General features: G+C 56.6%; 3 protein-coding genes across 4 annotated transcripts in view; 1 reads left to right on the plus strand and 2 right to left on the minus strand.

Annotated features, from left to right (window-relative positions):
* KCNK3 (potassium two pore domain channel subfamily K member 3) overlaps positions 1-8,840 on the minus strand; it is an 18,589-nt gene extending 9,749 nt beyond the window's left edge. The window contains exon 1 of one of the 2 annotated variants that reach the window (XM_054194329.1): positions 8,525-8,840. In XM_054194329.1, coding sequence (XP_054050304.1) covers positions 8,525-8,807 — 283 coding nt within the window. In that variant the 5' untranslated portion in view covers positions 8,808-8,840. The remainder of the gene's footprint in view (positions 1-8,524) is intronic. The other variant, XM_054194330.1, reaches the window with a different exon arrangement.
* Positions 8,841-78,268: 69,428 nt separating this feature from the next.
* Positions 78,269-83,602, minus strand: FAM166C (family with sequence similarity 166 member C). The gene is made up of 3 exons (XM_054196501.1): positions 83,468-83,602; positions 82,578-82,690; positions 78,269-78,413 (listed from the first exon to the last, which is right to left on the minus strand). Exons 1-3 carry the CDS (start codon positions 83,600-83,602, stop codon positions 78,269-78,271), a joined length of 393 nt encoding a protein of 130 aa, XP_054052476.1.
* Positions 83,603-95,445: 11,843 nt separating this feature from the next.
* On the plus strand, positions 95,446-217,130 carry OTOF (otoferlin). The gene is made up of 46 exons (XM_054194326.1): positions 95,446-95,558; positions 102,291-102,349; positions 117,151-117,239; positions 136,449-136,548; positions 143,203-143,414; positions 170,024-170,097; positions 172,887-173,013; positions 173,455-173,509; positions 175,051-175,182; positions 175,643-175,705; positions 176,583-176,667; positions 177,847-178,006; positions 179,264-179,450; positions 180,521-180,707; positions 181,597-181,820; positions 182,965-183,073; positions 183,554-183,737; positions 186,214-186,334; positions 186,803-186,903; positions 187,363-187,453; positions 188,961-189,077; positions 191,251-191,403; positions 191,885-192,074; positions 192,461-192,585; positions 193,157-193,291; positions 193,957-194,118; positions 196,061-196,180; positions 197,156-197,317; positions 197,607-197,769; positions 198,711-198,841; positions 200,541-200,570; positions 201,543-201,680; positions 202,084-202,150; positions 204,120-204,244; positions 205,022-205,156; positions 206,052-206,189; positions 207,461-207,588; positions 208,147-208,317; positions 208,874-209,034; positions 209,736-209,878; positions 210,359-210,447; positions 212,494-212,592; positions 214,263-214,504; positions 215,943-216,121; positions 216,286-216,386; positions 216,950-217,130. The coding sequence occupies exons 1-46, from the start codon at positions 95,480-95,482 to the stop codon at positions 217,128-217,130; spliced, it is 6,024 nt and encodes a 2,007-aa protein (XP_054050301.1). The 5' UTR covers positions 95,446-95,479.
* Positions 217,131-225,648: the final 8,518 nt, after the last annotated feature.

Consider the following 225,648-nt stretch of genomic DNA (forward strand, 5'->3'; position numbering starts at 1 on the left):
GGGGGTGTCACACCGGGGAAGGGGTGCTGGGCCTGGCTGTGGACTCGTGTCTCCATGGGGTGGGAAGGGACCCTGGTGTTGGAGACCCCCCAGGACACCACCTCCCCAGTGGGGTTGGGGGGAGGGAAGTGGGGGCCCCAAACCCCCCCAGCCCCCTTCCCCTCCTCTGCAGCAGCATCTGCGCCCCTGCCACCCCCCTGGTCCCCGTGTCACCCCTTCCCCCCAGATTTGTCCTATACACTTGGGGGGGTGTCACCTCCCCAGAGGGGCTCAGAGCCACCCCCACCCCAGGTCCCACAGCAGCGGGGGGGCGGGGGGCAGCCCCACACCCTGGGGAGGGGGCAGAGCAGGAGGGTTTGGGGGTGCAGCCGGTGCCTCTGTGTTTGTGTCCCCCCCGGGCACCACTGCCTGCAGGCGGGGGCCAGACCTCGCCGTAGCGGGGGGGTCAGGATGGTGTCATGGAAAATCCCGGCGCCGGCCAAGCGCCCTGTTTGCGCCAAAACTGGCAATTTTTCCCTCACTCCTGGGGCTCCGCCAGCCCCTTCCTGGCCCCCTCCACCCCCCACCCCCCCTCCTCCATCCCTCCCCTCCTCCTGCAAAAGGGGGGTGCAGCCGGGCCCCCCCCCACCCTCCGGGGCCCTGCGGCATGAGGGGGGATGCTCTCCGCGCTGGTGGGCAAGGCGGGATGCCCCGGTGATGGGCACGGCTGGATGCTGGTGGGGCTGGTCCTGCTGGTTTTTGGGTTTTTTTTGGGGGGGCCACCCCATAACCCCATGGCACAGCACAGACCTGCGGCTGGGGACACCCCCCGCAGCCCTGGGGATGGCTGAAATCGAGAGCGGAGCCGCTTTCTGCACCGGCGCAGGGAAAAGGGGCCTCGGGGGGGGAATAAAAAGTCATTTAAGGCCTTTAGGACCGATTCTGCCAGGATTGGGGGGGGGGGCTGCCCTGCCTGCATCTGCCCCCACCCCTGGGCAGAGGGACTGGGGCACAGGCAGTGACCCCCCCACCCCACGCAGCACCCAGGGGCCACATCCCTCACCCTGAGCCCCTCCAAGGGGTGACAAAGCCCCCAGCCTCCTGCAAGACTCAGGCCCCAAAGGACCGACCGCTCCGTGCTGCCCTGGGTCCCTCTGAGCTCAAGCAGAACGTGGATGTGGCACAAGCTCAGGCATCGTGTCCCCGGGGAGTGAGGGCTTGATTCGGTCACCCTGTCACCCTGCCGCCTCCCCCCTGCTGAGCTAAAGCTCCCTGATGGCTCTCGCTGCAAAGCTCCTCATGCCAGGGATCCTTCCTTCCTTCCATCCATCCATCCATCCATCCATCTTTCCTTCCTTCCTTCCTCCCTTCCTCCCTTCCTTCCTTCCTTCCTTCCTTCCTTCCTTCCTTCCATCCATCTTTTCTTCCTTCCATCCGTTCATCCATCCATCCATCCATCTTTCCTTCCTTCCTTCCATCCATCCATCTTTCCCTCCTTCCTTCCTTCCTTCCTTCCTTCCTTCCTTCCTTCCTTCCTTCCTTCCTTCCTTCCTTCCTTCCATCCATCCTTCCTTCCTTCCTTCTTTCCTTCCTTCCTTCCTTCCTTCCATCCTTCCTTCCTTCCTTCCTTCCTTCCATCCATCCATCCATCTTTCCTTCCTTCCTTCCTTCCTTCCTTCCTTCCTTCCTTCCTTCCTTCCTTCCTTCCTTCCATCCATCTTTCCTTCCTTCCTTCCTTCCTTCCATCCATCCATCTTTCCTTCCTTCCTTCCTTCCTTCCTTCCTTCCTTCCTTCCTTCCTTCCTTCCTTCCTTCCTTCCTTCCATCCATCCATCTTTCCCCATGGCTCCGCCCCAGCTCTCTCTGTTTCCCATCTCCCAGGGAAGGGCAGGATGCAGCTCCCTCCTCCCAGTGCCCAGTTTGCGTAGTGGCAAGGTGTGGAGGGGTGTGCAACGGCACCCAGCGCCGTGCAATGCCACCCAGCGCCGTGCAACGGCAGCCAGCACCGGGCACCAGCGCCAAGCGTGGTGCACCAACACCCAGCGCTGTGCACCAGCATCCAACACCACGTGCGGCGCCGTGCACCAGCGCCAGGCACCAACACCCGGCACCATCCACCAGCACCCAGCACCGTGCACCAGCGCCCAGTCCCACGTCCAGCGCCTTGCACTGTGCACCAGCGACATGTGCCGGCACCCACCACCGTGCCCCAGTGCTCAACACCACGTGCAGCGCCGTGCACCAGTGCCAGGCACCAACGCCCAGCACCATGCACCGGTGCCCAGCAAGATGTCCAGTGCTGTGCACCGCGCACCAGTGCCGTGTGCCAACACCCACCACCGTGCGCCAGTGCCCAGTCCCACGTCCAGTGGTGTGCACCGTGCACCAGTGCCGTACACCAGTACCCAGCACCACTCACCAGTGCCCAGTCCCACGTCCAGTGGTGTGCACCGTGCACTGGTGCCCTGCGCCAGCACCCAGCACCATGCACCCAGCAACACGCACCAGTGCCCAGCACCGTGCACCAGTGCCACGCACCAGCACCCAGCACCATGTCCAGTGCCTTGCACCGTGCACCAGTGCCATGCACCAGAGTCCAGTACCGTGCACCAGTGCCATGCATCGTGCACCAGTGCCATGCACCAGAGTCCAGTCCAGTACCGTGCACTAGGGCCATGCACCAGCACTCAGCACCGTGCACCAGTGCCATGCACCAGAGTCCAGTACCGTGCACCAGTGCCATGCACCAGCACTCAGCACCGTACAACAGCACCCAACACCGTGCCCAGTGCTGTGCACCGCGCACCAGTGCCCTGCACCAGCGCCCAGCACCGTGCACCAGTGCCCTGCACCACTTACAGCCCCAATTTGGGCCCTCCTGCCCCACGGCCGCCCTCCTTCGCCCCTCTCCGCAGCCCCCTGCCGCCGCGGCACGCTCCGCTCCTGCCCCTTCCATCTCCCCTCCCGGCCGTGATTTATGGCAGGCGGCGGTGCCCGCTATAAATCCTGCGCCGCAGTCGCTTCAGCCCGAGAGCTGCCTGATAAATATTTAAGCCGATTCATAAATCACACGCCACCAGAGCGGGGCTCTCCCCATGGCTCCGGCACCCATCCGGCCTCCCGACACTAAACCGGGCAGCGCCGAGCCCAAGCAACAAGCCCTAGGGTTTGGTAACTGCGGTGGGGGGGGGAACCCCAAAATTCAAAGAAATTGGGTTCTTTTTGCCTGGGTGACCAACCCCCCTCTCCTCGGAGCATCTTCGCCCGGCACGTGGTGTTTATGCCTTGCTCTGAGTCAGGCTTTGCTGGCGAGTTTAATGAGGCATCAGCTGGGAGAGGCCAGGCGGGGGGGCAGGGAGGGAGCGGGTATTAATTGCTGTTATCGCTCCGGGATGGAGCGGAGCGGGAGATTTATAGCCTGGGTGAAGGGGAGGCGGGGGGAGGGGGAAGGTGGGAGGGATGCCACCAAGCCCCCCGGTTTGGAGGCTCCCTGGGATGAATCCCACGGGAGGGGACACGTGTGATACCTCCCCACCACGCCACAGGTCTGCTGGAGCCTCCTCGGGAAGAAGCTTTGTGTCCCTGGCGAATGTCCCGAGGTGCTGCTGGGGCAGCGGGCGACGATGGCCACCCTTAAATCACACGTCTCTGCCGGGAAGGGCTCGGGGACGGCTCCGGTCTCGGTGCCTACATGCCAGCTCCCCACTCACCCTCTTCACGCTCATTCCCTGCTCCGGAGATCAGCGGCAGAGGGGGATATGCCCTCATTAGGTTTCAGAGTGAACGCCGCAACCAGCAATCCCAGCACACCACAGGCAAAGGTGGGTGGCCTGATGCCTGACTGGAGAGGGAAGGAAAACGGTCCTGACCTCCCACGGCTCGGGAGCACGGCTGGGGCATGCAAACCAACCCCTGCAGCAACTGAGGAGGCGCCGGGCTGGCCGGGGCCACCCTTCTGGAGAAGACCCCGCGCATCCCCAGGGGGTGAAAGGGGTGAGACGCTGCCTGTCTCTCCCCCTGCTGCTTTGGCATCACCTCCCGGGGGGGGTGTCTGGGCTGAGGCGGGAGGAATCCCAGCCCTGGAACAGAGTGGTACAGTTTTTCCCTCCGGCATGTTAACTCTGAAACCTATCAAAGGCATGTTCCTGGGTGCCAACACTGATTTCCACTGCCATCATTTTTAGTGGGCACAGGTAGCGCAGGATGGGAACAGACATGTCCAGAGGGGCTGGAGGGGGTGGGTGCCCCATCCCTGGCCTTCCCCCCACCAAGACCAGCCCCACTGCAGCCCCAAATGCCCTCCTTGTCCCAGCACGGCTGGTCCTGAGCCTTCTTCGAGACGTTTCCCTGTGCTGCCCCCTCCAAGGCCAGAGAACCGGGGGTCCTTCCCCTCCCACCGGTGCTGCTGCCGGTACCGGGAGGGTTGTGCCGGTACTGCCTTGTGCCTGCTCCCTCGGTAAACAAGCGGGGAGGGAGGAGGGCTGTGACAGATGGTGACACCGCGGTGGCATTCGCCACCTGCCCCGGCCCACATGGCTGCTCGCTTCTCCGCACACAGCATGGCCGGGGGGTGGGGGTGGGGGTGGGGGGAACTGTTTTTTGGGAGCGATCCAGCGAGAGCCATGGCAGCCAGCCCTGGAGGTCCCCGGTGCGGGGACAAGGGACGGAGGTGACAGGGGACATGTCCGGCGTGACATCCCGTGAGGGGGCCCGGGGGGGCCGGCTCTGCCCGGCTGCAAGGACAGGCGCGCTCCCCCCCTGCCCGCCCGTCGGCTCCCCTCGCCCCCAGCCCTGCAGGGAGGGGGACAGCGGGTGGCAGCCGTCCTAAATATCCCAGTCGCCCACACCCCGCCGCCGTGCTTTGGGGGTCCCCGGGCGCTGGGGTGGCTTCTCGGGGCGGGGGGGGGGCTGCAGGAGAGGGTAGGGGGTGTGTGTGGGAGACCTTCGGAGCAGCTGGCTGGCCTCTTGGCTCTTTTCCCAGATTAAAAAAAAAAAAAAAAAAAAAAAAAAAAAAGAAATATAAGGAAAACTTTCCCAGTGGGACCCGTCACCCTCCCGGTTTTTCCTCCTGCCCCCCTTTAAAACCGGCCACGGCACCGGGATTGGAACCCCGGCGTTCCCATTGTCCCCTTCGCAGTCCCCAACCCCACCAGCAGCTTTACAGAGGGTAAATCGCCTGTTGGTTGGCGCTTCCCTGGAACAATGCCTTTTTTTTCACCACCCCCCCACCCACCCCCCCACCGGAAAATCCCATTTCATGGGAATAACGGAATTTTCTTTCCCCTCTCGAGGCTTTTGAGGATTTTGCTCTCTTTGCTGGTACGCGCTGGGCCCCTTCGGCAGCAGCCAGGCTCCGTCGCGACAGGCCGGTTAAAACGCCTTCGAAAATCATGAGATTTTGGTAAAAAGAATATCGCTTTATGTATTTCTGTCCCCCTGCGCACCCCGGGCCACCGCGGAGGGGCTGGAGCTGCCGGGAGAGGAGGGCTCGACCCCCGCCGAGCCGTAAAGCCCCGTCTGGGGACGTTCCCTCTGCGTTTCCCTCCCGCTCCGCTGCGGCCGGACGCGGGTATTTTGGGAACGGGTGTCATCACCCCAACCCCAGAGGGTCCCCTGAGCTGCCGACTCGAGCCCCAGATGAGGTTTTTGAGGTTTTGGAGGGTTTTGAGTTTTTAAACCCCAGCTAACGGGGTGCTTTGTGGGGTGTAACGCCTGCGTCGGGGCTCAACCGTCCCCTCTCCATCCCCGCCGGGTGTCCTGGGGGAGGCAGGAGGGGGACCCCCAACTCCCCGCAGCCTGGCGCTGAGCCGTGGCCTCTGGGGACCCTGCAGACACGGGGCTGGCTTTGTCTCCCTCCCGCCTCACTGCAGCATCCTTTGTGTGGGCTGGAGACGCCGCTCGCCGCCCGCTCGCCGCCCGCTCGCCGCCTCCCCCCAGCCCCCCGCGCACCCCCCTTGCCCGCCGCTCCTCCTCCTCCCTCGCACGTCAAACATAAGCTGCTTGTCTTCACTTTCAAAGCCTTTCCCAGCTGCTCCCGCCAGCCAGGAGAGGCCAGACCCCGCCACCGCTCAGCCCCCGGCCGCTCCAGCACCCCAATATCAGCCCCAGGAACCGAGAGCCAACCCAACAGCCACATCTCAGCCCCCGAAATCATCAACCACCCCAACAGCCACGTCTCAGCCCCCAAAACCAACCCCAACAGCCGCATCGCGGCCCCAAAAACCAACACCCACCCCAACACTCGGGTCTCATCCCCAAAAGCCAAGAGGCACCCCAACACCCACATCTCGTCCCCCAAAACCAATCCCAACACCCGCATCTCAGCCCCAAAACCCAACAGCCACCCCAAAACCTGTGTCTCAGCCCCAAAAATCAAGAGGCACCTCAACACCCGCATCTCAGCCCCCCAAACGAACAGCCACCCCAAAACCCGTGTCTCATCCCCAAAAGCCAAGAGGCACCCCAACACCCGCATCTCAGCCCCCCAAACCAACCCCAACACCTGCAGCTCATCCCCAGAAATGAACAGCCACATCAACAGTCACATCTCAGCCCCAAAAACCGACAGCCACCCCAAAACCCGTGTCCCAGCCCCCAAAATCAAGAGGCACCCCAACACCCACATCTCAGCCCCAAAAACCAAGAGGCACCCCAACACCCACGTCTCAGCCCCAGGAACCAACAGCCACCCCAAAACCTGTATCTCACCCCCAAAAACCAACAGCCACCCCAAAAGCCTGTGTCTCAGCCCCCAAAATCAGTGGGCATCCCACCACCCACATCTCAGCCCTGGGAACCAACAGCCACCCCACCACCCATGTCTCGTCCCCGGGAGCCAAGAGGCACCCCAACACCCACATCTCAGCCCCAAAAACCAACAGCCACCTCAACACTCACATCTCACCCCCCAAAACAAAGAGCCACCTGCCAGGGCCAGGCCGGCCACGCGCCATCCCGGTCCAGCCACCGTCTGTCCCCCGGCCCTCCAGCCCCTCGTGGTGTGCTCCGGATGGGGCAGTTTGGGGAGCAGGGGGTGGTGGGACACCCCAGTTCCCCCCCTCCCCCCCACCTCCGTCAAGGGGACCCAAAGGACAGGCGGGTTGACGATGCGACTGGGCGAATGCACAGAGCAGCGGTCTGGAACCCGGGGGGACCCTGCAGCACCCCCCCCCCCACCCCCCCAGCTCCTGCAGCCCCTCTCCCAAGGTGGGGGAGCGCCCTGGACACCCTGAGCGGGGTCGGGTGAGGGCAGGGAGACCCCCCTGAGCACCGGGGTGCAGCGCTGACACCCCCTTTGTAGGGCCAAAGCGTCCATGTAGGCAAGGACACATCCCTGCCCGCCCCCCCCCGGGCTGAGGGTCCCACCATCCTGGGAAGGGCAGGAGACTGTGAGGGATGGCACCCCTGGCCCCAGGGGACCTTCCTCCTCCTCCTCTTCCTGCAGGGAAGGGGTCAGCCGAGGGAATCGCTGTCCTACAGCCCCACCGTGCCGCCCCCCCCAGCACCCCCCCAGCCCCGCCGGACTCTGCGGGAGCCTCCCTACGGGGCTGGAAAGGGGGTCCCAGCTCAGCCACCCCCGCCCCGTGCGGGGGTCCCTAAGGCCGGGGGATATACTGGTGGGGAGCCCAGAGGCTGCGGGGTTGGGAGCAGGGGGGCAGGGAGACCAGAGACCACGGGGATGGGCAGGTCGCCATTCTCCGGGGAAAGGGAGCCGGGGCAGGAGGGATCCCCGATGCCTCGGGGATGGGCGCGATGGAGGGCGGGGGGGGGGGGCCGGCGAGGTCTCCGGGGCTGGCGAGTAGCCCCGATACCTCGGGGATGGGCTGGGGTTTCCTAGGGCAGCGGGGCCACGGGCAGGTCGGGTGTAGCTCTGACGCTACGGGGACGGGCCCCTTCGGGAGGAACCGGGCTGGGGCTTCCCGGTGGTGGAGGAGCCCTTCGGGAGAGTCGCCCCGATAGCGGGGACACGGGCGGGGGGATTTCCCGGTGGCAGAGGCGGGTAAACCTGCCGCCGCGGTGATGGGCGTTTCGGGGAGGGGGTTGGCGGGGCTTTCTCAGGGACTGCGGGGGCTTGGGGGGTCAGGTCGCCCCGACACCTCGGGGATGGGCGGGGATCCGGAGGGTGGTTTTCAGGTGGTGGGGGAGCCGGGCAGGCGGGTCGCCCCGGTACTACGGGGACGGGCGGGGCGGGGGGGTGGTGTTGGGGGGAGTCCGAGTGGCTGTTTCCTGGTGGCGGGGGAGCCGGGAGAGAGGGTCGCCCCGATACCGCGGGGATGGCGGCGGGGAGGGGGCGGTTCGGGGGTTTTCCAGTGACAGAGAAGCCTGGCGGGCAGGTCGCCCCGATACCACGGGGATGGGCTTGGGCGGGGGGGGAGGGCGAGTTTCCCAGTGGCAGAGAAGCCGGGCGGGCAGGTCGCCCCGATACCGCGGGGATGGACGGTCTTCACGGAGCGTGACCGGGGGCCGTTATCCCACGGCCGGGAAGCGGGAAAGGGTCTACCGGGGACACCGGGAAGCGCCGGGGCGGGGGTGGGTTAACCGGTACCTATGGTAGTGATGACGGTGATGGCGAAATAGAAGGAGCCGGCGAATTTCCACTGGACGCCGGCCTTGTGGGGCTTGAGCTTGAGGACGACCCACTCGAGTTCGCGGTAGCTCTCGGCGCTGAGGTTGTACTTGCTCTTCAGCTCCTGGCTCTTCGCCTCCAGCCGCCGCCGCTCCGCCGTCTCCTCCTCCGACTCCAGCGCGTCGAAGACGGCGGCGCCCACCAGCAGGTAAGTGAAGGTGCACATGATGAGCGCCAGCGTCCGCACGTTCTGCCGCTTCATGGTGCGGCGGCGGCGGGCGGCGGCGGCGGCGGGGCCGTCTGGGGCATGGCGGCGGCGGCGGCGGCACGGCGGAGCGCCCGGCGGGGCTCGGCGCGGCGGCGGCGGCGGCGGCGGCGGCGGCGGCGGAGCGGAGCGGGGCGGGCGGCGGGGGGCGGGGGCGGGGGCGGGCGGGGGCGGAGCTGTCCTTCAGCACCACCGCCCCGCCACGCGCACACGCGCGCACCCGCGCCCGCACCGGTATCGGCACCCGCACCCACACCGACACCCAGCAGTACGGACACCCGCACAAGTATCGGCACCCGCACCCGCACCGACACCCAGCAGTACGGACACCCGCACCGGTATTGGCACCCGCACTCACACCGACACCCAGCAGTACGGACACCCGCACCGGTATCGGCACCCGCACCGACACCCGCACCCAGCAGTACGGACACCCGCACAAGTATCGGCACCCGCACCCACACCGACACCCAGCAGTACAGACACCCGCACGAGTATCGGCACCCACACCCACACCGACACCCAGCAGTACGGACACCCGCACCGGTATCGGCACCCGCACCCACACCGACACCCAGCAGTACGGACACCCGCACGAGTATCGGCACCCGCACCCACACCGACACCCAGCAGTACGGACACCCGCACCGGTATCGGCACCCGCACCCACACCGACACCCAGCAGTACAGACACCCGCACGAGTATCGGCACCCGCACCCACACCGACACCCAGCAGTACGGACACCCGCACCGGTATCGGCACCCGCACCCACACCGACACCCAGCAGTACAGACACCCGCACGAGTATCGGCACCCGCACCCACACCGACACCCAGCAGTACAGACACCCGCACCGGTATCGGCACCCGCACCCACACCGACACCCAGCAGTACAGACACCCGCACGAGTATCGGCACCCGCACCCACACCGACACCCGCACCCAGCAGTACGACACCCGCAGCACTACTGGCACCTGCACCAGCACCCACACCCACTGGAACCGGCACCCACACCGGCACCCGCACCCACTGGTGCCGGCACCTGTACTGCCACCCACATCGGCACCCACACTGACACCAGTACTGGCACCCGCACCCATTGGTACCGGCACCGGTGCCGATATCGGCACTTGCACGCACACTGGCACTCACACCCACTGGTACCGACTCCCGCACTAACACCGGTACCACCACTCGCACCAGCACCCGCACCCACTGGTACCAGCACCGGTGCCAATATCGGCACCTGCACGCACACTGGCACCCACACCCACCAGTACTGACACCCCCACTGGTACCGGCACCCGCACCTGTACTGGCACCTGCACTGGCACCCACACCCACTGGTACCGACACCCACACCAGCACCCGCACCAACACTGGTACCAGCACCTGCGCCCACTGGTACCAGCACCCGCACCAACACCCTCACGGGCACCCGCACCCACCAGTACCGACACCCACACTGCTACTGGCACCGCACCCACTGGTACCGACACCTGCACCGGCACCCACACTGACACCTGCACCGGTACTGGCACCAGTGCCAATATCAGCACCTGCACCCACATTGGCCCTTGCACTGACACCTGCACTGGCACCCATACCGGTACCGGCACCCGCACCCACTGGTACCGGCACCTGCACCAGCACTCACACCAGCACTGGTACAGGTGCCCGCACCCACTGGTATGGCACCTACACCGTCACCCTCACCCGCTGGTGCCGACACACACACCAACACCGATACCGGCACACACACCCACTGGTACCACCACCAGCACCAGTACTGCCACCCACACCAGTACCAATACCGCCACCCACGCTGGCACCCGCACCCACCGGTACCAGCATCCACACCTGCCGCCAACCGCACCCACACCCTCACCCACTGCTACAGGCACCCGCACCAGTACCGATATCGGCACCAGCACCCACTGGCACCAACGCTGGCCCCTGCACACACCAGTACCACCTCCTGCACTACTACCTGCACCCACACCGGTATCGGCCCCTACACCCACTGCCACCCACACCGGTATCAACACCAGCACCTGCACCCACTGGCACTGGCACCAACCAGTACCGGCACCTGCACCCACTGCCACCCGCACCAACACCCGCACCCGCACCCACCGGTACTGGCATCTGCACCAGCACCCGCACCCACCAGCACCAGCACCGGCACCCACGCCGGTACCGGGACACACACTGCTCACGCTCAAGCACACACGTACGCACCCGTGTGCACCCCTCGGCCACGCTTGTGCACACACGCACTCATACGCACACGCAGGTGCACACGCACACACGCGCACACCCCCCCCCCGCCACGTGCACGCCTGGGCCACGCTCGCGCGCACACACACGCGCACACCCCCTCGTATGGCTACGGCCACGTGTACGCACACATACACACGCTCATGGTCGTGCGCACTCACGCACCCCCTTGTGCACCCCCTCGCCCACACTTGCACACGCAAACACGCACACTCACACACGTATGCACACATGGGTGCACGCGCACACAGGGGCACGCACCCATGTGCACCCCTCTCCAGGCTTGCGCACACACTCATACGTGCACACCTACACACACGCACACCCATGTGCACGCCTACACACCCACGCATAAGCACACGTATATGCACACACGCACACTCACGTGCGCACATACACACCCGCGTGCACCCCCTCACCCACACTCACACACAAACGCACGCACACTCGGGTGCACATGCAGAAACAGGTGCACGCAAACACACGTCCACACGCGTGCACACCCATGGGCACCCCTCACCACGCTTGCGCACACACTCATACACGTATGCACACATATATGCACACATACACACGCTCGTACGTGTACACACAGGTATGTGCACACCTACACACCCGTGTACACCCCCTCACCCACACGCACCCACAGAGACACACTCATAGGCATATGCACACACACGTGCACACACATGCACACTCGCACTCGTGCGCACATGTACACACCCGTGCCTGTGCACACGTATGTGCTCACGCTTGTGTGCGCACGTACACAGCCATACACATGTACATGTACACACCCCCCCATGCACACACATACACATCCCCTCGCCCATCCTTGCACACACACACACTCTCATATGCACATGTACACCCCCCCAGGTACATACACACCCCTTTGCCCACACTTGCACACAATCACTTATATGCACATGCACACGTACACACACACATGCACACGTATGCACACTCACGTAGCATCACACACATGCACGTGTTAACACACATGCACACCCCTGTGCACACTCACACATGGCACAGCAGCCCCCCCATCACACCTCCATCTGCACGGATGCTCGTGTGTGTGTGCGCACCCCCCCACCCACCGCGCCGTGCACCGCACACGCACGGCTGCACACTCACACCCCTCACCCAGTCCACAGCCAGCAGCCCGAATACGCAGCCCCCACGTGGGGTGGTCACGGGGTGGGGAGGATGCCTGGCCGCAGGAGCCCTCGGGCTGGCCCAGCTCTGGGGACGCTGCCGTGTGGGGCACCATTCCCCGCTCCGTCCCTGCTGGGCGAGGGGTGGCAGATCTTGGGGAGAAAGGCCCCAAATACCCAGTTCCTGGGTGAAGGCAGGGATGGATCATAGAATCACAGACTGGTTTGGGTGGGAAGGGACCTTAAAGGCCACCCAGTGCCACCCCCTGCCCTGGGCAGGGACACCTCCCACCAGCTCAGGTTGCTCCAAGCCCCGGCCAACCTGGCCTTGAACCCCTCCAGGGATGGGGCAGCCACAGCTTCTCTGGGCAACCTGGGCCAGGGGCTCACCCCCCTCACACCAAAGAGTTTCTTCCCAATAGCTCATCTCAATCTCCCCTCTTCCAGTGTAAAACCCTTCCCCCTCGTCCCACGGCTCCCCTCCCTGCTCCAGAGTCCCTCCCCAGCTTTCCTGGAGCCCCTTGAGGGACTGGCAGGGGCTGGAAGGTCTCCCCGGAGCCGTCTCCTCCCGGCTGACCATCCTGCCCACCTGGCGAAGGGAACGATCTGCGCTCGCCCCTGTGGCCCCGGCAGGGTTTCGTCAGCCGCTGACACCCGAAACGAGGAGCAATTGCGCTTTGCACATGTGCTGGCACCTCACGCGAGCTGCCGGCACGCAGCGACACGTGTCACCGTGGCAGGACGCCCGCGTCCCCTCCGGCCCCCGGGGGGGGGTCGGTCCTACCACAGCATCACTGCGGGCCCCCGGCTCTGCCCTGACGGCGCGGCCGCGGCGGCATCTGCTGCCTCCCGGCTCCTCATCGTGTCCAGATTTGGGCTGGGGTGGGGGGGGGGTAGGGAACACACACGCAAAACTCCTGCCCCGAGGGGGCTGGAAGGCGGGCAGTCGGGGACGGGAATGATGGAGCGCCCCAGCCCGCGCTGCTCGGAGGCGGGGCACGGGGAGGGAGGATGCTCCGCGGTCACACTGAATTAACTCTCGCTGTCACCTTCCCAGGGGACCTTCCCCCCTGCCAGGAGGTGGCAGTTGCCCCCCCCGCCCCGTGCCCCAGCCGTGCTCTTCTCCCTGCCCCCCCCGGAATATTTCTGTTTGGTTTCCCAGCTGTGCAGGTGGGAAGGGGCGGGAGAGGAGGGAGGGGGCAGCCAGGACTCGCTTGCCCCCGGGGCAGAGGGACGCTGAGCCCACCCGGGAGGCGGCTTCCACCTGGTTTACACCCAGGGAAAGCAAAAGGAGGAAAACCCAAAGATTTTTCCAGGAGGTGAAGCGTGTAAAAAGCTGAAATAGGAATCGGGCAGGAGGCAGAGCTGGGATTCCTGTGCCCCCAGCAGCACGCTGGCTCCTTCCAGCATGACCCCCCCGCCCTCAACCCACGGGTTGTGCCAAAGGCAGGGTGGTCCCTCGACCAGCAAAAGCCACATGACTTTGGGGACGCGTTGCTGCCAGGTTGGGGAGGATTTCTGCGGGAAGGAGGAGACCCCAGTGCACGCAGCAGCTCGGCGTGGTGGGGACAGGTGGTGGGGACCTGCCCCCGGGGACGGGGGAAGCGTCCGCCAGGCTCCGGCCATTCCGGAGGGAGGGCGATGGTTGTATCCAAGGATCCGGAGGGGATGACGGCACCCTCTGATTTCCCCTTGCAGCTGGAGGTTGGAGCTGGAGCAATAACGTACAGGAGCAGTGCTGCCGTCGGGGGGGCTGAGGTTCACAGGGTGCTGCAGCTCCGGGGGTGCTGTGGCTCATGGGGTGCTGTGGCTCAAGGTTGCTATGGCTCACAGGATGCTGTGGCTCAGGGGGTGCTGCAGCTCATGGGATGCTGTATGTCACAGGGGACCTGGGGGTCCTGGTAGACAGCAAATTATCCATGAGCCAGCAGTGTGCCCTTGTCGCCAAGAAGGCCAATGGCATCCTGGGCTGCATAGGGAAGACTGTGGCCAGTAGGTCGAGGGAGGTCATTCTCCCCCTCTACTCTGCACTGGTGAGGCCACAACTGGAGTACTGTGTCCAGTTCTGGGCTCCCCAGTTCAAGAGGGACAGGGAACTACTGGAGCGAGTCCAGCGTAGGGCAACCAAGATGATTATGGGACTGGAGCACCTCCCTTACGAGGAAAGGCTGAAAGAGCTGGGACTCTTTAGCCTGGAGAAGAGAAGGTTGAGGGGGGACCTGATTAATGTTTACAAGTACCTAAAGGGTGGGTTTAAGGAGGACGGAGCCAGGCTCTTTTCAATGGTTCCCAGCGACAGGACAAGGGGCAATGGGCACAAGCTGGAACATAGGAAGTTCCGTTCAAATGCACGGAAAAACTTCTTTACAGTGAGGGTGACAGAGCACTGGAACAGGCTGCCCAGGGAGGGTGTGGAGTCCCCTTCTCTGGAGATTTTCAAGACCCGCCTGGATGCAGCCCTGAGGGATGTGCTTTAGGCAACCCTGCTCTAGCAGGGGAGTTGGACTAGATGATCTCTAGAGGTCCCTTCCAACTCTGAAGATTCCGTGATTCCGCGCTGTAGCTCACAGGGTGCTGCAGGTCATGGGGTGCTGTGGCTTATGGGTGCTGTAGCTCATGGGTTGCTGTGGCTCATGGGATGCTGTAGCTCACAGGGTGCTGTATCTCACAGAGTGCTGTATCTCACAGAGTGCTGTATCTCACAGGGTGCTGTAGCTCACAGGGTGCTGTAGCTCACGGGATGCTGTAGCTCATGGGATGCTGTGGCTCATGGGATGCTGTAGCTCATGGGATGCTGTAGCTCACAGGGTGCTGTATCTCACAGGTTGCTGTAGCTCATGGGAAGCTGTAGCTCACAGGGTGCTGTAGCTCACAGGGTGCTGTAGCTCACGGGATGCTGTAGCTCACAGGGTGCTGTATCTCACAGGGTGCTGTAGCTCACGGGAAGCTGTAGCTCACAGGGTGCTGTAGCTCATGGGATGCTGTAGCTCACAGGGTGCTGTATCTCACAGGGTGCTGTAGCTCACAGGGTGCTGTAGCTCATGGGATGCTGTGGCTCATGGGATGCTGTAGCTCGCAGGGTGCTGTAGCTCATGGGATGCTGTAGCTCACAGGGTGCTGTATCTCACAGGGTGCTGTAGCTCACGGGAAGCTGTAGCTCACAGGGTGCTGTAGCTCACGGGAAGCTGTAGCTCACAGGGTGCTGTAGCTCACAGGGTGCTGTAGCTCATGGGATGCTGTAGCTCACAGGGTGCTGTAGCTCATGGGATGCTGTAGCTCATGGGATGCTGTAGCTCACAGGGTGCTGTATCTCACAGGGTGCTGTAGCTCACAGGGTGCTGTAGCTCATGGGATGCTGTATCTCACAGGGTGCTGTAGCTCACAGGGTGCTGTGTCTGGCAGGGTGCTGCTGTTTCCCCCCCACAAGCTCTGCTTGCCGTCAGCCGGAGCCGCGGGGTGTGAGCAAACACAGCACAACACAAGCTGTCGCCGGCAGCTGCCGCGTCGCCCACCACCCCCGGGCGGGCTGGGGAACAGGCAGAGGCGACCTCTCCTTCTGGGGAGCACCCGGCGGCTCTCGCACCCCGAAACTCTCCCTGCTCCCTGCTGAGCCCCCCATAGGAGCTCCAGGAGCATCCTCAGCCATCGCTCTCAGCTGCCGGCAGCTTCTGTCCTGCTCTGGGACCCCTTTAGGTGTGGGAAAGCTGCGGCACCGAGCCCTGACGCCTTATTCCATGCCCGCCTGGGGAGCCCAGCATCCCGCAGAAGATGGGCAGAGTTTTCCTGCCACGGCTCTCCGTCCCCCCGGACTGCTCCGGGGCTCATCCAGGAGGCACAGGGAGGGCAGAACGCATCCCCCACACTGCCCCACCGGTGGGCAGAGGGGTTCAAGCCCGCTGGCAAGTGCAGGGAGGGAGATGAAGCACCTTCCTGCTGCCAGACCCGGGAATGGAGATCCTGGATAGGTGAGGTCTGGCTCCGGAAAGGGACTGAGCTCTCTGCTTCCGGAGAAAATGGGAAAGGAGAGCAGCCCCCCAGCCCGGGCTGAGGACAAGCAGGGGGGGAGCAGGTGTCTTCATTTCTGGTGTGACACTGGGGAGGGCTCATGCAATGGGCCCTTGGATTGCCCCGACAGCCACTCCTCCATCCCAGCACCCTGCTCCTCCATCCCAGCTCCTTGCTGCTCCATCCCAGCACCCTGCTCCCCCATCCCTGCATCCTGCCCTTCCAGCCCTGCTACTCCATCCCAGCGTTCTGCCACTCCAACTCTGCATCCATGCTGCTCCATCCCAGCACCCTGCTCCTCCATCCCAGCGTTCTGCCACTCCAACTCTGCATCCATGCTGCTCCATCCCAGCACCCTGCTCCTCCATCCAAGCACACTTCTTCTCCATTCAAGCTCCTTGGTCCTCTATTCCAGCACCCTGCTCCTCCGTCTCTGCTCCTGGCCTTCATCCCAGCACCTTGTTCCTCTATCCCAGCATCTCACTGCTCCTCCAACCCTATTCCTCCATCCCAGCTCCCCGCTCTTCAAACCCTTCTCCTCCATCCCAGCACCCTACTTCTCCATCACAGCACCCTGCTCCTCCATCCAAGCACACTTCTTCTCCATTCCAGCTCCTTGGTCCTCTATCCCAGCACCCTGCTCCTCCGTCTCTGCTCCTGGCCTTCATCCCAGCACCTTGTTCCTCTATCCCAGCATCTCACTGCTCCTCCAACCCTATTCCTCCATCCCAGCTCCCTGCTCTTCAAACCCTTCTCCTCCATCCCAGCACCCTGCTTCTCCATCCCAGCACCCTGCTCCTCCATCCAAGCACACTTCTTCTCCATTCCAGCTCCTTGGTCCTCTATCCCAGCACCCTGCTCCTCCATCTCAGCTCCTGGCCTTCATCCCAGCTCCTTGTTCTTCTATCCCAGCATCTCCCTGCTCTTCAAACCCTTCCTCTCCGTTCCAGCTCTCTGCTCCTCCATGCCAGCACCCTGGTCCTCCAACCCTATTCCTCTATCCCACTTCCCTGTTCTTCAAACCCTTCTCCTCTATCCCAGCACCTTGGTCCTCCATCCCAGTATCCTGATCCTTCATCTCAGCATCTTTGTCCTCCATCCCAGCGTCCTGCTCCTCCATCCCAGTATCCTGCTCCTCCATCCCTATTCCTCCATTCCAGCTCCCTGCTCTTCAAACCCTTCTCCTCCATCCCGGCACATCGTTCCTCCATCCCGGCATCCTGCTCCTCCATCCAAGCACCCTGCTCCTCCAACCTTGCTCCTCCATCCCAGCATCCCCCTGCTCTTCAAACCCTTCTTCTCCATTCCAGCTCCTCGCTCTTCCATCCCAGCATTCTGCTCTTCCAACCCTGCTCCTCCAGCCTAACTCCCAGCTCCTCCATCCCAGCATCCTGCTGTTCCAACCCTATTCCTTCATCCCAGCTCCCTGCTCCTCCATCCCAGCATCCCCCTGCTCTTCAAACCCTTCTTCTCCATCCCACCATCTTGCTCCTCCATTCAAGCATCCTGCTCCTCCATCCAAGCATCCTACTCCTCCAACCTTGCTCCTCCATCCCAGCTCCTTGCACCTCCATTGCAGCACCCAGCTCCTCCATCCCAGCATCCTGCTCTTCCAGCCCTGCTCCTCCATCCCAACTCCCCGCTCCTCCATCCCAGCTCCCTGCTGGGTTGGCAGCCCCCCCTCTCCTCCCTCCCCTCCCCTCGGCAGCCGGCTGCCTGGCTGTGACTCATGCCCTCCGCAGAGCAGAGACTCTCCAACTCCGGCCATTTCTGCCTCTTGAAAGCCGCAAATGCATCCGGGCTCGAGCAAGGCCATTTACTCCCTCCCTGCTGTCGCGGCAGCTGCCAAAAATAAAATAAAATATTAAAATAAAAAAAAAAAAAGAAACCAAAAAGACCTCCTAAAAAGCAAACTGTGCTGTCTCTCTTCCGGCTGCGCTGCCGAGTCACTCCCCAAAGGCTTTTTATTTTGTCTTTGCGGGATCCTAATGCATTTCTGCCCCGACAGCCAGACACCGAGTCCCACGGGGAAGGGGGGGGGGCTGCCAAGGCTCCTCCGGGCAGCACCGTCCTCCTTGCCCGCAGCCGGGGTCTGTGCCCTGCTCCAGCCGTCCCTGCCACCGCCCTTGGGCTGGTCCTGGGGAAAGTGGCTTCACAGCACTGCTCTGAGAGACGGGGCTGGGGGCTGGGAGCCGCCAGCACCCGCGTTCCCCGTCCTCACCTCTCAGAGCAACGCCCCTGGGACCAGCTCCCACCCCAGCCCGGGAGATGGATCCAGGGGGTCAGGACAGGAGCTCTGCCAGCAGGACTCAGGGAAACAGGTTCGGCTGGGGGACTGTCCGATGGAAAGGACATCCCTGGTGGTGGCGGTGGCTGCCTGTCCCCGCAGGTGCCCCCTTCTCCTTCTCCCAGGGTAGCCTGGGCAGGGGACGGGGGGCACCGGCAGCCCTTGCACCCTGGGTCTCCTGGGTGGGACTGGCACTGACGGGACGGTTCACACCGCAGCCTGGGTACCACCCTGCCCTTCCTGCGGCTGGATGTCCTGAGAACCTCCCGTGAGCCACCTTCTTCTGCAAACCAGAGGCTGGGCGGGCTGGGAGAGCAACAGCCTGTGGGGTGGGGTGGGGTAGGATGGGGTGGGGTAGGATGGGGTGGGATGGGATGGGTTGGGTTGGGATGGAATAGAATGTGATGTGTTGGGATGTACTGGGGTGGGATGGGATGAGATGAGCTGAGATGGGATGAATGGAATGCGTCGTGTTGAGATGTAATGGAATGGGATGGGTTGGGTTGGGATAAGATGGATTGGGTTGGGATGAGATGGGTTGGGTTGGGATGAGATGGGATGGCAGGGCAATAACCAAGGGTCCTCTGAGACCCCAGGGCAGAAGGATGGTCCCTTGTACATCCCTTGGACATCATCTGCCGAGATTCCGCTGCTCTATTTCTACCCACTCCTGCTGCTGAGGTTCATGCAGAGGTCCCAAGGAGCTGTGGAAGCACCACGCATTGTATGACGGGGTGTGTTTGCTAACAAAATACAGGGCTTGGGGATCTTTGTAGGGCCACTGAGCCAGAAGGTTTCCATGATACGTCTCTGTCGTTCATGCAGAAAGCCGTGTTCATCGCAGGAGCAAGATGCGAAGTCCTCTTGGTGCTTCCTAACCAGGCTATGGGAAGGGCTCCTGCAAGGAGGACACCCAAAGCAAGGATCTGAACTTGGTCTTCTCTCGCCACATCCTTGTGCTGCTGGCTTGGGGTATGTCTGGCTTTGTCCTTCCTCCACCCCGGCAGCACCAGCCTTGTGAAGTGGGAACTTTTCCTGCACCAGATAATTATTTTGGCAGGTTATTTCCCAGGGAAAGTCCCTGAGCAGCCCATCACGGAATCATGATTTGGGTGGGAAGGGACCTTAAAGGCCACCCAGTGCCACCCCCTGCCCTGGGCAGGGACACCTCCCACCAGCCCAGGTTGCTCCAAGCCCCGGCCAACCTGGCCTTGAACCCCTCCAGGGATGGGGCAGCCACAGCTTCTCTGGGCAACCTGGGCCAGGGGCTCACCCCCCTCACACCAAAGAATTTCTTCCCAATAGCTCATCCCAATCTCCCCTCTTCCAGTGTAAAACCCTTCCCCCTCGTCCCATGGCTCCCCTCCCTGCTCCAGAGTCCCTCCCCAGCTTTCCTGGAGCCCCTTGAGGGACTGGCAGGGGCTGGAAGGTCTCCGCGGAGCCTTCTCTTCTCCAGGCTGAACCCCCCCAGCTCTCTCAGCCTGTCCTCCCAGCAGAGGGGCTCCAGCCCTCCCAGCATCTCCGGGGCCTCCTCTGGCCCCGCTCCAACAACTCCGTGTCCATCATCCCCAGGTTTCGGAAAGGGGTTTGATGGAGCTCAGGAGGCTGCTCCAGCTCCCTGGGAATGGTCGGGTGGGCAAAGGAGATGTCCCCAGTGCGGTCTGGGGCAGCACTAGGCTGGAAAGCGGCCGTCCAAATCTCACTGTGTCCCAGCTGCGCATGGCGGTGGGGATGGTGGGGTGTCCCGCACCCCGGGGTGGCAGCGTGAGCCGGCAGCCGGCACCCAGCCCGGCCTCGCTGGCATCGCTGCTCCCGAATGCATCACCAGCGTCTCCAGCCAGCTCGATTTAGCTCCGGTAAATGGCTCGGTTTCCTGATCTGATTTTTTCTGACGTGAAGCCGTTCCTGCCCTCTGAGCCGCTCTCCTCGCCGCGGCGGCTGGATGGACGCGGTCCCCGAGGACCTGACACTTGTCTGCAGAGGTGAGGGGGGAGTGGGCCACCTCCTCCTCTGCCCCAGCAAGTCCATTAAGGCAGTCGACGTGCCGCGCAGGGCACGAGGAGCCCCCACCCCCCCACTGCTTCCCAAAACAACCGCTCCCCGCACCCCCAAAACAAACCCAACCCGGCAAGAGCCGCGTGATCCCTTAAAAAAACCCAACGAAAACACCAAAACGGTTGTTCGTGCCATCTGGAGCAAAAGAAAATGGAATTTTAATTAAAAACTCATGAGCTAGATGCTATAAATACATCGTCTTGCTGTAAGTTATTCACCCGTCAGGAACACGGAGGTCTGATCCCGGGCTCAGCGAGAGGAGCAGGGTTGGGGTTTTTTTTTTTTCATTTCTGGGGCTATATATCTTTTTTTTCCCTTGCTTTTTCACATTCAGGCGAGCAGCAGCACCCCAGCAGCCAGCCCTCGGCCGTTTCTGGAAGCCCCGGCCGAGCTCAGAGCTCTCTGCCCGCTGGGCTAGTGGCCGGCGGAGCTTGCCAGCCCTTGGGCTACGGCCAGCAGATCTCGGCACCAGCGGAGGGAAGCGTCACTCCGGGGAATTCAGGGCCTGGATTTCTTCTTTCCAAGCACGGGGGATAACACACAGATCAAACCGGCATCTACCTTGGGGAAGGAGCAAAGTTTCAGTAGCACACCCCAAACTGCCAGGCGTGGTGGTCCCCCACACCAGCCACCCCCATCGGCCGAGAGGAGACTCGGACTCCCCCGCTCTGCCTGTGTCTGCGTCTGCCTCGGCTGAAGAGGGAACCTGTTAACCCTGAAGCCTAATGACAGACGCCTAGAAGCACCAGGAAAGGAAAAGCTTCCTGACAGCAGCACTGGGTGGGATCAAAAATTCATCTGGATTTTGTCTCTGTTCGTGGAGAACCGGGACAGCCCCAGACCAGAACAGGAGCAGAACAGCCCAACCCCATCCGGACATTTAAGAGTGTCAGGAGTTTAGGGATGTCCCAAAGCACACGCCAAAACACCCACATTGTGGTCGAAATCTTGGGAAAGTGCTTTCATCCCAGATGTTCTTCAGACGCAGGGCTTCGGTTAGGTCCTTCTCGGGGGGGGACCTTCTCAGGGTCCTTCTCACGCTGGGAATTCGCTGGTTCCCAGTGAGGTGGCAGGAGCAGGCACCTGGGAGGCCAGTCCTGCTCCCAGTCCTGCGAAATGCCAGGAATACCCTGCCACGCGCTGCCTCGGGATCTCTGGGAAGCTGGAGACCGTCGGCAGAGAAGGGCTGACCTCCTCTAACACGGGTGAAACCTCGGAGGGCACGGGGATGGGCAGCAGCGCTGTCAGAAGAGATCTCAAATCCTCCGCGTTCACACCCAGCAAATCTTCTCCCAAAAAAAGAGCCCTGGGTCCCTGCTAGGAATGTCTTCGCAGGACGCTGCCAGACCCCGTCGCTTCCCGCTCCTGGGCAGATCCCGTGCCAAAGCACGTCGGATGTGAGCCCTCCCCAGGCTGTTTCCCGGGGACGAGAGGGCAGAGCTGGCCTGGATGAAGCTCAGAGCTCTGCTTGCGGGGAGGTACGGGGCAAATGCACCCCACGGACCCCCGCTCCAGCCCAGCAGCGCCCGTCTGCCGTCTGCAGAGCTGCTTTTATGGGCAGAGGGTCTTGTCGAGGCTGCTCGGTCACACCCGGGGGTAAAGTGACCACACGGGTGAGGAGTACAGGGATGTAATGAACTTTTTTTTTTTAATAGTTTGACGGGCAAAGCTTTTTCCTGCCAGGGGCTTGCACACTTCGGCGTTCCTTTAGGAGCCCTGTTGATAAATCACGGAGCTGCTCTGCTTGACCCCAGCACCGTGGACCTTCCCAGCCCAGGTCCTGCAGGAACAGGGAGGCTCTGGACGGACGTTGTCCTCCGGATCCAGCGGTGCTGGGAAGAGCGGACTCCGCTCCCGGTGACTTAGCTCTTCCCTTCTCCAGGAGGTCATTGCCCCCTTGGAGACCTTCCAAACCCACGTCCATCAGAAGGAGCTCGGCAATTCAGCACATCCTCTGCACCGCCTTTAAACCAGGGGGAGATGAACCACCCTCCGGGACGCTGGTTGCTCGCCCCAAAGCACGGAGGGAGGCAAGTTGCTGGCCTTCAAATAGACGTAAAACATTTAGCCGGCTACAGAAAGGCCAAGACTATCGTTATTTAAGTAGATCGAGCGAACCTAAGTTGTTCGGCTTAAAATGGGGCGAGGGAGGGCCTGTCAGAGCTGATCTGAAGTTTTTTCACGTCCCGTGCTCTGGCAGGGCCGGCGAGCAGAGGAATTCTCTTTCGCGAGTGCTTTTTTAAGAGCACACGCTCCGACGGGGCCGAGACACGAGATCAAACCGCCGAAAAACTGCAAGCCACCCGAAAAACTTTCCCAAACGCATGTTGTGATTCATTTGAAGTACATACTTTTGCTGTCACAAAGAGACAGAACCAAGAATGCTAATAAACGGCAAGCAATGTAAATATAGAGCAAGGCAGTCAAAACAACGAAAACCCAGCATTTGCTCTGATTTTAAGCGACACACACAAAGGCAACAACCCCGCACTCAGGAACACGCCGAGGGAGAGCTTCGCAAGCGGCCGATAACCCCGGCGGAGGGGTGGCTTGTTTTCGCCTGCGCGGCATCACGCAAGGAGGATTCCCAGCCCCAAACATCTGGTTTTCAGGACCAAAACACCTTATCTGGATTCCCCCGTCTGAAAACCCAAGCCCGGTATCTCGCCACATCATGGAAAGGACACGGGAGGGCTGGCATGGCTTGGGCTTGGGCTGCCTCTTGTCAGGATGCTCCTTATTTCCCACCCCCGGGATCTGGGAGAAGCTGGTGCCCAGCATGGGGCTGCCCGTGCGCATCCCATGGGCTGGCGCCGTGGTTCCCCGCGCATGCAGCTATCGCGGGCATGGGGTGCCCGTGCAGTGGACCACCAGCACAGCCAGAATGGCATCATTTCTGCTCACGAAACAAGTGGTGGCGTGTCCCGTCCCCCACCCCGAGCTCCCATCTGAAGCACAGGGCTCCAGCCCGTGCGACCTGCCCCCGGGGTGGGATGGAGCCGGGAACGTCCCGGGGTGGGGGAGCAGGAGGCATGGCCTGGGTTTGTGACCCCAGAGCTTGGCTCCAGAGGGGCTGCCACCCTCGTGCCTGCTCGGGGTGGGGGACAGCCGCTGTGTCCCCCAGCCCTGTGCTCCCAGCATCACGCAGGGGCTGCACGTGCACTCCAGAGCAGCATCTTCTCCCTCCCCAGGACCTCTAACACAGCAGCAGTACCCCAAAATGGGTGTGATTCAGCGAGGTACAGCAACCTTTTGGCGTGTTCAAGGTGCCCATGAGCCAGCAATGGGGCCTCGTGGCCAAGAAGGCCAATGGCATCCTGGGAGGCATCAAGAAGAGTGTGGCCAGCAGGTGGAGGGAGGTCATCCTCCCCCTCTGCTCTGCCCTGGGGAGGCCACAGCTGGAGCACTGGGGCCAGTTCTGGGCTCCCCGGGTCCAGAAGGACAGGGAACTGCTGGGGAGGGGACAGCAAAGGGCTACCGAGATGCTGAGGGGACTGGAACATCTCTCTGATGAGGAAAGGCTGAGGGATTTGGGTCTTTTCAGTCTGGAAAAAAGACGGCTGAGGGGGGACCTTATCAACGCTTGTAAATACTGAAAGGGTGGGTGTCAGGAGGATGGGGCCAGGCTCTTCTCAGTGGTGCCCGGGGACAGGACAAGGGGTAACAAACACAAACTTGACCATGGGAAGTTCCATCTCAACACGAGGAGGAACTTCTTTGCTGTGAGGGTGGCAGAGCCCTGGCACAGGCTGCCCAGAGAGGTGGGGGAGTCTCCGTCTCTGGAGACATTCCAACCCCGCCTGGACGCGTTCCTGTGCCACCTGCTCTGGGTGACCCTGCTGTGGCCGGGGGTTGGACGGGATGATCTCCAGAGGGCCCTTCCAGCCCCTACGATTCTGTGATCCTGTGATTCTGGGGTCCGCCCTCATGCCTGCAAGCTCTTCTGCCTCCCCGCTGCCTCCCCACGCCAGGAAGATTTCTCCAGGGCCGTGCCAGGCTTACGTAAAGCCCAGCAAAGCTGCAATAACAACAGGGCTGTTTGGCTGGCTGAGGTCGAGCTGAGCCGCGAGCTGCTGCCAACGACCCGTTCTCCTGCCAAGCGCACAGTGCTCCGGCTTTTGGCACCTGCTGTGAGCCCGGCTCAGATGAGGAGCCGCTGCTGGCACCCACCCGGCGCCTTGGGAAAGATCCTGGGTTATGGACAAGAAGGATACAGGAGGTGAACGGTCACACCACGCCAGACCCCAGCAGTGCCCGTGGTCTTGGCTCTGACCGGGACTGCTGTGGGATGGAGCCCGGGATGGCACTGGGGAGGCCCCTCCTCGAGGGCTGTGTCCAGGTTTGGGCCCCTCACGCCAAGAAAGACCTTGAGGGGCTGGAGCGTGTCCAGAGAAGGGCAACGGAGCTGGTGAGGGGTCTGGAGCACAAGTCTGGTGAGGAGCGGCTGAGGGAGCTGGGGGTGTTCAGCCTGGAGAAGAGGGGGCTGAGGGGAGACCTTCTGGCTCTCTACAGCTCCCTGAAAGGAGGGGGTAGCTAGGGGGGGTCAGGCTCTTCTCCCAAGGAACAGGCCATGGCACAAGAGGAAACGGCCTCAAGTTGTGCCAGGGGAGGTTTAGGATGGATATTGGGAACAATTTCCTCCTGGAAAGGGTTGTGAAGCATTGGAAGAGGCTGCCCAGGGCAGTGGTGGAGTCGCCATCCCTGGAGGGATTGAAAAGCCGGGCAGACGTGGTGCTGAGGGCCATGGGGTAGTGGTGGCCTTGGCAGTGCTGGGTTGATGCTTGGACTTGGTTATCTTAAAGGACTTTTCCAACCGTAACAATTCTACAATTCTATGCCCAGGATGGACCCAGCCTAACGAGCGTGCGAGGAAGCACGTGGAGGAAGGCAGGCTCAGATGGTCTGGAGACGTTGTTTTGCCAAGAGAAGGGCAATGAAGGTGCATGGGACCCCTCCTGTATCCCAGGCTGTGCTTGCTGGTTGTTGGCAGCTGGAAAGATGTGAGGAACCCTCCTTTGCCGTCCTGAGACCCTGTAAACTCCTACCACTAGTGAGCCAAGTGAGACCACCTCTTGCTGCTCCCTGGCCACAGCGTGGAAGAGCATTATCCTGGTCATGCTGCTGCTCCCTTACGAGGCTGAGGGCAACAAAGGGACAGGAGAGAAGAGACGTGAAGGAGGGTTGGTGTATGGGGCAGTGCCATAAAAATGGGATGACACTGGTTGCCCCCTGCAGCCAAGCCCGTCCTGGTTGTCTCTGGGGAAGCAGAGATCCCACCAGCGGGATCTCTTTGACCTCCCGGGAGATACCAGGGAGAGCAGCTGTAAGAGTGAAGCCCACCCTGACCCACCATCGCTGGGGAAGCGGGGAGGAGGTGGCTGCAGCCTCTTCCCCTAAAAGCCCGCAGTGAAATGCGTCATGCTGCGTGTGGAGCCGAGGATTTCAACCCTATTTCTCAAATCATTTTGTTTGTTGTCACGACAACCTGGGAGTTCAGCGCCCTGCCCAGAGTTTTCTCAACCAGACCCTCACCCCTGGCAGGCTGGATCTGGCCCTGGATGACTTTTATAAGGGACCTTCTGGAGGAAAGCACATGGGATGGGTGCTGCCAGGGCTGGGAACGTCCCTGGTGATGGAGGGATGAAACCTTCTGTTCACGGGAGCATCCAAGTGCTGGACGTTCTGCAGAGAAGAGGGAAATCCCTGGAGGAAAGGGGGCACAACTGGTGTCCTGGAGAGCCCCTGTGAAGGAGGAAAGCCCAGGTGGTGGTTCCACAGGGCAGAAGTCCTCTTCTCCTTCCCCTCAGCTGCCCAACGAAGTCCCCTGGGGAGGCAGTCGGCCCTGGGGCTGAGCTGAAATCATCCCTTCCCCAAAGTTGGAGCAGGGGCCACCAACTTTGGGACCATTGCTCAGGCTCTCTTATGGGTTTTCCTAAAAGGACTCTTTTTCCTGAGAGCTGAGCATGCCCGGGCTGCCAGAGGGCATAGGATCTCTAAGTCTCTGGAGATGCGCATGGTGTGGGCAACTGTAGGCAGCAGGACCTTGGAGCGAAGCTGGGGAGAAACAAGTGTCATGGGAATCACCATCTGGACACCAGCATCTCTGGTCCTGGAGCCAGCAAGGATCATCTCATCTCAGCCAGTCCTTGGCCATGGTTTGGCCCTTGCGACCACTGTGTCCCCACAGCTGCTGGGAAGGATGAAAGGATGGAGGTGCTTTAATAAAATCCTCATTTTCTTCTTTCCAGCTGAGGGCTGCCCCGTTACTGCCTCTGTGCCGGACAGGCCACCCGCTGCCTTGCATCCAGGCTGTGTCCCAGGACCACAGGTCACAGGCAAAGCTGGATCCAGCCCCTTCCCATGTCCTGCTCAGCAATCCAGATGGCTCATCCACAGGATGCTGTGACCCAGATCACGTCCCTTCTCCCACCATGGCTGCGCGAGAGCCCTTGCCGGGAACCCAGCGGCTTCTGGCTGTCGCGGTTCCTGCCATACGGCGCTGGCATCAGCCAATCTCGGGTATTTAACAGTGTGTGGATATGAAGGGCAAAGCCCCAATTCATCTCTCTTCCAACCGGCCTGAAACTGGGCATCGGTCCACGTGGTTGGCAGCGGTTCATCCTTGCTTAGGCAGCCAAGGATTGCACTAAAAAGCCTGGGAAAGAGCAGAGAGAAGGGGACGGTCGCTGGGCTGGGAAGAGAGGGACTCCTCGCCTCTTGCAGGCAGCCGGGGAAAGTCACGCTCCAGTCAAAAACTGGGCACAGGGTCCTACAGCACCCAGGACACTTATGGCATTTGTATTCCGAGCAGCAAAAGGGCAAGAGGCGTCACAGATGAGTCACAGGCACCGGCGTCCAGGGAAATACGGAATTGAAATCTATAATCAACTTGTCCTGCTGAGATCTAAGGCTGGGAGCCACCTTCTGTCAAGAGGAAATACAAATATTTGGGTTCTTTCCTTTTAAAAAAGGGAGGAAAAAGTGAAGAAGAGAGGGATTACTCAACGATGTGGCGTGAATCATAGGGTACAACTGAAGGTTGCTTTCTAGGAGGCCACAGGAGCAAAGCACCAAGTGAAAATGCAAACCACGATGCCCGGCAAAATTGGATGAGAGACGTGCTCATCTCTGTGGCTTTGCTCTGGGTCTGCAGGCCATGTAGCTCCGAGCAAAGCCAAGGTGAGCTGGAGGTGGCATTGGGTCAGCAGTGCCCACTCGGGGACGTCTCAAGAGGACTGGCTTTTCAAAGAGTCTCTTTGTTCCTTCTACTGTCTGGTTTTGAGCACCTGAGGATGAAGGCAGTTGTACTTGCCCAAAACAACCCTGAGCTGGGAGATGGAGAACTCAAGGGAGCATGTTCAGACCAAAAGTAGGTATTTGATGATCCCGGGTTGTGAGCCAGATGTCCACGAGTAGGTGTCTAGTGTCATTCGCAACACCCTCAGGTCCCATCTGCTGGTCCAGAAAGCCATGGATCTTCTGTGAATCTTTTGCCACCTCAGCCAGCCCACCGGGATGTCTTGGGCACCCTCCCAGGTCCTGTGGGTACCTCAGGTGGATCCGGCCACCTACGTTTGGGTGACTGACTTGAGTCTGTAACATCATGAGAGGTTGTTCACACTCTTCTTCTGCTCAAAGGGCATTTCCAAAGAGCAGCTTGTCTTAGTTCATCAAGGCATGACAAGTTTATCTCGTTGCACCAAGGAATTCCTGCTTTCCTCCAGGGGCTTGCAATGGGTGGGAGGGTGAGCAGCTTCAGTGGAGATGCGTGAAGCTGGGTGTGGAAGCTACCATGCCGAGGAGCTGCCAAGCTCAAGAGATGGCCTGCAGGGTTGGACTTTCCCAGGAGGAGCACCAGGCACCGGTATGGGTGCATTGGGTCTGTCCACATGGGATATCTGCAAGCAAACCCAACCCAGAGGTGGCATTGAGGGGAGTGGAGTGAGTGGTGGGGCAGGAGCACAATCCCTTGTACCGGGGCTGTGTCTGCAAGTTCAGTCCATAGCTGGGTGCTGGTGTAACTGGTTAGTGGACCTACACGTAATGCTGAGAAGACCAGGCTGGGTCTTCTAGAGGTAGCGTGGCCCACTGTAGCTCCACTGATGGCCACCAGACTGTGTAAGATAGTGGGGGCAGCCCAAGTGATGGCTGCAGAAGGGTGACCCACGCAACTACCCAAGCCCAGAGCTAATGCCACACGCCCTTGAGCGAGGAGGGCAGGGAGCAAGGCTCAGTCTACGCTCAGCTGAACTGCTGAGCCTTGTGAGCTGCTGTTGGGTCTCAACACATCAGCAGCCCACGGGGCTTGGGACTCGGCTACTAAGGGGGATGGACTTCCAAGGTTTGTGGACTGAGAGAGGAGGTAAAATTGGAATCTCCTGCCCCCAGGCAAAACTTTTTGCTTGTCCTGAGCGCTCCTTGACGCATCCTCGTTAACCTGTTCTTGAAAATCTCCCTTCGTTGACCTTGGAAGGTCCAGACCAGCAGTTTACTCTTCTTTCTAGAAAGATTTTCCTTAAATTTGCTGCATTTTGAGCCTTTTTTTTTTTTTTTTTTTTTTTCCTGCTGGCCACCAGGACACCGGAGACAGGATAGTCCCTTCCTATTTGCAGACATATGTTTTGCATTTGAAAACCAGGGTCAGGTATCCCTGGCACTGTCTCTTCTCTACACTAAAGCAATTCCCATTCCTCCCGACTGCTGCCGCGGGTCATATATTCTGGACCACTGGAAGCAGCCGGAGCAAAGGCACCGGTGAACCAGTGTGGGATCTCAGAGCATCTGCACTGGCCCCAGCAGTGAGTGCAGGGGAATAAAAGACATGAAGATGACCGAGCTCTCGGCTGTCACACCGAGAGTTGTTTGAAGCAAGAACAGAAAAGCATCGGGGAGCGGAGAGAGGCATGAAAGCCACAACCGCCTGATATGACAGCAGAGGAATGAAATCAGAGAAAATCCAATTTCCACCGGAGAGCAAAAATAAACTCTGACAAGCGAGGGGAGGGAGGGAACAGCGTGTTCCCGAAACCACCGCTTCCCCGGGCGGTGTGCACGACCCAACCCGACGGGCACCAGTGCGCATCCCGCAGCCCTGGGTCACGGTCCTCAGGGCAGATGGGGACCTGAGTTGTCCCCTGCAGAGCCAGCCCAGGCAGCTCCATGCTCTGCCCTTCCCAAGGCTGTGGTCCCTGCCCAGCTCATTACCCGTGTCTGTGCACGGCGCCCATGGTTACAAACCCCTTGGAGACCAGCAGAGAGGAGCCCAGAGGGGCCGGGGATGGGCTGCGCCGGTGCTAACGAGCCCTGATGGGCTCAGGCTCCATCCCAGCCTCGTGACGGTGGTGAGGACCTCAGTGGGGACCAGGGCAGCTTTTGCACATCAGCCAGAATCAGGGAGTTGGTGGCAGGGATGGAGTGGGATGCTGTTTGGCTTCCTGGTCATCTGGCTGAGACCTTTCCAGCCAGTCCCCGGGGTCCCCCTTTGCAGAGCTGGTGCAGAGGGACATAAGGGACATGAAGATGTTCAGAGGGCTGGAGCATCTCTCCTATGAAGACAGGTTGAGAGAGTTGGAGTTGTTCAGCCTGTAGAAAGCTCCTAGGATACCTTATAGCAGCCTTCCAGTCCCTAAAGGGGGCTTACAGGAGGGATGGGGAGGGACTCTTGATCAGGGAGGGGAGCCATAAGACAAGGGGGAACAGTTTTAAACTGAAAGAGGGGAGATTTAGATGAGATATGAGGAAGAAATTCTTTGGTGTGAGGGTGGTGAGCCCCTGGCCCAGGTTGCCCAGAGAAGCTGTGGCTGCCCCATCCCTGGAAACATCCCAGGCCAGGTTGTACGAGGCTCTGAGCGACCTGGTCTAGTTGAAGATGCTCCTGCTCATGGCAGGGGGTTGGACTAGATGCCCTTTAAAGGTCCCTTCCCACCCAAACCATTCTATGATCCAGTGATCCTTTGATTCTATATAGACAAATCTCTGCTGGGGGGATGAGCTTGACGATGCACAAGAGGCAGATGCCAGGCTCTGTCCCACCATTGGTCTCACCATCTCTCCTGCCCCTTGATGAAGTTGCTTTATGAAGTAACTTGGCGTCTGTCTCTTCTCCCAAGGAACAGGCGATGGGACAAGAAGAACTGGCCTCAAGTTGTGCCAGGGGAGGTTTAGGATGGATATCGGGAACAATTTCCTCCTGGAAAGGGTTGTGAAGCATTGGAAGAGGCTGCCCAGGGCAGTGGTGGAGTCGCCATCCCTGGAGGGATTGAAAAGCCGGGCAGACGTGGTGCTGAGGGCCATGGGGTACTGGTGGCCTTGGCAGGGTTGGGTTGATGGTTGGACTCGATGAGCTGAAAGGTCTTTTCCAACCATAACAATTCTACGATTCCATAAACGTGCTTCCCTGATGCAAACAGGACCGTGGGTCCATAGCTCATCTTGGAGGGGATTGTTGGAGGTGTCGCAGGTGTTGGCGGAGTCCGCTCAGGGAAAGCGTTGGGGGCGGGAGGGGAGTGGGTTGCATGGAGCCGGTCAGAATAATAATAATAACTACCCCAGCTGAGGAATAACGGGGTCACAGCACCGGCAGCACGACGCTTTTCTAGTACGTGGGAGACGGGGGGCTGTTCATGGCCAGTCTCCTGCCCGCCCTCCCCGAGTATTTTGTTACCAGCTTTTCTAATTCACGTTTTCTTAGCACGCCCATGACACTTACACTGTGATTTTGTGTTTTCCTCTGTAATTACTCAAATAACCGCACAAAGGCAGCTCCCGGCAGGTAGCGAGCATCCCGTGTGAGGAAGCAAGTCTGCCGTGGGTTTCTCACTGCTGGCGACGCAGCCTGGCAGTTTCGGTGTCTGGGGACCGGGGAACCAGCTTTCTTGAAAGCAAGATATTTCCCCTCAGAGCCTGGATGTTTCATCTCCCTTTACGTTCATCCTCGCAGGTAAAATACCTGCTCTTGCAGGTGATGCATCTCACGCATCCATGTAAGCATCTGCAATGGGTCCCGGGCAGGGAGAGGGGTCTTTGGGCTGCGAATGAGGAGGGGACCAAGCGACAACAGCTTCAGTGAGAGCTTCGTGCTCCTTTTCTCTGGTTTCGGGGTCCTGCAGAAGCGTGATGCTTTGGAGAGGTTTTACTTCTTAATTATTATCTTTTTCAGAGGAGCTTTCTGCTTCACGGAAAACCTGGCAAATAGAATCATAGAGTCGTAGAACCGTTTAAGTTGGAAAAGACCTTTAAGACTCCAGCCGTTAATCTCACACTGCCAAGTCCATCGCTAAACCAGGTCCCTCAGCACCACATCGACATGTCTTTTAAATACCTCCAGGGACGGTGACTCAACCACCTCCCTGGAAGTGGGGAAAAAGCCATACCCTGGCTAATCTCATGCTGGGTCTTGAGCTGAGGAGATCTTGAGGCTGCAGGAGACCTTGCCACGCTCCCGGACTCTCTTTGTCCTCTCCACCCCGACTCCCCAAGGCAGTCCTGGACCCCACAGGGTCCCCCCTAGGGGCAGGAGACCCCTCCTCAGTTGCAGGTGACTCTTCCCCCAGTGTCAGCACTTGCCACAGTGGCTTCCTCATCCCAAAAATCTCATCCTCCGTCAGCTCCGTCACCCGTGCAGCTCTGCCCCGTGTGCCTTGTGCCAGGAGCTGCCCTCGCCATGTGCCGCTGCTGGGTCCCAAGCCCCATGGATCGTCACTTTGCAGGCAGCTCCCTTTGCCATTCATCCAGCAGCTGAGAGCTCGTAGGGATTAGAAGACAGACACGGTACCTCCATTCTCCCGCTGTCCCCCTGTGACTCCTCCAGAGCTACTTTTGGGGCTCCAGCAGCCCATTTGAAGGATGGAAGGCACATCTGGCCAGCCTGGGATGCTCAGAACCAGGCGTTGCTTTGGCTGGCAGGAACATCCCCACCAGGATGATGCCCAACGTTGACTTTGCCAGTTGGACGCCGATGAAAGCCCTGAGCCCCTCCACCTCCCTCCCCTGATACAGGCTGATCATGCTGGCCATGCACCAGTGCACTGGAACTCCAGCTTAATCGCCCTCCCTTTCTTTCTTTATTGTTTCGATGAAAAGGGATCCGAAGAATAAACTCCAAACTGCTATTTTAAGGGGAACAACCTAATGCACAAAAAAGCCCGCATTTCTGCCAAAATGGCATCGCGACGCGGCGGAGCGCTTGGCTTCTCCTGAAACCGAGCCCCATGCCCAATTTAGGCGAAACTATTTGCCATCAGAGGCAGATACCGCAGGGTTTTCCCAGACCCATCTCCTCGGGTAAGTCACCGTGGCAGGACACGATGGCTCTTGCCCCGTGTCCCACGGCCATGGGGCAGGGAGGAGAGGTTTGTGGCCAGGCAGGGTGTCCTACATCCCATCACAGCTCCCTTGCCGCCTGGAAGGATGGGGTGGACGGCGGCTCTGTATGAGTTGGGGTGACGCTTTTTGTGGGGAGGGGACCGGCGTCTGGCACGTGGGGGCATGGCGCTGGCCCTTCTGCGACATCCCAGCGCCGCGCAGACGCAGGCAGGGCAGACGCAGGGGTCTGCTCTCCTTCACCTTGAGAGCAAAAACAGCTGACGGGAGCCATCAAATATTGATGCTTTCCATTTATGAGGCCCTCAGAGCCCGGCTGCGGTCAGCGGAGGGGGAGGCTGATGCTCTCCATCTCTTCCAGAGTTGTGCAATCGATGACAGCTCTGGGAAGAGGCACAGGGACCTCCCTGGTGTCCTTGTCCCCGTCCCATCGGCTGTGAGCCAGGGATGACATCGGTCCTTGTTCTTGCAGATGGCCGGCCACTTCGCCTCGTGAAACCAGTGATTTTCTGCACCTTCTTTGGCACGTCCCAGCTCGCCACCATGTTTTCCAGGCACTCGCGGAGAAGCAAAGCCAGCAGCCCCAAGCTGCAGGGACCAGCTCCCCCTCTGCGGCAGCACACGGTCCCTGCGGATGGTTTCCTGTGGGGGCTGGAGGAGGTGGGGAACGGCAGCATGAAGAGCACAGCATCAGCAGGAGATGCCGCGGAATAGCCGGGACGTTGGTGGGATGGGGCAGGGCTGGGCAGGACCCTCCTGGGTTCGTCAGCGCTGGGACACGCGGAGGGCCATGGGCATCCCTTTTCAGTGGCTGGAGGGGGTTTGGTGGGGATTAGGGTTTCCTTTCACTTCCTCTGGGCTTTTTAATCGCTTCCAAGCACCTGCTCAGGGCTGCTGCTAAAGATGGGATCCTGATTCCGTGTCTTCAGGCTCTCTGCAGGGTGGGTCCATGGGGACAGCTTGCGTCGGCTCTTGTCCCCAAGGAGCTCTCGAGACCCTGCGTGAGGGTCCCTGGGCTGGGGTTACACCATGTGTGAAGGTCCTCCTGGAGCAGGGTCCTCTCCTGAACGTTTTCCAGCTTCCCCTGCTACCATCAGCACAGTCCCCGATGTCCCAGACAGCCCCATGGCACGCTCGAAGGTGTCCAGCCCTGAGCCCGCACCCCCTGCCCCACCGCCCCCGGCAGGGACGAGTGTGGTGCGAGCACCCTGGGTGATGCCACCACAAGCCCGCAGAGCAAAGCTGCTAAAAATACCCTCCGTGCCTCGGAGCGGTGACAGCTAAAGCCGCCTCTCCCTGATTTACAACATCCCCAGCTGCGGCGTTGGCTCCCCGGGGCACCGCGGCCACGCTGGTCCCTGTGGGATCACGGAGACTGAGTTTCAGGGTGACTTTGCCAATGAGAGAGACACCTGTGTGACACGACCTCTCCGCCGGGATGCGAGCGGACAAGCCCACCGCCAGACACAACCCCACCACAAGCCATCAGAGAAGCCTGGAGGGGACACAGGGTGGGAAGCAGGTGGCAGGTTACTCCACTGGCAGTGCTGCCTCCAGCGCTGGGCCTCGGCACAGGAGAGACACGGAGCTGTTGGAGCGGGGCCAGAGGAGGCCCCGGAGATGCTGGGAGGGCTGGAGCCCCTCTGCTGGGAGGACAGGCTGAGAGAGCTGGGGGGGTTCAGCCTGGAGAAGAGAAGGCTCCGCGGAGACCTTCCAGCCCCTGCCAGTCCCTCAAGGGGCTCCAGGAAAGCTGGGGAGGGACTCTGGAGCAGGGAGGGGAGCCATGGGACGAGGGGGAAGGGTTTTACACTGGAAGAGGGGAGATTGAGATGAGCTATTGGGAAGAAATTCTTTGGTGTGAGGGGGGTGAGCCCCTGGCCCAGGTTGCCCAGAGAAGCTGTGGCTGCCCCATCCCTGGAGGGGTTCAAGGCCAGGTTGGCCGGGGCTTGGAGCAACCTGGGCTGGTGGGAGGTGTCCCTGCCCAGGGCAGGGGGTGGCACTGGGGGGGCTTTAAGGTCCCTTCCCACCCAAACCAGTCTGGGATTTTATCGTTCTGGATAGGAAGGGGCTGGAAGGTCTCCGCGGAGCCTTCTCTTCTCCAGGCTGAACCCCCCCAGTGCTCTCAGCCTGTCCTCCCAGCAGAGGGGCTCCAGCCCTCTGAACACCTTCATGGTCCTTCTGCAGGGACCCTTTAGATGCAGCAATCCCCTGTACCCAAAATGGCAAGAAGCAGCCCCAGAGGTCAAATCCGCATGTTTAATCCCACCAGCAAGGTGTTCAGATGCCGGCTGTCTGTGTCCTCTACCAAGACCCCAGACCCTGATAAGTTGGGGCTTGTGTGGGGCCGTGGGTGACAGCCCCTGGCAGACCCCCCCCATCACTGTTCTGGGATGGGACAGAGCTGGGAAATATCAGAGCGCCGCGGCAGAGCATCCCTTGCTGCCTGGCGTGCCGGGGGTAGGAGGATGCAGGATGCTGCTCCTCCCTTCCCAAATCCCCCAGTTCCTTCCCAGTGGGAGCCCAGGGCCCTCGGCTACTGCTTGCGTCCTCGAGTGGGCACAGGGGAGCAGCTGGAGGAGTGACGAGCGCCCACTCATCCATCTTGAACGGCCTGGAGAGGGTCGGGAGAGCCCAGCTCATCCTCGCATGCAGAAAAAGTAAATTCGACCTGGAATTACCCCGGTTGAATAACCGGCTTCCCCTGGAAGGAGTGGGCCGACGGGAAGATCCCCAGACCCGCAGACGTTTGTCACAGGGCTGCGCTGCGTGGGAGGCGACGCTGTCATCCCCAGCCCGTGCCGTCCCCGCTGACTCCATTCAGAAATCACCGATGATGCAAAAAAAGGGGGGGGGGGGGGGGGGAAAGAAAGGAAAAGCATCTGAAATGGAGGAAGCGCCAGAATCCCGGTTGCCTGGACAACGGGTTTGGACCCCCTCCTCCTCGTGCCTGATGACTCAATCCTTAATTACATGACCGAGGCTCATTTTCGCCGGCGGGAGCCCCGGCTCGCCCGAGGAGCGGAAGCGATCCCAGCCCAGGCGTGAGCCGGCACAGCCCATGGCCTGCCTCCTCCGGGACCGACAGAGACGTCTCCCAGTTTAAGGCCAGGCACAGTCTTTTCCCCCGATAACCAAAGGACCCTCACGCCGGGATCGGGGCCGGCTGAGTCCTGTGGACACTAGGGACACAAGGGACCGGAGGCTCCAGCTCCTGCGACGATGCCCAGGGAAGGGCACCCAGCGCGGGAACGGGGAGGCGGCAGCGCTCACAAGGCCGTGTCACCCACGTTTTTAAGACATTTGATCTTTTTCTCTGGTTTTCAGCACTGCCTTTCAGCTTGTCCCTTTTATATAAAATCCCGTCATGTCATGCTTTTTTTTAATTTTTTTTTTTTTTTTTTTCTTTTCTTTTTGGTCTTCTACGCTTGCCATCTGCTGCTGGCATCCCTTCTCCCCAAACCCTGCTCCCGCTTGGCCTTTGGATGGGGGAATAAAAATGCTGGGCAGGGAATAAATAATTCATTGGGCACAGCTACCGAATGCGGCATCCAAAGCCCGTGGCGTGGTAGGTATTAAACAGTCCCCGCTGCGGCACAGAGGCCAAATAACGCTGCTGGCCCCGGCTTTGTCCCGATGCCGCGGCGTCTGCCAGGGCCGGGAGCACGATGTACCTGGTGCCCCTGGTGCCGCACCGAGGCGTGCCCAGCCTCCTCGCCCCCAGGATTAGGATTCCGGGCAGGAAAAAGAAAAGGAGGTTTGGGCTTTAAATAGGAAAAGCTGGCAGGGTTGGGATGGGGATGGATGGGAGCTTTCGGGGGGGAGACACCGGGAGGTGGCACGGAGGATGCAGCCCTCCAGGGACTGCGGTGGCCCGGCCAAGGTATCCTCAGCCGAACTGCTCCAGCCGTGTCGAGGTCCCCATCTCCTTGGCGGGGACCCTGGGATGGTGTCGGAGGCTCAGCGGGGGCATGGAGAGGAGGAGGTGATGCCTGTCCTTGCAAGTCAGGGTGGGATCAGAGGGACTGGCAGCCCTGCCAGGCTGTCCCGGCGTCACCTCCGGCAGGGACAATGCCACAGCCCCGCTTGTCTCGACTGAGATCATCGCTCCGGTTCTCCTGCCCCTTTACAGTGAGCGGCTCGTCGTGGAGAGGATCATCCCAGAAAGGATGCCGGTACTCCCTGCACCCGGCATGGCGGGGCAGGGGCAGACGGGAAGGGCAGCAAGGGGCTGGGGACAGGCGGTGGCGGGGAGGTACCTGCTCTGAGAGGCAAAACAGGTCACTGCTGTCTCCCATCCTCCCCAGAGACGGCACGTAAGAGCTCGCAGGAAGCCTGCCGGCTCGCTGCCGGCCCTCGGTGGCGGACGGTGACTCACCCAGGTGAGGACCACGCCGCAGGGATGGTGCTTGGGATGCTCACCCAGCTCCAGCCTCCAGCATGGGCAGCTCCGGGCTTCATCCTGCCGCCTTCACGCCCTCCTCTGCCTCCTCTGTGTCTGCAGGGGCAGCTCTGGGCTTCATCCTGCCACCTTCACGCCCTCCTCTGCCTCCTGTGTGTCCACATCGGGAGTAGGTCGGGGCTGGCCAAGGACAAGAGCTGCATCCCTGCCACATCCCTGCGCAGGCAGGGAGCAGGAGCAGGGGCTGAGGTGACACCAAGGGGGCTGGGGCCGGGGGGGGTTCAGCCCATGGTGGGGAGGTACCACCTGAATTTCGGAGCCACGTGCAATTCGAGCGCAGTTTGGTGCCGGAGCGGGTCTGGGGACTTGAATGCTCATCCGAAGGAGGGTGAGATGTGGGGAGGGGGCTTCCCTGGGCAGCCCCCATCCTGCCCCACTGGTGCTGAGCCCCACAGCTCCCCCTAAGTTGCAGACACCCCCAACCGGACAAATGGAATGCTAACACTGCCTAATAGCTGTTCTCCCAAGGTTTGTTTTAGCCCTGATGCAGCGGTGACTCAGCTGGACCTTCAGGGGTTTCAGGCAGATGGGTTTCACTCCAGCCTCTCAGTTTTCCTTCCAGCCTTTTTGCAGTAAGATGTGTCATAGAATCATCGAATCACAGACTGGTTTGGGTGGGAAGGGACATTAAAGCCCACCCAGTGGCACCCCCTGCCCTGGGCAGGGACACCTCCCACCAGCCCAGGTTGCTCCAAGCCCCGGCCAACCTGGCCTTGAACCCCTCCAGGGATGGGGCAGCCACAGCTTCTCTGGGCAACCTGGGCCAGGGGCTCACCCGCCTCACACCAAAGAATTTCTTCCCAATAGCTCATCTCAATCTCCCCTCTTCCAGTGTAAAACCCTTCCCCCTCGTCCCATGGCTCCCCTCCCTGCTCCAGAGTCCCTCCCCAGCTTTCCTGGAGCCCCTTGAGGGACTGGCAGGGGCTGGAAGGTCTCCGCGGAGCCTTCTCTTCTCCAGGCTGAACCCCCCCAGCTCTCTCAGCCTGTCCTCCCAGCAGAGGGGCTCCAGCCCTCCCAGCATCTCCGGGGCCTCCTCTGGCCCCGCTCCAACAGCTCCGTGTCTCTCCTGTGCCGAGGCCCCAGCGCTGGAGGCAGCACTGCAGGGGGGTCTCCCCCGAGCGCAGCAGAGGGGCAGAATCCCCCCCTCGCCCTGCTGCCCACGCTGCTGGGGATGCAGCCCAGGCTGCGGGGGGTTTCTGGGCTGCCAGCGCACGGTGCTGGCTCCTGTGGAGCTTCTCACCCACCAACACCCCCAAGCCCTTCTCTCAGGGCTGCTCTCCATCCCTCCATCCCCAGCCTGGATTTGTGCTGGGGTGGAGAGCAGAGCAGGTCCCCACCAGGAATTACTTAGAGAAGAACCCCCTTACACGCTGCTCCCCTCGCCGCCCATCTCCTCTCGCAGGAGACACGCAGACCATGACCGACCACCTGAATCACAGGCTCGTTTTAGCTCGGTGTGGGTGCCAGAGCTTTGTAAAGGGAGGACGAAAGGATATTTCAGGGGAAACCATCCCGGGCAGGACACTGGCTGCTGTTGTGTGTCCGTGACTCACTTTGCAGGAATCTGCCCCACGCGGAGGGACCATCCTGTCCCGGTTACTTTGCCAGAACAGAAGCAACCCCCGGGGCCCATCTGCAGGTCGGGACTGTACAAACGGGATTTAATCTGTGCCAGCGCGGGGAAGGGACGGATGCACCAGCTGCCCTGGGGCGGGTGGGATGCTGCCAGCTCCGGGCGGGCAGAGTCGTGGCCGTGAGGGGCTGGGGAGGCGATGCCGGGCACAACAGCCAAAATTTGCCAATCCAGACCCCGCTCCGGGATGAGCTGACCCCTGCCTGCACCACGGGGCAGGGGAGCAGGAGGAACCGGGGGGGGAGGACGGGGGTGCTGCAGCCCTCCAGCAGCTACGTGGCTACAAACCCCTGATTTTTTGCTCCGCCTTTGAGACATTTTTCCTTGGACAGCCCGAAAGGAAGGGCTGGAGCGCGGAGGGGTGCTCAAAGCTTTTGTTTTTATCACCTACGCGATCCTGTGTCAGGTCCCGTATGCGGGGGCTTATCCAGCTGCTGCTGCTTGTCTCGCTGGCTGCCGGGGGGACAAAGAGGGTCACGGCCACCGAAACAGGACACCGACAGCCGCTGTGTGTGCCCCTGGCCGGGGGTGAGCTGGCAGCATCCCTGCCTGGGAATAAACACCCCCACAGGCAGCGCTGGCTCGGGTGCCCTGCCGCATGGGACACGGATGCTCCTGGGTATCTCGCCTTGGGGGGGCTCCAGGGCTGGGGTTTGGGCTTGTTTGTCCTTTGGGGACAGGAGACGGGTTTTCGTCAAGGATAAAACCTGCCCCATCAGCCTCCCCAGCACGCAAACACCCTGCCTGGGTCTCCATGAGGGCTTCCAAGGGCAGATTCAGGGCCAATAAACCCCCAGGACCTGAGCTGGGTCCCCGCAGAGGCATTTGGGTTCCTCGGCGTGGCGCTCTCCCTTACTCTCCCAGCCAAATTATTTATTTTTCCCGTTCCCTGGGTTATCTTTATCCTATTGCCCCAATAATGTCAATTTGGTGTTGAAAAGCACTTGCTTTCTGCTCCGCACGTGGGATGATGATTTTCTGTAAGAGTAAGAATGGAATGGAAGGGAAGGGAAGGGAAGGGAAGGGAAGGGAAGGGAAGGGAAGGGAAGGGAGAGGGAATAGACTATTTCAGTTGGAAGGGAAGGGAAGGGAGAGGGAATAGACTATTTCAGTTGGAAGGGATGTACAACGATCATCTAGTCCAACCGCCTGACCAGTTCAGGGCTGACCAAAAGTTAAAGCATGGTATTAAGGGTGATGTCCAAATGCCTTTTAAGGACTGCCAGATTTGTGGCGTCGACCGCCTCTCCAGGAAACCTGTTCCAGCGTTTGACCCCCTTCTCGGTAAAGAAACACTTCCTCATGTCCCGTCTAAACCTCCCCTGGCACATTTTTGAACCCTTTCCTGAAGGAAGCGATCCGTCCTTCCAAAGAAGGACTGTGAGAAGCACCAGCATTTATCCTCGTGCTTAAATTCAGCCCAGCCCTGTGCTTTGGATGCTTCTGCTGCTTGAGCTCTGCTCATCTGCTGGCCCAACCCCCCTTGAAAGGCTGTCACCGGCCTCAGGACTGTTCTGCCCGATAAGCATGCGTTCGCGGGTGGAGACGGGGTACCCAGGACTCTGCTTCTAGCCCTCAGGAGTACCGCGGATAAAATATCTGGCCCAGGTTGCCCAGAGAAACTGTGGCTGCCCCATCCCTGGAGGGGTTCAAGGCCAGGTTGGCCGGGGCTTGGAGCAACCTGGGCTGGTGGGAGGTGTCCCTGCCCAGGGCAGGGGGTGGCACTGGGTGGCCTTTAACGTCCCTTCAACCCAAACCATTCTGTGACTCTATCATTCCATGATTTTCATCTTTATTAATGCAAGGAAATGGCTGAAACGATTCATCCTCATTCAAACAGGTCCTTGCACAGCTCCACCGACGCCAGAGCTGTGAGAGCTGGCATCGCCCCCGAGCACCCCCCAGCCCTTCCAGGCAGCAATATTCCCCTTCCCTCCTTCTGCGACTCTTTCTCCGTGAGCCTGCGACAGAAAACAATCCGTCTTGCCAAACGAGACCATGGCAAGCACCGGCATTTATCCTTGTAATGCTTAAATTTGTGCGTCTGTGTCTGCACACGGCCGGTCCCTCTGGCTCTGCATTATCTTATTGACCCTGTTTAGCAGGACGGTGCTGCCCCATTTATCATCAAGAGCCCATGTTGGCTTTGCCGGAGCCACGGGCTGCACGAGCGGAGCAGTAGGTTGTGTTTCTGCCCATACAAAGTGTTTCATCACCCTCAGAGGCTGGGTGATGCCCTCCATCGGCCATGGCAGCCCACCTCCCTCCTAATAGCCTCCTCCTCCCTTCAGACTAGATCCGAGGTAGCAGTCTTCCTAAGGGAAATGGAGATACTCGTTAAAAAAAATAAAAGACCCTGATAGCCACCTCCCTGCTCATCTTCTTAGCACTAATGGCTGGGTGATGGGCAAATAACGTGAAGATAATCACTCTTTGTCCCTCTTGGCTGTTTTCTGGTGTAGAAGACTCTTGTTCTTGGAGCTCAGAGCAGGGTTTGGACCACCTTCAACCCCCTCCGCTCCTGCCCGGAGCTGCCTGTGCCGCAGAGAAAGCAGAGAGAAGTGGCAAGGAAGGTCCACGAAGAAAGCATCTTCCAGAGATCTCGACCCAAAAAAGGCCAGCCAAGGGGGGCAGGCCATCCCTGCCTGGGGGGCAGAAGATGGGTTGCTGTGGTGAGGTGGCCCTGGCTGGATGCGAGGCTGGTTGACCCCCTCCTCAGCTGGGCAGGGGAGAGAAAAATATAACAAAAGGCTCACGGGTTGAGATAAGGACACGGAGATCACTCACCAGTTGCCATCATGGGCAAAACAGGCTCCACTCAGGGAAATTAATTTAATTTATTGCCAATTAGAAGCCAGAGTAGAGTACTGAGAAATAAAAATGAAATCTTAAAACACCTTCCCCCACGGCTTCCTTCTTCCCGGGCTCAACTCCGCTCCCCATTTCTCTCCCTCCTCCCCCCGAGTGGCGCAGGGGGATGAGAACGGGGGCTGTGGTCAGTCCCTCACACCTTGTCTCTGCCGCTCCTCCCTCCTCAGGGGAGGACTCCTCACACTCTGCCCCGGCTCCAGCCTGGGGTCCCTCCCGTGGGAGACAGTTCTCCATGAACTTCTCCAGTGCGAGTCCTTCCCATGGGCTGCAGTTCTTCACCAACTGCTCCAGTGTGGGTCCTTCCATGGGGTGCAGTCCTTCAGGAATGTACTGCTCCAGCGTGGGTCCTTCCATGGGGTCACAAGTCCTGCCAGCAAACCTGCTCCAGCACAGGCTTCCTACGGGCTCACAGCCTCCTTCGGGCATCCCCCTGCTCTGGCGTGGGGTCCTCCATGGGCTGCAGGGGGATCTCTGCTCCACCGTGGACCTCCATGGGCTGCAGGGGGATCTCTGCTCCACCGTGGACCTCCATGGGCTGCAGGGGGATCTCTGCTCCACCGTGGACCTCCATGGGCTGCAGGGGGATCTCTGCTCCACCGTGGACCTCCATGGGCTGCAGGGGGATCTCTGCTCCACCGTGGACCTCCATGGGCTGCAGGGGGATCTCTGCTCTACCGTGGACCTCCATGGGCTGCAGGGGGATCTCTGCTCCACCATGGACCTCCATGGGCTGCAGGGGGATCTCTGCTCCACCGTGGACCTCCATGGGCTGCAGGGGGATCTCTGCTCCACCGTGGACCTCCATGGGCTGCAGGGGGATCTCTGCTCCACCGTGGGCCTCCATGGGCTGCAGGGGGAGTATCTGCTCTACCGTGGACCTCCATGGGCTGCAGGGGGATCTCTGCTCCACCATGGACCTCCATGGGCTGCAGGGGGATCTCTGCTCCACTGTGGACCTCCATGGGCTGCAGGGGGATCTCTGCTCCACCGTGGGCCTCCATGGGCTGCAGGGGGATCTCTGCTCTACCATGGACCTCCATGGGCTGCAGGGGGATCTCTGCTCCACCGTGGACCTCCATGGGCTGCAGGGGGATCTCTGCTCCACCGTGGACCTCCATGGGCTGCAGGGGGATCTCTGCTCCACTGTGGGCCTCCATGGGCTGCAGGGGGATCTCTGCTCTACCGTGGACCTCCATGGGCTGCAGGGGGATCTCTGCTCCACCGTGGACCTCCATGGGCTGCAGGGGGATCTCTGCTCTACCGTGGACCTCCATGGGCTGCAGGGGGATCTCTGCTCCACCATGGACCTCCATGGGCTGCAGGGGGATCTCTGTTCTGGCTCCTGGAGCACCTCCTCCCCTCCTTCTTCATTGACCCTGGTGTCTTCAGAGTTGTCGCTCTCACGTATTCTCCCTCCTCTCTACCGGCTGCTGTTCCACAGGGCTTTTTTCCCTCCTGCTCAACTATGTTATCCCAGAGGCTCTACCACCGCCACTGATGGGCTTGGCTTTGGCCAGTGGTGGGTCCCTTTTGGAGCTGGCTGCATTGGCTCTATCGGACGTGGGGGAAGCTTCTGGCATCTTCTCACAGAAGCCACCCCTGTAGCCCCCCACCTGACTACCAAAACCTTGCCACACAAACTCAATAGAGGTGCCCTGGGAGATGGGATGCTGCACCATCCGTGCCTCACACAGCACAAGGTTCCTGCATCTCTCCCCTGGTCCCTCCCGTACCCCTCTCTCCTTCCTGGGGGCAGTTTTAAGAGCAATATCCCAGGCCTTTTTACCCCTCTGGCCAAGAGTCCTTGGATAAAGCCATGGACCAAACACGGTTATGAGAACCAGCCATGCTTGTCCTGACTGCATCTGAGCATCCCTGGCACCAGGATCAACGAGGCTGGCTTTTAAGCATCTCTAGCAAGCCAAGGGCCAGGACCGACCGGGTGTGTGTGAGCAGAGACTAATTAGACCAGCCAGGTGTTTGATGGAAAGCAGACATTGCTGCAGCAGGTCCCCAAAATGCAATTACTGCTTTTAAATGGCCCCGCGGGGTGGCTGCAGCTTCCAACGGCGATGCCAGGCCCTGCAGGCAAGGTTTGGCTGTGCAGATAAACCCGGCGGATAATGCCACTGCGGTGTCACTGAGTAACGTTTTGCGAGGGGAAGGAAGATTTCAGGTGGCAACCCAGCGAGTTGTCCGAGCGAAAAAACAAACACCGCCCAGGTCTGGTGCCGAGCCGCTCGCGGATGGCAGGAGAGGAACGGAGGTCACCCGGCATGGAAAGAGGGAAGCAGCCGAAGTCCAAGCACCTCGGTTCCCCGGCACGGCTTTGGAGAGCAATGTGTGTCAGGGAAGCGATGCCACCGCTGAGCGTTACAGCTGAGGGTCCTCCATCCCTGGGTTTGGGTCCCAGGGTGGCCTGAAATGTCACCATCTGTCCCCTCCCAGCCTGCCTGCAGCTGGCGGAGGCAGGACGGGACGCAGCGAGTGCTGAGGTTGCTTTCCTCATTCGTTGCTATTTAACGCAAGCACTTCCGAAGCAGAGAGGGACAAACACATCCCTTTTTGTTGCAGGTTTGGGGTGCTGGGGGGAGCGAGGAGCTTTGCCCTGCTCCTGCCTTTCTCCAGCCTCTCCTGCATCCCACCCATCCCTTTTCCACCTGCAGAAGGGGGATGGAGACGGGGTGTAGGAACCAGCAGCTGGCGGCAGGAGGAGGATGGGGTTGACAGCTTTGGATGAAAGAAAATGAGGGCGTAAAGCGTTCTTTGGCTGTTTTCCCCTTGACTTTCCGCAGCGGGTAAAAGACTCTCCAGTCCTTCATCTTTCCATGCTGTGCCTCATGGCAAAGCACATCGGTCCCTTTCTCCGTGGCTCTAATTGGCATCTCTGCTCTGTGTCAGGTTCTTGGCTGCTCTCGAGAATGATGAGGAATTGATTTTTTTTTTTTTTGCCTCTGAAGCAATCAAAGGGCTTATTTTTAAACTCTGCTTTCCTCTAAAGAATCCTATTTTTCTTCTTGCAGAATCTAAATCCTTGGATAAATAAGATCCTTGCAAAGATACTATTTCTGACCTGGTCTAATCTGTTTGAGTCACTTTATAGTGTTTGGCTGCATGGGGAGAATAATTAATGCTCGTGCTGCAGAAATCAGTGCAGGAAGGTAGAAAGAGTCATGAGAGCCAAAAGCCGGTAAAAGAAGGGGAAATATAAACATTCAAAGTCCAGGGTCAGCGGGACTTCAAGTTGTTGCTGCAACCTTATCTCAGCACCTTGGGCTTGGAGGACTCTGCCATCGGCTGCTTTTGTGGGACACCAGGGAAGGGGACCCAGGTTCACTCAACCTGTTGCTGCAGCTGGGACCATGAGCATGTTGGTGCCTCTGCCAGGTCAGTTCCCGACAAACTGTCCCAAAACTGCTGCGTGGAGAACAGGATTCGTTTGGCGGAGGGCGAGAGATGATGCTCGTTAACTTTGCTTCCCTGCTGCTGAAGCCAAAGCTGTTTGCTACTTTTGGGTGGCCCATTGTCCATCAGCATATGGCCCTGGCATGGGCGAACCATGGCCAACACACCCATCGCCACCCTTGGCCAAGGCAGGGGTTGATCCAGGACAGGCATCCTTGGTGCAGCTGTGCGTTCCTGATGGTATCATCAACCCTTTTCATTTGGGAGAGTGAAATGGGAGCAGGGTGTATGGGTACCAATCACCTCCTGTCCACAGCAGCTCCAAGAAACTGCCCCTGGATAAGGTCTTTCTGCCCTTGGAGACCGCTAAGCTATTTCTGAGCTGTGTTTGCTTTACTCTGGGGGATACTGAGTTCTTATGGACTACTCAAATCACTCAATTTTACGTCAGTCCTCCATCAACATTTACTACCCTATTGCCATGGTTATATAATTACTGCTTAATACTTGGGCAGTCACCAAAAACAATTCCTGATAATAATCACAAGTTAACGGAAATGTCATCTCCTGGATTCCCTCCTTTGCCAGCGGCCACCTCAGCTTTCTGGGTAAGAGCCTAATTCTGCACCATCAGCACATCAACACCGGGGGCAGTCCTTGATTTCTGCAAGACGCCGAGCCCCAGGAGCAGCTGACATTTGGTCTTCTCTGGTGCTGGGTCTCACGAAGGCAGAAGCCACCAGCATGGCTCTTCAGAGAATAATAGAATGTGTTGGGTCGGAAGGGACCTCTAAAGGCCATCTAGTCCCACCCCCCTGCAGTGAGCAGGGACATCTTCAACTAGCTCAGGTTGCTCAGAGCCTCATCCAGCCTGGCCTTGAATGTCTCCAGGGATGGGGCCTCCACCCCCTCTCTGGGCAACCTGGGCCAGTGTCTCACCACCCTCATTGGAAAGAACTTCTTCCTCTCCTGCACAGGATGTGCTGCTCTGCTGCTGCTGTGGCTTCAACCATGGCACATGGGATGTGGGACATGATTGAGGTGCTGGAGCGTGTCCAGAGAAGGGCAACGGAGCTGGTGAGGGGTCTGGAGCACAAGTCTGGTGAGGAGCGGCTGAGGGAGCTGGGGGTGTTCAGCCTGGAGAAGAGGGGGCTGAGGGGAGACCTTCTGGCTCTCTACAGCTCCCTGAAAGGAGGGGGTAGCCAGGGGGGGTCGGGCTCTTCTCCCAAGGAACAGGCCATGGCACAAGAGGAAACGGCCTCAAGTTGCACCAGGGGAGGTTTAGGATGGATATTGGGAACAATTTCCTCCTGGAAAGGGTTGTGAAGCATTGGAAGAGGCTGCCCAGGGCAGTGGTGGAGTCGCCATCCCTGGAGGGGTTGAAAAGCCGGGCAGACGTGGTGCTGAGGGACACGGGGTAGTGGTAGGTCCCTTCCAACCAAGACAGTTGAATGACTCTATGATGCTCAGGCACAGTGTGGCCGGCCCCTAACCTCTGGTTAGAAGCAGAGCTGCTTCTGTAATCCAGAGAGGGGTAATTTGAGCAAGTCTGGGCAGACGTTTCTTTTATACAAAGATGCTGAAGGTACCTCTGTGTCATATCTCCAGCTTTTTCATGACTCCAAGGGAATGCCAAGTCATCTGGAAAACAAAGGGACGGAGCTGCCCAGAGGAGCCGAGCCATCCCTCAGGGTAAAACCATTACATGAAAGTGAAAGGAACATCTTTTCTCCTCATCTAATACACAGCTCAGGTTGGCGAGATGATAAGTAAATGAATTGCTGTGGGGCGCCACAGGTGTGGCACAATTCTGAGATGTCCAATAGTCTCGGTGCCTACCTGGAGGCAAAGCACCTCGTGCTTCTGTGGCACAGATGGAGAGAAATGAGCCCTTCCAGGAGGAGTTTTATCTCTATTAGCTGAGATGTGTCATGTCCTAGAAACACTCTTTTCTCCTCCTTCCTCCAAAAAGAGCCGAGGCCACCGACCCAGGGAGGCGTACAGATATATTTTGTCTTGTCAGGCTAACCTCCAGGTGTCCTCCAGGCACTGCTTGTTGGGGTTAACTAGACCAGCAGGTCCCAGGCTCTTGGGGCCAGCAGAACACCCCAATCTCAACCCATCCTCCTTTGGCCCTGGACAAGCGACGGAGCCATGGGCAGGCATGGCTATTGGGTAGGTGTGGACTGAATGGATGGTGGAGCTGGAAAATGTACTGAGAAGAAGGTTGTAGATGGGCTCTGGGGGCAGGGAGAGCAGGACTGTGTGGGGCAGTGCCCTGGTAGCGTGGAGGAGGGAGGAAGGTCCATCACATCCTTTCCTGAGCAACTGTCCTGCCAGAAGAAGCTGTCCCACATGCAGCAAGGGTTTTTTTTCAGTCAGCCAAAGAGCGGTCCTTGAGACAGAAGGATTTCCCTCCCCAAGATCATGATCTGCAATTAAACCCCCACCTGGGCTACGATGTCTTGCTCCTCTTTCTCTCTCTTTTTGCAGCAAAGATGTAGTATACACAGACATGGCATTGTGTGGACTGGTGTCACACCAGTCTTGTCTCTTCTTCAGGGTCCTGGAGCAGGACAGAGGTTGCAATGCTGCATTTGCACCCAGGACGGAGCCGCTTCCCAGGATCCCATACTCCAGAGAGTCCCACACCACTCCCTGGCACCTGGTGGAGGCTGATTTCCTTCCCTCAGCCCACCTCATTTGGTACTTCCCTGTGCATCAAAGCAAAGGACAGCGATGGTCTTGGCACCAGGAACATCTCAGCTACCTTTACCACTGCTGCATAAGGCTGTTCCCATTTGGGAGCACTTCACGGAACCACGGAATCACGGAATCTTCAGAGTTGGAAGGGACCTCTAGAGATCATCTAGTCCAACTCCCCTGCTAGAGCAGGGTTGCCTAAAGCACATCCCTCAGGGCTGCATCCAGGCGGGTCTTGAAAATCTCCAGAGAAGGGGACTCCACACCCTCCCTGGGCAGCCTGTTCCAGTGCTCTGTCACCCTCACTGTAAAGAAGTTTTTCCGTGCATTTGAACGGAACTTCCTATGTTCCAGCTTGTGCCCATTGCCCCTTGTCCTGTCGCTGGGACCATTGAAAAGAGCCTGGCTCCGTCCTCCTTAAACCCACCCTTTAGATACTTGTAAACATTAATCAGGTCCCCCCTCAACCTTCTCTTCTCCAGGCTAAAGAGTCCCAGCTCTTTCAGCCTTTCCTCATAAGGGAGGTGCTCCAGTCCCACAATCATCTTGGTTGCCCTTCGCTGGACTCGCTCCAGTAGTTCCCTGTCCCTCTTGAACTGGGGAGCCCAAAACTGGACACAGTACTCCAGTTGTGGCCTCACCAGTGCAGAGTAGAGGGGGAGAATGACCTCCCTCGACCTACTGGCCACAGTCTTCCCTATGCAGCCCAGGATGCCATTGGCCTTCTTGGCGACAAGGGCACACTGCTGGCTCATGGATAATTTGCTGTCTACCAGGACCCCCAGGTCCTTCTCCTCAGAGCTGCTTCCCAGCATGTCCGCCCCTAACCTATACTGGTGTTTGGCATTCTTCCTTCCCAGGTGCAGGACCCTACACTTGCTTTTGTTGAACCTCATTAGGTTCTTCTCTGCCCAGCTCTCCAGCCTGTCCAGGTCACGCTGGATGGCAGCACGGCCCTCTGGAGTGTCGGCCACCCCTCCCAGCTTGGTATCATCAGCAAACTTGCTGAGGATACACTCTGTCCCCTCATCTAGGTCATTAATGAATATATTGAACAAAATTGGACCAAGTATTGACCCCTGAGGGACACCACTCGTTACAGGCCTCCAACTGGACTCTGTGCCGCTGATCACAACCCTCTGAGTCCTGTCACTCAGCCAGCTCTCGATCCACCTCACTGTCACCTCGTCTAGCCCATACTTCCTCAGCTTCCTAATGAGGATGTTATGGGAGACAGTGTCAAAAGCCTTGCTAAGGTCAAGGTAGATGACATCTACGGCTCTCCCCTCATCCAGCCAACCCGTTATAACATCATAGAAAGCTATCAGATTGGTCAGGCATGATTTGCCCTTGGTAAATCCATGCTGACCACTTCCAATAACTTCCTGTTCCTCTATGTGTTTGGAGACGACATCCAGAATGAGTCGCTCCATTACCTTCCCAGGGACAGAGGTGAGACTAACCGGCCTGTAGTTCCCTGGGTCCTCCTTCTTGCCTTTTTTGAAGATTGGAGTGACGTCAGCCTTCCTCCAGTCCTCAGGCATCTCTCCTGTTCCCCATGACTTTTCAAAGACGATGGAGAGTGGTCTAGCGATAACATCTGCCAGCTCTCTCAGCACTCGCGGGTGCATCCCGTCAGGGCCCATGGATTTATGAATGTCCAGCTTGGCCAAGTGGTCTCTGACCCGGTCCTCCTCAACTAAGGGAAAATCTTCCTCTCTCCAGACCTTCCCCCTTGCCTCCAGGGTATGGGATGCGTGAGGGACGGCTTTATCAGTGAAGACCGAAGAAAAGAAGGCGTTCAGTAACTCTGCCTTCTCTGTGTCTTCCCACTTTGGGAACAAGGGGGATGAGACTTTTCAAGGAAGGTCTGGGAGTTCTGGTACTGTTGTGTCACGTCTTGCAGAAGTTATCAGGATACTTAGCGCTGTTCTCAGCTGTGCTTATGGTTTGGAGCTGTGCATCAAGACCCTTGCTGTCCTAGCTCCTGGTCAAGCTGCAGCCAAAGACACCTAGACTGCGTCAGCTCTGCCAGGGGAAGAGGAAGGGGAGATGCAGAGATACCATGCCAAACATCACAACCCAGAGGCTGTCGGGCATAGCCCCAAAGACCCTCAGGTGTTCGTACCCATCCGTTGCTTGAGAACAGCCACAACAAACCGGAGGGAAGAACTGCATCCAGCTGCCGTCTGCTCTAAGGCATTGAATACGGTTGAGATCCAGAGCCTGGATGCAATCCGACCTGAACACACACTTTTCCATAAGCAATCTGGAGAGCAGGAGATGCTGGCCTGGAGTAGATGCTCCAGTCTGTGCCCCATCAGCCACACGGACACCCTGGTTGGGTCTCAGCCACCGCCTCTGGCTGTCTTTAACTTTGGGTTTAACCTTGGTTGCGTCTCTGCATTCTTGCACACTAGGCAGCGTTGTCCACCCGTGTTCGATCTGGTCTCCCCAGTGGCCGGTGTCACAGTAAACGGCAAGTTTGCTTTGCAAACCGATCGATAATAAGGTATTTAAACGGTGCTGTGTTGAGGTAATAGCATTAGAGAGTCTGTAGCGAATTAAGGAAATAACAACTGGCTTTATTAAGGAGCTTAATTCAATTACATAGGCAGGATGGTTTAAGCTTCAGTCCTGAGCTCCACACCCACAGCTCTTGGAGCAGGATGCTTGGCGGTGGCAGCAGGAGCAGGCAGCCGAAACCAACTCCGGTTTCCCTGGAAAACTGGAGCATGGTGTAATGATGGAGCCCGCAGGACAAGCGACAGCCTCCCATCACCTGGAGTACGTACGCTCAGTGTCGGAGCGGTGGGAGAATCAGCAGGGCTGAGGCTGGTGGGACTGGGGAAGGACAGTCCTGCCCCAAACTGGGATCAGCTCTTCCCATGTCACCCCGGAGAGGTGTTTGCTAATCATCCCATGCTGAGATGGAGCCTCTACCCCTCCCAGTCTGTCCCAGAATTTCTCTCATCTGAGGCTGTTCCTCCAGTGCTTAACCTCACCGTCCTGTGTCACATTACCTAGCCTCACCCTCCCCTGCCATGTCACCTAACCTCACCTTCCTGTGCCATGTCACCCAGCCTCCCCTTCCAGTGCCGCCTCCGCTAACCTCGCCCTCCCATGCCATGTCACCTAACCTCACCCTCCCATGCCACTCTCGCCCCATCCCTGCCTTGTCCTGGTGAGCCCAGAGGGAAAAGTGGGCTCTTTCCCTCTGCAGAGTCTTCTCACCGGTGCGGTGGTGCCCACCTGGTTACCAGTTCTGTTTGCCCACTCTCCTTGCACATTGCAACGTGCTCAAACAATCTGGGCTGACACACAGCAGAGGTTTTCCAAAGTTATCCAAGCTCAGAGAAGAGCTTTGCCCATGACCCAACCTGTTTGACTGCAGGTGGTATTTTCTACTGGTGGTTACTGGTATGGATGCAGCCAACAGCGCAGGGACAGTAGTAAGATATTCCTTCAGCCTGTCTCCCCCATCCAGAGCTCCTAAACATGTAGGAGAAGTTGCCACTGTCCATGGATGGGTGCAATGGAGATGTCCTCTCAGGATCCTTCTGGTCCAGGACTGCAGCTGGCCCAAGGGCTAGCAGCCATGACATGTCCTGGGGGGGCTGGGAAGACGGAGGGAAGCAGGAAGGGTGAGGCAGCACCTTGGGAAGCATCAGCTCTTCCCAGCCACCGTGGTGGGACTCCATCACCACATCCAGGGCAGCACCCAGCGAGGATGCTGGTGACAGAGTCAGGGCGAACACCTCCAAGTCCCAACTCAGAGCACCGGGCTCTGCCTCTCTCAGAGTTCAAACAGCAACAGGGAGGCTGCTCTGTCTCCAGGACACCGGGGACGAGAGCTGAAACGCTCACCCTCCGCAGCAATAGCAGTTTCATAAACACTCTGACAGCAATGGTGAGGGACATCTGCCTAAGACACGTAATTGAATTTTATGGTAGCAAGTGGATTAAGGGATCTGAAACGGAGAAGTTTTGAAATCATAATAAGGCAAGGCAAGAGAGATTGCACAACCTGATTCCACTGTGGACAATGGAAACAAACAGATTAATCCCTGGGAGGACGGGAACCAAAATATCTGGCAGGCAGTGAGAGGGGGTCATGTTTACACAACTTGAACTACGCTGCTTGCCTCTCCCGCCTCTGCGGAGCTGTTGAAAACCCCATTTTGGGTCATCCGAGCCATTCTCTACCTCCTTTGGCGAGGGAGGCAGTTCCAGCAGTTCCCCAGCACCCTTTGAGAGCCAGAGCCTGCAAGTCTTGACGTGACTTGAGAGGTTTTTGGGAGGCTGATAGCACATGCCTCATCACAAAGGCAAGATCAGCTGTAGGGGCATCCTCCTGCCCTGGATGCTGCCTCCAAGCATGACTGGGAGCAGAAGTCCTTATGATGGACACGTACGATGGATCATTTCTCTGCTCAGACACCCCCGGCTGCCGGCAGCCAGAGGAAGGACTCCCTGAGCCAGACGTTACATGCACGATGACCCACCACGGAGGACCTGTCCCCCATGAATCAGCCTGGCTCTGTTTTGAACGCCTGTAGACTTTTTGATGTCTTTGACACCATTTAACAACAGATGCGACGTGAAGTAGTACTTCCTTGTTTGTGTTTGAAGCCTGTTATCTTCTCCCCAGGTTGAAAGTCCAACCACTCCGGATAACACTGGGACATCCATCTGTCGGGCTGTTTGTCAGGACTGAAGTACTGACTTCAGGGAAAGAAAGGCAGCTGCAAGAGATGAAGGGGCCCAATAAATGTGTGGTGCTGAGCACCAGGGGTGGGGAGGCGAGTTGTCCACACTACAGCACAACAGGGAATAGAAACACGCTGCAAATGAGTAAACTAAGCTTGTGAATTAGAAGACATTCGTAACCCAAGAACGGCCGTTTTCAGCCCACTCCAAGGCTCATCTCGACCAAATGTGTCCTCTCTAACTTCAGTAGTGATTGCTCAGGAAAAGCACGTAAGTCCGGGGTGTTACCCAGTGCCAACTCCAACTCTGGCTCCTTGAAACGCAGTTCGGTGGAGGGTGGATAAAAGTGACATACACCGCTCTGCCCCAGCTCTCAGACATCGGCTGATGTGCTGGGAACACGTAACCGGGCCACGCGGACCTTGTCCTCCCACCATCGGCTGTTCTTCTGCTCTTCGTTACGGTGCAGGAGAGCCGTCGGTGCTTGGAGGTCATCTCAGATCTTCCCGCACCACAAATCATACCTGCATTTTTAAAGCATGAGTCCTCGAAAGGGATTTCCCTCAGGTCTTGAACATTTTTACTCTTTCAGCAAGAAATGGCCTGCCTCAGTCTGTGGTGCTGGCTGGTGAAGGAGTTCCTCCAGCTTCTTTCACGACTCCCGTTGGATCGTTACACAGAGACTGTTCTCCTCATTCGGGCAGAATCGTTCTGGAGCAAGATGTCAAGAAATAGTGTTTTTAACCCTGAATTAGTTCAGATTCTGGAGATGGGATGGGATGAGAAGATGAGAAGATGAGACGAGGTGGCGTTGGGTTTCACAGGGCCCTTGATGGTACGACCCACTAGCTCCGTTCCGTTCTTCATCAAAAGCCCCCCCCAAAGGATGGAAGCTGCAGCAGCCAAAGGTGGCATCACCTTCCGGGAGGTAAAACCGCCAGGAGCTGGAGCAGGGAAAGGATTCCTTGCCCTGACGGGATGTCCCAGCTCTCCCAAGTGTCAGCAGGATGCACCAAACATGCTCGGTCACTGATTCCCACCTGGCAGGACCAAGGATCCCATTTCCCCCCTCTTCCCTCTGTTTTCATGTCTTCTCTCTGCAGAAAAGAGGTTTTCACTCTGCTGCCTTCTGGAGTCCTGCTTCTTCTACAAAGAGGGGAGTTTAATTGTTTCTTTACTAAAACGGGATGAAAAAATAACAGCCCCGCACAGTTTCATCCTCCTGAATGAAAACGTCTCAGGGAAGCTGCAGTCTTTATTTTGTTTTATTCTTTTACACTCCCCAGTGGCTCACGCATCTGCCCAACAACAATTTAATTAGGAGAGTCCTCGCTTCCTTTCACGCATGGAGGAGCCGCAAAACAAAGGAGAGCAACAGTTGTATGAAATCATCTCATTCCATCCTCTTCCAAGATGGAGAAAAACAAGAGGGGGTTTTCCTTGCTGGGTGGCGGGGCGGTGGAGAGGCTCATGCTGTGAACAACCGACGCTCAGCTGCTCTCATCGCTTCTAAATATTTTCCTTACGTTACTCCGGGCTTGCACGGTACAAAGGACATTGCTCACCTCTTCCAGCCCCTGAGATTATTTTGCCCAAAAACCTGCTGATATCTCTACCAGCGACTCTCACGTGGGTGCCTGGGGAGCATCACCCAGGTCCCTGGAGCCTTGCCCCGGAGCCAAGGTGGCAGAGGGTGATTCTGCACCGCGGTGGGGACGGGGGACATCCAGACCTTCACAGCAGGATGGCCTGATGAGCCTCTTCCCATCATCCAGCTCTGCCGAGCACCGTCCTCCGCTGAGGACAGGCTGAGTCATGTTCCAAGTGGAGACAGCATCTGCAAGTGCAGGGAGTTCTCGTGTGACCCCGCTCCTCTTAGCTTTCATCTCCGACACGACGTGAAATGGAGTCTCTAAGGACCAGTTTATTATATTTTCTTGGAAATTTCACCGCCCAAATGCGTTTGATGATTGAGAGAACGCGGGCAAGCCAAGCCTGGGCCAGAGAGGCTGGAGAGCGCCAACGTGTCCAAGTTACGTACTAAAAGGGCAATAATTATCTCTCCAGTTCCCCAGAGAAATTAATTCCTCCAAGCATGGCACTTGCAATGTATTACTCAGGCTACTGGTGCTTTCCACACATAGCCCTTCAGGAGGGTGCTTGGGACAAAGCTGGCAGGAACCTCTTTCCGTCCTCTTAGCCAGGCTGGAGCCGTTTCCCGGAGATGCTCCGTTACTTGAGGGAGGCTGGGACGCCAGGGATCGTAACAAGAGGAGATGGCCGTGGGCATCAGAGGCATCCACATGGGGCTAGAGGGTTTTGGGGGAGATCTGTGCCTTTGTCTGGGCTTTGGATCTGAGCCCAGAGCAATTTTGTTGCCCAGCCCCCCTGGATGGGGTCTCCATGCTCTCCAGGCACCACGAGCACGTGCAGGTGCGAGGACACAGTTTGGGACCTTCATCTGGAGGGGGGACTCCTGCCCCAGCCACTGCTCCCAGCAAGGGGAGGACGTTTTCAGGCAGGTGCTGATAGCATTCCTCCTCCGTCTTTTCCAAGCCCTGTCTGGAAATGAGTCAACAGACGCACTAGCCCATCCATCACTCTGTCCTCCAGCCGCCCGCGGAGGAAACGGATGCAGTGGGGTGAAGTCTGTTTAGATTTGCTAAAAGCATATCCCTCTTCCTGCCTCGCTCCCTGTTTACGAGAGGGGACAGGGCAGAGAAAAGACGCACCTGGACTAGGAGGTGGAGACGGTGGCGATAGCTCGTGCCCCTGGGGAGGCTTTTGACTAGGATAGCCTTGCTTCTGCTGAGCGAGGATGCTCCGTGCCCTGGGCACAACTCAATGCAACCTCGCTGCGGAAAGAAAATCCAGGTTGCAGCATCCACTTTCCCTTCTCTTTTCCCCCAGCCAGGATGCAGAGGGTTAACACAGTCTGCCAAGCCCACCAGCAGCCTCCAGGTCTGCCCCAGGTCTCCCGGGCTGGATGGGCTCGGGGAAGCCCCGCTGCCACCCTTGTCCCAGGCAAAGCGCGCTCCGTCCCCTCCAACCAGCCCAGAGAGCTCGAGGAGGTGGCAGACACAAGGCAAGAACTATCGGAGTTTGTGTCTCCTAATGAAAAAAATGAATCAAGTAACCATGGTAACGCCCAGCAGGGAAACCATGGAGACCAAAGTAATGGTATGGGGCAGCAGGTACTGCTGGGAGGGAAGTTGTCCCTGTCCTAGAAGGGCGCCGAACGTCCGACCCCCCCGTAAAGCCCCATGGGGTGAGAGGGGGAGAAGTGGCTCTGTTGTCTCCCAAGGTGGTGGAGAGCAAAGTCCTGGGGACAAGCGAGCCCGGGTAAAAGCACAAGGGTTGGCGCTGGAGGAGACAACCCAGTGCCAAGAAGCACCAGCAGCGCTCGGGGGGCCGGGAACGGCCGGGTCTGAGGCTGGGATGTCCGTGGAAATGCCGCGACCCCAAATCAAGCAGGGACCCCCGTGAGGACGGCGGAGCAGGGCCGGGGAGGACGGTCTCACCCCAGGACTCGGTGTCGGGCAGAGCTGGAGGCAGGACCACAGCGGATGCGCTCAGGGATGCTGCCAGCCCGGTGTCACTGTCCCCACGGGGTGAAGTGTCCCCTTGCACAGACCGTCTCCTGGGGACGGGGTTTTTGTGCCGTGTGTCTCCGCGAAGCTCAAAGGCTCAAAGGTGGCAGCAGGGTGACAGCCCCTTCCTAACCCTGCTCATCCCAAACTACAGAAAATGTCCAAGCATCACTTTTCCCTTCACCCGCGCAGCGCCAGCGTCCGCCGGGGAGGCTGCAGAGGCACTTTGTCCCCATCCTCAGCCCCACGTGTCGTGAGGCTCCAGCTCTTCGAGTGGGAAATGCTTCAACATCTCCATTTCCCACGAGCGGAGCTTCTAATTTCAAGACAAAAGCCACCTGCCCGCCCGCTAACCTCCCCCAAATCCAGCAGAACCCCAGCGATCCCAGTGAATCGGCGTTGTTTTATCCACGGCTCCAGCCCAGCGATGACTCTTTCAACTCCGGTGTGTGCAGGTGCCCATTCTGATCTGGCTTAGGGTAAGTGTGATCTGCAGCCCTTGTCCATGAGGTACCTCCCACCGGCGGCAGGCAGGAGGGAAACAAATGGGCTACTTTACTCACATTTAATCCATTGCCCTGGGAAACCCGCTCTCTGAAGCGGCCGTAATTGAAAGGAGGATGCTCACAAGAGCGATGCTGAGCAGAGCAGGGTAAATAAGGGATAATTTGGTTTAGCGACTGAACCGAGGAGTCAAAATCCCCACAAGTTATTCTGGGAAGAGGGAAATTCATTAAGCCAGAGTATGTGGAGCATAACCTGGTTTGGATTTTCCTGTGCCTCCTAAAGGGGTATGCCGGCTGTCTAAAATGGAGAAAAAGGAGAAAGAAGGAGTTTTATTGTGTCATCCAAGGAGCAGGAGGTGCAGTTGGGGAACCAGCCACAGCCCTTCGAACCCCAGCAGTGTGTGGGGACAAGGCAGGGAGATAAATGCTAAATCTCTTCCCCCTCCAGCAGCAGGTCCAGATGGAGATGTTGCTCCAGGAGCCCAGCAGAGCATCTCCCGCCGTGGTCTTGGAGGACCCGGAGGCGCATGGAGGCTCCCTGGGTACCACCAAGAGTACCACCAAGGGTACCCAGGGACACCATGACTCTCTGGTTCATGCGAGGCGACACCGGCAGCAGCATCCGTCCAGCAGCAAGCGAGAACAGCTTGTTCGAGAGACCTCCCACCCGGAAAAACATCTGTCCTGCCAACGGAGAGACACGCAAGGGCCTTGGAGGATGATCTGAGAATCACTTTGAGCTTCCCATTGAGGGTGTGGGGTTTAACACGTTTCCCCCTGTCTGCAGAGAGCAGCATCTTCCGTGCAGACAGCCTGGCGAGTCCAGAAGAGGCGGGTACCCGGTATCAACCTGTCTGCTACGTCGCATCTGAAGGGGATTAGATATGCACAGCATGCAGCCATCTCTTCCTTCTTTTTTTTTTTTCCCTTCTTTTTTTTTTAATTTTCCCTTTGTCCTTTCCCTTTTTAATCATTTTGCATGCTTTAGGGATTAAACGCCGTGTTAGAAAATCCATGCTAGGCGTATCTCGTGTCCCTGGAAGAGATGACACGATGCTAACAGTCTATGTGCGCTGTGAATAATGTCTATATTTTCCCAACAAAGGAACGGCACATGGTAAGATTTGAGAAATACTGCTGGCTTATCTGCCCGGTGGGAAGGAAAATGCATGTTTCTGCTGCAAGGTTAACGAACGGCTCCCAGCCCCGCGCTGCTCGGTATTCCCCTCGACGCGCCCAGAGCCAACCTTAAATCCTTCCTGAGAGCTTTTTGCCTCCGACGCGATGATGGATGGGAGAATAACGGCGGGGCTGAGACGCTGGTGCGGAGCGGTGGCGGATCACTTTGGGGACGATGAAGCAGTCTGTGGTTTAAGGCAGAAATAGCAACAAGTTTTTTTTTTACCTTTTCACCCCTTTGCATCATCCCCCTCCGCCCCAGGGTGCCGGATGACGGTGTGTGGTCAGGGGAGGGATGGGGACACAGGCACCACCTCTCTACCCAACAGGGTCCCTATCTGCAAGGGGCAACGATGACCCAGAGTCAGGAGTTGCCAGAACATCCCCAGTCTTTGGGGATGTTCATCCCCAGCTGCAAAGTCCTTCCCGCAGCGTGCTCAGGCTCCTTCCCCCATCGAAATAAAGCTGAGGGAGAAAACTTGTCACAGCGTGTAATGACCTCTCCTGGGGGGAAGTGACTGGGAGCGGAGGCTCTTTAATCAAGCAGGCACAGGCGGGTGGAAAGAGCTGGCAATTAAAGTTGGAGATGTTCAAAGATGAAGGTAGGAATAAGATCAGAGCTTCCTGGGATGACCTTTCCAACAGGATGGATGTTCAGTCCCATCCCCTTAGGAAACCTCCCCGGAGGCTTTCAAGGATGAACCATGGAAGGGCTCTGTGGGGGCAGCTCAGGAGGTGCCTCTCCTTACCCTCCATCAGGACACGGACCACCCTGGATGTCTGCATGTGGAACATGGTGGAGAAAGGTGTTAGGACCCGGTGCCCAGCCTGGTGCAGTGCTCCTGGCACCCACAGCCCCCTCCGTGCTCAGCTCCCAACCTCTTATCACAGAATGGTTAGAAAAGACCTTCCAGATCATCAAGTCCAACTGTTAACCCAGTACTGCCAAGGCCACCACTACCCCATGGCCCTCAGCACCGCGTCTGCCCGGCTTTTCAATCCCTCCAGGGATGGCGACTCCACCACTGCCCTGGGCAGCCTCTTCCAATGCTTCACAACCCTTTCCAGGAGGAAATTGTTCCCAATATCCATCCTAAACCTCCCCTGGCACAACTTGAGGCCGTTTCCTCTTGTGCCATGACCTGTTCCTTGGAAGGGGAGACTGACCCCCACCTCACTACAACCTTCTTATCTTCTCCCCACCGCCTGGGCTCAGACATCTGCTGGCCCCTGGCCTGGGCATCACATTTAAATCCCTTTAACTGTGGCCTGCGCTCCTTTAGGGCTGAGCAAGGTGCAAACCCTTTGGTTATCATTATATGAGCATCAAACATGATATCCAGGTCTGAAGGCTACACAGCAGTTCCAGAGAGGAGGACGTCGTCCTGCTTGATGTGAATGACATTAGTCCTAAAGAGCTTCCCCAGCTGTTCTCCTAAGGACATTTTTTGGACTTCCATGCAAAACTGAAAAACTTTTGAGGAAAAATCCCCTTCCTGACTGCAGCAACTCGGGAAGATGCTGGGGTTGGGTTTCTGCATCCAGCAGGTGTTCCCTGAGCCCCAGGGCTAAGCTCTGGAGGAGGCAGAGCTGCTGTGTCCTGGCCATGGTGAGGAGATCCTGCTTTTACATCTGTGAGGAGCTGGGAATTGGCTCTGAACTCATGTGAAAGGTTGTCCTCTGCCAAAGCAACCCTACGGGGAGACCTCACTTAACCTCACCTCCATGCAGCTTCCCCAAACATCTGGAGAACCCAGAAAGATTTTGCTGGGATTTTTCTCTCTTCTTTTGGCTCAAAATACAAACAAATCATGCTGAAGACTCAGCTCTTTTCACATCTTCCCTGTTGCTCTCCATATTTTATTTTATTTTTGTCTTTTTTCCTTGCTTCGTAGTTTTTCCAGCTCTGGGAAAGCCGTGGAGCAGTGAAAGGGGCTGTCAAAGCTGTTTCCTAAAGACAAAAAACTAAGACCATCTACTTGTTTAAGAGCTGCTCCTGGATTTTGCTTTCTTTATCCCCCGCCGGCTCCAATCGCCCTGGTTGAATCTTGACCTTGCATTTTCAGCCGTGGCTTGCCTTTCGCGCTCCCCACCCCAGGGCAACTCTGTTCTTTCCAGCAGAGCTTCCTCCAGGCCCTCCCAGACGACTCCCGCGATGGGCAAACAGCTGCGCTGGAGCTTGTTTGCCAAAAAAAAAAAAAAAAAAAGAAATACATGATATGGGGTCTCCCCGAATTGCTCGCTGCTGGGTGGTCTCGGGTAGGGTTTGCACCTTGCATCATCCGCAGCCAAAGAGCGGGTCCCTACAAGCAACGATGCACGAGGGGCTGCCCAAAATAAGACGGGGGGGGAAAGGAGGGGAAGTGGCTGGGAGAGAGGAAAGAAGTCAAAGAATGGTAATAAGAGGCATAAAACGATGGAAATAAGATGCCCCCAAAGTTTCCTTATCTGCCCCCATGCCTGGGGGGCCCTGCGAGCCGTGCACGTAACATTGTGCCACTCTCCGCTGTATAATATATATTATATATATATAATATATAATATATAATATAACAAGTCCCCGTTAGGGAAGAGGCTCCTCCTTTCCCAGGGTGCTGTAGCATCAAGGACATATTAATGAACAGTCCCATTTAATTACTTCCCCTCCGCAGGACAGATGGCACGGGCAGAGGGGGCGGGTGGGAGACAGATGTTCACGGCGAGCCCACAGCAAGACGTTGGGGGTTCCCAAGCCAAGCCCCAGCCCCAGCAAGCAACTGGGAGATACTGGAGAAGAGGATGGTTCTGCCCAGACCCCGGCAGCGCCCTGGGACAGCTGGGCACAAGCCCGTCCTGGAACCCAAGGAGTCCCAACAAGGGTCTAGCAATTGCCATCACCAATTCCTAGTGCCCTCGCTGCGTAATTACAGGATTACGCTGATTAGAGAAAAGAGGGCAGATGCAAGGGGGAAGAAATGTGTTTCACTTAATACCGCTATTTCCCTTAATACCACAAATTTGCTTTCAGAGGCAAGAGAGGAGCAGCTGGGGACAGCTTGCTTCAGGGGGTGGAGAGCCTCTTGGGGACCTTTCTCCATCCCTCATCCCACCCCAGCCATGGACCAAGGCAAACCACGCTGAGACATCTCCCTCGCGCTCATCTCAGGCGCATCCGAGTACTTTGTAGCGTTCCTGCAGGGCATTTAGGTGCTGATGGCTCATTTCTGGGATATTTATGATCTTCGAAAAAAAAAAAAATCGTTTCTCTCAGATGGTAAAAACGAGCCACCTTGCCTTTTCTACAATTAGAGAGAGTCTCTTGTTGGGTCCCATCCAGGTTTCCTCCTGACGTCATGAGCATCCATCACCTGTCTGGAGCATAAAATACGTGAAACCATACAAATGCAAATACCCAGGCTGGGAACACGCTCCTCTGTCCCAAGGAACAGCTGAAAAAGTAAAAAGGAAAAAGATTGAGTTGTGCTTAAGGAATCAAAACGATTGCTCTGGAGGACTTAATTAAAATCCAGGAACGAAATATATTTAGATACGCTGTCAGTCTGAATTACCCCAAGTGTGTTTGACTTTCACATGTTTAATTAAAGTTCTTTGCACGACGGGCTGCGCAAATCTCCCAGCTCAACTTTACAAGCTCCCGGAACAGATGCTTTAAGAGTGAAGAGCTCTCGGAGGCATTAAAAGTTAAAAAAAAACTCCCCCCAAAATGGGAGGAGCACTGCATAGGAGGGGCGGGACGGAAGGGTGTGTTTTGGGGAGGTTTTTTATTTTCTGGGTATCGATTGATACCACGGGGCCCCGCTCTGGGTAGGGCTGCTGTGATGGGAGCTCACAGTAGATTCCCCCCCGCTCCCCATCCCGCCGAGGTTTGGGGGAGATGCCCCATTCCCGCGTCCCCATCGGATGCTGCACTTGTGTTTCGGCTGGGACAGAGTTAATTTTCTTCCTACTGCTTGCTACGCTTTCAGATCTGGTACGAAAGGAATGTCGATAGCGCGTATTGTTTTAGTTGTTGCCAGGTGATGTTTATGTTTTTCATGGACTTTTTTTTCAGCTGCCCATAGGAGCTGAGAAGGAGCGTAGACAGAAGGAGGGAACGGCCAGTGGAATATTCCGTACCATAGGCGTCATGCTCGGAATATAAACGGGGTTCGCTGCAGGGAGGAGGGTACTTGCGATCACTGCTGGGGACAGTGCCAATTCACCTGCTTACCTGGTCTTGTATATTCTTTTACCATTATTATTATTGTTATTGCTATTTTCCTTCTCTGACGTTGTCCTATTAGACTGTTGTTAACTCAACGCACAAGTGTTTTTTTTTTTATTTCACAGAGTCACAGAATGGTTTGGGTGGCAAGGGACCTTAAAGCCCACCCAGTGCCACCCCCTGCCCTGGGCAGGGACACCTCCCACCAGCCCAGGTTGCTCCAAGCCCCGGCCAACCTGGCCTTGAACCCCTCCAGGGATGGCGGGTGCCTCCCTTTCCCCTCCTTTTCTCCCTCTTCTCCCTGAAGAGCAGGTGAGTGAGTGGCTGTGTGGTCCTACTTGCCGGCTGGGGTTAAACCACGAGAATTTGGTACTCCCCGTCCGCAGTGCCCGCATCCCTTCGCCCCGACAGCCTGGCGGTGAGGCGGCAGCGGGGACAGGCAGCATCACCGTCCTGCCCTCCCGACACCCGCCCGGCCTGGGAGAGGGCACAGGTGATGTTGTTTATTCGGGGCCGAGATGCTCGTGCCAGGCAGAGCCACACGCCCGGACGGTGGCCCCACGTTCTGAGGGGAAAAACCAAACTCAGCAACGCCGAAACCTCCCGGGCCGGGCGCCAAGGCGGGTTCCCCCCGCGCCAGCCGTCCCCACGCACCGTGTCACCACCGTCACCCCCGCGCTGCCTGAGAGCCCGTGCTAATTATCCCCGTGTTTTAATCTCCCTCTCCGCTGTTTTCGCCTTCGCCACTTGACATTTGGAGCTGTGTAAACACGCCGAGCCGTGGCAGACTTTGTGCTTTTTTCCCCCACTCAACGGCACTGCTGTGATCACCCCCGTGCTGGTGGCGGCCGGCGGCACGTCAGCCACAGGAGCATCGCCGGCGTGGCACCGCCGTGACTCCCCCCGAAATGCCCTGTGTCCCCCCGAAATGCCCTGCCTCCCCTCTGCTCCCCCCAGCATCCCCCTCGGTGGGTGGGAGCATCACCACCCCCAGCCCTGCTTCCCTGGGGGATTCTTGCCCCGAAGAGCAGATTTCCTCTGGAAAAGGCTCACTTGGAGCATCCTGAGGCTGCACATTTTCTGGCTGGGGGGAGAGAGGAAAACATTCACTCCCAACCCGCTCACACCGAGCAACGCTTCTTGGCTCACTGATGTTTTTGCAGCCCCTTCCCAGTGGCCAGGAGTCGTGCTGGCTCTTAGCAATGAGCTTTTCCTGATCCCATAATTATTTTTTTTCTAGCAGAAGGCAGCTCTGCCGTGCCATGCACGGCCACAGGCACTGATGCTTCCCACGCAGTCACCCCCCGGCCGGATTGGACATCTCCCTGCCTTGCTGCATCCTCAGCAGGGCTCTGAAATCATCAAATCACAGAACGGTTTGGGTGGCAAGGGACCTTAAAGGCCACCCAGTGCCACCCCCTGCCCTGGGCAGGGACACCTCCCACCAGCCCAGGTTGCTCCAAGCCCCGGCCAACCTGGCCTTGAACCCCTCCAGGGATGGGGCAGCCACAGCTTCTCTGGGCAACCTGGGCCAGGGGCTCACCCCCCTCACACCAAAGAATTTCTTCCCAATAGCTCATCTCAATCTCCCCTCTTCCAGTGTAAAACCCTTCCCCCTCGTCCCATGGCTCCCCTCCCTGCTCCAGAGTCCCTCCCCAGCTTTCCTGGAGCCCCTTGAGGGACTGGCAGGGGCTGGAAGGTCTCCGCGGAGCCTTCTCTTCTCCAGGCTGAACCCCCCCAGCTCTCTCAGCCTGTCCTCCCAGCAGAGGGGCTCCAGCCCTCCCAGCATCTCCGGGGCCTCCTCTGTACCCCCTGAATCATCTGTGGAAGTGTGAGTGAACCCAGATGATTCTTCTGCACTTCCCATCCCCACCTGTCAGTGCAGACACCCCACCGCCCCGGTCTCCACACCATGCAACGTGTGTCCCGCGGGTATCCCGGGGGGTGAAGCGAGCCCACTGCATCCCAGCCTGGGTCCCAGAGCTCAGCTCTGGGTTTTCCCAAAACTCTGCTCACGGCAGGGGAACACCACCCAGGGAAACCATCCCCAAGCACAGCCTGTCCTCTCTGGATGCTGGGCTGCATCACCAAGGACGTCACCAGCAGAGATCAAGAAGTCATTATCCCACTCTACTCAGTGCTTGTCAGGCCACGTCTGCAACACTGCGTTCAGTTTTGGTCCCCACTTTGCAAAAGTGATGTGGACAGGCTACAAAGAGGATGGAGGCTCCCTTTGGACAAGGAATCACATGGGAAAGATGAGAGGTGGTGGGTACAAGTTACTCCTGGGGAGATTCTGACTGGTACAAGAGGAAAATTTGTCACGATGAGAACAATCAGCCGTTGGAATAATCTTCCCAGGAAAGTGGTGGATTCCCCACCGTTGGACACTTAAGATTCCGCCGGGCAGGGTGCTGGGCCATCTTGTCTAGACCGTGCTTGTGCCAAGAAAGGTTGCACCAGGTGATCCTTGAGGTCCCTTCCACCCTGGGGTTCTACGATGCTGTGATTCTAGGTTTCTGTGATTCTATGACTTTGGGGTGCTGGCCCCCATGCCTCGCAGCTCTCTCTCTCCTCCCCAGCAGAAATGTCCCCCCTGGGGAAACCAAACCAGCCCCCCCAGGCGAGAGGACGGGCGCTGAGCATCCCCCCTTCTTATTTATTCCCGCGGCATCCCCGGCGCAGAGCGAGCGGGAGACAGTCGGTGTCTGTGCCACGGATCATTTCAGATGAACACTTTGCATTTTCGGGAGGGCTATAAAACGCTCGAGCGAGCCTGTGCCCGGGCTGCCCCTGCGGTCGTTACCCGCCGAGCAGACAATAAAGAAGACACAACCGCGCGTGTTCCCCTAACGGCAGGACGGAGGACGGAGGCGGCTCAGGCTCCCTGCCTTGATTGCTGGTGCAGGTAACCCAGCACCGAGCGCACCAGCACCGCCGGGGAAGGGCTCTGGTTTGCCTCCGTGCAGCTGGATTTTGCACAGAGCTGGGGATGGGAGGAGAGAGGGTGCTTTTTTTCGCGTTGGGAGTGGGAAAACAAACACTTTTTTCTTACGCATCGTCTGTTTTATGCAAGGATCCAACAGCCCTGCCCAGCGCCAGGGGCGCTCCGTGCCGCTGGCTGGCTGAAAAACGCAATAAAACACATCTCCGGCCCAAACGAGCTCCGGTCTAAACACGGAAAGGTGGGGAAAAGCCAACGTCACCGGCTCGGGGAGCCGGAGCACGGGAAGATTAAACAAGTTGTCAAAAGAGGGTAAAGAGCATCAGATCGATCCCGTAAACATCCACCTGCCCGCTTCCACAGCTGGAAAAACACGGCAGGGGCTGTAAGGGTGGGTGCGGACACGGGTTAACCCTTACCAGGTTAATCGGTGCCGGCGGCTGTGCCGGCCAATGCCCCGGCTGGTGGCGAGGGGGGACCCCACCTTGAGGAGGGGTCTGAGATGGGATCTGGGAGTAGGCAGGGTGGGGAAGGGGCAGGGGGGGTCCGAGGGAGGTTTCCCAGGGGCAGAAAAAGAGGAGGAGGAGGAGGAGGAGGAGGAAGGCTTGGTCAGAGCTAATCTGGGTCTGGACAAAATCAACCCGCGTTTGCAAAACACCGAGCCTGACTTAATTAATGGGACGCGCTGGAGGGTGGGAAGAGTGCTGTAAACAACCCCGTCATTTATCCCTGACATCTCTGCTGCGGTGGATCACACAACCGCAGTGTGGTTTGAGTGGGAAGAGACTTTAAAGGCCATCGAGTCCAACCCCCTGCCATGAGCAGGGAAATCTTCAACTAGACCAGGTTGCTCAGAGCCTCGTCCAACCTGGGAATGTTTCCAGGGATGGGGCAGCCACCACCTCTCTGGGCAACCTGTGACTGAAGGGATGAAGGGAATAAGACAGGCAGGGAAGGGTTTGCCTTCACGTTCTCCCTGCCTGTGTGAAAGGCAGGAGTCTCTGCTAGTACACAGGGTATACTCAGATTTTCCAGACAGGTTTGACCAAGACCCAAAGGACAGGCTGTGAGAGCCACGTGGATGGGCTGGGCCGTCCTCCTGTGGCTTCGGAGCTGCTTGGAGGCCAGCGGATAAAGCAAGCAGGGGTAGGCATGGGTCCTCTTCCCAGCGGAGAAGAGGTGACGGTGGGGCTCTCCACAGCTCTGTGCTCAACAGCACTCACAGGCGACATGGAAAAGTGGCACCAAGTGGGCTGGGACACTCAAACCCAGCCTGCAGCCAGGCAAGGTGAAGAAGGAACTCCCACTGCAGGCTGCCTTGGCAGGAGATGGGTCATGAAATTCGACATCGATGAGTGCAAAGTAATGCACAAGGGAAGGAGAGAGCCACAACGGGCTTTAAACACGCTCTGGGTGATTGGAGAGGTGCCCGGGCTTGAGGGCAAACCTCATTTAGGGCTTCCCAGGAAAGCAAGAGTGAGAGAAAGAGGACATCACTTCCAACAGGGCATTTGGGGGTGTCGAAGGAAGACATCGCTTCCAACAGGGCATTTGGGGGTGTCGAAGGAGGACATCACTTCCAACAATGAGTCTGGGGGATGTTCTAGGAAGACATTACTTCCAACAGGGCATTTGGGGGTGTCGAAGGAGGACATTGCTTCCAACTGTGTGTTTGAGAGTGTCATGCAGCTCTGGAAAGCACGTCCCAGGGAAAGCGTTGTGAGATGGCATGGGGTGGACTGGAGTGGCTTGGCTGCCCTAGGAGGAGAGGAAGGACAGAGCAGGGCTCTTCCACCCAAAAAAGGGGCAGCTCAGGAGGGTGTGAGTCTGCAGGCTCGGGCCACATGAAGAGGAGAAATAGGAAATGTTCCTTGCTATGGGCTAGACCCATCCTAGAGCCTGGGCCTGACCCAGCAGGGAAATCATGGAAGTACAGAATCACAGAACAGAGCTCAGCGCCATGGCCCTGTACCAGCAGCCTGAGATGGGTGAGCTGAGACGAGCAGCTCCTCACCCCATCCTGCTCAAGAGCAGCCACCCCTCCAACGTGGCCAATGCTGCCCACTGGAGCAGCACCCCAGGACAGTGGCTTGCACACTGTGGTCCCCAAACCACAGCTGCAAGTATGAATCATAGAATAGAATCGTAGAATCATAGAATTGTCTCGGTTGGAAGGGACCTTTCAGATCATCGAGTCCAACCATCAACCCAACACTGCCAAGGCCACCACTACCCCACGTCCCTCAGCACCACGTCTGCCCGGCTTTTCAATCCCTCCAGGGATGGCGACTCCACCACTGCCCTGGGCAGCCTCTTCCAATGCTTCACAACCCTTTCCGGGAAGAAATTGTTCCCAATATCCATCCTAAACCTCCCCTGGCACAACTTGAGGCCGTTTCCTCTTGTGCCATGGCCTGTTCCTTGGGAGAAGAGCCCGACCCCCCCTGGCTACCTCCTCCTTTCAGGGAGCTGTAGAGAGCCAGAAGGTCTCCCCTCAGCCCCCTCTTCTCCAGGCTGAACACCCCCAGCTCCCTCAGCCGCTCCTCACCAGACTTGTGCTCCAGACCCCTCACCAGCTTTGTGATGAACCCAGTCCCCTGCAGACCTCTTTGGCACGCAGCTTTGCTCAGGGTAGAGGAGCACCTTGACCTGCAGCTTGGAGGAGCTGGTGTCCCCTTCCCTAGAGCCGTAGGAGAGTGCTCGGCACGATCCCTTAGGTTTAATGAGGATTTCACTCTTTCACTCAGTGACACACCGGTGACACTCGCACTGTCCTCATTGGTGGGCACCTCTTCCCAATCAGCCCTGTGACCATGTCCATGTTCCTCCTCCTGAATCCAGTGGTGGATCCCAGCAGCCAGCAGTGCAGATCCTGGACCTGGAATCACAGGGTGCTCCCAGCGACACCAGCATAGCCTTTGAGGTGGTGGCCCTCAAATTTCTGCCGTGGCAGCGCACCTCAGGGCTCCCGAGCATGTTTAATGACTGACGACATCGTACCGTCTACGCACCGCCTTATATAGTCCTCCCTGACACTTGGGATTTTATCCCTTCATCATCATTTTGATGGTTGGAGCTTTTCCAGCCAAGTAAAATTCTTGTGCAAAACGCCGGTCCCCGGAGCGCCACAAGTTTTGGTTTGTTTTTTTCAGTCTCTCAGGTTCGGTGACCTCTTGCTGGTGCCCGGGATGGGTCCCTGGGGCTCTGCTTGGCCTCTCTACAGAGCATCACGGGAAGGGGGACCTGCTCCCAGCACCTCCACCTCCAAGATATCTATCTTGGAACCAGCATGGCATGCAGGGCAGGGTGCTGGGTCCCTGCTCAGGGTGCCCCAGACCATCTCCTCCACCCAGGTGTTGTAGAAAAGCTTAGTCAAAACTTTGCAGCGGCGGCTTAAACATTAATAGCTGGAGTAGACAAAGCCTATAGATGGTGGTATATGAAGTGTAACGACCCTATTACAACATGCCGAATAGCTAATTACAGAACCAGCTGAAACCGAGCTCAGAGGATGTGAAATGGGATGTAGAGGCACTGCGTGTTGTGTAAGGAGGTGACCACGCAGCAACCCCTCGGTAACAAAACAGCAAAGTAATCAAACCACCAAAAAGCAAGAAGACCCCAGCCCTTAATATTCCTATTGGTCCGATCTGTCGCCTGAGGGTGGGGAACTTTGGTTGTAAGGGTGTAATTCCCCGGGGATTTCTTTGTTCAGGGTCCTTCTTTGGAGGCACCCAGCTCCAGCTGTAGCGCTATTAATAAAAAGTGCTTTCATGAAGGAATCTGTCTTTGGGCTTGTGCGGAAACCTGGAGTCGAGCTCCGCGATGGTGGCTGGCACGCGGGATTTCCGTAACAACAGGACATCCCCCCCAGCAGGTCTCTCATGTCTCTCGGGGGGGTCTGCAGGTGGCCCCCCAACACCACCACCTCCTCGGGGACCTCCTGAGGTCACCTTGGGGTGAGCCCGGTGGGCTTCCCCTCCTGAAGAGTTGATGAAAGGGGTTTCTTGAACACACGTTCCCCAGGAACTCCAGCCATCTCAGGCGATTTCAAGGCCACCTTCACACGCTGCCCTTGGCTGTTGCTGCAGAGGGGATGCTCCAACCCTTTATTTCTAACCTGGCTGCTGCTCCTCCCCTTCCCGTCACCCCATCACATTTGGGGTTACCTCTTCCAGCCTCTTCCAGCATCTTCCAGCATCTTCCAGGCCCTTCCAGTCCCTTCCAGCCCCACAGGAGCAGCAGGACGTGGCAGCCAGGATCTGTCTGCACCGCAAAGGAGAACTCTTCCCACCGTGCTGGGGACACGCAACAGCCTTGCTTGGATGGTGGGGTTTAACCCCAGACACGGCTGAGTCCGCAGTCCCCATGGCCCAGACGGTGACAGCCCCATGGGGGTCCCTGTCCCCCGGGGGAGTTTGTAGCTCTCCCTTCTCCCCAGGCACCTGGGGCAGGGTCCTGCAGACACGGAATCCCATCTCGGAGGGCTGGGAGACAAGGCAGCTGGGAAATGCAGATGGGTTTCGCAAATTTTGGCACCCTTCCCTGCCCAGAGGGAGGCTGTTCCTGCCCTAGCTCTGCCACCCGGGTAGGAGGGACCCCGTTATTTCTACCTTCTCCTTCCCCTGCCCCGTGCCAGGAGCAGGAGGGATGCCCGAGGGCAGGGATGGTCCCCATGGGATCTGGGTGCCTCAGGCTCCCCCGACGCCTGGGCAGGGGGTGGCACTGGGTGGGCCTTAGGGTCCCTTCCCACCCAAACCATTCTGTGATTCTATGGTTCTGTGACCTCGCGGCACCAGGGTGGGACAAAGCGCGAGTGGAGATGCAGAGAGGCAAATTCGGTATCCAGCTCGGACACCAGCCCAAAGGACTGGGGGTCCCATAACCCACCTCCCGCCTGAGGTGACCACGGAGCACGGTTTGCGGGCTGCTGGTGCCCTCTAAAGGGAGAAGAGCAGGGGAGACGTCCCAGCAGGCTCATCCCCAGGACAGACCCCCAGCTGCCAGACAGATCTCCTCTGCTTCGGAAACACAGCAGGGATTTGGGGGGGGTGGGGGGGGGCTCCTTCCACCCCAGCACCCTGGTGTTGCCCCTGCTGCCACCCTGCCTGCGAGGTGCCAGGGCTGCGGAGCGAAGCGACCTGGCCATCGAAGCCCTGATGAGCACAAGAAAGCCGCAGGACCCCTGAGAGAGGCTTTATGGGTATAAACTCAATGCAGTTTTAATTTGCTGCTTCTTCTAGGGAGAGTTTTACAGCTCCAAATGGCCAAAAAAAACCCATGCGCTTCAACAGGATCGTGTTAGTCCTCAGCCTGCCAAGATTGCCACCCTGCAGCCCATCTGCGGCAGCAACCCCAAACCCCTGTGCCGTGGGGGAACCACCAGGAAACGGGGCTGTTTGCTGGATCTGTGCCGCTTGCGCAGGGGGAGGGGAGATGCACCCACCCTCCTGGGCTGATGGAGAGCAGACGCCACGGGTGCGAGAGCTCCAGGGAGGGGGCACGGGCTAAAAACGCCAATAATTCACCCTAATGCTCTGGCTGCACCGGGGAAGGCTGGGCAAGGTGATGCTGCAGGGCCTTCGCCTTCCCCTACCTTGGATATTTCCTATTAAAGGCATCCAGAGATGTTTAAAGGATGGTACGCCTCTTCGGGAGGGTTTAGGTGCTCGCGGGCTGCAAACATCCTCATTTCTCTTTGCGCTAAAGGGCTGCTGAATCGGGAACAGCAGAACTGGCTGTTCAAAACCTCTCCTGGAAGGGCCGAGGTGTTCTTGGTGCCTTCACGAGACTTGCTGGGGAGGTGGAGGGGGAGGGAGCCAGGAAAGCCGCTGAAGCCGCTCTTGCCTCCGTTAGACTGGACCCAATAATTGCCAGCACGGTTAAAAGCTTGGAAAAGCCACCCTGATGTTCTCAGGAAGGTTTCTTCGCCACGGGATTCTTAGTAAATCTGTTTTCATTCACTTCTCTGTACCTAAGCCCTGCAGGGTGTATGCAGGCACCCCTCTTCTCACTCCTGCCAGGCACCGAACCTGCACCGTGCCCTCCGCACACCACGGTCCCGCACTGAGGACGTGCCGGGCAGGGACAAAGCACGTCCCAGGATAAAAATAGACCCCGCGGCGGGTATTGGCGGTAAGATCATCCCTCCTGCCAGCTCCCTGCCGGGCAGCCCTGCCCAGGGACGCGGTGACCGAGGAGTCATCTCCTGGGGACGTGGTTTGGTAACCCCTGGGCTCCCTGGCTGCTGCCACCGCCTTTCATGGATGGGGGAGAAGAGGGAGAGGTTTTCCCAGGATGGTGTATGGGATCACCTGGATAAACAGGGTTGGGAGCACAAAGGCGAAACTCAGCTTCATCTGGCTTTGAGAGATCCCTATGAACAGGAGCCGGCACCGTGCGCTGGCAGCCCAGAAACCCCCCGCAGCCTGGGCTGCATCCCCAGCAGCGTGGGCAGCAGGGCGAGGGGGGGATTCTGCCCCTCTGCTGCGCTCGGGGGAGACCCCCCTGCAGTGCTGCCTCCAGCGCTGGGGCCTCGGCACAGGAGAGACACGGAGCTGTTGGAGCGGGGCCAGAGGAGGCCCCGGAGATGCCGGGAGGGCTGGAGCCCCTCTGCTGGGAGGACAGGCTGAGAGAGCTGGGGGGGTTCAGCCTGGAGAAGAGAAGGCTCCGCGGAGACCTTCCAGCCCCTGCCAGTCCCTCAAGGGGCTCCAGGAATCATAGAATCGTTAGGGTTGGAAGGGATCTTAAAGATCATCTCGTTCCAAGCCCCCTGCCATGGGCAGGGACACCTCCCACTAGATCAGGTTGCCCAGAGCCCCGTCCAGCCTAGCCTTAAAAGCTTCCAGGGATGGGGCTTCCACCACCTCCTGGGCCACCTGTTCCAGTGTCTCCCCACCCTCATGGTGAAGAACTTCTTCCTAACGTATGGTAGGATCGGTGCATCCCTAAGAGAAAGAAATCGGCCAAGGGACGCAGGAGACCTGTATGGTTGAGCAGGGAGCTTCTGAAAAAGCTCAAGTGGAGGAAGGAAGTCTACAATAAGTGGAAGAAGGGACTGACCCCTTGGGAGGATTACAAGAACGCTGCCAGAGTGTGCAGGGATGAAACAAGGAAAGCCAAGGCCGCCTTGGAATTAAACCTGGCCAGGGATGTCAAGCTCAACAGGAAGGGCTTCTACAAGTATATTGGAAGCAAAAGGAAGACCAGAGAAGTTGTGGGCCCACTGTTGAATGAGACAGGAGCCATGGTGACAGAGGATAGAGAAGGCGGAGTTACTGAATGCCGCCTTTGCTTTCGTCTTTACTGCTCGGTCCAACCCTCAGGAGTCCCAGGCTTTGGGGAAGTAATGGGGAAAGAGGAAGACTTCCCTTGGGTTGAGGAGGATCAAGTGAGGGACCAATTAGGTCAATTAGATATTCACAAGTCCATGGGCCCCGATGGGATGCACCCGAGAGTGCTGAGGGAGCTGGCGGAAGTTATTGCTGGGCCGCTCTCCATCATCTTTGAAAGGTCCTGGAGAACAGGCGAGGTGCCTGAGGACTGGAGGAAAGCCAATGTCACTCCAGTCTTCAAAAAGGTCAAGAAGGAGGAGCCGGGGAACTACAGGCCAGTCAGCCTCACCTCCATCCCTGGAAAGATGGTGGAACAGCTCGTTCTGGGCGTCATCTCAAGGCATGTCGAGGAAAAGAAAACTATCAGAAGTACTCAACATGGATTCACCAAGGGGAAATCATGTCTGACTAATCTGATAGCCTTCTATGATGGCGTGACTGGATGGATAGATGAGGGGAGGGCAGTAGATGTGGTCTACCTTGACTTAAGCAAGGCGTTTGATACAGTCTCCCACAGCATCCACATAGGGAAGCTTAGGAAGAGTGGGTTTGATGAATGGACAGTAAGGTGGCTAGACTGGTTGAAAGACAGAGCTCAGAGGGTGGTGATTAGGGGCACAGAGTCTAGTTGGAGGTCAGTGACGAGTGGTGCTCCCCAGGGGTCAGTACTGGGCCCAGTCCTCTTCAATATATTCATCAATGACCTGGACGAGGGGACAGAGTGCACCCCCAGTGAGTTTGCCGATGACACAAAGCTGGGGGGGGTGGCTGACACACCAGGAGGCCGTGCCACCATCCAGAGAGACCTGGCCAGGCTGGAGAGTTGGGCAGAGAGGAGCCTTATGAAATTCAACAAGGGCACGTGTAGGGTGCTGCACCTGGGGAGGAATAACCCCCTGCACCAGGACAGGTTGGGGGAGACTTGCTGGAGAGCAGCTCGGTGGAAAGAGACCTGGGAGTCCTGGTGGACAACAGGATGGCCATGAGCCAGCAATGTGCCCTCGTGGCCAAGAAGGCCAATGGCATCCTGGGGGGCATCAAGAAGAGTGTGGCCAGCAGGTGGAGGGAGGTCATCCTCCCCCTCTGCTCTGCCCTGGGGAGGCCACAGCTGGAGCACTGGGGCCAGTTCTGGGCTCCCCGGGTCCAGAAGGACAGGGAACTGCTGGGGAGGGGACAGCAAAGGGCTACCGAGATGCTGAGGGGACTGGAACATCTCTCTGATGAGGAAAGGCTGAGGGATTTGGGTCTCTTCAGTCTGGAAAAAAGACGGCTGAGGGGGGACCTTATCAACGCTTGTAAATACTGAAAGGGGGGGTGTCAGGAGGATGGGGCCAGGCTCTTCTCAGTGGTGCCCAGGGACAGGACAAGGGGTAACGGGCACAAACTTGACCATGGGAAGTTCCACCTAAACATGAGGAGGAACTTCTTTGCTGTGAGGGTGGCAGAGCCCTGGCACAGGCTGCCCAGAGAGGTGGGGGAGTCTCCATCTCTGGAGACATTCCAACCCCCCCTGGACGCGTTCCTGTGCCACCTGCTCTGGCAGGGGTTTGGACGGGATGATCTGCAGAGGGCCCTTCCAACCCTATGATTCTATGATTCTAATGTCCAGTCTGAATCAACCCATCTCTAGTTTTAATCCATTCCCTCTAGTCCCACCATTACCCGACATCCTAAAAAGTCCCTCCCCAGCTTCCTTGTAGGCCCCCTTAAAATACTGATAGGTCACTAGAAGGTCTTCTCGAAGCCAACCCTAACAATTCTGTGATTCTATGATTCTACGATCATAATTAGTGCACTCCTTTAAGTTATTAATATCCAGTACGTTTGTGGTTTGTGTTAGTCCATCCTGTGAATCCCTTGTAGGTTGTACTAGTCTATCCAGTGAATTGCTTCCTAAACTGCAATAGTGCATTCCTCCGTCGGATCCATAAAACCTGCAATAGTGGCGTGCTGGACCTGGGAGTGAAGCTCAAATAAATCCTTAGTTTGAGCCTTACAGCGAGGTCTCTGTCTCTCTCCACCACAGATGGGGAACCACCTCGTGGGGTTTGGTGCTGGGACTGCACCGTGCATGGATTATTCCTCATTGTTTGAGGAAGAGGAGGCTGAGGGGAGACCTCATCACTCTCTACAACTACTTGAAAGGCCATTGTAGAGAGGTTGGTGCTGGTCTCTTCTCCCAGGTAATTAGCGATAGAACAAGAGGGAATGGGTTCAAGCTGCAGCAGGGTAGGTTTAGGCTGGACATTAGGAACAAATTCTTCCCAGAAAGAGTGGTCAGACACCGGAATAGGCTGCCCAGGGAGGTGGTGGAGTCACCATCCCTGAATGTGTTTAAGGGTCGTTTAGATGTGGTGTTGGGGGATCTGGTGTAGGGGAGAACTCTGTAGAGTGGGGTTGATGGTTGGGCTCAATGATCCCAAGGGTCTTTTCCAACCTACATGATTCTATGATTCTATTATTAAAGACCAGGGGTTTCTCTACGTGCTGGGGCAGCTGAAATGATGACTTTGTCTTGGAAGTCTTGGCTAGAGCAAAGAAAAAAAACCAAGAGATTTATTTGCAGCACTGGCTTTGATGTGCGGAGGAGCGCCGGGGAGCTTGAAGGACAGGGTTATGGAGCTCCTCCAGCATCTGGGGGAGGGGGCTGGTGGTGCTGAGGGGCTTAGGTTGGTGGTGAGGAGCTGCAGAGGGGGCTCACAAGAGTGTGAAAAGGCAATAAAAAGGTAAAAAAAAAGTCCTTACTCGGCATCTAAAAATGTTAGGTTCTGAGCTGGCCGCAGTCCAGAGCCAACGGCGAAGGAGGATTTGGGCTCGGCCACCCTGGGGTGGGAGCTGTGAGCTGGGGGGAGCAGGCGGGGGCACTCCATGAACCCCAGTGGCCCCCACCAACCCACCGGAGAGCTGCTCGGAGTGGGGTGAGGGCTGAGATACCCACAGCCCCCCTCTGCTGCCCGGGTGGGTGGGCAGATGCTGCGTTCCCATCCCTCTGGGTGCCTAAAAGCAATTTCAGGAGGAGATCCTGGACCTGCAAGGGGTGACCCCCGCGAGCTGCTGATCCCCCACCCAGCCTGGCCCTTCGCACGAAAGATCTCGAACCTCTTGTTTAACTCCGGGGTCCATCGTACGACACAGCACCCAGACGAGGGCTTTCCCGCGACAGCAGCCACGTCAGGGTCAACACATCCAGGGAAGCAAATGAAATTTGTTGGAAAGGATGCCGTGAAGGAATTTCGCCCTCTAGCCCAAACAAATGGATGTTTCTTGGTGTTTGGCCTTTGCACCACTGGCACAAAGTGAGTTTCTTCCTCGTGGCTGCTGTACACATCCTTCCCCCCTGCAGAGATGCTGCGCGGTTGATCTTGGCCAAGGAACAAGCCCTAAAAGCATCCACAGCTCTGTCTGACAGCGAATGGTGACCTGACTGGAGTTTAAAATTATTTTAAAACGTGCTAAAAAACACAAGGACTTTCCTTGGTGTGTTAAACCCCAGCTTTTGGAGTGCCGCGGCAGTTAGCCCCCATCAACTGGATGAGGAGTGATGAGGAGATAGGTTTAAAAGGGTTATTTCGCTTCAGATGTCAGCCAGTGGGGGGAAAAAAATCAATAAAAAGCCGCTAAAAAACCATCTCTGGCTTTCCAAAATAGCTGCTGCAAAGAGCCCCTCGTTAACAGGGCACTTTTGTGTTCTGAATCAGGAATGGGAACCCGATGGGAGGACGGTTATGAACCTGCCCAGTAGGAAAGATGGTTGTGGACCTGCCCTGGGGATGCGGCTGGGGCGGCAGCGGGGTGAGGACGCGAGGCTGCTCCTGACCCCCTGCCTCCTGCCTCCGCCTCCCTCCCCCCAGCGCGGGAGATGGAGCTCTGGTGCAGAAGAGGGGTCAGGGCCCTTTCTCCATCCCCGCGGGCAAAGGGCACGGGCTGACACCCAGGGGAAATCCAAAAAGCAATCCAAAACCCAAATCCAAAAGCGTTAGAAGAGGCTGCCCAGCGAAGCGGTGGAGTGACCGTCCCTGGAGGTGTTTAAAAGATGGGTAAACGTGGTGCTTAGAGATGTGGTTTAGTGATGGGTTTTGTCAGAGTTACGTTGATGGTTGGACTCAATGATCTGAAAGGTCCCTTCCAACCTGGGCAATTCCATGATTCTGTGATTCTATGAAATGCTCTTCAGAGGTAACCAGATGTCTCACCCTTGCAAAGGTGCTCGCTGGTGGCCCAAAGGTGCCAGACCCCTCATGGATGGGTGGCACACAGGGGCAGAGCCCCGGTTGTCACCACCAGTGACAGACCTTGACTGTGCCCTACCATGTCACCCACTTCCAAAACCACAAAAAAAAAAAGGTCTTCTCGAATGAATTAAGCGGGGCTAAGGCTGTGCGCTGCCCCTCGCCCACACTGGGACACTGTCCTACCAGCCCTGCCACGGTTGAACCCATCCTGACGTGCTCTCCAGGGAGCACGAGCCCTCCCGGAGGATGGAGGAATTCAGCTCCTCTTCCTCCTGGCAAAGCACACCTGCCCCAGGCTCACTGTCCCTGTGGTCCCTCATCCTTGGAGTAGTTTTCTTCCAGCAATTTCTCTGGCAGCTTCTTGAAGCCAAGTCAAGTTTTGCTGCGTGCAGCAGCCTGGGAAGGGGAACCCCATGGCTGAGAAGAATTACCCTGTTTGGTTTGCGTTGAACCTGACATGTGGTAACCTCCCGCGGTCCTGTCCTGCTCTCGTGTGGGATGAGGCAGTGGGCAACCAACCCTCTGCTTTGGCCACCCTGTCCTCTCCCAGGATGATGGGCTTTGTCTTGCAAGGCTGTTTCTTGCAGGGACGCCATGTGGACCTCTAAATGCTCTGATGACCTTCTCTGAACCCTCTCCTGTCTCCAGCATCTCCCCGTCTCCTGCTCCAGCATCTCCTGGAGGCAGGACGGCCACGCCATGCATGGGCAGCAAGGAGGGCAAACCCCCCACTGACTCCCAGTTTTGCCTGCTCTCCTCTCCACTCTTTTCCTAATTATTCCCACAGGCTGATTTGCTTTTTTGACCACTGCCAGCCACCCACCTGCTGCAAACCCGTGGTCTGGCTGCTGGGTGGTACTGCTGGGCTGGGAACCCATGGGTGATTCAGCAGCACCTTCTTCAGACACCCTCCTGCAGCCTTGTCTTGGTTACCCTGGGTAATTTCATGCCATCCACAGGCTCATCGAATCCCAGAATGGTTTCGGTGGGAAAGGACCTTCAAAGCCCACCCAGTGCCACCCCCTGCCCCGGGCAGGGACACCTCCCACCAGCCCAGGTTGCTCCAAGCCCCGGCCAACCTGGCCTTGAACCCCTCCAGGGATGGGGCAGCCACAGCTTCTCTGGGCAACCTGGGCCAGGGGCTCATCCCCCTCACATCAAAGAATTTCTTCCCAATATCTCATCTCAATCTCCCCTCCTCCAGTGTAAAACCGTTGCCCTTCGTCCTATCACTCCACTCCCTGCTCCAGAGTCCCTCATCACCCCATCTGAGGTCACTGGTGACTACACTGAAGTCCGTGTGCTCTTCCCTGCCATCGCATTGCTTCAGTAGCCCCCCCAGCCCAGGTGAGAGGGTCCTGGGTGACCCTGCCCCATGGCAGGAGAAGCTGCCTGGTGGGCAGCTGTCCCCTCTCCTTGGACGCCATGGACAAAGAGCATCCCTGCCACACGCAGGCAGGTCCCCATGGCACACAGAGCCTGAGGCTGCAGGCAGCTCCTTTGCCTTTATTTTCCCGTTGTTCCTCTCCCGGATGGAAAAAACAGGTTTCCACCGAGGCCAGGGTGGATGCCGTCGCTTAGGCTCGGCACTCAAAAAAGCTGTCTCGGATGGCTCTCTCCCGGGACGTGACCCTCTTCCCCGAGGGGAAGGTCTGGTAGGTCCGCAGGTTCATCGGTGACACTCGCAGCAAACGCCAGCGGGTCTTCGCGCTGAGCGGTGGGCTGGGGAGGAGCAGAGCACCGCGGAGGGTTACAGAGGTGCAGGCAGCAGGTACGGAGCTGTGGGCAGGAGTTCCAGGGGTGCAGGCAGGGCATCGAGGGCTGCAGGCAGGGCTCAGCCATAGGGGTGTCCTCCAAGGGCACCCTGTCACCCTTCACACCAGCAGAGCATCAGAAGCTGCAGAGCTTGCAGTGTTGTCCACCCAAAAGGACATGTTCAATCTGACCTGGCACTGGGCTGATGCAACCCCAGGGCTCCCAATTCCCAGCTCCATGGGCCGAGGCCAATGGTGTGAGGTTCAACAAGGCCAAGTGCCGGGTCCTGCCCTTGGGTCACACCAACCCCAGGGACGCTCCAGGCTGGGGCAGAGTGGCTGGAGAGCTGCCCAGCGGAAAAGGACCTGGGGGTGTTGGTCGACAGCGGCTGAATATGAGCCAGCAGTGTGCCCAGGTGGCCAAGGAGGCCACCAGCATCCTGGCCTGTGTCAGCACTAGTGGGGCCAGCAGGAGTGGGGCAGTGACCATCCCCCTGGACTGGGCACTGGGGAGGCCCCTCCTCGAGGGCTGTGTCCAGGTTTGGGCCCATCACGCCAAGAAAGACCTTGAGGGGCTGGAGCGTGTCCAGAGAAGGGCAACGGAGCTGGTGAGGGGTCTGGAGCACAAGTCTGGTGAGGAGCGGCTGAGGGAGCTGGGGGTGTTCAGCCTGGAGAAGAGGGGGCTGAGGGGAGACCTTCTGGCTCTCTACAGCTCCCTGAAAGGAGGGGGTAGCCAGGGGGGGTCGGGCTCTTCTCCCAAGGAACAGGCCATGGCACAAGAGGAAACGGCCTCAAGCTGCGCCAGGGGAGGTTTAGGATGGATATTGGGAACAATTTCCTCCTGGAAAGGGTTGTGAAGCATTGGAAGAGGCTGCCCAGGGCAGTGGTGGAGTCGCCATCCCTGGAGGGATTGAAAAGCCGGGCAGACGTGATGCTGAGGGACATGGGGTAGTGGTGGCCTTGGCAGTGTTGGGTTGATGGTTGGACTCGATGATCTGAAAGGTCCCTTCCAACCCGGGCAATTCTATGGTTCTGTGATTCCCGCTGGCTCTGCCTGCTCCTGAGCCCCACACGGGCACCCACAGCCTTGCCCGCAGGGATTGCGCAGGCACAGGCGTAACTCTCTGCCAAGTGCAAGGAAAGACAGACGGAATTGGGAGATTTTTGTCCGTGTCACGTCCAGAGCTGATGTTGCAAGGCCAAGAGGCACTCTCCTGTTTGCGAGCACTCATGATGCCCAGGCCACAAACGATGTAGAAGCAGCTCTGCGTATCGGCATTTCCCGGGTGGGTTCAGTCACACACCTGAGCGAGGAAGGACCCTGGGGATGGGAAAGTGCTTGAAGGTACAGAGGGATGGTAGAGATTGCTTTCAAGGCCACCACTCCTTGTGCCCCTTTGGGGACACATTGCCTGACCCTCCGGGAGCTGGACGAAGCCAAATCACTTCTGTGGGGACGGGTCAGGGAGCAGCGAGGTCCTCAGCAACAAGGAGCAGGGGCGCATAGCAGCAAGCCAGGGTGAGGATCAGGTCTGGAGACGGCGGTCAGGGTCAGGCACAGCCCAAGGGCCACCCAACAGCGAGGCAGGTCTGAGGTCAAGCCCAAATCCAGGTCCAGGTTGAAGTGGAGGATGCCCAAGTGCTCTGCCTGGGTGCAGAGCCAGCTGTGGCACAGCTGGAAAGGCGGGGGCTGGTGGTAAATCTGCAGCTTGAAAACAAATCCCAAAGGAAGGGAGGTGCCAGCCATCACCGCCAGCTTTGCTCACAACAGCTCTTATCAGCCAGGGCTGACCTTGGCCTCTGCCAGCTAAACTCCTGGAAGGGGGATGTGCTCATGGCCCCGACAGCATCTGGTTTGCTCCATCCACTTCCATCTATCCTCCTCGTCCCACGCATTTCTCCCCCTTGCCATGAGACCTGGCCTGGGTGAAGGACAGCCTCCCCCACTCCTCGTTTCTCATGGGCAGCCAAGGGCTGATAAGAAAGCGGGAGACAGCCACAGCACACAGCCACGATGAAATGCTCCTTGCCCATCAATTAACCTCTAATTTAAGCAGCTTCTCTGAGCTCCACACACAAAACTTTGCATATTCATGGATTTCCAGGGCTGGCCATAGCTCACAGCATCCCTGTGACTTCCCATCTCACAGCAAGGAGGGTCCAGCCACCTCCAGGGCTGTGAGAGCATCCATGGGGCAGAAGCAGCATCCAGATTCTCTGGTTGGTGCCTCCAGTGCTGTGGCTGGTCCGAGGCTCCCCCATGCGAGGAAGACATGGACGTACCGCAGCAAGGGCCACTGAGATGGGCTGGAGCCCATGATATAGACCTCCCTGCAGCGCTGCCTCCAGCGCTGGGGCCTCGGCACAGGAGAGACACGGAGCTGTTGGAGCGGGGCCAGAGGAGGCCCCGGAGATGCTGGGAGGGCTGGAGCCCCTCTGCTGGGAGGACAGGCTGAGAGAGCTGGGGGGGTTCAGCCTGGAGAAGAGAAGGCTCCGCGGAGACCTTCCAGCCCCTGCCAGTCCCTCAAGGGGCTCCAGGAAAGCTGGGGAGGGACTCTGGAGCAGGGAGGGGAGCCGTGGGACGAGGGGGAAGGGTTTTACACTGGAAGAGGGGAGATTGAGATGAGCTATTGGGAAGAAATTCTTTGGTGTGAGGGGGGTGAGCCCCTGGCCCAGGTTGCCCAGAGCAGCTGTGGCTGCCCCATCCCTGGAGGGGTTCAAGGCCAGGTTGGCCGGGGCTTGGAGCAACCTGGGCTGGTGGGAGGTGTCCCTGCCCAGGGCAGGGGGTGGCACTGGGTGGCCTTTAAAGGTCCCTTCGACCCAAACCATTCTGTGATTTGATGATTCTACGTGGAAGGAGAGGCAGAGCTGGGCTGTTCAGCCTTGAGAGAGGAGAAGGCAAAGGTGGATCTTATTATTGTCTGTCTAAGGGCAGGTAGCAGAGAAGAGAGGATCTAGGGGACGTAGAGATGTAGGAGGCTGGAGGTTGCACCTTGAATTTCGATGTGCACAGCAATAGAAGCAGCAATGGGCACAAGGATATAATGAAAATATCTGAGGATACTTTATCTGAAGGCCTCTGAAGACGACTGGGGGCTTTTTTTTTCCTGGATTTTACGCTCCTGTTGAGTCGCAGGAATACAGCACTAGAGGGCACCCACGTATTTCTCCTGGCGGTGGCTCCAGCTGCCTCCCACCGCAGCTCCCAGCCCCGAGCTGGCAGCGCCGTAGGCGCATTTTCAGCCCATTTCAGGTCCAGCGGCATCACCCCAGGAGGCCGGTGTTGTGCTCAGAGCTCAAGGCAAGAGGGAATTTTGGATGCCAGCTTTTACCAGAGTTGGTTGACAGCAATACACCCCTGTGATGGCTCCTCTGGTCCTTGGAGGGCTGAGCAGGGTGCTGGGGGCTGCCAGTGCCATGGGTTTCCATCCAGAGGGGCCGTGGGACACCGTGCCAGGCTGTGCCACAGAGCACACCAGCCGGTAATGCACAACCCATGGCTCTGAAGGTAGATGGTCTCAATTGGTTTTAGAATCATAGAATGATTTGGGTGGGAAGGGACCTTAAAGATCTCATTGCACCCCCTGCCCTGGGCAGGGACACCTCCCACCAGCCCAGGTTGCTCCAAGCCCCGGCCAACCTGGCCTTGAACCCCTCCAGGGATGGGGCAGCCACAGCTTCTCTGGGCAGCCTGGGCCAGGGGCTCACCCCCCTCACACCAAAGAATTTCTTCCCAATAGCTCATCTCAATCTCCCCTCTTTCAGTTTAACATCCCCTCGTCCCATGGCTCCCCTCCCGGATTGGATGTGGGGCTGGCTTTCCCCCACAGCTCTCTGGTTTCATCCCACCAGCCCTAAGCCCTTGGGAATTGGGTGCCACCATGTCCTAGGGACATCGCTACTCACAGGTTGACCACAACGTCCTAGGGACATTGATACTCACTCACAGGTTGACCACCACATCCTAGGGACATCGGTAGTCACAGGTCAACAACCATGTCCTAGGGACATCGGTAGTCACTGGTTGACCACCACATCCTAGGGACATCAGTGCTCACAGGTCAACTACCATGTCCTAGGGACATTGATACTCACAGGTTGATCACCACGTCCTAGGGGCATCGGTACTCACAGGTCGAGCGGATGAGGATGTCTCTCCTTTTCCTTCGCAGGCAGCACAAAGTAAGGAACGATCTGCATCGTCCCGCTCTTGTCCCGGTAAAACTCACGGTGCTGCTGGGTCAGCTGCAGATAAAGACAAGCATGCCGGTGTTTCAGCCTGAGTTCAGCACTCCAAGTCTTGTTGGCAGCAGGATTTTGCAGGGGTTGCCATTGCAAGCACATGGCCATCCCCTCCCCGCTATAAAGTGCAGAAATGACGGCCACAGCCGTGCGCGGCCTCACACACTCGGGATGCTGCACTAACAGGCAATTTAATAATCATAGAATCATAGGATTGCCCAGGTTGGAAGGGGCCTTTCAGATCATCGAGTCCAACTGTTAACCCAGCACTGCCAAGGCCACCACTACCCCATGGCCCTCAGCACCACGTCTGCCCGGCTTTTCAATCCCTCCAGGGATGGCGACTCCACCACTGCCCTGGGCAGCCTCTTCCAATGCTTCACAACCCTTTCCAGGAGGAAATTGTTCCCAATATCCATCCTAAACCTCCCCTGGCGCAACTTGAGGCCGTTTCCTCTTGTGCCAGGGCCTGTTCCTTGGGAGAAGAGCCCGACCCCCCCTGGCTACCCCCTCCTTTCAGGGAGCTGTAGAGAGCCAGAAGGTCTCCCCTCAGCCCCCTCTTCTCCAGGCTGAACACCCCCAGCTCCCTCAGCCGCTCCTCTAGACCTGTTCTCTAGACACACAAGCTGCCTCAAGTCAGATCTGACAGCTGAGGTGCCATCCCTGCCCGCATGGTTTTGGGCAGAGAGCAGAGGAGGGGACATCTGTCTCCAGCCCCCCGTAGCCAGCAGGACCTGTGGCCACCTTGGCTCCCCTCCACGGTACCCGTCGTGTCCTCACCTGGTAGAACCTGCTCAGCTGCTGGGATCGGCTGCCATCCAGGTTGAAGGGGGTGCGCAGTGGGACGTGTGGGTACAGCTCCTTGTCCTCTGCTTGGCACGCTGCCACTGTCTGGGGACCCTGGGAGTATCTCATGGTGGCGTTCCCACAGGTGTTTCTGAAAGCAAATGGTGGTTTTCATAGAAACACAGACTGGTTTGGGTGGGAAGGGATCTTAAAGGCCACCCAGTGGCACCCCCTGCCCTGGGCAGGGACACCTCCCACCAGCCCAGGTTGCTCCAAGCCCCGGCCAACCTGGCCTTGAACACCTTGGTTTTACACTGGAAGAGGGGAGATTTAGCTGAGATCTGAGGAAGAAATTCTTTGGTGTGAGGGGGGTGAGCCCCTGGCCCAGGGTGCCCAGAGCAGCTGTGGCTGCCCCATCCCTGGAGGGGTTCAAGGCCAGGTTGGCCGGGGCTTGGAGCAACCTGGGCTGGTGGGAGGTGTCCCTGCCCAGGGCAGGGGGTGGCACTGGGTGGCCTTTAAGGTCCCTTCCCACCCAAACCAGTCTGTGATTCTACGTGCAGCTGATGACATTGCCCTGCAATGCTGTTCACCTCTACCAGTATCAACTGGCCACAAATCCAAAGCAAAGTGGTCAATAGAGACATCCGATATGTAAGTAGCCTGTTGCTCGCCACGCTCCACAGTGCTGGAGGAATATTTGTGTGAACTTGTCCAAGTGCCAAAAACTGGGGACGTGATTTAAGCCCGCGAGCCCCCACAGAGCCAAAGCCAGCCTGTAGCCCCGGGCAGGGGGAGAGGAGCCCATCACCCGGATGTCCTGGCATTGGGGCCGTTGTCTCCGCAGCCTGGCTGCCGTTTTGCCGAGTTGCCAGAGCAGCTGAAGAAGAGGAGAAACGAGAGACTGGGCAGCAAACCCACTTTGGGGTTAAAGTGGTGAGATCTGAACTGGGAGTGGGGTGTCAACCAGTGCTGAAAATGATGCTCTCAAAAGACCGGAGGAAAAATTATATATATATACACACATACATATATACACACATACATATATACATATATTTAAAAATTCAATAATTAAAAATATATATGTATATATAATTTTTCCTCTGGTCTTTTGAGAGCTCCTACAAATACAGCTCTGCCTGGAAGGGAGACCTGGACTCCAGCAGCTCGGAGAGCAGCAGGGAGAGGGATGGACGCCAGCCACGCACGTAACCCCACCAGCGAGGAGCCTCCTGGCCCCCGGGCTGGCTTTATATCAGGGGAAATCTGCCAGGAACGGGCATTCCCACCCAGGGCAAGGGCTGCCCGGGGCAAGGGCATCCCCTGGCAGTTTGGACCAGCACTGGCTGCAGCACGAGTCTTTGCTTACACAAAACAAAAGGAGACGTGAAAGAAAACAAGAGGGGGAGAACATAGGTGACGATGGGAAGGGGCTGGGGCAGGGGGGAGATGGGGCAAAAATTGGTGCAGCTCATTTGGGCAAGAGACACATTTGGGGTCTATCAGGGAGAGGAAAAGCCCCCGAAATCCTCCCAGGACCAGGGGGCGCATTAGCAGGGTGCACGGGAGACCTCTGCCTCTCTCAAAGGCTGCGTGCATTATTCACTGCCCTCCTGCGATATGCACGAGGCAGGGAGGAAATCCACCCTCTACAACCACCGATAAAAAGGACAACCCCTGACCCGTGTAAAACAGCCCGAGGAAACACGAAGACGTGGGGGCTGGAAGGGCAGAGCAGTCGGGAGATGGAGTCTCTGCAGCACCCGGCTCCTACAGCGCGTGTTAAATGCAGATGAGAGGATGGGTGCAGGGTCCACAGGGCAGGGTCCAGGATCCACGAAGGGTGCAGGGTGTTTGGGGCAAGGTTCAGGATCCACGAAGAGTGCAGGGGGCAGGGGGCAGGGTGCGGGGTCCATGAAGGGTGCAGGGTCCATGGGACAGCGTGCAAGACCCATGGGGCAGGGTGCAGGATCCATGAGGGGTGCAGGATCCATTAAGGGTTCAAGGTCCATGGGGCAGGGTGCAGGATCCATGAAGGGTCCAGGATCCATGAAGGGTGCAGGGTGTTTGGGGCAAGGTTCAGGATCCATGAAGAGTGCAGGGTCCATGGGACAGGGTGGGGGATCCATGAAGGGTGCAGGGTTTTTGGGATAAGGTGTAGGATCCCTGAGGGGTGCAGGATGTTTGGGGCAAGGTTCAGGATCCACGAAGAGTGCAGGGTCCTTGGGGCAGGGTGCAGGACCCATGAAGGGTACAGGGTCCATGGGACAGGGTGCAAGACCCATGGGGCAAGGTGCAGGATCCATGAGGGGTGCAGGATCCATTAAGAGTTCAGGGTCCATGGGACAGGGTGCAGGATCCATGAAGGGTGCAGGGTTTTTGGGATGACATGCAAGGTCCATGGGGCAGGGCGCAGGACTCATGATGGGTGCAGGGTCCATAGGGCAGGGTGCAGGATCCATGAAGGGTGCAAGGTTTTTGGGATAAGGTGTAGGATCCATGAGGGGTGCAGGACCCATGATGGGTGCAGGGTTTTTGGGATGGGGTGCAGGATTCATGAAGGGTGCAGGGTGTTTGGGACAAGGTTCAGGATCCACGAAGAGTGCAGGATCCATGGGTCAGGGTGCAGGATCCATGAAGGGTGCAGGGTGCAGGATCCATGAAGGTTGCAGGGCCCACAGAGCAGGGTGCGGGATCCATGAAGGGGGCAGGGTTTTTGGGATGGGGTGCAGGATCCATGAAGGGTGCAGGACCCATGATGGGCGCAGGGCCCATGGGGCAGGGTGAGGGTCCCCAGGGTGCCGGTCTGGTTGTCCTCAGCCCATACCTGCTGCCAGTCGTGTCCGGGCTGTGGAGGGTCCCTGCACTGCGGTTCCCCTGGATCCGTCCTGTTTGGTTCTGCTGGGCCCAGCTGGGTCACAAACACCATCACCGGGCAACCACGGGAGCCCGGGAACACCCCACAGAACCCCCAGCACCCTGAGATCCCCAGCACCCCAACACCTTCTCTTGAACATCCCCTGCACCCAGCGCATCCACCCATCCATCCCTCACCACTGCGCCCGCCCTGGCTCCACAGCCTGCGCCCCTCCCCAACACCCCCCACACCCCCCGCCCTCCACAAACATCCCCAGATTCACATTTTTTAGGCTTTTGGGGATTTTTTTTTCCCAGCTCTATGTCTAGGGGGAATAGTAGGTGCCGTTCCTGCCCGAGGAGGGCAACCAGGGACCTGTCCTGGAAAGCCTTTGGGAAGGGTCTTCCCGAGAACCAATGTTAAAAAAAAATATTATTGCACACAGAGATCCGCACATTGTATTAAAATAATCCGTGTAAAATGATCTTCGCTTGCAGGGGCCACTGGGAGGCGTGGGAATTGGAGAGGGTCTTCTTGGTTTGCACCTCGGCTCTGAGATATTTCAAATTAAAAAAAAAAAAAAAAAAAAGGGGAAAAAGAAGAAAAGAAAAAGAAAATGAAAGAAAATAGAAACGCAGAGGCTTTAAGCACCTTCCTCACGCTCGGACATTGCAGTGCCAGCTCTGGAGAAGGTCTCCCAGCCGCCTTCTCTCCCAGTTGGGTCACGCGGCAGAGGCGTGTGTTGGTCTCACTGGGTTGCTCAGCCTCCAGTCTCAGCATTTCCAAAATCATCACTTTCCTGGAGGACGGATCTGCTGGGGAGTCCACGGGCCGTTCCCGGGTCGAGCCATGCATCCCCATCCCCGTGCCCCAGTGGCCAAGCTCCTGCCACCGTCCTCTCTCGTTCCCAGCGAGATGTGGAGTCAGCCACCACGGGACTGGGGAGACACTGGGAGGGCTGGGATCCATCACCGGGAGTTTGCTATGGGCACGGCAGACCCATAGCAGAAACCCACCACCCGTCCTCACGGCTGGCTCCTCTCTGCGGGGCGGAGAGATGAGGAAAGCTGCTTTCTTTGAAAACTGCTGATTTTTTGGCTGGGAAAGGGGACTGGCCCTCCTCCGGCTGGGGACAGGGCAGCCAGGGCAGGGGACAGGGGCTGCTGGTGCAGCCGGAGGAGAAGGGAGCCGGTGGGAGACTTGAAGGGGGTGAAGAAGCTGCTGAGAGAGAGGAGAAGGGCTGTGGTGGAGGGAGAGACAGCTCAAGGAGGAAAGTTCTTGGAGAGCCAAAGGTGGGACCGGCTGCGTTCAAGGCTTTCTCCAGGGAGAGCAGACAAAGGTGCTGAGGATGTGCTGGGAGGGTCCCAGACCTTTCGAGGAGATGCCACCCAGTTCCAAGCCCCAGGGTGTTTGTGCCCTGCAGCATGGCCTGGGGAGATGATGTGGAGCCCCAGGTGCCACCCTGCTCATCCCGGCCTGAGGAGCCGCATTGGTAGCCACATCTCAAGGGCTGTGTCCAGTTTGGGGCCCCTCACGCCAAGAAAGACCTTGAGGGGCTGGAGCGTGTCCAGAGAAGGGCAACGGAGCTGGTGAGGGGTCTGGAGCACAAGTCTGGTGAGGAGCGGCTGAGGGAGCTGGGGGTGTTCAGCCTGGAGAAGAGGGGGCTGAGGGGAGACCTTCTCGCTCTCTACAGCTCCCTGAAAGGAGGGGGTAGCCAGGGGGGGTCGGGCTCTTCTCCCAAGGAACAGGCCATGGCACAAGAGGAAACGGCCTCAAGTTGTGCCAGGGGAGGTTTAGGATGGATATTGGGAACAATTTCCTCCTGGAAAGGGTTGTGAAGCATTGGAAGAGGCTGCCCAGGGCAGTGGTGGAGTCGCCATCCCTGGAGGGGTTGAAAAGCCGGGCAGACGTGGTGCTGAGGGCCATGGGGTAGTGGTGGCCTTGGCAGGGTTGGGTTGATGGTTGGACTCGATGATCTGAAAGGTCTTTTCCAACCTAAATGACTCTGCGATTCTGTGACACACGGACCCGCTGTTACCAAGGATGCCGAGCTCTCGCCTCTCCCCTGCATGGCTGAACCCGGGGAGGACACTCAGCTCAGAAAATCTCACGCGGACACCGTCCAAGCACTGATTTACACAGGAATGTTCACTGGTTCGCCTCGGATTTGCCATTCCCCCTTTCTTAGCAAGCCCTTTCACTTGCTCACCCTTTTGCTTATCTACAAAACCTGCCTCCGCAGCATTTTCCCCCTTTTTGCCAGAGACCGACACACGCGTGCGGAGCCGCCCGCTGCAGCTCTCGAAATGGCAGATGATGCCACGAGGCCCCACTCCTGGGAGCTGCTTCCCCGAAGTTCTTTAAAATGAAGGAGACTGGCCAAAATTCTTCAAAATTAAAGCGACGGGGCTGCAGGGAGGACGACGGCAGATGGAGGGAGACTTGCAGTGGCGGAGTCAAGGTCGGGAAGAGCTGGGGTCTGAAAGACGGACTCTGTGAGCGGAGCGATGAGAGACGGCAGGGGACAAGGGTTGGTCGCAGCCCTTTTTCCACTCGTTCCTTCTCCCCAGTTTGAGTAGTCATGAGTAAATCTCTTGGATGCTCCCCACGCACCGCCAGGAGCCAGCCCTGCTCCATCAATGGGCAGTTCATCAACGGGGGCTTCAGTTCCCTCTGCGCGGGGCTAAATTGGCGTGACCGCTCTCCAGGGAGCTGCGGTGCGAGTGACGTCGGTACAGCGCTTGGCATCTCCCCAGGGAAAGGGCAGGAGAAGCTCCAGAAAGGTGCTTTGGTTTGGGTGTTTGCCCTCCATGGTGGGGGGGCTCCTCGTTACTCCCCCTCCGAGGCCGTGGCTCAGTCCTGGCTGTTGGGGCAAAGGGGCAGCGGCTGCACAAGGAAGAGCAGGGCCAAAAAAGGGGATTATGACGGAAAATGAAGAAATGCACATCGCCGTCCCTCAGGGCAAGGAGGCTCTGGAACCTGCCGTACCCAAAGCACGCTGTCCCCAAAGCACACTGTCCCCAAACTTCTTAGTAACAAAGTACACTGTCCCCAAAGCCTGTTGTGCCCAAAGCTCATTGTCCCCAAAGCATGCTGTCCCCAAAGCTCATTTTCCCCAAAGCACGCTCTCCCCAGTGCTCACTGTCCCCAAAGCTCATTGTCCCCAAAGCACACTCTCCCCAGTGCTCACTGTCCCCAAAGCTCATTGTCCCCAAAGCACACTCTCCCCAGTGCTCACTGTCCCCAAAGCTCATTGTCCCCAAAGCACGCTCTCCCCAGTGCTCACTGTCCCCAAAGCTCATTGTCCCCAAAGCACGCTCTCCCCAGTGCTCACTGTCCCCAAAGCTCATTGTCCCCAAAGCACACTCTCCCCAGTGCTCACTGTCCCCAAAGCTCATTTTCCCCAAAGCACGCTCTCCCCAGTGCTCACTGTCCCCAAAGCTCATTGTCCCCAAAGCACGCTCTCCCCAGTGCTCACTGTCCCCAAAGCTCATTGTCCCCAAAGCCTGCTATCCCCAAAGCTTATTGTCCCCAAAGCATGCTGCCCCAAAGCACATTGTCCCCAAAGCACGTTGTCCCCAAAACCTGCTATCCCCAAAGCACGCTGTCCCCAAAGAATGCTGTCCCCAAAGCTCGTGGTCCCCAAATCCTGCTGTTGCCAAAGCATACTGTCCCCAGAGCCTGCTGTCCCCAAAGCACACTGTCCCCAAATCCTGCTGTCCCCAAAGCATACTGTCCCCAGAGCCTGCTGTCCCCAAAGCACACTGTCCCCAAATCCTGCTGTCCCCAGAGCTCACCGTCCCCAAAGCCCACGTTTCTTGCGGGTGCGTCACTTGGCAGGAGAAGGAGAAGTGCCCTCTCCATGCCCTGGGGATGTCACACCGCCCGGGTGGCACGAGAAGAGCGACCGAGCAGGGGCAAACACACCACTGGGTGTACGGCCACGGCGGGGTCACATCCCATCGGCACTCCAACATCCCTGGAGCCTGTCCCAGAGATTCCTGCTGATGGGAGGGGACAAAATTGGTCCCTGAGGGCGATGCCTTTGCCCAGCTCTCAGGCGACACCAAAAAAAAAAAAAGTGGGAAAAGAAAAACACAGCAACTTTCTGCAATTAATATAAAGGATTTGACAAATGGGGAGGCTGATATGATTTTTCCAAGCGTGGGAAGAAAAGAGCTGCGGAAAAAAAAAATAAAATAGAGAAAAGGAGTTAACAAGAGACAATTTCATTAATTTTGGACGTAACGTTCTGCAGCATCGCCATGAGACTGTCGCTTCAGCTTCTGCAACGGCGTTTATTTTAATGGGATACTGGTGCCGTGGGAGGCGTTCGCGGAGGGACTGGTTGAGGCCTGATCCTGCCGCGGCAAACAGCCCTTTCCCCCTCGCCTCTGGTGTAAAACCATAGTAAATCCGAGCAGTCGGCAGTGATTCAGAGGTGGGTGGGGGATTTTATTCACAGGCAGCGACGTGAAAATTGCAGAGATGTTGCAAAAAAACCGAAATTGATGTTTATAGCGGGCATTTTCTCCTCTTGCGCTGTTGATCGCAGGCAGGCCTCCTCAGCGCTCGAACCGGAGAGAACATTTTTGTCGCCCCGTACTTTGACAGCCCTTGTGTTGCCTTGACTTCATAGAATCATAGAATCGTTAGGGTTGGAAGGGACCTTAAAGATCATCCAGTTCCAAGCCCCCTGCCGTGGGAAGGGACACCTCCCACTACAGCAGGTTGCTCAGAGCCCCGTCCAGCCTGGCCTTAAAATCTTCCAGGGATGGGGCTTCCACCCCCTCTCTGGGCAACCTGTTCCCATGTCTCCCCACCCTCATGGTGAAGAACTTCTTCCTAACGTCCAGGCTGAATCGACCCATCTCTAGTTTTAATCTGTTCCCTCTAGTCCCACCATTACCCGACATCCTAAAAAGTCCCTCCCCAGCTTTCTTGGAGGCCCCCTTAAGATACTGGTAGGCCACTCGAAGGTCTCCTCGGCGCCTTCTTTTCTCCAGACTGAACAACCCCAACTCTCTCAGTCTGTCCCCATAGGAGAGGTGCTCCAGCCCTCTGATTGTCCTCGTGGCCCTTCTCTGGACACGTTCCAGCACGTCCGTATCTCTCTTGTAGTAGGGGCTCCAGAACTGGACGCAGTGCTCCAGGTGGGGTCTCACGAGAGTGGAGTGGAGGGGGAGAATCACCTCCCTCGACCTGCTGGCCACGCTTCTCCTGATGCAGCCCTGATGCAGGTACGATTGGCTTTCTGGGCTGCCAGCACACACTGACGGCTCATGTTGAGCTCATGACTTCGCTGCAGCTGGGTTCCTGTGCTGCTCCTGCTCATCTCCATTATCCCATTTACGGGTGGAACTGGGTGGATAAACCAGCCGGGGTGCAAGCGTGGAGCTCCCACCATCCAGCAGAGCATTGAGCTCTGGAGATCTCCAGCCAAGAGCAGCCAAACTCTGCTGGGCTGTGGCCTCCTGGGAGGATGCTTATGTCCGGCAGCCCAGATTTAATGCACCTCATTAAAGACCCACATCTACCTCATCTTCTCTCTCAAGTTCTTCTTTCTTGCTTTGCTGTGGCTCTTTGTTTAAGCCTGGGAGTTAAAACTAGGGGTTACCACTCCCCAGGAGCCCTCCTCCCGTGCTTTTACAGTAGGAACGGTTAAATCATGTCTGGGGTTTCATGTAAAATAAGAGTGGGGAAAAAAGAAGTCCACAATCCTCATCAGGTCCTTCAGGCGGGTGTTCTCACGGTGGCCACCCAGCATCACTCACCTACCACACGTTGCTGCTCCAAGTGAGCTGTCCCACTGCCTCTTGTAAGGAATATCTTCAGTCAACACGCCTTACGCTGGACTTCTTTTACTTCATTATCTACTCTCTGGTATTGAATAAGAGGTTTTAAATTGACTACATGATGTAGAAGGTGTTTTCTGTGGCACTTGTGCTTTTAGGGCAATGTGGGTTGTGCTGAAGGTGCCTCCTGGAAATGAGACCTCCTGGAAATGAGACCTCCTGGTGTCGTTTTCTTGCTCTCAAATCAGGTGAATTGGAGAAGCGGAGCTGGGGGAGATGAAGGTGAGGACATCTTCTGCTGGATGCCCAGAAAAGATGGGCAGTATTGGACCGAGGGGCTTCACCTGGCTGTTGTGCCCCACCAGAGCTGCCCAACGATAAGGGTCAGAGCTGCACTCGGGTTGACATTCATGGACCTGCACGTTGACTACACAGCAGAGAGAGTCAAGCACCTCAGAGGCCAAGCGAAGTTAAACCATGTCACAAACCTATGAAAGGTCCTCTAAGCAGCCAGGATAAACCCCAGAGGAACCTTCATTGCCTCTAAACTCCATGTTTTTCAGCAGGAGCGAAGGCAGAAGGTTGAGAGGGGTTGCAGAAGCAGCAGCAGCAGCCTGGCTGGCTCGGCCGAGGAAGAGCAGCCAGAGAGCGAAACCTGCAGGTTTGGCAGTATCAGAGAGCCAGGACCCATCTCTGGCTCCTGTGTGGTCTCACCTCCTCAGCTCTTGCACGGCCCCAAGCTCCCGTTGGCGCTAAGTGGGCCAGGTTGGCCAAGGCTGCATCTTCTCCTCCTGATGTTACCAGAACCCCACCTTCTCCCTGAGTCCCTGACAATGGGGCGCTCTACTGGACACTGCTGAGGACACTGCTGCCTGCCCCATCACCTCCTCCCTCCCTGCTGCAACACCCCCCCCTCCGGGCTGTGCCACCAGGAGGTAATTATGAACCTAACGAGAAACGGCACACAGGTTTCTTCACTCTCATGCACTTATGAATGAGCATAATGGTCTTTCCCGCTGGCAGGAGGGCAGCAATCCAGCCTCCCTAACACAACCTGAGGTGGCAGATGGAAACAGATGCCTTATTTCCACTGTTTTATTATCCATTTATGAAGGTTTCACCCTCACTTCTCTTTGATGATGCTAAAGCTCTCCTGGGTTCGCTCTTCACCACAGATGGTTTTTTCCTGAAAGTGCCCAAGCAGGAAAGGGAGATGTGTGAGCCTGAAAGGCCCTTGTGTCTGTGCTCTTCCTCTTCCCAAATGCCTGTGTTATCCTCCTTGAAAAAAAGGACAAGTTTGGGGGATGGAGAGCAGCCCTGAGGAGAAGGACTTGGGGGTGCCGGGGCGGGAGAAACCGGCCATGAGCCGGCACCGTGCGCTGGCAGCCCAGAACCCCCCCGCAGCCTGGGCTGCATCCCCAGCAGCGTGGGCAGCAGGGCGAGGGGGGGATTCTGCCCCTCTGCTGCGCTCGGGGGAGACCCCCCTGCAGTGCTGCCTCCAGCGCTGGGGCCTCGGCACAGGAGAGACACGGAGCTGTTGGAGCGGGGCCAGAGGAGGCCCCGGAGATGCTGGGAGGGCTGGAGCCCCTCTGCTGGGAGGACAGGCTGAGAGAGCTGGGGGGGTTCAGCCTGGAGAAGAGAAGGCTCCGCGGAGACCTTCCAGCCCCTGCCAGTCCCTCAAGGGGCTCCAGGAAAGCTGGGGAGGGACTCTGGAGCAGGGAGGGGAGCCGTGGGACGAGGGGGAAGGGTTTTACACTGGAAGAGGGGAGATTGAGATGAGATATTGGGAAGAAATCCTTTGGTGTGAGGGGGGTGAGCCCCTGGCCCAGGTTGCCCAGAGAAGCTGTGGCTGCCCCATCCCTGGAGGGGTTCAAGGCCAGGTTGGCCGGGGCTGGGAGCAGACTGTGTGGTGGTGTGCTCTCCCCTTTTCCCCCTTCCCCCAGCTCCTGCTCAAGCCATAACCATCAGCAGGAGGTGTGACGAGTTGCACCTGGACTTCGGGGGATGGCTGGCAACACAGTCAAAACACTGTCTGGAGCAGAGAGCGACACATTTTGTTCCCGTGCGAATATGACTGTAGGTCAGTTCTCTTACTCCATAAGTAGGCGACAGCCCGGGAGCCCTTTGAGCTCTCCTGCACCGCCGTGGCTGCACGCTGGGATCTCCCCTTGAGTGGGGACGCTCGCTTAAGGTTCTGCTCCTGGAGGCTGAGAGATTCCTTGCCGCAACAGGTCCTCGGTAAGTGACTAAGAGCATGCTAAACTTTAAATCTCAGCTAAGTGCTTAGCTAAAGGATTGATTGCGCGTATATAATCCTTTAGACATAAACCGTTGACCAAGTCTGGGGCTGGGATTGGATCCAGCCGCACCCAGACTCCTCTCGGAGAAGGAGTTCAGAAAGCTCAGGGGGTCCTTTCTGAGCCTCGGGACACACCGGGGGGGGGTCTCCCTGAGAGCTTGTCTGCCCCCGGCCTCTCTGCAGTAAATAACCAAGGGTACCTGGCCATCCAACCTTGTAAAACACAGTCACATTGACTACTAACTTTGTTAAATGACTCTTTTATGTTCATAAATATTTCACTACTTCTCTCTTACAAGTGAAGTTAATCACTCTGCCCGAGACAACCTGGGCTGGTGGGAGGTGTCCCTGCCCAGGGCAGGGGGTGGCACTGGGTGGGCTTTGAAGGTCCTGCTAACCCTATGGATAATAGCCCACTCATATCTTGCACTTGACCCCAGGAGACGCAGAGAACAGGGCAGGATCCCCGCACTGGCCGGCCCTTGGTGGTCCCAGGTGGTGGGGGGTGAGCTCAGGTCTTCCCGGGCACCCCTCGTTTCCTCTCCCCCGTGATATGCCTTGGGGGGGTGGGGAGATGGGGCACACGCTTTTGCCCCAGAGGCTCCAGCTTGCAGATGCTGAGAGCACCCAGCCATGCTGGGGAGGGGGGGGGGGGGAGCCCTGCCTCAGTTTCCCCACTCACTCACAGCCCCGTGCAATGGGAGGGGGAATTCCTCTTCAGCCCCCCCTCGACTTTCCCCGGGGGGGGGGAAGGAGAAGGGAGGGGAGAAATGGGAGGAAGGGGAGGGGAGGGGAGGGGAGGGCCGGCCACGCCGCTGCTGAATAATTCAACACTTGGCGGGGTGGGGGGGCGCAGCGCTCCGCGCACCGCACCGCGCTTCGGAGCGCAGCTGGGAGCGCGGCACCGCGCCCGGCACCGCACCGCCCCGCACCGCTCCGCGCCCCGCATCCCCCCGCCTCCAGCCGGCACCGCACCCCCCCTCCCCGCGCATCCCCCCGCCTCCGGCCGGCACCGCGCACCCCCCCGCGCCCCGCTCCGCGCCTCGCCGCGCACCATGGCCCTGCTGCTGCAGCTCCGCACCGCCTCCGGCCTCCGCGGCAGAGCCGACCGCATCGCCAAAGCGGCTTTCCGAGGTAGCGGGGACGGGGGCGGCGCGGGGGGGGGGACGGGACGGAGGGGGGGATCCCGCCACCGGCTGTGCCCCGCCGCCCCCCTGCCTCAGTTTCCCCGCCGAGCTTGGGTTGGGAAGGGGGGAGGCGAGCCTGCCCTCCCCGTCTGGGGCATGAGCCCCCCCGCTAGAGCTGCTCTGCTGGGGACCCCCCTGCCTACCTGGGACCCTGCAGCCCCCCAATACCCTCCCACGGGCAGCCCTTCGGGAGGGGGGGGGCTCATCCAGGTGAGGTCCCAGGGTGACACCCCCCCGCCCCCGGCAGAGGGACTCCCCACCTTTGGGGAGCTGGGCTCCCGCTGTAGCGTCTAGGGCTTGGTCGCGACGCTGTGCCACCAAGGAAGTGTCACTGGAAGGGCCAGGAGGGGAACTTGCCTTGTGCCGGGACCTGGCGGCTGCCCGGATTTCTCCTAAGGATGCTGCAGGGTTGGGTTTTCTGCTCGGATCCTCCCCAGCTCCAAAGCTTTCCAAGGGAAGCTGCAAAAAGGAGCAAAAAACTCTCCAGGGGTGCACAACCATGGCTGCTCCCAACCCTTTTCCGAGCCCCCCTCCCCAAGGGCTTGGGGAGGGCTCGGCGTGGGGTCCCTGCGTGGGGCTGGACCCGCCGTCCCGCGGGTGGGAGCCCAGCGGTGGCAGAGGCGGGTGTGGGATGGTTTGACAGGGATAGAAATCCTTTCTCTGTGCGAATGCGCCGCGGGAAGAGCAGGGGAGAAGGTATTTCCATCACCTCCCAGCCAGCGCTGCCCAAAGTGGCCTTCCCTGCACGGCCTTAATGACCACAGTGTCGTTAAAAAAGCCTAATTACCCCCTTATTTCCCTGTCCTCGCCTCCCAGCGTCAATGCAGGCTAAATAATGTCTCCGGGAACAGGTCGTACCCCCGGCCGGCTTGAAGCCTGTGGCGGTCCCGACCCTAAGCCACCCCCGGGGACACCCCACCACCTCCCCTGGCAGTGGGGAGGGGGCATCTGCAGGAGGACCAAAGGCCACCATGGGTTTTCCCGGTGAGCCCCAGCAGGACCCCCGTTTCCCATCCTCAGCGTGCCTGGCCCCGAGCCCGGCGCACAGCCCCTGTGGCACGGGCAGGATCCGTCCCTGCCTCAAGATCGTGGCGTAAGAGCCACCGTGAGACCCCGCGGTCTGAGCCCCGGGGCGGTGGGAATGGCACCCGCCGTGAGGTGCTGCTGCCTGGTCCCTGTCGCGCCGCCGAGGCTGGCGGCCGTGCTCAGCAGCGCCTTGAGATGCAGCGCAGCGCCCGCCGCGCTCCCACCCTCTCCCGCTCCTGCCACAGCCCTCGTCCCTTTGTGGGACACCAGGACATTTCTCCAAGGCTCCCCATATTCCCACTGCCATCATCTTCCCAGGCATGAGCTGGCTCCTACGCCGTGTGGGATTGCCATCACTGTCACGCCGTCCAGGGAGGGCGACACTAACCTTCACAGCCATTTCATAGAATCACGGAATGGTTTGGGTGGGAAGGACCTTAAAGCCCACCCACTGCCACCCCCTGCCCTGGGCAGGGACACGTCCCACCAGCCCAGGTTGCTCATTTCCTTCCCCGGTGCTGAGCCGTGAGGAGCTGGGCTCCTCATGGACATTTCTTTCCCAAGGGAAAAGTTTGGTGTCGTCTTCGAGGACAGCTGGGTCAGGATTCGGAAATTTTTTTTCCTGGTAGTTTGCCGCAGTGGATTTCTGCGCAAAGAGGGGGTTTAGTTTCACACTGGGAATACAGCAGGTATCGCCCATAGCTGCCTCTTCCCCTGCTCGTCCTGCGCAGCCGTGGAGCTTTTACACTGAGAGAGGGGACATTTAGGTGAGATATTGGGAAGAAATTCTTTGGTGTGAGGGGGGTGAGCCCCTGGCCCAGGTTGCCCAGAGAAGCTGTGGCTGCCCCATCCCTGGAGGGGTTCAAGGCCAGGTTGGCCGGGGCTTGGAGCAACCTGGGCTGGTGGGAGGTGTCCCTGCCCAGGGCAGGGGGTGCCACTGGGTGGGCTTTAAGGTCCCTTCCCACCCAAAGGGTTCTATGAACATCCCAGCATGGATGGTTGGGTTTTGGTGCCATAGTCTCCAGAGGGAAGAGAAGAGTCTCCTGCCTTTCTCCAGTGCCTCTAAGTGGAACTTTAGACCCCTGCGGCATGGAGCGTGCTGACTTTCACCAGCCAGGAACCCCTCAGTGCTCCTCACAGCTACTGGCAGGTTGAGGGTTGTGCTGATACTCCTCGGTGCCCTGGTTGTCCTGGAGTTACTGAGCGTTGCAGAGGCGGATGCTCTTTGCCAGACAACCTGCCATCCATCCTCCTCCTCCCTCTCCTCACCCGCCGGCAGCACAGCCTGGGGGTTCGGGCAGAGCTCCCCAAGTGGGTGTCTGCTCATTCAGCCAAAATCATCTATTATTGCGCAAAAAGGAGTTAAAGAAAGAGTTTGACTCCGGTGCGACAGGCCGCCACGTGCGTTCCTGCAGGTGGGCAGTGCTCTGAAACGCTGCTCGACTTCAGCTTGGGTGGGAGATGAATAAATCACAACCGTGATAAAAGCGTTCCTGAGACTGACAGCAGTGTGGGATGGCTATGGAAGAATGCTGCTCCTCTCCTCCCAGGGATCCCCACACTCCCGACAGCCCCCGTGAGCCGTAGCTGCGCTATTTGGATTTTGCAGATAGGAGAAACTGAGGCACGGACTGGAGTTCCCGGTTCCGGACCCATGGGGGCAGCCAGGGAGAGGTGCCAGGTTATCCGTCTCCTGGTCTGGAAGCGGTGGGCTCTGCAGGGTGGCCAACGTCCACTCCCACCCCTGAGCATCAGGGACTCCGATGGTTTCCCGTCATGGTCTCCCACCATGGCGCTGGATTTGACTCACCAAACTCCCAGGGGATGCTCGTGCCCGGGGAGGTTGTCGGAGGGTTTAACCAACGCCATCCCTTGTCTTTATGAGCCTCCCAGTTGTTCACAGGGGATTTGGGGCTGGTTTTGAAGTTCAGTGACCCGTAAGGCACCCGTCATTCCCCAGCAGCCGCCCCACGCATGCTCCAGGCTGGCCAAAAAGGGCTCCAAAGCCCCAGATCTGTTGCCGTTGCGGTTCTCCACTTCTCCACCTCTTTGCTCTGCAGTGAAACTCAACTAGGGGTGAATTTAGGATTTTCTGCAAATAGAATCATAGATTTGCCTAGGTTGGAAGGGACCTTTCAGATCATCAAGTCCAACCATTGACCCAGCACTGCCAAAAGCCATCGCTGACCCATATCACTAAGCTAAATGCTTGCTCTTCAGGCCGGCTGCAGGGGAAGAGCAGAAAAATGGTGAATTTTCTTCAGGCTGCCCATTTTGGGGGTGCCTCGTGGCTTGCCCATAGCAGAGTTTTCACTCTTAGACCAGCCTAATTGCGTTTGTGAAGGAGAGGACTTGCGCCCTGGTGCAATTAGAGAGCTTGTCGGCTAATTGATCACAGATGGAGTTATAAAGAGCTTCTTGGCGAGGCTTCCTCTCTGAATTAGTGTGTGTAAACGAGGGAGATCATTCACGGATCCCCCCTGGAGCACCACCGGCCACTGGTGGATGATGATACCGCTGTAATGAAACATGGCTGTGGTTCTTGCTGGGTTGGGAGAGGACGGAGCAGGGAGGGTCCCACCGCGTTGGTTTATCTTAAGCCGTGCTCTTAGGAGAAATATTTCAGGCGGCAGATTGTCCCCCTTGGAATGTCTTCTCCCAGATGCTGCTTCCAACGTGTGTTGGCTTACAGCTGATTCACCCCCAGCCCGTGCACGTCTCCCCGTTGGTTTGGTCCCGTATCTACATGAGGGTGCTCTGCAGCCTCCCCTCGAGCCCACACCAAAGCTGAGCTGCTGATGTGGCTCTGGCACCCGGTGCCTGTCCCATCACCTAGGAGGCTGTGGGGTCCTAGAATCATCAAATCACACAACGGTTTGGGTGGGAAGGGACCTTAAAGGCCACCCAGTGCCACCCCCTGCCCTGGGCAGGGACACCTCCCACCAGCCCAGGTTGCTCCAAGCCCCGGCCAACCTGGCCTTGAACCCCTCCAGGGATGGGGCAGCCACAGCTTCTCTGGGCAACCTGGGCCAGGGGCTCACCCCCCTCACACTGAAGAATTTCTTCCCAATATCTCATCTCAATCTCCCCTCTTGCAGTGTAAAACCCTTCCCCCTCGTCCCATGGCTCCCCTCCCTGCTCCAGAGTCCCTCCCCAGCTTTCCTGGAGCCCCTTGAGGGACTGGCAGGGGCTGGAAGGTCTCCGCGGAGCCTTCTCTCCTCCAGGCTGAACCCCCCCAGCTCTCTCGGCCTGTCCTCCCAGCAGAGGGGCTCCAGCCCTTGGAGCATCTTCATGGCCCTACTCTTGATGGCTCCATCCCAGCAGAGGAGTGGACCCATTCCCGTTCCATGTCCCCTGTGTTGGGTGAGGAGGGGCTGGGCTGCATCCCACTCCAGCTCCCATCCCACCCCACGGAGAGCAAGGAGGGAACCGGGGGCAGCCAGTGAGGTTCATGCTTGTCCTCCACCCTCACCCCAAGTTGTCTGGCGTGAGATAGATACAGCGCTGTGCCTATATCTCCGAGAAACTCGTGCGTCCGTGGATGAAGTGTTTCATGGCAGGGAACTGGGAGGGCGGGTTGGGACACAGGATGCACCTCCTGCGTTTGCGTTACCCACGCCGGATGCAGAAAGCCTGGCAAAATGGTTTTTTTGGCTCTCCTTGTGTGATAGTTAAAGCAGAAAGGAATGAGCTCTGGGGATGGGGATCAGGATATCTCAGCCTTTGGGAAAATAAAGTCAGTGTTGACCCCGCAGCAGTAAGGGGTCCCCCGCCACCCCCGTTCCCCGACGACAGGTTGTCTGCGCAATGCTGGGCCCAAACCAGACTCACGCACTGAGGAGTTTTTAATTACCCAGGAGACAGTTTTCCTTTCTGGGAGGGAAAGCCTTGGTGTAATTCAGTGATTAAACATTAGCATTTTTATAAGTTTTCCTCCTGCAGTGTTATGAAGTGGATATTAACTAGAAATACTGATTCGGGGGGGTGTGAGGTTATCCTACCCAGAGCAGCTGAAAGCGCGGGGCAACCTTGGAGCCGGCGCTCCTTGGGAAAACCTGATTATTTCAATAACTAATGCACGTGCTGGGTGCTCTCCCTGGGATTCCCCTCCCCGGCAGCTCTTCCTCTCGTCCCGCCGACGGGGGGTTTTGAGGCTTCCTTGCCTGCTCAGGCATCGCATCCCGAGCTCCTCGTCCTCCCCGAGTGCCTGCCCCGGGGCAGTGCCGACGGAGGGATGCTGCCATCGGGGTGGGAACGGAGGGCTGCATCCCTACAGTTGGGCTCAAACATCCAGATCATCTGCTCTGTGCAGGAGCTGGGGTGGTTTTTTGGGGAGAAGCTGGTACAAAACCTCATCCCTGGGCTTAGAGCACGCTTGTGGGGGGTGTAGAGCTGTAGCCCAATGCCCCAAAGCTTGAGGAGCCCCTCTACAACCAATGTAAAAGCCACTGCAGATGCCGCCGCCATCCCCATCCCCATGCTCTGTTTCATCTGCTCTGCAATATGGGACAAGGCGTGAACACGCCAATTAAGCGCGCTCAAGAAGAACCTTCTTAATTAGCTCTTAAAGCTGGTTAATGTGGTGTTTAGTGCCGTTGTGGGGGAGCTGAAGCTGGATTCACCCGCTTGCCTGGGCTGTGTCCCCTCTGCACCCCCTTCGCAGACACACACGTGCCCGTGATGCTCTCACACCTTCGCAGACGCCTGTTCCCCGTCCCAGGCAATGCCCACAGACTGGGGTTGGACTAGATGATCCGAAAGATCCCTTCCAACCCAGGCAATTCTATGATTCTATGACTATGCTCCATCCAGGTCACCCCTCCAGACCTCAGCCCTGGGGTCTCACTGCTGCCAGTGCTGGGCAGCCCCTACCTGTGTATCCTACCCCAGCTGCCCCTCGCATCATGGAATCACAGAACGGTTTGGGTGGGAAGGGACCTTAAAGGCCACCCAGTGCCACCCCCTGCCCTGGGCAGGGACACCTCCCACCAGCCCAGGTTGCTCCAAGCCCCGGCCAACCTGGCCTTGAACCCCTCCAGGGATGGGGCAGCCACAGCTTCTCTGGGCAACCTGGGCCAGGGGCTCACCCCCCTCACACCAAAGAATTTCTTCCCAACATCTCATCTCAATCTCCCCTCTTCCAGTGTAAAACCCTTCCCCCTCGTCCCATGGCTCCCCTCCCTGCTCCAGAGTCCCTCCCCAGCTTTCCTGGAGCCCCTTGAGGGACTGGCAGGGGCTGGAAGGTCTCCGCGGAGCCTTCTCTTCTCCAGGCTGAACCCCCCCAGCTCTCTCAGCCTGTCCTCCCAGCAGAGGGGCTCCAGCCCTCGCAGCATCTCCGGGGCCTCCTCTGGCCCCGCTCCAACAGCTCCGTGTCTCTCCTGTGCCGAGGCCCCAGCGCTGGAGGCAGCACTGCAGGGGGGTCTCCCCCGAGCGCAGCAGAGGGGCAGAATCCCCCCCTCGCCCTGCTGCCCACGCTGCTGGGGATGCAGCCCAGGCTGCGGGGGGGTTTCTGGGCTGCCAGCGCACGGTGCCGGCTCATGGCCAGCTTCCCCCCCCAGCACCCCCAAGCCCATACACAGGACCCTGCACTTGACCTTGTTGGACTTCACGACGTCTCACTGCAACAAACCTGTTTTTCCTCTCCCCTCTCCAGGGCTCTCCTTCTACACCCGAGTGCTTGAGAACTGCGAGGACGAGGCCAGGTTTGACGAGGTAAGAGAAGACGCGTTTTCCTCCTGGTTTGCTTTGCTGTGGCTCCCTCTCCAGATGCACGCACCCGTTCCCCGATTGAAGGGTGTCGGCGTCTTCCGTGTCTGCTCCAGGGTTTCTCCTGGCAGGTACCAAATGGGTCTCTCCTCCGTGGTCTGGCCAGGCCTGAGGACATGGGGGTCCTGTCATGTGGGAACAGCCCTACAGCATTTCCCCTTGGGGTGATTAATTAAAAAAAAAAATAATAAAAAAATCTATGTGGTTTGCACTGAAGCTTCAGGAAAAATTGCTTTTCTCCGCTCGGCAAATCCCGCTGGGCTCTTGGCTCTCTTTTTCCTTGCTTCAGGGGGAAAAGCTCCTTGTTTCAAGTCCTCAGAGGCTCAGTTTTGGTGCTGAGCCTCCAGCCTCCCCCAGCCCGTCCGCAGCCCTCGGCCCAGAGGCCGATCGATCTGCTCTGGGTGCCCATGGGGTGATGTCCATGGGGTGGTGTCCATGGGGTGATGTGTGGGGCCTCCAGCGCTCGGCTTTGGCCTTGGAAAGGCAGGGAGAAGGCACTGAAACCCAAGTTCTGTGTGGTGTTAAAATTTTTCTTGGATTTTCTTTTCTGAAGCAGTTAGCAGGAAAAATATTCTGAGCTGATTGAAATAAGGGCACCCACACAAGCAGGGAATAGAGGTGCTGCTGAGAAGTCACATTCAGAATGGAAATGTGATTTCAAAAGGAGAATGGATGTCTCCTCTGATTGCTTTGTGTTTCTCGTAGGAGATAACCCGTTCCCAGGGGCTGGAGAATACAAGAGGCTATGAGGAATATTAAGATCTTTAAACTGTTTATCGCTTTCTAAAGCTTTTTCCACCTTTAGAAAAATAAGGTTTCATTCTGGTTCCAGGCATGGGATGGTTTTGTAGGGGGATAAATCCCGTGGTGTTCCCAGCTTGCGCACCCAGAAGCGCCCCCAGCTCCCCCTGCCCCTCTGTGTCCCTGGCACGGGTTAGTCCTTGCTCCGGGTTTTAGGGGAAAAGCTTAATCTCAGGTTCCCCTAAACTTCCAGAGAGGATGAAGGGGCAGGAGAAGCCCAGGGCTTGGGCAGGGTGGGATGTGCCACCGCTGTCCCCAGGGCTGCACGGGGCCGCTGAGGCACAGCGAGAAGGTGGCTGGAGATGTGGCTCCAACCGCGTTCCTACCAAGCTGGGGGAAGCTGCTGATGTTAATGGGATGCAGATTTCCGTAGATCTGCACACCGCAATTTGTTAGTATAATAACTGATCTGAATAACAACCACGGAGGTGTGCACCGGCGCAGCTGCCTGTATCTCCAAACCCTTTGTGATTTGAACGAGGAGATCCTTCCCTGCCGAGGCCGCAGGCTCTGCTTGCTCTCTTAGGCTTGGTGGGATGCCAGACGCCGGCTGCTCTGAGTGCTTGGTGCTGCACAGCGATCTTGGAGCATCCCAGCCAGGCTCTGAGCATCCCAGCCAGGCTCTGAGCATCCCAGCCAGGCTCTGAGCATCCCAGACAAGCCTTGAGCATCCCAGCCAGGCTCTGAGCATCCCACCCATGCTGCGAGCATCCCAGCCAAGCCTTGAGTATCCCAGCCATGCTGCGAGCATCCCACCCATGCTGCGAGCATCCCAGCCAAGCCTTGAGCATCCCAGCCAGGCTCTGAGCATCCCAGCCAAGCCTTGAGCATCCCAGCCAGGCTCTGAGCATCCCAGACAAGCCTTGAGCATCCCAGTCAGGCTCTGAGCATCCCAGACAAGCCTTGAGTATCCCAGCCAGGCTCTGAGCATCCCACCCATGCTGCGAGCATCCCAGCCAAGCCTTGAGCATCCCACCCATGCTGCGAGCATCCCAGCCAAGCCTTGAGCATCCCGGCCACGCTCTGAGCATCTCAGTCATGCTCTGAGCATCGCAGCCTTGCTCTGAACCCCCCGCAGTCCCAGGCAATGTACAGAAGAGGACAGGCATTGATCCATACCAGGAGGATGAGGATTATAGAGCTTAAAAGACAGCAGGTCTGAGAGAGCCTTGAGCCACAGGTGTATATTAGTGTGTATCATAATTTCTTCTTACTGCATCTGTGGGAACGAGCCTCAGGCTGTCCCCATCTCTCTACTCACATCATGCTTATTACAATTCCTGCTGTGAGAGCCTCATATAAACCTGGTTAAAGTCAGCCTGGCAGTATCTACACGGTGAATTGCAGCAGAGTGAGACAAGTTGCTTTGGATCAAACTTGCCCGCCTGGACCAAGCTGTGGTCTCTTCCCATCTCCTTGCACTGGGTGATAGGCTGTACCCAGCTCCCTGCTCCCCTGCGCTGCAAATACCATGATTTTTCTCATCAACCACTTGGCTCCAGCTGGAGGAAACTCCAGCCTCAATCAGAGGTCACTTTATACTGGGGACGAAGGTCAGGATGGAGTCCTGGCAGAGATGACATGAAGGTGTGCAACTGCTGGGTGCTCCTGGGCTTGGGACTTGCCAAACATGAGTAGAATCATAGAATCACAGAATCACATAATGGTTAGAATTGGAAGGGACCTTAAAGGCCACCCAGTGCCACCCCCTGCCCTGGGCAGGGACACCTCCCACCAGCCCAGGTTGCTCCAAGCCCCGGCCAACCTGGCCTTGAACCCCTCCAGGGATGGGGCAGCCACAGCTTCTCTGGGCAACCTGGGCCAGGGGCTCACCCCCCTCACACCAAAGAATTTCTTCCCAATATCTCATCCAAATCTCCCCTCTTCCAGTGTAAAACCCTTCCCCCTCGTCCCATGGCTCCCCTCCCTGCTCCAGAGTCCCTCCCCAGCTTTCCTGGAGCCCCTTGAGGGACTGGCAGGGGCTGGAAGGTCTCCGCGGAGCCTTCTCTTCTCCAGGCTGAACCCCCCCAGCTCTCTCAGCCTGTCCTCCCAGCAGAGGGGCTCCAGCCCTCCCAGCATCTCCGGGGCCTCCTCTGGCCCCGCTCCAACAGCTCCGTGTCTCTCCTGTGCCGAGGCCCCAGCGCTGGAGGCAGCACTGCAGGGGGGTCTCCCCCGAGCGCAGCAGAGGGGCGGAATCCCCCCCTCGCCCTGAGCGATTGCACCATCAGTCAGGGTTTTATCCTTGGGATCACACAAGGTCTCTGCAGCATCTTAACAGACGAGCTGAGATGTGTGTAGCTGCTCCGTGAGGCTTTCAGTTACCTAAACGTGTGCTAAAGCCAGGTCAGCCACAGCTCCTGCTGTAGCATCGTGACCTGGTACTATCCCAACTGGCCCAAAACATAATAGTTTGATGAGTTCTGATGGCACGTAGCGAAGGATGCAGAAAACACGCAGGCAAGCGTGAATTGCTGGGTTCACCTTTCCAGCTCTGCTGGGGGCTTGCTGGGAATTCAGCCCCATCTGGAAGATGAGCCTCCTGGACGGGTGGAAATGGGGAGGCTGCCGCTTGCCCTTCCCTGGGAACTGCCGGGGGCCCAGTAAGAGCGGTGGAACTGGTGGTGTGGCCCTGCCACATGCTGGGACGCTGAGTGCTGGTCCCTGCTCATGCACGGCTGGAGAGAGCTGCCCTGGGGAGGAACGGGCTGGGCTCTCGCGTAGATGCATCTTCCTCGTGGTGTGGGGCAGAGCATGAGCTGCAGCAAAAGATCATAGAATCATAGAGTGTGTGGGGTTGGAAGCGACCTCCAAAGGCCATCTCGTCCAACCCCCTGCAGCGAGCAGGGACACCTTCAACTAGAGCAGGTTGCTCAGAGCCTCATCCAGCCTGGCCTTGGATGTCTCCAGGGATGGGGCCTCCACCCCCTCTCTGGGCAACCTGGGCCAGTGTCTCACCACCCTCGGTGGAAAGAACTTCTTCCTAATGTCTGATCTAACCCTGCCCTGCTCTAGATTAAACCCTTCCCCCTCGTCCTATCGCTACGTGCCCTTGCAAACAGCCCCTCCCCAGCTTCCCTGGAGCCCCCTTCAGGGACTGGATGGCAGAGGTGCGGTCCTGGTTCCTCTTCCCCTTAAATTCAATCTCTCGTGATCTCATGCTGCTGAAGGACTCCCTGATGCAACGGCCACGGACAAGAAACCTGCCGTGAGCTGGGGAACGTGACTTGGGCTGCCCGGAGTAATTAGCTGATGAGGCTATCCGGGAAAGCACATCTTTCCCTTTGGGTGTACGCACAAGGCAAGTCGTCCTGCCATTGATAACAAGCCCGGCCGATGAATCTTATTTAATAAAATTTTATGATTGCATTACGGCAGCACTCAACTATTCCCCAGCTGTTCCCCCGCGCGGGGCTATCCCCCGGGGAGCTTTTGCAGGGAGGTGGTGGTCGTCTGTCACCCTTGTGGAGCACAAAACTCAATCATCGGGCTGCCTTCCAGATGATTCCTGGCGGCCGCAGCGGTACCAGGGGGTGCCAGCTCGCTCACGGAGAGGTGATTGCTCCACTCTACAGATTTTTGCCATTAGCTGCCAGGCGAATGGGACCACCCTTGATGCTGGTGCACTTCTCTTTCTACCAGCACTGAGCAGCTGGGTGGTAATTTGGGCAGCTAATTAGCTGTTATGGCGGTGGGCTGCCCGGCAGGACGAGGTGAACTAGAGAGGTCCATCGCTCGGAGAAGGTGCTGTGCACAGCAGACAACAGTTTTGGGGCAGACTGTGGGCCAGGAGGTTCCCAGCAGCAGGCTGGGATGTACGGCGGGTGAAAAAACTGCAGGGAAACCCTGAACGAGAAGCCTCAGGAATGACCCCATTTCATCCCGTTTTCCCTTCAAAATGGGGTGAAATGGTGACCTTGTGTCTGGGGGGTGGTTTGGATGGGGGGCACGTCTCATCCCCGGTGTGGGGAAGGTTTCTGAAGCTGAGCTGGTCTCTCCGCGAGAGGAGATGGAATGGGGTGAGGATGAGGAGGATGCTCCCTCCCTGCAGAAAATTCCCATGAGGTTCCTGTGAAGGCAGAGGGTGTTTTGCCGGCGCTAACGACGGCCCCCGCCCTCCCTCCCACCGCTTAACATTCACGAGGACCCACTACCAGGCTGAATTTGGGCTGCCCCGGTGGTTTCCATTGGTTTGGTTTCGCTCTCTTTCTTTTTGCAATTATTTTTATTCATTGCTTAGCTTAATGAATTATGCAAAGTCCGTGGTTCCCCTGAGCCCTGGGGAAGATGAGCTGCTGGCTATTCCAGAGGGAAGCCCCGGCGCTCCGGCTGTATTTTACATTATCAGGAAGGGCTGCACCGTGTCCTGCCTGCACCCCAAAGGGTTTCTTCTTGGAGGGGCTGGTCCTGCAGCTCTCCCAAAGGCACCCAGCGCAGGAGGGAAGGGGAATCCAGTGGTGGTGCTGGGCATGGAGAGCCGTGGATGGGTCCTCTACGTCTTCCTTGCCTGCATCCAGTCTCTCCTAAAGAGGCAAGGACGGGCTTAAGTGCTGCTGTCAAGAAAGCCGAGACTGAGCTGCGGCCTTGACCCGAACATCTGGAAATTCCCCTGCTGAATCAGGCTTGGAGATGACAGGCAGGAGGAGCATCCGGCCACGGGCCCCAGGTGCTGCAGAAAAAGGGGAGACGTGGCTTAAAAAATGGGTGACACGGCTTAAAAAGGGGAGAGACAGCATAAAAAGAGGTGACGTGGCTTGAAAAGGGGTGATAATGGCTAAAAAAGAGGTGATGTGGCGTAAAAAGGGGAGATGTGGCTTAAAAAGAGGTGACGTGGCTTGGAAAGGGGAGACATGGCTTGAAAAGAGGTGGCGTGGCTTAAAAAGGGGAGACATGGCTTAAAAAGGGGAGACATGGCTTAAAAAGGGGAGATGGCTTGAAAAGAGGAGACATGGCTTCAAAAGAGGTGGCGTGGCTTAAAAAGAGGTGACATGGCTTAAAGAGGGGACACATGGCTGGCAAAGATGCCCTTTCCCAGCTCCCTTAAGGCCGTCTCACTGGACGTGGCTGGCGTCCGCATTCTGCCAAGGCGTTTCTCCGCCTCGATCTCTTTTTTTTCCCCTTTCGTTAATAGAAACAGACAGAATCGACCCAGCAGAGATCACCTGCTTAGCTTTGCACGGGGCTTTTGAAAAGGCTTTTAACAATAAAACCAGCGAGGAGAATAAAGAGGCACTCGGAGACGCTGCTCCAGCTGTGCCGGGCTCTCTCCCACTCTCTCTCTCCCACATCTGGCACACAGCTGGATCAGCCCTGGTGGGGAGCGCTGCCATAGCTGTCCCCCAGGGATGGGTTTCTCCTGGTGTGTCCTGGAGCGTGAGGGGGTAGCAGGGGCTCCTCCAGCCAGCCCACTATAACACAGCCGTGTCTGGTAGCTCAGGATCTTGTTCTTCCCTTTCTGCGCACCCCTTGAGCCCTAAACGCCGACTGGTTGCCAGTTCCCACCTCTCTATTTGGTGCATTGCACTTGGCTTTCTCCCACAGCCACGTCCCCATGACCTTCCCCTACAAAAATGTGAAGCAAGAGCAAAATCGTGGAATGGTTTGGGTGGGAAGGGATCTTAAAGGCCACCCAGTGCCACCCCCTGCCCTGGGCAGGGACACCTCCCCCCAGCCCAGGTTGCTCCAAGCCCCGGCCAACCTGGCCTTGAACCCCTCCAGGGATGGGGCAGCCACAGCTTCTCTGGGCAACCTGGGCCAGGGGCTCACCCCCCTCACACCAAAGGATTTCTTCCCCATATCTCATCTCAGTCTCCCCTCTTTCAGCTCAAAGCCATCACCCCTCATCCCATCACAACAAGCCCTGCTAAAAAGTCTGTCCCCCAATTTCTTGGCAGATGATTGAGAAGGAATAAAACGGGTTTGTGGATTGCACTTTAACAGTGGTGTAGTGCTTAGACTGTGCCACGGCTGGAGGGATTCCTGGTGGATATGAGATCACCAGCACCAGGAGATCAGCCATGGAGAGCCAGGAGGGTGGGGGAATCACGTGGGTCAAATGCCCAGGATGGTGCCACCTGAATGACCCCAACTGCCTGACTTGGAAGGAGATGGAAAAGCTCCCAGGCAGCAGATCAGGGATAAGCCACCGTCCCCGGCCAGCAGCGTGCATCTCCTTGAATGTGCCCCTTGGTTAGAGGCGGAGTTAGGGTCTATCAGGACTTTGCTGTGTTTCTCGGCTGGCACCCACCCCGGCATTGCAGGGATGTTTTGCAAAACACTTGGATGTTCATCCCTCTGTAAAAATGGGCTGAAAGGTTGAGCGGAGCTTCTGCTGCTGCCAGGGGAGGAGGGACAGATGGGTGTGTTCTCAGAGACCTTCCCTGGGCTCCCTTGACACCACGGGCCATCAGCCCACCTAATTGCAGTGGATAAATGCGAAGTCTGTGGCTTTCCCCCTGCTAGCTAACCCGAGCGCTCGTGCTGAAGCAGAGTGGCCATTGTGAGCTTTTCTACTGACACAAGCCACATTTTAGCAGCAGCCCTGATGCCACCTCCTGCCTCAGGAGCCCTCGTCCATGGTCATGGTCATGGATAAATGCAGCAAAGGGCAGCCATTGAGTGCAGTCCCTTGCAAAGGTCATAGAACCATAGAATTGCCTGGGTTGGAAGGGACCTTTCAGATCACCAAGTCCAACCATCAACCCAACCCTGCCAAAGCCACCACTACCCCATGTCCCTCAGCACCACGTCTGCCTGGCTTTTCAATCCCTCCAGGGATGGCGACTCCACCACTGCCCTGGGCAGCCTCTTCCAATGCTTCACAACCCTTTCCAGGAGGAAATTGTTCCCAATATCCATCCTAAACCTCCCCTGGCACAACTTGAGGCCGTTTCCTCTTGTGCCATGGCCTGTTCCTTGGGAGAAGAGCCCGACCCCCCCTGGCTACCCCCTCCTTTCAGGGAGCTGTAGAGAGCGAGAAGGTCTCCCCTCAGCCTCCTCTTCTCCAGGCTGAACACCCCCAGCTCCCTCAGCCGCTCCTCACCAGACTTGTGCTCCAGACCCCTCACCAGCTCCGTTGCCCTTCTCTGGACACGCTCCAGCCCCTCAAGGTCTTTCTTGGCGTGAGGGGCCCAAACCTGGACACAACCCTCGAGGTGGGGCCTGCCCAGTACAGGGGGAAGGCGAGTACAGGTCGGGCTCTCCCACGACGGGCCGGGTCTGATCCAGGTGGGACGGGGCTCTGAGCAACTTGGTCGAGTTGAAGATGTCCCTGCCCATGGCAGGGGGTTGGACTAGATGGATTTCAAGGTCCCTTCCAACATAAATCATTTCTTGATTCTGTGATTGTATGAGAGGACAGAGAGGGGACCTCCATGTACACCACAACCGGAGAGCGCTTTCGGGTTGCTGGGTTTTACTGGCTTGGTGGAAAGCAGCTGGGGAAGGCAGGGGGGAGGCACTGCAGGCACTGCCGCTGAGTTGCTCCATGGGATGGTTCGTGTTCGCGCCCCGGCCCACATCACCATGCCACAGAGGGTTTCCCTTCAGCCCGGCACTCTGAATTGATGAGAGCAAGTAGTCCCTCAGGGCTCGTTATTCATTAACCCAGGAAACTTCAGTGCTAAAACATTTGTCCTCTTTCATGGCTTACGTGAAGGGCAGCTCCCTGCGAGGGTGTGGAGGGGAGGAAAACCTGTCTGCCAAGAGCGGAGGCCGTGCCAATGCTGCGCAGCTCCAGGGGGACCCGCAGCTGCCTCCATGCCAGTGAGATCCGCAGGGAATTGCAGCGAGATGCTGCCGGCCTCGGCAGAGCCTGCGTGAGGTGCTTTTAATAGGGCACCTGACTCCAGTCTCCTTTCTGGAGCACGTAGCCTGGGCTGGTGGCATGGCTTTGCCTCTCCGTGTGGGGAAGGGAGCGCTGACTTCAGCCAAGGGCAAGTACAGAATCATCGAATCACAGACTGGTTTGGGTGGGAAGGGACCTTAAAGCCCAGCCAGTGGCACCCCCTGCCCTGGGCAGGGACACCTCCCACCAGCCCAGGTTGCTCCAAGCCCCGGCCAACCTGGCCTTGAACCCCTCCAGGGATGGGGCAGCCACAGCTTCTCTGGGCAACCTGGGCCAGGGGCTCACCCCCCTCACACCAAAGAATTTCTTCCCAATAGCTCATCTCAATCTCCCCTCTTCCAGTGTAAAACCCTTCCCCCTCGTCCCACGGCTCCCCTCCCTGCTCCAGAGTCCCTCCCCAGCTTTCCTGGAGCCCCTTGAGGGACTGGCAGGGGCTGGAAGGTCTCCGCGGAGCCTTCTCTTCTCCAGGCTGAACCCCCCCAGCTCTCTCAGCCTGTCCTCCCAGCAGAGGGGCTCCAGCCCTCCCAGCATCTCCGGGGCCTCCTCTGGCCCCGCTCCAACAGCTCCGTGTCTCTCCTGTGCCGAGGCCCCAGCGCTGGAGGCAGCACTGCAGGGGGGTCTCCCCCGAGCGCAGCAGAGGGGCAGAATCCCCCCCTCGCCCTGCTGCCCACGCTGCTGGGGATGCAGCCCAGGCTGCGGGGGGGTTCTGGGCTGCCAGCGCACGGTGCTGGCTCCTGTGGAGCTTCTCACCCACCAACACCCCCAAGCCCTTCTCTCAGGGCTGCTCTCCATCCCTCCATCCCCAGCCTGGGCTGGCGCCGGGGGCTGCCCTGGAGTGGGGGCAGTTGCAGGACCCTCAGTGCATGTCCGCAGGCAGCACAGAACAACATCTAAAAAGCCAAATGACAGCCTTTAGGTAGCACCTCAGCTTGGTGGGAGCAGGTAGGGCAAAGCCTGGGGAGCTGAAGCCCGTCAGTTCCCAGCAGAAGTACGGCGCAAATGTTTCTCGCTGAAGGCAGTCAGCTGTGGAAACCACTTCTCTGGAAGTGTAATTAAATGTTGTTGCTTGAATTCTGGGATGTCTTTTTTTAACTCTTTCGCTGTTAAAAAACATGTTCCGACTGAGCTACAAGGTATAGATGTGTCGGATTTAGGAGCTTTTGAGTGAAACATGAAAATCTGTGGATTGGGTTGTTTATGAGGTCAGGCAGAGCGAATGTAATAATCTTTCCCGGGTTTAAAAGACGGTGATGATGATGATGATGATGATGATGATGATGGTGGTGGTGATAATTAATTATCTGTCTTAGGAGGGAAAGCGTATCACCCAGTTCCTTTGAGCCGCTCTTTTCTGCGGCGGCCGAGGTGCCTGTAACTCAGAGCGATGAGCACAGAGATCTGCATTTTCGTTTCGCCACCAGGCGACTTTGCCACTGTCAGACCTCCACCCGCAAAGTGCTCGGCGTGGTCTGGGCGCTGCAGACCCACCACCCGCCTCTCCAAAACGCTCAAAATCAAAGGGCAGGCAGAGAAGCTGAGGACAGCCTCGGGGGGAGCAATGTCTGGGGATTCAGTAGCGCACGGGAGGGCACGTTTATTAAACGAAGGGAGCGAAAAAAAAATTTGTAAAACTCCTGACTAGGTGCCACGAGTCAGTTTGAGTGGTTTTCCACACACAGGGATAAAACCAGGAGACCGGGGGTGACTGGGCAGACCAGGAGAGCTCGGGCCGTGGGCTGGGGAACACGGCGCGGGCGTTTGTTCGTAGCCTGGAGGTCTGGGTGCCCAGTCCTTGTCCTGTTAGTCGATTTTTTCGGGGGCGGGGGGGCAGGATTTTGGACAGCTTTCAGAGCCAGGGTGCCCTCCTTCAATCTGAGGCATAGAGTCATGGCTGGGTAGTCTGCCCAGAAGGGAGTGTGACCCCCTCCCAAAGGCGAGCCACGGCTCGGTTTGTACCCGGGACGTGCCAGAGGTTCTCCAATGATGGAGAGCCCAGACGAGGGGTGTTGATTTAGGTAGGCAACCTCTGAGCATCTAAGTCAGGGTGGAGGAATCCCAACCCTGATTTTTAAGCCCCAAACCAAGAGCATCTGCATTCTGAGGAGGCCTTCTGGCTCTCTACAGCTCCCTGAAAGGAGGGGGTAGCCAGGGGGGGTCGGGCTCTTCTCCCAAGGAACAGGCCCTGGCACAAGAGGAAACGGCCTCAAGCTGTGCCAGGGGAGGTTTAGGATGGATATTGGGAACAATTTCCTCCTGGAAAGGGTTGTGAAGCATTGGAAGAGGCTGCCCAGGGCAGTGGTGGAGTCGCCATCCCTGGAGGGATTGAAAAGCCGGGCAGACGTGGTGCTGAGGGACGTGGCAGTGTGGTCAATGGTTGGACTCGATGGTCTGAAAGGTCCCTTCCAACCAGAACAATTCTATGGTTCTGTGATTCTGTGTCCTACATGATTCAGCCAAATCCAGGGGATCTATAGCAGAAGTCAGATCTGATCCCCGTTCCAAAGCCCAGCGCCAAGAAACCAGGGACTACACCATGAAGGGCTAATTCCTGATGGTGGAAAGTGGTACCCTGCGTTGCATTCCCCAGGATTTTTCAGCAAAACCCCAAGTGCTTGAAGCAAATTGCATTAGTGGCTCTGGACAGGAGGGTCCCTCTGGAGCTGGAGGTGTACAAGGAGCGCTCCCGGGGTGGTGGGGCACGTCGCAGAGCACGGCAGATGGACCGTGCTCCTCCACGCCACACACCGCTTTCTTCCCCCCCGGGGTTTGCTGCTGATGGGCTGCGGCGTGAACATCCCTGGATGAGCTTCTCGGTGCGGAAAGCTTTCAGCAAAGCTGTTCAGCGGGGATGCGGGGAGGCTTTCTAGGCCACCACGCTTTCCAAATGTGTTATTTTGCTGCCTGGAAAACCTCTAATCACGGAATCACGGAATCTTCAGAGTTGGAAGGGACCTCTAGAGATCATCTAGTCCAACTCCCCTGCTAGAGCAGGATTGCCCAGAGCACATCCCTCAGGGCTGCATCCAGGCGGGTCTTGAAAATCTCCAGAGAAGGGGACTCCACACCCTCCCTGGGCAGCCTGTTCCAGTGCTCTGTCACCCTCACTGTAAAGAAGTTTTTCCGTGTATTTGAACGGAACTTCCTATGTTCTAGCTTGTGCCCATTGCCCCTTGTCCTGTCGCTGGGAACCATTGAAAAGAGCCTGGCTCCGTCCTCCTTAAACCCACCCTTTAGGTACTTGTAAACATTAATCAGGTCCCCCCTCAACCTTCTCTTTTCCAGGCTAAAGAGTCCCAGCTCTTTCAGCCTTTCCTCATAAGGGAGGTGCTCCAGTCCCATAATCATCTTGGTTGCCCTTCGCTGGACTCGCTCCAGTAGTTCCCTGTCCCTCTTGAACTGGGGAGCCCAGAACTGGACACAGTACTCCAGTTGTGGCCTCACCAGTGCAGAGTAGAGGGGGAGAATGACCTCCCTCGACCTACTGGCCACAGTCTTCCCTATGCAGCCCAGGATGCCATTGGCCTTCTTGGCGACAAGGGCACACTGCTGGCTCATGGATAATTTGCTGTCTACCAGGACCCCCAGGTCCTTCTCCTCAGAGCTGCTTCCCAGCATGTCCGCCCCTAACCTATACTGGTGTTTGGCATTCTTCCTTCCCAGGTGCAGGACCCTACACTTGCTTTTGTTGAACCTCATTAGGTTCTTCTCTGCCCAGCTCTCCAGCCTGTCCAGGTCACGCTGGATGGCAGCACGGCCCTCTGGAGTGTCGGCCACCCCTCCCAGCTTGGTATCATCAGCAAACTTGCTGAGGATACACTCTGTCCCCTCATCTAGGTCATTAATGAATATATTGAACATATAGAATCGAGAAGGGGGTGAGTGCACATCGTTATTTCGGTACCTTATCTTGGTAGCCACACTTGGGATGTGGGGGTCTGCTCATGGTTGGACTCAATGATCTTAAAAGTCTTTTCCAACCTAAACAATTCTATGATTCTATGATTAGAGAGGGCCGAACTGTAGAGCAAGGACTTGGAAACACAGAAAAGTTAGTGTTGGAAGGGACCTTAAAGGCCACCCAGTGGCACCCCCTGCCCTGGGCAGGGACATCTCCCACCAGCCCAGGTTGCTCCAAGCCCCGGCCAACCTGGCCTTGAACCCCTCCAGGGATGGGGCAGCCACAGCTTCTCTGGGCAACCTGGGCCAGGGGCTCACCCCCCTCACACCAAAGAATTTCTTCCCAATAGCTCATCTCAATCTCCCCTCTTCCAGTGTAAAACCCTTCCCCCTTGTCCCACGGCTCCCCTCCCTGCTCCAGAGTCCCTCCCCAGCTTTCCTGGAGCCCCTTGAGGGACTGGCAGGGGCTGGAAGGTCTCCGCGGAGCCTTCTCTTCTCCAGGCTGAACCCCCCCAGCTCTCTCAGCCTGTCCTCCCAGCAGAGGGGCTCCACGAAGTCCCACCTGTGCTCGGTGCTGTCCGTACCCAGAGAGCAAGAGACAGCCCCTGTCCTCCCTCCTGTAGCCCAAGGATGGGCGTCAGAGTTACCCCAGTGTTTTTGTGACAGATGCAGCAATGACCACTCATTTCAGTTCCTCCCCCAGATTTGGTCCATGGGCAAACAAGTCCCTGCTCATGGTGGGCAGTTGGACTAGATGGCCTTTGAAGGTCCCTTCCCACCCAAACCATTCTGTGATTCTATGATCCAGGCAGAAATCATATCCCATGCACTTTCTGTCTCCATCTCAGAAGCAACCAAAGGTCCTGAGCATCTTGTCCCATAGTGAAGTACCACTTCTGTTAAAAGTGAAGAGTTTCTCTTGAGAAGGTCTAAGTTCTGGTCTCTTTGGCCAGCTCTGGGCAGACCCTGGGAACATCACCTCCTGCTTCGAGGCAGGATGGAGAGTCCTCTGCCCAGATGAAGCTGCAGATAATAGATAGGACCAGTTTAACATCCTGAACATTGTGGGAGGTTGACGGGCTGCTGCTGTGCTTGTGACATGGTGGGCTCCGTCCCCTTCACCAATGTGTCTGAAGGCTGTGGTGGAGAGGAGAACCTGGGCCAGGAGCACCGGGCTGATGAATCTCTACCTGCACGTGTTGAGGAGCCCTGAACAGTCAGGGTAGGACAACTTCTCAGGCCAGAGAGGCATGGTGACGGCAGGAGGGGACAGGCAGCTGTAATTAGCGTTGGGATTGCTGGTTGTGTTTATCAACCTAGCGCCGGCTGGCGGGGCAGCAAAGCAAGGGGCAGGAGCGAGCAGGGAGCGGTGCTCACGCCGGTGGGGCAGGGCTGAGTTCCATCCCCACGATGGGGAGCCCAGAGTAAATCCAGCTGCGGAATGCTGGACCGTAAGCAAAAATATACCACTGTCGTGAGGCCATTTCTAGTTTTCTTATGTATTTCATGATTTTATTTTTTTTTTTCATTTGCTTCCTTGACTCACTCAGCAGAAAACGTAAAAATAGCTTAAAAATGAGTGTTGGCGTATTTCTGAAGAGTCACTAATTCCTTCCCGTGAAGTTGCTTGGCCAGCATTTTCCTTTCAAGACCCTGCGGGCGGTCCTGCCGCTCCTGCGGGCGATGGAGGGCTCAGCCGCGGCGCCGTCCCATCCCGCGACGCCCCCGGAGCAGCTTGGCCACGGGGTGTGCTTGGCCTGGGGAGGCCACAGGAGACCCCCGCCTCGGAACACTGAAGGCGGCGCAGGCGGTTTAGCCTGGCAGATGGGCTTTTTGCCTTGGCAAGCAAAAAAAACCCCACAAACGCAAGTGATTTTTATATATATTTTTGTATATGTATAGATGTATAAATGTAAAACATGTATATGTATATAATGTATGTATAGAAATTTATACAACGAGTATTAATATTCATACTATATATATAAAATATTTGGCACCGAGGCACATTCTTCATGAGACCCCTGTAAAACAGCCCTGCCTGCCTTTTTGCTGGGAAAAAGTTGGGCTAGTTAGCCCTTTTTTCATGGTCATCTGGCTACTTAGACTAGCTAGCCTTCTTCCACGGTCATCTCAGCTCCATCCGTGGCCTCTGAAACAGCTCCAAGAAACAAGCCTGACGTCTCCCTCCATTCTTTCTCCGCAGACCTTCCGCTGGCCGGTGGCAAGCAATATCGATGGGAACGAGATCCTGGAGATCCAGGTGTTCAACTACAGCAAAGTCTTCACCAACAGGTGAGAGCGTGGTCTGTCCTTCCCTCCCACCGCCCCACCAGGTCCTCCCCGGTGGGAAGAGGGAGCTCCTGCTTGAGCTGGAGCCACAGCCCCGTTTGCCGAGGAGGCTGGAGGGTGAGGAAGAACGGCGGCAGTGTCTCCTGGGAAGGGCAAGGAAGCTGAGATGCCACGTGCGAGGTTGCCAGCCACCAGCTGGTGGTCAGGGCTGTGTCTACGCCACGGTTCTTCCGAGGTGCTGCCGTTTGGTTCAACGCACTTTGCATGTGTTTAAGAGAAACTGAAGTCTTTTGGTTAATTACCAAGGTGGAAGTTGATACCTAAGTGCAGTTCCCCGGCTCTTGCAAATTCTGCGAGTGTTTATTTATCTTATTCTTGCAATTTTTTTCTCACATAGAAACTACGCTGGTTGCCAGGACTTAGGTATTACATGCGATGTCAGGAACATTCTTTAAGGTTTCTGACAGTCTGAGCTTTGCCCCCACATTAATAAGGAACACGGGAGAAGGAAAGTTTGTCTGTCCCTTCTGTCAGCCTCAGTGTGTCTCATACCTTTGTCCATGCTGTCGTTGCAAAAATATGGGAGCATTTCAGAAAAGCATGAAGTGGTGCATGGGAATTGTCCTACAGAACATTTACACTGACATTAAAGAGAGGAAAGGAAAACAAGAGCCCAGGAAGGGCACTTGCTTGTGGTTGGGTGTTGCAATAATATTTGAAATCCAGTGTCTTCCCCAGCTGGAGCTCAGCAGGGTCTCCTCACCATCTCCCAGGCACGTGTTCATGCAAAACCTTCCTTTAGAGCTGAAAAAATGAGGAGACAGACAGATGGCGTGCAGGGCAGGCATGCTGAATAGGCGTGATTTAAATAAAAATTTAAAAAAATACAAAGAAAAAACGCAAACGGAACAAAAAACCCAAACAACAAACGGAGAAAAAAAAAAATTATCTGCCTTTGTTTTGCTTTTAAGTAGGAGCTTGAGTAGCAGAAGGAGACTTGACAAAACTTGGTTTATTCCTTTGCTGGCTGGGAGGAGAAAGGCAAGGAGCCCCCAGAGGGTCCCAGCCCAGGTGGGTGCGTTGGGTGGGGGATGAGCAGCAGATCCAGGCAGAAGAGTGGCCCAGGGCTGGTGGGGACACCTCAGCTCCGCCACAGGAGCCATACGTAGTACAGGTCACTTGGAGCTGTGTTCGGACCACCCCCTGCAGGCACCCCCATTGAGACAGTGCAGTTGTGGTGGTCGGTAGGTTCCTGAGTGATGGGCAGATGGAACAGGAGACCTGAATCGTTTCTGCAGCCCCCAGCTGTCCCAGGGTCCGTGTGAGAAGGGATTCCTCGGGGGCTGTGGGCAGCAGACGGGCGATGGGAGCCTGAGATGGATGGATGCAGACGTGGAGATCCACCTCCTTCCCCAGCCAGCATCAGCTCCAGCCTCTGGAACCTGCTCTCCATGTTGCACCCATGACAGCCGTGTTTTTTCTTTGGATGCTCCTTCCATCCCTTCCTTCACCTTCTACTCCCCCGGTGCAGCCTGGCCACTGCCACGCATTTGCAGAGGCTTAGTGCAGCCGGCAGCTGGACGACGTGAAGGGGCAGAGCATCCCTCCATCCACGATGGCCGGGAGCTTCGGAGCTCCCCGAAGGGAATGAAAACACGCCAACTGAATCAGACGGTTTTGCCCTAACAAACTGCACGTCAGGATGTACCCAGTTTCCCTCTGGACAGCAATTCTGCGTGCTCTGCACACAAAGCAGCAAGCCCTTCTCTCTCTCTACCTGTCTTAAAACCTGGGGAAAAAAAAATCCACTTCAAAGATGCGATAAAAAGGAGAAAGCGGTGTTTTTCTGTGTCTGGAAATGCAGAACCGTCCCTGTCCCTCCATGGAACTGGGAACTGGAGAGGCCAGGGCTCACCAGCAGGTTGCACCGATTAGAGGCTGAGGAAGTGGCCACTTGGGTAATCCCTTCCACCTTCAAGGTGACCAAAGTCTCTTTCTTAGAAATTTCCAAATACCCAACACAAAATAAATATCCAGTTAGTTCAGCCGAATTGCTTGAAGTGCCTTTTTTTTCCATTGGTGGGCCGCACGTGCGGCTGTATCAGCTAGCCAAGAGCCACTTCTACTTCCAGGATGCCCTTCTCTTTTCCCATTTTCGTCACTTTGGACATTTTCCTCAGTTTGCCTTTGACCCGTGAGGGCCTGGGCTGCCGCAGAGGAGCAGCAGTAGCTGGTGGTGCAGGGGAGCAGGCTGCAGCCTGGGATGAAGCCTTCATCTCTTTATCGTCCACTGTGATCTGAGCTCGTTCAACCGATGTTTGTGTGCTGCAACCCCACCTTCAACAGGGGACTGAGCACAGAATCACTGGATCACAGACCAGCAGGGGTTGGCAGGGCCCTCTGGAGATCATCCCGTCCAACCCCCGGCCAGAGCAGGGTCACCCAGAGCAGGTGGCACAGGAACGCGTCCAGGCGGGGTTGGAATGTCTCCAGAGACGGAGACTCCCCCACCTCTCTGGGCAGCCTGTGCCAGGGCTCTGCCACCCTCACAGCAAAGAAGTTCCTCCTCGTGTTGAGATGGAACTTCCCATGGTCAAGTTTGAACCCCTTGTCCTGTCCCCATCCTCCTGACACCCCCCCCTTTCAGTATTTATAAGCGTTGATAAGGTCCCCCCTCAGTCCTCTTTTTTCCAGACTGAGGAGACTCAAATCCTTCAGCCTTTCTTCCTAAGAGAGGTGTTCCAGTCCCCTCATCATCTTCGTAGGCCTGCCATTAACTTGATTTCTTACCGTTAAGGGATTGCCAGATCTGCCGTGAGCAGGAATCTGGTTCCAACACCCCATGAGAATCAGCTTCTTCCATCAATTTAGTCCCTCCTCAGTACAAAGAACCCACCCACATGCTGTGGGTCTTGTCCCAGGGACCCAGGAGTCTAAGCTGCGGCAGCTGGGCTCCCCCATCACGGTGTCTACGGCCCATGAAACCAGGAGCATCTCTGCCCATTGCTGGGCAGGTAATTTCTGCCCTCAAAAGCTGTTGCACATAGTGAAAGCAGCTCTCGGTCTTGTTTTTGAGAAGGTCATTCTTGGCCCCTCTCATTGCGCAGTGGGTTCTTTACCATCTTTGCAGCTCTTCATCCCGCTGATGTTCAACTTTCGGCATCCTCCCTCTGAAGCACAAGGCAGCGGCTGGATGCATCCACTTCGGCCCCGCGTCTCCCCAGCCCTGCAGGCTGGGATGAAACACTTCTCTCTTCCCCCCACCCCTCCTCCGTTCCCGCAGTTGGGCATTGATTGGCCGTTCATTTGCCGGGCTGGGCTGCTGGTGCACCGCACTCTCCAGAGATGTTGTGTTCATGGAAGTCAGGTCCATTTTTTCCCAGCCTGAGGTGCAGTTGCTGCTTCTTGGGAGTGTTTTTGGCACGAGTGCCCTCCTTGTCTGGCTCAGGCACATCCCATGGTCCCCCCTCCTCATGGTCCCCGTGGCTGCCTCTGCTCTCTCCTGGTTGACTCCAGCTTTGGAGTCCCCAGCATAAAAAGGAGTGGGGCCAGAGGAGGCCCCGGAGATTCTGGGAGGGCTGGAGCCCCTCTGCTGGGAGGACAGGCTGAGAGAGCTGGGGGGGTTCAGCCTGGAGAAGAGAAGGCTCCGCGGAGACCTTCCAGCCCCTGCCAGTCCCTCAAGGGGCTCCAGGAAAGCTGGGGAGGGACTCTGGAGCAGGGAGGGGAGCTGTGGGACGAGGGGGAAGGGTTTTACACTGGAAGAGGGGAGATTTGGATGAGCTATTGGGAAGAAATTCTTTGGTGTGAGGGGGGTGAGCCCCTGGCCCAGGTTGCCCAGAGAAGCTGTGGCTGCCCCATCCCTGGAGGGGTTCAAGGCCAGGTTGGCCGGGGCTTGGAGCAGATTAATGGAGAAACTCTAAAAATAGGGCATCAGCTGAGAATCATCTTTGAATGACAGTGCTGCGGTGCAATTTTGCTATTAAGCTCGTGACTACTACATCAGTGACTGGCATGTAAAAATAAGCGACAATCAAATTTTCAAATAATGCAAAGATTGACAGAGCCGTCACAGAATCACAGAATGGTTTAGTTTGGAAGGGACCTTAAAGGCCACCCAGTGGCACCCCCTGCCCTGGGCAGGGACACCTCCCACCAGCCCAGCTTGCTCCAAGCCCCGGCCAACCTGGCCTTGAACCCCTCCAGGGATGGGGCAGCCACAGCTTCTCTGGGCAACCTGGGCCAGGGGCTCACCCCCCTCACACCAAAGAATTTCTTCACAATATCTCACCTAAATCTCCCCTCTTTTAGTTTAAAACCATTACCCCTTGTCCTATCGCTACAGACCCTGCTAAAAAGCCTGTCCCCATCTTTCTTGTAAGCCCCCTTTAGGTACTGAAATGCTGAGCTCCTCCTCCCCAGCTCGGGTCTCCTCTCGCCCCACCGTGGGACACAGCTGGACCAGCCCAGGGCAGAGGTGGAGAGTCCAGCCCAGCGGTGGAGTGTCCAGCACCTCCATGCAGAGCTTTGCCGGAGTTTTAATTACCTGTTCTCTCTTTCTCTACTAAATTAAAAAGCTCTTCAGGCTAGAAACAGTTTGCTCGTGCTGGCATTCCCGAGAGCGGAAGGATGCACCCCGCAGGCTGGCTGTGGCGGTGGTGCCTTCGGTCCCTCAGCAGTTAAGAGACCCAGCACAGCGTGCTCTCCTTGCTGCCCGACTTTGCTTTGGGCCACCGGAGCAGCTCATCCCCGCAGCCCAGCCCAGGAAAGGAGCCGGGATCAGAGAGCCCCTTCAGCAAACACCAAACAAGCCATCTTCTCTGGGAAACTGGAGCCCGAAAGGGGCTTCACCTCCTCTCTCTGCACTGCAGGTGCCCCTGGGGAGTTAGGGCTCAGCTCAGGTGCCCACACGGATCTACAGCTTCTGGAAGGACCATGTCTCCTGTAGATCCAAAGTTCTATCCCCCAGCCCTGTGTTCACCTCAGACATCCCAGGACATCTGTGGGGCCACAGGTGCTCGTCTTTGGAGCTGAATCCCCAATGGCTGGAGAAGGGTCTGGGAGAGCCAGGAGCAGCAAGGCACGTCCTGTCCCAGGGCAACGTGCTTTGGGCACAGGGAGCTGAGAACTGGCTGTGGCTGAAGTTCCCTGAAGCAGAAGATAACCAGGAGCCTAAAGGGGGCAATGACAGTTGCACCAGGGGAGGTTTAGGATGGATATTGGGAACAATTTCCTCCTGGAAAGGGTTGTGGAGCATTGGAAGAGGCTGCCCAGGGCAGTAGTGGAGTCGCCATCCCTGGAGGGATTGAAAAGCCGGGCAGACGTGGTGCTGAGGGACATGGGGTAGTGGTGGCCTTGGCAGGGTTGGGTTGATGGTTGGACTCGATGGTCTGAAAGGTCCCTTCCAGCCATAACGATTCTATGAAAGGAGAGCTTTAGTCCAACCCTGTAAGCTGCGTACTGAGGGACGAAGGAATACATTTCAGATCTGAGCACCCGTGGCAGGAATCAACCTGCAGAACAGACTGATCCAAGTCATAAATATGAAGGGATTAGCCAGGAGTTTATGTTCAGACTCACAGCACTTCTCCTGCTGGCTAAGAAATATCTACACCAGGATATTAGTGCCGAGGCACAGGCAATGGCCCCAGCCCCATCCCACCCCTGGCAGCTGATCCTCCCTCAAGGGAAAACAGGGAATTTGTAGTACAAAAGAAATATTAAAGCGCAGGGTCAGGAGCCAGTGCTGTAGCTACAGCCCATCTTCCGTGCACAGGAATGAGTCGTAGGAGGAGAACGGACAGCCACAAATCGTGGAGAGGAGGGAGAGGAGTGGGGAGAAGCAGAGCCCTGGCGCTGGGAAAGGTGAGCCGTGGTCTCTGTGAATAATTCACCTGCAGCAGATTAGTGCTATTTATCAAAGCCCCAGATAAAGGCATGACACCTGATGCAGCTCCACCTTGAATAATGGAGGGGGCCGGTGCCCAGACGCGGCTGCCTGGCTCATTGAGTTGCTTTTATTTCCTGCCTCAATGGCCATCAGCATGCACCTAATTAGCTGGTAAAATAATCCTTTCCTGGCCCAGCCAGGTGTCTCGGCCTCCTTAGAGCAGCCGATTGTGTGCTGGCTCCTCAGAGGGGCTGTGGGCTCCAGTGGGTCTCGCCCCTGGGATGGTGGCTGTCCCTGCGAGCCATTCTCTGGGGCTCTGCGTGTCTGAGTGCCCAAAGAAAGGGGCAGAGGATGGAGATGGGGAGACAGTTCATGAGGACAACTCAAATGGGCGAGACCAGTGGTGCCATCAGCCCAGAAACCTGTCTCCAGCCCCTGACCAGGCAGGGCATCCCCAGGCTGGGACTCTCCCCTCCAGCCAAGACCCATCCAAACCACCCCAGGGATCATAGAATCATAGAATCTTCATGGCTGGAAAGGACCTTTGAGATCATCAAGTCCAACCACACACATACAAAAAAACCAACCCCTACAATCTCTGCCACTAGAGCATGCCCTGAAGTGCCACATCCAGACGTTCCTTAAACACCTCTAGGGATGGTGACTCAACCCCCTCCCTGGGCAGGCTGTTCCAGTGCCTGACCACTCTTTCAGTAAAGGAATTCCTCCTGATATCTAACCTAAACCTCCCCTGCCGCAGCTTCAGCCCATTTCCTCTGGTCCTGTCATTATTCCCCTGGGAGAAGAGGCCAACCCCCACCTCTCTCCACCCTCCTTTCAGGGAGTTGTAGAGGGCAATGGGGTCTCCCCATCCCGCCCATCCCGCAGACGTGAGATGTTTCATGTATCCCATCATCCACCACCGGTTGAAAACGGGTGGTGTAGCCAAGTAACTGCTGCATGGCGGGGTGAGATGACATGGGTAGAAATACCGAGTTCCAACTGGAACTCAGTTCATCACTGGCCTTTCTCTTCTGGTCCCCTGGGGAGACCTACAAAATACCTTCAAGCTGGGTGAAAATTTGTAGCACATGGTCCCACAGTGAAGGGCCCTGGGAGAAGGCACGAGCAGGAGGCAAGTCCATGATGCGAGGTCCTAGGTGTGGATTTGAGCGTGTTCGAGCTGGAGGAGACACCGCGGGACACCTAGGAGTGATGTGGGGTGGAGGACCCTATGCACAGGAGAGGCAGAGATGCAAGAAGCAAGCGGAGGAGAGACACCAGAGAGGATGGCTGTGTGGTCCAGCATCATCCCTGAGGCAGGAGGTCTGGTCCCTGCTGCTGCTTCCCATTCCCGCCCTGCTGGGACAGCCTGGACAAGCCTCTTCTGGGCCACATGTTTTCCTTGTGCATAAAACAAGGACAACAGCAATCAACGACCACGTCCCTTAAGGATGAGGCAGGCTGCGCAGAAACTGAGAGCTGCTGCCTTGGGGTGGTTTGTTTTCCTCTATGTCGCTGTTTTCCTCTCCGGGGCGAGCAGCAGTAACTGGATCTGGCCGAAGACCAAAAGTCACGTTACAAACCCGTCGGGTCCCCGCCGGCCTGACAGGCGACGCCGGGGTGGGGGCACGGATAACTTCCCCCCGCAGAAAGCCGATACCCACGGGGCAGAGGCGGGAGCTGGCTCTCCTTACCTGACGGAGAGACAAAGGGACTAATACCAAAGGCTTTTAATACAGCGCTGTGCTCTCCGGGATAAAAATAGAGCTTTGTTTTGTCCTTTGTGCTCTGGCTTCTCCAGCAATTAAGGTCTTTGCAGCATTCAAGTCTTTCGTATGAAACTGCCACCAACTTGCAGGAAACAGGGTGCTCACCGTTTCATCCGTGCAAAATAATCCGCTGCAGAATCACTGTAGGAAGAATATAATGGAAAAATTATTAACTCTGGTGCAGTAGGTTCCCCCTCTCATCTGAGTGCCCTCCCCAGGCAGAGCAGGGCTTGGAGGGATGACTCTGGGCAGGTAGGACGTTGCAAGAGTTGCCTTTTGCAAACCAGAAAGTGCCACGGTTTCCTTGAGAAGGTGCTTGGACCACAGCTGGGCAAGCCTTTCTGCTGCCCGGCTCGCGTAGACACTGCCGAGCTCTGAGCCGCAGCCCTCGGAGCATCGTCAGGGATGCGGGAGATTCAGTTCTCCCCAGTTCCTTCCCTCTCGGTGTGGAAGGTCCCAGGGATACGCTGGGGTCGCATCCAGGGTCTGCATCTGACTCACCAGACCACTGGATGCGTGATGCCTCCAGCGCACGCACCAAGGTGGTGTTTTTGTCTAGGGAATTGGTAAAAGGCAGAAAACAATTAAGTCTCTTTGAATATAACTAAGTGTGCTTGTAACCCAGCCAAATTCTTTATGTAGGATCACGCCACGCCGGCCTTATGCTTTTGTCTCAATCCAAAACAATTTTTGAGAGTCCCCTCCTAATTTCACCAGTAAGACAACAGAAAAAAAATATTATATGGGACGATTTTATGGGATCTGTGGGCCACCTGCACAACTCGGGGTTTATGTTTGCCATTTTCGTATGTGATTTGGATCCCCAAACTTCATTACAAACAGTCCAGACTGGGCAGGTCTCTTGGAGGGAACCTTACGCCCGTCTGAGAAGTTGGGAGCAATGCGGTGTCCTTTACCATCCAAACAGTATTAAAACAATTTTTTCCGCTAATCCTTTCAGCACTGGGAACAGAGAGAGTTGCTCTCCGATGCTCTTCCAGGCTGTCTTTGCATCGCGCTGTTGGTTGTAAGAGTCCTTCAGTCTTGTGTTATTAACTGTGCAGGAGCCAAACGGATCCAAAGGAGCAGCCAAACGCTCTGGCACAGCTTTTATATGAGGAACCGTAAATTAAGTTAGTCCTCTTCCATTCCAAAGAGGACATAATGAATAGCCACAAGGTGGAAGTGGGGAGGAAGCAGTTTTTCATCATCTGTTTCAGTAGAAAAACTCGAAAGATGTGAACATGAAGACAGTGGGAGGGAGGGTCAGGACGAAGTGGGTCTTCACGTGATGCTGGGTGGGCTGTGGAGAGCCCCACCACGAGATCTGCTGGGAAGTTTACAGGTTTAAAATTGAATTTGACGTCTTTATGGAAGAAAAATCTGTGTGAGTTTATTGAAGAAAAAGATATCCCCTCTCGCCCCAGGAGTCCTAAGGTGGACATCTTACATAGGCCAGAAGACTCGTAGTTGGGATGACAAGGGTTGATGAACTGTGATCCTTCCTGATGTACCTGGGTTATCATTGCAAGTGGATTTGTCCTCCTGAGAGCCCAGGCTCCCCCGTCCTCCTAATCCATGGGCTGCACTCTTTCTTTTCATGTTTTTTCTTAAATCAACAATTTTTTTCTTCTCCATTGTCCTTGGCACTTCTTGAGCTGTGGGATTATTCACCTCAGAAGAAGGTCTTAGTCCAGCTTCTTTTCCGGTTGATGCAAAATGGATATGGTGGGGTCTTCTCTCACGTACCCCTCCACAAAGCAGGGTGGGTGGCAAGTGCTCCAGAGCCTGAGGTTCATAAAGCCCAGCTTATCTTCCCAGCCCTAAGGATTGGTGTCTCTGGTACACCTACAGCTGCCTGGTCCTCAAGCAGATGTAGCATGTGATGGTTTTTGCCAGTGTTGGGTTGATGGTTGGACTCGATGATCTGAAAGGTCCCTTCCAACCTGGACAATTCTATGATTCTATGATCGTCTACCTGAAATCCTTCTCCTGCATGAAGCCCCTTGCAAAGGGATGGCTGCAGCAAGCAAGTCTGATGTCTCATTAAGATGTTCTAGCATCAGCTTCCACAGAAGGTAAAAGATAGATGAAGAGGGTGTGCTTGGTTATGACCTGAGAGGACTGATGTCACCAGGGGCAGGAGCCTGGAAAGGCAGAAGTTTCCATACCATGTCAGAGATGCAAGCTAATCAGCCGAGATGTCTACGGAGGTACCGGCTCAGCCTTTCTGTGAGTGATACCATGTCATACAACTTGTCCAGCTCTGCAGGCAAGGCTGGCATGTGAAAAAAAGAGCTGAAACGCTGATCCCCATGGAGGAGGGAAGCCGCAGAGACAGAGACGAGCGGAGTCCGGGCTTCCCAGGAGGAGCTGCAAATCATCTTGGCTCCCCGAGAGCCAGAGGAAGGCGAGCAGGGGAGAAGGCAGCTGGGACGACTGGCTCAGCTCAAGCTGGACATGGCCAGCAAGCGATGACGGGGCTTGTGTAGCGCAGGCTGGGCAGAGGAAGAGGTTTGAGCTCTTTCTTTAATTTTTTATTACCTCCCGAGGCAGGCTGGGTGCTTGGCTCCTAAGTTAAGTGATACTTTGCTGGCTTTCAAACTGCTTGCTTCTTGTGACGCTGGAAATTCAGATCCTCTGCCTGGAGGTCTGGAGGGGTTTGTGTTTGGGCGCTTTCAAGAGGAGACCTTCCTTCTCGGGGCTGATCCCCACCAAACTCATTTTGCATCACCAGGAAAACACATTGCACTGAGATCCCCTGCAGCAACAGGACAATTCCCACCACCCAGCTTTGCCTGCCTGCAGCCTGGTCAGGGCGTTCAGTCCAATAGTCGGCAGAGAAAGACCAGAAACTCCCACGAGCGTTTTCTCCCCAACTTGGATACCTCTAAGGCATCTGGGATGGATTGCCCTCCAGCCGGGACAGTCCCTCCATTTGAGCAGAGAGAGCTCAGGGACTCATGGTGAACTTCAGGAGAGCTACAAGGAGGTGGGACGGACCCTTCCCCAGGAGAGGAGAAAATGAGCAATCATCAGCGCACTTCAAACCCTGATGATTTTGAGCTGCATCAGGGCTTTTTGCCTTTTGGGGTTTTGTTTAACACCTTTTTGGTCATTGAGCTGGAGAAAGGGAGTCTTTGAAGATTCTTCAGCTTTATAGTTGAGTTTTAAAAGCACACAGACATGGGTGGGCTTCCAACAAACAAGGGCTTCCAACATAGGTTGGGCTTCCAACTCACAACGAAGGCCAAATCTGATCTTGCTGGGCAACTTGGGTGTCTGGAAAAGGGAAAAAAAGGAAGAGAAGAGAGCACTTCTGTTATTCTTTACAGAAAGACAGAAATACACCTGGCCTGACACCATTTTTTTTATATCTAGGGTAGCTTTAAAATGATCTCTGGGCGGGATCTGGAGCCCAGAGTCCTCCTTGGAGGCAGGCTGAGATATTCAGACAGCCACCTGGGCAGCTCTGCCTCCAGGGTGGAGCAAAGCCCTGCCAGGCAGGAGGTGGGCACGGAGAAGGCTTGCGCAGCAGAGCCACGCAAAGGGGACCACGGAGCCTCTGCCCTGGACTAACCATGGTCCAACCCCCATTATAGCCCAACGGTGATGTGCCGGGCACGACGTGGTTTGTCAGGTGGAGGTCGGCTGTGCATCTCCTCCTTGCCCTGGCACGTCCCATCCTTCTCACTTTGCAGAGTTCACGTGTGCTGAGCGTTTTGCCTCAAAGCCCCCCCTGCGTCTTCAGACCTGGGTTGGTAAAATGACCCTTCATGGGTTGCGGTCATTTCCATATAGCTTCTAGATTCCTGCAGCTGAAAACCCCAGCCCTTCTTTGCCAAAAGTGGGTTGAAAAGGTGAAAAAAGTTATTTTTTTTCTGACCATTGTGGCATTTTCTAATTTCTCTGTCTCCCAGCATGTGAGGATGTATGTGCTGGGATGTGCACCAGGAGCTAAGTTGTGGGCAGCTGGCCTCCAAAAAAGGTTTCTTTGCTGTGGGACCTCCTTACTTCTCACCAGCAACCCACCGCCGCGGCTGTGCTTTGGCTCTGCGGTGCCTTGCAACCAGGCAGGACCAGCTGGGAGACCAGAGATGTGCGAGGGCTCCAAAAATGGGCGATGAGGAACCAGGGAGCTGCTCTGATGGGCAGCTGGGTGGGTCTGGTTGGTTGACGAAGCTCATTGGGGTACCTGGGGGGAGAGACGATGGCTCTCTGGGAGCTCAGGCTGGGAAAGCAGAAAGTAAATGGGCTGAAAGGGAGTTGCTGTTGGATACCGGGGCGGCTGATGGTGCATTTAGAGGCTGCAGCGCTTGCATTTATGCACAAACCCGTGTTTGGGCAACACTGATAAACGCAAACTCTTTCCTCTCGCGGCTTACGCGATGAGTGTCCTGGAGCTGGGACCAAAACGAAGAGCCTTTTTCCCATCTCGCGGAATTGGAGCACCATCTGTAATCACCTGCTCCTTAAGTTAAAGCTCCCTAAATCACTTCCCTCCTAATTACCCTCTCTGCACCGAGCCTGTGCAGCAGGCAGGTCGGAGCGTACCTGATTACTATTGTGTTGTTAACATTTGGATAACCTGGCGAAATGTAGGACACAGCAGCTGTTCCAGCTCGGCAGCCTCCAGGTATTAAAAGTTCTTCAGTCAATTTACTTTTTTTTTCAGCAAACTCTTGCAAAAAAATCCTCATTAAATATAAATGGCTCTTCTTTTCACCCTGGAAGACAAGTGGAATAGCATAATGAGTGGCAGTCAGCCCTGTCGTATTGAAATATTTCCTGTCAGGTAACGAATTTGGGGTGAGATTACAGATCTGGTTGCTGAAGCGGTAATTTGGGCATACTCAGACTTTTGCACGGTGTTTGACTCGGTGCCACGCAATGTTTTGATCAAGGAATGAAAAACTCAGCGGGAATTTGACACGGCGGGCGCTGACGGTGTTACGCACGGGAGCAGGGATTCCTCACCGGGGATGCTGGCAGCTGGCGGAGCCCCACGAGGACAAGACCCCGTCGGGCGTCAGTTTGAAATTCCCCACGTGCAGGGAGCAGTTCTGGCTAGCAGCACGGGCAAGGATGCCGAGCATGGGAAAAATGGCCTGGAGCTGCTGCCATTGCTTGGCGGCCCGGGAATTACAGATTTATGTGCTTCAGTGCGGTCTGGAAAAAAAAAAATATGTGTCTAGTTTCAGAGCCCCCCACATCAGAAAGGTGCTGGGAAAGTGGGGTTGGTTAGAGAGGAGCAGCCAGTGCCATTGAAACCTACCCTGAAGCCATCAGCAACTCTGTCTGTTTGGCTTATCCATAAGGAAGGGAAGAGATGGGCTGGTCATGGATGAAGAAGCAGGAATTTGGTGGCCATCGCTCTCGGAGATGACCAATCCACAGAAGTTCATCCTCTCAGCAGATTTTAGCTGAGGAGGGCTGAGCCGCGTGGTCATCTAAGCCCCATTGATGGTCCAGAAGATTAGCATCTCCCACGATCACGTCTTTGAGCAGGCCGGGCATTGGCGTGTCCCGTGCTGCCTGTTTTGCCTTAGTTTTGCATTACTTCAGGGCAGAGCACGCACCGGGCAGGCATGTGGGAGAACTTCTCTCCCTCCCCACCATGCCTCCAGGTTGGAGACTGGCCCTGAGGACCAGGAGCCCCCAGATCTCCTCTGCCCACGTTGCAGATGCCGGGTTGAGTGGGATACCTGCGAGCAAGGCGGTGCTCGGTCTGTAATCCGGGTGGTAGCCACCGTGCAGGAGTTGGGAGATGCTGCTTTGGGTTGGGGGGTGTAACCAAACCCTTCGGTGTTTGCAGGCTGCGGTGCCAGGGGGCGGGAAGGCGTCTCGGCATGGGGAGGGCAGCGGGAAGATGCAATGGCTGCTCCTGCCTGCCCTAATTCCCCACGCAATGTTCCTGGGTTTCTCTCAGACGCTCCGGAGCATGATGAGCATCGAAAGTTCGTTTGGGTGGGGGGCAGGTGATGCTGGAGGAATGGGTTTTATAATGGTTGAGCATGTTACCTCTTTTTTTTATTTTTCTAATTTTTTTCCTGTTTTATATCATATTACAATCCTAATTTCAATTCCCCACTTTATTTGGGTCTGACCCGGTTTCTCCATCTATCTTAGGCAGACATCACCGGGGTCCTTTTCTGTCTCAAGCCCCCAGCTGGGTCCTTTTCTGTCTCAAGCCGGGTTGTCCATGGCCAGGCGGGGAAGCTCTCCTCTCCAAACCTCCCTGGGGCTGCCGAGCTCTGGGCTAACCCCTGCCCCTGCATCCCACTGGTGGGTTGAGGACCGTGCATTGGCCTGGCCAACCCTGGCCAGCAGCGTCCCAGTGTGGATGGGTGAGCGACAATGCCCAAGCAGCACTTAATCCCCTAATTTAGATGGAGTCAACAACTCCAAGAGGTTCAGGAGCAGGAGATCAGCTGTCCCTCAGGTCTTTAAGTGCAGGTCGGATCCTCCCTTGGGCAGCTGAGCCTTCATTCCTCTGTGGCATCCCTCTGCTTTCCCCACCCTATCTTGCGAGGGGTGTCTGGAGGTGAGGCCAAAACCAGGACAGAGATGCCATGATTTGCCTTTTGTCACTTCCCAGGATCTGACGATGGGTGGATGGAGATGCCGCCACCCCATCAGAGGCCCTCCCTGGCCGCAGGAGCAGAAGTTGCCCAGGGAGCAAACACCATCCAAGGGCTGAGCTGGCAGGGAAGGGGGGACAGGACTTCATGGGCTGGAGGATGCTCTTAGCAAGGCCAGATGCACGTCTTGGCCTCAGAGCTCTCGCTGGGACAGAGTGGGCACTGCAGTGCTGGCAATGCCTGGTGGGGTTCACCGTCACCCCCGGCCACTCCAGGCGCACAGATGGCTTCGTTGAAAGATGGCATGTGCCACAGGGGCAAAGAGCAAAGCGTGGCACGTCACGGGGTGTGCGGCAGTCCCAGACTGCCCCGATCCAAGGCTCTGAGCGAGCTCCAAGCACCGAACCAGCCAGGCTGGGTTTGAAACAGGAGATGTTCCTACAGTCTGATAAAATTACGAGTGACCCAGAAAAACTCCCTCTCTTTCCATCAGCAGAAATGCCAGGGAGGGGAGCAGGGCACTTGATGAATTATGAAACACTTGGAAATGAAAGGCTGTGTAGACAAGTGCTGAATATTTCATTCCCTCTGGCTTGGCTCTTGCCTGCCAGGGGAAGTGGGTTGGGAGGGGTCCAAGGAAGGAGCGCATTATCCCAAACCCAACACCGAGGCATCTTCCCAATAATTCGCTCTCTTGCAGACGAGCTGGCCCGAGGTCCGCAAGCAGAGCTGGGGAGTGCAGAGGCACATAAGTCAGGCTGAAAGGGTTGCAAAACGTGTCAAGAGGGTGGTGACAGAACCTACATCTCACCATCTGGAGAGCTGGGCGGAGGGGAACCTCATGAAGTTCAACAAGGGCAAGTGCAGGGCCCTGCACCTCGCGTGGAATAACCCCGTACGCCGGTACAGGTTGGGGCTGTTTGTGTCAGCAGCTTTGTAGAGAGAGACCTGGGAGTCCTGGTGGACACCAAGTTGCCCATGAGCCAGCAATGTGCCCTCGTGGCCAAGAAGGCCAATGGCATCCTGGGAGGCATCAAGGAGAGCGTGGCCAGCAGGTGGAGGGAGGTCATCCTCCCCCTCTGCTCTGCCCTGGGGAGGCCACAGCTGGAGCCACACCACACCTTAGAGCCGCCTGGCCTTTACAAGGGCCTGCATTTTTATGATGTGCCATCAGCAAACAGGTTAAATACCGACACCTACAAACACACGTAAGAGCGAGGACTGTGCCGTGCGTTACCAGCTGAGCCGAGCAACCTTCACAGACAAACCTAACTTGTAAGCAGCTTCACTAAAATAGCTGGATTTTATTGCTCAGGCCACAAGAGCATCCCTCCAAACTGAAAGCAAACCCAGCCGCGAGCAGAGGACAGCCCTCCAGAGCCCTCCAACGGAGTCCGTGCTCAAATCCTGAGAAATAAAGGGCAGACTTCTCTCGAGGAAGCCTTTGCAAAACAAGAGAGCTGCTGCTCTTGCCAAGAGCAAATAACGTTCTTTCACAAACCCTGAAATCCAGGTGGGTAGGGCAGCTTTTTCCCCCCGTCTCAGAGAAGAAGCAGGTCTCCGTGGGAGGCGGCGATGCGTTATTCATTGGGCAGGAACCACTAGGAAGGTCACAAAGAAGAGGTGCTCATGGTCGATGCCCTACGCGGCGCCTTGGAGATGGAGTTGAAGGCGCTCCGTGCTGGGATCTCCCCGTGCACAGCACATGGGAGCTGCAGAGGGGAGGTGACAGCCCTGGAGGGAAGGGTCCCATCCTGCACCGCACACTGGGACAGGTCTGCCACCGCTCTCCTTTGCTCCCGGAGCATCACGCACCACCAGCAGGACCCATCAGAGGTTTGCTGGAAAGCAGGACCTCCCTGCTGCTGCGAGCCAGGCGGAGCTAGATAAGTGGACGAGCAACCGTAAGCTCATTTTCCTGTTTTCCTCAGGTAGTTTATGAATTTCCTCAGGCAGATTATTGTTATAAATGAGTGGTGCATAGTGGGATAGCTGCACAGCACAGTTTGATTTCTCTGATGAGAGAAACGCCCACAGCAGTACCATCTGGTCCCCACGCATGCAGGGGTGTGCACAAGGGATCACAGCACCCTGTGCAAAGAATCAAAGGATCATAGAACGGCAGGGGTTGGAAGGGCCCTCTGGAGATCATCCCGTCCAACCCCCGGCCACAGCAGGGTCACCCAGAGCAGGTGGCACAGGAACGCGTCCAGGCGGGATTGGAATGTCTCCAGAGACGGAGACTCCCCCACCTCTCTGGGCAGCCTGTGCCAGGGCTCTGCCACCCTCACAGCAAAGAAGTTCCTCCTCATGTTGAGGTGGAACTTCCCATGGTCAAGTTTGTGCCCGTTGCCCCTTGTCCTGTCCCCGGGCACCACTGAGAAGAGCCTGGCCCCATCCTCCTGACACCCACCCTTTAAGCATTGATAAGATCCCCCTCAGTTGTCTTTTTTCCAGACTGAAGAGACCCAAATCCCTCAGCCTTTCCTCATCAGAGAGATGTTCCAGTCCCCTCATCATCTCGGTAGCCCTTTGCTGTCCCCTCTCCAGCAGTTCCCTGTCCTTCTTGACCCAGGAAGCCCAGGACTAGACCCGGTGCTCCAGATGTGGCCTCACCAAGGCAGAGTAGAGGGGGAGGATGACCTCCCTCCACCTGCTGGCCACGCTCTTCTTGATGCAAGAAGGGCCATTTGGGTGGGGAATGGAAAAAAAAAGAGGGTTGTCAGAAGCAGAACCCAGGCAAAGCAAGCCCCAAAGCCAGTGAAGACCCCAGGGAGCTGAGCAGACCCTGCTCTTCCATCCAGTGTTGTGCTGCATTTTCAGAGGGTGCTTCAAAGCATGAGGGGATGGCTTCAGAGCTGGGAAAGACAGAGCCCAGACTGACCTAGGGCAAATCTGCAAACCTGGCTTTCACCTTGGGTCTCCAGGCTGGCGATGCAGGCACAGCATGGGGTGCTTGGGTTCCTCGGGGGCAGAGGCAGGAGAGGAGCCCTCAACATCCCACCGCACAGCGCGAGGAGTTCTTGTCTCCCTCTCTGAAGTCTCGTCTCGATAAATCAGCATGACAGTAAGCAATGCCTTAAGGTTTGCGAGGATGAAGTTCAATCAGCAGCAGCTTTCTTGCTGGCTCCCGCTGACAGAGCACTGCAGACATATTCCTGGTGTGCCGTCTAATATCTCTGCTGTCATCTGGGATCACGGCGCTGGAGATGACATGCAAGGCAGAGGGCGTAAGGCAGCCCCGTGTTCAGCATTTCAGGGCTTTTTCCGTGTCGAGAGTCACTTGTTGTTTCATAGCTGGCTCTTCTCAGGCTGGAAAGGTCCCCCTGGTGCAGAACATGAAGAACATAAAGCCACAGCTCCTTGACAAGCCACGAGCTGGCAAATAAGTGATGACTTTTATTAGAGAGCACCGGGCTTCGCTGCTCTCTGTGGTAGCTATTTGGACCTGTAATTTAACAAAAGTGGCTGCTTTTAGTGCGCATGTTGCTGCACTCCCTAGATGCGAGAGCAAGCTCGGGCAGGAGCCACTAAGAGCAATTAGAAGCCTTCAACCTGCTCATCTTGGGGGAGTTTAGGAGGTGATGAGATGCTCGGGGGAGAAATGGCCATGGTGGCTGGAAGGTGTTATACACCCTCACCTCAGCGTTCATCTCAGCCCGTGGTGGGGTCAGGAGGTGCGGGTTGGGTGGGAGAGATGTGAGCCCTCTCTGGGAGGTGTGATGACCACACGGGGACTAACTTGGGCATGCAGCCTTCCCTACATACTGTAGATGATGTTATCGTATGATCAAGGATCATAAGATGATGATGATCCTGATCAAAGGATGGCAGGATAATTCAGACTGGAAGGCATTTCAGGAGATCTCTAGCCCAGCCTCATACTCAAAGCTGGGTCAGATTGACCTCACACCGGGTGGCTCTTGGCTTTTTGCAGTTGGATGTAGACAGCCCAACCTCCCTGGGTCTCTGCTGCGTTGTTTGAAGATACCGAGCAAGCTGGGAGGGGGCTGGGACAAGGACACAAGCCTTGAGGCATCAGTTATGACTGGGCCTCCCTTAGCAGCAGGGAGTCAGTCTTCTCCTCCGAGCAGCTTTCAGACTCACATGCGGCGCCTTCAGGCCATGTCCATCCAAGTAAACCTTCCAACATGAGCCCTGTTCTCCAGCCCTGGGCCAACACAGCTGGGCTGGGATCACAGAATCATAGAATCATTCAGGTTGGAAAAGACCCTTGGGACCATCGAGCCCAACCATCAACCCCACTCTACAGAGTTCTCCCCTACACCATATCCCCCAACACCACATCTAAACGAGTCTTAAACACATCCAGGGATGGTGACTCCACCACCTCCCTGGGCAACCTATTCCGGTGTCTGACCACTCTTTCTGGGAAGAATTTTTTCCTAATGTCCAGTCTAATCGTACACACAACAAGACACATCCAAACTCCTCCAGGGATGCTCTGCCCCAGGATAATCCCTCCTGGGGATGTTGACCTGGGACCTCCCCATGCCATGGCCTGTGCTGACAATGTCCTGGTGCAGACAGGTGAGGGGCAGTGCCCTGGTTCTTGCCTTGTTCAATTTACTTGCACAGATATAACTGCAGACATTCAGGATGGAAAAAGCCAGATTGGGTTCCCTTAGGTGCATCCCAGTAATACAAGGCTGGTGGTTCCCAAGGTCTCCTTCTCTTCTTATCCCAACTGAGTTACCTTGAAATGGCTTCTCTCCTGGCTTCTCCTTTGCCCACCATCTCCACTGGGCTGGGGTCACTGGCTGCAGCTGCCAGAGTCCTTGGCCACGCTATGTTCCTGCATCTCACGTCTACCTCCTCTTAAGGCAAATGGGAAGCGAAAACAGCCACGCAAGCTCTGGCGACTTGGCCAGCAAAGCCCTTTCCCACCAAAAAGGAACAGTGGTGGGTGCTCACCACATCTCGCCTGACTTTACTCTTCTTTGTTCCATAGGCTCATTGGCACATTCCGGATGGTCCTGCAAAAGGTGGTGGAGGAAGGGCAGGTAGAGGTGACGGACACGCTCATAGACGACAATAATTCAGCCATTCAGGTAGGTCATGAGGAAAAAGCAGCTGCTGCTGCCCGTCGGTCGTTGGTCCGTCTGTCTGCCTTTCTGATGACTCTGTAGGAACAGAAAAGTCTGTGTTATCACAGAATCACAGCATGGTTTGGGTGGGAAGGGACCTTTAAAGGTCATCGAGTCCCAACCCCTGCCCTGGGCAGGGACACCTCCCACCAGCCCAGGTTGCTCCAAGCCCCGGCCAACCTGGCCTTGAACCCCTCCAGGGATGGGGCAGCCACAGCTTCTCTGGGCAACCTGGGCCAGGGGCTCACCCCCCTCACACCAAAGAATTTCTTCCCAATATCTCATCTCAATCTCCCCTCTTCCAGTGTAAAACCCTTAGCCCTCGTCCCATGGCTCCCCTCCCTGCTCCAGAGTCCCTCCCCAGCTTTCCTGGAGCCCCTTGAGGGACTGGCAGGGGCTGGAAGGTCTCCCCAGAGCCTTCTCCAGGCTGAACACCTCCAACTCTGTTAATGGACCTGAATCCCCGAATCCTCAGCCTTTCCTTCACCCCTTTATAATTGGTCTGAAGGACGAAGGCAGCCAGGACTGTCCCGAGGGTGGACAGCAAAGGCTGGCTGTTCTGCATGCCGTGACAAGCGTAGGATGGGGGCAGAGGGCCAAGGAACCAGGTTTAACCTGCACACAGGCAGGGTGACATTGCTCGTGCCCAGCTCAGAAATAGCCCGCAAGTGTCCTGCTGCCGGAGAGCCGTGTCACCCCAGAGCACAGCGTGGTCCTCAGAGCCCCGCAGAGAGGCTTCGACCACAGTCCCACGCTGAGCTCCGCTGCCAGGGCTCTCCTCCTGCCCCTGAGCGACCCCATGCCGGCTCTGCCCCGAGCAGGGTACCAGCTTTAATCCGTACCGGGGGTACCGGCTGCTTGAAACGCTCGACATCTGCCGTATTTGTCTCCGAGCTCAACGCTGCTTTTGTCTGAGCCCTGTAGCCCATGAGGAACACCTCGTGCGGCAGCTCGCCTGAAGCCCCGCTCTTTGTACCCCTCTGGGGAAAATCAGGATAAGAAATCCCCCCCGGTCTGGGTCTGCGCCCCTCGTCCAGTGCCCCCGATGCCCGGGGAAAGGCTCCCGGTGGGCAGAGCAGCTGCCGTGTCACTCGGTGCCTTTCCATCTGGGTAACGCGTCCCACGGGAGCTGTTTGCCATGGAGACTGAGTTTTGTAACACGCTTGGAACTGCAGCCACTTCTGATCTGCTTGGGTATCAAAACCCTGGTGTTTTCATTAAAAAATAAATACTCAGTTTCCCTCCCCCCGTCCCCTTTTCTTATTCCTTCACAAGCTGCTTCCTACACTCAGCATAAAGGAAAAGAGCAATTGCGCGCAACCCTCTGTGCTGACAACAAGCAATTAGCAATGAAAAGACGAATGGTTTCATTAGGAGGAGACAGGAGGTGACTGCGGTGGGGGCAGAGGGAATTAAACCAATAAAAGTATGAAGAAAACAGTCCCGAGGAGAGAGAAAAAGTGGAAAGGCTGCAGACCCAGAGTGCAACAATAATTTCAGGGTTGGAGAAAACGGTTCCTGCTGTTCTCTTCTTTCATCAGACTGAGCGTTTGCCTGATTGAAGTCCACGGGACCCTCCAAAGGAAGAAAATGCCGTATTTTTAAGACCCCTCAGTGTCACAGAGGGGAGAGGAGAAAACCAACGGAGGAAAATTCAATACGTGCAACTTCTTAGTGTCCATAATGATGAAATTTTTAGAATGAACTAACCCAGGACTGAGACGGTACCTGCCTGGACTGGCGCCTTCCAGCCTGGCCAGGAGCTTGGGGTAGCTGCACAGTAGGTCAAAGCAAGCGGCCTGCTGCCCTTCCCCTCTGTATCAGCCATGCCCTTCTGACTGGAGGCACCCGGAGGAGAAACGACCTTCCCCAGCCCCTGCCTGATGTTCTGGGTGACCTGTGCTCATCACCTCCCCCCTGAGGACCTCATGTCATCTCCACGGCACTGGGGAGGCCCCACCTCGAGGGTTGTGTCCAGGTTTGGGCCCCTCACGCCAAGAAAGACCTTGAGGGGCTGGAGCGTGTCCAGAGAGGGGCAACGGAGCTGGTGAGGGGTCTGGAGCACAAGTCTGGTGAGGAGCGGCTGAGGGAGCTGGGGGTGTTCAGCCTGGAGAAGAGGGGGCTGAGGGGAGACCTTCTGGCTCTCTACAGCTCCCTGAAAGGAGGGGGTAGCCAGGGGGGGTCGGGCTCTTCTCCCAAGGAACAGGCCATGGCACAAGAGGAAACGGCCTCAAGTTGCACCAGGGGAGGTTTAGGATGGATATTGGGAACAATTTCCTCCTGGAAAGGGTTGTGAAGCATTGGAAGAGGCTGCCCAGGGCAGTGGTGGAGTCGCCATCCCTGGAGGGATTGAAAAGCCGGGCAGACGTGGTGCTGAGGGCCATGGGGTAGTGGTGGCCTTGGCAGGGTTGGGTTGATGGTTGGACTCGATGATCTGAAAGGTCCCTTCCAGCCATAACAATTCTGTGGTTCTGTGTCTATGTGTATATCTCGTCTGTGCCATGGCAGCTCTGCTGGAGCTGTTTCAGTTGGTATTCACAGAGCGCTCCGGAAAACATAAATACTGGCTGTTGACTGTTGCTACGGAATCAGGGCAGCCCGGGCAGGGCAGATTGTAGGGGAGTGCAGCTCTCCCTTGCGTACGACAATAAATGCCCCCCGGTCCTGCACGCCGCAAGCCATATGGACGCTCATGCACAAATCCTGCATTTCTAGAGCTTGCTGTGAGCAGAAATGCCACGTCCCTCGATTTCCCCTGCGTTTCTGGGACACGGTCCTAGCCCCAGGTCGCCCCCCTTCAAACCAGAACTGGAAGTGAGGGTATGCGTTTGCATTTTGGGCTTTCAGCAGGGTTTCGGATCCACGGCCAGTGAGGGCTGTTGCAGGAGGAGAAGGGGACTGAAAAATGATATTGAGAAGGCAGAGACGGGCAGGTATGGAAAGTCGCTGCCCATCAGCTGAGACGGGATAACCCTCTGTCTGCAATCCTCATCCTCCGAGATGCAAAGGAAAAGGTTTTTCTTGGAAGCAACACGTTCCTCGCATTGAGCAAACTCCAAAATACGTCAATTGCAAGGGTTGGAAAGATCACCTGCAGAATTAGGAAAGAAAGCAATCTCCCAGCTCTCTCCTCTGGGCAAACGACACCTCTCTCAGCTCCTTAAAACCCATGATTTTAAAGGCATGTTTCCTCCGCAAAGGCACCTGAGCAAGTTCTGGCATGGCGTTGCCTCCAGAGGGGCTGCTGGCAAGCACGGCGCAGATGCCTGAGGTGGCGTCATGCAGCGCAGCTCCACTTCTGCACGATGCTGGGCTGGCACCAGGGATCCCTCCTGCAGACTATGCTCACCCAGGTTCCACCCTGGTGCAACCATCCCACCTCCAAACCCACCCTGGGGTGGCCCCGCTTTGCAGACACGTCGTTGCGGTTTGTGGTTGAACCCCAGCCAGCAGGTAGGACCAGGCAGCCGCTCGCTCTCCCCCCGAGTTGGGATGGGGGAGACAATTGGAAGAGTAAAAGTGAGAAAAAATCCTCCTGGGTTGAGATAAAGCCAGTTTGATAGGTAGAGCAAAAGCTGCGCACTCAAGCAAAGAAAACCAAGGAATTCATTCGCTGCTTCCCATGGCAGGCAGGTGCTCAGCCATCCCCAGGAGAGCAGGGCTCCATCACACGTCACACGGACTTGAGAAGACAAACACCACCTCTCTCAACATCGCCCCTTCCTCCTTCCCTAGCTTTATACACCGGGCATGACGTCCCATGGCATGGAATATCCCTGGGGTCAGTCGGGGTCCCAGCTGTGTCCCCTCCCAACTCCTTGTCCTCCCCCAGCCCATCGCTGGTGGGGTGGGCTGAGGAGCAGAAGAGGCCGTGAGAGCTCAGCAGCAACCAAACCCACCGGTGTCCTAACACCATTCCTCATCCCAAATCCCAAACGCGGCACTACACCAGCTGCTAGCAAGAAATTCAACCCCATCCCAGGCGAAACCATGACAGGTGTGAAGCGTGTCCAGCTCCGGACATCGGCCCCAGCTCCGGATGAAGGGAAAGGAGCATCTTCACTGCCCTCGTTCCTTGGAGAGCACTTTCCAGGCATACCGTCATCTTTCTGTAATCAAACACAAAGGAAGGGTTGAAAACTGTTTTCTTTTTTGTGGGCTGGCTGCAAAGCATCATGGGCAGCTTCCAGCCAGCCCTGATAACGTTACTGACTTGCCTTAGCAAGGAGATTAAAAGAGCCAGGAATTGTAAAGCCAGGAGGGATATTACGAGCGTGTCGCCTGGCCTCCTACAAGAGAGGCTCTGGGGTGTCTCAGAATTTGTTATTATCTCAAGTGGCAGAAAAGAAAACAACAAAAAAACAAATAAAAATGATGTTAAAATGTCCAGTGACGGAGCAACCTGCCAGCCCTTCAGTGAATCATTCCACTCATTAATTTTCTTTACTGTTAAATTGAGAGTTTGGTTTCCAGTGTGAGTTCCTTTTGGTTTCAGCTTACACCTACTAATTTCCCGTCAAACAAGCGATGACTTTATTCAGCCCAAACCAAAATCTTTCAGCTTATTACACCCATAATTTTTCATTTCTTTTAAAGGATTTTTAAGCCTTTAAACATAGTCTAAAAATGAGATTTCAAAATCAAATGTTTCACGACAGCGACGAGGAGGATTTAAAAAAAGGTGACAAAATAACGTTCCCACATGGATCTGCGTCTCTCCTCTGCATTTGCTTTCTTAAACAAGCCGAAGCAGCTTGGTGAGGTCAGCGCGGCGTGGCAAACCATTTTGATTGACTCAGATTTGTATTTTGCCAGACGAAGAATAAAATCAGTCAAAACCTTCGGCAAAGCTCGGTTTCCAGCTGGCTTTGAGTCACCCCTTGCTAAATGCACAGCGTCCTCCCAGGCCGTGTCTTGTCTCCTCCAGCCTTTCACATCGTCCCTTTGACAAGCCGCGGTTGGAGCGAGTCAGGATGCTCTGCCTCCTCTTGAACACAGAGCTGAAAAAAAAGGGAAGATTTTCTCATAAATTTTCCTGCTCCGGTTTGTTAGCATTTTCGTTTTGTCCTTGTGTCTAAAATCAATCGCCTTTGCATGGAATATGACTTGAAATTTCTCCGTGGAAGCTGAATGGAGGTGGAGAATGGGTTTCTGCTTTTGCTTTGATCTTTGTGGCAGCCGTTTGCCTTTCAAAATAAGGTATGTTTTCAGGAGAGATATTTTTCTGGCTGGTTTGTCCAAAGCTGTGGTTTTAGAAGGACTTTGGACATCAGGGCAAAGGTAGTGCCAGCAGCTCTTTGCAGCAAGGTGAACTCTCACATATTGGATTGCGTTTTAAATCCAGAGAAAGATTTTTTGGGGAAAAACATTTGAGAGCTCCAACCCTGAATTTGCTGCAGCAGCCTGGTGCAATCTTGGGAGTGTACGTGGGGGATGACCACGTACAAGAGGGAGAGGACCTTACTCGCTTCATCCAGAAGAAGATTTAGATCAAGCTTGGACAGACCCAGTGCCAGGTCCCTTCCCATAGAATCACAGAATGGGTGGAAGGGACTATTAAAGCCCACCCAGTGGCACCCCCTGCCCTGGGCAGGGACACCTCCCACCAGCCCAGGTTGCTCCGAGCCCCGGCCAACCTGGCCTTGAACCCCTCCAGGGATGGGACAGCCACAGCTGCTCTGGGCAACCTGGGCCAGGGGCTCACCAGCTTCATAAGGTAGAATTTCTTCCATATTTTTAACCTAAATCTCCCCTCTTCCAGTGTGAAACCCTTCCCCCTCGTCCCATGGCTCCCCTCCCTGCTCCAGAGTCCCTCCCCAGCTTTCCTGGAGCCCCTTGAGGGACTGGCAGGGGCTGGAAGGTCTCCGCGGAGCCTTCTCTTCTCCAGGCTGAACCCCCCCAGCTCTCTCAGCCTGTCCTCCCAGCAGAGGGGCTCCAGCCCTCCCAGCATCTCCGGGGCCTCCTCTGGCCCCGCTCCAACAGCTCCGTGTCATTCTTATGTTGGGAGCTCCAGAGCTGGAGGCAGCTGTGCTGGTCATGGCCAGGTTGGGAGACCCCCTCCCCAAACCAGGATCTGCCCAAACATCCCGGGGATGCCCATCCCTTGCCAAACCCTGCCCTGCCTGGGGGTGGGATGGGGCCAGGCAGGAGCAAGGCACCACGCATCCGTGGGGCTTGGCAGCCCAGCACTTAACAGCAGGGCACAAATTCTTAAGAAGCTGATGCAAGACAGAGAAATACCCACCAACATGATGTGGCTTCATCTGCTCGTGGTGCCTTCAGCTGCTCGAAGGGTTTCCCTGCTGTTCAGGGCTTTTGGTGTCTCTGATATCTGATGCAGCTGGTCTGGGATGCACCAGCAGCTCCAAGTGAATCAGGTGCCTGAGCAGGGGGGAGGCTGCAGCACCGTGCCTGAGCGGGATCAGACAACCTCCTGAAGCCAAAGACCTGCTCTCCGACTGCCTCATGCACTAGGAAAGAGGAGACTTTGGGGTCAGTAAGGCTCAGAGGTCAAGCCAGCTGATGCAACAACTCTTCCTGCCTTTCAGATTTCGCAGGACCTTCCTTCCTCCCTGTGCTGCCCTCGGGGGCTGATTGTGTCTTCCTTGTGTGTTGCAGACCAGCATCTCCATAGAGATCAGGTACCAGGCTCTGGACGGGACGGTGGGCACCTGGAATGACAAGGAGTTCCTGGAGACCCCCAGCGTCCACTCAGAGGGGGATGGCAGGTACCCTCTAGAGACAGACAGCCTCCTCTCCAGCCACCGGCAGGGCTCGGACATCTCCCCGGGCAAATCCAACCAGCAGTCTGCAGAGAGGAGCTTCAGAAGGTAATGTGATGCTCAGCACTTGGAGATGTGTGGTGGCAACAGGGATGGGGAGGCTTTGGCTCGTCTTGAAAGGGCAGCGTTGCCCCAGTGCTCCTCTGGGGTGCATCACATCTCCTGGCCATCAGAAAACCATTATCACAGCTCAAGGCGTGGAGCGGCTGTAAGTGTTCACCCACCGGTGTCAGCAGGTCCCTGGTGCTCCACCACGCCTGCCCAGCACAGAGCAGAGCCTTCCGGCAGGCACTGAGCTGTGTAGCACACGGCAGATGCTGCAGAGCAAATGTAATTAAATACAGATTCAGAAAGGATTTAAGGGCCTGACTCTTGGTCAGGCCTCGTATTGGATGGGATTAGAGCCGCGTGTGGGGTGTAGAGCCACGTGTGGGGTGTAGAGCCACGTGTGGGGTCTTGCATCTCGATGGAGCTCGTGATTCTCCCAGAACTGAGCTGGAGGTGTGCCGAGGGGCGAGTGAATCCGCAGCCAGGGGCAGGGGGAGGAGGGCATGTCGGCCACAAAACCACACCGGTGTGGATGCTTCTGGGGTGGACGGTGACGGTGCCAGTGCCTCTGACCCGTGTCCATGTGCTGAGGGACGTCGTGAGTGTGCACATCCCATGGCAAGGCGGTTGGCACAGCAGAGGCTGGGGGAGAAACCAGGGAGGCTGTGGCACAGAGGAGGGGATGAGCCCTTGCCACCTCCCTTGCAGCGTTAACCCTCAAACAAACCCTTAGTGTCTCAAAAGCGTTTTCAAACACCCTTCCACCGCGGTCTGTCGGGACCCCTGCACCTCACCGGGTGCAAATGCCATCCCATACTGAAGGCAGTACCTGGGCAGATGAGCCCTGTTTGGATTATCGGAGGGACCCCTCACCCTGTGACGGCAGGTGGGGACACCTCCAGTTCTCCTGAGGGATGCTGTTACCAGCTTTCTATTCATTTAAGGGTCCTTAGCATCACCCATGTGTCTTTCTAAGTTCGTGGGACCTGACGCTGGACAAAAACAAGCCCAGGGACTGTGTCCTTCCGTTTCTTGGCACAAAGCTGCTGTAACCAGTTGCAAACCCAGCCTGGTGACTGGGACGGGTAGAGAGGGCTCAGGACTGAGGACGCTGCAGTTGGCAATCCACGGGGATGAAACACAAGCTGGGACCACTTCTGCCATGAGCTCTGGTTTATGGATGCTCAGGGCTCAGTCCTTGCTGGGAGAAACAGCCCCTTCACCACCTTGTATGCAGCCACGAGGCCAAGGCATGGATGGACAACGAGGACCCCGTGATGCTGGGCCAGATTCAGCCCACCCCATCACGGGTGCTCTGAGCCCCGTGCTCAAATCCTCACCTGGCTCATCAGACAACAGAGTTTTGCAAGTGTGTATAAATATATTGGGTTCACAGGTTGCTAAACCAGATTTTCGGGCAGCTTTACATAGTTTATGTAGTTGTGTTGTTCACGGTAGTGACTTTGGCTGTCGGTCTCTACTCCAGTATCACAGAATCACAGCATCACAGCATCACAGAGTGGCTTGGGTGGGAAGGGACCTTGAAGACTACCCAGTGGCACCCCCTGCCCTGGGCAGGGACACCTCCCACCAGCCCAGGTTGCTCCAAGCCCCGGCCAACCTGGCCTTGAACCCCTCCAGGGATGGGGCAGCCACAGCTTCTCTGGGCAACCTGGGCCAGGGGCTCACCCCCCTCACACCAAAGAATTTCTTCCCAATATCTCATCCAAATCTCCCCTCTTCCAGTGTAAAACCCTTCCCCCTCGTCCCATGGCTCCCCTCCCTGCTCCAGAGTCCCTCCCCAGCTTTCCTGGAGCCCCTTGAGGGACTGGCAGGGGCTGGAAGGTCTCCACGGAGCCTTCTCTTCTCCAGGCTGAACCCCCCCAGCTCTCTCAGCCTGTCCTCGTAGGAGGACAGTAGCTCTTGAACCCATTGCCCTCTTTCAGTTGGATGAGTGGAGACATCGAAGTCCTGCATTTGCTAAAAGTCTCACGGAAAGAGATGAACTGGCAGAGGAGACTCCATGAGCGGGGCAGGCAGAGCTGGCTCCCCGGCTCACCCACCGCTCTCCTGGCACGAGGACAGCCCTTGTCCGAGGGCTGCAGTCCCGCAGGGGGACAGCCCTCGTGTTTCCAAACCCATACAGGAGCCCAGCCTGGGGATGGGAATCCGAACACACTCCTGGCAATCGGCTGCTTTTTTAGTAGCCGCCGTAAATGATCGCAGGCACTGCGGCAGCCGCACAACCCCCACCCTGGCTTTCTGCAATTCAGTAGCGTTTGCCTTCCTCTGGGTTTAGTGCTTTCCTGTGGCCATAGAAGGGCAGAATTTCTTTTTCCCCACTGTGCGAGACTGAGGGAAGATATCCCCAGCCGCTCGCATCGCTCCGAGGCAGTTAATTAACTATGTGCATTGGGCTGAAACCTGCGAATTTTCAAGCAAATTGGAAGCGCAGATTCGTTTCCCAGCTCAGCGGACCGTGCTGCTGCTGAACAGGGAAGATGCCGGGGGATTTCAAAGGCGGATGGCAGGGCACAGCCTGGTTTGCAGGGAGGGTTTCGGTCTGTCTGTCCGCCCCATATTTTGGGAAATCAGCGTCCTGCCTGCGCCACATGGACTTTGGGGCGTGATGCCGGCGTGACTTTACTCTCACCGGAGATGTAATTAACGCCGTGTGGCTGACGTGGCAGGCGGCTGGATGAGTTGAGGCTCTGGATGAGGTCTCCAGGGACTGTAGAGTAAGTCTGAGGCGAGCAGCTCGGCTGGAGGGGGAGGACAACCGCATTTGGCCGGAGAGATCCCAGCCGGGTGCCTGGTGTGCTGAGCATCCCGGCCCGGGTGCAGGGAGCTGCGTGGTGGCTGAGCAGAAGGGCTTTTCCGGGTTGGTTTGTATGTAGTTGGTGAAAAATCCTTCCTGTTGGAGAGCTGAAGTAAAATAAACAGTTTATAAGCAGGCAGCGGGGCCGTGTGGAGGCTAGATACTGCCGTGGCACCTGCAAACGGTACCGTGGCACCGATCCTTGCTCAGGGTCTCATAGAATCACGGAATGGTTTGGGTGGGAAGGGACCTTAAAGCCGCCCCAGTGCCACCCCCTGCCCTGGGCAGGGACACCTCCCACCAGCCCAGGTTGCTCCAAGCCCCGGCCAACCTGGCCTTGAACCCCTCCAGGGATGGGGCAGCCACAGCTTCTCTGGGCAACCTGGGCCAGGGGCTCACCCCCCTCACACCAAAGAATTTCTTCCCAATATCTCATCTCAATCTCCCCTCTTCCAGTGTAAAACCCTTCCCCCTCGTCCTCTTGGTTCCCCCATGGGTCACCAGCTCTTAGCGGGTGGGAGAGCGGTTCCTGGTGGTCACAGTTTGGTGGAAGTCCCGTGATACTTAGCTTCAGTTTCTCCTTCAGACCCATAATGCTTTGGGAAAAAAAAATCCCTTTGCACATGGGGCTTACGCTGAGCGAGGCCGGGTGCTGCCCGCCAGCCCCAGCGCTGACAAGACAGCCCTTGTAGCCCCTTCCCCTTGCTTGCCAGCCCTGGCGCCCAGGAGCAGGCTGGGCAGCCCTGTGCTGTCGGGAAGGTAACACACAACTGCTTTAACGGAGGAGAGAGTGGAGCATCCCTTGGCAGAGACGCCAAAAAAGCAAGGGATGCTAGTCCTCCTGCCCCAGGCTTAAGTTATTGCTCTAAAACTGGTTTCACCTCCTGCTTTTGTCCCAGGGAGCTTCCCCACGTCCTCTGGTCCGGAGTCAGCAGGTCATTTTGAGCGCAGGCTTGGCTGTCTCTTGGTGCCCTCACCTCTGCCAACCCCAAGGGCCATCCGTGGTCATTACTGTCACCACCACTATGTCACGTCCCACTCTCGGTAAAGAGGGGGGGCCAGTGACTTCAGATTCGTAAATCCCCAATGGCGCGGACTAAGGTGAGATAAATCTCCAGGTCCGTATAGAAACATTTGTTTCCTTCCCAAAATGGTTAGTGTAGGTCTTAACAAGTCCACGGTAATCGGTGAGGTGTATGACAAACGACGGCACATGGTGAGGTATGGGTTGTGTTACTAACGGCAGGCACAGGACAACTATGGCAAGCGGTACTTAAGGTCGTACTTAAGGTCGTTAGTTAACAACTCTAACCATTACTTAACAATTCTAAGAGAAAAGAGAAACTGAGGGATAGAGACAGGAAAAGACGGAGAAAAAGACAGAGCTAAAGAGATCACCAGTCCTGGTTCCAGCATCTTTTTCAGGGAATCTTCCCAGGCACAATCTTCTTTCTTGGAAAAATCTTCCCAGGTACAGTCTTCTTTCTTGGGAGGAATCTTCCCAGGTATGGTCTTCTTTCTTGGGAAGCATATTCCCAGGCACCATCTTCTTCTTTTGTTTCTTCTTTGTTCCCCTCCAGGGGCACTTGTTTTCCCCTTTTCCATTTGCTGAATTAGCACAGTCCACCCCCCTTGCCAAGGACAGCCTTGGCTCGGGTTTCTCCCTTCTCCCAGGCGACGCGGAGCATGATTTGGGTGGAGAGAGGAGTGCCGTAGTCATACGTGTTTAGCATGATCTCTGTAATCTTCATTAGCGTATGCAGGGTGTGTGCTTTCCTATGCATTTCACGGACAATGAAGCAAAGGTCACTCATTGGACACGACGGCCTTGAGAACGGAGAACTAGCGCGCTCAGCACACGAGTGGCAGAACTGTCCTGTCTCCACAAGTTCTCCCACGCTTTCAGGCACCAGAAGCGTGAGCCGTGTTGGTTCTTTGGAGGCCAGGCCTGCATCATTTATTGCCTCGCGAGTGTTTGAGGCGTCCCATCGAAGGCTTGGAGGGCCTCCTGCCCCTCCTCAGGGAAGTTACAGTCCGTCCCTCACACGCTGCCGGCACGACTACCAAGGAGGGAAAGGGCTGATGTTTTCCGTGTCACCACCCTCGCAGGCTGGAAGAGGACGAGATGTATTACCACAGCGAAGATGAACTTCTGGGAGAGGGGGACACCCTTAGCCAGGGATCCCTCAGCACGAGGTAGGGAGCCGGTCAGCACCCACTGCTGCTGCTGGCTGTGGGGTTTGCAGTGCTGTGTTGCTCCTGCCGTGTCCCTGGGGATGTCCCTCAAGCATCGCCCCCGGATTCCCATTTCTTGGCTGCGGGAGAGCTGGTGGGGAGAAGCGGTGGAGCAGCTGGAAAAGCATCCTTGGAAAGGACGCTCAGGAGAGGTGCTGGGATGGAGAAAGGGCCTCGGGGTGAGGCAGCAGCTGGGGAAATGCCTCACCTTTGAGGTCCCCTTCCTTCTCCAGGTCCCACCACGCATCAGGCACCAGACCCAGGGATCAGCCGTGTCCGGAGCATGGGGAAGAGCTCCTGCTGATGTGCATGAGGATCTGATTTCTGTTTGCAGTGGCTTTTCTTGCAGTGCGGTGCTGTGAGTTGTTCCCCAGGGTGTGCCGGGAAGAGTCTGGGGAGAAGCTGCAAAAAAGAGAAGTTCAGGTAAAACCCAGGGACCAGCCCAATGCCTCTGAGAGCAGCTCAGCCACAGGAAGGACCATTCCAGGGGGGGATCCTCAAATTCTGTGGATCCCGTGATGGCAGAACACACGTGAGGGTGGTTGTTCCTACACGCAGCTCTTCTGGGGAGCTCGTTTCTCAGAGCAGCTCCCCATGCAGGCTGTCGCCGAGCGCCTCCAGCCTCACTAGGGTGGAGATATTGACTCTCCGTTATGGGAATTTGTGGCCACATCTGTACTGGTAAACACCTCTGTCAAGTCTCATTAATTAGACAGTGCCAGCCCAAGCACCTGAAGTGCCCATAACATTAATACATTATTAGGACAGTTTTGGGGAAGGTTTGGGCTGCCTAGCACCGACCCAAGCCATGCAACGGCCATGGGCCAATTCCAAAGGGCAGATTAGGGATTGCCCACCCAAACCCTGTCTTTGGATGGGAAGCATCAACATGGGTTTGGCTTCAAAGGCAGGGAACGTGCCCTTGAACTTCTAATTCCGTAGCGTAGAGGTACGTGGAGGTAGCCCGTGCCCAATGAGTGGGACACTCCAGAAGTATGTCTGTTCCTGGAGGTGCCCCAGGCTGTAGACACATCTGGGATGTCTGGGTGCCTGGAGATGGAGGGACAGTCGAAATGGTTTGACAAGGCTGCTGGATGTCTGGGGGTCCCCCAAAAGCTGCTCAGGCCAAGCCCAGAGGTAGGAGCCACCACTCCACGCGTTGGGCGCGGCGACGCCTTCAGCTTCCCGTGGGCACTGAGATGGGCAGCTCTGTTTGTGCCACAGACCAACCTTTGGGCCTGGCCAAATGCAGGAAAGCCCAGTTCAAAGCCAAGTCCATCTCCCAGCTTGCCTTCAAGGGTCGGGTCGTGTTCAGGATGAGCTGCTCATCATTTTGTCACAGAACAGCCAAAAATCAGGTTTCTGCAAGGCGTCAGGGATAAGGAAAGAGGAACCCCAGGTCTGGCTGGGAGGGAGTTCAGCTCCCGTCCCTGGAGACGCTTGAGTAGAAGCTGGATGCACGTCTGAGGAAGGGTTTGGGCAGAGCTGATCCCCCTTGGGGAAGAAGTTGGACTCTAAATTTTCTTGGCAGCCCTTTTGCCTGTAATTCTGTGTGTCTTCACAGTCTGTTTCCACCCTCTGCATCCCCCTGAGGGGGGTTTGAATCCAAATGAAGGCAGTGGAAAGGTCTCCCTGGATTTCCACAGGCTTTCTGTCAGCATCGTCTCCATCACAAAGCTGTTTACCTCCTCCCCTGGCTCATTAGGGACATTATTTTGTTATTCAGCCGATTCCCTTTCCTGAGCTGATGCAGAAGAGGGGGGAAACAAACAGACCTTGAAATGGGAAAAGCAGCAGCAAGAACAAGGAATGTATAAACAGCGCTGGGCTTGCCAAGCGCTGCTCAGCCCTTCGCTTGCAGCCTAATAGAGGTGCCAGCGATGCTGGCGAGACGCGTGTTGGAAACCTGTGCCGGCAGCGGGGATTATATCAGAGTTATTTGCAGCCAGGCTCAGTCCCTGCGCTTCCAGGAGCAGACGCACGCCTTGCAGGGAAATACCATATTTGCTCTTGTAACTCCCCGGCGCCCCGAGCAACGACTTCAGTTCGCGGGAGATGTTTGCACAAGATGAATTCTCTTGTTTTCTGGACAAAATCTCGAGCGAGGGAATGAGGCGGGGGAGATAGAAGTTCATATCTTCGGGGGTAAGTAAATGGTCCAAATGTGAGCATGGGTGAGGCCTTCGCTCTGAGACAGTAAAAGGCAGAAAAACTGTAAGTGCAGACAGGATTCGCTGTTTCAGTCAAAAAGGTGCCCAAATCCCTTGGCCCTGCTGGGCAGGGGTTGGGGAATGGCCCCTGAGCATCGCTGTGGCTGGATGCTACGCAGCAGAGAGCTCAGGCGAGGTCCCTCTGCTGCCAGCATCCCTCATCGCTCCCACCGCCCCTCCTCTGCCAGCACCTCCCGTTGGTGGTGGCCAGGCCAGGGCACGGACCCACCTGGCCAAAAGAAAGTCAAACAGGAAATAAATAACCACTCCCAGCTTTTATTTATTTGTTTTTCAAAACTGGCTCACTTCCAGTTCACACGTTGGTACCACACGCTGACTACCAAGCTGGCTCCAAACCCTGCACTACCTTTGCTGTTGGCCCGTAGCCTGAAACTCGCTGAACTTCTGCCTGGACTCAGGCCTTTTTGCACAGAAGCTCAGACCCGCCGGAAGGCAGACACAGAGCTCTGGCCAGGTGACCGGCCAGGGTCACCTCCCTCCGGTGGTTTAGAGGTGGGGAGGTCCTTATGGCCAGGGGCTGCCCAGGGAGGTAACCAGCGCTCTAGGGAAGGCTGGTGGGGATGTTGGGGATCCTACAGCGCTGAGCTGTTGGGCGGCAGTGAGCAAGGGGTGCCAGATTTGCCTTCTCTTTGCCAGTCTGTGCTTTATAGAATCATAGAATCATAGAATTGCCCGGGTTGGAAGGGACCTTTCAGATCATCAAGTCCAACCATCAACCCAACACTGCCAAGGCCACCACTACCCCATGGCCCTCAGCACCACGTCTGCCCGGCTTTTCAATCCCTCCAGGGATGGCGACTCCACCACTGCCCTGGGCAGCCTCTTCCAATGCTTCACAACCCTTTCCAGGAGGAAATTGTTCCCAATATCCATCCTAAACCTCCCCTGGCGCAACTTGAGGCCGTTTCCTCTTGTGCCAGGGCCTGTTCCTTGGGAGAAGAGCCTGACCCCCCTGGCTACCCCCTCCTTTCAGGGAGCTGTAGAGAGTGAGAAGGTCTCCCCTCAGCCCCCTCTTCTCCAGGCTGAACACCCCCAGCTCCCTCAGCTGCTCCTCACCAGACTTCTCTCCCTTAGCAGAGCGAGACCCGAAAGCCCTGCCCCAGTGCGTGCTGCGTGGGGACCACCCTGCCCTCAGTAGTAGGAAAAAATCCCCAAGGGACGGGCATTTGTTCCCCATAAAGTCCCAGCCGGATTCCCGGCAAGGAAGCGCAGATGCAAAGCTCTCTTTGCTCTTTTTCCTCTGTGACAAGGAAAAGTACCCAAGGGCCTGGGGCACCTCCCCGGCTCCCCACTAATGGTTGCGGCAGAGACAAAGAGCGCACCGAGAAATGAGGCTGCAGTCAATAGACCCGCAGGGAACGGTTTGCTGGAGGGTGCTGCCTCACTGGAGATGTTCTTCTTAAAACGCAGCCGTGGTTCCCCGTGGCTCGACCCTTGCCTGGTGACGGATCCCTTGGGAGCCTGGGCTCACCCTCTGGTTGCACCCACGGTGCTTTCGTGCAGTGACAGCGTCGTTATTGGCGTTCACCTTGCCAAGACTGTGAAGCAGTTGGTATCGGCATAGTCCAACTCCGCACCTGTTTTTTTCCCACCCCCTTGGAACAGCCTTTAATTTTTGCCATCCAAAGACGTGACGTCTTTTCTAAGCCACCTTCCCAGGCTCCCCCGACGTCACAGGGAGAGCAGCTGGGCACCTTCGCAGGCTGTTCGTCCTCCCCAGCCCCAAGCTGGGGGCGGGTGGAGGATCCCCCATCCACTCTGCCTGTGCCTCACCAGTGAGCGCGGCGGATCCTAGACGAGAGCTTTGCTCTCCACCCCTAAAGTTTAATTGGCTCCAGGTCAGCGAGACAATTCCCATCTCAGAAGTGCCTGCAAGTTGGCAAATTAAGGCATTTCAAGAGCTGCTTTTATTATTCCAATAACTGGAACTGTAAGCCTGTGCGTTTATTAAAGACAGGCCATTATTCCATTATTTTTATTACACTTAAATGTTGTGTCCGGTACTGAAATTATCAAAGCTCTTAACTAGCTGAGTCCCGCAGGGCGCTAATTGTGATCCCTTTGCAGCACTTCATACGGGCTCCAGAGAGAGCTCCTGCGCTGCTGGCACTCCATGGACCAAAGGAGTCGGGGGGGAAGGGGGGTGGACGGGTCCGGTGGGCCGTCACGGCTGGAGCATCCTCCCCACCACAGCGTGGCCAGCTCCAGTTTTTTCTGATAGCTCCAGTTATTTTGACAGGTCTAGCGATTTTGGTAGCCAGGAGCAAGGACTCTTGGTGCTCTGCATTTGCCCTCCAGCAAAGGAGGTGGGCTCGTGGGCTCATGGAGGTCTCATGGCTTTCTACAGCTTCCCAAGGAGGGGATGCGGAGAGGGAGGTGCTGAGCTCTTCTCCCTGGGATCCAGGGACAGGATGTGTGGGAATGGTTCAAGGCTGCACCAGGGGAGGTTTAGACAGGACATGAGGAAGCGTTTCTTTACCGAGAGGGGGGTCAGACCCTGGAACAGGTTTCCTGGAGAGGCGGTCGATGCCCCGTGCCTGTCAGTTCTTGAAAGGCATTTGGACATCACCCTTAATACCATGCTTTAACTTTTGGTCAGCCCTGAACTGGTCAGGCAGTTGGACTGGATGATTGGTGTAAGTCTCTTCCAACTCAAATAGTCCAGTCTATTCTATTCTATTCTATTCTATTCTATCCTATCCTACCCTACCCTACCCTACCCTACCCTATCCTACTCTATCCTATCCTACTCTATCCTATCCTATCCTATCCTATCCTATCCTATCCTATTCCATTCCATTCCGTTCCATTGTGTTCTATCCTATCCTATCCTATCCTATCCTACTCTATCCTACCCTATCCTATCCTATCCTATCCTATCCTATCCTATTCTATTCTATCCTACCCTACCCTACCCTACCCTACCCTACCCTATCCTACTCTATCCTATCCTATCCTATCCTATCCTATCCTATCCTATCCTATTCCATTCCGTTCCATTCCGTTCCATTGTGTTCTATCCTATCCTATCCTATCCTATCCTACTCTATCCTATCCTATCCTATCCTATCCTATCCTATTCTATTCTATTCTATTCTATTCTATTCTATTCTATTCCTGTTCCGTTCCGTTGTGTTCTATCCTATCCTACCCTATCCTATCCCATCTTATCCTATCCTGCCTTTGCCCTGGCTGTGGCCAGGGGCCCTCTCTGCATAGCAGGGCAGGAGATGAGAGCTGGACCTTCATCATCTGCTCCAGGTTGCCCAGGCAGGGCCACCCCCTGGTCAGTCTGGGTGGGTCCTGGCTGCGGGGGGGAGAGGTTCCCCCCGTCAGGCTGCGGTCCCTGCTCGTGGCAGTCATGGATTAGCGAGGACGTGAAGAAACAGTTCGAGAGAGGGAGATTGCAGCAGCTGAGCTGTCTAAATGAGGCAGGTTGTCAGGGATAACGGGGCTGGATGGGTCCATGCAAGCTTGCAGCAGGAAGGGGAAGACGCAGGAAATACTGGTACACCCCATCCCGACCCTGTCCCCCACCCCAGTCTGCCCTGAGATCGATCCCCAGACAGATGGCAGCAGCCCTGGAGGTGTTAATGGCATTTCACCCTTGACTGTGTTTTCCCTGAGCCCCTCTGCTGCCGGGGGGATTTTGCCCAGGAGGACTCGATGCTCCGAGAAATGTCTGAGGAATTGTGCAAAGCTGAGCCTGGCTCGGGCTGTAGCAAACCTGCGCTGGAATTTACCCTGAATCAAACAAGGGGGAAAAAAGAAAGACAAAATGTTTCACATTCAGGCTTATGAAAGGAATAAAAGAGCACTTTGATATGAACCATCCTTTTGAATCAAAGAACAGGAGTCATTTTCTTCCCATTTTTCATATGAACAGAAATGTCCTGACTCCTTTGGAAGGTCCTTCCTTTTCCAACAGTTACAGGTCCCAGTAACTCCAGTTACAGTTACAGAGCTCAGTCCCAGGCCCAAGACAAAATTGCACCAAAAGAATAAAAAGAGGAGGAAGTTTTGGTGTTGGCAGATCTGCATTTCAAAAAAGTTTCAGTGTGGCTCCCACTAGACCCTCTCCTGGCTGTCCTCATCCTCGTCCCCCCCGTCCCCTTTCCTGCGGCTGTGCCGAGAGCATCGCAGACCCACGTGTGCCCTTTCTGCAGCCCGAGGAACCCCCTGGACCATCCGTCCCACACAGAAGATAGAGAGTTTGCATCAGGAGAGATGGACCAGGGCGCAGGCAGCTGGAGCTGGGCTCAGGAGCAGGCAGAGAGGAGCAGGGAGGGAACGGCCGGGGGAAGGGGAATTACTGAGGCATGGCCCTTTCTGTCCCCTCAGTGTCACAGGAGCAGCCTGAGGGATCACGGGCCAAGCAGTCTACAGCCCTGGAGACAGAGAATCACTGAATGGTTTGGGTGGGAAGGGACTTTAAAGGCCATCGAGTCCACCCCCCTGCCCTGGGCAGGGACACCTCCCACCAGCCCAGGTTGCTCCAAGCCCCGGCCAACCTGGCCTTGAACCCCTCCAGGGATGGGGCAGCCACAGCTTCTCTGGGCAACCTGGGCCAGGGGCTCACCACCCTCAGCGTAAACAATTTCTTCCTTCTACCTAGTCTGAATGTCCCCTCTTTCAGTTCAAAGTCGTTACCCCTTGTCCTATCACGACAGGCCCTGCTAAAAACTCTGTCCCCAGACATGGGGACCTGGTTTAGCTCCCAGCTTCGCAAATGACCTTTCCTATCATCTCAGGCATCTCCCTTCCTCGCTCTGCTTCTCTGTCGCCCCGCTCCCAGCTTTGAGACCCAGGGCTCTCCTTTTCCTCCTGGTCAGTTGGCTGGGACTCAGACATAGACGTCCCCAGATGGTTCATCCTGGAGATCGTGTGGCTTTGGCAGGTCTACTAGCAGAGGTGAAGCCCTCTCCAGCCCCAGCGTGGCCCGGGGCAGCTCTGCCACCTTCCCACGGAGCAGAGCAGTGCCCCAGCCTCCAAATCTTCATCAAGGCTTTGGGGGTTGTGCTCCAGGGCCTCCCCTCATGCTGCCAGTATGGGGGGAACCACATCCATCTGCATCAGCAAAGGGCCCACGCTCGGCGTTTGATCCATCTCCTGCAGAGCCACCTGGATGTCTCTGCACCAGCTTCCCACCGTGCAGGTGGTTTTGGTGCTACCAGCAGATCAAAGCCCTACCAAAGCTAAAACCCAGCAGTAAACCTCTGCTGACCGTGTCTGAGTGCCCATCTTTTCCCACGTGAGCTGTGTCTTGCACATGGGTTTTGGGTGTCCAGGCAAGCTGGCAGCGGGTTGGAGACGAGACAAGGAGAAGGCAGCCGGTAGGAGTGGTGAGGAGGAAAGGCATTAGCACCCCAGCTGAAAAAGCGCCCGGCGAGATGGTCTCACACATCGAAGTGTGCTAAAGCGACACGGTTTGGGGAGAAACAGCCCGCAGTGCAGACACACCACGCTGGGCTCTGGCTCCTACCCCTCAGGAGCAATCTGGTCCCTGCAAACACAGCTCAGCACGCAGGAGCTGCCGGGAAAGCAGGGAAAACAAGCACCTGGGACAAAAAGACTTATTTTTCCTTTTATTTTTAATTTCTTATAGCTATTAGGGCATCCTCCTTGGCCAGTGCTGGATCCCGGACCATCCCTTGCTCTGACACAAGGCCTCCTCGTCTTCTCTCCCTCCTTTGCAGGGTGTCTCTGTGTGTGTTTTACCCCCACGTCTCTGCAGTCCCTCGGCAGGCGCCGACATCTCTGCTTGATGCTGAGCGTGGGACTTGGGTCATTAACGCAAACAGGCCCCCCGTGCTTCGCTTGAGGCAGCTGCCTGAGAGCCATCCCGCAGCTTTCCAAGCCCAGCCCGCGATGTGCAGGAGCTCTGCCCCATTCCCCAGCACCTGCAGGGTCTGCTCTCAGGAGGGGGAAGCAGCTCCAGCGGAGCCGGGAGCAGAAACGCCTTGGACCAGTGCTGCTACAACCATCAGAGCTTCATTCTCAGGCCCCTTAGAGTGGTGCGTAGTCCCCTCCAGGGCGCCGCACAGGTTGTTTGCAGGATGGGGCCTGAGTTTGCAAAGCTGTGATAATTGTTTTTATTATATTGGCCTCACGATTCTGCTGGGGAGGGAGCTGGTGGGCTTTGGGATGGCTGAAGCCGGGCTTGATGCCCGCTGCTCACACACAGCACTGCAGTCAGCCAGGACGGGGCGAGGGCAGGACTTCCCAACGGAGAAGCAGCCGGTAATTCATCCTACCTCCTTCCAGCGGATACAGCGCCGACCCAGCATCGCTTTTCCCAGCCCAGGCAGCTTTTCTCTCTGAGCAAAGTCACCCCGAGCAGAAGGGAGGAGGGGAGGAAGGAGGTCGGGGTGGCGGGGACCGGTTCCCTTCCACCCTCGACTGGAGTTCAGCCAGCCAAATAGCCACAGAAAACCAGCCTGGGTCAGGCGTGGGGCCGGCGGGGAGAGCCGGCTGGATCAGCCCAGGGGAGGGTGGTTGTGGGTTCTCGTGCACGGAGTGGTGTGCTGTGTTGGGATGTTCTGAAGTTCTTCCCATACCGAAGTAAGTCGTCCCCTTTTTCAAAACGCTAACACAGTGGAAGAGCTCTCTGTCTTCGTATCACAGTGGGGTTTTTTTCCTCTCTCTGTAAACTGCTTAGCCTCGGAGACGACGCAGAAGAAGAGCAGCACACTAGGTAAATACCCACACCAGCCCTGCTCAGAGGGTGGCCCTGCAATCCTGCCTCTGCAGTGCTGAGACACGCTCAGATCCTGCTCTCCAGTGAGCGCTTCCTTAAATCCAGGCTTAGAAGTCAAAGCTTGGAGGCCCAGGTCTGTTAAGTCAAGATTTACGTGTTTCACCGGGGCTCATGGGCCAGGAGCCCGCTCACCCTGCACAGCATCCATATGACGAAGCGAGCCAGGGCACAGGGGACGGCACCTTCCCATCTGTCAGGCCGTTAGCATGGTCCTGGCACGGCTTTGGCTCAGTACCTATCTGGGATGGTTTATGATAGCACAGGGACTATGATGTGGTAGACCAGGGACCACCCCCACCAGGCAGCCTGGACACAGTCTGTGGAGAGAAGGGACTCCACCTGGACAGACACAAGCTGTGTCACGGTCAGAGAATGAGCCTTGGTCCGTTTATTTGCCACTATCGATGTACCCTCAGATTCCCTCCGTGGCCAGTAAAGAGAGATGGGCACTTCCAGAAGTGGTTCAGGGAGAGCAGGGTCCCCGCTGGCCTGCCGAAATTTGGGTGGGGTAGGGCTGTGCGCGGCACGGCTGCCGACCACCCTGAAACTGAGACCCCAGGAAGCACCACCTGATAGCTGGTGGCCTTGAAATATTCATGGGCAGGACAGAGCTCTGCAGCCGAGAGCAATCTGGTCATGGTGAATTATTGATGGTGTCTTCTCTTGTGCGTGCCCGATGCACCCAAGGCATGTCTGGCGGGGTTCAGCTCTCCGCCTGCCACTAATTAGCCCCGTGGATCGCTTGCTCCAAAGCTGGGGTCATTGCCAAGCACTGGAGTTGAACTTGGTGATGAAAATACCTCCATGACAGGAGGCTGGGAGAGGCAGGACTCCCTTCTGGGGCTTTGTTGGTCAACCTGGGCTGGTCAATGGTGTGAACACGTTTGCTTGGCGCTATTGCTGCTGAGGGTGGCTTTCCAGAGCTGCTGTGTCTCTAGAGAGGTAGAAATTAGGTAGTGCAGGGAGGTGCATCCCAGCACCATCCTGCCTAGCCCTAGGAAGCTCAGCAAGGCTCTTGCTATGATCCCAGTCTTCCTAGGTTGCCGCTATAGTCAAAGGAAAGAGGGATCTCCCAAGGGATGTTTGCCCACGTAGGATCTGACTCAGCCTTTGGATGTCTCCATCCTTGGCTCTTGTGGAAGACCAGCGTGTGGACAGTTCATAACCTCCGTGTCCAAGTAGACAAGGAGAGTCCGAAATTGCTAACTGAAGTGTGGCATTCGGGCACACGTCTTAGGGATGTCACACACCAGACCATTGCTTCCATCAGCGTAACCAGGCAAGTCCTTGTCGTCCCGAGCTAAGAAAAGTTAAATGATCTCCCAAAGACTATCAGCCCCTGGCAAGTTTCCCCCATCCTTGTCGCAACCCTTCCAATGTACCATTAAATTGCTAGGAAAAAAATGCGCCCTGAGGACCCTGAAAAGCAGGAAAAGGGCTAGGAAAAGGCGTTCTAAGCAACGGACTGGGTGCTGCTGTGAGTCCCGAGGCAGAGCCTTCGTCAACTTGAGATATTTCCTGGAAGCTGTTAGCACCTAGATTGACCCCAGGCTGTTGCAGTATAGGAGATCTTCCCGATGGAGCAGGAGCGATGGGTGACGCTGGCTGTCCCAGGGTGGTGACGGCTCTTTTGCCAGGTGCCAGAAGTGCAGATCCTGTCACTAGATGGGGACAATGTGAGCGGAGCACCCTAGGCTGGGTGCTCACAGCTGAAGTTACCCCCCCATCAGCCGCCTTGGAGCACCCTGTGGTGGGGAACTGTGGCTTGGCCACACCACCACCCCTCCTGGGAAGGGGTGTCCCTGCAATCGCCAGGTTCCCTTGCTGCTGGTGGCTGCTTCGAGAGGCCTGACGCTGTTGTTTTTTCTCTCTTTCCCTTTGGTGCCTCACTCAGGATTAAGTTTAACGATGGATACAAGTCAGTAGCAAGGTACCAAAATGTCATGACTGGTGGAATCTTGGCTTTTTTTTGGGGCGGGGGGTGGTTGTTCTCATCCCAGCCCATCCCAGTCACCCCACATTCCATGAATATATCCAGGCATAAATATGCCCAGGATTTAGGATAGACCTAAGCTGTTTAAGCTCCAAATCTTCCTTAATTCAAATTAATTCCCGAATCTTAAGCCAGGAGAGCAGGGCATGTGACCAGACCTGGGTGAAGCCAATGGTTCATGCCCCAGCATCACAGCGCTGCATCTCTGCAAGTGTACAGCACGTGAGCGCTCTGAAGCTGGGGCTGAAGCCTGCAAGGGAGGAAGAGCCGTAGGGTAGCACGTGAGCCCTGTGCTCCGGGAGCTTTCGGTGGGACCCAGAGGCACCTGCAAACCTCCTCCACGCCACATTGCAATGGAGAGGAAGGTTCCGAGGTCCCTCTAACAGCCAAATCCCACGTAACATGGTGATGATCACCCTGCTCGTAGGGCTAGTGGACTCCCAAAGGCACCATGATAAGGACACATCTGTATAAATAAATTTATCTGTTATGGGTGACTCAAGGACAATGGTCCCAGCCCCAACCCATCCCTCTAAGTCTGTTCTTCATTACTGCTGCTCAGTGGTTTGGGGGAGGTGGAAAGGATGCAGAAGAAACCTGCCGAAGGGTGCTGGCCTGACAGTGGCAAGCAGGACCCGGGTGGTGGCAAAGAGCTGCGGGACAGTGTCTCCTCGGTACTTTGCCACGCAGTGCCGGCCGAGGACAGGATGGGACCTTGCCCTCTGGTGTACATTGATTGAACCTTCCCAGCATCAGCCCAGGAGGAACCTCCCGGGGGTGGTGGCAGCCGTTAGCCCCTTCCCCTGTCCTGGCCGGCTCCCATGGGCCATGGGGGGCAGTGGGGGGTGTGTGTGTCTGTTTGGGTACGTTTGTTTCTTCCTCACATTCATCCTCCTGGCTGTGTCTCTTCCAAACAGCGAAGACCCTGAAGATCCCAGGTACCGGGCATGGAACCCCTGCTGTGCTCAGGCCCTTTGGGCATGCTGTGTGCATGCATGTGACACGCGTGTTGGCCTACCGGTCCCTGCATGGCGTTTGGACACGGGGAAAGGTCCTAACTGCTTCCTGCCCTCTTCTCAATGGGAGCAGAGCTTTCTTGTGTTCACCCCATCCCCTCCTCCCCAAAGGGCTTCTTTGTATTCGGTCAGTTCTCCCCTATGCCCAGCAAGGACACATTTCTTTCTATTCAGGGGCTTCGAGGAAAATATTTGTCTGTCTGCCCATCCATCCATCCATCTGTCCATCCGTCCATCCATCCATCCATCGCAATGCAGATCTCACCATCCACCAGTCTGTCCATCTGTCCATCAGTCCATCTCAATACACTCCTATCCATCCATCTCATTGCAATTCTCACCATCCATCCATCCATCCATCCATCCATCCATCCATCCATCCATCCATCCCAGTACAGCTCTATCTGTCCATTCATACCAGTGCCATTCCATCCATCCATCCATCCATCCATCCATACATCCGTCCGTCCATCTATCCCAGTACACCTCTGTCTGTCTGTTCATTCATGCCAGTGCCATTCCGTCCATCCATCCATCCTACCGAGACACTATCTGTCCATCTATCCTGAAGCAATGCTCTTTTTCTGCCAGTTCTCTCTTGTTCATGCACTCTCCTTTCTCCCTGCTCATTCCAGTACCATCAGTACTGTCGCTGTCTCTGAACCGGGTTCCCTGGATGCCAGCGGGTTAGGAAGTCCCGTTGCGGCCCAATCTCCCCCTGGCATGCTCGGGAATTGGGTCTGGTTGGTTGCTTGGTGCATGCTGCTGGTGGGGGTTTTGAGGGGAGAAGGCGGGGAAGGGTCTTGGTCACTGCCGCAGGACGAATCACGCCTGAACCAACTGCTCTTTGTGATTGCAGAGCTGAGGCTAAGGGCAAAGAGAAAAGACACCTCGTGTTACCATTCAGGTACCCCGACTCCCCCCATCCCTGCCGGTGCCCAGGGTCACTCTCCAGCTCCAGCCTCGAGCCCCCGGCAGCAGCGTTACTGCCTCCCCCGCAACGGCTGCAGGGCAGGACCACGGGTTCCTCTGGGCCAGGGAGAGTGCTTAAGACCAAGTCGCTTGAAGCCATAAAACGAGAATTCTCTTGTGGCGCCACTAACGGGAAATCCCTGCCCTTTTCAGACCCCCAAAGCCCAAACCATGGCTGGCTGGAGACAAAGAGGTGTCTTTTGGAGTGAGGGCTGGTGTGGAAGGGGCAAGGTAGACAAGGTAGAAAGAGTAGCTGGTGTTAGCACCTCCACTATGCCCTTGGAGAAGAATATCTGGACGTCTCATGTCCAGAGCCCAGTCACTGGTGATCCGAGTGCCTAGGACCACGCGTTGCCGCACCCGGGAGCCAGGAGAGCAGAGAGATGCAGGCGGAGGGGGACACTCGGAGCGCGAGGGCAGCCACAGCTGTGTTCTTGCGTCCCTCATCCAGGGCACACTTAACAGCAGGGAAACGAAGAGGGAAGGGATGCAGGCTCAGGCACTGCCCTGGCCCACGTGCCCGAGGGTGTTGGTCCCCATCCCGGCATCATCCTGCAGCAGCGAGGCGCAGGTGCTGGTCCCTACAGCGATGCCAGGGGCTTGTACGTTCAGACCCAGCCAAGCCAGCCACGCGCGGGGTGAGCTGGGGATTCGCAGGGAGCTCGGACCACATCCAGGCGCTGCAGGAGAAAGCACGGCGTGATTTAAATCCCCTGCCGGCACTGGGCAGGGGCACTGGGGCAGCTTTTACAATGCAGATGAACCCGCTGAGCCGCTGGCATTGGTGTTGGCGGGCTCCCGTGACAAGCTCAGCTGGCACGGGAATAATTTCTGCCGGTTTGCTCTGAGAGCAAGTGTCGGAGCGGGGAGAGAGCAGGACTGCTCGCTTCAGAAGCCGCTTCTGGATGGGTTTCCTTGGCTGTTTTCCAGCCCAGGCTCCAAGCTGATCCCTGCCCGTGCTGGGCTGAACGGGAGGACCCTGCTCTGCCCAGGCTCCCACCCGGCGCTGGGTCCTGCCTCCTGTCCTGGGCTGGAGCTGGGCTTCTGGACTTCGCCTCTCTAAAAACCCATCCGGCAACAGAGCAGACAAAAACGTTGCGTTTTTCTGGGTGGTTTTCCAGCAGTTCAGTGCAGAGGGAGGTGGAGCTTCAGGCTCTGAAGCCATCCTCCTGCCCCATGTCGCCAGCACAGACACGGCCATGGGCTGAGTCACAGAATGGGTCGGGTTGGAAGCGACCTTGAAGACCATTTTGTTCCAACCCCCTGCCCTGGGCAGGGACACCTCCCACCAGGCCAGGTTGCTCAAAGCCTCATCCAACCTGGCCTTGGAGGTCTTGAAGCAGAGTAACAAGCTGTAATTAAAAACCAGCCCTCCTAATTACTTTCTAGAGCTGGTTAATTGCTTGCTCCTCCCTACTTTGCTGATGCACAATGGGGGAGATTAGCCAGGGAAGAAAGAGCGACTGGGGAGGGAAACAGGGAGACAGGACCCGAATAGAGAAATGTGGGAGCCACGAGAAAAGGGAAACGGGTTTGAAAAGCCAGAAAGCAGAGACAGAGCAGGAGTCTGCGCAGTGGAACAGGGAGGTGAGGAGTCGGTGTTTCCCACATGGTGTCAGGGCAGGAGGACACAGAGTCAGTCTGGGCAGGGATGAGAACTCCCGATCCAGCCCATCTCCTCCGGCTGAGCCCTCTCTGGAGGGAGGATATGAATACAGCTTCGTGGGAGGGTAAGGAAGACCACCCCCTGCCACCAAAAAGGAGAATAAGCCTCGTCTCCCGCCCCAGCAGCATCCCCCAGCTGTGCATGCACAGCTGTACCTGCTTCACTGGCCCCACGCACACATCCAGTGAAAGCCCATCACCTCCAGCTCCTCCGGCAGGGAGCTGTGGTCCCCCTAAGCCCCCCTAGCCTAGCAGAGGGTCACGCAGAGACGTTATCCACCTGAATTACAGATGCGGGCAGGAGGGGGGTGTTTGGGGTCAGCCCTGCTGTGGAAGGTTGCCCACGACCATGGCCTGGGGATGGGGCACTTGGAGCTCTCGTGAGGAGCAGGGAAGCTCCGAGGGAAGAGCAGCCTCTACTGATGTTATGGTCCGATTTGAAGCACTTGGAGTGCACTGAAGCTTGTTTGCCTTTTGTTCCCTTGATGCGCGGCCACTGGCTCCAGCAAAGGCAAAGAGAAGACGAAGGAGCACAAGTAGGTTTGCTCTCCTTGCTCTTCCTCCTCCTCCTCCTCGCTTCCAGCTTTCCTAGCGCCTGTTGTGGCTGATCCCGCACACGGTGTGCTCTCCCTTTCTCTAAAGCTGAGCCTGTCAGCCCTGGGGGAGCTTGGGTCTCTTGGATGTGTGGCCTGAGGTCTCGCAGCCTGCAGGGAAGGTATATCTACAGCAAAAGCCAAATGTAAAAGACAGGCTTGGAGCGGTCCCTGGCAGCACTGGAAGGGAATTGCGAGGTTTTGAGGGAATCCTGGCTCCCATCAGGTTTGGATGGGTCCTGGCTGTGGGAAGAGTTCCCCAGCTTGGGCACGGGCAGCCTGGCCAGGGCTGAGGGCAGGAGAGGGTCTGGGCACAGGTCATCAGCACGGGGCTGGGCAGAGGGGACTCAGCACCAGCCTTCCAGCTCCCCTGCCCACGGTTCAGGCTGCCGCGTCATCCACGTGGACGAATTTCTTCAGGTCCTGGCTTCCTTCTGTCCCCAGCTGCTCGCACTGACACCAGACGCAGTGTCTCAGCCCTCTCCCACAGCAGCACCCTCCGGCTCTCCGCCTTAGCAGAGCTGCTGAAATTTAAGCTCGAGCCCCCTGTGAGCGCAGGCTCGTCTCCTGCTGTCCAGGGGATGATCCCTGCAGCCACCACAGGGCACTTCCCGATCAGTGAGGTCTCCTCTGGCTCGTATTTATTGCGCTGCAGCTGAAGGACCGGTTTATGGCAGTATCTTACCGATGGAGCCTCCTGGTTAACGGTGTAAAGTGAGGAGGTGGGGAAAAGAGAGGAATGTCTTCAAGCGGTCAGCAAGGAGAGGGCAGGCTCAAGACAAGGTGGGTAGAGATCTCCCTGCGCCAAACAGCCCGGTCCTTGGTGTCTCCCCTCCCCAGTTCGGCTGTGCTGGGAAGCGGCAGACTGGATCTGAGGGTTGGGGTCTTCCCTGGGCTCGAGGGGATGACCCTGTGGGGCTGGCAGTGGGGTCTGTCCCCAGTACAGGTGGGAGAACTGGAAGTTCTGGGGCCAGCACCCGCCTGATGGGCATAATTCCTGCAAAGAAATGGAAACTCGTCCCTGCTCCCGACTCCCCAGTAAAAAGCAATGATTAAAACGTCGCTTTTTTGGCCATGAATAATTAACCAGTAACCTGCGACCGTATCTTTAACTAGAAGCTGGCCGGGAGACCAGGATTTTGTGGCCCATGCCACAAAATCTGCCCGTCCCTCCATGCTCCCCTCCTGCAGCCACACGGGCGAAACCCTAAAGGACAGAGCCAAGGGCTTTTGGGAGCAGCAGACCGGAGGATGTGTGCTTCGCCATCAACTGCAGAGAATTCATCCGCTCAACCCCCTGTTGGACACCAGAAAATCCAAGGGGAGAGTGCTGTGGGAGGCCGGGTGGATACTCTGGTGTCTAATCCAGGTTTAAGCTTGCTTGGAGGCTTGTCCCTACTTGGGAGCAGAGTCGGGGGGTTCAGTCCTACACCCCCAAATTTGCAGGACCCTGGTCTTGACCCTGCTGCCCAACCGGGTTGCAATGGGCCAGCAGCTGGCACTGGTTGGAGGGGAGCGGGCAGGTGGGCAGCAGCATCCTCTCCGGCATCTCAGTTCTTTGGGAAACCAGGCTAAACCCAGGCTTCGGCAAAGGGGGGGGCTCTCGGTGCCACCACCCAGCCTGTGTCAGCATCTCAGGTTCGTGGGTCCTCATGTAATATTCATCTGGGGACGGTGTCAGCTCCCCGCCGGCTTCCCATCCGCGCCATCGGATGCCTGGCAGGAACAGCGGAGGGGTTGGCACGACGTTTGTTTAACGCTGCAAAGACCCTGCTGTGCCCGGAGAGGGGTCCCCATCCCTGCTCAGTCCCCACCTGCACGTGGGGCACGAGGCACCAGGATGGCCACCCCACGCTAGACGTGCCACTGGCCGCTCTCCTCTCTCGGCTGAGCGCTGCCAGCATCTCCTCCTGGGGGACACCAAGTCCTGGATGGCCGGCGGGTGAAGGTAGTACCCCCGAGGGATGGGAAGGGGGATGGGTGTTGTACGGGATGTGTCAGTGCTCACCGGGCTTGGAAAAGGGGATAGATGGGGCTTGGGAAGGGGCTGGGGGATGAGGGTGAGCTGCTGGGCATCTGCCTCTGAAGCATCCGGGGCGGCTCCTTCCTTGTCCTTCACTTGCTTCTTCCATTCTCCTCAGCAAATACCAAGTATGCTGAAACCAGGACTTCACCAAAATCCACTTCTTTTTCGTCTTTTTTTGTATTTTTTTTCTTCTTTTTTTCCTTTTCTTCCCTGTTCTCGGTGACCTCCAAACTCCGTTGTTTCCTAGATATCTGCCTCCCTGGGACTCCAGCCCACTGCAATAGTCCCAGTAAGGGCGGCGGTGAAGGAAGGAGGCAGCACCAGTTGTGGTGACTGGGGCTGAGAAGAGCAGCAGGGAGACGTGGCCGGGGCACGGGCATGGGCACGGGGATGGGGACGGCACCTCAAGTTTTATGCCACCGAGGGACCTTGTGCCCTCTGGGCTCCGCTCTCTGAACCAGCTCCAGCCGAGGCTCATCCCGCGGATGTGCTGGAGGCTGTCGGGCAATTTCCCGTTTCGGGGACTTCTACAGTAAAACTGCCTTCGGGGGCACAAGAAGCTCCTGCAGCTGATGTCCCCAGCGCATTTACTGAGGCTCAGCTGGCAGCAAGGGGTCATTGCTCCCGGATGGGATGGGGATGGGGGTGACACCAGCTCCCACGTGGATCCCTCTGGAAGGAGCTGGCTTGGGCTGGTGCTGCCGGGACGGGTCTCAGTGCACGCTCCTTGGACCAGGTGCTTAATCCCGGTCTTGGTCCAAAACCAGCTTCACCGTTTTACTGATGGGGGCATCAGATGCTGTGCTACCCAGGAGCCAATGCATCCTCAGTGCCCATGTGAGGGCCTCGTTATTTTGGGTCCCGGTAGAGGACCAGCCCTGCCAGTGTCTTCCCTGCAGGGTCCTCCTGGCTCCACCACCAGTTGCTCTTCTGCTTTCTTTTACTTCCCAAGGAAGCTCAGAAATTCCCGGCACTGATACAGTGATTTTGTCACTAACCGTCTGCAATGGCCTGCCTGCCAGCTCTGGGGCCGGGGGGACTTTTTTTTTTTTCCTTCCTTTTAAAGAAATTAATTGGAAAGAAGGGAATGTAATGTAACAGGCCCTGGAGGTGCGTTGTCTTCTGGAGGGGCTGTGAGCCTGCTGGGTTTCCCACCCTCAGCGGCGGAGAGTGGTCTCAGAGCAGAGTTTCACAGCCTGAGCTGTTATTACAGCATTTGCTCATAAAAAAAATATGAGTTTGCAAATAGCTTAGGAGTGTTGCCTACCCCATAGCACCTCGAGGCAGATGTTCCCTGGCAGGATTGCAGATATGCTGGAGAGGGGACAGCAAAGGGCTACCGAGATGCTGAGGGGACTGGAACATCTCTCTGATGAGGAAAGGCTGAGGGATTTGGGTCTCTTCAGTCTGGAAAAAAGACGGCTGAGGGGGGACCTTATCAATGCTTGTAAATACTGAAAGGGGGGGTGTCAGGAGGATGGGGCCAGGCTCTTCTCAGTGGTGCCCGGGGACAGGACAAGGGGTAACAAACACAAACTTGACCATGGGAAGTTCCATCTCAACATGAGGAGGAACTTCTTTGCTGTGAGGGTGGCAGAGCCCTGGCACAAGCTGCCCAGAGAGGTGGGGGAGTCTCCGTCTCTGGAGACATTCCAACCCCGCCTGGACGCGTTCCTGTGCCACCTGCTCTGCGTGACCCTGCTGTGGCCGGGGGTTGGACGGGATGATCTCCAGAGGGCCCTTCCAACCCTATGGTTCTATGGAAACCCAGCCCTTGTCTTTCCTCCTCCTACCCATTGAGAAACTGCCCTTTTGCTGAGGATCCCGTGAATCAATCACAGCTACCAGAGACTGCCTTGAGGCCCGAGCATTGCTTTAGTCCCAGTTAAACCTCAGCTATAAATAGTTCCTGTATCTTATGCTGGTCTTCTGCCCCGATTGAATTCCCCCTCCCGTGGTGAATACATTATCCTCCTATTCTCCTTAATTTTCTTCTCGTTTGCTCTGGCCCTGTGAGCAGCCTGCAAACTTCCAGTTGTTATTTAAGACCACAACTGCATCGGGCTGGCTGCCATGCCAGGACTTCTCCGGTTGGCAAAAAAACAAAGGTGCAGCTTCATCCTTTGGCCCCAGCCAGAAGTGATCAAAGCTGAGACCGGGGATCCTGCAGTTTCAGTGCTGTCACCGGGCTTGTGGGCAGCACATCCCAATCCTGCTGTGTCCAGGGCTGGTGCTGAGCCCTGGCTCCCCTGCCCTGGCAGCCAGCTTGGAGGTGAGGTCCAGGCGTGGAGGTGAGGTCTAGGCTGGAAATGTGATCCAGGCGTGGAGGTGAGGTCCAGGCGTGGAGGTGAGGTCTAGGCTGGAGGTGTGATCCAGGCGTGGAGGTGTGATCCAGGCTGGAGGTGAGGTCCAGGCTGCAGGTGTGATCCAGGCATGGAGGTGAGGTCTAGGCTGGAAATGTGATCTAGGCGTGGAGGTGCGGTCCAGGCTGGAGGTGTGATCCAGGCTGGAGGTGTGATCCAGGCGTGGAGGTGAGGTCCAGGCTGGAGGTGTGGTCCAGGCTGGAGGTGAGGTCCAGGCTGGAAATGTGATCTAGGCGTGGAGGTGCGGTCCAGGCGTGGAGGTGCGGTCCAGGCGTGGAGGTGCGGTCCAGGCGTGGAGGTGAGGTCTAGGCTGGAGGTGTGGTCCAGGCTGGAGGTGAGGTCCAGGCTGCAGGTGTGATCCAGGCATGGAGGTGAGGTCTAGGCTGGAAATGTGATCTAGGCGTGGAGGTGCGGTCCAGGCGTGGAGGTGCGGTCCAGGCGTGGAGGTGCGGTCCAGGCGTGGAGGTGCGGTCCAGGCTGGAGGTGCGGTCCAGGCTGGAGGTGCGGTCCAGGCTGGAGGTGAGATCCAGGCGTGGAGGTGAGGTCTAGGCTGGAGGTGTGGTCCAGGCTGGAGGTGCGGTCCAGGCGTGGAGCTGCAATTCTCCCTTGCTTCCAAGCTGGCCAAAGAACATGTCCATTGAACCTGCAAGGTTTCTGCAAAAAGCAACACTTGACAGATAATGAGAATTTTCCAGTAAAAAAAGTCCCCTTCAGCTTTGCTGCCTTCTGCTTTGGGGACAGTCAGAAGCCATTGCCTTCAAGTGTCTCTCCAGCTCTTTGACACTAGAACAGGGTTATTGCACAGTCTGACTTGTGCTTCTTGCCGATTTCAGTTCTGCAGATACTATGGAGGGGTTTTTTCCAACTGAGGTTTTCGGCTGAATCTTCAGGCTAAAAATCCACGTTACATCCAGACTCCATAACTTTCACCAGCGTGACTCAGAACCTCCCTCCTCTTTGCAACGCCGGCATGGACTCACCTCCAAATAACAGGGAACGGCCTCCTGAAAATATCGGCAAGGCTCTTACTGTCTTTAACAGTCTGTGCCCGTTTGCTGGCTCTGCACTGGAGAGCAATCCAGACTGCAGTGCAGAAGTCCTGTCATTCACTGAACGCCGTGTTTGTGTATATTTGCTGGACGCACACATAACCAACATCAAGTAACGTAGGAGTCCAGACCGTCCACGCACTCGTGGTCGCATGGGCTGATTTCTGAGCTGGAATGATGGTCCTGGCCCCACTGAAGCACTTGGAGCTGGAAGATGTACTGCTTAAACTTGCCCTGAAATGATGGATATTTTTAGAAAACAACTGGCAAGCCGTTCTCAAACCATTATTTTATCAGCCAATCCATCCCAAACTGCCCTGAGTGGATTTGACCCCAGCCTAGGTTGCAGACGGGGAGCTAAGAGCCACCTGGTACTGGGGTGTGCCACGCCGCAAGGGGAAAAATCACGGTGCTGCAGTGGGCTGCTGAGAGCGCTTAGGATCCGCACAGGTCTGCTGCCGATCTAGCCAAAGAGGTTATCGATTTTTCGCAGCGAGGTGGTGGGGGAAGCGGTTGGACGTTTTAAGTTTTAGTAAGTGGGTTCAGGTGGCTGGGGAGCAACTGCGGAAATGATTCAGGAGAGGTAAGAAGTGCGCGCGCAGCGGGGGCCAGCAGCAGAGACGGGAGCCACAGGTCGGGGGGAAGAGTTGAGCGTGTTTTATCCCAAGTTGTGGCATTTCCTGGGACAAAAAAAGCAGAGCCAAGATTCGAAGGCAGTGCGTTCAGCTGCGACCTTGACTCGGCCCTGTGGCATGTTTGCTTAGTCTTTCAGCTGATGTTTCCTCTCTTGCTGTGAAAGGTTCCTCCTGTTCCCACCCCCAAATTCCAGAAAACAGCACTAAAATACGGGAATTGATGGTTGTGGGTTTTTTTCTTTCCCTCTTCTTCCAGAGCCGGGAAAGGAGTTTTTTCAGCCATGAAGCTTGGCAAGACACGTCCATCAAAGGATGACCATCGGAAGCAAGGTATGTTGTTCCCTGCTCCAGTGCGGCCCTTTGGCTGTCCTCCACATCCCAGGAAAGCACCTGAGGGACCCCATAGACTCACAGAATGGTTTGGGTGGGAAGGGAACTTCAAAGGCCATTTACACCAACTCCCTGCCATGGGCAGGGACATCTACATCTATATCTTCACCTAGACCAGGTTGCTCCAAGCCCCGGCCAACCTGGCCTTGAACCCCTCCAGGGATGGGGCAGCCACAGCTTCTCTGGGCAACCTGGGCCAGGGGCTCACCACCCTCCGCATAAACAATTTCTTCCTTCTATCTAGTCTGAATCTCCCCTTTTTCAGTTTAAAGCCATTACCCCTTGTCCTATCGCTACAGGACCTACTAAAAGGTCTGTCCCCAAAGCGGGCAGAGCCGGTCAGTGACTTGGGGATTAGACAAGGAGCGTTGGGTGCTCGGGAGGAGAGCTGGAGGGGCTCCAAGGGAAAATGGGAAGTAGGAACTGATGGAGGGAGTTTCCCACTGAAGGCTTGGCCAGACACCGCCCACCTTGTGATATCCCACCTGTGGCAACACCTGGGCCTCATGCAGGCACCTTCCAGCTTATTTGGCCAGGTTGGATGGTGCTTTGAGCAACCTGGTCTAGTGGGAGTTGTCCCTGCCCAGGGCAAGGGGTTGGAACCAGGTGATCTTTAAGGTCCCTTCCAACCCACCCCATTCTATGGTTCTATGATTTTTAGGGACGATTTGCAAATGTGACAATGCAAAGCTGGCTTTAGCCCTTGCCCCTTGCTGGGCGCAGGCTGCAGCAGCGGCACCACCAAAGGAAGGGCTCAGCTGCTGCAGGCGCTGAAATCGGACGCCTTTCTGGAAACACACGGGAGGGTCAGCCATCGGAAATTCGTCGTTGTTTCCATTCAGACCAAAGGATTGGGTTTCAACGGCAAAGAAATGGGGGAATGTTTGCAGGCAAGGACAAAGCGTTGCTTTAGATAGTGTGTCTGGGCAAATCTCCAGGTTTAAGGATGGGAAAAGGGGAATTTGGCCTGGGACATGAGTGTGGGTAGAGGCACTGGCAGCCTGCGGGAAGGCATGGCGTTGGAACCTGGGTGGCCTCCCTCTCTCCCCCGTGGCTGGGTGTTCATCTCGTGGTTAAAGCTTCAGGCAAGGCCACGGGGAAAGCAGCTGGGATGCGAAGGCAGGAGGAGGGTGTGCGGTAGTAGAGTGCCTTAGCCGGGGGGGGATTTACCTGTGGTCAGGGAACGGTGGTGACACAGCTGAGTTATCGCATGGTGTGGTCAGTGCCACACAGCCGTGGGGCTCCTTCTTCCACCTTCCCCCTCTTTCCCTGCACTCCCGGGCAGCTGATATTAATGCAGCAATTGCTTCTTCCCCAGCTATCTGTGCTCCTCCGGCTTTCGGATGCCCTCCTGTCTCAGCGCGAGTGCTGTCTCCACCATGGTTCCTACCCTTGGTCTGGCCAGCTGGTGGTGGGATGGGGGGATGTGTGACATCCTCCCGTCAGACTACACGCTGCAGTGCTCATGGGGCTTCCCCAGGGTCAGGCGTTGGCGTGTAAGCCAGGGAGGTGCCAGCACAAGGTGTATCATTGCAAAAGCCTTTTCCCAGAGCCTGCAGGATCTGGAGAGGGAAACTCCCGGTTGGCCAAGCCAGCATCCCTCTTGTACCATGGTCTGCTCTCCTTTTGCCGTCCCGTACAGACTGCCGGTCCTGCTCAGGTCAAACAGACCCACTCATTCACCAAAAGCCAAGCTGGGAGAGTGCTGTTCTGTCTGCCCGCCCGCATGTAGGAGGGTCAGATCTGTTTTGGTCCTTCCCAGCTCCTGTGGTTCTGACTCAATCTCAAAAACTCCCATTTCAGATGAGGACACCCTTTCCCCACCCAACCTGCAGCAGTGTGTCTTTCCACCCCAATGGAAAGCTTTTCCTAACACCCAGCCCAGATCTCCCTCACTTCAGCTGAAGCCCATGTTACCTCACAAAACCAGAGCAGACTATGGTGGGAAACCTGATTTCTGGTCTCCTGGAGCGTGCCGATCTCCTGGAGCAAGCTATGAGCTTGCCCAGGTTAGTAAAGAGACGGGGAACCTGCTTCCCAGGAGCAGTATGAGTGGATTTGGTGCTACCCTGCTGTGCCACCAAAGCAAACCAGTGACCCAACAGCTATGCTGGTGGGTTTGGCCCAACATAAAAAAACCAACATTGCTGCTTTGTGGTCATTTCTTGACCAGAGTGAAGGCAGGAGGGGCAGGCAGGACATGCACATGGATTGTGCACAGGGAAGGAGTATCTCAGAACTTCTTCCAATAGACCAGTGGACAATACAGCTGTGTCTCAGTGCCAACAGGGTCTGGGGTCTTGACCCTCCCTGCAGCAATTTTTCTTCTTGGAAAATGACCCCTTTCTCCTGTTTTTTTCAGACCCCTCTACCCCACAGCTAGATGGTTGGTTCTCCTTGCAACTGCTCTTCTGGTAGTTAGAGCTGCAACACTTGCCCGAACGCTCTTTCAACCCTTGAAGTCTGAGGTGGTTGTTATTTTCCGTTTTCTTCTTGCCTTCACAAAGCCCCATGCAGGCGCACTGCCCAGGCCGGGTAATGTGTCACGGGAGGCAATGCCTCTTTTTTAATCCCTTTCTCGACCAGGTTGTCTGTGACCTGAGCTGGTGACTATTGTTCTTTGTATTATCAGGGGAGGTTGATAGGACGTATTGGTTACCTTTCTCTTCACCTTTAATTATTCACCGAGTGGAAAAAATAAGAGACATTCTTTTGTCTCCTTTATGCAGATGAACCCGCTGTTTTGGAGGCGGAAGACCTGGACCGAAAAGCCGTGAGACAGGGATGTGGACTGGAGCCAGACACCATCTCCTTGGCCTCCGTCACAGCCGTCACCACCAATGTCTCAAATAAGAGGTGAGAGCCAGATGTGAGCTTGTGCAAGCCAGGAGGCGAGGACACCCTGGCAGACACCCCGCGGCCGTGTGTCCCCCGAGGTGGGGTATGTTGGAAATCACACTGCCCCACACAGCTGGTGGGTTTTTTGATAATACCTGACCTGCTTTGAAGAGCACCAACGTTCAGTGATGTTTCACAGCCCCCAGGGTTTATGTTCCTCAGATTCCAAGAGGGCGGGAGCTTCGAGGGGTGACCCTGCAAATCATAGAATGGTTAGAGTTGGAAGGGACCTTAAAGATCATCTAGTTCCAACCCCCGGCCCTGGGCAGGGACACCTCCCACTAGACCGGGTTGCTCCAAGCCCCATCCAACCTGGCCTTGAACACTTGAAATGCTCTGTCACGGCTGGTAGCAAGTCCATGTGTGGTTTGACTGAGGGTTTCTTCTGCCTCTCCAAAGGTCCAAGCCTGACATCAAAATGGAGCCGAGTGCTGGGAGGCCAATGGATTACCAGGTAGGTGACAACGTTGTGCCCCCAGCCTCAGCTCACGGGGGTCGCAATGCAGGGAGTGGGGGAATCCTTTTGCAGGGAACAAGTTCGTGCTGGGTTTCAACGCACTGCACTCACAAAGCACAACCTCCCAAGAGCTGGCATTTAAATGGTCGAGCAACCAACTCAAGGCTGAATACTGAACTGGTTTTGCTTTCCATCACATGAAGCCCAAAAAGCACAAATTAACCTGTGATTGAAATGGGCTGTCTCCAATACATTTCATAGAATGATGGAATCACGGAATGGTTTGGGTGGGAAGGGACCTTAAAGGCCACCCAGTGGCACCCCCTGCCCTGGGCAGGGACACCTCCCACCAGCCCAGGTTGCTCCAAGCCCCGGCCAACCTGGCCTTGAACCCCTCCAGGGATGGGGCAGCCACAGCTTCCCTGGGCAACCTGGGCCAGGGGCTCACCACCCTCAGAGCGAAAAATTTCTTCCTCATATCTCATCTAAATCTCCCCTCTTCCAGTGTAAAACCCTTCCCCCTCGTCCTACCCAAGAGTTTTCAGTATGTTGGCCAATGTTCAAGATTGGTGAGCCCTGGCTGGCAGTAGATTGCTCACTGGATTTCCTCGAATAGGCTGATACATGGCTGCTGTTGTCCTCTTCAGCGATGCTCTGTTCCTGCCACTTTATCTCGAGTTCAAACAACTCTTTCAGTTTCCCAAGGCTCAGGTGGTCCGTGCTGCTCCCTTTTCTTTTGCTAATTGGTGCCAGCATGAATCGTAAATTGGCTCCTCTTCTCATTTTCACCAAGTCGTGCTGATTCAGCAGCAATTTAGCTTGATGTCCTCACCTCTCAGCACAGCAACACGTTCCTGGGGATATCTCGGGAACCATGCAAATAATGACTTTTGTTAGAGATTTATCGCAGAACATTTGCGGCACCCGCTGCAGACCCAATTTTGAGGCTTACAGGGAATGAGTGTGCTTGGTCCAGGTGGGGGGGGGCATGAAGAACATCAAGAGGAGGGGAAAGGTGCAAAACAAATTACAACCAAGAGGAACACAGAGCCCTCAGAGGGCTCTGCTACCCTTTACCAGCTGCCGTTTAGGAGTGGAGTGGAACAGAACAGAAAAGAATAGAACAGAAAAGAATAGAACAGAAATTTCAGTTTGAAGGGACCTACAGCGATCATCTAGTCCAACTGCAACCCTTCGTGCTTTCTAGCAGAAGGCAGTGAAGCCATCTGGGGTCTCACCAACCGAGCTCTGCTCCCACAGCTTAGCTAAATCCATTTGACTTCACACCTCGCATGAAGCCCCCCATGCTGTGGGGCTGAAGCAAGAGGGATGCCCGCGGTCTTCTGCACCCCACCCTGCGTCGCAGCGTGCTCAGGCTGGTCTGAGCAGCCCGAGGTCTTTGGTGTGACCAGTAGACCTCAGAGCTGCCACCGTTGCGCTGAAAATGTCTCCAAAAATGGGAGACGGGGAGACGGGGGTTACGGCAGTGAGCGGCACCTGGTGCTGCTCTCAGGAGGCGCATGAATCGCTCTCCCCAGGTCAGCGTCACCATCATCGAGGCCCGGCAGCTGGTTGGGCTCAACATGGACCCCGTGGTCTGCGTGGAGGTCGGAGAGGAGAAGAAATACACGTCCATGAAGGAATCGACCAATTGCCCTTACTACAACGAGGTGGGTCTGTCCTCCGGTGGTGCCCACAGCTATCCTCCCCTCGGGGTCTACATTCCTGTTAGTCAATTAAATGTCATTTCTTGTCACTTGGGCTTTTTTTCTTTTTATTTCTTCTGTCACCTCCTGTCAGAATAAGATGAAATTTCAAACCGCGCAGAAGGAGAAATGAAGCCTTTGGCCTCTGGTATTTTGCAAAAATGGTAAAAAGCTCACTCATTTGATCTGTGCTAAATTTTTCTGTTTTTCTGAGAAGTTAGTGCTTCCTTCTAGTTGCCCAGGCTGCAGAGGCCATCAGTGCTGGGGCTCACACGGATCCGTCCCTGCTGTGACATGTGCTGTAGGATGCTCCTCCAGGCAGTCACAGCTTCTCCAGCTGCAGCATGCACAAAAACACCTCCTTTCAACCCAAAAGGAGCTCACCCCGGCTCTCCTGCCCTCACGGCTGCTCTTTCCCTTTCAGTACTTCGTCTTCGATTTCCACGTCCCCCCAGATGTCATGTTCGACAAGATCATCAAGCTGTCGGTAAGTGAGCACGGTTGCATTGTCCTTTTCCTGGGGCTTTGGAGGAAACCAGCCCGTTTTGCGTTTGCACTGGGGATGGATTTAAGGTCCTTGATGTGAGACCCCCGCGGCCCTACGAGCCTCACCTCTTTTGCAGGCCCCCAGCCCCCCTTTCTGTTGCTGAGCTTCATTGCTGGGTCCACACAGCTCCCCTTCTGCCTTCGCTGTCTCCCTCCGTGGCTGATCGCTGGTATTTCAAAGCCGGGAGGAACTAAACCTGCCTTGGGATGAGTTCAGGCTTGGAGAGCAGCAAGACCTTCCCGAGCCTGCCAAGGGATTTCCTGGGGCACGAGACGGGCAGAGCTGTGGTGGAAACTGAGGGCTGCAGGTGCTGAGAGCAAAGCAGAGGCTGCAGCCCTCCCCACAGCCCCGCGGGAGGGCGATGGACGGGATTTGCACATGCGTAGACCAAAACACACGAGTTAGGAGTATCCGTATCCATCCCATGCACAGACCGGCTGTGTAATTTCTCCCACAAAGGGAATCCCGTGGATTTCGAGCACCCTAAAGACCCTTTCTTCACATAAATGTCCCAGTGCTTGTTGCCGTAGTGGCTGGAAAGCTGCATCTTGTTTTAAAGGTTGATTTCTTTGCATTTTGTTGTATTCAATCCAAGTATACGTTTGCTTGCAATACTGCTAAGCAAGAGCTGCCGACCCCACCATGCCTCTTAGTGTCCTTGTGCAGACCAGGGTCCTGCACAGACCAAGGAAAATGCATCAGCGTCTTTCCCATCTGACACTGAACACCTCTGGAAAGAGCCTCGTGGCTCCCCGGGCATGGAAAAAAAGTCTGATTTTTTTTTTTTTTTTTTTTTTTTTCTTCTCTCAATTTCCAGGTGATCCACTCAAAAAACCTCCTGCGGAGTGGCACTTTGGTAGGGTCCTTCAAGATGGACGTTGGGACTGTTTATACTCAGCCTGGTACGTCAACGCTGTTTGCAACCAGTCCAGCCGAGAAAGGTTGGACTAGATGATCCCTGAGGTCCCTTCCAACCTGGCATTCCACGATTCTGTGTGCCTACTGGCACCTTGGAACAAATGTCCTTGCAAGGTAGCTGGGCGGGTGCTGGTTTCCTTGGGTGATGCTTACCTAACCTAATTTCGGTATCCCAGATATAATCAAGTCACCTGGGCTCCGTCTGTGGTCAGGAAAGAGCACTCAGCACCTCCGGAGAAGGCTGGGTATCCCCCCCTGAAAGAAGGGCTGAGATGCCCTCTGGGTGTGCTGGTCTCTCTCCACTGACCTGCTGAGGAAGGAAGCCCAAGGTGACTTGCTTAGGCAAGATATCGACCTTCCGGATAGCTGAAGGTCAGGGGCTGGATCTCGCCCTCTGTGGCTGGCGTTTAAACCAAGAAAGGAAGATGCCTGGCGTGCAATGGAGAAGAGGGAGAGGTTGATTGGCGTTCCTGTCGCATTGAGCAATGCTCCTTTGAGGACCTGGTGCTCGCCGCATGCCAGAGCTGAACACACAACACCCCTTCAAAAAAAAAGATACCTCCAAAATCCCCGTGGTTTTGGTTTTTTGTCTTGCTCCAGTGTCACACCTATTGCAGCACTCTGCCTCTACAAGTAAGCCTGAGGGCTAAGATGTAAATGAGGCCTCCAGAGCCTGCACGTGAGAGGTTGTCAGCAGATGATGAGGAGGGGGACATTAAGGGAACATCTGGTCTGCTTCTCTGCTCCCCAGAAGGATTAAGTCTTTCTAACACCATCCAAAAGGCACCTGAGACCTTAAAGACTTAGAATCATAGAATTGTTTAGGTTGGAAAAGACCCTTAAGGTCATTGAGTCCAACCATTAACCCAACACTGCCAAGTCCACCACTAAACCATGTACTTAAGCTCTGTGGCTATACATCTTTTAAATACCTCCAGGGATGGTGAGGTCCAGAGATGGAGACCCCACCCCCCTTCAGACAGTTCATCCTGTTGCTTCTCTGTCTTCAACACACGACACATCTCCCTACTGAATTTTTCAGGGGATTCTTTCTGAATTCCTCCCACCTGAAGATGTCCCTCACGCATATGTGCAGGTCCCCCCACTCGAGTGGATGCTGTGTCTCCTTCTGATAAATGACTGTCTTGTCCCCTGGCTTCCAGAGCACCAGTTCTACCACAAATGGGCCATCCTTTCTGACCCCGAGGATCTCACCGCCGGGCTGAAAGGTTACCTGAAGTGTGACATCGCCGTGGTAGGGAAAGGGGACAACATCAAGACGCCACACAAAGCCAATGAGACGGACGAGGATGATATCGAAGGGTAAGGATCTGCCGAGCCAGCTTCACGTAGCCTTGCTTGGGAGTGATTTTTCATGTCTCTTCACCTTGGCTTGTGCAAGGAGGACAGCATCCCTTCTGGATGAGGCTGACGGCCCTCCTAGTACCCGTACTTCCTTTGTGCTGTGAAAACCAGAGGGACAAAATAAGTTGCTGAAAAGAGAGAACGTAGCAGATTACTGGTGCAAATCCAGGCTATATCAAGTACAAACCAATCATTTCTATGAGGTCAGACCATCTGCTGGTTGTTGAGCTCCCTATACCAACACCAGCCTGATGTCAACCAACTTGATGTCCCCACGCCCTAATGCTCCTGTTGGCCCTTGGATAGTTGGGATGGGGTCTCATCACTCACTGCCAGGGCAGAGCAGGGAGGTCTGGATGAGGTTTCCCAGGCCGCGTGGGTGAGCAAGGCTCTGTGACTCCCCAGAGCATCTAAAAGGCCGTGGAAGAAAAATTGGGAGAGTTTAAAACTTGGTTATGGCCCCAAAATATTTCAGGCTAATTAAATACCTCCAAGTGCAACCGCAGGCTTTCAAGCCTACCTCACAGCCCCTCACCACATGGTCAGAAACCCAGACTAGTAGAAAAATGCCAGTGCGGCTTTCTTGACTTGCTGGGGAAGTGGGCTCGAGGCACCACCTGAACCATTTTGGGGCAGTGTCCCATGCTGTAGTGGTGATATTATCCCACTTTTGCACTGGCAACTCCAGCGATTCCTCTAAAAATCGTTTTGTTCGCAGCATTCCCCCTGGCTCTCATTTCTTCCCCCAGGAAAGGAAAGCCAAATGTGCCAAGAAAAAACAATCTGGTGGAGCTCAAGTTTCCCCCCAAAATAATCACCCAGCTCCCCTTGTGCCCTGATAAAGCAAAAGGGCTCTTCTAACACCCCTTTCACATGGCCTGCTTTGGGTGTCTAAATTAGGCTGAGCTCAATTGTCCCCTAGACTCCACGGACAACAATGATTATGTTCCTTTAGTGGAATGCACATTGTCCCAGGGGGACCTCAAGGGGCTCCTCTAAGTTTTTGCTGATGAAACCACCGGTCCCCACCCCAAAACAGGAGGATGGGCAGAAACAAGATAGCAATAAAAGGTATGGGCTCAGGAATGGTCATCGTTTCACCACCACAGAGCCCGTGCTCAGAAAGTGAGGCAGTTTCTCCCCCTTTGGTTATCCTCTCCTGAGAAACCTGCCAGCCCCAGCAGCTGTTTCCAACCCTATCCATTGACGTTGCAGGAACCTCCTCCTCCCGGACGGGGTCCCTCCGGAGAGGCAGTGGGCTCGTTTCTACATCAAGATCTATCGAGCAGAGGGGCTGCCCCGTATGAACGCCAGCATCATGGCCAATGTGAAGAAGGCTCTCATTGGGGAGAACAAGGACTTGGTGGATCCCTACGTGCAGGTGGTCTTTGCAGGGCAGAAGGTGAGCAAGCTGTGTGCGATACCAGCGTGTGTGCGATACCTGGGAGGTAACATGAGTGGGACCAGCTATTGTGCAGGTGGCCAGAGATGGTCTCAGTTGTCCTGGTATGCAGATGTGGAGATCATAGAATCATAGAATCATAGAATTGTTGAGGTTGGAAGGGACCTTTAAGATCATCGAGTCCAACCTTTAGCCTACCCTGACAAGAGCCACTTCTAAACCATGTCCCTAAGTGCCCCATCTACCCTTTTTTTAAACACCTCCAGGGATGGTGAATCCACCACCTCCCTGGGCAGCCTATTCCAATGTTTAATAACCCTTTCAGTGAAGAAATGTTTCCTAATATCCAATCTAAACCTCCCCTGACGTAACTTGAACCCGTTTCCCCTCGTCCTATCACTTGTCACCAGGGAGAAGAGGTCAGCCCCCATCTCTCTACAACCTCCTTTCAGGTAGTTGTAGAGGGTGATGAGGTCTCCCCTCAGCCTCCTCTTCTCCAGGCTAAACAACCCCAGCTCCCTCAGTCGTTCTTCATAAGGTTTGTCCTCCAGACCCCTCACCAGCTTTATGCACCAGATGCATGGCAAAGCCACCTTGTTCGCTATGTTTCCCCTCTTTTGTGCTGACTATGATGGATTTGCAGCACTTTCCAGTTGAGGAAAGGAGCTTAGAATCATAGTATCGTTTTGGTTGGAAGGGACCTTTAAGATCATCGAGTCCAACCATCAACCCAACACTGCCAAGGCCACCACTACCCCATGGCCCTCAGCACCACGTCTGCCTGGCTTTTCAACCCCTCCAGGGATGGCGACTCCACCACTGCCCTGGGCAGCCTCTTCCAATGCTTCACAACCCTTTCCAGGAGGAAATTGTTCCCAATATCCATCCTAAACCTCCCCTGGCGCAACTTGAGGCCGCTTCCTCTTGTGCCATCGCCTGTTCCTTGGGAGAGGAGAGTCACAAGACACATGCATGTTTCAGTGGTCATTAGCAAGGGAGCAGCTCAGGTTGCGAGGGATGGCTTGGGAGCTCAAACCCTTGGCAAACATCTGCCTCCTCCCACTCGGCAGGGGAAGACATCTGTACAGAAAAGCAGCTATGAGCCTCTCTGGAACGAGCAAATAGTCTTCACGGAAATGTTCCCCCCATTGTGCAAGCGGATAAAGATCCAGATCCGAGACTCAGACAAAGTCAATGATGTGGCCATTGGTACCCATTTCATTGATTTGCGGAAGATCTCTAATGAAGGAGACAAAGGTAAGGTGGGGGGGCAGACCGATCTACCTTCTTCATGGTAGAGAGACATCCCTTTGGCAGAGAGTTAAGAAAATAGTGTAGGCTCCTTCCCCACCCCTGGAGATAGCCGCTTCTTGGTGCGCAGCTGGAGAGACTGTGATTCACTGCAGTGGTCTTCTGAGGTCACTGGACACACGCTCTTTGAAAGCTGAGCTCTGTCACAAGCCTCCAGTCCAATATCTGAAAGCAAAGACACCCAAGATCAACTTCCCCTTCCAAAATATTCATTGCCATGAATGGATGAATGTAGAATCATAGAATCATAGAATTGTTTATGTTGGAAAAGACCCTTGGGATCATCGAGCCCAACCATCAACCCCACTCTACAGAGTTCTCCCCTACACCAGATCCCCCAACACCACATCTAAATGACCCTTAAACACATCCAGGGATGGTGACTCCACCACCTCCCTGGGCAGCCTATTCCAGTGTCTGACCACTCTTCCTGGGAAGAATTTATTTTTTTTTTTTCACAGTCTCCCCCATTCATGCACACGTGAACACACCAGCACACGTGGGCAGGACCAACGTGAAACCAAAGATGGCTCTAGAAAGGGGACTAATGGGGTGTTCTTTTGTCTTCACTCTCACTTTGGGTAACTTGCCCAACGGGAGACTCACCTCTGTCTTTGGCTGGTGCACTGCACAGTCCTCATCACTGCAAAGCTGTCTCCAGGCATGGTTGCAAGCATGCATTTCCGTGGACACACATGTGTATGTTGAAGCCCACATCACCGTACACAGACCAGGAAAGTGATGCCAATCCATGAGCAAGTTTGTATCCTGAGTCAAAGACATGACCTCCTCCTTGCACATCCCCTCCCCAACGTACATGTTTGCTCTGCTGCAGGCTTCCTGCCCACCTTTGGCCCTGCGTGGGTGAACATGTACGGCTCCACTCGGAACTACACCCTGATGGACGAGCACCAAGAGCTGAACGAGGGTCTGGGTGAAGGCGTCTCCTTCCGGGCCAGGCTTTTGATGAGTCTTGCTGTGGAGATCTTGGACACCACCAACCCGGAGATCAACAGCTCCACCGAGGTGCAAGTCGAGCAGGCTCCATCAGTTGCTGATGTAAGTCGCCCCTAGCCCTACGGCTGTCAGTGGTGGGTCTTGGGCCTCTTGTGTCTTTTATCTTTGATCTCATAAACCAAGGATTTCATTTAGTGTTGTCCTAAGTTTTCTGGATCTGGCAGCACAATGAAAGCAAATCTTGCAAGGATTTCAGATTTTATGAGCATTCAAATGATCAAATGACCTCTCTTAGGAGTACTGAGCAGAAGAAACATCTGAGTGAGGGAAGATCATAGAATGTGTTGGGTTGGAAGGGACCTTTAAAGGTCATCTAGTCCAACCAAAGTTGGACTAGAGTTAGACTGAAGTTTCAAAGTTTAGGATCGTAAACTTTGAAATGTTTCTCTGGTCGGCAGTTAGACAACGACAAAGAAAGCCATCTCCTAACGCCAGTTGTCTCACTCCCATCCTGAAGATGGATTTCAGAGAGAAGCCAAGGACCTAATCTGTATCCCAACCAATTCTGGCAGGGTGAAACTGGTCAGAGAAATTGAACGGCTGTTTCCTGACAGGAAAAGCCCCACAGCTTTAGTCCTGATGTGTAGAGCCGTCAGGAATGCTGTCTGTTCTCTGCATAAACAGACACATCCGGGCTTGTCCTACCTGGGGATGCCCACATATGTCAATCCATATGAGCCAACAGTGTGTAGCAGAAATGGAGATGTCTGATGGACGCACACCCTCTCTGCAAAAGCTCTCCTTCAGAAGTAACATGGCCATAATTCACTCCTGGGGGAAATGAAGCCACCTGGAAATAAAGCCATTCCAGTTCTGAAAGAGCATCCAGGCAGATGGTTTGGTGTGCTTTGATTAGTTCTATTTGTGAATAAACTCAGGCTCATATTCCTGAATGTCCCTTAGACAGGCCCTCACGTGCAAGTGGTGACCGATCTCAACACATTCAAAAGTTAGGCTAAAAGCTTTAATTGAACTCTCTCTGCAATGAGCCTGGAGATGGCTCAGGCCGGGGGAGAGAAAAACCTCACGGTCCCCTTGAAAGCCTGAGCAGTGATATCTCGCCTTCAAAAAGCCCATGAGGGTGCTCAGAGGTGCCAGGTCATGCACCCCTCTGCCCAAGGGGACCTGTCCTCCTTGGTGTCTCTCCGGGTGACCTCAGCCCTGATCCCCGTGATTTCTCCTGCAGAACTGCACTGGGAAGATGGAGGAGTTCTTTCTCTTTGGAGCCTTCCTGGAGGCTACTATGATCGACAGGAAGATTGGCGACAAACCCATCAACTTCGAGGTCACAATAGGTTGGTTGGTTTTTTGGGGAGGGTGAAGCGTGCCTGGTGGGGAATGCAGGATCCAAGGCCGGGAGCAGGGTGGACTCCCCATTTTCCATACCAACACATGCTAGAGCACGCAGGGCTCTCAGTTTAGGGAGAAGGTGCTGGCCACTTTACCGGCACAAGCTACGTGGGGCCCCAGATCATCTACTGTGTGCCTGCTGTGCTGCGGCCAGTGGAGCTGCTCCCTCTCTCGCCCTGGCTTTGTGCCTCCTGAGGCTGGCCACCGAAGGGAGGGGGCGTGTTCCTACTGTCTCGAGAGGGGACATGAGCAGGGGGCAGGCACCCATCACTAATTTATGGTTCCTGAGCGTGGTTTCAGAGAGTTGAACTCCACTGTCCCCCATGGTTCCTGCAGAACTTCTCCACTACCTCAATTTAAGCCAAGAGACTGATCCTGATTGGAGTTAAAACCCTGTGACTCTATTTCACTTTTTTTTCCTCGAGGTAACTATGGGAACCAGATCGATGGCATGACCAAACCCACGCTACGGAGGAAGAAAGAGGGAGGGGATGGGCAGGAGGAGGAGTCCGAGCTGCTCCAGAACTCAAGTGAGGATGAAGGTGATGAGGATGGAGAGCTGCTCTCTGTTTCCTCATCTCAACCCGTGAAGCCCCTGGTCACAGACAGGTAAGTGTGCCCCGCCTGGCCACTGACGTGCCACTGGGCAGAGATGTGGCTCTTGATTCAACCATGGTCTGTAGGTGTTCCCACATGCCCTGGGTGTCCCAGCTCCCCCCGATCTCTGCACAGGTGGAGTCAGTGTCCTCACGGGGCCTGGAGTCATTTGGCCAAAGAGACCTGGGAGCAACAGGGGGGACCAGTTCTCCATGCCCTGTAAAGGGAGATTAGATACCACCCTGTAGACACCTTGACTTGGATGCTACATTCTGCCAGATGAACCCCCACCCCATTCCCTACAGTTCTGAGCATTCCTGTGGATTCTCTGATGTCCAATAAGGGCTGAACCTCCCAGGCTACCCTACAAAGGACATCCTCCATCCACCCGGCCAGATGTGCACCCAAACTCATGGCTATCTGATACCTTTAGCGCTCTTCCCCTCTGGCAAACAGGCATGAAGTTAACCAGTGGATTCAAAAAATCGTTGGTGGGCACTGAATAAACAGGTTCGCTTCCACACGTATGTTTTGTACGTTTGGGAAACCGGTCTATAAACGGGTCCTTCCCTAGGATCGCTGCCGCCCTTGGTGGCACAGCCCAGTACTGCACATCGGGGAGGAGAGGTCTGGGCTTTGCAGCTCTGCTCTCTCCAGCTGCCCCACGTATAAAGACGTCATGGGCACCATGTGGAGAAAAGGATAAGCCCAGCTGGAGATAAGACACAGGTTTGAGTCGTGAAGGCAGTTCGTGCTGAGACAAGGTGCCTTTCTTCATCACTTGGGGTCTTAAAAGCTGGACAAAGTCACAGACGCGCAGAGGGGAAAGGATGCAAAAAGCAGCTGGAAAAAGTTCTTAAGAATGTGTTAGGCAGGAGATTGGGACTTTGAGTCCTCTCCGCCTCCCTAGTTGGCAGCATCTCTCTTTTGGGCAGTCCGTCTGTCCCCATGGGTCATTGGCAGCCACGCTCTGGTGTTTAACTGATCCAGGACTCGGCAAACTGGGTCCTGCCCTGGGTCTGTCGCAGCTGGTTTTCGGTGGACAAATCACTTCTGTTGTCTCTGCCTCAGTTTCTCCAGCTGTAAAATTAAGACGATTTTTTTGTGTCCGCTTTACAAACTGCGTTGTGATGTGCAGGGAGCAGCCACCCTAAAATACAGACGAGATCCAGACGGCTGGGGCAGAAAGCCCCAAACTGCAGGGGATCAGCACAGGCGTCTTGGGACGGCTGGGCTGGGCTTCAGCCACAGCCTGGATTTGAATACAAAGGCCTAGTGCTAAGGAAAGCTAATTGGATTTAACCTGATGAGATATGCTTAAAGTGGATTTTAACCGTGTTATACCAGTAGATAGATGTTAATAGAATTAACCGGCTGACTTAATTTAATTGGGAAATGAAACAAACCACGCTGAATGGAGGGCACTTGAGCGCCAGATAGAAGTGTCTGCCTGAGGTTCCCACACTTGTTCACCAGCTCCTTGTCAAGGTGAATGCCGAAGGGAGATGAGAAGCACTCACGTTTTTTGAGCGTGTCCCCTGGGCTCTGCGTCTCATGGTCGTTCCCTGTCCATCCATGTCTCCATCCCCTGGGTGCTGGGAACCTCATGCTCAACTATGGGGCTCTGCTGACACCTTCTGGCTGGAAGTGTCCTGATGGCTTCATAAGGATGAGCTGAAGCTGATTTTTAATTAAGGGTGATCCCAGGTGCAGAAAGAATCATAGAATCGTTTTGGTTGGAAGGGACCTTTCAGATCATCGAGTCCAACCATTAACCCAACCCTGCCAAGGCCACCACTACCCCATGGCCCTCAGCACCACGTCTGCCCGGCTTTTCAATCCCTCCAGGGATGGCGACTCCACCACTGCCCTGGGCAGCCTCTTCCAATGCTTCACAACCCTTTCCAGGAGGAAATTGTTCCCAATATCCATCCTAAACCTCCCCTGGCACAACTTGAGGCCGTTTCCTCTTGTGCCATGGCCTGTTCCTTGGGAGAAGAGCCCGACCCCCCCTGGCTACCCCCTCCTTTCAGGGAGCTGTAGAGAGCGAGAAGGTCTCCCCTCAGCCTCCTCTTCTCCAGGCTGAGCACCCCCAGCTCCCTCAGCCGCTCCTCACCAGACTTGTGCTCCAGACCCCTCACCAGCTCCGTTGCCTTTCTCTGAAGAGTGAAGTTCAGGATCTGCAGCGGATGGATCCCACCCGCCAAGGCTCATAGACATAGACATCCCAAGGCTCATAGACAGTGCTCAGGCACCCAAGAAACATAAACCCATTCTTCAGCCTCATCCTCCCTTTAACTGTAGCATGACTATTACCACTCCATCCCACCAGCATATGGAAACCTCTCAGCTCTGCAAAGGGTAGAGACCTCTGCCTCCTGTGAAGGCAGGACGCTACAGGAGATGCTCAGCAGCGTTCAGAAAAAGGGTGTTAGTAGGAGATAGGAGCATTACCACCACAGAACATCTGTTCTGCCTCCTCTTGCAGGAACTACTTCCACCTGCCGTACTTTGAGAAGAAGCCCTGCATCTACATCAAGAGCTGGTGGCAGGACCAGCGCCGCAGATTGTATAACGCCAACATCATGGACAAGATTGCGGACAAGCTGGTCAGTACGTGCTGGGGAGGGAGGGAGGCAGCTTGGGGCATGAGGTTGGCATGAGGCACCTCCAGGCTCCCTCCACATCTCTGCAGCTTGGCACAAAGCAGGGACAAACAGTGCAAGGACCCACGAGCAAACCTGTGCCAGAAAGGGGGAAATTTCCCAGTACTAAATGCTCTGCAATTTGGATGCCCAAATCCTAAGAGCTCATTGAATTTTCTGTGGGTCAGAGCCATGGTGTAGACCTTGGCCAGCTAGCCTCATGGAGGGCGGTGGAACCATTCCCATCACTCAGAGCCAAACGTGTGCCAGACCTGAGCCCTGAGGCCGGCAGGTCTGGAGAGGCAGCAGATGTTTCCCACCGGCAGCCCCCACAGGGCTGCTCTAAGCAGGGTTGGACCTCAGGGGGGACCTTGTCCCATGGCGGAGCTCTGCCCAACCAGCCCCTCACTTCTTCCCCCGTTGATGCCGCAGGAGGAAGGGCTCAACGATGTGCAGGAAATGATCAAAACGGAGAAGCCGCATCCGGAGCGCCGGCTCCGAGGGGTCCTGGAGGAGCTGAGCAGTGGGTGCTTGTGAGTAAAAGATGGGCAAAGTTGGCACACTGCGGGACCCTGCTCTCTGCAGGGCTATGGGCGAGGTCTTGAGCGTAAGCCCACCTTGCCTTATCCTCTGGACGACGGGCAAGCGTTTCTCTGCATTGGCTCAATGCTGTATCAGCTGCCTTCTGGCTTGGAGCATGGGTGAGGTGGTGCTTACACCCGCACCCCAAAGACCCCAAACCAGCGGTGAAAGCCTCAGTCCTGTGGCCTCCACAGACTGATACCCCATCAGCACCTACTCCCCATGCGTGACGCTCAGCATGGGGTGCAAGCAGGACACTTGGCCGTGATTGGGTTGCAAACCTGGGGGGGAACGAGGGCATTTTCCTCCAGTGAGGTGCCCTCCTGCTGGCAGAGATCCAGCCAGCCCCGGCTGCTTGGGGAGAGCCCAGGGGCTGCCACGGGATTCATGCTGCCGACCTTTCCCACCAGGCGCTTCATGACGTTGGCTGACAAGGACCAGCACCACTCTTCCCGCACGAGGCTGGACCGGGAGAGGCTCAAGTCCTGCATGCGGGAGCTGGTGAGTGGGATTCAGCCAGGCAGGGAGGGGGACTCAGGAGCTGGACCTTGTCAATGTGGTGGGGAACTTTGGTCTGTAGGTGTGCTGCTTTCCGGTCTCTCTGCGTTGAGGGTTTGAGGTTTATTTCTGAAGAGAGGAGCCCAAGACCACTTGAGTCTTAGAATCATAGAACCACAGAACTGTTTAGGTTGGAAGAGACCTTTCAGATCATTGAGTCCAACCATCAACCCAACCCTGCCAAGGCCACCACTACCCCATGGCCCTCAGCACCACGTCTGCCCAGCTTTTCAATCCCTCCAGGGATGGCGACTCCACCACTGCCCTGGGCAGCCTCTTCCAATGCTTCACAACCCTTTCCAGGAGGAAATTGTTCCCAATATCCATCCTAAACCTCCCCTGGCGCAACTTGAGGCCGTTTCCTCTTGTGCCATGGCCTGTTCCTTGGGAGAAGAGCCCGACCCCCCCTGGCTACCCCCTCCTTTCAGGGAGCTGTAGAGAGCGAGAAGGTCTCCCCTCAGCCTCCTCTTCTCCAGGCTGAACACCCCCAGCTCCCTCAGCCGCTCCTCACCAGACTTGTGCTCCAGACCCCTCACCAGCTCCGTTGCCCTTCTCTGGACACGCTCCAGCCCCTCAAGGTCTTTCTTGGCGTGATGGGCCCAAACCTGGACACAGCCCTCAAGGTGGGGCCTCCCCAGTGCCCAGTCCAGGGGGACGGTCACTGCCCCACTCCTGCTGGCCCCACTAGTGCTGACACAGGCCAGGATGCTGGTGGCCTTCTTGGCCACCTGGGCACTTGACCACCACTTGAACGGGTGCTAGGTGGCTCTTGGGTCCACACTGCTGCCTCCCCTCCGCCACACTCCTCTGCTTTGTCTTGGAAAGAAATCCAGGAAGAGGGAGGAGGAGCCACATTACTGTCAAACAGCTGAGGGAGCTGGGAAGGAGGGATTTAGGGGAACCCTGCAGAGCAAAGCTGCTCCAGGAATAGACGTGGCCTAGATGTTTGGGGCTGGTAGCCCAGCTCCTTGCAAAGGACTTAAATGTGCAAAAGAGACGTACAAAGAGTCGGTGGCTTCTCCAGCTGGCACAGCCAAGGACACTGCTGTCAGTAGCCAGCTGCATCCTACAGAGAGATGAATTTAACCCATGAAAGCCTCCATGTCCCCTTTTCTGAACTGCCAGGTGCTGATTTACAGCTGGGTCAGCAGAAGGGGAGAGAAGATCATTAACACCAGGCTTGAAGCCACCCCAAAATGCCCTAAGCACAGGTGACACCTCTCTGTCCTGCGTACCTTCCGCTGGGACAGATGTCTGCACTGCCAGGGGCCCTCCCAGTATCCTGCCAAGGTTGTTGAACGGGTGTCAGAAGTACCATCACCAGGACGCGGGTGGTGGGATTAAGGCATCTGCCTTCCCAAACGCTGGGGACCTGCCTGGTGCTGCCCCCTTCCCTGTGCTCCCTTCTGCTCCTGCTCACCTGATGTCCTGGGCTCCTCTTTGACTGCAGGAGAACATGGGGCAGCAAGCCACAACTCTGCGGTCGCAGGTGAAGAAGAACACCATGAAAGACAAGCTGAAGCTGGCGCAAAACTTCTTGCAGAAACTCCGGTTCTTGGCGGATGAGGTGAGTCCCTCCGCACAGAGAGAGGGTGTTAGCTGGGCCAGCAGCCTGGGGGGGATGGCGACCTCTCTGCAAACCCTGTAGGCAGGAGAGGTCCCTGCTCTTGTGCAAGGAGCCGCTCCAAGTCTACATAATGCCCCATGCCTCCAGGCTTGCCCGTGCTCTGCTGGGTTGGAACAAGTTGGCACTAAAGCCAATTTAAGAGCTCTCCCCAGCCAGTAACAGAGCTGGGTCCCCTTGCAGCTGAGCTGAAGGCAGTTTTTCCAGCCCCAGCCGTGGCGAGGCCATGCAGTTCCCTGGGGGATCGGTCGTCGGAAGGTGGCACATGTCCACACAGCGCTGAAGCCAGCAGCAGGGAGCCGTTCCTGACCCTGGCTAGGTAGGGAGTTGTTAAAGTCAGTGGTTCTTCCAAGGGCTGTGGGATAAAGCCCTGTCCTCTTGCAGAACTCAAACCATCTAATTTTTATTGCTGCAGCACACTCTTGCTTCACTCCAGCTCATGTGTAAGACATAATAGTCCAATATATTAGAGTTGAGTTGCTCACGGTATTTCCAAAGGAAATATTTTCCAAATATTTTTCAAATACCTGCAAAATATTTTTTCCCTCTTTCAGAAAATTACACCATTCCGCGGATATTTTTACAGTTTAGGACTGGGTCAGTTTTGGGGGGTTATCATAGAATCATAGAATCTTCATGGTTGGAAAGGACCTTTGAGATCATCGAGTCCAACCATCCGCATACAAAAAAAACCCCCTACAATCTCTGCCACTAGAGCATGCCCTGAAGTGCCACATCCAGACGTTCCTTAAACACCTCTAGGGATGGTGGCTCAACCCCCTCCCTGGGCAGGCTGTTCCAGTGCCTGACCACTCTTTCAGTAAAGGAATTCCTCCTGATATCTAACCTAAACCTCCCCTGCCGCAGCTTCAGCCCATTTCCTCTGGTCCTGTCATTATTCCCCTGGGAGAAGAGGCCAACACCCACCTCTCTCCACCCTCCTTTCAGGGAGCTGTAGCGGGCAATGAGGTCTCCCCTCAGCCTCCTCTTCTCCAAGCTAAACATGCCCAGCTCCCTCAGCCTCTCCTCATATGCCCTGGTCTCCAGACCCCTCACCAGCCTGGTCGCTCTCCTCTGGACACGCTCCAGCACCTCAATGTCCCTCTTGTACAGCGGGGCCCAGACCTGAACACAGCACTCGAGGTGAGGCCTCACCAGTGCCGAGTACAGAGGCACCATCACTTCCCTGCTCCTGCTGGCCACGCTGTTCCTGATACAAGCCAGAATGCTGTTGGCCTTCTTGGCCACCTGGGCACACTGCTGGCTCATGTTAAGCTGGCTCCACCAGCACCCCCAGGTCCTTTTCTGCCGGGCAGCTTTCCAGCCACTCTGCCCCAAGCCTGTAGCATTGCTTGGGGTTGTTGTGGCCGACATGCAGGACCTGGCACTTGGCCTTTTTAAACCTCATACAGTTGGCCTTGGCCCATGGACCCAGCCTGTCCAGGGCCCTCTGTAGAGCCTTCCTACCCTCCAGCAGATCAACACTCCCACCTAGCTTGGTGTCATCTGCAAACTTACTGAGGGTGCACGCAATCCCCTCATCCAGATCATTGATAAATGAGGGGTCCATTATTGACCCTCATGGAAGGTGTAGCTGTTGCACCTCCTGTTCTCATTTCCCATGGTGGGCTCCCAGCCTCGACTACGTACTCTTTGTTACAGCAAGGCCTTCCTTGGGTTTGACTCACCACAGCAGAACATAACCCAGACTATAAGGTGCGATGGGACCTGTCCAGACACAGAACCTCTTCCATAGTAAGGAATGAAGGTATGGCCCATGCCCCACAGCCCTCATGGCCACTGAATGAAGAGAGAAGAAAAATCTCTAGTTTTCTAATCCAAATTTTTTTTTTTTTTTAGATTAGAACAAATGTAAATCCCAGTTTCTTTCCCGCTAGGCTTCACCCTGCTGAGCTTAGCTCTGAGCAGTACTTAAGCAGACGAGCTTCTGCAGTGGGAGGCTCAAAACCATTTCAATGGCCCTAACGTGGCAATAGGTGCATCCGTCTCCTGGGGCATCTGTTGAATTTGCCTTCAGAAGGTCTCCAGCCCCGCTGGTGCCTTGGTGGTCAGAAAGAGCTAAGACACCGACAGGGCTCTTCGCTGCTGTTCACAGCCCCAGCACACTATTCCCGACATCTTCATCTGGATGATGAGCAACAACAAGCGCATTGCCTACGCCCGCGTCCCTTCCAAGGATATCCTCTACTCCATTGTGGATGAGGAGATGGGCAAGGACTGCGCCAAAGTGAAGACCCTCTTCCTCAAGGTGCCGGTCTGTCTTCCCTGGGGGAACTGCAGCCAGGAGGAGGGAGGTGGAGGAAGGACAGACTGGGAGGATGGGAGGTGGAGACGAGAGAGCTGGGTATCCAGTTTTGCTGGGGTTTGAGTACTAAGCAAAGCAGACCCGTGCTCTACTGTTAGGGGTGGAAGTCTGCTGCTAGGAAGTGTGACCCACTGATCTTACCCAGCCTGGTAAGTGAGAAATGTCTGGAAGGAGAAAGGTGTTTGATCCAGCTGGCCACAAAAGAGGTTGCTGGCTTAGAAAGAGGAAGACAATGTGGTGGGAAGAAAATAGTGCATGAGTCAGAGTAGTGTCATGATCAAAAATGATGAGGGCTGGGTCCCTGGTTTTAAGGGGCAGCAGTAAAAGCAATACACCAGAAGGAGATGGACGCTGCAAGAGGTGGTCTGTCCATCTCTAAGGTCTTCCCTGTATCCCTGTAAACTCCTCTGTCCTTTGTGCCCAGCTACCTGGGAAGAGAGGGTTTGGACCTGCTGGCTGGACAGTTCAGGCCAAGATGGAGATGTACTTGTGGCTGGGCCTCAACAAACAGCGCAAAGACTTCCTGAGTGGCCTACCCTGTGGCTTCGAGGAGAAGAAGACAGCCAGAGGCCAAAACCTGCCGTCCTTCCCCCCCATCAGCCTCCTTTACACCAGTAAGAGCTTCCTGCCTGCAGTGGGTCTGGGGACAGGACATGGAGAGGGCAGGAGGGAGCCTGGCTGGACACCACTTGGGCCAAGGGCTTGCAGGAGCTAAGGGGGAAATAATTCCAGTAGTCCCAGTCTGAGGTCCATGGGGAGCTGGGGTGTGGGAACTGTGCGCCCTCTTCCTTACCCAGTTCATAGCTGTCATTCTGCACATGGCGAGCAGGACGCTGAGGAAGTCCGTATCCATTTGGGACTCATGCTTTGAGCCTATATCCCTCATCAGTGCTGGCCCTGAGCAAAAGCGTGTCCCCGAGGCCTCTCCCTGCAGGCTGAGCCCCACAGCTGGGCTCCGAGGTTGCGTATCAAGCTGTCTCTCTTCCCCTCTCTCTTGCAGAGAAGCAGGTGTTCCAGCTGCGGGCCCACATGTACCAAGCCAGGAGTTTATTTGCAGCTGACAGCAGTGGCCTTTCGGACCCCTTTGCACGAGTCTTCTTCATCTCCCAGAGCCAATGCACCGAGGTAAAGACTGTCTCCTGACCTGGAGGGCTGGGTGAGGCTCGGGCGTTGCATGTCCCATCAGCTCTCCATCCTGCTCCCCTGCCATGGGTCTCGTGACTCCTAGTGAATCAAGGACGGGGTTGATCATGGGGCCCTGGGGTGGGAAGGCAGCCACAGCACTGGGGTTTGACTGACTCCAGGAGCCCCTTCCCCAGGAGCACCTTCGCGACATGTCCCCCACACCAGCACACAGCTGTCCTGTGGCCCTGTGCCCACGATTCACCTGCCCGGTTAGGAGAAACCGGAGCATATTGAAGAGTGTCTTGTGTCTTCCCATCCCAGGTTGAGGGCTGCCAAGCTTTAGCAAGCCTGGTGGATGCTGGAAATAATTTGTGTCTGCTTGCCTGCTGTTGGGTTGGGGTGTTTTTTCTCAGAAGAGTCCTTGGGAGATACCCCATGCCTCACCGGTCCAAAAAAAATGTGCAGCAGCCCATTAGTGCTGCCAGGCTGAGACCAATGGCCCATCCTGCTGCCCTTCACAGGGCTTAGCCCCTATCTGGAGCAGTAAAGTCTCTCTCTCCCGTTCTTCCAGGTTCTCAATGAGACCCTTTGCCCGACCTGGGACCAGCTGCTGGTCTTCGACAATGTGGAGCTGTATGGAGAAGCCCATGAGATGCGGGATGACCCTCCCATAATTGTCATTGAGATCTATGACCAGGACACGGTGGTAAGATGAATCCCAGCAAAGGAAAAGGTTTATGATTTAGATGCTGCGATCACTCCTGAGTCGGAGGCCAGGCAGATGGTGCAGCTCTTCTCCTGACTCTTGGAAGATGGTCCCCTCCACATCTCCCATGACATGTGCAGCCTCTGCTGCTCATTAGAATCATAGAATCATAGAATGTGTTGGGTTGGAAGGGACCTCTAAAGGCCATCTCGTCCAACCCCCCTGCAGTGAGCAGGGACATCTTCAACTAGATCAGGTTGCTCAGAGCCTCATCCAGCCTGGCCTTGAACCCCTCCAGGGATGGGGCCTCCACCACCTCTCTGGGCAACCTGGGCCAGTGTCTCACCACCCTGAGTGTAAAGAACTCAGACTCAATATCTTATTTTTGGGAACTGAAGCGAGAGCTTTTGTGAGGCTGGAGGCAAGGAGACATTTCCTGAGTCTTTCCCTTTAGAAAAGCTGCTCAGGCCTGGCCTCTTTGCTGTCCTAGCCCTAGGCGACCTCCTTCCCCTTATTTGAAGAAGGCGGGAGTGAAAGTTGTCACTGAGCTTTGGTGTCCCAGGCCCACTGAGGCGTGTTCTGACCACGGTGGGGAGAGCTGTGGCGCTAACGTGGAAGACCTCACGTTGGGTCAGCAAACCCAAGTGCTGTCTATGCCTCTCCAGGGCAAAGCTGACTTCATGGGCCGCACCTTTGCCAAACCGGTGGTGAAGATGTCAGATGAGCACTACTGCCCCCCACGCTTCCCCCCGCAGCTGGAGTACTACCAGATCTACCGTGGCAACTCCACAGCAGGTGACCTCCTGGCTGCCTTCGAGCTGCTCCAGGTACCGGCTGGCAAAGCCACCCTAGACCAAGGGAGGGAAAGGAAGGGATGGAGGGTTGCAAGGGAGCAGGGATGAATCCGTGCTTATATATCTCAGGTGCTGCAACGAGCAGGTAGTTCATACATCCTAGAAAAGCTCGAAGGGTTTAGCACAGCTACCAGCCCAGTGAGAGGGAAGCTCCTGCCCAGTTAAGCTGGTCAAGATGATGCGCCGTGAGTCCCAGCCATCCTTCTGGACAGGACACCCCACTAAAGTGTTGCTTTAGCCCAAACTCTGCATCATCACTGGGATACGGGAGATGCCAGTGGGAGTCCTGGTGTTCTTGGAGATGCCAATTTGAAGGTCTCATGAAAAAGGAATGTGAATTCATAGCAGCACCCCAATAGTATGGTGAAATTTTAGCCCTCCCGCTTTCGTGCTTCCTTTCCCGTACACTGAGACTGTTGTATTTGTATGGACGTGTCTCAGCGGTCTCCTGGTGTGGAGGGGGGATGAGATGTCCCAGATGAAAAGAGAGAGGCCCCAGCAAACTCAGCACCCTGCTGGTGGGTTCAGGTGTGCAAGGACTGACCTGCCAGAGGCACCTCTAGCGCAGCTGAGCACCAGCCAGGGGCAGTGGTCCAAGGCTGGCCAAGCATCTGTGCGTGCCGGGAGCAGACAGTGCCTGGGGAGGGGGACCCTTGAGGACTACGTGCTCCCTCCACCCCTTTATTTCAGAGGAGACTTTCCTTTGCATGTCTGTCTGCAGTCTGCTCAGATGCCCTATGACAATGGCAAGCCCAGGGCAGGCCTGCAGGCTGCTGCTGAGCCTGGTGTCCTGCTCCTGCAGGTGCTTTTCCCATCTCCTTTGTCTGCCAGGGCAGGTGCTCATCCAAACCCTTTTTTCCCCCAGCTTTCCTTGCAGTGGGGTGTTTTCTCTAGGGAATGGCTGACATGGGATATTTGATCTCCCTCATGTCCTGAGTTGGAAACAGGACCTGAAATCATAGAATCATAGAATGATTAGAGTTGGAAGGGACTTTAAAGCCCACCCAGTGCCACCCCCTGCCCTGGGCAGGGACACCTCCCACCAGCCCAGGTTGCTCCAAGCCCCGGCCAACCTGGCCTTGAACCCCTCCAGGGATGGGGCAGCCACAGCTTCTCTGGGCAACCTGGGCCAGGGGCTCACCCCCCTCACACCAAAGAATTTCTTCCCAATAGCTCATCTCAATCTCCCTCTTCCAGTGTAAAACCCTTCCCCCTCGTCCCATGGCTCCCCTCCCTGCTCCAGAGTCCCTCCCCAGCTTTCCTGGAGCCCCTTGAGGGACTGGCAGGGGCTGGAAGGTCTCTGCGGAGCCTTCTCTTCTCCAGGCTGAACCCCCCCAGCTCTCTCAGCCTGTCCTCCCAGCAGAGGGGCTCCAGCCCTCCCAGCATCTCCGGGGCCTCCTCTGGCCCCGCTCCAACAGCTCCGTGTCTCTCCTGTGCCGAGGCCCCAGCGCTGGAGGCAGCACTGCAGGGGGGTCTCCCCCGAGCGCAGCAGAGGGGTAGAATCCCCCCCTCGCCCTGCTGCCCACGCCTGGGCTGAGCTGTTGGACCATTTCTGCGCCTCTTCCCACCCAGCCCAGGCAGAGGCAACTCTTTGCAGGAGGAAAAGGGGCAGCCCTGGCATTGGGGTGCGTTGGTGGGCTAAGTTTGCTCTTCTGCTGGGTCTGTCCTGTGTGGAAGCAGAGCCCTGCCCAGCACCTTCTGCTGATGTCTACACCTTTTCCCAAAGGAACCTGCGCTGTACGATCAGCTGGATGCTCACCAGCCCTTGTTGCTCAGGCACCCTCTGAGACAACACAGACCCAGTGCATGAGACCAGGGTGTGCCAGTTACAGCCCAGACTGACAAAAAAGTGGTTCCCAGCAGCTGAGAACCAGCTCAAAGGAACAGATCCTAACCCAGGCTTCATCTCTTCCAGATTGGCCCTGGGGGCAAGTCAGACCTGCCCCCAGTCGACAGCCCCACGGACATGGACAGGGGCCCCATCCTGCCGGTGCCACTGGGGATTCGGCCAGTGCTGAGTAAATACCGAGTGGAGGTAATTGCCTTGGGGCATCACATTTTCATGTTGAGCGTTGTGTGGGGCAGGAGAGCCTGCCCACGGGTGTTTGAAGGTCGGGAGGGATCTCTGAGGCTGGGATGACTCACTGGGCGCATCAGAGATACACGTGTAGTACATCTGCACCCAAAGCAGTCCCACAGGTCAGGAGAGCTGCATCCCACCAACCTCAGGCATCAAGGGCGGGATGCCTCTCCTGTCTCTGTAGATACCTAAAGGGTGATGCAGCCAATCAGGGTCCCTCTCCCTTGGTTGTCTTGGTAGGTGGTGGTGATCCAGTGACGTTCAGTGCACAATTCAGCCATGGTTGTAGGTATCTCTGCTCAGGAGAGACGCTGATGACCAGATCTGCAGGTCTCTAAAGGGATCCTAGCTCCTGGTCTTCCAGACACTTGCATCTGGTTAAATAAATCATATTCCTCTGATGTGCAAGGTGAATACAGCCATGGGGAACCAGGAGGTGGAAAAACCTCGGTTTAGGGGAACTTTTGATCAGGGTGGTGGTCTGTTATCCCAAGAAGGGAGAGGCAAGTTTCCTCGGTGATACTGATAGCATTTGGACAAAATGAGGCCAGAGCTGAATCAAGAGCCCCTGTGGATGGACAAAGCTGGTCTGGTCCTGCTCTGTGGAGTCCCATGGCAGAGAAAGGCCAGAAAGGGAGAAAGGAAGAAAAGGGCGTTGAGGGCAGCAGGCTGGAGAGCTTAGGCTGCTGCAGATCAGGCGTGGGGCAGAGTATGTGGGGTGTCAGAGAGAGACTTTGGTGCAGCCATGAGCCATGTGGAGGAGGAGGAGATACCTCAGGGATCCACCACTGCCCGGGCAATGACATTTGCAGTCAGGTCCCTGCTTCTGGGGGATATGGACAACCAACTCCTTTGACTCCAGCCTGGCTCCAGCCAGGGGCAGTCCTTCTCACATTCACGCTCTTCCTTCTCCTCCTCCCCCTCCCCTAGATCTTGTTTTGGGGCCTCAGGGATCTGAAGAGAGTGAACCTGGCCCAGGTGGACCGGCCCCGTGTGGACATTGAGTGTGCTGGGAAGGGTGTCCAGTCATCCCTCATCCAGAACTACAAGAAAAACCCCAACTTCAGCACTTTAGTCAAGTGGTTCGAAGTGGTGAGTGTTTCCTCTTCCCCCTGAGCCCTCAGCTGAAACCCAGACTTTCTGGAGCCCAAACCATGGGTCGTAGCCCCTTTGCTTCAGTTTCCCCACGGCAATGGAGGGTGTGAGCTCCATCCCAGTTGGTGATGGCCTTTGAGGGCTCCTAAGCCATGCTGGAGCTGCTCCAGACCTCTTCCTCCAACACAGTCCCTGTTTTAGTCCCTACTGGCCTTTCCAACCACCAACTCAGACATCCCACAGCCCACACCCAGCCCTTGATAACCAGCACACCTTTGCTTCCCAGGACCTCCCGGAGAATGAGCTGCTCCATCCACCCCTCAACATCCGGGTGGTGGACTGCCGGGCTTTCGGGCGTTACACCCTGGTGGGGTCCCACGCCGTCAGCTCCCTCCGAAAGTTCATCTACCGCCCACCAGATAAGAAAGCCCAGCACTGGAATATGACAGGTACCAGGTTTGGACCCTGGGGACCTGACTGGTGTGGTTGGTCAGTGGGGCAGCATGTGGGGAAGAGGGAGATGGGTAGAGGGTTGTAAGGACTGTGGGATGTCGCCTGCTTGTTGGTTAAGCAGGCAGTGCTTTGGGGTTTGGGTCAAGGGGGTGAGAAGGCAGAGGGTGAGGCCATGATTCCCCTTTGATTGTTTTGATCCGTGGGTCTCACCATGATAACTTCATGCTCCCCCTGATACCTGTAAGAGAAGAAGGGCTGGTTCACCTCTGACATCTCTGCAGCTTCGCGACTCTACACTCCCCAAACGTTCCTCCAGACCGGGAGATGAATTTGCCATGCTCCATGCCTGCTGCTGTCGCTATTATTTGAGTAAAGAGTAAAAAAGTAAAAGCTGCAGAGTGAGGCCCCCCTCTCAGTCCCAACCACCACTCCGTCTACCAGCACCCCCAGCAAAAGCCATCACAAAGCCACTTTCCCCGCTCCCAGCACAGCAGCCAAGGGCTTGGTGAGCCGTAGGAATTGCTCGTCTCCCCCCAGTCCTTGGTGGAAGTGGAGGCCCCTTGGCTGGCCAGAGACAGGAGGCCTGTGGGGGGATTGCCAGGGGCCACCCCTGGTTCCAGCCAGAGGTCTGGACCTGTGGTTGTGTCCGTGACAGCTGGGACTTTCAGGGCAATCATCTTCTCTGCATCTTCTCCTCTGGAGGCTGGTGCAGGTGAAAAAAAGACAATCCTTTCTCATCATCTGCTTTCCTTCACTATGAAAGGGGGTTTTAAGCATGCTGTAAGGGTCTGTGCTCATTTCCTCCCCTCTTCTTCTCTGACCGGGGTGGTCACACCTCACTCCTGCATCAATCCTGTAGGATCTCAGCTGAGCTCTCAGTTTCTCCTCTACACTATCCTCCTCTCTTCTTCTTTCTTTTTCTCTGTCCTCTGTCTAGCTAAACACCTCAACGGCTATCTGGCAATGGCCAACGGCGCCCATCGCTCTCGCCCCACAGGGGAGATCGTGGTCAATATGGAACCTGAGGTTCCCATCAAGAAGATGGAGACGATGGTGAAGCTGGAAGCTGTGAGTATCCATACGTCAGCATAACTTTAGCATCTCTTTCCTCACGGAATTGCCAGTCTTTGAGGGATTCTACCCAAACAGAGGCCATCTTGTCATGCCGAACATGGGGTTGGGCTGATGCCTGGAATGAAGAGCCTTGTGTCGTTGTCAGTCCTACTAATTGTCCTCTTTCAGTCCTGGCTGAAATTAGCTGGTGCTCGCTGCCCAGAGGAGGGCTGTCCTGGGCTATGCAAATTAGACAGCTTTCTGTTTTCCTTCAAAAACAGTCAGGTGGGAATGAGCACTGCCCTGTCCCTGTCTGTGGCCAACGCAGACACGAGGGACCCATCCGAAATTCCCCATCTGCGGAGCTGTGGCGACCCTGCCCTTTCAAAGCGCGCCGCGTCATCTGCAAGCAGTCCAGGGCCACGCAGATTGCCTGGCTGCTTTTTTCCTTTTTACACTGGCTGCGAGGCACTCGGGTGGCTGCGTCAGCTCTCTGAGATGCCTGTTCAGCAGGTCCAGGTGAGCGGTCGGTGCCAGGTCACTGCTCAGCGAGCCTCAGCCGTACGGGACTCGGCAGATGCGCGTGGCATAGAGCTGGTCCAGGCAGACAGAGTCAATCAGAGGCACCCAAAGCCCTTCAGACCTATTGCTCTTTTGCCCTGAAAATACGGCACCGTACGCAATGGGCAGGCGATGTGTCCCAGAGGCGTCAGGCTTTGTTCACACTGGATGTGCCTGTGCCCATCTTCTTGCCCAGAGCAGGAATTTCAGCTCCTTCTACACACCCTTCTGCTCTGGAATTTCCTCCACAAAAAGGAACAGGATTTCTTTTTGCAGGGGGCCCTTTGCAGCAACACAGAATCACAGAAGGGTTTGGGTTGGAAGGGACTTCAAAGATGATCTCATTCCACCCCCTGCCCTGGGCAGGGACACCTCCCACCAGCCCAGCTTGCTCCAAGCCCCGGCCAACCTGGCCTTGAACCCCGCCAGGGATGGGGCAGCCACAGCTTCTCTGGGCAGCCGACATGCACGCACAAGCAGCACGTGTCCGTACGTGTGCCTACAGGCACATTGTGGGCTCCGAATATGCACAGCCCCTCACTTGTGCGCATTGCCAGGAAGGCTACGGCACATACAAAGCCTCACAAACACGTGCATACAGATACACGCACGTACACAACACCCCACAAGGTCCCTGGTCCATTCACACACATGCACCCGTATGTAGAGGTCCTCATATGTGCAGGAGAAGCTGTATCATGTAAGTTTGCTCACACAGCTTCATGCAAGAGGAGCTACAGGGTCTGTGTCCATGGGTATGTCTGGAGCGCCCCAGAACACACGTGCTTCTTGAAATCTACCACAGTAGCTTGCAGACCTTCCCAGATAGACCTTCCTAGAAGAGCTCCAAGACAGCAGAGGTATTATCTACGCTGAAAGCCAAGGTGTCTTTCCAAACCCAGTCCCTCTGTGCAAGAGAGACGTCTCCCATGCGGAGTTGGGTTTGGTGTGTCACGGCAGACGTCTCCCCTCTATGCAGAGCTTTTTCAGCCAGGGTTCTTCATCCAAGGCTTCGTTCAAGCTTGGTTCCTTCATCTTTGGGGAGCTGCCTGGGACTTCTCATGCATGCATGTGCCAGTGTGTTTGTACTCGGCTGAGGCTGCGCTGCTAACTTGCTCTCCCTCTCCCTCTTCCCTTCCATCCTGGGCGGCAGAACTCGGATGCAGTGGTGAAGGTGGACGTGGTAAGTGATGGATCTGCTCTGCATCCGTGCTCCCAACCCTCCACACCCCATCCTACCCTTCTGTGCGGCTTTCAATGGACCATGCATCCTCACCAACCCCAAGACAGGCGAGGACCAGCGTCCCTTCATCCCAGGGCAGAGACAGAGCAGCGTTGTCTCATCAGTAGATATGGCAGTGGCCTGGTTCCTGCAGCTTGGGAAGCTCTTCTGGGCCAGCCCTTCTCAGCCCAGCTGTGCCAGGAGGAGCAGGGCAGGCAGCACCCAGTGGGAGAGATGCTGGTTATTCCCACCACAACCAGATACCAGCAGCAAAAGGCTTTATTTCACCACTAAGTGGACCCAGGGTAGTTTGCGGGGCAGAGGGAGGATTGCCACTGTGTAAGATTCCGGTGCTGTAGCCTGGGAAACACATGGAGGAAAGGGATGACGGAAAGGAGGGGATGCCTCCGGACTCAGACACCGTGTGTCTCTCGAGCCTTGGGCACCTTGCTCTGCTCTGTGCCTCGGTGCCTGCGGCTGTAAATGGGGGAAAGTGTTAATGAGGCCACCCAGCCTGGAGGGTTCTGCCTTCTCAGGTGCTTCACCCACCACCTTTGCCCTTCAAGGGACGTTTAACTTTCATCTGACCCCTCATCTTGGGGAGGGGCTGTTTGCAAGGGCATGTAGCAATAGGACGAGGGGCAATGGTTTTACACTAGAGCAGGGCAGGGTTAGATCAGACATTAGGATGAAGTTCTTCACAACGAGGGTGGTGAGACACTGGCCCAGGTTGCCCAGAGAGGGGGTGGAGGCCCCATCCCTGGAGACGTTCAAGGCCAGGCTGGATGAGGCTCTGAGCAACCTGATCTAGTTGCGGATGTCTCTGCTCACTGCAGGGGGGCTGGACAAGATGGCCTTTGGAGGTCGCTTCCAACCCCACACATTCTGTGATTCTATGATTCTTCTCTGCCTTTGCTTCCCTTGTCCCTGCAGTCTGAGGAAGAGAAGGAGAAAAAGAAGAAGAAGAAGAAAGGAGGAGGAGGAGGAGAGGAAGTAGAAGAGGAGGAGCCGGACGAGAGCATGCTGGACTGGTGGTCCAAGTATTTTGCTTCAATTGAGACTATGAAGGAGGTGGGTGCAGAGCAGAGGAGGGGTGTGCGGAAGGGGGAAGAGGGAAATGTTTCCTGCCTGTGACATCTTCCCTGTTTCCAGCTACTTCCAAAGCTTGGGGCTGCGTTGCTTTCCTTGATAACCTTGCCTGATGGCCGGCAAGGCTTTTTTTTTCACCTGGCGGAGCTGAGCAGGATTGTCCTTTCTTGAGTTGCTCTTGGGGTGGGCTGGTTTTTGCCCAGGTATGAGCCGACATCGGTGCTGGAGGCTGCGCTTGAGCAACTTTGGTTTCTCCAGCACTGCCAGAACCTCGCTGGTGGCTCTGATGGGGGGAGTGATCTGCGACCCTGGGTTAGGCATGTCCGGTGAGCGCAGACACCTCGGCACAAGCACCCACTCCCTCTTCACTTCATTTCTCCCCCAGCAACTCCGGCAGCAGGAAGCGGCCGCAGCGGAGGCGGAGGAGAAGGAAGAAATGGAGATTGCAGAGGGTAAGCAGGTTGAGAACGAGAGAGGGAGCATGGCAGGGGAAGGTAGAACCGGGACTTGGTTGCTTGGGCTTGGTTGCTTGGGCATCCCTTTCGGAGCCTACTGCTACTCTTCTGCTCGTTCCCAGATGTTCCCAGCATGTTGTACACCCCCACGCAGGGTTGATTTTCATGAATGCAAGGCTAATGGGGGCTGCATTGGGCTAACGTGCTAATACCAGGTGAAGCCAAATCAGAGCGTGGTGTCATGGCAGCCTCCGACCCATCCATGCTGGGAGGAAGGCCATGCGCAAGTCATGCAGACTACTCACCAAGGTCCATGTCGTTGTCCGAGGACATTTTTGTGCAGTCACACCTCAGTATGTCATTAAAAGTCCCGTCGCTTTGGCCGTGCAGATGTGTTAGCTATAGTCTTCAAGGATGTGTGCTTGAAGTCTGTTGAGCACGCCAAGTAATACTTCTAGATTGCCTTCAGGGAGTTTCCCACCCTCGTTTTGCAGGAGGCCTAAATTTATTTTTATTTTTATTTTGCTCCAGTTTTACAAAGGGAAGATTCAACCAGACAAAAGGTCTGGGATTCATCTAATCTGACTCCTTTCACCTGCATGTAGAGGCCTCCTTGTCCGCTCTCCTGGCACAGGCAGTGAAGAAAAATACACACTTTTAGGGCAAGTTGTCTGACCTATTTTCAGTACTATGTTATGATAAGATGAACTATGCCCTACGTGCATTTTTCTCTGAAGGAAGTCAGGGGTCTGTAGCTCAGATGGGGTGTCACTGACGTCTAAAGTTGGCTGAGATGAATTTTGTACCGCAAGTGACGTGGACCAAGAATACTGGTGAGGTGGGACATGTTGGTCAAGGGTGACTTTGTCCATTTGCAGCCTGGAGGCTCCTTGCCAGTACCTCCAGTGGGGCCCGGAGGGGTTTCCATGAGGACTTTCACCCATGCTCTCCATATGTTCCATGTCAACGGGTTGCTGTCATGCCCGGGCAATGCAAAATCCATTAGCTGAGAAAAATACAGAGCCTGGTTTCTTTTGGAAGACTAGTCTTCATATCATGAAACACATGAGGCTGGCTCTTGCTGACCTTGGAGACAACCCTGAGCAGCTCCTTCCTGGGCTTGCTGTCACAGCAGGGTTGCTGGGGAGTGTCTTGTGATCCCCACTGTTTTCTTTCTGTCCTCTGAGAAGGATCCCTTCCCCCTTGGCACTCCCATTCCTTCCTCCTCTCCTCTTCCACGTTGAGTCTTTGTCGTCTGTCTGTCCCCCTCTGCGTTGCCCAGCAGTCATGAAAGCTGGCAGAGGCAGTGAGGGACGGGGATTGTAGAGGGCTGGGAGAAGTTTTCTTTGAACGTGCCTTTCCAGGCAGCCTGTTCCCAGCGTAGGTGTTGTCCCTGGCTGGTGGTTGGTCTGAACAGAGACCCCAACAACCCGTCACTGCAGCTGGTCATGGGCGACACCTCTTCCAGGGCAGCAGTCTGTGCTCTGGTGCTGGGCATCCAGCACTGTCCCCTCCGCGATACCTAGGCTGGGGTTCTATTCTCCAGGCTGCACACAGCAGGAAAAGCCTCCAGTAGAAGGAAGAAAAGCAGATGCTGAGGGCAGGACCAGGTCTTCTCACTGCTGTTGAAGTTAGCCAGAGCCTAGCACTCTCAGTCCATTTTGTAGTCCTCCAAATGACTTCTCAGGTCAGCTTCGGAACCTCCCTGCACAGAGATTTCTGGGCTCCTGGAGGTGCTGTGACCTGGGCAGCAGTGGCCAGAGTCAAGGAAAGACAGGAGAGGGCTGGGGTGGGAGCTGCAGGCAGTAGCAGCTGTCAGCTTTCATGCTCCTCCTGTTTGAAGGACTTTGATGAAGTCCCCCCTTCCCTGTCTCCTCCATCCCTCCTCATCCTCATTTCCATCTCCTCCCTCCCTGCCGCTTCCCCTCGGACTCAGAAATCAAACTTGATGACTCTCCCATGAAAGGCTCCAAGGGTCAGGGGAAGAACAAGGAGAAGTCCAAGGCATCTAAGGACGATAAGAAAAAGAAGCAACAGTCAGCCCCTGAGCTTCCTGAGAAGAAGAACAAGCAGAAGATTGATGAACTGAAGGTGTGTGTGTTGGCAGGGGAGGAGGAGACCCTACCTGCCCGGTGGGAGGTTGGAAGTGTGGCAGGGTAGCAGTTCCAGCCATCTGGAGATCAGAGCAGGATGGATCAACCCTGCCTGAGGCACCCTGTCTACCTGAGGGGTATCTAACCCTAGGTGAGATGTGCCTTGGAACTACCATAGTTTGAAGGAATCAGAGGTAACAAGCTTTACAGAAAAGGGTTTGCCCTGGGAAAGGATCATCCTTGGGTCGGGCAGGGTGCTGGGTCATCTTGTCTAGACCATGCTTTTGCCAAGAAAGGTTGGACCAGATGATCCTTGAAGTCCCTTCCAACCTGGTATTCTATGACTGGGGCAGCTTGGATTGCCCTGTCAGGACAGGAGTTTTCCAGCCTGGCTATGGCTGGCCCAGCCAGGACTCGGGGCAGGGATGGGCTCTGGTGCAACGTACTGGCCCATGGTGGTTGTTAGGATTAATGTAGTTTGTGATTCTGGGGGTCAGGAGGGGTTTGAACCTGGGTCTTGCACAGAGGGGAGACGGCCACCTCGCCCATTCACCTGAGCGTCCTTCTTGTACGTTGTCAGTTTGGGGAGGTGCTCGTGGCATCAAGGTCCCACCCAATGACCCTGGAGATCCTTTCTCTTACTAGAGAACTGGGCATTGAGAGCTGAGGTGTCCGGCTTCTCTCTGAGTTGACATGGGTAGTCACCATATCTTCTTCTCACCTTTCGGGGGGTTTTTTTGCCTAATTCACCTCCTTTGACTTTCTGCCATCTCAGGTCTTCAACAAAGAGCTGGAAACAGAGTTTGATAACTTTGAGGACTGGCTGCACACCTTCAACCTGCTCCGTGGGAAGATTGGGGACAACGACGACAACGCAACGGAAGAGGAGCGGATAGTGGGGAGGTTCAAAGTGAGTTTGGTTGCTGAGTCTGGCCAGGGCAGGGTCAGCTTGGGAAGCCCTTGCCAACAGGTTTCTCTGCAGAAGCTGGTTTAGCAGGAAGGGGTTGGATGCAATAGAAACCAATTTTCATTGACCCAGCTGCAGGCACCTTGCAAGGAGGGAAAGCCAGAAGTCAGATGGCTTCAAAAAGCACACCCACAGAGGTGGTGATCTGCAGGCAAACAGGCCCTCAATGATTCTTCCAGAAGGCCGAGGGAAAAGCAGCTCCTCTTTCTTGCCCACTCTGGAAATAAGTCGTGCCCTGGGTTATCTCTGTGAACCGTTTTTCACCAACACCAGTCACCTGGGCTCACGGCCATGTTGCACCATTGCCAGTCCCCACGCAACGTAGGAGCACGTCTGTCAGGTATAAGGTTCTTGATCAAGAACCTTCTTGAGGGTGTGATGATCCTGGCCAGATGAAGCCTGTTGGTGCCAGTTTTGCCCTTTTTTTGCTCAGCAGAGGAGATGAGCAGGCAGGTCCCCACCTTAGCTGGGATCAGATGCTTAGGGAGCGTAGAAATCAGCAGTATTTCATGTGGTAGTTCCTACATTTTCCAGCCCACCCTTTTACTCCCATTGTTTCGTCCTCCTGTCAGTTTTATTCTTGGAAATCCCTGTCCATGAGCACTTTGCGGGCCTGACTCCTCTGCGGGCCTCCTTCCCTTTGTCCAATAGCTCTGCTTACGGTTGCAACCCCTGAAGAGGTGGAGGAATTTTCCAGATCTGGCCTGTCTGCTCCGGCACATGGCTAGAAACAACGATATTGGCTGGGTCCTCAGGGAGGGTGGTTTGGGATGGGTCTGCTTACCCTGAGCCCCTGGGCAGCAGAGCTCTCACCGGGCTGTGCGCTCCCTCGCACCAGGGCTCCATGTGTGTCTACAAAGTGCCGCTCCCTGATGATATCACCAAGGAGGCAGGATACGACCCCAACTTCGGCATGTTCCAGGGGATCCCCAGCAATGACCCCATCAACGTGCTGGTCCGAGTCTACATTGTGCGGGTGCGTATAGCTGTGCGGCGTGGCAAGGCGTGATCCTGCGCTCCCTTCCATGGCGCACGCCCAGGAGCTGGTCCCAAAGCCGTAGGGATGTTGGTTTTCAGCTCTTAGCGCTTCAGGGCCAAGGATGCAGGGTAAGGACTGAGGCAACTCATTGATGGGGACTTGAATGGCGTCTCCACAGCTGTGTGCTCTGAGCACTGGGAGCAAGCCAGATCCAAGCTCCTGCCAGATCCAGAGACCTTTCTTCTGGTATGTAGGATGGACCAACATGTCTGTCCTAGTGCTTGACTCAGGCTGGATAATTTGGATCAGCCCTGACTGTCAGGTGCTGGTTCTTTACGTAGCCATGATGCCCCAGTGAGGCACATGCAGAGCTGAATGGGAGCTGGCAGGGTCTAGTAGACCTGGTTGAACGTCATGGCACCTCCTTGAACACGCCCTGAGCTAACGCATGTTTCTTCATATGGAGCGTGCTCTGGAAACAGTCTTTTCCTGACCCCTAAACTAGTCATCCTTGTGTTCCCGAGCATGCGAGTGAGGTACGGTAACCAGGAACTTGAGAGGGATCTCAGTCTTGCTAGAAGCACCTGGGCTGCTCTTTGTCACCACCTTGTCCCGATGTTTTACAAATGCAACCTACTTTTGGCTACATTTCCCACTAGCCTGATTCTCCGTCTAGTGCTGCATCCCGTTGCCCAGTGGGGTAACGAGTCTCCCATCCATCACCAACAGACTGAGGCTGCAATGGCAGACACCAGCCTGGTCGGCACCAGCAACCACCAGCACTGGCCGAATGTGGCCTAGCATGGGCATCTGCTGTTGTGTGCCGTGATGGAGGTTGGGATTGAAGAGTTTGGGGATACTCACCCCCTTTTTGGGGAGAAGCCAAATCCCTTGGCCCGACTGTAGTGAGCGGAGAGAACAAAGGGGACAGTCTTCTTGACCTCTTGGTCAGGTTGTTGCTCTTGGTCTTTCTTTAGAGGAGCCAGTTTCTTTCCACACTGATGAAAGAGATGCCAAAGGAGGCTGTGGTTATGTCTCTCTGAGGGGACACTACCAGCCCCAGCCCCTCCCCATACCAGGACAAGGATTAACACAAGGCAGGATTTATCCCCAGTTTAAACCAAGACGTTCTGTTTGGGGGACCAAAGTGCTTAGCTGCATGCCTACGGCCAGGCAAGGCCAGATGGTCTCAGAGATGGAGAATGGGGCCATCCCTGAATTCTTCACTGCTGTGGACCGCACTGATACATCTCATCCATGCTCTACAGGCCACGGACCTTCACCCAGCTGACATCAATGGGAAAGCCGACCCCTACATTGCCATCAAGCTGGGGAAGACGGACATCAAAGACAAGGAGAACTACATCTCCAAGCAGTTGAACCCTGTCTTTGGAAAGTGAGTTGCCCCAGCCCTGTGACCTGCCTGCACCTGGAAGGGGTGAGCTAAGCCTGAGCCAAGCTTGGCAGCCCTTGGACCTGCACCCTAGCTGTCCCCCAGCTGAGGTGGGACTCGTCACACAGAACTTTCCTTGCAAGCACCGTAGGCATCCTCATTTCAGCCATCTCTCCTTCTTTGCCAGCGTACAGTCAATATAGTAAAGGGTGTCTAAGAGATGCCCATATCTGATCAAGATTAAGCACCTACTTTAGGGATCATTAGGCCCAAACTCCAGTGAGAGTATGGCCAGGCTCTCCAGTGACACACAACTTAGTTTCAGGGCTATTGAGACATCCGGGTCAAGCAATCACCCTGTGACACCTTCTGTCTGGGGCTGCTGGATCTGAAACAGCCCACGCAGAGAGTCAGTTAAAACCCCTACCTCGGATGTCCTGCAGCGGTAGACGCACATTAAACACTGTCCACAGAGTGGAGCAGACCCACCTCACCCATGCGTCTGTCCTGAGTAGCAGCCAAAACCTTCAACAGCTTTTCTGTTTCCCCTGGCCTGCCTAGATCCTTTGACATCGAGGCCACCTTCCCCATGGAGTCCATGCTGACAGTGGCGGTGTACGACTGGGACTTGGTGGGGACCGACGACCTCATTGGAGAGACCAAGATTGACCTGGAGAACCGCTACTACAGCAAGCACCGAGCTACTTGTGGGGTGTCGCAGACTTACTCCATGTACGAGCAAAGCTTTTTCTGCCCAACCTTCTGCCTGTCTCATCTTCCACACCAAGCCGAGATCTCCCGCAGGAGTCTCCCTCCTTTATTGCCTGCTAATGGAGGAATCTGTGCATCTCCTCACTCTTAAGACAGGTTTTGTGACCAGCACAGCAGGGCAGCGGTGGAGTGGGGTGTCAGGAGTCCAGGGCAGGGAGGAAGGGACCGAGGGGCACTGGTGGGACTGGGTAGAGTGGTGACGCCAGAGCTGAAATGGCAGCAGGACCAAAGGAGCGATGCTGAGCATCAGGAATCAAGTGGGGTGCGCTGGGAATGTCCGGTCTGAGTCCGCACGGAGTCAAGGGGCTGAGGTGGGGGGGTGTTAGCGAAGTGTAGAGTGGGGCCAGAGAGAGCCCTGGTCTGCTCTGAAGGTTCACGCTTTCTCCCTCACATCCTTCCCCTGTGAATCCTGGCTCCTTCATGGCAGTAGCATTTGTTTTGCTGGCAGAGAGGAACAAAATCGCTTTTTCCTCCGTATCTTGTCACTGCTTCACTGACCTTGCCCTCCTATTTGCAGACACGGTTATAACACCTGGCGTGACCCCATGAAGCCCTCCCAAATCCTGTCCAAGCTGTGCAAAGAGGGCAAGGTGGATGGGCCGCACTTTGGGCCAGGAGGAAGAGTGAAAGTTGCCAACAGAGTCTTCACCGGCCCCACGGAGATTGAGGATGAAAATGGTACCTGCCCCATGGGATGAAGGTTGTGGAGGGGAGCAGGGGTCTGGGGTGTCCCCTCATCATCCAGGATTGGAGACAGATGCAGTGGCCTCCTCACCCTAAAGCAGCGCTGCAGTCACTCTCCATCCACCACCTTAAATGGACCTTCCAGTACGTGACCAGTTAGACAGTCCTAGAGACCGCCCAGGCCAGTGGGTTGCCCCTAGAATCACTCATGGGCATCCGTGGTACAGCATCACCAAAGCTGCCTTTGAAAACTTCCTCCTGGAAGCGTACGCCCAAGGAGCAATGAAGACAGCCCACCCTGGCCTTTCCAGGGTTTAGGGAGCCATTCTCCATGTAACTGCAGCCCCAAACTATGGTTGTGTTCCCAACACACTCACGCATGCTCAAGAAAGATGGAGGTGGGCCAGGAGGGGCACGGAAGAGGAGGAGAACATGGTCAGTGGTTATGGAGCTTGTTCAGCCTGGGAAAATGCAGACTGGCAGAGGATCCAGACCTTCTGTAAAGGACATGAGTTACAGAAAGAGAGGAGCTGGGGGTGTTGGCTGAAGGACAGAATGTGCACAAGGGAATGGAGAGGAGTAGCTAGTAGTCAGTTCTGCTCCCTTGGAGCAGGGATAGAGGAATGGGGTTGTTTGCTGTCCCTGGGGTCTCTCTGCCCAGTTCTCCAAGCTCAGCCCTCCCTTTGTCCACGCAGGTCAGAAGAAGCAGACAGACGAACACCTGGCCCTGACCGTGCTGCGCCACTGGGAGGACATCCCACGGGCAGGCTGCAAGCTGGTCCCCGAGCACGTGGAGACACGTCCGCTGCTGAACCCCGACAAGCCGGGCATCGAGCAGGTCCTCAAAGCCCCACAGCAGGAGTGGCGGCAGCCCACGCTGCAGAGCCTCCAAGCAGGGAGCTGAGATCTCAGCCGTAACCCACCTCGTGGGCAGCGGAGGTGGGGGAGGCACCCTGCAAAGTGGCACTTGGGCATCAACAGTCCTTAACAGTCACCTGTTGACCCCGGCAGGGTGACTCAATTTTCAGTGCCTTCAACCATGTCATACCCCCAAGTCCCTTGGTCCCCTGACTCCCCATGCCTGTGCACCTCGGCACGATACCACGCCATGAGACTCTTCTTCTGCAGGGGGTGGAAAAGGACTCATGGCATGGGGGAGCCCTGCCTTGCCCCATATCTGGCAGGCTTCAGTGCTGCAAGCCCTGCCCCACGTCTGGCATGGCCAGATTGAGCTTGAAGAAGAGCGGGGAGGGACACTGCTGGGTGCAGGGGACAAGGAGGGGCCAAGGGAGCTGACTGCACCTCTTCAACCTTGCAGGGTCGCCTGGAGATGTGGGTGGACATGTTCCCCATGGACATGCCAGCGCCCGGCCCTGCCATTGATATTTCCCCCAGGAAACCAAAGAAGTAAGGAACCTCCCGACCCACCAACCCCATGGAAAACTGAAGGCTCGGGATGGAGCCCTGCTTCTCCCCTCTCCTGCTGCTGCTCCGTGGCCCGGCCCGGCCCAGCCCTCTGCCTGGGCACCTCTCCCACACTGGCATTTCCAGAGATCCCAGGACTGGAGGCATCAAGAGATGTCTTCTCCTTCCAGAGCTGCTCCTGAAGGGTGGTGTCCCACCTGTTCCATCCCCTGCTGCCCCCGATCTCTCTCATTTGTGTAGACCAGGAAATTAATTAATATGACTCATTATCCCCGAGGCCCTCCTGGGCAGTGGAAGGGTTAGCCCAGGGCAGGGCGTCCCTGGGCAGTTTGGATGGGCCCTTTCCAAGAGGTGATGGCTGGAGCCCGGAGCAGGGAAGGTTGCTGGGACAGAGTTGGTCAATCCAAGCAAGACAGAGCAGACAACAGGCAGTGTTACGAAGAGTTCTTCCCTCCCCACCCTGCCTTCTCCCAACTCATTTAGAGAGAAGAAAGATATTTCTTCCCTCGACATCCCTCCCAGCCCTGCCTTGCCTGCTAGACCATGTCCTTGGGCCCCTTTTCCCACCCCCGAGGGCTGGGATACAGGGACAACACCAGGCATCCTGGTGGGAGTCTCTTGCACTCCTGTACCCAGCAGACGATGCCTTGGATGGAGAGAATGTCCCTTGATCCCAGCGGGCTACAGATGGGGTCTGAACTGGAGGAAAGCTGAGGCCAAGGGCAAGGTCCGGACACCAGCACAGACTGGAAAAGTAGAGGGTTGTCTGCATTGCAGCCCAGGACAGCCACGCTCAGCAGTGACCCATGGTTGTGAAGCGTTGGAAGAGGCTGCCCAGGGCAGTGGTGGAGTCGCCATCCCTGGAGGGATTGAAAAGCCGGGCAGACGTGGTGCTGAGGGCCATGGGGTAGTGGTGGCCTTGGCAGGGTTGGGTTGATGGTTGGACTCGATGATCTGAAAGGTCTCTTCCAACTGAAATGATTCCATGATTCTATGAGCTGGAGCTGAGATGTTCCTATTGATGAGCTGAAGAGAGGGTTTGCGGGTGGATAGCCTGTTTCAAGCAAGGTTATGCCCGGTTATGATCCTAGGGGTTTAATCCATCTCCCCTGTCTTTGCTGGGAGCACCGGGCACGACCCGACACTATCTGTAGGTGCTAGGTGCTGGAGAGGCACAGCACGGGCCAAGCTCCCACCCATGGGTGCAGACAGGAGGGGGCTGGGGCTGGAGGAGATGGCAGGAGTCCCACAGCTGGAGAGGCTCCTGCAAGTCCCGCAGGGCCATTGCCAGAGGGAGAAGCCAGAGGAGGTGGGTCAAGGACGCTGTACATCCCCTTCCCCTCATCTGAAGGACTCCCCGGCACTTCTGTGCTTATGGCTGCCTTTCTCTGCCACCGTCCCCCAGCCTCCCTCCAGCCTTTCCACGTCGCAGCTGCGCCCTGTGAGGAATCGGGCTTCTGCTCTTCCTCCACCTGCTCCCGCTTTCTTGGGGAACTTTGATGGAGCTGCCTTCTCCATCACCAAAATTCCCAATGAAGCCGAATGTGACTGGCAAACCCAAAAAGGATTCCCCACAAAAGGCAGTGCTGGGAATATCTCGGAGCCTGTGAGCCTGCGGGAGTCCCTAAAGGACTGTGATGCCCATTTCTAGGGGGGAAAAGCCCTGCTGAGTAAGGTGGGGAAACCAGGAGGAGAGCTGGGCTTAGACTGTTTTACAGACCCCATTTTAGCCACAAATCTACCAAAGACCAAGCCTGGGCTGTCCCCTTGAGCCTTTGTCTTGGGTCTTGCAGAGGTTCCAAGCGGAGGGAGGTAAAGCCCCCCCTTGCTGCTCTGCTCACCCTGCCCGGGCTGATCCGAGCTCAGGGGGAGATCCCCCTCCTGTCCTGATCCCTCAGATGAGGTCCCTGTGAGCAGTTCCCTGCCATCTCGGTAACTGGCCCTGGTTCCAGGTGGCTTCACCCCATTCCCTCCTGCCCCTTCCCCTGCTCCCGTGCCTCACCTCCTTGTCTCCCTTCCTCCTGCCAGATATGAGCTTAGAGTCATAGTGTGGAACACAGACGAGGTCATCCTGGAGGACGATGACTACTTCACTGGCGAGAAATCCAGTGACATTTTTGTCAGGGGGTAGGTACAGCGTGGCACGCCAGCGACACCTCCTCTGCTTCGCCTGGGGTCCCCGGGGTGGCCTTGGAGCCGGGGGTGGGGGGGGGTGGGGGTTACCACCATGGACGGTGGTGCCACTGTCTTCTGTGCTGTGTTTCTTGCCTCTCCATCTCTCTCTCTCTCTCGGCTCTTGGCCGCCCAGCTTTGAGCTGCGGGTGATTATCTGGAACACCGATGAGGTGGTTTTGGAAGATGATGCTTTCCTGGCGGGAGAGAAGATGTCTGACATCTATGTCAGGGGGTAATGGCCGAGGCCTCGCTGCTTGGTCCCGTCTGCCCCTCTTCCCCTTTTTTGAGCTTGTCTTGGAGCCCCCACTTGGCCTCCCAGCCCTGCAACCTCTGGTTACAGCACCTGGAGCCAAAGTGGGATTAGTTCCCATCTCCGCTTCATCCTCATCCATCAGGAGGGGAAAGCCCTTTCCAAAACTTGCCTGCACAGGGATGAGGGGACCCACACCCCCATAACCCAGTTCTTTACAGGGCCTCAAATCAATGCAACGACGTTCCAGCTGGTGGTGGTTTCCCACCTGTGTCCCTTTTGGTGTCTCGGGTCCCGTCAGCCCAGTGGCTTTTCCACAGTGGCTCCGAATATAAGATGCTCCAGCCTTTCCCCACCTGGGTGGTGGGCGATCGTTTGACCTTCGTGGTTTTTGCGGGGCAGAGCAGGGCATCAGCATGCTCAGAGCCCGAGAGAAGAACCCTGCATTGGGTGCCTGAGCGCGGACTCATGTCCCTGCTGGGGGACGTGCTGGGGGCCCTGCAGCCCCCCAGGGCAAACGGACGGACAAAAACCTTAGAGCACCCTGGGGAGATGCCTTGGCTCATCAGAGAAAGGGGCTGGGGGGACACTCACAGTCTTTAAAACAAAACTGTGATCCCCCGGGGCCCAGACCTGCCGGTGTGGACTGTTCTCCGTGTCCCTTTTGGGAATCCTGCTCACTGGAGCCAGAAAATGTGGGGCACAAGTGCATGGGATGGTAAGGTGGACATGGCCACCCCAGGGCAGCAGGACTGGGATCCCACTGTCTCCAGTGACACGGTGCCCATCTGAGCTGGGCACTTCACGTCCCCTTTTGCTGGAGATTGGGTCGGCAGAGACAACCCCAGCCCCCAGCAGAGCATGCAGCTGGCCCTACGCACCTCTGATGGGCTCCGATAGACGCGCCCTGGCGCAGGGAGCCTGCGGGGGCCAGCACAGACCGAGCTGCCTTCACACGGATTGCTGCCATCGGGGGAGGGCAAAATACCCCGTGGTGGAGCGAGAAGGTCTCTAGAGCCTCCCCTGCTCCACCAGGGCGAGATGGGGACACCCTTCCAGCATGCTCTGCTCCAGGCTCCCCAGCAATGCTCCTTCTCCTCTCCATCTCTTCAGCATCTCCCTGCCCCTGAGAAACACCTCAGACATCCCACTTGCATTTCTTGCTCTCAAACCCCCCTGTTCCTTCTAGGGCCCTCTTGCCCCCGTGCCCATTCTGCCCCTTGGAGAAGCTGCTGCTGCAGCCCCAGCTCACACCTCTTAGGTCCTTACGATCTGTCCTGGAGACAACCTGGCTGCATGGACAGGATGGTTCTGTGTCTTCTCCTCCCTCCGGTAACGTGTGCCACCCCTCTCATCCCTCTGGGCCCTGCAGGTGGCTGAAGGGTCAGCAGGAGGACAAGCAAGACACAGATGTCCATTACCACTCCCTCACCGGTGAAGGCAACTTCAACTGGCGCTACATCTTCCCCTTTGACTACCTGATGGCGGAGGAGAAGATTGTCATCTCCAAGAAGGAGTCCATGTTCTCCTGGGATGAGACCGAGTACAAGATCCCAGCTCGCCTCACCCTGCAGGTCTGGGATGCTGACCACTTCTCGGCCGATGATTTCCTTGGTAAGTAGAGGGTCTGCTGAGCTGGGGCAATGGGGCAGGGAGCCCATGGATGGACAAGAAAGGAGCAGTGTGGGATGAGACAAAGCCTATATAGGAACAGAACCTGGAAGGGCAGCTCTGCTCTTCAAGTCCACAGCACCCTACAAACCCCCTTTAGATGCTGCTGGGAAGAGCAGACCTGGATGAGCATACGATCTGCTGGATCAAGCACTGGCTGGATGGACGGTCCCAAAGAGTGGTGGTCAATGGAGTTAAATCCAGCTGGTGGCCATCACAAGTGGTGTCCCTCAGGGCTCGGTGTTGGGACCATTTCTGTTTAACAACTTTATTGATGACCTTGATAAGGACATAGAGTGTATCGTCAGTAAGTTCGCAGATGACCCCAAGTTAAGCGGGAGTGTTGATCTGTGTGAGGATAGGGAGGCTCCACAGAGAGACTTGGAGAGGTTGGATCGATGGGCCGACGCTAATGGTATGAGCTTCAACAAGGCCAAGTGCCGGATCCTGCACTTGGGCCACAACAACCCCATGCATCGCTCCAGGCTTGGGGCAGTGTGGCTGGAGAACTTCCTGGCGGAAAAGGACCTGGGGGTTCTAATTGACAAGCGTCTGAACATGAGCCAGCAGCGTGCCCAGGTGGCCGAGAGGGCCAATGGCATCCTGGCTTGTATTAGAAATGGTGTGACCAGCAGAAGGAGGGAGGTGATCGTCCCTCTGTACTCAGCACTGGTGAGGCCACACCTTGAGTATTGTGTCCAGTTCTGGGCACCTCAACACGAGAGAGATCTCGAGGTGCTGGAGCGAGGGCAGAGGAGGGCAACGAAGCTGGTGAAGGGCCTGGAGAATAAATCTGATGAGGAGCGATTGAAGGAGCTGGGACTGTTTAGTTTGAGGAAGAGGAGGCTGAGGGGAGACCTCATCACTCTCTACAACTACTTGAAAGGCCATTGTAGAGAGGTTGGTGCTAGTCTCTTCTCCCAGGTAATTAGCGATAGAACAAGAGGGAATGGGTTCAAGCTGCAGCAGGGTAGGTTTAGGCTGGACATTAGGAACAAATTCTTCCCAGAAAGAGTGGTCAGACACCGGAATAGGCTGCCCAGGGAGGTGGTGGAGTCACCATCCCTGGATGTGTTTAAGGGTCGTTTAGATGCGGTGTTGGGGGATCTGGTGTAGGGGAGAACTCTGTAGAGTGGGGTTGATGGTTGGGCTCGATGATCCCAAGGGTCTTTTCCAACCTAAATAATTCTATGATTCTATGAGAGCCCTTGTCCCCACAGGCATTCAAAGGCTGCTCCTGTAGCAAAGATGTCAGCTTTTTAGTTCATAGAGCCAGTTCAAAGATGCTCTCCAGGGCAGGAGATGCTGGCCCAGCCCACCACCAGCCAAGGACTCAGCATGTTGGGGGTGACAACATCTGTGCTCCCCTTTCTCCTGCCAGGGGCCATCGAGCTGGACCTGAACCGCTTCCCCCGGGGAGCCAAGACATCGAAACAGTGCAGCCTGGAGATGGTGACAAACGAGGCAGAGCTGCCCATGGTCTCCATCTTCAAGCAGAAGCGGGTGAAGGGCTGGTGGCCATTCGTGGCCAGAGATGAGAATGATGAGCTGGAGATCACGGTAAGGATGGGGAAAAGGGAGGAATTTTGTATCTGGGGATTTCACTCTTTGCAGACATCCTTCACCCCCACCACTTGCCTCTGTTCCCTCAGGTCCCCTGTCACCATGTCTTGGGGGGCTGAGGTGGGGACCTAAGTCTCAGCACCACTCTCTGCTCCCTGCAGGGGAAAGTTGAGGCTGAACTGCACCTTCTGACGGCAGAGGAGGCAGAGAAATCCCCCGCTGGGCTGGCTCGCAATGAGCCCGATCCACTGGAGAAACCCAAGTAAGGAGGAACCACCTTGGGGTGGTCCCCGGGGAGGGAGCCAGGCATGGGGATGTGAGGAGGGGTCGCACTGGGGGATGTAGGAATGAGGATCGTGGGCAGAGCCATCTCTACTGGTTCCCCCCATTAGCTGCTGTTCACTGCCCTGCTCATTTTCCTCACTTTGTTCCTCCTCTGCCTCTCTCCTTGGCTCCATCCCCTTCCCTTGGCCTCCCACCTCCTCCTCCTCCCCTCCAGTCCTCACCACCAGATTCCAGCTCCGACTGGAATCCTCATGCTCCCTCATGAACCTGCGTTACTCCACCTGACACACATCATGCCGAGTCCCCTTCTCCACCCTCCTGATCCTCCTGGTTGGGCTCTTTCACTCTGCATAGGCCCACCCAGGGAAGGGGATCCCGCATCTCCCTTGGCCCACCATGACCGTTGTTGCACTGCCTGCCACGCATCCCTTAGAATCATAGAATTGTCCAGGTTGGAAGGGACCTTCCAGACCATCGAGTCCAACCATCGACCTTCTCCATGGCCATGGCGCTAATGATGGGTATTTCCTTCCCCTGCAGCCGCCCGGACACGTCCTTCATCTGGTTCCTGAACCCGCTCAAGTCCATCAAATACCTCATCTGCACACGCTACAAGTGGCTTATCATCAAAATCGTGCTGGCCCTGTTGCTCCTCATCATGGTCGCCCTCTTCCTCTACAGCATGCCAGGCTACATGGTCAAGAAGCTGCTGGGAGCATGAAGCATGGGAGGTTTCCCCCATGTCCCCATTCCCACGGCACAACCTCCCCCGGCCCCATGCCCTTCTCTTTCCCACCTCGGGGGCCATCTCCCTGCTGCTGCTGGCCCTCCCCTTTTGCATTCCTCCTCTGTGGGTCCCGTTTGTGGTTTGAGTCCCAGAGAAATGGGGCTGGAGGATGGTATCGATCCCAAGGCTGTGCATCCTTCACCGGGGCTGGTGGAGGTGCCCAGCTGGCTACTGCTGGGCAACCAGAGCTGCCACTGGGGCCAAGGTTTGTTGGAGGGACATTCAGAAAGAAGGATGAAGCGGGGAGCTGGGATGGCTGGGGACATGCAAGCCCCACCGGTGCGGGGACAGCAGAGAGCGGCCCCAATGCCTGTCCCTGCTGCCAGCACTGTCCCTGCTCCACTCATGGCTCTGGAGGTCACTGTCCCCCCATGTCACCGTGGGGGACGGTGGGTCCTGTGCCCCAGCGACCACCAAGGCCCTGCAGAGAGCCCCGGGGCTCTTCCCTCCCCGTGGCTCCGGCAGAGGCAGGGGGGCATCCAGCAGCTCAAACACCTCCCGAAGATGACCGACCCAGAGGTGGTGGTGGCTGGACATCCCCGGGGGCTCACAGGGAGCCAGGGTCCCCAGCACAGCGTGAGCTCCCTGTGGCCTTCTGGATTCTTGGTTTATGCTGCTTGGATTGATCTGTGTTGCGGCTGGAGTCTTTCTTGCCGTGTGTATTAGGGAAGGGCTCTTTTCTCAGCTGGCTGCAAGGTTCAGCTGCGGAAAAGCCACCTTTCCCAGCTTCCGGCGTGCAAGGCCCTCACTGAGTAACTGAGGAGATCTTGGGGAAGTTTTCAGGATACTACTGTTTTAATCAGTCAATAAAAGCCGACTTTCACGTCCGCGTTCTCCACCACGGTCTCACGTCAGTGGGGACATGGCTCATTGCTCCAGAGGAGCCCGTTCCTCCTTCCCTCCGTCTCCCCACTGTTGCCCGGTCGCAGCCTCTTCTCCCGCAGCCTCTCCCGGTTCCCGTGCCCGGGGCGGCAGCCTGGTCCCTCCGCTGCACGGGGAGCAAACCCGGCTGGGCCCTGCTGTCCCCTCTGGGCAGGACGGCAGTGGGCAGACAGCCACGTCCTGGGGACAGCAGGGACCGAGAGGGGCGGTGATGGGCAGGAGACTCCTGGTCACTTCATAGAATCACGGAATGGTTTGGGTGGGAGGGGACCTTAAAGGCCACCCAGTGCCACCCCCTGCCCTGGGCAGGGACACCTCCCACCAGCCCAGCTTGCTCCAAGCCCCGGCCAACCTGGCCTTGAACCCCTCCAGGGATGGGGCAGCCACAGCTGCTCTGGGCAACCTGGGCCAGGGGCTCACCCCCCTCACACCAAAGAATTTCTTCCCAATATCCCATCTCAATCTCCCCTCTTCCAGTGTAAAACCCTTCCCCCTCGTCCCATGGCTCCCCTCCCTGCTCCAGAGTCCCTCCCCAGCTTTCCTGGAGTCCCTTGAGGGACTGGCAGGGGCTGGAAGGTCTCCGCGGAGCCTTCTCTTCTCCAGGCTGAACCCCCCAACTTGGTTGGCTTTCTGGGCTGCCAGCGCACGGTGCCGGCTCATGGCCAGTTTCTCCCCCCCGGCACCCCCAAGCCCTTCTCTCAGGGCTGCTCTCCATCCCTCCATCCCCAGCCTGGGCTGGCACCGGGGGTTGCCCTGACCTGGGGGCAGGACCCTGCACTTGGCCTGGTTGGACCCCATGAGGTTTCCTCCCATCACCTCCCCAGCCTCACCCAGCTCCCACCTGTCAGACACGGTTCCTGGTTTACCCACTCACCAAATGATTCCCAAAATTGGGCAAATTCAGGAGCTGGGTGTGGACTGGTCCCTCTCCAACACCTGCACATCACCCATGTCCCACGGGCCATGTGGCTCAGGACTCCAGGGACACGCGTTTGACCGTGTCTCTTGGAGCAACGTCAAGTAGAGGTTAGTTCTCCCTCACCAGCGTGATGGGAGGACACGGGATTTGCTTTGTGCCTCCCCCAGCGCTGCAAACATCCCTGCACGGGGCAGGACGGGCTCCGTCCCCTGGTCCCGCTCGCCCCCAGCAGGATTTACTCGATGTTCCCGCAGCCCCAGCCCGGATCAGCACACGGACCTGCTGTCCGGGACGCCCACCAGTGAGCCCAAAGGTGGGAGAAGGTGCCCCAGGCAACCAAAGCAGATCACAGCACCCGGATTTTGGGTGCTCAGAGGTGGGATATCCCCCCCAGCTCAGGGACCCTGGGAAGGGTGTAAGGGCCCCTTCGCGTTGGGAGGGCGATGCGGAGGGATGAGCGAGGATGCGGGGGGTGATGGATGGGGGTGAGGGAGGGATGTGCGAGGAGCTGCTGAGCCAGACCGAGCCCATCCCCGCAGCATCGGGGCAACACTGGGGGACACGGAGGGGGACGTGGCTGGATAAATACAGGTGGTGCCAACGGCAGGTACAGCCCTTCCCCCCCAGTTAAGTGATGAATTAGAGACCTCTCGTGTTAGCCTACCCTGTACGAAGGGGATGGAGCCCTTGTTTGTTCGTTTTCTTTCCTAACCAGCTCAGAAAATAAAGTTTAATCCACAGAGTACGTTGTCCCGCGGATCTGAGAGGTCTCAACGGGCCGTGACAGCAGCCTGGGCCACGGTGTGCTGCCGAAACGCTATTGTTCTTAACAATCCCTTAAGTATATTACACCTACCACGATAATCCTCTTAGAGGGAGACGGCTGATAAAGGACGAGGCATCGCGTAAATACACCTAGGCTTTAGCCCTGAGGGAAAGCAGGTGGCCCGGGGCACGGGAAGAGAACGCAGAGCTCCTGGGTTGTGCCCAAGGCTTCGCAGCCCCCTCCACGGCTCCCAGGACATCTCCAGCCCCGGGTTCTCCGTCTCCACCGTGTCCCACACGCTGCTCTGCGCTGGCCCAGCCCGGCACCGCGGTGGCCACTCGCCCACGTCCTGCAAAGGCGGGTAGAAGTGGCCTGGCCGAAGCCGAGCTCCCCCAGATTTCGGGGAGCCTGGGTCGGTGCCACAGCCCGAGGGTTCCGCACCCTCTGCAGCAGCTCGGGTAGGTCCATGGTGGGGCAGAGCCTGTGCCCGCTGCCAGATCCCACTGGCTGGGGGACAGCCGTGCCCCATGGAGCTGCGGGACACAAAGAAACCCCTTCCCTTGGGGAACACAATGGCTCCTGCGGCTGCTTCACACCCACAGTCCAAGGCCGGGTTGGCCGGGGCTTGGAGCAACCTGGGCTGGTGGGAGGTGTCCCTGCCCAGGGCAGGGGGTGGCACTGGGTGGGCTTTGAAGGTCCCTTCCCACCCAAACCATTCCATAGTTCTATGATTCTAATTTCACAGTCGGGAGAGCATCGTTCCTGCCCCAGCAGCACCATCCATCACGAACCTTTATTTAGAACCATAGAATCATGGAATCACAGACTGGTTTGGGTGGGAAGGGACCTTAAAGCCCCCCCAGTGCCACCCCCTGCCCTGGGCAGGGACACCTCCCACCAGCCCAGGTTGCTCCAAGCCCCGGCCAACCTGGCCTTGAACCCCTCCAGGGATGGGGCAGCCACAGCTTCTCTGGGCAACCTGGGCCAGGGGCTCACCCCCCTCACACCAAAGAGTTTCTTCCCAATATCTCATCCAAATCTCCCCTCTTCCAGTGTAAAACCCTTCCCCCTCGTCCCATGGCTCCCCTCCCTGCTCCAGAGTCCCTCCCCAGCTTTCCTGGAGCCCCTTGAGGGACTGGCAGGGGCTGGAAGGTCTCCGCGGAGCCTTCTCTTCAGGCAGTTTAGAGCAATTCCTGCTATTTTCAGCAGGAACGCCAGCGGTTGGGCTGGCACTGACAGTCACAGGGAGGGGTCACTGCAGGTTCAGAGCGCTGCGGGAAGGAGCAGCATCGCGGAGCCTCTGGGACACCCCACCACAGCATCCATATTCCTCTGCGCCAGTGGAGGAGGGCAGAGCTTTCCCAACCTTTAGCTTTCCCAATCCATTAGATTGGATATGAGGAACAATTCCTTCCCGGAAAGGGTTGTGAAGCATTGGAAGAAGCTGCCCAGGGCAGTGGTGGAGTCGCCATCCCTGGAGGGACTGAAAAGCCGGGCAGACGTGGTGCTGAGGGCCATGGGGTAGTGGTGGCCTTGGCAGCGCTGGGTTGATGGTTGGACTCGATGATCTGAAAGGTCCCTTCCAACCTGGACAGTTCTATGATTCTATGATAACTGCAAAGAGGTCCCAGGCATGATGGCATCGGTCCAAGGGAGCCTGGGCACAGGGGGGTGGCACTGGGGCTGAAACTCCTGGGACCACCAACTGTGTTCTCCCTTCTAGAACACGGGAAGTTCCATCTCAACACGAGGAGGAACTTCTTTGCTGTGAGGGTGGCAGAGCCCTGGCACAGGCTGCCCAGAGAGGTGGGGGAGTCTCCGTCTCTGGAGACATTCCAACCCCGCCTGGACGCGTTCCTGTGCCACCTGCTCTGGGTGACCCTGCTCTGGCCGGGGGTTGGACGGGATGATCTCCAGAGGGCCCTGCCAACCCCCGCCAGTCTGGGATTCTGCTGAGCAAAGGGCATGGAGGGGGAATTCAGGGCATGGGATGTAAATCCTGCACCTCTCAGCCAGTCTTCTGAGTGCCACAGGCCACCCACCACAGCCAGGACTGTGTCCTTGGCCACCTCCATGTCCCAGCACAGCCCTGATCCGAAGCTAGGTGACCCAAGAGGGCCAGGACTCTACGCACCCCCTGCAGAAACTCAGTCTGGGACTTGTGAGGACGTTCTTCCTAATTCCTGATCTCAGCCTTCCGGGCTAAATCGGGTGTCCAGAGTCTCCTGCCTGGACCCCGCAGCCACCGAGAGCAGCTTATTGCCCTGTGCGCAGGGATAAGGCGGGGATCACCCTGATTAGCACCAAAGCCGGCAGCGCTGAGATCACCGTGACGGGGGCAGCTTTGTTGGGGCAGAGCCGAGTCCTGACTTAGAATCATAGAATTGCCCGGGCTGGAAGGGACCTTTCAGATCACCAAGTCCAACCATCAACCCAACCCTGCCAAGGCCACCACTACCCCATGGCCCTCAGCACCACGTCTGCCCGGCTTTTCAATCCCTCCAGGGATGGCGACTCCACCACTGCCCTGGGCAGCCTCTTCCAATGCTTCACAACCCTTTCCAGGAGGAAATTGTTCCCAATATCCATCCTAAACCTCCCCTGGCGCAACTTGAGGCCGTTTCCTCTTGTGCCATGGCCTGTTCCTTGGGAGAAGAGCCCGACCCCCCCTGGCTACCCCCTCCTTTCAGGGAGCTGCAGAGAGCGAGAAGGTCTCCCCTCAGCCCCCTCTTCTCCAGGCTGAACACCCCCAGCTCCCTCAGCCGCTCCTCACCAGACTTGTGCTCCAGACCCCTCACCAGCTCCGTTGCCCTTCTCTGGACACGCTCCAGCCCCTCAAGGTCTTTCTTGGCGTGAGGGGCCCAAACCTGGACACAGCCCTCGAGGTGGGGCCTCCCCAGTGCCCAGTCCAGGGGGACATTTACTTGACTTGTCCGGGTAGTCAGGAAAACACTGGTTTCCAGTGTCACCCAGCTCCGTCCCTCTCCCAGGACACGTTCCTGACCACAGCCTGGGTGAGCACCACATGGGACAAGCTGTGATTGAAGCAGGCCACAATCTCAGCTTCAGGAAAGCAGAAAAGGATCATACAGTGAAACGCAGCATCTCCACCCACTCTATATTTCAAGCCCTGCATTTTGGGGCAGATTGTCCTCAGGAGCAACCGGTGGCCCCATGGCCACAGCCCCGCACAGCCCCAGGTCTGCCCCAGCCACCTCTGTAAATACAGCACCGACTGTAAGGTGCTTTGGAGATTGGGACCAGCACTGTTCAGTGTCTCCATCGATGACCCAGACAGTGGAATCAAGGGCACCCTCAGCAGATTTCCAGACAACACCACGGTGAGGGGGGTGGTGACATGCCCGAGGGACGGGATGCCATCCAGAGGGACCTGGACAGGCTGGAGAAGTGGGTCCCTGTGAACCTCATGGGGTCCAACCAGGCCAAGTGCAGGGTCCTGCCCCCGGGTCGGGGCAACCCCCGGTGCCAGCCCAGGCTGGGGATGGAGGGATGGAGAGCAGCCCTGAGAGAAGGGCTTGGGGGTGCCGGGGCGGGAGAAACCGGGCATGAGCCGGCACCGTGCGCTGGCAGCCCAGAACCCCCCCGCAGCCTGGGCTGCATCCCCAGCAGCGTGGGCAGCAGGGCGAGGGGGGGATTCTGCCCCTCTGCTGCGCTCGGGGGAGACCCCCCTGCAGTGCTGCCTCCAGCGCTGGGGCCTCGGCACAGGAGAGACACGGAGCTGTTGGAGCGGGGCCAGAGGAGGCCCCGGAGATGCTGGGAGGGCTGGAGCCCCTCTGCTGGGAGGACAGGCTGAGAGAGCTGGGGGGGTTCAGCCTGGAGAAGAGAAGGCTCCGCGGAGACCTTCCAGCCCCTGCCAGTCCCTCAAGGGGCTCCAGGAAAGCTGGGGAGGGACTCTGGAGCAGGGAGGGGAGCCGTGGGACGAGGGGGAAGGGTTTTACACTGGAAGAGGGGAGATTTGGATGAGATATTGTGAAGAAATTCTTTGGTGTGAGGGGGGTGAGCCCCTGGCCCAGGTTGCCCAGAGAAGCTGTGGCTGCCCCATCCCTGGCGGGGTTCAAGGCCAGGTTGGCCGGGGCTTGGAGCAACCTGGGCTGGTGGGAGGTGTCCCTGCCCAGGGCAGGGGGTGGCACTGGGGGGGCTTTAAGGTCCCTTCCCACCCAAACCAGTCTGTGATTCGATGGGTCAGACACAGCCCGGGGCAGTGCCACCTTCTCACCAGGTCCTGCCCCGTGCTGCATCCAGCTGCTCCCTTCCCTGCGGCACCTCCACAAGCACCAACGCCGCAGCCTGGCACAGCAGGTGAGGAAAACCCATCACTCCAGGGAGAGCTGGCAGCAGCTTTTCCACCTCTGCCAGGGCCGGCACAGCTGCTGGAGATGGGGCTGGAGCTCCAGCACAGGCACTGCTGCCCACACCCGCCCCTGGCGGGGGGCTGCCGGCTTAGCAGAGAGAAAAAAGGAAAAGAAAAAAAAAAAAAAAAAGACAAAGACCATTAGAAGGCTTGGAAAATTTTATTCTTTACTAAACTTTAATAGTTTTTTTTTTTTTCTTTTCGGTTGGTTTAAACACAATAAATATTTCAGTAATAGCATTTAAGAGACTGGAATTCAAACCCACTGCAGTACCTAAACTCCCCCCGACAGGACTCCAGGGAAGGGATGGGGGGTCCAGGCACCACCGGGGCCACTGCCCCCAGCCCGGCTGCTCCATCGGGGCTGGGCTTAGGGGCAACCCCACGCAGAGGGACCGAGCCCGGCAGAGGATCCCTAGCCCCAGGGGAACCAGGCTCCTGCTGACAGCGGCTCCTCAGACAGACTCCATGGGGAAGGGACAGAACCAAACCACCCCACCAGCACCAAACGCATCCTTCCCTGCACCATTCCACAGCCCCACGGCCGCAGGACAGCAGCCAGCACCTTCGGCTCTCCAGCCCCGCTGCGCAGGGGTCGGTGGCAGAAGACCAGGCTGAGGAGTCCAATTAGTGCCTCCAAATTTCTTCTAGAAGGATGATGAGGCAGCATCACCAACTCCTTCCCCACCCTGCCCAGGAAAACTGAACATCCACAGGGACACAGGCCTTTGGAGATGCTCTGAAGGGTTGCAGAGGAGCTCCCTGTCCTGCATTAACGGCAGGAGCCCAGTGGTAGGAGCCTGGAGAGCAGGGACTGGTCCCAAAACCACTCAGGTGTAAGGGTTGGGTTTGAAACGGACCTGATGGAGATCACCCCACCTCTGCGGGCTGGGTTCGACGCCGCTGCCTTGCTTTGCCTTTCGGTGCAGGGTTACAGCAGGGGAGGAGAGCGGTTCAGCACTCGCCCAGAAAAGCAAAGCCAAAACCAGGCTGGGACCCACCACCCTCCTCTTCCAGAGGGGCTGGAGCCAGCACAACGGGGACCTCTACCCAACCCAGCACCCACTTCAGCTGAAAGCACGAGGGACAGAAGAAGGTCAGTCTGAAACACTGCTGGGAGAAGGGGGGATGTTCTGATTAATGAGGTCTCCAACCCAAAGCACAGCACCAGTTCCTACCAGACAGACACCACAGATGCCACTGGCCGAGATGAGGGGCACCTTGGAGGGTGAGCAGCCAATGTCTCCAAGAACCTCTTCTCCTGGGGCAGCTTCACCCTGACCACCTCCTCGGAGCCCAGCCTAGAGACCTCTCAAGCCAGGTCTGACCACACCTGGATGGGCCAAAGGGTCTTCTCGACCTTTTCCAGAAGGAAAGAGGTCAGCATATCACCCATCGTCACCATGTCCCACCACGAGCAGCCTCCACGTCACCTCGGCCACAGAATAGGTGGGGAACAGCAGGGGGAGTCCAGGGCTGCCGACCTGCGCTAGAAAAGCAAAGAGTCAACGAG

This window comes from Rissa tridactyla, chromosome 3 (genome assembly GCF_028500815.1).
Source record: "Rissa tridactyla isolate bRisTri1 chromosome 3, bRisTri1.patW.cur.20221130, whole genome shotgun sequence".
NCBI classification, from domain to species: Eukaryota; Metazoa; Chordata; class Aves; order Charadriiformes; family Laridae; genus Rissa; species Rissa tridactyla.

What these genes read in the sequence shown, in the direction of transcription:
- OTOF (XM_054194326.1), top strand. Translation starts at nt 95,480, where the DNA reads ATGGCCCTGCTGCTGCAGCTCCGCACCGCCTCCGGCCTCCGCGGCAGA. An exon ending in GACTGTTTATACTCAGCCTG is followed by an intron (nt 176,668 to 177,846) that starts GTACGTCAACGC and finishes CCTGGCTTCCAG; the next exon opens with AGCACCAGTTCTACCACAAA. An exon ending in TCCGGTTCTTGGCGGATGAG is followed by an intron (nt 189,078 to 191,250) that starts GTGAGTCCCTCC and finishes TGCTGTTCACAG; the next exon opens with CCCCAGCACACTATTCCCGA.
- FAM166C (XM_054196501.1), bottom strand. Translation starts at nt 83,602, where the DNA reads ATGAGATACTCCCAGGGTCCCCAGACAGTGGCAGCGTGCCAAGCAGAG. An exon ending in AGCTGAGCAGGTTCTACCAG is followed by an intron (nt 82,691 to 83,467) that starts GTGAGGACACGA and finishes CTTTATCTGCAG; the next exon opens with CTGACCCAGCAGCACCGTGA. An exon ending in CATCCTCATCCGCTCGACCT is followed by an intron (nt 78,414 to 82,577) that starts GTGAGTACCGAT and finishes GCTCCTCCCCAG; the next exon opens with CCCACCGCTCAGCGCGAAGA.